General features: G+C 38.1%; 8 protein-coding genes across 14 annotated transcripts; 4 read left to right on the plus strand and 4 right to left on the minus strand.

The window, feature by feature from the left end:
• The first annotated feature begins 28054 nt into the window (after positions 1–28054).
• Positions 28055–51451, plus strand: dtx2 (deltex 2, E3 ubiquitin ligase). 2 transcript variants are annotated; one of them, XM_035950199.2, is made up of 9 exons: positions 28055–28666; positions 29364–29952; positions 32553–32611; positions 38666–38938; positions 41092–41159; positions 42201–42368; positions 44631–44792; positions 45090–45179; positions 49958–51451. In XM_035950199.2, exons 1-9 carry the CDS (start codon positions 28357–28359, stop codon positions 50207–50209), a joined length of 1971 nt encoding a protein of 656 aa, XP_035806092.2. In that variant the 5' UTR covers positions 28055–28356; the 3' UTR covers positions 50210–51451. The 2 variants fall into 2 exon arrangements, with proteins under 2 accessions (XP_035806092.2, XP_023130444.2); XM_023274676.3 differs by lacking the exon at positions 38666–38938 and having other exon boundaries at positions 28056–28666.
• Positions 51452–58265: 6814 nt separating this feature from the next.
• Positions 58266–106362, minus strand: gtf2ird1 (GTF2I repeat domain containing 1). Of its 2 annotated transcripts, none has more exons than XM_023274637.3 (27): positions 106058–106362; positions 97634–97763; positions 97209–97350; positions 95806–95982; positions 94758–94941; positions 91941–92257; positions 91383–91478; positions 88428–88511; positions 86369–86552; positions 83520–83545; positions 81361–81487; positions 78842–78885; positions 78523–78603; positions 76665–76811; positions 70892–70945; positions 70409–70489; positions 66916–67099; positions 66711–66772; positions 66016–66087; positions 65565–65832; positions 64459–64487; positions 64294–64341; positions 64133–64210; positions 61169–61361; positions 60736–60773; positions 60550–60656; positions 58266–59302 (listed from the first exon to the last, which is right to left on the minus strand). In XM_023274637.3, the coding sequence occupies exons 2-27, from the start codon at positions 97757–97759 to the stop codon at positions 59234–59236; spliced, it is 3018 nt and encodes a 1005-aa protein (XP_023130405.1). In that variant the 5' UTR covers positions 97760–97763; positions 106058–106362; the 3' UTR covers positions 58266–59233. The 2 variants fall into 2 exon arrangements, with proteins under 2 accessions (XP_023130405.1, XP_023130404.1); XM_023274636.3 differs by having other exon boundaries at positions 60550–60659; positions 106058–106361.
• A 1069-nt stretch (positions 106363–107431) lies between these two features.
• Positions 107432–175941, minus strand: clip2 (CAP-GLY domain containing linker protein 2). Of its 3 annotated transcripts, none has more exons than XM_035951331.2 (18): positions 175443–175941; positions 168778–169000; positions 151688–152190; positions 143027–143151; positions 141067–141280; positions 137461–137658; positions 136883–136986; positions 136637–136697; positions 130072–130122; positions 126670–127053; positions 124432–125007; positions 124292–124349; positions 123313–123396; positions 121276–121432; positions 116576–116735; positions 112542–112730; positions 110746–110805; positions 107432–110651 (listed from the first exon to the last, which is right to left on the minus strand). In XM_035951331.2, the coding sequence occupies exons 2-18, from the start codon at positions 168890–168892 to the stop codon at positions 110640–110642; spliced, it is 3051 nt and encodes a 1016-aa protein (XP_035807224.2). In that variant the 5' UTR covers positions 168893–169000; positions 175443–175941; the 3' UTR covers positions 107432–110639. The 3 variants fall into 3 exon arrangements, with proteins under 3 accessions (XP_035807224.2, XP_023132771.2, XP_023132773.2); XM_023277003.3 differs by lacking the exon at positions 130072–130122 and adding an exon at positions 133195–133299; XM_023277005.3 differs by lacking the exon at positions 130072–130122 and having other exon boundaries at positions 175443–175940.
• Positions 175942–183179: 7238 nt separating this feature from the next.
• Positions 183180–189569, plus strand: cldn2 (claudin 2). Its single transcript, XM_023277006.3, has 3 exons — positions 183180–183334; positions 185258–185837; positions 187872–189569. Exon 3 carries the CDS (start codon positions 187880–187882, stop codon positions 188699–188701), a length of 822 nt encoding a protein of 273 aa, XP_023132774.2. The 5' UTR covers positions 183180–183334; positions 185258–185837; positions 187872–187879; the 3' UTR covers positions 188702–189569.
• Positions 189570–197026: 7457 nt separating this feature from the next.
• orai2 (ORAI calcium release-activated calcium modulator 2) lies at positions 197027–210667 on the plus strand. Its single transcript, XM_023296840.3, has 3 exons — positions 197027–197336; positions 205127–205362; positions 207336–210667. Exons 2-3 carry the CDS (start codon positions 205132–205134, stop codon positions 207876–207878), a joined length of 774 nt encoding a protein of 257 aa, XP_023152608.1. The 5' UTR covers positions 197027–197336; positions 205127–205131; the 3' UTR covers positions 207879–210667.
• Positions 210668–214792: 4125 nt separating this feature from the next.
• Positions 214793–238368, minus strand: bckdk (branched chain ketoacid dehydrogenase kinase). 2 transcript variants are annotated; one of them, XR_002748013.3, is made up of 12 exons: positions 237976–238368; positions 233102–233170; positions 232905–233015; positions 229426–229473; positions 226669–226788; positions 225221–225319; positions 224676–224749; positions 222735–222863; positions 221060–221149; positions 219613–219768; positions 218033–218292; positions 214793–214975 (listed from the first exon to the last, which is right to left on the minus strand). XR_002748013.3 is itself a non-coding variant. In XM_023296547.3 (11 exons), exons 1-11 carry the CDS (start codon positions 238222–238224, stop codon positions 218148–218150), a joined length of 1290 nt encoding a protein of 429 aa, XP_023152315.2. In that variant the 5' UTR covers positions 238225–238368; the 3' UTR covers positions 214793–218147. The 2 variants fall into 2 exon arrangements, 1 of the variants encoding a protein (XP_023152315.2); XM_023296547.3 differs by having other exon boundaries at positions 214793–218292.
• A 3215-nt stretch (positions 238369–241583) lies between these two features.
• On the minus strand, positions 241584–261626 carry lrwd1 (leucine-rich repeats and WD repeat domain containing 1). 2 transcript variants are annotated; one of them, XM_055016935.1, is made up of 16 exons: positions 261579–261626; positions 260029–260115; positions 259482–259716; positions 256017–256136; positions 255750–255896; positions 255585–255668; positions 253146–253511; positions 251841–251955; positions 251609–251712; positions 249832–250042; positions 248432–248504; positions 247088–247231; positions 246871–246974; positions 244893–245054; positions 244387–244496; positions 241584–243473 (listed from the first exon to the last, which is right to left on the minus strand). In XM_055016935.1, exons 2-16 carry the CDS (start codon positions 260106–260108, stop codon positions 243321–243323), a joined length of 2208 nt encoding a protein of 735 aa, XP_054872910.1. In that variant the 5' UTR covers positions 260109–260115; positions 261579–261626; the 3' UTR covers positions 241584–243320. The 2 variants fall into 2 exon arrangements, with proteins under 2 accessions (XP_054872910.1, XP_054872909.1); XM_055016934.1 differs by having other exon boundaries at positions 251841–251958.
• A 1612-nt stretch (positions 261627–263238) lies between these two features.
• Positions 263239–270847, plus strand: alkbh4 (alkB homolog 4, lysine demthylase). The gene is made up of 3 exons (XM_023296551.3): positions 263239–263375; positions 263861–264049; positions 266235–270847. The coding sequence occupies exons 1-3, from the start codon at positions 263247–263249 to the stop codon at positions 266724–266726; spliced, it is 810 nt and encodes a 269-aa protein (XP_023152319.3). The 5' UTR covers positions 263239–263246; the 3' UTR covers positions 266727–270847.
• The last annotated feature ends 3056 nt before the right edge of the window (positions 270848–273903 follow it).

The raw sequence follows: 273903 nt of genomic DNA on the forward strand, positions 1-273903 counted from the left end.
GAAGTGACAACGAGGAGCGGCTAATGCAACTTTTGGTTGTTGTTGATGGTGAACCAAGCGAGCGGGTGATGTTTTGCCCGTTTTGTGGGGAACATATGAACCGATTGACGCGGTTTTGTTTTTCGTGTGGTCGGTCTTTAGAGTGTTTAAATGGCGCAGATCAGACCGACAGAGTGCATTAGCCGCTCCTCGTCGTCACTTCCGGTTCAATCCCGGAGTTGGGACATTCCCTTTCCAGTTACATTTGGATTTGTAAAAGTGTTTTCGGACTTGTAAAAGTGTTTTCGGACTTGTAAAAGTGTTTTCGAACTTGTAAAAGTGTTTTGTCGCTTGTAAATTTGTCTTGGAGGTTGTAAAAGTGTTTTGCATTATGTAAAAGTGTTTTTAGATTTGTAAAAGTGTTTTTGGACTTGTAAAAGTGTTTTGTCGCTTGTAAATTTGTCTTGGAGGTTGTAAAAGTGTTTTGCATTATGTAAATTTGGTTTGCACCTCTCGGCCACCGTAGGAATATGAGTTAAAAAATGAACTACAGAAAATTTATAAGAAAGCCTTTTCATTTAAAAGTCTTGAAAATGGATTTAAAAGAAGCCGAAGTTTCTCAGGTAAGTTCTTCCACAATCGAGGAGCCCAAACAGTAAAGCCTTTAGTTTTTAATCATGAAGTGAATCTAAAGTTGCAGTAATCTGTAACTTCATATCAACATTGAATCAATGGACAGTATATATAATGTGAAATAGATCATGATGAACATACACTACTGTTCAAAAGCTGGGGTCACTAAGAAATGTCCTTATTTTTTAAAGAAAAGCAGTTTTTTTTCAATGAAGATAACATTAAATGAATCAGAAATCCAGTCTAGACATTGTTAATGTGGTAAATGACTAGCTGGAAATGTCTGATTTTTAATGGAATATCTCCATAGAGGTACAGAGGAACATTTCCAGCAACCATCACTCCTGTGTTCTAATGCTACATTGTGTTAGCTTATGGTGTTGAAAGGCTCATTGATGATTAGAAAACCCTTGTGCAGTTATGTTAGCACACGGATAAAAGTGTGAGTTTTCATGGAAATCATGGAGATCTGTGGAGTTTGATGTCTTGGTCGTGTTCTTTGAGCTGTTTCAAAGCAGTTTTGGCAACATGGTGAAACATATTATCTTCAAGAAAGTCAGAGCTCAACACTCTCCAACAGAAGAGTTGAAGATAATCAGTCTCATTCACTTGGGTTTCATATCGTGGCTGATTACAGGGTATCAACATTTGGTTTGATACAAAAACCTGCTTTGAAATATTTCTGATAATTTACTATCAACATCTGAAGCTGCAGATGCTTCGACACTAGTTTTCAACCACGGATGCTGATTGTCACGGCACAAACACTACCATTACTGCAAATAAAAACATACATATCATTCCCAAATTCCACATCAGTGCCAATCAGACGAGCACAAATCATATTCATTACTCTCGTACCACTGGGTGTTTTGTCAGACGAGATACAGATGATTGAGTCACATTCTTGCAGCACAAATGGGTTGTGAATATGAATTTAGCTCCAATCTCTGCACAGCGTATTAAATTGTCGACATTTTCAGCTCATTCAAACTGCTTCACATATTAGATCCTCTTTACTTCAGCAAAGTAAATGTTCACTTTGGATTTGTTAAATTTCACACATTTTACTGTTATTGTAACTCAATGCTGCAGGTTTTTGTTACCCAACTATCCATGTTTAGATCATTAAACTGTATGAATATCAGTGTTGTTCATCTGGTGCAGCTGTATCCTCATGGGGCATCTTTATCCAATAAATATCTGCCCCGGGGCATCAAGATGAGCACTTTTTAACCCTCCTGTTAGCACTGACCTCATTCTACTACCTGAGTTAACCTCTGCATCTGCTTCCATCACATGAACTTTCCAAGCCTGTCATTTTGCAGAATTTTCTTTCCCTGAAGTGGATTTAATCCTTTTGGATTTCAGCATTTATACTAAATTTTGAGTATTTGTTGTCTGCATTTCTAGTATTTGTTTATTTTTAAACTTAATGCCGTCCAATTCACAATCACTCGCTTTTTTAATATGCCTTTAACCCAATCTGGAGTTAAGACTATAAAGACGGGCTTATCTATAATGGCGATTATACAGCAGGACCTTCCGGACGCCGTATCAGATTGGAGACTCCACTGTGCTTTAAATGCTATCAACAGTGAACTGAGGTTATGGGTGTTGCAGGGATCTGAGTCCTGGTTTGCCTCAGCTGCTCTCTCTAGTAGTTTTGGGTAAAGATTGTGATTTACATCAACTTGTTTATTCCTGAACAGCGTCGTTGCCATTATTAGTGGATGTTTTTTACAGAAACAGAGCAGAAAGCAAATAATTGAAGCAGCCTTCTTGTCTGTCCGAGACTATGAAGACGTCGTCTGCAGAAACGTTTCTATTTCCACTATGAAGGCTTTGAATTCAATTCATCATTCAGCCTGACAACTATTCCACTCATCACAGCTCATTGTATGAAAAAGTTGGCTGGCCACCTTCAGTAGTTGCTGTTTGCTGCCACCACCATGCTTCACATCATGATGCTGCCACCACCATGCTTCACATCATGATGCTGCCACCACCATGCTGCATGTCCTGATGCTGCCACCATCATGCTTCATGTCTTAATGCTGCCACCACCATGCTTCACATCATGATGCTGCCACCACCATGCTTCACAACATAATGCTGCTACCACCATGCTTCACAACATGATGCCGCCACCACCATGCTTCATGTCATACTGCCACCACCACCATGCTTCATGTCTTGATGCCACCACCACCATGCTTCATGTCATACTGCCACCACCACCATGCTTCATGTCTTGATGCTGCCACCACCATGCTTCACAACATGATGCTGCTACCACCACCATGCTTCATGTCTTGATGCTGCCACCACCATGCTTCACATCATGATGCTGCCACCACCATGCTTCATGTCTTGATGCTGCCACCACCACCATGCTTCATGTCTTGATGCTGCCACCACCATGCTTCACATCATGATGCTGCCACCACCACCATGCTTCATGTCTTGATGCTGCCACCATCATGCTTCACATCATGATGCTGCCACCACCATGCTTCATGTCTTGATGCTGCCACCACCACCATGCTTCATGTCTTGATGCTGCCACCACCATGCTTCACATCATGATGCTGCCACCACCATGCTTCATGTCTTGATGCTGCTACCACCGTGCTTCACATCATGATGCTGCCACCACCATGCTTCACATCATGATGCTGCCACCACCACCATGCTTCATGTCTTGATGCTGCCACCACCATGCTTCACATCATGATGCTGCCACCACCATGCTTCACATCATGATACTGCCACCACCATGCTTCACATCATGATGCTGCCACCACCATGCTTCACATCATGATGCTGCCACCACCATGCTTCATGTCTTGATGCTGCCACCACCACCATGCTTCATGTCTTGATGCTGCCACCACCATGCTTCACATCATGATGCTGCCACCACCATGCTTCACATCATGATGCTGCCACCACCGTGCTTCACATCATGATGCTGCCACCACCATGCTTCACAACATGATGCTGCTACCACCATGCTTCTTGTCATGATGCCGCCGCCACCATGCTTCATGCCATGATGGTGCCACCGCCGTGCTTCACAGTGGGGATGGTTGTGTTTGTGATGATGTTCAGTGTTTGACCACCTGTACCAGTGAGACAAGTCAGACATTGGTTTGTGTTTATTTGTAAAAGCATTGCATTGCAAAATGCCAAAACTCAATTTCCTTGTCAGTTTCCTACAATCACTGTTGAACTTGCTCAAGCATTGCTCAAGTCTTGGATAATGTCTCTCACTGTGGTTCTCTGGAGTCCCAGAGCCTCAGCAATGGCTTTGGAACCCTCCAGACCGATGAATGTCAATGAATTTGTTTCTCATCTGTTCTTGAATCTCTTTAGAACGTGGCATCATGTGCTGTTTTTTGAGACCCTTTATCTACTTCACAATGAAGACAGGTTCTGTTTAATGATGTTTAGATTCAACACAGCCTGGCAGGAATCATATGTGAGTGTGGATGGTGAAACTGAACCCAAATGAAAAATGAATTTGGTCATTTGGTAGGTTGGTAGCTAAGGGGGCAATTAGTTTTTAACAAAGGATAAGATGGGCTGGACGGGACTTTTCCTTCAAAAAATATAATCATTTCTAAAAATTTTGTGGTTTTTTTGTGTTCTCTTGGTTTATCTTTGTCTTACATCAAAATTAGGTTGATGGTCTGAAACATTTACGTTTTGACAAATATGCAGAAATTGAAGATTTCTATAGGGGGGTAAATACTTTTCCACTGCACCGTATTTTGCAGCGATCATCAGCGATCAGTTCTGCACAGGTCTGTCTCATCTCAAGCACATCTTCTGCTCTCTTCATGTCCTCATTCACTCTAATGAAGACACATTACAGTTGAAACTTTTTGCTCAATAAAAGGCTGTGAATTAAGCAGTGAGCTCGAGTCTCCTTTTGTGCTCTGATAACCAGAGGTGCATTTGTTAAAAGGTCAAGTGCAGGAAGAGTATTTTCCTTAACCTTGACTTTGAAATGATTCAGATTTGTAGCTGAGACGAGACGTCAGACCAACTTCTCCTCAGAAGGAACAGAAGCTCTGTTCTGGGAGCTGCATGTGTTTTCATTGATATTTCTGCTCGTGTATATTCGTGCCTTTGGGTGTTGAATATATCAATCCCATTTTTAATTCCACATTTCCCACTCGTAAGATCCCTCTCCACACGCCGTCTGTGTGTAATGAGGCAGACCAGGAGCTTCATCTTAGAATAACAACATGTATTTACAGCTAACCTTTGTTGTACAATAAATTGTATTTATGAAGGGAAAAAAAGGTGTCAGGCAAGATTGCATTCAGTCTGCAAATTGCCACATTTACATGCAAACAACAATGTCATTATTTCTGACTCTCAAAGACAGTCTGAAGCTGCTTAAGCTGCAAAAAATGACAAGTCCTCAGTATTAATCCTGTTTACACGCCTGAAAGACTCATTTGGACTATTCACAGATAGAAACGTTCCTCTAAAATCACTGCACTCAGACGGCATGTTTGTACGAAATACTGTTTTACATATTTTCTTTTTACGTCTACTCACATACGTTATCAGTGTTGTGTATTTTTCCATCAAACCTAGAGATTCAGCAACTCTTTAACCACCATTTTAGTGCTACATTTCCCCAAATCTGCAACTTTCTGTTCCAAAAGATGTCTTGAATTTTGGTGATTTTAATGTTTTTTAAAGGTGGTTAACAAGTCTTCACTGGTTATACGACCTCAAATGATGTCGGCAATGTGGTCCAGATGTTACATTTTTTTTTGGTATAATAAAGTTATTTATTACCTCCACACTTGTGTGAGAAGGTTATTACAGAAGCTATTTATCTAATCCTTGATGAGAGAGCTGCTGGTGTTAAATCACAGCTGCTCTGCATCCCTGTAATTCCCTGTTCCACTGTATCAGAGGGTCGCTTCCTCGATGCATCGAGCTTCAAGGTTGTAAGGTGGAGTTGGAGCCAATCGTGTGCAGGAAAAACACATCTAAATCTGCATTAAACACTACAGGAGGTTTAACTAGAGGAGCTGAACATGAGCTGCAGGCATGCCAACGGCACTGCAGCATCTGAAATCTATTCATTTCAAGCCAAGATTAAATTTGTTGAACTCTGACCCCTGTTTGCTATTTCTTATAATGAGGCATCTTGCTTAGTGGAGGAAAAGCTGGTACTGCTTGTGTCTGAATTCCTCGAATTATATTTCTGGGAAGGAAAGCCTTTATTTGGAAACTGGTTTTGATTCAAGCTAGTACACAGGTGTGTTGTCGGTAGGTACAGTTGCATAAACTGGTCATGAAACGTGTTCTGATCTTCATCTAAGTCACAACAACAGACAAACACGGTCTGCTTAAACTCATACCGCACGAAAAATTAGATGTTTTCACATTTTTATTGAACACAACATGTAAACATTCACAGTGCAGGATGGAAAAAGTATGTGAACCGCTAGGCTAATGAATTCTCCAAGAGCTAACTGGAGCCAGGAGTCACTTAGATGAAGATCAGAACACATTTTATGACCAATTTATGCAGAAATCCAAGTAATCCCAAAGGGGTCACATACTTTTTCTTGCAACTGTATATTTGCAGTGTTGGAAGGTAAGAAAGGTTGCCAGCAATACGTGTTACTTTTCTATTCGATAGCTTTGTTCTAACTTACTTATTTTTTATTTTCAGTCATGTCTCACACTTATATGTCAGCTTTTCTGTCTCATGGTGTGTCATTTTGTTTTCTGAGTAACATCGGAACAAAAAGTTTTGAAAGTTTTATTTTGTCTTATGTTTCTTTTTAGTTCCCAGAACGTTCTACTCAAAAGAAAAAGAGAGAAAGTTCTCTCAAACTGCTGCTGGACTGTTTTACTGAGGAATGTTCTGTAATGCGTTACAACAACAACGTCTCCAAAACATCCTCACAATATCAAAAACAAAATGTCTTACCTTTGCTAAAATGTCACATTACAGGAACATTTCATAAAGACTCATTCTGGCTACTGAGGCCGTCTGATGAACGTTGGTTTCACAATGTTCTTCTTTTGTTGTCCTGTAAGGTAATCTGACAACATCCCCCAAACATCCTCTGAATATTAAAACATTTAGCTAACTTTTCACGTTATAGGAACATTATTTGAGGTGATAAATATTCTTTAAAACCTTTGAACAGTAGATTCATTCATTCATTCAATCTTTATTTAAAACCAAGTACACTGAGGTCTGCAGTGAACCTCGATAACAATGAAATATTAAAAAGCAAAATTTGTAGAATGAATCATCAATTAGTGCCTTAAAGTTTTTAAAACAAATGAATCAACTAAAAAAAGAGCAGCTGGATGTTATACTGGAAAAAAATTAAAATTTGAACCCAAAATAATAAAAATGAGTCAAGTTTTAGGTTGTTTTCTAAGTTATTCCAGGTTGGCAATGGTTTCTTTTAAACGTTATTAGAACTTGTAAGTAATGTTAGCCAGTGTTGTGGGAACATTTCATGTCTGTTGTGCAGTTCTCCGATTCACAAGCGTCCCTGAAGTGGTCTTGAAATTGCAGCTTTCTCTTCTACAGAAATATTCAACTCATCAAAAGTGTCTATGAATCCTCCTAAAGGTCATCGCAAGAACGTTTAAAATACTACTTTTCCAATATGCTTAAAAGACATTAAAACATGGATGGATAGCAGCTTCCTAAACGCTAATAAAAACAAGCCAGAGGCTATTTTGTTGGGTCGAGCAGAGCTTTTGGGTGATGTTAGCAGCCCTCTTGCTGCTTTGGCCTTATATAATGGTTCTTTTGTTAAAACCTTGTTGTGCTCTATGGCAGCTCTTTCAGAATTGACGGACAGATCGGCTCAAAATCAGCTTGTTTTCAGTCGAGACTTTTATCCAAGGTGAAGCCAATATCACCCTGTTGGAGAATCTGAAAAGCTTTTTCATGCTTTTATCGTCGTAGACTATTGTAAATCTTTGTATGTGGCTGTAGAACCGTCTGCAGCTGTTTAAAATGCAGCTTCACACAAAGAAGAAAATCACATAACTCCAGTACTGATGTCCCCGTCTTGCTCGCTCATTTTCACATTTTTTTTAATCTGCCAAGGAACGGCAGAGTTATGTGACGATTGGTGTTGGTTTGTCCGTCTGTCCGTCTGTCCATCTGTCTGTCTGTCTGTCTCTCTGTCAGCAACATTACTCAAAAATGGACGAATGGATTTAGATGAAATTTTCAGGGAAGGTCAGAAATGACACAAGGACCAAGTGATTAGATTTTGGCAGTGATGCAGCTTATTAAAGATTTCTGTGTCACTGTGAGATAGATTATGACAATAAGTGAACACTACATGATCACATGATTGTGATCCTACTACAAATCCACCACTGTGGACTTATCAGGACTTATCCTTCGGAAATGACACAAGGAAGGATTGATTAAATTGTGGGGGTGTTTCTGAGTCCTATCAATTCCTGCTGCCCGCTACATATTCAGGCCACATGATTCGGTGCCTGTACATAATATTCAGGAAAGGTCATTTTGTTTGTGGATACATCTATATTAAATGGACACATTCTATGTTGCTGTGATTTCTGCGACAAAAAGATTTCAGCTGTTGGAAATGACACAACGACTGAGCAGCTTTGGCAGAGTACTGCATTCTCAGAGTGTTTTTCTTGTTGCTTGTTTGTAAGATTTTAAGCTCGCCGGTGATATCTAACTTAGTAGCTGCTCCATCATAGGTGTCTTGGTGGCCTCACTTACGCTACTGTTCAAAAGACAATTTCATGTTTTCCATGAAAACTCCCACTTTTATTCATGTGCTAACATAACTGCACAAGGGTTTTCTAATCATCAATGAGCCTTTCAACACCATTAGCTAACACAATGTAGCATTAGAACACAGGAGTGATGGTTGCTGGAAATGTTCCTCTGTACCTCTATGGAGATATTCCATTAAAAATCAGCTGTTTCCAGCTAGAATAGTCATTTACCACATTAACAATGTCTACACTGGATTATGATTCATTTAATGTCATCTTCATTGAAAAAAAACAACTTTTCTTTCAAAAATAAGAACATTTCTAAGTGACTCCAAACTTTTGAACGGTAGTGTAAACCATCATACAACAGTTAGAGCACTGAGTTTGACCAACCAGACAGATTTTTCCGGATCTCGGCTCAAAATTAGAGATGATGGAGCTTCGATAGTAGCTGGTCTGTACTTCTGGAACAATTTAAGAACCACTCTGACTTCAGAAAACTTTTAATTAAGACCAATTTTGTTTCGTTGGCATTTAATTCAAGTAGAGTTCGACACCTTGACTCCATCTTTTACTGTTGTATTTTTATTCCTCTTATTATTTTCTTGATTGAATTTAGTTTTTTAGCCTTTTAGAGTTGTAGAATTCACACAGTATAGTGCTTTGATTCATCTCTTGTTGCATTTAAATGTGCTCCATGAACAAATTTGACTTTGAAACTGCTTCTGATTAATATGTCGGTTTCCAGGTCCACTCTAGGTATAATAAACTTCCACTACAGATACTATAGAAGGAGAAAAAAAAAAAACCCTTACATTTAAGGCTCATTATTTAATCTCCCACAGAATCCAGCTGTTGGTTGTGAGCACAACTGCAGCTGCTCTGTCTGGATGTGATGCAGAAGCTGTGGCTGAATGTCTGCTTTCTGCTCGGGCTTCTGCTGCTGCTGCTGTTCAGTCTGTGCAGCTGTGCATTTATCCAGATGTTACTGCTTCCACCTGTTGAGCTTCAATGACAAATGTGCTTATTTGTTTATTCTGCAGCGTCTGGCCTCCAGGGAAGATGCATTTGTGGGGGAAACTAAAAGACATATCTAGCTGGTAAACTGTACACTGTAACCAAAAAAAACTGAATACACACACACACACACACACACACACACACACACACACACACACACACACACACACACACACACACACATATATATATATAATACAAACTGATGTTGTTTGTTAAATTGCATATGAAAACTAGCAAAATCAAGTGTTATTTTATGTTAACTTAAAAAATGTAAAAATTGTACATAAAGTCTGCAACAAATATTAGCATTTTTAATAAATATACAATATATAATGTGTGATTTGTCCTTTTAGAAAATTTAATTTCTAAGTTGCACTATTTTTGACTGTATTTTAATCAGCAAAACATTATTATACAGATGTTTGCCATTATTTCAAAGAATTATGCATGTTAAGAATGGAAAATTATGATTTTTAAACTGTTATTTTTATACACTTTCCCCTGTTTTGTAACATTCTGATTAGTGTCTGGTAAAATTTTAAAAAATATGTATTTCACAGCACTTACACAGTATTGCATAGTCATGTAGTAATAGTGATAATTTATTCTTTTACAATATTTTAAAAAGAGTAAATTACAAAGAAAATGTTAACTGTAATTTATCCATCCATCCATTATCTATACACCACTTAATCCTCACTAGGGTCATGGGGGGCTGGAGTCTATCCCAGCTGACTCAGGTGAAGGCAGGGGACACCCTAGACAGGTCACCAGTCTGTCACAGGGCTACATACAGAGACAAACAATCACTCTCACATTCACACCTACGGGCAAGTTAGAATGATCAATTAACCTCAGCATATTTTTGGACTGTGGGAGGAAGCCGGAGTACCCGGAGAGAACCCACGCATGCACAGGGAGAACATGCAAACTCCATGCAGAAAGATCCCGGGAAAGCCGGGACGCGAACCAGGGATCTTCTCGCTGCAAGGCGAAAGTGCTAACCACTACGCCACTGCGCAGCCCACTGTAATTTATTTGGAAGAGAAAAATGTTACTTTACAGATATTTGCTATTTATAAAAATATAATTAATATATGAATATTAAAGAATGAAAAATGCTGAATAAATGTCAAACTGCTTTACAATATTTTCTCTGTTTTGTTAAATTCCAAATATTTCATAAAGTCAAGGGATAAAAAAGTTTTGATTTACATGTTGAGGGTAAAAAACACAAAAAAACAGGCCAAAACTGTGCACGACTTTTACATCAAAACACTGTATTTTATAAACAGTCATGCGTGACTCAATTACATTACATTTAACTGAATTTAAATCAGTGTGTAAAACAGTGGTGTAGTGGTTAGCACTTTCACCTTGCAGCAAGAAGATCCCTGGTTCGCGTCCCGGCTTTCCTGGGATCTTTCTGCATGGAGTTTGCATGTTCTCCCTGTGCATGCGTGGGTTCTCTCCGGGTACTCCGGCTTCCTCCCACAGTCCAAAAATATGCTGAGGTTAATTGATTATTCTAAATTGCCCGTAGGTGTGAATGTGAGAGTGATTGTTTGTCTCTGTATGTAGCCCTGTGACAGACTGGTGACCTGTCTAGGGTGTCCCCTGCCTTCACCTGAGTCAGCTGGGATAGACTCCAGCCCCCCCCATGACCCTAGTGAGGATTAAGTGGTGTATAGATGATGGATGGATGGATGGATGAATTTAAATCAGCTAAAAATATATTAATGGTCAATGTCAAGTAAAATTTCTGAAAAAAAAATTATTACACAGTATTTATATTATATAGCAGAAATATTACATAATAATGAAGGGATTTACATGATGATTGTTAAAAAAAATCTGTAAATAATGTCTACATCAAAGTCTGTATTTTTACAAATAATAATTTATTGTTTTACAATATTTTATGGTAATTACACATTTTTTTCACCTGTATTTTATTTGAAAGAAAGAAATGTTACTTTACAGACATTTACTATTATTTATAAGACAGAATATAGATATTAAGGACTGAAAAATGATGAATACATTTTAAATTGTTGTTTCACAATATTTTCTCTGACCAGTAAACTCAAAGAAAAAATGTTTTAATTTGCATGTTGATGGTAAAAAAACATAAAAAATGCCCAGAACTGTGCACAACCTTCACATCATAACACTGTATTTTACAAATAGTCATGTGCGACTCAAAAATGAGCATTTTACTATATTTAAACAAACAACAAACAATACAAACAAAAAATATAATCATTTTTGCAGATATTTGTCATTATCTTCACCATATTTACTGTTTTTAAACATTAAAGTATTCCACCATTTTTAAAAAAAATATTGTTCAGCGCCTGTGCTGCCAGATTTTCACAGTTTTGTTTTTTTTTTTACATTTTTTTTTTTCAAATTTTTATTTGGAAATATTGAGAATATAAACAGATCCATTGAAATTACCTGTAGGTTACAGAGCCAGTCTGCAGCTTATTCACAAATGTCTATATAAACATAAAATTGTAAAAATGAACAAAAACATTGAACATTGGATGCAATATGACACAGCAGAAAATGACCAAGAGCTTTCTTCTCATGACAAAAGTACATGTATTTAAATTAAATGAAATAAAACATTTCCCAAGCCAGGATATTACCATTACATTGTCCTGTTCATTTAGGGTTGCTATGTGCTGCCTTTGGTTAGCTGAATCATATGGTATCCATTTTGACCATAGCTTTCATAATTTAGTTATCTGTAACCGGAGTGAAAAAGTCGATCTTTCCATCTGATATATTTCGTTGACAATATCTGTCCATTGTCCTATAGTGGATGGTTCAGGGAGGAGCCAGCGTCTGGTGATTGCCTTTTTACAAGTAGTTACAAGAATTCTATACAAATATGTATTATTTAGGTGTATTTCAGTCATTCCCATAATGAACGTATTACATTCAAAAGGTAATGTATCATTCAATATAGATTCCATAAGTTTGTGTATATTCTTCCAGAATTGTATTAGTTTTGGACAGTCCCAGAATATGTGCCAGTGATTGGCGTTTTGACTTCCACACTGCCTCCAGCATTTAGGCTCCTCCCCCATACAATGCATCTTTTGCTTCGGAGTAATAAATAATCTAATCAAGCATTTCCAGTTGAACTCTCTCCATGAGTGTGAATTTGTGCATTTCCATGCAGATGCACAGTAACTCCGTCAGTCTTCATCGGTTATTATAATGGCGCCTTCTTTTTCCCATTTAATTTTGACATACTGTGTTGAGTGTGGCTTTTTACTGATAAACTCTTTATATAACCTAGATATTACACCTTTTTTGGATTCTGCACAGTATGAATTTAGTATTTCATCGAGCATAGGTTTCTGCACAGCTAGAGGGAAAGTTACCTTCTGATTAATGTAATGACGCAACTGCAAATATCTATAGAAATCGTATTTTTCCAGATTGTGACTGTTTTTGAGAGTTTGAAAATCCTTTATTACTCCTTTGTCCATTAATGAGTAATATGTTGTTAGACCCTTAGGTATCCAATTTCAGAATCTGGTGTCAGTTTGGTGAGGCTTAAAATCCAGGTCATATGCACACCATCTCACAATCTGTCGTCTAATTTGTATTCATCTTTAGCATTTGACCAGGATATTAATGATGACTTTAGCCATGGATTTTCAAGCTCTTTAAGAATTTTTCCTAAATCTTTATTTCCCAATATCACCGGTATTGGGGGGTTCGATATAATATTCAATTCAATATCCTTCCACCGTCTTACCATCTGCACTAGAGGCTCTATGTAAAGAGAGAACAAAAGAGGCGAGAGCCCACAACCTTGTCCAGTTCCACGTTCCAATTCAATTGTGTTTGATAAGTTACCGTTTATTTTTATTCGAGCAGTTGGTTTTGTGTATAACGTTACAATAGTTTCAATAAAATTATCCTGAAAACCATATTTCTCTAAGACTTTATATAAAAAGCTCCAGCTCACGGAGTCAAAGGCCTTCTTGGCATCAAGACTGACCAAAGCTGCTTCGACTTGGTGTTTTTTAATGTGGTTCATTATGTGAAGAGTGCGTCTTATATTATCGTGCGTTTGTCTCCGTGAGATGAAGCCTGTTTGATCAGTGAGTTTTGACTTTTTTTATGCTGGCTTTCTTTTCAGTACAGAATGTCATTCACACTTGCTTGAAGGTTCCTGAAAAACTGAGATTGCAGGCGTTTCACAAGACATCATTCAAGTATGTAATCTCCAAAAGGTACTTGTTTCGTGAGGAAAAAACTAAACGTATTCATGCATTGGAGGCAGAATTAGAATCAGTGAGTCAGGGAGAAACTGCAGAGCCGTAACTAAACCTCTTTCCATATTTCATGTGCAGCCTGTGCTGACATGTCAACTCGGACACGATGTGACATGTCACAGACAGACCGAACTGTAAACAAGATGTTAGCCATATTGTTGTGTCACGCTGGTCGCTGGCTGAGCACAACTTCTGTTGCTTTTCCAAAAATACACTCTGCATTTCAGAATCAAACTTAACAATCCTTTTAAGCTGTCAGCCTTCCTGTGGCCGCGCCCGGTTGATGAGACTTTACATCGAATCGCTTTCTTCAAAGCCAGCTGTTCTCAGAAATTTGTTTTGGTCTCACTAAAAGGTGTGCTGTTTCCAAATTACCCTCAGAAGTTTCTAAATTGTTCCGCAAGCCGGCACTGGAATTCTGCTCGAGTTCCTCCTGTTAAACGCAACCTCACCGAGACCTCAAGGTGCACTTGATGGAAGCAATTCATAAAACCAAGAGTAAAAATAAATGAATAAAAAATAAATAACGGGAGCCCTGTTTTGCATTGCTTCGCATCATGATGCTGCCACCACCATGCTTCACATCATGATACTGCCACCACCATGCTTCACATCATGATGCTGCCACCACCATGCTTCACATCATGATGCTGCCACCACCATGCTTCACATCATGATGCTGCCACCACCATGCTTCACATCATGATGCTGCCACCACCATGCTTCACAGTGGGGATGGTGTGTTTGTGATGATGTGCAGTATTTGGCATCCATCAAACATAGTGTTTAGTTTGATGGCAAAAAAGAATCAAAGCCAACTGTTCTCTCTCAGAAATTTGTTTCGGTGTCTCATTAAAAGGTATGCGCTCTCCAACTTACCCTCAGCAGTCTCTAAATCGTTCCGCAAACTGGCACTGGAATTCTGCTCAAGTTCTTCCTGTTGAACGCAACCTCACCGAGACCTCAAGGTGCCCTTGTTGAAAGTGATTCATAAAACCAAGAGTAAAAAAAAAAAATAAAGCCGTGTTTTGCATTGCAGCTCCCCTGAATGGTGAAATTATTATTGTCAACTCTCACTGCGACACACAATACATAACATACAGGAAGTCCACCCTCATGTTTACACAGCTTCCAGGCATATAATTTTCCTCCACTGTTGGACACATTTACCCCCTTTAGTGGCAATGTAATTACAACTTATGTCAACAAATAAAATGCTTTCTAAAGCTTTTGTTGGAGCCTAATATATTTGCATACACTATTTACATACAGATGCATTTTTTGGCCTCTATTACAAAGAGTGGAGAGGTGACAACTGTTAGGAGAGAGAGGTAGAGATACAAGAAGGATGGAAATGGGATGTCTCAGCTCCTAATCGTTAAGTATATACAGCACCTATAAAAAGTATTCACACCCCCAAGTCTGTGTGGATAGGGCTGCAATTTTACCCCATTCTTCAATGCAAAACTCTGTCTTATTACACGGGGATTGTTTGTCAAGTTCAGCCACAACTTTCTCATTTGGATTGAGGTCGGGGCTCTGATTCAGTCACTCCAAAACATTCACTTTGTTGTCTTTAAACCATTTCTGTGTAGTTTTGCTTTTTGCTTCATGTCACTGTCCTGTTTGTGAACAAATCTTTTACCAAGTCACAATTCTCTTGCAAACTGCATCAGCTTGTCATCAAGTTGCATTTATTTTACCCTCAACCTTTACGAGCCTTCCAGAGACTGCTGCAAAAAATCACACCCACACCATGCCGCCGCCACCACCATGCTTCACGTCATGATGCCGCCACCACCATGCTTCACGTCATGATGCCGCCACCACTGTGCTTCATGTCATGATACTACCACCACCATGGTTCACATCATGATGCTGTTTCTTGCCTTGATGCCGCCACCACTGTGCTTCATTCCATGATGCCACCACCACCATGCTTCATGCCTTGTTGCCACCACCATGCTTCATGCCATGATGCCGCCACCACCATGCTTCATGCCTTGATGTTGCCACCACCATGCTTCACACCATGATGCCACCACCACCATGCTTCACGACATGGTGCTGCTTCACGTCATGATACTACCACCACCATGGTTCACACTGTGGATGTTGTGTTTGTGATGACGTTTAGTGTTTGTGTCTACCAAACATAGTGTCTAGATTGATGGCAAAAAAAGCTTAATTTTGATCTGTTCAGACCAAAGAGCCTTCTTCCTCTTGACGTCTGAGTCTCCAACATGTCTTCAGGTGAACCCTAGTAAAGATTTAATTTGATCATTTTTCAACAGGGGTTTCTCTTTCATAAAGTGTTGACTGGTTAAGAACCTGGGAAGCGGTTTTTGTCTGCACAGTCTTTCCTATTTCAGTCATTGGAACTTGTAACTCTTTCAGAAAAGCCATAGGTGCCTTGGTGGCCTCCCTCAGTAGTCTCTTTTTTGCAGAGTTATTCAGTTTTTCAGAACGGCCTGCTCTCTACAGATTTACACATGTGGCAACTTAACAACGGATACACTTGGATATTTTCTTGACTTTTTCTCTGACTTGTGCTTTTCATAAACAATTTAACTAGTCAAGTAAATTTCCATAATTAATAATACTGCTGAGTCTTACAATTGAATTTAGTCAGATTATTTGTATTTTGTAAATATTTGTCAGAACGGTAAATGCACATGTTTAAGCTTTTTTATGTACATTTTCAGCTTTGCAACTTGAAAGCCCTTGTTATATAAAAAAACGACTTGACTAGTCCTCACATACAGAAGTGTGTTTCATAGAAAAACAGACTTCACATGGGGCAAACAGCCATCGAACCAGGATGTTTAGTCGTCTTATCAAGAAAGATAAAGTCCACATGCCATTCTGCTGCAGTCATGATGCTGCTGTCAGAGCAGAGCAGCTCCAGTACGTGAAGCAGAACTATCATATTTAGCTACACTCTGGAGAAAAATATGTGTTAGGAGCAAACTGGACAAACAGTAAAATGGTAAAGACATGGAATTTGTTGCATGGCTGGTTTGAGAAGTTTACATTCTGATATGTTTTGACACAATATATTTCCTGTGAATCTGCGTTGCCATGAGGATCCATTAAGACTGATGTGAAGCTGTGTTGATTACAGCTGCTGTTCTGCATGAAGCAAACATTTCAGTCTCTTTACAACCCATTCCATAATGTCAAAAATTCACTGTCGTCAAGCTAAAGCCTAATGCTAAAGGAGTTTTGGTGCATGATTCCTTTGAGCTGGTGAGCTTTTGGTCTACACAGGCAAATAGGGGAAAAAAGAAAAAAATAAGCTAATTGTATAGAATTTTTGTCTTGTTTTACTTTTTTTAGTCAAATGTTGTGTCAAATGTCAAATGTAAAACCTGAAACTGTGAATAACCATATGACTGAAAATGGCATTTTCTTACATGGCATGGTGTTAAAATGTAATAATTCCACATTCATTCCCATTTTATTTAGCTGATATAACTGTTAAATTTAAGTTTAACACCGTAAATATATTTCTGAAATTAAATAAACTTAGTGACAATTAACAGAAAAAGTATACGCTATGTACTTTACATTGATTTCTTTGCTAAATTATACATTTGTTGTGTAATTGGATGTTTCCACAACATAATATTAATTATATTATTAATGAACTTCAAACTGCTGCTGATTGCTTGATGTTCCACACAAATTTTGTTGCATTTACACAATGAGATATAAAAGCCTCTATCTCGATGTTTTATTTATTATTTTGCGTATTTTCCATGTTTTTACACATGAAAAAAATCCTTCATGAGCGATTAAAAAACACAAAAACACACATAACACGTAAAATTAAGCGTAAAAAAAATCATTAAAATGTGTGAAATTACCATATTTTTATGAGATGGTAGTTTTCAGTTAATTTCTAATAGATTTTGGGGTGTCCTAGCTGCTGTAATAATATGTATATTATATTTTTGATATTTTTTTCATAATGTAGAGTAGATAATGAACTGGCACCAACAGGTTTCCTAATCTGGGGAATGGTTACTGCAGCCTCCTATAAAATATGATACTTCTTCAATTTAACATTGCACTATTTTTACAAGGTTCAAATCTTTGCTGCAGGAACAGACACATGCTGTTGTTTGGTTCCTACTGTACTTTACCCACATTGCAACTCAGTTGCTGACAGATTTCAGGAGCCACATGAGTCTTTATACTACTTTTTTTTCCCCACACGTGTAGCAACAGTCCCCAAAACCTGTAAACAGACTTTGAAGTGTAAAGTTGTTGGAGTTCCCTTTTGAAGAGTGAAGGAAGGCCGGTCTGTCAAACAAGATCAGAAGACGGTTCCCACGGAGACGCTCAGTGATGACGAGACGAGATGGATCTGATGGTGGATGACAGCTTCTGTTGGTGTGTTGGTGCATCAGGAGACTCTCAGGATTTTACAGGGCGTAGGATCTGTTTGTGTTGCATGAAGAAGACTACAAGGCAGGAAGTGTCAGACATACGGCCTGTGGGCCAAAACTGACCCTGAAGGGGTCCAATCTGGCCGTATGACTTTGCAAAGTTTAAAAAAGATGCCAAGTTTCAGGAACAAATTAAACAGTGAATAAACCTACTTAATGTGAAATGCTTTTGCACCCTGAATGATAAAAATCTGTGAAAATGAATCCTTACTGTGGAATTACTTAAAGACATTGAACACTGCAATATGATGCCAGTCAGGTTTGGTGGAACCCTATTGTTCATGTACTGCCACAACTTTCATGTATTTTTTATGTATATATTTTTTATATTTACAAGGCAGGGGGACAACTCAACCTTCTTCCTTAAAAATGAGTCATTTCAGGAGGTCAGGATTCCTACACAGATGTGAAAATCATGATGCGGCCACCACCATGCTTCACATCATGATGCTGCCACCACCATGCTTCAATACATGATGCTGCCACCACCATGCTTCACATCATGATGCTGCCACCACCGTGCTTCACATCATGATGCTGCCACCACCGTGCTTTACATCATGATGCTGCCATCACCATGCTTCACATCATGATGCTGCCACCACCATGCTTCACATCATGATGCTGCCACCACCATGCTTCATATCATGATGCTGCCACCACCGTGCTTCACATCATGATGCTGCCACCACCGTGCTTCACATCATGATGCTGCCACCACCGTGCTTCACATCATGATGCTGCCATCACCGTGCTTCACATCATGATGCTGCCACCACCGTGCTTCACATCATGATGCTGCCACCACCGTGCTTCACATCATGATGCTGCCACCACCGTGCTTCACATCATGATGCTGCCACCACCGTGCTTCACATCATGATGCTGCCACCACCGTGCTTCACATCATGATGCTGCCACCACCGTGCTTCACATCATGATGCTGCCACCACCGTGCTTCACATCATGATGCTGCCACCACCGTGCTTCACATCATGATGCTGCCACCACCGTGCTTCACATCATGATGCTGCCACCACCGTGCTTCACATCATGATGCTGCCACCACCGTGCTTCACATCATGATGCTGCCACCACCATGCTTCACATCATGATGCTGCCACCACCATGCTTCACATCATGATGCTGCCACCACCATGCTTTACATCATGATGCTGCCACCACCATGCTTCACATCATGATGCTGCCACCACCGTGCTTTACATCATGTTGCTGCCACCACCATGCTTCATATCATGATGCTGCCACCACCATGCTTCACATCATGATGCTGCCACCACCATGCTTCACATCATGATGCTGCCACCACCGTGCTTTACATCATGATGCTGCCACCACCATGCTTCACATCATGATGCTGCCACCACCGTGCTTCACATCATGATGCTGCCACCACCGTGCTTCACATCATGATGCTGCCACCACCATGCTTTACATCATGATGCTGCCACCACCATGCTTCACATCATGATGCTGCCACCACCATGCTTCAATACATGATGCTGCCACCACCATGCTTCACATCATGATGCCGCCACGACCATGCTTCACGTCATGATGCTGCCACCACCATGCTTCACGTCATGATGCTGCCACCACCATGCTTCACGTCATGATGCTGCCACCACCATGCTTTACATCATGATGCTGCCACCACCATGCTTCACATCATGATGCTGCCACCACCATGCTTTACATCATGATGCTGCCACCACCGTGCTTCACATCATGATGCTGCCACCACCATGCTTCAATACATGATGCTGCCACCACCATGCTTCACATCATGATGCCGCCACCACCATGCTTCACATCATGATGCTGCCACCACCATGCTTCACGTCATGATGCTGCCACCACCATGCTTCACGTCATGATGCTGCCACCACCATGCTTCACGTCATGATGCTGCCACCACCATGCTTCACGTCATGATGCCGCCACCACCATGCTTCACGTCATGATGCTGCCACCACCATGCTTCACGTCATGATGCTGCCACCACCATGCTTCACGTCATGATGCTGCCACCACCATGCTTCACGTCATGTTGCCGCCACCAAGCTTCACATTATGATGAACTAAAATGAGTCTGACACCCCTGCTTTAAGCGATGTACTGTCATATTCCAATTTACTATTTTGATTAAAATTCTGGGGTTTGCATTTCACTCTTTCAAGCATTTCAGTCAACCTGTTTGTTGATGGAGAACATCAGTGCAGCAACATATTTCACTGAGCACAGATGTGTGAGGCTGTGACTGGGCCTCAGTAAAAAGAGCAAGAGTGAGGACTTTTCACTGATAATGATCGCCTCAATGTGGGCAGGGTGCCACTGGATAATGGAGATTGTTCTGGTCCTGTGGAGCTAGTCATGGCCTTTTCTGCCGCACCGAGACCTGCTTCCCCGAGAGGAAATATTTCAATATTTCATCCTCAGCTCGGCCTTATAAGTCTGGCACATGAAAAGTTTAATTTGAATGCAGCAGGGCTCATTCGTGTAATTGACACTATTCAGAGTGTACCGGCACTGACCACAAAATCTCTATAAAGAGGCAAGAGGCAGGTTTTTGAATTGCAGTGTGGAAAATTAGAGGTTATTTCAGTGTGCTGTGACAACAATTCTCATTTTCTCCAGGAAATGTTGGCTAGAGATGATTTTTTTTTCCACCAGTGAGACCCAGTGATTTAAAAGATACACCGCCCAGGCTAGTTTCATATATCACCATTATGGGGCCAATTGTATGAAATTTTCAACATGAGATAAACTTTTCTTGTGTTAATTATGACACTTTTTATAGTAGTGTCATTTTACAGATATTTGGTGATAGTTGAAAGAAAGATTCTGTATATTAAAGAAAAATGGTACATAGTTTTTAAAAATGTTTTGTCAAATTATACATAATATCTAGTAAAAATCACTGAAAAAACTTATTAATTTACATGTTGACTGTAAAAAAATAAAAACAAAAAGCATTTTTTTTGCAAATAGTAATTCATTCTTTCATTGCTCATGACCACAATTTATACTGTTTCACTGCATTGAAATAACAAAATATGTCATTGTCTTCCTGATATTAGTTGTTTTTTTATACTACATTTATAGTTTTCAGACAATACAGAAATGTGTCTTTTTTAATTGACTGTTTTTGGGCAGCAGGGGTCTTATTTTCTTCACAAAATGTTGGCTCAAGAGACCCAGTGATCTAAAAGATACAATATCCAAGCTGCTGTCATAAATCACTATTCTGGGGCCAATTGCATGGAATTTCCGGCCTGAGATTCAGTTTTCTTGAGTTAATCTTACACTTTTTAATAAAGTTGCAAAAAAAAAGTTCTTTTACAGATATTTGCTGTTATTTGAACGAAACATTCTGTATATTAAAGAAAGAAAAAATTTTAATTGTTTTTTAAAGTGATGTTTTGTCAAATTACAGATAAGATCTAGTTTGATCACAGAAAATTGTGATGTTAATGTTAAATGAATAAATGTCTGCATCAAAAATCTGTATTTTTATGAATAGTCTTTAATTTTTTTCCTGAAAAATTACAGTTGTTTTATAATATTGAAATCAGTAAAATTTATTTATGAGATATATACAGATATGTGGTGGTTAATTCATGTGTTAGTTCATTATCTGCTGTACATTACAAAAGAAACTTCAACAATAATGCTGTAGCAGCCAGGATGCCCAAAAAAAGTTAGGAACTAACTGAAAATTCCCATAAAAAATGTCATAAAATATGGTAATTTTCTGTATTTTAGTGTATTTTAATGACTTAATTTTACAAATCACGTGTATCTTTGTGGTTTTCAATGGTTCATGAACAATATTTTCATGTGTAAAAACATGGAAATATGTATAATATGTAATATTAAATTATATATGTACAAACATACATAAATAATTATGATTATTATTAAAAGAAGAATGAATGTCTTCTACTGTATAGTAATACACACTCTTAAATATTTTTGTTGTGGAAACATCTAATAATACAAAAAATGTCCAATTTAGCAAACCAATCAATGCAAAAGTACAGAGCCAAAGCTTTTTTCTATTAAATGTCACTATTTTTAGGAAAATATTTACAATTTTGTGGCATTATGTTAGACAGATATATAACAGTAAAAGAAGAAGAAGGATCCAGATGATACTGTGATGTTAGTGACCATCTTTAAATCAGCTAGAAATGGCATTATGTAGCTTTTCATGCTGTTTTTATACTGTTTTCAACATATGTTTTCTTGCATTTATTTTTACTGTTTATTTACAGAATTTTCTTTACAGTCAAGCTAGGAAAGTGTGTTTTTACCTGCATGAAGGATGGTGTTGCATCAGCCTCTTTAACATGGGAGACAGTTGGCTGATGACATTTTGAGTGGTGGCATCATGTCTGCAGAGCTGAGGCCTCTGAAGAGCTCTCATAGGATCACAGTGTGCCAGAGAACATGCCAGGCATTCCTCCACTGCTTCCATCCCCCATCAGCTCTGCACAAGGCAGCAGACCTCCAGGCCAACACATGTTACTCACACACTCAAAAACTTCCCATCACACACAAGGGGAAAAATCCGTGTTGCCAGATTTTTTTTTTCATTTTTTTGTGATTTCCAAACTTGACAATGCAGCAGCTGCCAGGTGTGCACGATTATTAAAATGGACAGAGCTCCAAGCGCACAACATTCCTCACATTCTGGCTGCCACCGAGGGTTCACCGCTGAGCTGCATCAAACCACATCTGCCTGATGGCGGTGGCGAGCTTTCAGCAAAGAGATGACACGAGTGAGACTGGACCAATTAGCAACTTCTGAACAATAGGCGGGACCGATTGGTACGGTGTAAATGTAGTATTTTGCTCTCTGCAGCCCGCTTATTGATCATTTGTGCCAAGGACTATGGCGGCTTTATTGTTCAAGGTGCAAACAGCATGACACCTCCATTGTTGCAGACACCTGCATCCTCTGACCTTCTTAAATCACCTGCTCAGGTTATTCTACAAGCGTGATTCAAACGTTCCGCTGAGGACAGTTTGTCACCATGCAGTAAATTATAGCTCCGTATTGTCAACTACAGTCTCTCAGCTTCAATGGCAGGAATTAAAGGATTCAAATGAAGCAGCACAGTTACAAATGACAACAATTGATGTACAATATGTGGAGAAATGGGCTTTATTCTTGTTTATGTGTCTACTAGGGTTTATCACTTACAATTAATGGATTTACAAATTGCAAATAAAGCTTTTAATGTACCACAGATCAGTTAAAAACCAGTGTTTGGATTCCCAGATTGTGGAAAATCCTCCATTATTGTGAAACCACTTAAAGACTTAAAGGTCTGCAGGAGCATCTCGACTGAGATCCATTTATAAAATCCTTGTGAACATTGACACAAGTTTTTTAGACATCTGTACATGCAGTTGACCAGCTAACTTGTCCTTATGGTGTTGTGGATGGGTGAGTTAAAAACCTAAATCCAGACACCAATTAAAGTATTAAAGAAACAAAAAGCGTATTTTTACCAAACAGCTGAAAAAACTAATCACATTTCAGATAATAAAAAGCATGGGGAGCTCGCAGAAATGAACCAAAAGCATGGCCCAAATGGAAGCAAGAAATAAAACACAAAAGGCTGAAAAAAACTAAATGTACAAACCAGAGGCATGTGAACAGGAAGTCTGACATGAGGGTCATAAAGTGACAAAGACAGGTGGACAGACGAGACTATTGAAACACTCACAGCTGAGTGGATGGGCAAGATTCAGGTGAAACTAATCAGGCCAATCTAAAGGGAGGGAAAAGAGGAACAAAGAACAGAAGTTAAGTCACATGCAACACACAAGGAAAGGCCATTTCAAATTAAAACAGGAAGTAACTGAAAACAGACACTAACAGAGATACAGGAAACACAGAAATGACTCACAAAAGCAGCGCAAACCCAGAAACCAAACCCAAGACCATGACATGTGGTCCAGCAGAAACTGAGAACTTAACACCATATATGTGGTCATATTCATAACCACAAATCTGACAACTTATTAAAAGGTGCAAAATCCTAACTACTTACTAATGTCTGTGTGGACTATCAGCCAATCCTAGGAGCTTTAGCAGAAGGCAATTGGACGTCCATTAAATTCAACTGAATTTTATTTATATAGCTTCAATTCACAACATATGTCAACTCTTCACATAGGAAGGCGAAGACCTTCCGGATTTCTCTAAAGAGGAGAGAACTCAGTGATCTAAAGTTGCCTTTGGATTCCCAATGAGTGAACAGTCAGTGACGATGGGGAGGAACCAAAAAAAAACTTTAATGGGGAGCGGAAAAAACAAACTATTGCCATCTAAAATATAATAGAATAGAAAGCCTTTACTGTCATGATACAAAGTAATATTGTATATATATATATATATATATATATATATATATATATATATATATATATATATATATATATATATATAGTGAGTGGTAGCTCAGTATTGCACAGTGGTTATTATTGTACCCATATGAGGGGGATGGTGTGTTTCTGAGGCATTTAGGGCCAAATACAATAACCTCAGTTTTACCTAAATTTAAATGAAGAAAATTACAAATCATCCAGGCCTACATGTCCTTCAGACATGCTGGAGTTTGACTAACTGATTGGTTTCATTTGGCTTCATTGATAAATATAACTGGGTGTCATCTACATAAGAATGGAAATTTGTGCCTTGTTTCCTAGTAATATTGTCTAATGAGAGCATGTTCAAAGTAAATAAAATTGGTCCCAACACAGAACCCTGTGGGACTCCATAACTAACTCCATTGTGAGTGGGGGAATCATTATCATCAACATGAACAAATTGGAATCTGTCTATTATTATTTAGTTTATTTCTTTCTTTAAGACGTTTTCACCTTCATCAAAGAAGTTTCTTTAGCTCTAACTTAGTGATGGCAAGTCCCAGGTATTTATGGTCATGACTCAAGACTCTTCGGTGTGAAGGTGTGAATGGTTTAGAAACTGCAAGGTCAGGAGTACCTTGAGATGTTAATGGTACTGAAACTTTCTAGTGAGGAACCTCAGTGCTGCATCATAAGTACCTGGTAAATGGTGCCGTAGACCACCTCTTCTGTTTAGAAATGGCTGTTCATTATTTACATAGCTAGCTTCCTTAATGTTTGTCTTACACTGTTCTTTGTCCAGAATGTGAACACTGCTCTTCCCAAAGTAGTATCTTTTATTTTTCATGCATTATTACTCAAATTTTGAGTCGTCATTTATATAGTATAGAATGGGAACTGAAGTCTGGAGAGTTTGACTGTTGATATTTAGCTAGTTAGCATATAGCAGAGTTAGCATGTGCCACATTTACCATCCCTCTTGCTTCCACTGCAGCCCACTCCATACATTGTTCTTTCTACACTTACAATATTTAAAGTTTTGCAGGCATTTCAGCATTTAGCCAAAGTCATATAATTGTGTTAATATTTTGTCATGTAGTTGTGAATGTACATAAGCAGTTTGCGGCCATATTTCTAGTCCAGTTGGAGGAACAACTGGAGAAAGTGAAGGATTTTCCACAGCCTAAGTGTTGTTCTAGTTAGTGGCCCAAACTGTAAAGCATCAGGAAATGATTATTTCACCACTAATTATGTCAATTATTACAGGTTTATAAGTTGTATATGCCATTTCCAACTCTAACTTTTGCTTTCTCACTTGATTTTCTAGCCATAAAGTTGATTTGTGTTGCCATTATTTCCTCAGTTTTAAGAAGTGTGTGATCTGCAGCTATCAGAGAAACCCCCTTTAAACCAAATAGCAGTGCAGTCAGTGGATTATTGAAGCGACACGGTTCCTTTAATATTTTTAAATGACATTTAAGTTCCATTTAACTCCACTGTGTTTGATTGAAGGCCGCCATCCTGCAAAACTTTGTATCATGGTTATATTGTAAAAGCACAAATGAATGATATTACTTTCATATTGCAACATCAGATGCTCTTTTTCCAGACATGTATTATTACATTTGCCATTTCCAGAGTGCTGGGCATGGATTTAGTTATCGATTATGTGTCAGTTCATGGGTTAAACGGAACGCTCAATTCCCATTTGGCCACCAATTTGGACAATGTTCACAGTGGTGTCAGCGCTGTCCCCTTCTATAATCACATATGTGGATTTAATGAAGACACTTGTGACAAACGAGTTGCAGGATTGTGGTTCAGAAAGCATTTTATTGTCATCTTTATTGTTTGATATCTCGATTTTGCATCACTTGTGCTGGCCAGGATGTAGTTTAGTTGAGCCTGAGTTATGGATTCAGTTCACAGACTTTGGTTTTGATGAGTTTAGTTGGTGACAAATGGTTGAATTATAAACCAGGAATCTACACAGACTGAAATGTTTCCATCTTCTTAGGCTGATTCTTGTTTTAGGAGTTAAAGAAATGGGGAAAAGGATGGTGGAAAAGAAGAAGAACCTTCGTTTGCACCTTCTAAGACATGGATTTGGATATGAGGACATTTATATAGTCAAAGCTTTTGCAAAATATTACAAAAAGTGATCTTTTGTTTTAAATATTTGTAGTTTAAGCACAGAAGATGTATTTTTTATGGTCGATGACACAAGAAACTAAATAAGTCATCACCTTGCACCATCACAGTGGGATGATTCTCACTGGCTTTCTAGCAGAAGACTGATTTTTATTTTTATTTTTATTTTTATTTTTATATATATATATATATATATATATATATAAATAAAGGATGAATTAACATGTTGACTGTTTAAAAAGAGGCAAACATGGTAAATAATGACAACATCAAAAAACTGTATTCTTACTAATATTAAAGTTATATTAATTAATTTGTTTACAGTGGTTGACCCTAAATTAACTTTTTTTACTCTATATAAATTTGAATTGTTATTGTTTACAGATATTTGCTGTTATTTGAAAGAAAAATTATGTATCGCAACCATAAAAAATTGGTAAATATTTCTTACGCTGTTATTTTACTGATTTTTTCCCCATTTTGTTAAAGTACAGATAATATCTAGTAAAATCACAGGAAAAATAGAATTCATTCACATGTTGATTGTAAAATATATTTTTTAAAAAGGGCAAAACTGTAAACAATAACATCAAAAATCTGTTTTCTTATAAATAGTAATTCATTTCATTGCAGTTTTATCTAAATCAGTAAAAGTGGATTGAACAGGTCCTTTGAATTACTTGTTCGAGTGAACATTGTGTGTTTTTAATGAGTCCCAAGAAGCTCATTGGAAATGAACCAGATCAGAGATGACCTCCTCAGAATCAGTTGATTTTTTTATATGTGAAATAACTTTAGTATGTTTAAAGTTTTACCTGTATCCAATTAAATGTTTTACAATGTGCAAGCAGATCTGAATGGACCATATGTAAGATAAGATAATCCTTTATTGCTCCCCACACCAGGGGAAATTCACAAGAGATTACACAGTTTAGAGGGAATTAAATTATAGGAGAAGGTTTTGTTTTTCAGTGTAGCCAACACTGAAACATGACAGCGTGGTCGTAACTAGGCTGCAAAACTGATGGAAAATGCAAAAATGGAGAGGCAGAAGCTGTGAATCACGCTCTGATGGAAAACTACCACCACAGAAAGAAGCTGGATGTGAGCAGAACTGTCAGAAAACTAGAGTCATAAATCAGTCATTGAAATCAACCCTGAAGCAAAGGAATCTGTAATGTAGCTGGACTCTGCATATGGACCCAACTGTGTCGGTGTAGTTCTCCTGACGGCCTGTGGAGGGCAGAAGCTCCCCTATGCTGCGTGTATTCTGCTAAAAATCCCACCAGAGGAAGAAGAAGCCTTAACGGTTGGTTCCTACAGTCGCGGTGTTTCCGACGGTCCGTGAAGGCATCAGCAGAGGAGGAAGGATCCTTGGCAACGCTGTCACAAAGCTAGCGTTGTTCCTGCTCACCCTCTGAATGCATCAGCTTTGTCAACATGCTGCATAGTGTCCATCTGGGCCGTTTAACGTCTCATCCTCACCTCGCTGCTTCCTCAAAGGCGTGTTAACGGACGTGTGATGGCATTTTTCAGCGAGCCCAGCTAGCCTAGCTGGCAGACTTTGTCTCCGTCGTCGCCACAGTCCAGCTAACCAGAACGAGTTGTTGTTAGCTCCAAGGTAGCTCTCGGCGAACATGGCGATTGTGTCTGGCTCCTGTGCCAGGGTGAACGGCTCCAGGAACGGGCCCTCCGTGGCGGCTACACCGTCGGGCTCGGTCGGACAGTCTCAGCCCATGATCGCGGTGTGGGAATGGCAGGACGACCTGGGCTACTGGAGGCCTTACAGCGGCCAAGTGAGCGCCTACATCGAGCGGTGTCTGTCACCGCGGGGCCAGAGAGGAGGGGCACCCGGCTCAACGAGCATCTGCCTCGGACAATCAGACCCCAGCCTGTCGCCCTACCTCATTGACATACCGAGCTTGAAGCAATTCCGGCAGGACACAGGTGAACATATTCAGCACGTCGTGAGTTTAAATCCCAAGTGCTGCCTTAATTCGTGTATTTTTTAAAATGTTGTGCCTCAAATCCAGTGAATATCTGAGGCCCTAACGTTAGCTGTTAGCTGTTAGCATGCAGGGGCGCAGCTGTTTTGATGAGTGTTTCCTGAGATGTAAGCTGAGATTAGCTTCATAAAGTTATTGGACTTTGGCATCATCTCTAATTGAGTCGTATTGTTCAACTGATTTACATAACCTTGATTTAACTCCTCACATAGTTTGAGATTAGCATATTGTTAGGCTTAGAGCTCAGCTGATTGATGCGAAGTAGTTTGAATGAAGGACAACACTTCATCCACATCATGTAAAGATGCTTTCAAACAGCAGCAGCATTAGATAAATAACTAAACCTGGCAGCCTTTAAAGATCACTTTGCACAAAGACGTGAATTACGATGTTTACACTGCATCTTATTTGCTTTTTAGTAGATATTTTAACCTGTCATTTTTCACCAAAACACTACGTTAGATTATCCATGTGTGAAAATCTGCTTAGCATTGAAAAGAATCCAGATTCAGACATCTACATACTGTTACCAGTGAGAACTGTTATGGCCCTACTTTGGGGTTTGGCTGCAGGAAATGTGTATTGTTTATGTCTGAGATTTGAATACTGTATCTTTGATTGGTTTTGTTTGGTTTCAGGAAAGACACGGTCAGTACGTCGGTCCCTGTTTGCCCAGTCCTCAGGGCTCGGCAGTGGAGTTTACTGGGAATGGGTCAACGACGAAGGAGGATGGACTCCATACGAGACTCGAACCTCCATCCTTTTGGAGCACAGCTATCAGGCCCGCCAAGGCACGGCAGACTTGGGCCCCCACGGATACAATTACATCGTGGATCTCACGTCTCTGGCCCAGGTGAACAAATCGACGGGCTTCAGGCGCCAGGTGCGACGGCAGTGCAATCTTCCGTACCCGCTAGCCTCCGCTGGCCCCCCGGCTATCCCCTCAGGCCCCGCCTGCTCCTGCCAGCAGTGTTTGAGCCACAGCAGCACAGGGCCCATGCCCAGCCGTTCACGACATTCCTTTTCGTCGGGGAGTCTGAACCGGCCGAGCCTCCAGGGGACGGGGAGGGCGGCGGCGGCTCACCCTACTTCTGTGTACTCGCCGTACCCGAGGAGACCCCTCTCCGTCGGGGGGATGTCCTGGGGCAGCCCCTGGCCTCCGCCTGCCTCTGGTAGTCAGCTCTCTGCACCACTTCTGACCAGCTCTGCCAGTGCCAACGGGTTAAGGTTGGTATCTGACACCTGTGTTGTTGTTTTGGCTTCTGCTTGACACACACAGATAGGAATAAACCAGCAGCAGTGAGGTGTTTCCCTGACTCAGCTCTTTCCTTCCTCTTTGTCTTTCCTGTCTGTCTCCACGCTGACCCATCCAGTAAAACGGGAATGGCAAAAGTGAATGTGTAGCTCCAGTACTTGGGCGGCATGTTTGCTTTGGCTCGGTTCCCGTGACTCTTGTCTGTGTCATCTCTGTCCTCCCTTCTTTTTTTTGTTCCTAATGGCCACAGAAAACTGCTTTCAAAGACAAATCGCTTACTTAAGTGGTATAATGAATGAGCAGTTCACTTGCAGTTTCTCTGGGCTCTAATTTTCTTCCACACTGAGTTTTATGTAGTCTTTTCTCAGCCACAGGAAATTAATATTAGTACAGTGAAACCCTGGATGTTCTCTGCCTATTGGTCTGTGTGATGAACTCTCACTTAATGATTGTTCTTTGAGGTGTTGCTTTAATAAAGAGGTATAATGTTGTCTTACAGACTAATAGGCCTCTGGCTATTTAGAATTTGCATCTTTATTCACTAGAACTAAGTGGCATTTCAGTGGATTAGATTTAAAAGTTACTTCAGAAAGCTATTACTTGCTATTGCAAATAGATGCTTGCTCTTGTGTTTTGTCTTTTCTTGCACTAGTCATGTCTTTGTAAGTACATTACACAGCTTTATTACAGTCTTTCTAGTGCTTTAAGGCGTGTGACCCACAGCTTCCCTTTCGCTGATGTTATTGGGGGCCTCACACTATCAGCGACACGTTTCCTTCTGTTGTGTTAGCTTTTAGTGTATGAGGTTAAAACATCCACACAGTGACTTCTGTGTTTTTCAGAGCATGTTTTTTAAAGGTATTGCTTCATGTTTGTTTGTGTTCTGAAGCCAGTTACTGCAATAATAAACTGAAACAGACTCGGAGCATCGCAACACCGAGTTGATTAGCTGAGTTACAGAAATCTACACTCGCTGTTTATTTGCTGGCTCCAGCCTCTAAACTGTAAGAATCTGCAGCTACTCAGTTGTGCATCATTTTAAATTAAATAAACATGAGTTTTAGACTCGGGCGAAACAAGTGCTTTGAGCTTCGGGGGAGCTTGCGAAGGCCATTTTCACCATTTCTGCCATTTTATATACTTAACTGTTACCAGAGAAGGTAAATGATCTGCAGCAATTAAAGTTGTGGGAGGCAGGAATCTGGAAAACTGAAAATACAGGAGTTAACCACAGGTGCAACGATAAGCCTTTGGTTATGTTTAGCAGAAGGCTAAACTATTAGCAACATGCAACAGAGACACTTTTCACCAGCTTGTGTGCTAAATCTACATACATAACCTAACCAACCACTGCAAGGCATAAAGATATTAGAGGTAAAAAGCAGCTTACCTGTTCAGGAAAATAGAAATGACTGGATCCAGCACCAGTTCTATTACTGGTGGTGAAATGGGAGAAAATACAAGCACTAACCATTTTATTGCATTACTTTTTCAGTACTAACTATCAGTGACAGTTTATTGGACAATAAGTGTCACCTGGATGAGTCAGATGTGCCTGAAAACGAAATAATCCAGGTTGTGTGAGAAGGTAAATATTGCAAGTGATGAACTTTAGTTGCTACCTGTGCTCTGATTTGTTAAAGAAGTAATATGACATTAAATAGGCTAATTTCTTTGTGTGCCAAAAGTTAAAGAGGAGGATTGAAACTGATTTCATGCCAGTATGATACCATAGCTAGCTTAGCATAAAGCCTAGAAACTAGCGGACATTTCTGGCCTGGCTTTGTCCTACACAATCTTATCATTTGCATCCAAAGCTCACTAATTTAAAAGCAAATTTTTAATAAGCATCTTTTCTTTTAGTTCATGTTGCTGATTTTGGCTCAAGTTTTCAATGCGTTTGAGTCCATCTTCCTGTTTTTGGGTTGCTGTGGAATGTAGGTAGCTGTTACGCATTCTGGGATAGGAAATTTTCCAGCAGGATTTTCAATCAATATGTCAGGACATGATGCACCTGAATGTGCATTTCTAGAAAGACACCCTCTCTCTGAAAGGCCCTGTGATTGGCCAGAATCTCCCATCACAGGCTACATTTTTAGCCACAAACCAAGCCAAGAAGAAGGTGCAGGAGTCTAATTTCCTCTTGTACCACTTGAATCACAGTATACTGACAGGTTAATATGGAATTTTTGCTCAGTAATGACCAAAAAATGACCTCTTACTATTATTTTAATATTGCAGCCTGGATCTGGTTCATACTTCAAGAATGGCAGCTCCTCATCTGTTGTCCTTGAAGGCTGGTTTGCACCCTAAACAGATTGGTTGGGGACATCTGCATCAATATATCGACCCTCTAGTCACACTCCTTGGTTGCACCGTGCACATGAAGTCAATGCTGGGTTACTCTCACCCAGTTTTAAACCCACAGGCAGCTTTTAGTTTTCTTGTCTTGATCTGGTGTCACATCTGATGTCATGTTATTTCAGAAGTCTTTGTTTTGTCCTTCCTGCGTGCTTCGTTGTTGTTGTTTTTCCTGACTGGACGTCTCTTGTCTGTGTTTTCTGCCCTCCAGTGTTCCTTCCATCTCTGTGCAGCTGAACGGATCCACCAGCGTGAGCTCCGCCCTGGCAGGTAAACGGCTCGCTAAGCATCCATCCTCAGTGTAACCTCCGCTCCGCCCGGCGCTTTCGATTCGGTAGCGGCCTTTATTCGGCTGGTGGCGTTTCAGATGCACTCTTCTGTGCGTTTGTCTTGTGAGTGTCAGTCTGTTTAGGAAAAACATGTCAGAAAGAGGCGAACACACCCCAAATGTTAAGCAAACGTTGGCTTTCCTTTCACCGCGTGGTGGGAGGAAAAAAGAAAAAAAAAACCTGATATCATCCCGTTTGTCACAGCAGCATACAAGAAAACAACCTCCACACAGGCTTGCTTTTACTGTGAGCCTACACTGGTTTTCACCGTTCAGAACGAAGCATTCGTCTCCGTGGATGCAAAAGCATTGATTAGCTTCAGCTCTCAGTCTTGATCCTGTAAGACAGCGGTTGTCCCACAGTTCCACCCGGCACTGATGTTTGATTGATGTGTCAGAGCTGAACAACACAAGAGGTGGGAGTGCTGTTACTCACCCAACAGAACGTCTCTGGAAGTGGAATGCACTCATTCAGGAAGCATTTCTGATCTGTAATTTGAAAGCTGATTTTAAAAAACAAAACAAGGCAGCGGGTTCTTTTCATCTCTTGCGATCATGGCTTTGGGTAGCTGAATGTGTTGCATGTGAGTTAATTATCTGCTAAATGTTTGACTGGCATTTACAAACATCTCAGGATTGGATTATATGAGGCTCATTTTCATAATTGCTGTTTTAATTTCCTTTAATTTAACATCCAGAATCCTAACAAGTATAGAATTTGGCACTTTTCTTGTGGCACAGTTGCCTGCCTGAAATATGATTCCTTCTTATAGCTTTGCTCTAAGCTCACACACGCATATTTTAAACATCTCAGAGGTTCCTGCTCTGTTGTTCCTCCTCAAAGAAATTTAAATTCTTCCCAGTAAAGACAGAACCTTGTGCTGAATCTCGGATAGCAAGTATTCGTAATGCATTGCATACTGCATACTCATTCTGCTCAGCTCACTAGTGTCAACATAACGCAAGATCATTTTTGTCATTTCATCATGTTTAAATGTAAATCAGATCTGACAGAACCCTTATTGGGGATGCTTTATAGCAGCAGTACGTGGTATTAAGACGCAGCTATGTGCTAATAGTTTCTTCCCCCAGGCGAAGGAGTTGAAGTATCTGAATGAAACGAATGCTAGGTCAGTGCAGCCTCGGCAGTAATTCGGGGCGTTGTACCGCACCGTCGTGGTGATGAAATCGAGGCAAAGCTCTTGATTTAACAGATCTACGTTCCAACTCTCACCTGTTGTCGTGAGCTCTGGATAGCGACCCACAGAATCAGATAGAAGCTGGGCTCAGCCTTAGACGTCCCGATGGAGCTCAGAGTCCTCCTTTGGAGCAGGAGGAGGCCAGCTGACATTACTGGGTCATCTGATTAGGATCCCTTCCTTTAGAGGTTTTCTGGGCTACTGGGAGGAGACCCTGAGGTAAAACCCAGAGTGCTCTGGAGGGATTACATATCTCATCTTGCCTGGGAACGCCTTGGGATCCCTCAGGAGGAGCTGGAAGACTGCTGGCGAAACGGACGTCTAGAATTCTCCACATAGGCTGCTGCCACCGTGACCCGAGAGAACACGAACGACGCCTTAATCACGGTTTTATCCGATACATCTACAAGAGTATAAAAATGTAATTGGATATCGAGGGATTTTAATTATCTAGCGGTGTGATATTAGCTCAAGATGATGGGAAAAGATTTGTGCTGCCAAATCAAGATAATAATCATCTGAGGTCGCCACGAGACCCTCATTACAGGCACAGATAAACTTACTTCTTCTGGATCACAGCTGTGTAATTATTAAGCATTTTATGTACAAAAGTTACATTTTAATGACAGCAGTGTATTTATCATGCTTAGATTTTTCCTGCTCTGGTGAAATCTGAGTGCACTGTAACGCCAACAGGTTCTAATTGTCATAGAATGGCAAAACTGAAAGCCACTGCTTCTTTTTTCTTTTTTTTTTGTTCCCCCTCCTTCTGCTGCACACCTCTAAAATTCTAAGTCAGGTTCTGGGCTGTGATAAGCTGACTGAATCAATACAATCAACTCTGAAGGAAGCCAGTGGACCAGAACCTCATTAGAGAAAAGCGCCGAACCGAGACCCGAGTGAATCGTTTAAAATGGAAGGTCACTCGTGCGGGTGTCTTCTCCGAATGTACAGTTTTAATGCTCATTAGTCAGTAATGAACATTAATGGTAATCAGTGCGATGCTTTAGACACTTGATTGTTTTGTCAGGCACGTAGAACAAATGCTGCTGGAGGTTGGATTTCCATGTTAGAAACCACAAATCTTCTGTCGGTCTGAGACGACTCAAACCAAGTAACAGAGGTGTAGCTTTTTACGTGAACGAATTTTCAGGCAGCTATTGTGAGAACATTGTCTGGTTTCAGCTCAACTTTTCACTAAAATATAATCATCTTGAGGCCCCGTTTACACAACGGTTTTACAATGAAATGCAAAGGTTTTGTTGCGTTTCGGCCTCTTGTTTACACAGAAACGCCGTTTTAGACCACCTAAAACGCAAACTTTTGAGTGGAATTTTTCTCAACAGTTGCCGTGTGAACAAGTAGATGGAGTTTTCAGAGGGAACGCTGACGTCATGCTCTGCTTTGTGTATTACACTTAATTCTAGTTGCCGTGTGCGAACTGGACAACAACAGGAAGAACGGCGGACTACTGTGTTGGGCTTGTGTTGCTCAGTCTACTGAATTTATTGAGTCTTCAACGATTTTGGGAGAAACGTAGTGTAAACGGGGCCTAAGTGTGCAGAAGTTGTGTTTACCAGATGCTCTGAAAACAAGGTGTAGCTTTTACTATTAGCTGACTTTAACCATCATAAGAACACCAGACAAAGTACGGCTGAGTAAGACTCCTGACTGCACTGAATCAGGCAACAGTGTCTTTTATTTCTTGTTAGTTCAAAGAAAATCATTATTACTCACTCGAGGTAATAACTCTCACTGCAAACTTTTAGTTTACGTTGCCAAGCTGTTCACAGAGATCGCTGCTGTCTGCCGTGTAAATCATTCCCCACAGTTTGCTGCCCGGCTGGTGAGACTTTAAGCTTCTGGGCAACCGTTGGCGCTCCGTGAATCTTTTCCAGACTCCAAGACAACTTGTAGTTTGCACTTAGCTTATGAGATTTACTCCAACGCTGCAAGAATAGTCCCACTTGAAAAATCGGCTTTAATCATGGATCAGAAATAAGAGACAGAAGGACTCTGATTCACAGACACAAATAAAGCAGGGAACTTTGTTAACCTCTCTCTGGTTGTTTCTGTTGCTACTGTCAAATTTTTAATCATTGTGGGCTAATTTTTTTATTGTAATATAAAATCCTGCACCTCTGTGGAAACAGAACAGCCAGGACTAGAAGGAGAGAGGACTCAAAAATGTAGAATGTGAAGTATGACACAGTTAGAAGGCCATATATCATATTACAAAGGAAAAAACTAAGTTGAATGCTTTGAATATATAAAAAAGCATGTTTTTCAAGTAACATCAGGTGTAGGGTTGTCACGATTTCAATTTTTTGAGCCACGATTATTGTGGAAGGAAATATTGCGATTTTACGATTATTCACGATTATCGACATTATGAAAGAAAAAAACCCAGTGTTTGTATTTAAATAAACTCTTTAATAATATTTAAACTTTTAAACATTTACTGTTCTTATAAAATAAATGTATGTATTATGGAATGTTGCAATTTAATGTATGGTTGATAACGTAGTGTTTACTTTGTAAATCAAACAAAACAAAAAGACATAAAAAGAATACATTTAAAGATTCTAAAAACACTTCATTTTAAGCTTTAAATATCCTCCACAATTTTAGACAATATAACTACAGAAAAAAGGATAAATGGGAGTCTTATTTATTTTTACTAAAACGTTTATAGAAACAATTCACCACTAATTTTACAACAATTAATCCAAACACCCGGATCATTTCCCAGGGAAAACTCTAGAGTCTGACAGGAGGTCCAGGCAGACAGACAGCCTCCCTGTCCTGGAGGTTACTGTCTCCTCCACTACCACTGTCAGCGGGCAGCGGGGCTTCCCGGACCACACTCCCTGCTGAGGGGACCGGGCCGACAGCATCTTCGGAGGAGGGCACGGGCTTCCGGAGCCAAAACAACCGGCGGGTCGGGAGCTCCGGTTCCCTCCTGCGCTCCCGTTCCCCACTCGCCGCGGCCCGCCGCCTTCCCCTCGCCTGCGGACGCAGGAAAGCAGCCCTGCTGCGACGGGCGGGGAACGGGAGCGCAGGAGGTAACCGGAGCTCCCGACCCGCCGGTTGTTTTGGCTCCGGGAGGAAACTCGGGGCGCGGGGGGTCCTCGGGGCGGCCCGGCCGCCGGACCGCTGACTTCGGAACCGGCAGTTACCGCGCGTGAGGCGGACAGTCCCATCTTGGCAACCTCATTGCGCACAGCGGCCACAATATTAGGGACACTTCGAGTAAAGAATCTGTCATAACTGATCATATAATTCTCTCTGTCTTTGTGTGTGTGTGTGTGTGTGTGTGTGTGTGTGTGTGTGTGTGTGTGTGTGTGTGTGTGTGTGTGTGTGTGTGCACGCGCAGTGATGCCGATTAGAGAGGAGCGCGCGCACAGGTCAAGGAGCCACTCTCCACTCTCCTCTCAGCGCAGCTCACGCTTCTTGCATTGCACCTCTCGCGAGGCTTTTCTACGGATAATCGTGGTTGTGAAAAATGTGACGAATATCTATTTATAATCGTGGTTATTGTAAAACCGGTTAACCTTGACAACCCTAATCAGGTGTTATTAATGCTTGGAAATAATTGTGACTTTACACACTACAAATATTCACTTGGATTTTTAACTTGTTTCCATGCTTATCTGTATCTGCTCTATGTAAGCACAGCCTACAGTTCAACCCAGTTCACTTAAAAACCCTGAGTTTTAGTCTCGTGTCTGTTGGTTGCAGCTCAGTCATTTATGACTTCATGGTCCCGCCAAAAAGCATAGAATTTTTCGTGTTTCATAGAATCAATTTGGTAATTTTTGGTAATTTTGGTAATTTTTAAGAAATAATGAGACATGTAGGTAAAATATCAGGATTTTAAGCTCAGGTGTAGTTGATATTTCCAAAGCAATACTAAATGACAGATGATTAGTTCAAAAGTTGTCGGAAAGCTTTAAGTTTTTACACTTTCTGTCTCCATAAATGGTGTAATTTTGGCTTTTTTTTTTATTGTTTAAAGCCAACATACCTTTCAAACCTGCTGGCGGATGTTACTTTTCATATTGTAGATACTCACTACTTACATTTTTAACTAATTTCCCTATTTATCTTTTGCCTGCTCTGGGTAATCACAGTCCAACCCAGTCCATTAAAAAAAACCCTGAATTTTAGTCTTGTGTCTGTTGATCACAGCTCAGTCATTTATGACTTCAAGTGTAGAATTTTCTGTGTTTCACAGAATCAAACTGATAACGTTGTGGTGATTAACCAGACATGTAGGTAAAATAACAGAATTTTAAGCTTAGGTATAGTTAGTATAATTTTTCCCCAAAGAACAGCAAGTTGGTCGCAGCTCAGTCATTTGTTTCTTCATGGTCTCGCCAAGAAGTGTTTGAAATGGTTTACTTTTTAGTGATTTTTAAAAGAAAATGTAGGTAAAATATCAGAACGTCAAGCTCAGGTTTAGTTACTTTTCCAAAGGAATAAGCAAATGACAGACGATTAGGTCAAGGGTTGTTGGAACACTTGATACATGGTGTAATTTTGGTGGTTTTGTACACAGACAGATAGTCCACCTCCAGGTTTGGGGTCCAGAGAAGCGTTCTGGTTGTAATCTCAACGTCCTCTTCTGTGTCTGACTCTAGTGTTTTGTGTCTGAGGGTCGCAGCAGGAGCTTCAGCTGCTGCTACATTTCTCATACCTTTGATTTGTTCCTTTCTACTCCTGCATATCTCCACTTGCTCTCACCTGCCTCAAACCAACCCCACCCTACCTCCCCTAACCCCACCCCACCTCCAGGCATGGCCTCCATTTTGATGTCAGCAGTGGGACTCGGCGTGCACTTCACCTCCGCCCCCCTCCCTCAGCAGCAGCAGCAGCCACAACAACAACAACAACAACAACAACAGCAGCAGCAGCAACAACAACAGCATCAGCCTGCTCCTTTCTCGCTTCCTCCTCCTCTCCTCCCCCCAGCCAGCAGACCCAGCAAGCCCCACAGCAGCAGCAGCAGCAGCAGCAGCAGCAGCAGCAGCAGTTCAGTTAGGAGAGCAAAGAGGCAGCACAGGAGAGGTAGCTACCACCAGCCCTCAATCCACCTCTCCATCACCGTCTTCTGGGGCACTTTCCATCACCACAGGCTTCAGGACCATTATTCATCCCGCATCAGCTCACTTTCATTCGTTTTCATTCGTGTTTCATCGGAGCATGTCCACACTAATCCACTTTTGCAATGTGTGCAAACCAGTAAATGTACTCGTACTTCACTTTTTAAAAAAAAAAAAATCACACATTCTTAGTGGGGGTTTTTTCAGCTCTAAAAGATGCAAGAAGAATGTGCTCAAAAAATTAGTTATCATTTAACCAAACTTTTTTTCAAGTCCAACCACATTTCTGTACAGACGGGGCGCAAAGTAAAGGAAAAACCTGCATAAGAGAGTGGAGAAGCAGGAAATGCAGATGCAAGGTGATAATGGGAGTGGCCTTTAGTCACTAGATTCCTACAATTTAATTTAGCTGTTATCCAAACCGACGTACATCTGAGAGTAGATACAACACCAGCAGGGACCTAGAATAATACATTTGATTTGATTCAGACATGTACACTACCGTTCAAAAGTTTGGGCTCACTTAGAAATGGTTTTGTTTATGAAATAAAAGCATTTTTTTTCAATGAAGATAACATTGAAGTAATCAGAAATCCAGTCTAGACATTGTTAATGTGGTAAATGACTATTCTAGCTGGAAACAGCTGATTTTTAATAGAATATCTCCATAGGGGTACAGAGGAACATTTCCAGCAACCATCACTCCTGTGTTCTAATGCTACATTGTGTTAGCTAATAGTGTTGAAAGGCTCATTGATGATTAGAAAACCCTTGTGCAGTTATGTTAGCACATGAATAAAAGTGGGAGATTTCATGGAAAGCATGAAATTGTCTGGGTGACCCCAAACTTTTGAACAGTAGTGTACATCTGAGAGTAGATACAAAACGAGCAAAGATCTAGTGAGGAGAACCTGGATAAGTGCCACAAAACGAGAGAGATTCCTCCAAAAGGAGACAGAAAGAAATGAGGGAATGTCTTCCCAAGAGGCGCTAAATTTAGGGTGAAACCAGGCCTGACTGAGACGCCGTATGATGGGTTTTAATTTCTTTTTTTACCGAAGCCATCATTGATCTGTAGCAACACCAGGAGCCACAGCTGCAAAAATTAGTCTCAAAAGTGCCCAAAAGTTGATGGGTTCAGTTTCAAAGCCAGACATTTGAGGGACACCATTTAACAGCTTTCTTTTATTTTACAGAGCAAACAATCAATCTTGAAAGTAAAGCAGACTAACTAATAATGAAAACCACCATTAGCTGTAGTATAATATCAGTCCGGTTGGGTGTGTATTAAATGGACTTTGCTCGTGGATTCATTAATACACTCAAATAAACAAAAAAGAAAAGCTGTGTGTTTTGGCACGGCTCGGCTAATTCGAATTGTCTTCCGCGCTTTGTTGCTCATCCGTGTAATGAATTTCATTTCGTTGCTGCTCTTTTTGTTTCTGCCTGATTTTTTTTTCTTTCTCCTCCTCATCTCTGCATTGTCACGGCAACACAGATTATGTTTCTTCCACTCTCGTCGTCTGCCACTTTCCCAACGCACTTGAAATCAACAAGGGAAAGCATCATATCAGATGTGAAAAGCACAGCAAGTGTTTTCTGGATCAGTGATTGCATGTTTTGTGTGTTTTTTTTTTGGTCTCATTTCTCAGCTGGGAAGAATTAGCCAACCTTGTAATTTATCAGAATGTAGAATTAAATGGAGCTGTCTTGTGCAATAACCCCAGAATGACAATAGAAGCCGAGTGTGCAGTTAGCTTGCAGTTTTGTTTCCTAAACAGACCTGACACTCGACACGTGTGCGTACATGAATGATGGCAAAATGCAGTCGGCGTCTGTGTCCATCCCTCATGTTGTCTGGTTCATTCTGTCATCTCACATTCACTCTGTGTTTCATGTATTTGTGCATACTTATTTGAATATTTAGCAGAGGTACAAAGAGTGGCTTCCATTCAACGTCTGACTGAAATGCTACAGTTAGGTTGTGAAATACTAATTGTTTTGAAGAAAATCATCTCACACCATGTCACCTTAAACTCTCTTTATGTGTAGCTTCTTCTGTTGTTTTTCAGCTCATTCATTACTGTGTGTTTTCTCCTTTATCTTTCCCTCCTTCAGCCTCGGCTCAGAGACCAGAGGAGGTGATTCAGCGCTACATGGAGGTGGTGGCCGGCGTGCCAGATGAGGTACATATAATGTTTATTTCCAGTTAATTCGTGGTTTTTTAGATTGTCAAGCGCTTAAGTTTTCTGCACAACAAATTAGTCCTGCAGATTATTTTAGTAATCGGGTATTGTATCGATTATTCTGGCGATTCATGGAGTAATCGGATTCCACATTAGGCATGAGCGTTACAGCATCAAAAGAGGAAGTGAGCGCGCTGTGCAACAGAAATAACTGTCCTGGTGGAACATGGGCAGACATCTGCAGTGTATAGTACATATACAGTGTAGTACAGGGGCACTGTACATGTATAGTATAGTATAGTATAGTGGTATTATACATATATATAGTACAGTACAGAGGTATAGTATAGTATATGTGTATTGTACATGTATAGTACAAATGTATTTTACATATATAATATAGTACACTTGTATTTTACATATATAATATAGTACAGGTGTAAGTTACATATATAGTATAGTACAGGTGTGCTTTACATATATAATTTAGTACAGGGGTATAGTACATATATCATATAGTACAGGGGTATTTAACTAAAGCTAAAGCCATGGGAACTCCAAATGTATTTAGTTGGTGATGCAGAAATCACACAAGTCGCAGAAAACAAGTCAAATGATCATTAAACGCTCCTGTTTGTGTGACAAATTTGAAACAGAAAGTCTGAGTTAACAAAGAAAGTTGAAAACCACCTTCATACCTGTTAACTCTGAGTAAGGTTTTAGTTTTTGTCGACTCACACAAAGAAAGTCTGACGATGTCAAACTGCCTTCATAGTTCAGTCCTGTGTCCGGTTAAAATTGAATATATACAGGTCTGGGTCCATATAGGATGAAATCTGGGTCCAGACTAGTTAGTGACTTGGGGTCTAGTATGTAGTGGATTAAATGATGCTGCCATTAAGAGAATTTGGCCTCAAGGAGTTTTAGTTATCAAATTACTCGAATAACTCGAGGAATCATCTCAGCCCTACAACACATAAACAAATGAGTATCTTTTGTGCGATTCTGCACTAAACACGACGTTCCTCATGTCCCCCTCAGGACTGTATTATCTGCATGGATCAGCTGTCCAATCCATCCGGCTACGAGACTCCGTCCACGGAGGAAGGAGGCCAGAGCATCCTGCCAGACACTGTGGGAAAATTCATCAAATGTGGACACACCCTGCATATGCTCTGCATGCTGGCCATGTACAACAACGGAACGAAGGTACACAGCCATGGACTAACCGTTATTGTCAAAGTCACATTGTGGTGTAAAGCCGTCGTACGTACAGACGGATCTGAACAGGCTGTCTGTAAATTACACCGACAGAAGATTAATCATGTTCAGAGTGATGGAGTCGTTGGACATTTTAGGAAACATACGCGTTATTTATCCTGAAACAGTATGTCACTAGACAGCTGGTAGACACAAAGACTGCAGCTAACTGTTATTTTCATTCTCTAGTTATTTTGTATAATCTTTAAAAAAAAAACAAAAAAAACATGCAGTTTCCTAGAGCTCAAGTTTATATCATTAAATGTTTTTCTGACCAACCGTTCACTTCACTATATTATAAGATAGAGTGAATCAGCGAAATTCCACATTTCTGTTACTAGAAAACATCAGATATTTAGCATTTTTCCTCAAAAAGCGACCTTAACTATTATATCATTGAAAATAGTTGCTGATTAATTTTTTTCCCGATTAACTGACTCATTGATGCACCTCTGAACTTGTCAGTTTTTCCTTTCTGACTCATAATTTTACACAGAATTTAATTTTATTTGTCACTTTGAGGTGTTGGCACATTCCCTGTGCTTCTGATATTTATGCTAAGCTAAGCTAGCAAGTTGCTTTATTGTTATTTTCATTATGGATTAATCTCTAGTTATTTTGTTGTTAGGTTCATAATATATATCTATATAAAAAATGTTTCCTAGAGCTCAGGTTTATGTCATTAAATGTTTTTATGACCAACAGTTCACTGTACTATAATATAAGACTGAGTGAATCAGCAAAAGTTCACATTTCTGCGACTAAAAAGCATCAAATATTGAGCATTTTTGCGCAAAAAGTGACCTGAACTACTAACTGGACAGACAAACTTAATCATAACTAGCCTGATTTTTTTCCTTTATGGCACATAATATTACATATGATTTAATTTTATTTGTCACTTTGAGGTGTTGATACGTTCCCTGTGCTACTAATATTCATGCTAGGCTAAGAAGTTGCTTTATTGTTATTTTCATTATGGATTAACCTCTAATTATTTTTTAATTGTTTGGTCTACAGAATAAAACACAAAAAACTGTTTCCTGGAGCTCAGGTTTATGTTACTAAATGTTTTTCTAACCAACAGATCAATTTACTGTAATATAAGATCAGGTGAATCAGCAAAATCTCACATTTCTGTAACTTAAAATCAACGAATATTTAGCGTTTTTGCTCAAAAAGTGACCTTAATTGTTATATGAGTAAAAATGGTGATGATTTTTTTTCCTTTTCTGACATCTTGTTGTATATACTAAGCTAGTGAGTTGCTGGATGTAGCTTTATAATTAATTATAACATGAAAGTGGAACTGATGTTCTTACTTAACTCTCAGCAAAGTAAACACATGGTTTCCCCAAATGTTGGACTGTACCTCTAAGAGAGAGTCAAAGATGCATTGTGAATTAAATGTTGCTACAATCTAAGCTGGTAGATGAAAAGGATGTAACCAAAGCTGCAGCTATACAGTTATTTTCATTATGGATTAATCTCTAGTTATTTTTCTCATTGGACCCATACAATATCAGAAAAATAAACTATTTCTTAGAGCTCAGGTTTATGCCATTAAATGTTTTTATGACCAACATTTCACTTTATTATGAGATAGAGTAAATAAGCAAAATGTCACATTTCTGAAACTAAACTCATCAAATATTGAGCATTTTTGCTCAAAAAGTAACCTGAACTATTATATCAGTAAAAATAGTTGCTGATAAAATTAGTTTTTTTTTTTGTTTTTTTTTAAACTTGTCTTATTTTTTTCTTCTCTGACTCATAATTTTTCATGAGTTCACTTTATTGGTCACTTTAAGGTGTTCCTGTGCTTCTAATATTTATGCTAAGCTAACAAATGGCTGGATGTAGCTTTATAATCATCACACTGACATGAAAGTGGAACTGATGTTCTCATTTAACTCTCAGAAAAGTGAACTCGTGGTTTCCCCAAATGTTGGACTGTGCCTTCAAGAAAGATTGATGCCACTGACAATTAATTATTGCTACAATCTAAGCTTTCGAGTTAAAACCAAATGCCAGATAACTACTTCAAGCCAGACATACAAACATCCCTAAAAAGTGCTCAGACAAGTCGGTGTTTTGGTGACAGAAGCAACGACAAAACGAAAGTGGATCGATGAACATTTGATCAGCGCTGACCCGGTTTGTATCGATCGGTTGGGTTTACGAGGGTCTCTGCTCGTGTTTCCCCCTCAGGACGGCAGCCTGCAGTGCCCCTCATGTAAGACAATCTACGGAGAGAAGACCGGGACCCAGCCCAAAGGCAAGATGGAAATTTACAGCATCACCCAGTCGCTGCCGGGACACCCAGACTGTGGCACCATCCAGATCATCTACAGCATCCCACCAGGCATGCAGGTACGTCTACGCTATCATTAAAAACAAACGCTGTTAGGAACATTGATTAAATTACCACCTAACCGGGCCGTGGTCACTTCCTTTATTACATTCTTCTGGTGTCTGTGACCGAAGATGAACTGCATCCAGCTGATCTCAAGTTACAAGAACCAAAATGTGATTTGTATCGAGCTGTTAGTCTACCGTTAACCATCTACAAAAGCTGTTATTAGATTATGTTCTTTGCTCCAACCGATGTCTAAGTATTAAACTTTATCGCCTCCCATTAATCAGTCAGTTTGTGTGCTGCTCCACCAGGGTCCAGAGCATCCCAACCCCGGCCAGCCCTACACCTGCAGAGGCTTCCCTCGATTCTGTTTCCTACCAGACAACGACAAGGGCAGGAAGGTAAAAACAGGAAAAACAGCTACATGTTAGCTGTCTCATGAAACCCACACTACAGATACTTAGAGATGCACTCTTAAGCAGAACAGAAGTATCACACAAACAAAGATGCAACTCAAAGTGATTTACAGATAACAGAAATATTAAAAAAATGCAATAAAACTGTACAAAACAACCCCACTCCTACAGTTGAGTTATCAATAATGGAATCTAAAACACAGTGATTGAGAAACTGAGGAAACGCCAGATGGGATAATATAAGTTAGAAAAATAATTAAAATAAATGAAATAAAATGTCTCTTATTAAAATAGAGATATAAGGTAAATGCTTTTTTGAGAGTGAGCAAGTTAAAATTTCAAGTGGTAACATGATGATCATTAAGTCGTATTGGTGTCACTCTAACCAGCACAGACATTGACTGCGTTAACCATAGCGGAGGAAAGTAGTACTTCTATACCTTCAGCGTAATGCAGTATTCACACTTAAAATGCGGTCTTCTTGTGAAATGCCGAGCGCACCTACATGTGCTGTTCTTTCTGCTTGTAGACAAGAAAACATGTAGAAAAGAAGTCACTCGCTTTCATCTTGATCCAATCTGACATTAGAACGCTCCATTTTAATGTTTTTCAAGGTAATTTTGAAAATACAACAGCTACCAAGGAGCAGCTACTGCAGCTTGCAATGTGAGGCGTTTAGGGAACATTGGTAAATTGTAGTGTCTGTCGATATGATAAGATGCTCAGGAAGTGATGTGTTTTGTCTGTGACAAGGTGAGAGGTTCGACCAAATGAGAAAGTTGGTCACAGCGATGCTACAGTTACAAAGTTAGTCTGCAGCCCTGTACATACACTATTGTTCAAAAGTTTAGGGTCACTTAGAAATGTCCTTATTTTTGAAAGAGAAGCAGTTTTTTTCAATGAAGATGACATTAAATGAATCAAATGCAGTCTAGACATTGTTAATGTGATAAATGACTGTTCAGGCATGTGGGGTCTGTAAAGCATCTTGAGACAATTTCAATTGTAATTGGTGCTATATAAATAAAATAGAATTGAATTCTAGCTGGAAACGGCTGATTTTTAATGGAATATCTCCATAGAGGTACAGAGGAACATTTCCAGCAACCATCACTCCTGTGTTCTAATGCTACATTGTTTTAGCTAATTGTGTTGAAAGGCTAATTGATGACTAGAAAACCCTTGTGCAGTTATGTTAGCACATGAATAAAAGTGTGAGTTTTCATGGAAAATATGAAGTTGTTTGGGTGACCCCAAACTTTTGAACAGTAGTGTATATAAATATAAAAAAACACAACAAAAAGAACAAAAGACATCAGCAAACAAGGAACCACTCCCTTCAACCAACAGTCACTTCACATTATTCAATAATTGCATTTTTCTCCACAAATTTGATAAAGGATCGGCAAACTTCTTCATATTTTGTTATTTTTTTCTACTTGGCAGATTTGCAATTTGTTTTATCCAGCTTCTTCATCCAGTATTGAAGAAGCTTAGGTTCATCAGTGTTCATTCGTTTTTATTATAATTCTGTTTTTTAGAATAGATACCAATTAGAAACAGTTTAGGATCCAGTGACATTCTTTTTAAAATCATTTTTCACATGTTGCTCTGACTTCCTTCCAAAATGTTTTTATCTTTCTGCACTGCCAAACACAGAAAAACTGTGAAAACTGTTACATTTGTGCATTTACTGCATGTGTCTGGTGTGTTTTTATCAAACTGTTAGATATTTTACTTTCTATTCTTCTATTTCTAATTTTATTTGATCCTATTTTCACCACTACGTGGCTGCTACTGCTGTTGTAGAGTTGTTCTGTCCAGCTGCTGTGCAGCCTTTAAATTGCCACCAGATATAAATAAATTGTACATATTGGATTGAATTCCCAGTTGTGTACCAGGAATTCATCCCTCAGAGTTCTACTGTAACATCCTGAGGCGTTTGATGGAGAACAGTTGATGCAATCAACCTAAACTAGGTCAGGTGCCAACATTTACCTGCTAACAACACGTTGAAAACACACAACATAATCGCCACTCCCCAGTTGGACTGTTAATCTGATTTCTGTTCCTTTTTTATCTTCCTCAAAATGAAATTCAAGTTGCCGTCATTACTACTTTGAAGGGGATGTTTTTTGCTTTTTATGGGAACATAGTCGCAGATTTTTGATTGCATTCTCTACCTGTGTCCACTTGTATTGTACCAAACTGTTCACCTACAACTCATTCAGGAATAAATACTCAGAATTTAATCACCATGTGGCGTTTAAACCCTCCCACAGGTGAACACGATCAATTAACGCAGACACATCAGGTACAAACAGGACAACACTGCTCCGTCAGGGTTGTAATGTGTGATTGTAATGAATATTTTGTGTTCATTATGAAGTTGTGTTGTTGCCACGGTGAATCGGCGGCTCATCCCCAGCTCGCCGCTAACACTTCAGCGTCTATAAATAATCTCCGATGTAATTCGCTAATGGAAAATTGGATTGAGTTATTTGTCGTAGTTTTATCTGTGCTGTCCCTCGGACTCGCTTCCATCATCGGGAGTCCCTGGTGGGATGCCGCCTGTGCTGCACGGATTTCAGATAATGAAAATATCCCCAAATTGGACACACAGCCTGTCCTGCAATGCAGCAAACAGCAGGAGCTTCACACCAGTTAAAATCAAGTAATGTTTGGGGAACACTGTACACTTTCATCAGCGAGACAACATGTGTGTCGTGATGAAAGGCGGTTACATAATCCCATTTTTAGCCTCCTGTTTCCAGTGGCAGATGACGGGACAGTGCATATAAAGCTTATGTGGGATATGTGCCGCCGTTTATTCATCAGGCTCGCTGGATAAACCAACGCACAGCAGTGAGAAACCGTTATTTTCACCTTATTTTATCAATGCATTGCTCGATTCGTAGGAGCTTCAGTGGAAATCAATTGGACTCCTCTGGTAGGTTCTTGAAGACGTTTTTACCTCGTGAAACGTCTTCAAGACCCTACCAGAGAACTGGACTCCTCTGGTAGGTTCTTGAAGACGTTTTTACCTTGTGAAACGTCTTCAAGAACCTACCACAAGAGTCTAGTTGGTTTCCACTGAAGCTCTTATGACTACCATGACCTGGATGACTGAGAATCTACTCAGACAAACTCCAAGAACCTACCAAAGAGCTTCTAAGAGCTTCAGTAGAAATCACCTGGACTCCTCTGGTAGGTTCTTGAAGACGTTTTTACCTCGTGAAACATCTTCAAGAACCTACCAGACAGCTTCTAAGAGCTTCAGTGAAAATCAACAGGACTCTTGTGGTAGGTTCTTGAAGACGTTTCACAAAGGTATAATTCTTTTTTCCCCTTTCCGGACTTACAATATCTAGGGAGATGGATCTTTTTTTTTTTTTTTTTTTTAAACTAAGTTTAGTGGGAAGTTTCTGTACGTTAGCGATTATTCTTGCTTTATTTCCTTATTTGTTGCATGTTAGAAATAATATTCTAATTTAATGATATGTCATGCCAGGAATGCAGCAAATCATTATTCCTTTATCTAATAATCTGCTGATTATCTTCTCAGCAAGTTATTTTTTGGTCTATAAAATGTCAGAAAATTGTGAAAAATACACATTACAAGTCTCCAAAACCCTTAATTGCTTGTTTTTCCTAACCAGCTCTATAAAACAATGAGTTATATCCAGTTATTTGTCCTATAAGCGAAAGAGTATTAGCAATGTAAGTTGTAGGACTGAAGCCAACTAAAGAAAATCTTGGTCGACTGAAATCTGACTTTCTCTGCAACCAATTGATGGAGACCAATTAACCTAGTGTTTTTAGATGATTTTAAGCTGTGAAATACACTTGATTTGACCAGAGTACAGCCACACTGATGGCTTCTTTCATCTGGTGTCAGTTACTTTGGAGCTAGTAAACGTTAGACCTGGCAGGCTCCATTGGGTTGGGTGAGTTTGGAGTTGAAAAAAAATGCAAAAACACCAAAAATAATGGATTATCCTCGAAGATGATTGATGTAGTTCTTCTCAGTTTATAAAAGTAAAACTGATTGTCCAGCCTGTCACAGATTGGTGCGATGGGAACATATCGACCAACTCGTCAAGGGAGTTGGTCGTAGACTACAGGCTTAGTGAGAAACGAGAGAGTTGCACATCCTTGAAGAGATCTGGATGGACTCTTGCAGATTCAGGCAGATGATTAAACTGACCTCATGTGGATCAACACATCTTCATGGACGATACAGCACTGACTTTATGGTACGTGACCACAGGACCGCTCTACCTCGCATGAAAACGCATCGCATCTGAAGATCGTAGTGGGTCAGTAGGTGGTCACATGACAGACCTTCAGACCTTCAGTCTGTCCAACATGGCCACTCAGTCGCAAACTTTCTCTTTTATTCCGAAATCAGTTCAGCGATAAGTATTTCTGAAAGCATTTGAGGTGAGAAATAAGCTGCTGAAACTGTCCTCATTTTAGTTCAACGACGGCTAGTTTAGATGTTTTCTGAAAGTTTTGCGAGACGGACCTCCGCTCCCCGCAATGAATTTGTATGAAGTAAAAGTCAAGTCTACTTTATGCTGACACGCCGCAGCACAGTGAGTTTCACATAATGAATGTGATGCAAGAAATGGACAGATCCTGTGGACACGTACCATTAGCTTTCAATGATAAATCTGTGGTCAAAATGATGATTAGATTTACATTTCAGCCTACACTCGATGCACACAGCTCACATGTGCTCCTTGTCTCCTGTTTTGTAGGTCCTGGAGCTGCTGAAGGTGGCGTGGATGCGCCGTCTTATCTTCACCGTGGGAACGTCCAGCACCACCGGAGAGCCCGACACGGTGGTGTGGAACGGCATCCACCACAAAACCGAGATGATGTCCAACCTGTCGGGCCACGGCTACCCCGACCCCAACTATTTGGACAATGTTCTGTCTGAGCTGGCCTCTCAGGGCGTGACAGAGGACTGCCTCAAACCTCCAGGAAGTAGCAGCGGCGGCGGCAGCTAGGTCGCAGCTCCGAGGTTCACACACTTCCACTCACCGCTAACCACCGAGTTAACCCTTCCAAACCCTCCTCCACCAGGTGGACCTCCTGCAACCTCCGTCTGTTAATAACGTCAGCGTCTACCCAAACCTCATGGAGTGAGCGAAGGGGAAAAGCGAGCTAAATAAAGGTCTGGAATCCTCTCTGGAACGAGGCTGCCTGCTGAGAATTGTTCTTGCTCCAGCACATTTCTGCTCATCACATATTCCAGGAGATTGAACTCGGGGGGAACAAAAAAAAACGGGGCTCCACTTAACTCTGAGACTCTCTCATCAAACCTCTATAAACTGGAGATTGTTTTTGTGTTTTTTTACCCCCATTGAGCCTCATCTGTATCCTCTTGTTCAGCTTCCACGACGATGGGAGCTAACGCCAGGGATAAAAATCTCATGAAGCACTTTAGCTCTGACAGTGCATTTAGCCGAGAAGATGTGTGATTTCCTGGTAAAAGGGCAGTTAACTTGTTTTCAAATTGGGAACTCGTGCAGTCCAAGTGTTTCTGCTGAAAACTGTTGTGTTTAGCACAATGACACACTGAAACTTCAAGTAGCAAAGTCAGTATATATTAGCCTATTTGATGAGAAGAGGCAATACTTTACTGTTGTAAATATAAAAAAATATGAATGAAACAAAAGTACGTTTTAAAAAAACAAGTTGTGTCCACAAATGCCATAAATAAAGTTGTGATTTTAATTGTTTTTAACAACATTTAGCACCACTTCTAATTTGACCATGGTATGTTTAATTCCCGAACACAATTTGAGAAGCAGACATTTGATGCACTTACATGGTGATTTGTCATGTTTTGCAGTATTTTCTGCAGCCATCGTTTTTGTCACTTAATATGTTAGTGTTAACATGTATGTGGGAAGGCACAAGGTTACAGCGTATATAGCCACAGTTCTTTTTGTCTCGAACAGATGGGAAAGCACCGACGAGATGAGGGTGGGGGAAGAAATAAAGAGGTAGTTCCGGTTAAGAAAAATTTACAGTGTGACAATCAAGATCATGGAAGTCGTCTTGATTAAACAAGACACGTGGCGGCGCGGTGAGCGTATTAATGTTCCCGCGGGCTGCAACCTCCTGTATTCACATGCATTATTCTGCTCACAGTACTGCAGTACAAGTTGCTCAACTGAGTCTTGACATGTATACAACATTGAGGAAAAAAAATAAATCTGCAATAAAGAAATAATGCAAAACAAGTCCTGGGTCTATGTCTGAATGTTGAAGATGCTCATCTACCCAGAGGATAATCTTACTGCTCCAACTTTGTTCTTCTGTAGCTTGGGAGACAAAGTTGTGATTTTTATTTTAGATTTGTCTGATGTGATTCTCATATTTTTCTCCTGAAATTCACAAGATAGACTGTAGGTGAAAAAGGAGGGGACAATTAGCAATAAGAGTCATACTTGAGATTTAAAGGAGATAATTTCCAAATTCAGCTAATGGCTCCTTTTTTCTCTCAACTGAGCTACATTTAAGGTGTTTATGTACAATACCATTGAAAAGTTTAGGGTCACCCAGACAATTTCATGATTTCCATGAAAACTCACACTTTTATCCATGTGCTAACATAACTGCACAAGGGTTTTCTAATCATCAATGAGCCTTTCAACACCATTAGCTAACACAATGTAGCATTAGAACACAGAAGTGATGGTTGCTGGAAATGTTCCTCTGTACCTCTATGGAGATATTCCATTAAAAATCAGCTGTTTCCAGCTAGAATAGTCATTTACCACATTAACAATGTCTACACTGGATTTCTGATTAATGTTATCTTCACTGAAAAAAAAATGCTTTTCTTTCAAAAATAAGGACATTTCTAGAGTGACCCCAAACTTTTGAACAGTAGTGTACCTGCTAACCTGTTAATCTGACAGTCCGTCATTACTTTAAGACATGAAGGTCAGGTGATCTGGAAAATTTCAAGAACTTTAAATGTATTCCCAAGTGCAGTCGCAAAAACCATCTCACACTACGATGAAACTGTACTGTATATATATTTATATAAAATAGGTTTGACAAAATATTCGGAAGACCTCTCAGTATAATTCAATGCAGTGGTTGAATCATACTTGTATGAAATAAAGCTTATTAACAGCTCACATGTAGCTCAGTTGATACAAAAATGGAGCCATTAGTTGAGGTTGGGAATTATCTTCTTTAAAACTCATATTCTACTAAAAAATGTATGTACTACATCTATGGTTACATTGACTAACTGCAAATCAAGTGTATTTATATAGCTTGTTTTAAAACAACTAATGCTATATATGTTGTAAGCATAGACTCTAGGAAAAGATGGATGAATTCTCTGCGATGTTACCCACAGATTTACTGAAAGGCGGTTTAATCATGCATAGCTTGAAGCCTTGAAATGATTTAAATAAGAGGAATATCAAAATGTATCCATAGTACAGCTGTCACGAAGGTGGAAACTAGCTGTAGAGATCAAAACCGTTTTTGTACAAGGCTGTAGACGTGTTTATTTCTGCTGTAAAGTTTTAACATTTTGACATGGAGGTCTATGAGGATTGACTCACTTTTGGAGATAGCCTCAAGCGGCTATTTTTTTTTCTCAGTTGAGCTACATGTGAGCTGTATATACATACACACACACACACACACATATATATATATATATATATATATATATATATATATATGTATGTATGTATATATAGTCAAAAATATTAGGAAGACCTCTCAGTATAATTCAATACAATGGCTGTATTATTTTAGCTCACATGTAGCTCAGTTGAGTAGAAAATGGAGCTATTAGTCAACGCTGGGAATTATCTCCTTTAAATCTCAAGTTTGACTCCTGTTGCCAATTGTTCTCTTCCTTTCTCCCCAATATCTCCTGGTGAATTTTAGGAGAAAAACATGAGAAACATGTCAGACAAAATCAAAGCTAAAATAAGAATCACAATGTTGTGTCCCAAGATATAGAAGAGCTAACTTTGAGAAGTAAGATTTTCTCCTCTGGGTACCGCTGAGAATCTTTCAGTGATGTTTTTGATCCAAGGTTCGGGGTTGGGAAAAGAATATGAAATAATCACTTATGATTCTTTAATGTGCAGGTGAATATTGTAGTGTTTGCACTTCGGGGTCCTCGTAGATGGCTTCATATTGCCGACTATTTGAGCTAATCAGAGCTAATGGTTTCCTGTAGCGTTATAGATTAACCATCATGCACCTAATGGTGTCCGGAGAAGGCACAGAGGAAATTAAGATGGAAAATCTGCAGTAGCGCAGTAGATAAAACAAGAAAAGGCAAAGTTTTCGCCCCAAAGTTTAATGTCGCAAAAGATATCACTAAGCATTTACCACTAGCCCCTCTGGACGGATTATAGTGACTGTTTGCTACTCAAAAAGCCACTGAGGTGCTGCTATCATAGGAATTCTAGAGTTTCAGAGTTACAGTGTGCTTCATAAGGAGGCAAAATGAAACAAATAAGTCTTACAAAAATACATAAAAAAGCTCAAATTGGTGTTTAAAAAGAGGATAAAATATATTGAAGTCTGTGTAAAGAGGCTAAAACATACTGGGAGCCCATTTAAAGAGGCTAAAATCTACTGGAAGCCAGTTTAGAGAGGCTAAAACATACTAGAAACCAGTTTGACAAGGCAAAACATACTGGATGCCAATATAAAGAGGCTAAAATATACTGGGAGTCAGTTTAAAGAGGCTGAAACATAGTGGGAACCAATATAAAGAGATTAAAACATACTAGGAACCAGTGTGACAACGCTAAAACATATTGGGAGCCAACGTAAAGAAGATGAAACATACTGGGAGCCATTATAAAGAGGAAGAAACAACTGTAAACCAGTATAAAGAGGATGGCAGAACATGAATATGGGTAACCAGCTAACAATAGTACATGAAATTTGTTATGGTCTGTGATGGCTGTGGGGGGGTTAAAGCACCTTTGTACACCCTTTTGTGGCTGGATGGCGTGGATTGACAACACCTGGTCGACAACTGAGCTCCAGATTCCCACCTGGCACTAATGAGGAGTGATTAACCTGGAGCTCCAGACCTCCTCCCAGCCCTGGTCCTTCCTACCTTCGGATTGGTCCACCACCACGACTGCTCCTCCCACAATCACTGCACATGTCCATATAACTGCAACCTAGCTCTTAGTCTGGGCGGCTGGTGATTGTGACCAGTCCACCTTGGTGCCTCTGTGAGTAATATCTTGTTTGTATTTCTGTGTCTTTTGGTCTGTAGATACTTGTGGTGGGTTCTACAGACACTTCGAGCTTCTGCTGGCGGCTGCTAATTTGGTGTGGAGCCTCCAGACTCGGTGGAGACTGAGGCTCCAGTTGGCAGTCCGCCAACTTAGTGAAGAAGCTGTTCGTTTTTGTTACTCGTGGTGGGTGTTGTTCCTGTATTTAAGTTTAGCTAAGGAGTTTAGTTGTCTTGTTTGTGTTTAGCTTAGTTACAAATTCTGTTAGCCTTCGCTCTGTTATATTCTGTTCTTTGATTTGGCAACATCCACCAGTCTTGTGTTCTTTGTTATCTCTTATGTTCCATTTGCTACTAAGCAATAAATTAATTTCCCTGAATGAATAACATCTGGTTATTTTTGTTGCATCCAGCCAACCCTAGAGGTTGGATCGTAACAAACTGTAAAATTGTCAGGGCAGGACTCCAATCAAACATGTAAACTTTGAGGCAGCTTGGAGCATGTAGAGGGTAGTTAGACAGCACTTCCTGTTTCATAGCAAAGCATCAAATTTCATCATTAAGGCCTGTTGTATATACTGGTCAAATTAGAGTTGCCTTGGACTTTCCCCCTATGAGGATTTAACCCCTGAAAATGAGCAAAAATAACAAAAAAAAATCTCACAGTTGCTGCAAAATGGTGGACTTCCTGTTAGTTTTAAGGCATGAGTGCCATTGACTTATCCCTACTAAATTTGGTTGATGAAGTGTTCTGCCCGCAGTAGATGTTACAACTGTTGCAGGGGGCGCTATGGAGTCATTTTGCCACACGTACGTGTTCCAATAAATATAACATTTTTCACCAGTTCTGATCCGTGTGCAATTTTCATGAGTGTTTGAGCATGTTTACGCCTCAAAAATGTGATTCTTTACGGCAAAAAATAATTCCTTGCACTGTAATGGGGTTCTACACACTGTCAGTGCTCGGGTCCTAAATTTAAAGGAAGATGGCTTCTATAATGTGGGAGACAAAGCAGCAACTGGTCCCTGGTTGCCACTTTGGAACTTCGTGATGAGGATCTGAATGCCGACTGGAGCAACTCTTTGGTAATTTGGGGTGATAATTAAGGATGATGAGTCTAGGAAGCAGCATCAGTCTTGGCGGGAGCAGTCTGCGTCATTGCTCATAATCTCCCTCCACTGTTTGTAATAAAAACACCTCCAATCCAGCCCCCTAAGACTTATAAAGCTGGGGAAAAAAAGCATCTTTAGCTTTGGTTGTTATTTATTAAAAGTGCAGCACAAAAACTCAGCCATTTTGCTTCGTAAGGACTGCGTGGGTGCAGTTTGATGAGATTTGATTGGCTGAGGCCTGGCAGTGTACGTAAGCATCTCAGCAAATTAGCAAAAAATATAAGTACAGGTCAAGTTGAGTTTCCACCTGCCGCAGAGTGACTTTGGTTTTGCTAATAGGCTTAAATGCCGGCCAGGCTCTCAGCGTGAAATCGGCCCTGAGTTGGCGGCACCATGACGGGAAACCAAGCTGCCGCCTCCAATGCAACAGCTGTCAAGACGTTTTAGCTCAGGTGTTGCTCAATTCTGATTGGTCCACTAATCCCCCTCCTGCACGTTCTAGTGAGAAAAGCTCAAAAAACACACAAATATCGTGACCTCTTATATATAAACCGAACCATCTCTGTGGCAGAACTGTGTTTCTGCAAGATCCTATCAGTCATAGCAAGAAGACAATTCAGAAAATGTGCTTTCAAGGCCTTAAAGATGAAGGCAGTGGTCACTGTTTGTGTATGCCCTGTGTGTTGTGAAAGTTATCGAGGTGCGTGGCTTGAACCCATCACTTCCTGCTGAATAAATGCCTCTTCAAGCACTCAAACGTTTATTTGTAGTGGAAATGTTAAGAGGAGAACTCGACTGCTTGGCATGGAAAATTCACTTTAACTCGGTCTTAATGGACTCTTAAGTGCACAGCAGCGCTTTCGGTTCAAGTTACCTGAGCAGGAAGTAAAGCGTTACGGATAACAAGGGTGAAAAACACACGTCCGTCAGTAAAACGCCGCATGATTTCTGTGGAACTCTGATATTAAAAAGACTGAACACCTGTATGTGGAAAACCATGCAGTACAGTTACCATTTACTCTGTTAGAAAGTGCAATCAGTACTAGGTCTATATAGGTTTATATAACTTGTTTTATAAGAGCTAATGCTGCATGTTTTTTTAGAAAAAAGAAACTGGTCCTCAGTGACGTTATTCATAGATTTCCTGAACAGTGGTTTAACCATACACAGCTTTAAGCCTGAATTTAATTGAAACCGTTATATCAAAATTCAGCCTTTGTGTAGTTGTCATGAAGGGAAAAAAATAGCTGTAGAGACGATGTAAACATGTAAATTTAAGTTTATTTCTGCTGTAAAGTTGCACATTTTAACTCTATGGGGATTGACTCACTTTTGCATGAAGCTTCAAGTGGCCATGTGAGGAACTGCACTTCACACAGAAAACAATAAAAACGTCCAAGTCAAACTGTCATACAAACTAAAACTAATACAATATGACGAACAATGTAAGACTGAACAATACGGTGTTGCTGTAGTAAAACATTCCGTTCATGTAGTATTGGAGGTATTGTACCACAGGAACATTTGCTAATACCACAACGGCATCATTAGTATTGTCTGCTAACAGTATTAGCCAGGCATTTAGGCTGCTTTCACGTGAAAATTGATTTCATATTGTTTATACTGTTACCGAGTTGCATTGAGGACTATATAATATTATTTTTTTTAAAAAAAACAGTATTAACATCATATGTGCAATGTTTTTTAGCGTTAGCTTAAGCCTCATTTTAAACTTCACTTGGCAACAGCTGCCATCTTGTTTGACAAACACTCCTCGTCCAAAAAAGCTTGTATGGTTGAAACTTCAGTTGAAATTAAAACATATTTTGAAAATATAATAAATAAATAAATGGATAGATTTGTGTGCAACTAATAAACCTCTAGCACATATGGGCTTGACATTGCTGTTCAGTTGACCATGCTGAGTTTTTGGTTACTGAAGGGCAACCACACTTAGCTAGCAAGCTAGCAGCTAACATGTCAATGCTAGCATACCTTTCTATGAAGTAACGCCAACAGTGAGGTCAGAAAAGTATCCAAAGGCACCTCGGCCATAAATAGTCCATTCTCAAACATATTTGTTCAAAATAATGGCATAAAATGCGGCATACAAACTCCCCCTTCTCAATTTTCAAACAACTGAGGGAGCTAACTGACAACAGCGAGGGAAAAGCTAACATTAGCTTAATTAGCTAACTAACTACAGCTGATTTTGACTATAAAACATTAAAGATAAGAAGCATTGAATTTTTTGAACACCGTGTGAAACTACTGTACATATAAAAATAAAAGAATTTTGAGTGGTACTTGCTACTGTAAGCACACTATAGTACAATAAGCACGGTTGGGCTAATGCTAATGGTTACCAAGAAATATCCATGAGAACTAGAGTGTGTGCTGTGACAGCTGCTAAAATAAATTTAAATAAGAATATTAGCATTTTTTCCCCACTTAAAACAATCTAAATATAGCAATTATTATTCGTCCTGCATTATTAGTGCAGGATTTCCTATTTGTTGTATTTAGTGAAAAATCATCAGTAATCTTAAGTTTCTCTTTGGTAGATGTTTTTTTTTTTTTTGCTTCATATTTATCCAAAACCCAAGAAAAAAATTGTAGAAACGCAGGAACTCACTGACTTACTTGCTCTATTAAACATTAACAAACTTGATCAGAAATTCATAAGAAAACAAACTCCCACAAAATCAAAGTGCAAGGCAACACATTTTATTTCAAAGGCCTAATTGGCGTTAAGGTACAGCATATTAAATATCATTAGTCCAGAGACAGTCATCGCAGAATAACATACCATTCTTTTCTTTACATGATACATTCAGGCTGACTCTTAAATGACGTATTTTACATTTCGTTAATGTAGTGCTAACATAAAAAGGCTGTTTACTGAGGGTCTTGTTTTTACTGCAGGTAGATACTGCTGCTGTGTGAGCAGAGATTTTTCCCTGTTGGGCAAACTTCGAGTCCATTTTGTCTCCTTGAATTTTCCGACGTCTTGTCGTCGCCCGACTCCCAATTAAGACACTTCATTGCTGCTGTTAAATTGAATATCAGCGGTTACCTGTAGTTAAGGAGTGACTAGTAGCATCTGTGTTAGTGTTGATAGTTCCTCAAAGAGCTGTATAACAGAATAATATATTTTACATCCCTGCACATAATGTTATATTTCAATAAATATAATAAATAAAAAGTACAAATATCTGAATAATATGGAACCAGGTCATTATCAAAGACATTTTTTTGTCAGTATTACATTGCAACCCAATGCTGGATCCAAGAAATGACTCAGTGGATGGACAATTTGTAAATGCAAGGGCAAATAACATGACTTTAGTAGTGTTTTCAGCTTTGTAGAAAAGAAAAACAACATTACTGCCATGATTAGAAGGAAAACAAAAACCGAAAGCCGTCCCATCTGCACCATGTGGAGGCAGGAGGCAGGAAACAAGCCAAGCTTTTAGCCCTGCAACGTTTCGATCCACATACATTCTGTTGTTCGTCAACGTTCAGGAGTCAAACCCGCAGCTCTCCATGTTCAGACCGGAGAGATCGTTTAGTCGTAGCACTCTGATGAAGCGTTAGTGTCGCGTGTTGGGGGAAGTCGTGAATATTGTCAAACTCCTCCTTTAATCCCTTTGCTGCAGTCCTGACTTGTCCTTCAGTAATTGACTTTCCCGGGAACCTGCACATTCACTCCGCTGTAGTCCACCATGTACATGGGCCACTGCTGCAGGCAGATTAGAACACAGGGAAAAGAGTCAGTCGTAATGGTGGACAGAACGCTTTCATTACTGCAGAGATGCTGCTGACCTTGCCCCAAAACCAGTTTTAATGTTAGCAGTTACAGTTAAACACACAGCCGTGCACTGCAGTTCAATCACGTGCACGTCTCTACAGTTAAACTTGCAAAAATATAACGTTATGTTAATTCTACCTGGGATCGGAGCTTCTTTTTTCCATGTCCTAAATTATACAGATCCATTTCCAAACAATGTTAGTAGTTTTTAGACAGTAGACCCTCTGATTTTATGATAAATGGTGACAACCTTTGCAGCAATAATGGGTCAAAGATTAATTTTAGTTAATTGGAAAGAAGTGATGGAGCTTCCTGTATCTCCATCTGTCTACACCAAACTATGGTTTCATTAAACACACGTATGTTCAAAAGTCTAATTAAAACACTCTGACATTCTGAGCCATCAGGTCAGATTTGAAAGGAAGTTTACAGGATGGAGTTACAGCGTAGAGTAGTTAGAGGGCGCTGTTCTTCCTGAACAAAAACTGACAACTCCAAGAAAATCAGCAATGTGGATCAATCATTACCTGGAAAATGGTTTTCATAGAAAGAATTAAAACACTAATGTACTGTAAACATGTCTGTTAATCTGTTTAAATGAAAAAAGAACCGATTACTGACTTCAATGTGTTATTTTTTGCACTATGCTGCCTGAGTTTTGCCACTTTTCAAGCCTCTAGAGGATTTTTTAGGCAATTCTCATTCACATTCTTGCAAATAATCTGTCTTTGTTATAAGTGAAAGAATATTGCAGGTCAGCGTGTGTCTGTATATATTCGATATTTAAACACTAATTTAAAGCCGAAATGAGGAAATTCCAACCCATAACAATAATTCTAATTATCCAGGGAATAAGAAAAAGTCCTGTGCAGCAGTGAAACATCTGTTTACACTGAGGGTGGTGATTCACACACCATGATGAGTTCCATGTCAGGAAGCAAATCAAACTACTTAAATGGCTGAATTCATGTTAGCTTTCACTTTGATTTTTTTGAGAATGTTCTTAAGAAACATTTTTAACATTTCTTTTTTCCAACAAAAAATGTTTAAAGATTTCCCAAAAATGTTGAAAATGTGGACACCAGAAGTTTCACAGTGAAAATATTTTTTTTTTCCACATTTTCAAACTTTAAAACGGGTCAATTTTGACCCGCAGGACGACTGGAGGGTTAACGCACCATCACTGGAATCTGATTGGTCGATATCCCCAGGTCAGAGGAGGCGGGTACTCGGTTGCTCTCCTGAACTCTCTTGCGCTTTCGTCGATTAGTGGAGGCGTCTGTTCCTGCTATGAACACAAACCACACGCTGTTACTCTGCAGCAGAAAACTCCACTAAACTCCATCAATTTTCACATCACCCACCTGTATTACAAGCCTGGCTGCAGATTTCTGCAAAAGGCCTGCAGGAGAGAGAAAAAACTGGGTCGTTTCAGGTTGTTTTCACAGATGCAATCAATATTATTATTCTTTTATACTTTAACAAAACAAAAGGGGGTAATTTGCATGAGCCTGCTGTTCGGGCTGCACTTGAAAAGGTAAATTTAAGCTTTTTGCCTCCATTCTTTCATCATAGCTTAACTGCTTCAATGTCACAATATTGTTGGCTGTTTCTTATTATTTACATTCGCCGGGGAAGATTTATTCTTTGACATCTCAGAGGCTGGATTTAAATCCAAAGCATAAATAAACCATAATGAGCTTAACTACCAAGAAGCGAAACCCTGCATTTGCTCTGAAACATGCGGTGTGGTGACAGCTACCGCGCTGCTGAATATTCAGCTGTCTCGACACTCACTGGAGCTGACTCTTGATGTTGAATGTTATTTTATCCGCGGCTTGAAGGATTTTCTCCAGGCCCACGATGTCGTAGGTGTTGGGGTTGCGGAAGGGGATGTCGTCTGGAAGGCCACTGACTTCTACAGACTCCGGACTGCCACGGATCAGCTTGTACGGGACCACGACGGAGCGGTCCACGCCCAGAGCCTCGCCTGAACACGACGACAACAGCATCAGCAACGCACGCGCACGCACACACACACACACACACACGCACACGCACACACACACACACGGTTTTCTAGTCAGCTCTCCTGTGAAAAAAATTAAACACTCATTGTCCTCTAAATAAAGTGAAAACTCGTGGCTTTGACTTGTTATAGGCATGAAGTGTGTGCAGTGAGGACGTTTTTTCTTCTGTTTTTGCATCTCACTGTAAGAAAAGAGCAAGCAGAGGAGAAACACAGTGAATGTATGATGGTAATTATTCCAAGGTGCTGCTGTACAGGTTCTTAGCCCACAGCAAGTAGCTGTTAATCACACTGCAGCATGCAGGAAGATAGTGATGCTGTAGAGTGGAAAAACACACATTTGTTGTAAAATCCCTTTCAAGTCACTGATTAAAACCCCTTAAAACGCATGTCTGTGTATCAAATGTACATATGTAGAAGGTTTGGCTGCAGACGTTTTTTTGTTTTTGTATTTATCAGTCTGATGGTGAGCTTGTTGCACCGAAATTTCCGTCATAATGTGCACCAGCTAGTGTATGTTCTGGTTGACAATAAAGTGGCTATTCTATTCTATTCTATTCTATTCTATTCTATTCTATTCTATTCTATTCTATTCTATAACATGTTTATTTTATCAATCAATGCAGCTGATTATTTCTAACTGACAGCTGCACAATAAAACTATCAAACTTCACACTTCATGTACACAACTGTTCAAAAGTTTGGGGTCATCCAGACAATTTCATGTTTTCCATGAAATCTGACACTTTTCTCCATGTGCTAACATAACTGCACAAGGGTTTTCTAATCATCAATGAGCCTTTCAACACCATTAGCTAACACAATGTAGCATTAGAACACAGGAGTGATGGTTGCTGGAAATGTTCCTCTGTATCCCTATGGAGATATTCCATTAAAAATCAGCTGTTTCCAGCTACAATAGTCATTTACCACATTAACAATGTCTAGACTGGATTTATCATTCATTTAATGTTATCTTCATTGAAAAAAAAAAGATTTTCGTTCAAACATTTCAAAGTGAACCCAAATTTTTGAACAGTAGTGTATAAATATATATGTGTGTGTGTGTGTGTGTGTGTGTGTGTGTGTGTGTGTGTGTGTGTGTGTGTGTGTGTGTGTGTGTGTGGGTAAATGGTTAAGGTTTGTCAAAATTGATGAGATAAGATGATGCCCATAGATGCCAAATGTCTGTATAGAAGGACTGTATATTATTATATATTATTATATTTATATTATTATCTGAACTCTGAACAGACGTTATAGAGCTCTGAAAACAAAAACAGACTCGGAAATAGTTTCTTTGCAAATGCCATTTCTGCTCTACACTCAGGACACATTAAATAATTCTCGTGTTTAATGGGTTTATTGGATGGTTTTATGGATGTTTTTATAGTGATGGTCTTACATTTTTTTTGATATTTTATTTTGCTTTTTTAATGTTATTTATTTTATTTATTATGCACTTTAAGGAAGCACTTTCAATTTTGTTGTTTTAATACAATGACAATAAAGACATTCTGATTCTTCGTAACATTAGTTGATCCTCTGCAACATGTTTTATTGTGTCTGACTGAAGCCCTAAATCTGCAGTGTCTCTGTCTCATTATTTAATTCAAGATTGCAGTTTATCATTAAACAAGTGAGATAAATTTGGTAAAAATAAAAACCTCTGCATGAAGAAGATCTTTTTCCAGTCTCCTTGCTCTTACATGCGAGGTGCATTTAACTGAACTTGTTATATTAAACAGGATTCAAGAAAAATGTCATCCTCGACACACTGTTGAGACGAGTTCTGTCGGCAAAAACATTAGAAGTACGAGGATGTTAGTAGGAAACTTGGATTTATTTTCATGGCAGCTTTGCAGCTCTTTGTTCAATTCATAGAATCAAAATTAAATAAATGAAAAATGGCTTTGAAGCTCTGATTAACCTTTTCTCCCTGTTACTTAACCCATTTTTAACTATCTCTCGGTTTAATTTCTAATTGTTCATGTCAGAAATACAGAAAAAAATGACTCAGCATGCAGATTTTCTATTTCTGTGTTTGTGCTCGTGACCGGACTGTACCATTAGCGCCTGAAGAGGGGAAAACCACAGCATTATACATGTAGCACCTGTGGCCATGCAGTAATTCACTGACTACACTCTATGTCAGGCTTTAATAAAATGCTGTAGTCAAGAATAAAACTGTCTTGACTTTCATTCGTTTATTTATTTATCTAACAGTTGATTCATTTATTAGCCCACAGGATAAATTTGACTATTTGTCTAATCACACACACACACACCGTCTGGGTGGTGGGTCGGTTGAGAGGCCACAGAAATAAATAAATAAAGAAGGAAACATTACAGAAGAACTGCAAAACCTTAGAATAACCATCATCAGAGTGGAAAAGCACAAGCAATGGTTTAAAAAATGAAAACTGTTGAGAGACAGTCAATTATTTTCCCATCAACAACTGAAATGTTGAAGTTACCAAACCAAAATGTTCCTCTTTGATAACTGGGAATCCATGATAAAGTTAGTTTACATCATTTTAGATTTCAGTTACCTCCAAATTGGTTCAGATTGAGGCTTTAAAATGCTCATAGAAACAAGTTTTTTCTCCCTTGGGTCGCTAATATCTGCCACAAATCTAGCCGAGTTCTTCTTTTATGAGGCACATCCTCCTTGTTCTTTAAAAGCTGCACCAAAGTCGGTGTCAGAAAGTCAAGCTGACGAGTCTGTTTACCGTATTTCTTGTTGAACAGTTCCTTGACTTGCTCTCGAAGGACTACCTTCTCCCCCATGCGGTTAATGTCGTCGTCATCTGTCAGGAGATAAGAAGCCGCTCATGACATCGTTCAAATTAAACCTCCTGATCAAACAGCGGCAGTAAAAGTTTCTCCTCACCACTTATGGAGGCGTACGCCTTTTTTAGTAAAGTGACTCGTCGAGGTGCTGAGAAAATGAACGAAAAACACGTTAATGTCGATATTACATGTTGTTACTTCTGGTTCTCTGAGCTGGAGGATGATTCATCAGGTTATATGAAGAGAATTTAAACTGTGCTCATACCTGGTTTTGGAATAAGTCCTTGAAAAGGTCTGAAAACAACAAAATGATACAAGCAGGTTAAATCACTTTAAAGGATTAAATAACAAACATTTTAAAACAGTCAAGGCATTAAAATATGACAATTACTGTGTGAAATAATACAAGAAGTAATTTCCAACAAGAAAAACATTTTTCTGTGTGGAAAGTGGCTGCTGTCTAGTGTCCACTGGGCAACGGCTCATTAGAATCTGATTTTATAACGACTAAGAAGAGAGTTTTTAGTGGTGGTTTGCCTCATTTCACTCAAACAAAACTAAAGAAAAAGCAGCTACCAGGCATTTAAGATGGATGGATGGATGGATGCATGGATGGATGGATGGATGGATGCTTGAACAGATGGATGGATGGATGGCTGGATGGATGGATGGATGGCTGGCTGGATGGATGGATGGCTGGATGGATGGATGGCTGGATGGATGGCTGGCTGGCTGGATGGATGGAAGGATGGCTGGATGGATGGATGGATGCATGGACGGATGGATGCATGGATGGATGGACGAATGGATGGATGCATGGATGGAGGGCTCCATGGATGGATGGATGTATGGATGGATGGATGGATGGATGGGCAGATGGATGCGTGGATGGATTAGATGCATGGATGGATGCATGTATGGATGGATGGATGGATGGATGGATGGATGGATGGATGATGGATGGGTGGGTGGGTGGGTGGATGGATGGATGGATGGATGGGTGGGTGGGTGGGTGGATGGATGGATGGATGGATGCATGGATGGGTGGGTGGGTGGGTGGATGGATGGATGGATGCATGGATGGATGGATGCATGGATGGATGGATGGATGGATGGATGGATGGGCAGATGGATGCGTGGATGGATTAGATGCATGGATGGATGCATGTATGGATGGATGGATGTATGGATGGATGGATGGATGGATGGATGGGTGGGTGGGTGGGTGGATGGATGGATGGATGGATGGGTGGGTGGGTGGGTGGGTGGGTGGGTGGATGGATGGATGGATGCATGGATGGATGGATACTTTATTCACCCCAGGAAACAGGAAGTGGCTGTTAAAACGATCATGTGACCGCAGTTTCCCACCTGGTGATGGTGAAGCTGATTTTGTCGGCGACCGCCAGGATCCTCTCCAGGTTCTGGGAGCCGAAGGTGCAGGGCTTCCTGAAGGGGATGCCGGGGGGAAGGCCCTCGATGATGACCGAGTCCGGGTTGTTCTTGATCCTCTTGTAAGGCACTTGGACGGGGTACTTGATGCCCAATGCCTCCCCATACTTCCTGTTGAACAGATCCTGGACCTGCTCTCGCAGCGTGTTGGCCAGGTCGATCCTGGACAGCTTGGACTCCAAACACTCTGGAGAGAGCAGAGAGAAACGACACTTTGAAAGCCGCTTGTTCTTTGGACTTCCTTTCACCGTTTAGTGTTTGAAGCGAGGGTGATAAATGTCAACGCACAAAGCTGATTTATGTTGAAACAGATGACAGGCGCCAGATCTGAGCTTCAAAGTGGTCAGTGAAGGTGAAACTGGGAACGTACCTGAGAATCCAGGTCTCTTGGAAATAGCTGCAGTGTCCTCTGTTAGCGGCGTAGCGTCCTTGGGGTCCAGCTCTGTGGAAAAACATTTAAAGGTTACACTTGTGTCTTTTTCGTCTCTCTAAAGATTTATTGAATCCAACAGACGTTAAGAGTCGCTTCTTGTTCCAGCAGCTGAGCTTTTTCACAATAAAAAAGTAGACATAGCCGCAGGAAAATCCCTGCAAGGACTTTCTTTTCTCTTCAGAAGAGCCGTGTTAAAAATAGTGCGTGAACTGGATCTGACCTCATAGTTTCATCTATGCAGAGGATGGTACAAATAGCATCTTTAAAGCTGCATTATGAGCTTCCAGATGGTGGAATTTTCTGCACAGTCTGCAGATACGACTTTGTTTTCAAAGCCCTTAAGTATTACACTATGTGCAATGCCTGCATCTTTACATCCTTCTGTGTTTCTAGAAGAAACAGATCGATTTAAAAAGGGCAACTGACTGAAAACATTATGAAATAATTACATATTGATTACCCTAACACGTGCAAATCAGCTTTATATTTAAAAATAAACGTGGTGCACTCTTTACTGAACAAAACTATTATATAGATAGAACTAAATAACCACAAAATAGCTATAGTACGTCTTCCCATCTTCAATTTGATGATATGTTTCACCTTACATCTCCAAAAAGAAGCAGACACACCTGACTCACAGACGGGGATGGAAGGCATTTCTTGTTTTACTTGCTCAGTTAAGAGCTCAGGCCTGCAGACAAACAAAACAACAGATTAATCCAATATTTACGAATCTGTGAATAAATCCCTACATTAAAATTCAGCTAATAAAATGAGCCATATGCACCTGACATGACCTTTATCACACTAAAACACAAACATCATGCGCCTCACCTTTTGATAATGAACTGGATCTGACTGCTAACAGCCAGGATCTTGCGTAGCTTGGCGGCTCCGAAGCAGTTTGGCCTTCGGAGGGAGATTCCCTCCGGCAGCCCGGTGACGCACAGATCCTCTGGATACATCTGGAACTTGGAGTACGGCACCTTGGCTGGTTCCGGGAGGCCCAGAGCCTCAGCTGAGTAAAAGGAGAAGGCAAAAGAAGCACAGAAAGGATGATTCCACTTCAGAATCTGGTCCTTATTTATTAGGTTTGGCCTTAATCAAATCACTACATAGGAGTTAGACCGGGAACAGCCAAAAAAAACTTCCAGGGGTGTCAAACATATGACCCGTGGGCCAAAACTGGCCCATCAGAGGGTCCAATCCAGTCTAATGACTTTGCAAAGTGTAAAAAAGATGAAACTAAACAGTGAGTAAACCTACATCCTGAAGAATAAAGTTCTGTGAAAACGAATCCTTACTGTGGAAATATTTAAAGACATTGAGCTTTGATACAATCTGATGTCAGTCAGGTTTGGTGGAACCTTATTGTTCATGCACTGAAACAACTTTTATGTATTTTTATGCACAAATTTTATACATAAAAAGGCAGGGGGACAACTTAACCTTCTTAATAATATGAGCTCGGGATTATTACATAGATGTGGAAATGAATTTAAATTTAAAATAATTTCTAGAGCTTGACAAGTTGTTCTGATTATAAAGTAAAATTCTACATTGTTCAGTGACTGAATGTTTTGTTGTAGATACACTGTGATCTGTAAGTTGTAATGTGTAAATGATAAACTGAAGCATTTCACTTATTTTTCTAAAGAAATTTCAGGTTGTTCACAATGTTTTGTAAAAAGATAGTTCATTAAATGTGAACATTTTCAGAATGGACTTTTTTGTAACAAAACAAATATAAAGTTATTATGCTGTGATTTTACTGATCACTTGAGATCAAATTGGACTGAATGAACTAAAACGATTTTTTACAGAAGTCAGCAGTTACTTTGGCTGTTATTATGCCAATTTAAAAGCAAACTCAAGACCTAAGTTTTTAGTCAGTTTTTTGATTTATTTGATAGATTTTATTCATTACTCTTCTTAGAACTAATTCTATCTATTTACACATTTCAGTCTATTTAATGTACAGTTTATTACTTCATTTTTATATCTCATTTAGTTTATATATATTATTTAATTTTATTTATTTTCTATCTCTTTCTATCCTTATTTCAAGATTTTTTTATTTCATTTATTCTATTATAGTTATTTATCTAGCTTATTTTACTTTATTTAATCTCATTCGGTTTTTCCTCCTCTCACATGTTATACAGGATAATGTTTCCTCGTTTCTTCAGTCACTGTTTTAGAGTTCTTTATTGATAACTTGACTGTGGTCAGCAGTTACTTTGGTTATTACAATGTCAATTTGATAGATTTTATTCATTCATCGTCTTAGAACGAATTTTATTTATTGACCTATATAAATATTTTAGTCTATTTAACGTACAGTTTATTACATAATTTGTAGCATTTTTTAATCTGTTTATATATTATTTTGTTTTATTTATTTATTTTCTATTTCCTTCTATCTGCATTCTGATAACAGTGTTTTTGGTTTTTATTTTGAAGGATAATGTTTCCTCAGTTCTTCAATCACTGTGTTTTAGAGTCTTTTATTGATAACTGGACTGTGGGGGTGGAAATGTTTGCACTGTTTTATTGCTTTTTTTTAATCTTTGTAAAGCACTCTGTGTTGCATGTTTGTATGAAGAGTGCTGTATAAATAAAGTGTGACTGAATGATCTGATTGAACTTTGCCAATATAATGAATAATATTAATATACTGTCTATACTTTTGCTCAGGCACCACTTTTCACTGGTAGTTTTCTGAACCAGTTTTCACTCCCAGGCCGTCAATACTGTCATTTTGTCAAAGCTGGAAGCTTCTGATATTCACACCAGGTATTCTGTAGCAGTAGAGACGCCTGCATCAGCATTTCATGTGTGAATATTTATTAATAGGACTTTTTTGCAATTGAAAAGAACCTCATTAAGAGGTTGAAGAGGTGTAGCAGGAGTGAGAACTTTGACGTTTGTGTTCAGTTTTAGTTTTATAAGATAAAACGTTATTAATACTAAAGCAAATTCTTCCGCCTGATATTGCTCAGAGAAAAACTACAAAAACATGAGAAATTGCCATTGATTGGTATTTATGTAAATATTAGATTATTTATATCATCTTTACTCACTGTTGGGCACCAAAACTGCTTGTTGTAGGTTGGAAAAAGATCCAGGTTTGGGATAAAATACACTTTTTCTCAACATTAACCACACATTACAAGGAAAACGTCTTGTGAGACACCAGCAGAGAAACATTTCACTACGGACTCCTGGTGTCCATTTCTGAGGTTCAGGGATTTTTATAGGTTTACTGCACGTTGAAAAGCGACTCTTAAGATACTCTGTGTGTTCAGAAGGGCTGCCAAGGGGCCCTGATAGTCGAACTTATTGATCCTCACAGCAGGAAGTAAAGTAAGGCCTGTATCCCGTCTCAAAGCCTCATAAAGCTCAGTGGTAATCCTCTGAATGCAACAGCAAATTATTTCATTAGTTCTACCTGTACAGTAACATCTCTGCTTGAGATTCATGTCCTATAATTTGGCCGAACAGATTCATTCTGTTAAATTATTAAACAACTTACACCAGGGGTGTCAAACATGCGGCCCGCAGGCCAGAAGTGGCCCGACAGAGGGTCCAATCCGGCCCGCAGGACGACTTTGTAAAGAGCAAAAACTACAGAGGAGATATTAAATGCAGATTGTAAGTTTGTAAAACTATAAATTTAAAATAATTTCTAGGCCATGACAAGTTGTTTTGATTATAAAGTAAAATATGATATGGCTCACTGTTGTGTTGCCGTTTTGTGTCTCATTGTTGTAATATTTTGTTGTATTTTTTTTTGTCAGACTTTTGTCATTTTGATCCTAAAGTAATAAACTATATTGTTCAGTTCCAGACACCTGTGACTAAATGTTTTCTGTGTTTGTAGATCCACTGTAAACTGTAAAATGTAGTGTGTAAATGAACTGAGGCCTAATATTGTTGAAATTGAACTTATTTTCTTCAGGAATTTCAGGTTGTTTGTGATGTTTTGTAAAGAGACAGTTCCGTAAATGCGAACAGTTTCAGAACACACCTTTTTGCACAACTGCAGCTGTGGTTATTTATAGGTTATTGTGCTGTAATTTTACTGGTCTGACCCACCTGAGATCAAACGGGGCTGAATGCAGCCCCTGAACTAAGATGAGTTCGACACCCCTGACTTAACCAGTACAATATTAGTATGTCTGTAAAAGCTTGCATTTTATATCACACTACAGCGGTTTTGGGTGCGTACTCGTGGAGGAGATTAAAGTCTTACTGCAGAAATGAATGCGTAACTTGCTGGCCTCCTGTGAACCAGGATAAAGCTGCGGCTCTACAGGTAGCTTACCGTACTTAATGCTGAAGAGGCTCTCCACTTGTCTCCGCAGCTGAAGAATCATTTCACCGATGTCCTCCACCAGACTCCCCGCTGAACGAGCCGAGCAAATGAAAAATGAAAGAGAGTTACTGCATGAGGTCGGCGGGGTCAGACTGCCAAACATTACAGCTTCTCCGCTCGCCGACTTTATTTTGACAGATTCCAGCCGCCCTGTGCTGACCCGGTAATGACAAACTGACTGTGTCATTACGGGGTCAGAGCAGGGCGGGGTGTATTAATCACCAGCGAACATAACAAATAGATGTCGGAGAGCAGAGTGCAAAAATGGAGCTAAACAGGAAAGTTTAAACATTTGTGAAAGCGGGTAAGCCGGGTCAGAGTCGGCAGCTGTTGTGTTTTATTCTGACAGGGTTATACGCCGTCACACGGAGATGGAAGAGGCCAAAAGCACTGCATGTAGCGCAGCATACAGTATGAGTCAGTCCACCCTACCTTCAGAGGATCTTCTGATGCTCTGGGAGGCCGCACTGGACGACAGAGCTTCAGCTGCAAGGAAAAAAAACATGAGAGAGGCGAACAGCAAGACCTGCTTTGAAACATTTCTGCACCAGTGAAGATATTATTCAGGTGTGCAGTAACCAATAACATAAACACTGCCAATACTGTAATAAAGTTTTTGAGCCAATAAAGTAATAACATTTTGCCAATCATGTAATAAGTTATTACGTTATTGGCCTAGCATTAAAAAAATCCTTTGAAAATAACTGCAGCCAATAATGTAATAATACATAAATAGGACTGCATTTCTTTTCTTATATACACTGCCTGTTCAAAAAAAAGTCACCACCTGGATTTAACTAAGCAAATAGGTAAGAACCTTCCATTGGATAATTACTGCTGTGATGAATATGTTTCAGCTGCAACAACTTATTTAACTCTAGCTGATGCAGTGAGGAGCTTCTCATTTCTGAAACAACTATGTTGGAAGACAAATCCTGTGGTCATGGAAAGGATGTTAATCTCTCAGAAGAGTCAGATTATTGGCCTGCATCAAGCAAAGAAAACAACTAAGAAGTTTTCTGAAACTACTAAAATCAGGTTAAGAACCGTCCAACACATTATTAAAACCTGGAGGATAGCGGAGAACCATCATCTACAAGGAACAAACTCTTAGATGATTGTAGGAAATCAACAGTAGAACTCACAGCTATGTTTAATAATGAAAGTAAGAACATTTCTACACACAATATGAAGAGAACTCAAAGGATTGGAACTAAACAGCTGTAGCTCTAAGAAAACCACTAATCAGTGAAGCTAATCAGAAAAAAAGGCTTCAGCTTGCTATGGAGCATAAAGATTGGACTCTGGATCAATGGAAGAAGGTCATGTGGTCTGATGAGTCCAGATTTACCCTGTTCCAGAGTGATGGGGGCATCAGGGTAAGAAGAGAGGCAGATGAAGTGATGACCTCATCATGGCTAGTGTCTACCAGCCTGTGGGGTTTAGGGTTATGATCTGGGGTTGGTCAGGTTCAGCAGCATTATGTTCCCAAAGAATGAGGTCAGCTGACTACCTGAAGATACTGAATGACCAGGTCTTTCCATCAGTGGAGTTTTTCTTCCCTGATGTCATGGACATGTTCCATGATGATGATGTCAGGATTCATGGGTTCACATTGAGAATGAGTGGATCAGGGAGCATGAGATGGATTGTCCTCCACAGAATCCAGACCTCAGCCCCACTGAGAATCTTTGGGATGTTCTGGAGAAGATTTTGTCCGACTCTCCCATCATCAATATAAGATCTTGGTAGAAAATTAATGCAACTCTGGACAGAAATAAATGCTGTGACATTGCAGAAGCTTATAGAAATGATGCCACAGTGAATGAGTGTCGTTCTTAGAGATAAAGGTGGTCCAATGAAATACTAGAGTGTGACTTATTTTTTGGACAGGCAGTGCAGAAGAGAAACTCTTATAGAGAGCCTAGAACTAGACAGAAGATGACTGTTCCATTGTATCATGAAGCTCTGCAAGGTTGCTGGACCAACAGTGTCTAAGTTATAACACATACAACAGTCATTTGGCGAGGACAACTGATGGGTGAAAGCCTGGATTCCTCTCAGTAAAGTACAAAGTTAAGGACATTTACTAGAAGAAGCAATGTCAATTTTATGTTGATGTTTTCCTCTTAGTTCAATATGTACAAAATACTCTAGTTTTTTGGAGTTGAGTGCCATTATAGTGCCAGTCCAGTTATTTAAAGACAGTTTTAGGTGAGGACTGAATCGTTTTTCCTTGAGAAATGTTTGAAAAATTTTTTAATTAAATGTTTTCCAAGAAAAAATGTGGTAAATTCATTTGACAGTGACATAGAATTATGAATTTACGTATCTAAGCAAATAAACAATATTCTAAATAACAATTTTATACAAAAATATTTCTCAAATTGGCTACTACAACCATAATTAAGGAGAGTGAGAGCTACATGGGACGTATCCTTGATGAATGAATATGACGACTATGTCGTCCACTAGATCTATTTTTGATGCGCAAACTGCACAAAAATTGAAAAAAAATCTTTTATTTCAAAGGCATTTTTAATGCTAGGCCATTCAACTAACAACCAATAACGAAATAACTTATTACATTATTGGCTTTACTACATTTAAAATGGCCAAATTTATCACATTATTGGCAGGAATTACATTACTGTTGCTAAAAGGTGAAAAGGGACGAAAACAAAGCTTAAGTTGTAAAAAAAGTGATGCTTTACTGTTGACGAGTTGCTTCATTGCACAATGTTCAATGTAAGACAAGAGACGACAGTGTGGTAGCTCAGGTTTGGGGCATTAGTGTTGCAGTAATTATTACATTTGTGAAGCTTAGAGCGTCCGTTACCCTGAGTGTACAGAGGGGACGGACAAAATAACTGGTGCACCATGAGACGGCACTAATCCAAAGTTATTGTCTGTTGTCTTTCGGTGGAGACGGTGTGATCACACTGAATTACTGCTTAACCAAAGGTGGTTTAAATTAATGGCTCCAGGCAAACTGCTGTTGAATTGTAACAGTAGAGAAGTGGTTCTTCTGATGTAATGAATAAAAGCTAAGTGCAATTCCATTTGCATGTGTGTACATGTGGTGTATTGTGACTTTAAGCCACGCTGCCCGAGTCTTTTGCAACATAACACAAGAACAGAACATCATAAACCCGACAAACTTATCGTCTGCTTCTTGTTCAGTATGGCAGTAAACTGTGCAACCCTCTCATTACTTTGCTTGGAGACATTAAAGGTACAGTTTGAATCCATTTTATTACATGTTGCATCTTTGCAGAAGACAATGTTTAACATTTAACAGACATTAAAATCTGTCCGGCTGAGTTGAAATAAACATGAACTGTTGAGAAAATAGTCTCTCTTCTGGGCGCTGCTTAAACTGCAACACTGCTGAAAAAGTTTACTGTACATTTAGCCACTGGTTTAAACTTAGAATCGAACTCGGAAGCCTCCTTATAGGTGATTCTGGGACAGATACACTTGATTTTCTTGTGTGTTTGAGTTGAATCATCTACAAACTTTTATCTTAGAAAGTTGGGCAGCCCAAACACACACACAATTCCATTAAGAAATGTCCTAAAACAGGGGTGTCAAACATGCGGTCCACAGGCCAAAACCGGCCCGCCAGAGGGTCTAATCCGGCCCACAGGACGACTTTGTAAAGAGCAAAAATTACACAGAAGACATTAACTGAAAATTGTAAATCTGTGAAACTATAAATTTAAAATAATTTCTAGACAAGTTGTTTTGATCATAAAATATTACATTACTCATTGTTCTTTTGTCATTTTATGTCTCATTTTTGTAATATTTTGTCCTGTTTTTGTTGTTTTTTGACTGACTCCTGTCGTTTGTCTCATGTTTTTGTCGTTTTGTTTCTCGTTTTTGTCGTTTAGTGTTTCCTTTTTGTCTCACTTGTGTTTTTTGTCCTATTTTTCTCATTTTGTTTCGCTTTATTTGTTGTTTTGTGTATCGTTTGTGTCATTTTGTGTTTTTATCTCACTTGTGTTGTCTACTTTTATGTTGTTTTGTTTCGCGCTTTTGTCATTTTTTGTCTCGTTTGTCCATTTTTTTGTTGCTTTGTAGATTTTTTTTGTCTAATATTTTGTCTCTTTTTTGTTTTGTTTTGGTGTTGCTGTCGTTTTGTGTCTCATTTTTGTAATATTTTGTCCTGCTTTTGTAGTTTTTTGTCTTTTTTTGTCTGACTTTTGGCATTTTGATCATAAAGTAAAGTACTATATCATTCATTTCCAGATACCTGTAGCTAAATGTTTTGTTCCTTTGTAGATCCTCTGTGATCTGGAAGTTGTAATGTGTAAATGATAAACTGAGGCATAATGCTGTTGAAATTGCATTTATTTTTCTTCAGAAATTTCAGATTGTTCATTTTCAGAACATACTTTTTTGCACTAAAACAAAGAAAAAATTTTGACTTGTGGTTATCTATAGATTATTATGTTGTGATTTTACTGGTCTGGTCCACTTCAGACCAAATTGGGCTGAATGTGGCCCCTGAACTAAGATGAGTTTAACACCCCTGTCCTAAAATGTATACAGATGGGTTATTGTATTTTACTTGCAGAAATAATGCAAAAAACGTCAGCTTTCAAATGCTTTCCTACAGATCACTCAACTGTAAATCATACGAAATGTGACACTTGCTGCACTTACCTTCATTTCCTTTCCTTTAGTGGTCATTTGTGAAAGAAAAGAAAACTTAAACAAAGCACAATCAAATCAACAAAATAAAAACAAAACGCCTCCTGAAAGCAACGTTTTGCATTGAATAGACTCTTCAATCTCTGTAGCACCTTCAAAATGTAAAAAAATGGCCTCATTTATATGTTAATTTCATTTATAAAATAAAACAACCTGATTGATTGTGCAGAGCAGCATTAAGATGCAGGTACACACATTTGTTGGTCTTAAAGGGTCATTTCAATAAAATTAGAGATTAAAGGTGTCTGTTATGAACCCAATATAATGTTTGTGAGTGGATTCTTTAAAGTCCTGCACTGCTGGCAGTTTTCATTGAAGCTATTTTCTGAAAAACTCCCTTTGAAAACTAGCAACAGTGCAGAAGATTTTCCAGAGTAACAGGGACTTTGCTAAAAGGACAGGCTACTATTGATTTATTTAATGTAATATTTTAGAGCTTTCAGCAGCACCACTGAAGCACTTCGCCTCCATTATATTGGGCTGGACAGACATCTCAAAGACATATTTGCATGTATTTGGTTACAATTTAAGAGAACCCACACAACCGTTCAAAAGTTTGGGGTCACCCAGACAATTCCATGTTTTCCATGAAAACTCCCACTTTTATCCATGTGCTAACATAACTGCACAAGGGTTTTCTAATCATCAATTAGCCTTTCAACACCATTAGCTAACACAATGTAGCATTAGAACACAGGAGTGATGGTTGCTGGAAATGTTCCTCTGTACCTCTATGGAGATATTCCATTAAAAATCAGCTGTTTCCAGCTACAATAGTCATTTACCACATTAACAATGTCTACACTGGATTTCTGATTACTTTAATGTTATCTTCATTGAAAACAATGATTTTATTTCAAAAATAAGGACATTTCTAAGTGACCCCAAACTTTTGAACGGTAGTGTAGCAGCTGATGAATGAGGCCGGTGCAGTTTGGAAAGAGAGAGTCGTCTACTCAAATGTTCTTGGTGACCTTATTCTATTTATCTAAGGTTTAATGGAGAGAAAGAGTAGAGGGGGAGGATTTGGGAGCTCTGAGGAGTAGTTTATTCTCTAATACAATAACTAACTAGCTGTTGTGGGCAGCAGGACTAGAGGACAACTCAAAATCTGCAAATGTGCACAATGCATCAATCGCTGAAACCTAAAAAAGGCAAAAGGTTGTGGCTTAAGACTCAAAGTGTCAGAACATGTGATGCATGGTGCCTTTCACAGATGAGACTGGAGGGAAAGAGTCGACAGGAGGTGAGATCTAGGGAGACGATCTTTTCAGGTTGGGGGTTGGTGGCTACTTGAGGGAGTGAAGGAGTTGGAGGTAAAGTATCTGAGAAAAAAGTGGTTTCATACGTGCCGCTGCTTATTTAGCTCCCTAAAAAACAGCCGGTGGAGTGTGAGGTGGCGGCCGCGTGACGCAGAGGTGGAGTCAGCAATCCGGGAGCTGCAGTGTGAGGAAACGGAGGTGTGGGCTGGCGGAGGTGAGGTTACCTGTGTGGTTTTCCATCGGGTGGTGGGTGGCCGAGGGGGCCGGGGGAGCAGAGGGGGCGGAGGGTGAGGCTATGGCTGGACATGGTGCAGCAGCGGTGGTGGGCTCAGCCACAGGCTCAGAGGGCTCCTCACCGCTCAGACCAGCATCTAGAGGAGGCGGAATTTATTTGTCCTTGACTGATATTTCACAGTAGAAAGTGCAGAAGTGTGGGGTAACACGTATAATACTGCAGTACATCCAATAAAGATACTACAAAATTAAAGCTAGAAGGATAGTACAGACACTATAGGACTTGGAAGCAAGATCAAATTTGTACAAAAAATTATCATATTTTCATACCTCGGAAGCATGATTATTATATAAAGCGTCACCTGTCAGAATAGATTTTTTCTATAATTATCAGGTATTTGTATCTTGTTTCTTTCTGTGGTAGTTCTAGAGGTCTGGACTCAGCGGAGATTTACTGGGATTTTTGTCACAAACTCTCAAAAACCAAAGAGCTAAAGTGAATAACGCAAACTGTGATTAGTTTTTCACTTCTGCACTGAAGTTGCGACTCTTGTAAATCGTCACATCTCTAAAGCTAAGCCCTTCTTTTCTCTTGTTAACATTTATTCAGCAATCAGGTTGGAGAATTTCAATCAATACAATCATAATCAGTTAGTCTCCACACTTGAAGTCACTAGAACTCTGAACTCCAATCAGTTTCTGGGCATTTCTGTCACATTTTTACTCACTGTGGACAAATTTTTCACTATAAAATAAAGTCCTGCACCTCTATGGAAACAGAACAACCATGACTGGAAGTAGACAGAAGTCAAAAATGTCTTCTGAACAGTATGACACAGTTATGAATTTTGAATCTGTCAAATTTGAGCATCTTAAATTTATGCTGTGGAGCTAAATTCAGGCATAAAAAACACTCATACATAATTTTAACGTCATAAAATTCAAAGCTAGGAATTCTCCAGCTTTTGAAATTAAAAATCTGATGAGTCTGATTTGCTTCCATAAGCTAGCTGTTACTGCTGACCAAGAGGACAAACTGATTGATTGAAAACAGTAAAAATAATTAGCCTGATCCTGATAATATGAGGTAGAGTGAGACATTCAATCAAGGCTAATAATGTTATGAAAATATGAAAAATAGAAGAAAGGATACAGCTTTGCTCTATACATTCTTTTGGAAAACTGTTTGATGATGTTAATTTAAGCGTTTCATGTGATTCACTGTTTTCTTCTGCTTCTACCAGCTAAAAAGGTTTTGCTAACGGAGGTGTTGTGGGACACATGCAAAATAATTATTATTTAAAATATTATGTTGATTTAAAAAAAAAATCCCACAATTACAAGAGACTTCAATGAAAAAAAATACCAAAAAAGAATAAATTTAATTTTAACTGTTTTATTTGAGATTCAGTTGGTCATCAGGGGGGTGGGACAAGAGAAAAATGGCATTTTATGTTGAACTCCAGACTTATTTAGGATTTTAAAAAATATTTTCAAACATTCTTTTCTCCTAGTTTTTGAGATTTGGTGGATAAATACCTTTATACAACAACTTGCATGTTTTAGTATTTTGCATGTGGATTATTTGAAATTTGATGGGTGGGACGTAAAATGTCCTCCAATCCTGGAATGACCCACAAGGGGAAGTTGTAATTATAATCTCCACATTAGCTCGACCAACTAAAAGCTCTGCCTGCTCCTCTAAAAGTGTTTTGGTTTCTGGTCTGAATCACAAACCTGCAATACTTCAGGGCCAATCTGTGAAAACCTGCGTCTGCACAAAGCGTTTGTATTTTTGGAAGTGAACAATTTTCACAGCTAAAGGCTACCGAGCGTGTGCCGACTTACCTGGCACTGTAACTTGAATGATTTCCCCGTCTGGAGGCTCCGTTTTAATCCTCCTCAAAGGAATGCAATCTCCTGAAGGACCTGCGGGGATTGAACAGTTCATTCTGCGTGAGTTCCCATCAGTGTGTGGCACTGTGTTTTACGGCGGCGTTAAAACAGATTTAAGCAGGCGATAGAATGTGTTGGAAGCGATCGAACTGCAAAACACGGCGGGAAAGAGACTTTCAAGGACCGTTAGAACTCATATTTAAGACTCGGGGTTCAAATCATTTGTAAGTTCAGGCGGCAAAACATGATGAAGAGTTTAGAAAGAACATACCTGCTTCACAGTCAGCCAGAGGACTCACACAAGCACTTGTTGATCTGTGCAGTAAAATAAAACGTGTTGGTGATTTGCAAATGGAAAAACTGATTCACTAGAAAGCTTTTTTTTCCCAGCATGACTTAAGCTTAGAGGTTTCACTTTTGCATTAATGTTTGTTATGATTTCACTCTGACAAATCCACTAAAATGATGCAGAAAGAAACAGTACCTGCAGATTACAAGGGTGGAAAAAGGTTTTCGGACACCCTTAAAGTTTTACACAATCTCAAATACTATCATGAAATATTTGTGGAAAAAAATAAGATAAGACAAGACAAGACAAGACAAGACAAGACAAGACAAGACAAGACAAGACAAGACAAGACAAGACAAGACAAGACAAGACAAGACAAGACAAGACAAGACAAGACAAGACAAGACAAGACAAGACAAGACAAGACAAGATAAGATAAGATAAGATAAGAAAAGAAAGATCTATTTTAATCATCCCGGAGGAAATTATTTTGCCAGAGTACAATAGTACAATACAATAAACAAAGGCTAGTTGAATATACACAATTACACAGAGGTTAGTAGTAAAATAGAAATAACAAAGAATACAAAGTACAAAATGCACTAATAAACAAAAGACTAGCTCTAAATCCGCCATGCGTACATGATTAAACTGAAGCTGATAAACTGTGAAAAGAACACAGAGCGCCTTTCTGTTACATTCTGATCGAGTCTGTCTCCATGTTGGGGGATTATTTATTAGAATAATTAATTAATGAAGTGACTGCTGCAGGTATTTAATAAACTCAGGGGAAAAACTCCTACAAACAACTGAAAGCAACAAACTAAACCTGAACTAATCTGTTACTGGCTATGTTTTGATTCAGGCTGGGACTTTAATGCATTAATTCCAATTAATTAATTACAGAAAAAAATAACGCATTTAATCGCACCGTTCTCAATTCACTAATTTCTGGAACACCGGTAACACTGATGAACACTCCAGCCCAGTAGGTGGCGGTAATGAACCTAAAGTTTGTTTGCCAGCCATGAAGAAGATACACACTGAGTGATGTCAGCACACAAGAAAGTTTGGTGAACAGTGATGGAAGACGAGACCACACTGAGCTTGTTGGGCGGAACGTTTTCTTGTAAAAAACTTCCTGATGGCAGCTTGGATAAAAGCCTGGTTGTTTGCAAGAGTTTTCTGATCACTGCAGCACTTCAATCTGACGGTATCACCTCAATGTAAAACACGTTGCTGTTAGCACCAGAGCTAACGTTAGCTACGACAGTCCTAGTACCAGCGAACAGTGTAGCCGTCCCATAATTGAGCACTTTTCAAGGCACTGAAAGTCCTAGAGTTTCCAAAAAGCCTTAAAATGTTAAATATAATCGCTACAATTGCACTTTGAGTTTGCAGTAATCTGTGAATGTAGCAGACAGATGAAAAATGCAGATAAATAGAAATGAAACAAACATTTTTGTTGCTTAAGTTCACGTATATGTCTGTTAATCAATTCAATCGTCAACCAAGATTTATTTGAATTGAAAAACTTTGCTTATTGTTTCAAATATTGCTAATTGATAAAAATTTGATTAATCGCAATTAATCAATTACGAAGCTTCTAATTAATTAGATTCATTAAATTGCGTCGCACCACTAGCTTTGATCAAAGTAAACTTTTATTGTCATGGATATTTCAGCTTTTAATAGCTGTATATTTGTCGGACAAAGTGAAGGAGAAAGGTCTATTGTGATTTTGGCAACTTTTGCTCTCTGTGATGTTTTTGGAACGATATTGGTGCTAAAATAAACGTCTTCTTTAAATCACTACACAACTCAAAGTGTGTGTGTTAAAGCAACTCTGTGCAGTTTAGATGATAACATGTTGAAATGAATACAAAAATGTTACTAAAATCTCGATCTAGTAGGATTACTGTTGTGACTTTTGCAGAAAAGTGACCTTTAAGACACATTCAGATGCCATCAGATTAACTGAAAAGAGCATTTCTGAATGGGGCTTTAAGTCTGCAGACATCTTTTGAGATTGTATGATAGGCAATTAAATGGTTTCTAAGCCAAATATTGGTTATTTTCAGACACTTAAAATTAATTTGTTCAATAATGCTGATTATACTGAGATTTTGCTTAAATCTGGAAAAAACAAGTAAACTAAGGTGAGTTTCAGGTGAACTGAATGTGAACTCAAAGTTCCTGTATTGTTCTCTTTAACCAGCATTCACAAACTGCTGTTCTATCAAACTATAAACAACCAAAACCCAAAATATTGTATGAATTAAGGGCTGTAGCTAAAATTAAGCTCATCACAGCTGGTCTCAACAGAGAAACGTACATTATAAATTCTGTTCCACACAACTGTCAGCGTATTAAAACAATTTAATTACAATGAGTTATGCCAGATACTAAAGCAGCACCGTCTGGCTGTTGTGTCATAAACTCCACGTTGTAAACAAAGTGTGCGGGGGGGCGCTAAGATTGTGCGTGGGCTGCGCTCCGACCTGCTGCTGTGAGGATTGCTGACCAGCTCGGTGGTGGTGGGCGGGATGCTCAGACTGTCGGGGAAGCTGTCTTCAGGCGTGGAGCCCAGGTCATGCTTGCCCTCCTCCCTTGCAATCTTGCCGGCAGCTTCAACAAACAAGACACAGGCGATAAACAAACAGCGTGTTAGCGGAGAACATCTGTGGGGCGTAAATATATAAATAAAGACCTGACGGAGCGCTTTTCTGTTAGCCAGTTACTGTAATTAATTGTCAAGATCCTGACAAATGTCGTACGGCTAAACGCCTGACTGAAGAGCCAACATGGAAAGCCACCAAAATAATTACATTTTTACCCAAAGTTCTCTCTTGAAAATCAGTAGATCATTCCTCGTGTTAATGAAAATGCGGTCTGTGTTTGGGCGAGGAGCCAAATTATCTGTAATTTTCCCTCCACTTTTACTGGAATGTCAATGGTTGTGAGGCCCAATCAGCTGACTAAACAGTGATTACTACCTCACAGGTCCAGGGAGGTAAAACTAAAGCAACAATAATTACTACTAGGTGAGGGGAATAAGCTAAAAAAACACACTTGTGAGCATGTTTGGTATCAGGTTTTACTTCACAGACACAAAATGAGTTGAGCATCTGTTACTATAGCGAAGAAAACCTATAAACAGTGGTCCCCAAGCACCGGGCTGCCAACTGGTACCGTGGGTCATTTGGTACCGGGTCGCATTTTACATTTTATTTCTGGAAGAGTCAGCAGGGTGTTTTATTTTGAAAAATGACTAGATCGTCTTCTAGTTGCTTCTGTCTGCGCTTGTTTCCCGCATTTGTTAAATGAAGTCGACAATCTGCCAAAATTTAAAAAAAACAAGAAAAGCACTCAGAGAGTGCAGTACTCTGCCAAGGCTGCTCAGTCGTTGCATCATATCCGACAGATGAAATCATTAATAAAAAATGACCTTGTAATGAGCACAGGCGTGTGTTATGCATGTGTATGTTATGTACAGATACCGAATCACGTGACCTAAATATGTAGCGGAATTGATGGGACTCAGAAACACCCCCACAATTTAATCAATTGTTCCTTGTATCATGCCCAATGGATAAGTCCTGATAAGTCCGCAGTGGATTTGTAGTAGGATCACAATCATGTGATCGTCAGCAGGCAGTTGACAAAGTGTTCACTTGTTGTCATGGTTACAGTGACGGCGTGTCGCTATATCGCAATGATACAGAAATCTTTAACAAATCCGTGGATCCAGACTATAAGCTGCATAACTGCCAAAATCTACTCACTTGGTCCTTGTGTCATTTCTGACCTTCTCTGAAAGTTTCATCCAAATCCGTTACTCCATTTTTGAGTAATGTTGCACATAGACAGACCAACAAACTAACGCTGATCATCACATAACTCCGCCGCCTTTCTTGGCGGAGTAATAAATGTCCCCGGAAAATTTATTTTAAAAGAGGGAGAGACTTGATGCTGACAGAGGAAAAAGCAAGTAAATATTTAGCAAAAACAAGCAATTTTTTTTGTTTAGGACCCTTAAAAAAAAGATCATTATTACTCAGCCAAGTCCATCTGTTCGTCTGTCTGTCTGTTACTCAAAAATGGATTAGTGGATTTGGATGAAATTTTCAGGGAAGGTCAGAAATGACACAAGGACCAACCAATTAGATTTTGACAGTGATGCAGCTTATAGTCTGGATCCAGAGATTTGTGAAAGATTTCTGTATCACTGCGAGATAGCGGCACGGCCTCACTCTAACTATGGACTTATCCGTCAGAAATAATACAAGGAACAACTGTTTAAACTGTGGGGGTGTTTCCGAGTCCCATCAATCAGAGTCAGTATCCGTACATAATGCACACATGCATAACACACGCCTGTGCTCAGCACAACGCAATTTTTTATTAAAGAAATGATAGAACGACTGAGCAGCCTTGGCAGAGTACTGCTTTTCTAGTTGTTATGTGCGTGATGACAGGTCCAGAGATAACTATCTTGCTTGAATTCGGTCTGTGGTGCAAAAAAGGTTGGAGACCGCTGCCTATAAACATTGACAGATTAAAATCCCCTCTGCCACAGAAACTTTCCCATTTCCCACATTTTCAAGTGCAACTAGGGACACCGGTGTGAGAACAAAAACAAAGTGAACGGTGGTCTTACCAGTGAAAATCCTTTCATCAAACATTCTGGAATACAAAAACAAAGACAGGCTGTTAGTCACCAAACACCATTTCAGCTCTCAGGGCAAAGAACCTGATGGAAACATGTGGAGGAACGCTTCATTAACGGCTATTTAAGCACATCAACTGCCTCTTTAAACAATCAGTCAAAAAATAATCAAGTAATGGAGTTATGCCTTTTGTTATCATTGAATCCCTGCGACTAAAAATAAGTGTGGTTGTGATTTTCGCCTGGACTGCTTCCCCTCCTGCTGGCAGATGCTCCCGCTCTGTCTGTCTGCCACCGAAACACTCCAGCCCTGCTGCGATTATAATTAATCTTTGGACGCAATTGTTTCTTTAGGTCTGTGTTTACTGACACTTGTTTGTTAAAATCATGAAACAGGCGGGATAGTTGGGCGTTTATAATTTCCATCTATAATTAATTCACCACCTCACTCACACAGTCAGATGACCTAATTTTATACTAGGTCATCACAGAACAGTCTGCAGGCTTTACACAGTGCTCATGACACCACAAAACAAACTATTTGAAAAAAATGGGGCAAAATTTGATCTGAAGGTGTTGCCAGTGAAAAGGCAAATTAAAAAGAGGTGTATCACTTGTCCGCTGACCGTTTTAGGACATATCTGATTTTGTACAATGCATATTATTTTATTGTAACTTTACAGTTTGTATTTATGAACCCCTCTCCCGCTTTCTGTCAACCTAAAAATTGCTTTTTTGCTTTTGAATGACAGAAAGCAAAGGGAGGATTACTTTGGAATATCACTTCTTTTTAATATGTTTCTTTACAAAAGTTCATGTTTTTGTTTTGCTATCAATAGTAAGATTAACATACAACTTAAATTGAAGGAAAACATCTTTAGTATGTTATGTGTCTAAGCACTCAGTCAACACATTTTTACTATTTTTCCTAATTTGCTTCCAAGATTTGAGTATATATTAGTCCCTTAGTATGACATTACATTGTAGAATACTCTAATATGCTCACATATAAACATTAAAGAATATGGCTGGTAATTTTCTACATTACTCCATGTTTTTCAACTAGCAATGACAATAAAGTTGAATCTAATCTAATGGTGGAGAAACAGTGATTCTACATACTATAGATATTTTGCAACTTGTGTTTTCAGTTTCTTTCCACACTAGTCTCCTATCTGCTCTGTGTAAACACTGCCTGCAGTTCAGCAGAAAAGTCCCAGAATTTTTGCCATGTGACTGTTGGTGGCAACTAAATCATTCACGGCTTCCCAGTTGTGTGAAGGTGCACAGAATTCTATTTTATTTTCTTTAAAGAGCCTGTTTACAGTCAGTGGTTCATTTTTGGCAAATATTTAAATAAGACACATAGAGAGAAATGGATATTGATGAAATATTATTATTTTAAGCTGAGTTTTCTTTAGCAAGGGATATCAGAAAGCTGGAAATCGAACAATTCTCTCAGTTTTTACAGTTTTTGGCTGTGAAAATGATAATATCTTTAAAAGATAACATCCCTTTCAAACCCAACACATTATTGGGTTTAAATAATTAATATATATATCTTGAAAAGAAAGTAATCAAGTTGGCGCTAAGAACTACAGACAAAGTGTTGATTGTCAGAAAAACACATTGCGGGATGGAATTTGTTTGTTCTGCATTATTATTAGGAAAGTTATCTTGTTAGCATGCTAGCATTTTATTGTTCTGAGGGTTTATTTTTTGGATATCATCCCATGTACTCAAGAGTTAGACAAGTGGAAGTTCTGATGAATAAAAAACAGATGATTCTAAATATATCTACAGGGATGAGAATGACAAATGGAAAAAAACTCGGAAAATTCTCATCCCTGTATCTACCAAATGAAATCCATAATTAATGATGACCATATTTCCCTCTGGACCACATTGTTGTGGCGCCTTTGCTAAAGCTAAACCTCTCGTTTGCTCAATGAGGTTTTCATAATTAACACAAACCAGACACGCTCAAGTACATGCTGATATATTTGCCTATAATTTTGAAATGAAACCGCTCACACCATGGAAATAGAACTGGGCCGTTATTACATCTGATAATATCTGGTATTAATTAATACCACAGTGGCGGCATTAAATTAAAACTAAATTTAGGTTTCAGTTAAAAAGGAGCCAACCATCAGAATTAAGGATCGATTTGTTTATAAATGATCGCAGTCCGTCAACAATGAACATGCCAAAGAAGCACATCGGAGGCCTGCATCTGGAACATCCCTCAAAGACAATGGCAACGTGATGTAATTCTTAATTAATCACATTTTCAATCTTTCCTAATTGTATTAACAGTAATGAGCTGCCTGCAGGATTCGTTAAAAGATGTGTTATCCCAAACAAGGCATGGTGGCTCATTTAAATTAGTTTAAACAAATGGATGGAGGAGCAGCCATTAGCGCAATATGCTGGCAAAGAAAAGTCATTTGGGACATGAATGGAAATGGTTTACCAGTCAGCGGGACACCGTGTGCTGAAAGAAACAGACGTTTCACAGACAGATGGTTTGGGCTGGCTTGGTTGGTAGCTGCTTATTAAAAACCTTTTCCAAATGAAAGTTTCAGAAGCAACGCCATACTGTAGTTTGGCGATAATTAAGTATCAAGTGGGTAAACTATGATCTGCACTCAGTGACTGAATTAGACTTTCATGAAAGTATGCATTAGTGTGTCTCCTTGAAAATCTAATCTTGCGTTACTTAAAACAGTCTGGCGACACGAACACATCCGAAAAGTTTACTGCACAAAAATGCAACTTTTCCCCACTGCTTCGTTCTTTCTTTCTCTTGCCAGCTGCAGTCTTAAAGCATCAGTTACCGTTTGACTATGAAGCGGATTCCGTGGCGTTCGTCCAGGATGCGCTTGAGCTTCGGAACGCCGTACGTGCACGGCCTCTTGAAGGGGATCTGGTCGGGGATGCCAATGATCTCCACAGCCCCGGGATCGCAGGCGATTTTACGATAGGGGACAGGCACCATGTGATCCAGACCCAGAGCCTCAGCTGGGGGCAGAAAAAGGTGAAAGAAAAATAAGTTGTACACTGACACTTAAAGCAGATAATCAAAGAACACCGTTTAGATTTTCAGTAAAGATCTATGTCAGGAGTGTCAAACTTATCTTAGTTCAGGGGCCACATTTAGCCCGATTTGATCTCAAGTGGGCTGGACCAGTAAAATCACAACATAATAATCTATAAATAACCACAACTCCAAATGTTCCCTTTGTTTTAGTGCAAAAAAGTACATTCTGAAAATGTCCACATTTAAGGAATCATCTTTTTACAAATTATTCTGAACAACCTGAAATTTCTTCAGAAAAATAAATTCAATTTCAACAATATTATGCCTCAGTTTATCATTTACACATTACAACTTCCAGATCACAGAGGATCTACAAAGGAACACAACATTTAGTCACAGGTATCTGGAACTGAACAATCTAGTATTTTACTTTATAATCAAAACAACAAAAGTCAGACAAAAAACGACAAAAAAACAACAAAAACAGGACAAAATATTACAAAAACGAGACACAAAACGACAAAATAAACAAAATGACAGAAAAACGACACAAAATAACGAGACAAAAAAACAAAAAAGAGACAAAAAATTTGACAAAAACGTTACAAAGCAACAAAAAAATGGACGAGACAAAAACGAGACAAAAAAATTACACAAATGAGACAAAAAAAACCACAAAATGATACACAAAACATTGAATGAAGCAAAACACAAAATAAGAAAAACAAGACAAAAAACACAAGTGAGACAAAATGGAAACACAAAACAACAAAAACGAGAAACAAAAGGACAAAAACATGAGACAACTGACAAAAGTCATTCAAAAAAACAACAAAAACAGGTCAAAATATTACAAAAATGAGACAAAAAATGACAAAAGTGAGAAACGGCAAAAAACGAGACAAACGACAAAAACGACAAAAAATTATGCAGACACAAGACAAAAAATTACATAAAATGAGAAAAAAATAGACAAACGACACATGCAAAATAAAAAAGAGACAAAACAAGTCAGACAAAGAAAAGGCAAAAAACAACAAAAACAAGACAACATATTACAAAAATGAGACACAAAATAACAGAAGAACAATGAGCAATCTCGTATTTAAATTTATGATCAAAACAACTTGTCATGGTCTAGAAATTATTTTAAATTTACAGTTTTACAAATTTACAACCTGCAGTTAATGTCTTCTCAGTCATTTTCACTCTTTACAAAGTCATCCTGCAGGCCTAATCGGACTCTCTGGCGGGCCGGTTTTGGCCCACGGGCCACATATTTGACACCCCTGCTCTATGTGATGATGTTTCTTTTATTCCAAATGGATACATCTGATACAACATTAATTTACATGAGGAAAAGCTGCCTCCAGTGGGACGCACAGCCCCGTGGATGATTTACAGAAGTTAAGATAATTCTGGCTAAATGACAAATAAACTTTAAAGGAATGATAATTGGTGCTCTGGGCTGGGATTTAAAAAAAAAAACAACAGATCCCATGAGTCATAATGTGGAAGCTGTACGAGCGCACCGCAGGTGGTTTGCTTGTAAGCATTCTTTGACTGCCTTCAAATAAGCAGGAAAACAATGGAAATATTTGAATAAGTGGGCTCATAATCAGCTGGATATTTCCTCTACCCGAGCTGCTCTTTTGACGTTTTTTTTGTAGGAGTTGGCTGTGGTTAAAAATGCATTTCTGTGTATCGCTGAGGAAAAAGACGATCAAACCACAGCACTGACCTCAATCTATCAACATCCATAGATACGCACAGAATCATCCCTGTGCACAAGGAGGCACCTTTTTTAATTGCACCCTGCATGTGATAATGCTGCAAAAATCAAGGGTCTCCCTCACCGTATCTGCTGTTGAACAAGATCTGAACGCATTCCCTCAGCGTGTTGATGTCTTCAGTTTCCCGAATGAATGAGTCCCATTTTTCTGCAAGAGAAGAAAGTCAACAGCACCTGTCAATGCTTTGAAACATCTTTTATTAAAGTTTACAGGAGCTTTAGCGTTCAAATACGTTTTATTTCATCGCCGCGCTCAAGGTCTGAAATTAATCTTCTTCATCTACTCAATGTCAACTCGGTAAATCAGTGAAATCGTCTTAAAGGATTACTCTTGACATCTTAGTAGCTTAGCACCTAACGGTTAAGGGTTAGCGCAGTTCAGCCTTGGTTCAGTAAACAATGCCTGGCTAATGTACATGTGAGCCTGCAAATCCAAGCAAGAGCACGAGATTAGAGGCAAAACAAAACATACAAAATCCTCCTCTAGGACAACAGATTTTAATTTCCGTTGTTTGACTGAAGCTCGAACTTTTGAAAATATATTATGGTCTGGCCGAGACTGGAGCTTCAGGCTGATGATGATGGATGTTTATCAATTCATTCGTTTTGTTTATTTTTCTACATATTCCCTTAAAATTGGTTATTACTCCACCAAGGAGGTGGAGCCTCGGTGGAGTTTTGTGATGATCGGCGTGCATTTGTCTGTTTGTTTGTTTGTCTGTTCGCAACATTTCCGACAGATGAAATCTTTAATAAAAAATGATGTTGCACTGCGCACAGGTGTGTGTTATTCATGTGTACGTTATGTACGGATACCGAATCACGTGACCGAAATATGTAGCGAGCGGCGGTAATTGATGGGAGTCGGAGACACCCCCACAATTTAATCAACTCTTCCTTGTATCATTTCCAACAAATAAGTCCCGATAAGTCCACAGCGGTGGAATCATGTGATCGTCAGCAGGCAGCTGATGTAGTGTTCACTTGTTGTCATGGTTACAGTGACGCCGTGCCGCTATCTCACAATAATACAGAAATCTTTAACAAATCTGTGGATCCAGACTATAAGCTGCATCACTGCCAAAATCTAATCATTTGGTCCTTGTGTCATTTCTGACCTTTCCTGAAAATTTCATCAAAATACGTTGTTCCATTTTTGAGTAATGTTGCACACAGACAGACAAACCAACGCTGATCGTCACATAACTCCACAGCGTTTCTTGGCGGAGTAAAAAACGTCTCTGGAGAATTTCTTTTGAAAGAGGGAGAGATTTGATGCTTACACAGAAGAAAAAGTAAGTAAATATTGAGAAATAACAAGTAATTTTGTTTGTTTAGGACTCTTTTGAACAAAAAAAAAGATCATTATTATTCTGCCAAGGAATGCGGCAGAGTTATGTTACAATCGGCGTATGTTGTTCCGTATGTTTGTCCGTCCGTCTGTCTGTTAGCAACATTACTCAAAAACGGACTCACGGATTTGGATGAAATTTTCAGGGAAGGTCAGAAATGACACAAGGACCAGGTGACTAGATTTTGGCAGTGATGCGGCTTACAGTCTGGATCCACAGATTTGTTAAAGATTTCTGTATCAGTACAAGATAGCGGCACGGCCTCACTCTAACTACGACAACAAGTGAACGTTGACATTACATGATTGTGATCCCACTACAAATCCACCGCTGTGGACTTATCGGGACTTATCCATCGGAAATGATACAAGGAACGGTTGATTAGATGGTGGGGGTGTGTCCGAGTCCCATCAACTCCCGCTGCCTGCTACATATTTAGGTCACGCGATTCGGTATCTGTACATAATGTACACATGCATAACACACGCCTGTGCAGGTCATTGTGTTTGTGGGTACATCTATATTAAATGGCCACATTCTATGTTGCAGTGATTTCTGCCATGAATTTTTTCAAGATTTCAGCCGTTGGAAATGATTCAACTGAGCAGTCTTGGCGGAGTACTGCACTCTCTGAGAGCTTTTCTTGTTACAAATTGTAAACAGGATACTCACAAATCCACCAGTTGAGGTGCAAGTTTGAAAAAAAACTTGGCATTGATTACTGGTGGATAAACCATGTTGGCTTCTTCACCTCAAACATATCTTCTGCAGTTTCCTGTTAGCTAACACTGCAGTACTGGATACAATCTACACTTATCCATGTTCTCGCATGTAGTGAGTTAAAAAGATTGGTATCACTCTCTCACATCTGGAAATATGAGGCTACAGCCAGCAGATTCAATAGATTGTTGAACATGAACAGCTAGTCCAAAGCTAACAAAACCCTCCTAGAGCTCACTAATTAACATGTCTGTTTAATCTGTACAAAAACTAAAGTGTGAAAACATCAGGTAACAACTTTACAAGTGTTATCCAGGAAATGACTGCACCCAGCTGAGAGTAAACCCGCAACTTGTGGTTTTTACACTCTTTTCGTATGGTTTCCAATCCAGACATAGCGCACTAATTATTGAGCTTCAGTGGTGCAGGCGGCTGGGTTTTGTTACCACTGGACAGAGTCGGACCAGCTGTTTTCCTCTGCGTTCTGTCTTCATGCTAAGCTAAGCTAACCGGGTGCTGGTCAGAGTTTCGCATAAACAGCAGAGACAGAGCAGAGCAGAATGAAGCCGGTGTGGCAAGACAGCGTTGTTCAAGTGTGACTACCAACTACTGTTATGCTGCAGCTGTAAAAAAAAATAATAAAAAAATCCTCAGTGAAGGTGTGAAGCAGGCAGTGAAGCACGGTGACAGCCTTTTATGTAAATCTGAGAAGAAATCTGAGGAAAAAATCTTTGATGTTGGCTTGAAACGTGGCGGGAGATCACAAAAAACTCAATCTATATGGCACACAACTACAAATGTACCGTAGAATTTTGCGTGTCACAATGGATGTCAGGGGTTTCCTGCTCAGTCTGTCTGACTTTAATTATCTTTACCGATGTCTTCATGCCGTGCATTTAAAATACACCCAGCTGCACATGTCTAATTAGTAATATAATCAAGCGTACCTGATTTTTCATGCACGATGGAGAAGAGTAATCTCTTGGAGATGTGGATGCCAGGAGGGCTCTGACCCTGCTCACCAGGTAGTCGTGTTGTCTCATCTAAAAAGGCAAAGCAAACATATCCCTCGCTCATTGTCTTAACTGGCATAATGAATTAACAGCACATTTACTAGGAAACAATCAAACCTCTTGGGTCTTGTTTGCAGTGCTTTTCTACATTTCAAACATAAGTAAGTGAGTCAAATGATTCATTTTACAGATACAACAAGTAAATGTGCTGCTTCAATGAAATAATGAATTGTTACAGTAAAGTGACTTCAAAGCACGCTGGTAAATTCAACACTTTGAGGCCCACCGGAGGCGTCGGTTGAGGCACTCAGTCTGAAACACTTTCTTTTATTGAGAGTTTTTACTTTTCATTATTATGAGTGTTGTGTCAATCTTGAATTTTTTACCCCTATTCACAGAAACAATCTTTTCAAATTCACACATTTCCACCAGTAGGTGGAAAAAAGAGAGGGACTGATTCAATGAGCCCATATTCCACTGTTCAAGACTCACCGCTGCTAGAACAGTCCTTGACGGTGCTGCTCTTGTCTGTTCCCGCTGTCCAGTTGGACAGTCTGTCCTTGCCCAGGTTGAGGAGGGACATGGGTTTGAAGTCCAGCTTGCCGTCTGGGTGGGGTTTGGAGGACATGGGCATGCCATACAGGAAGTTGGACAGCACAGAGTTGCTGGAAGTGGCGGGACTCGACGACGTGACTACCTGGGCAGTCGTCTTCCCCGGGACGTGGCTGGTCTGCGTCACGACGGTGGTGGAAGAGTTGTGATTGACATCGGTGCTCAGCTTGGCTTCTCGAGACAAATCTTCTGCTTGGCTGTGCAAAGACAAAAAAAAATAAAAAAATCAGAAACAAAACCTACATTGTTTGCCAAATGGCTCTTGGGTTATATTAGTTCAGTGGCTCTTTTCAGGAAAAATTTATCTGCTTGGATACAAAACCCCCTTTGATGACCTCTCAGAAAAAGTTACGGGTTATTAATAACGGCATTAAGGCAGTTTCTGTGCTTTTCCAAAAAAACAGGCTATAAACAGACCAAAGACAAATTGATTGCAGCACAGTTCCGCACGTATTTTCAGGCTGGTTATTCAACTTCATTATGCACTAGTAACGACAGGAAATCAGTTAATATCAGGACGCATGTGAGAAACTCTTTTACTTCTAATTAAAGAACACTGAAATTACACTGACAACTAAATGGTTGAACTTTTTACAGTTGGGATCTAATTAGGATTTATCGAGACCTTGTGTAAGTACAATAAAAACAAACTGTAATACCCATTCTTGTGACACGATCTGGTGATTCTGACCAGCTTTCCAACGCTCCTACAAACTGCTGGTTTACTTGACATCCAAAGATTTGAAGTATTTCGGCCATTTGAGATCTTTTTTGGGGTGTTTTGGTATCAGACAAGTATACAAATTCACGTATCTTCATCGATCTCAAACTGAATTTCTTATTATCATATTTTATTGATAACAAGAAAAGCACTCAGAGAGCTCAGTACTCCGCCAAGGCTGCTCAGTCGTCGTATCATTTCCGACGGCTGAAACCCTGAAAAAGTTTGTGGTGGTAATCACGGTAACATAGAATGTGGCCATTTAACGTAGATGCACCCACAAACACAATGACCTTGCGCTGAGCACAGGCGTGTGTTATGCATGTGTACGTTATGTACAGATACTGAATCGCGTGACCTAAATATGTAGCGGGCGGCGGGAACTGATGGCACTGAGAAACACCCCCACAATTTAATCAATTGTTCCTTGTATCATTTCTGACGAATAAGTCCCGATAAGCGGTGGATTTGCGGTACGATCGTAATCATGTGATCGTCAGCAGGCAGCTGATGTAGTGTTCACTTGTTGTCATCATTAAGCTTGTTTTATGCTTGACGCGTCCGCGAGATCTGTGCGGCTCGGTGCAGATGAATTACGTCATTTTAGCAGCCGTGAGGGGGTGGAAAATTTCCGTGTCGTGCACCTCCAAATTTTTCTAATAACACGGACAGAGACGTAGAAAACTGGCGGAAGAACAGGAGCTCCTAGCAGCAGAAGTTCAGAAATACAGACATTTATATGATGCATCACATAGAGATCACCGTGGTACCTGAGTTATGAACAATTCATGGCGTGAAATTAAAACCAACTGCTGAAATGCAACTATTCGGCTAAGACATGTTGTAAGTGGTCTAAACAAAGGCAAACTTCTTCTACTCTAGCTTAGTACTAGAGTAGACTAGGTAGACGTGTGTTGGAGATACACTGCCCCCTGCAGTTTGGGAGCAGACGTCGCATGGAGTATAAAGCCACACACGTTCTCTCAAGCAGATTTCCACGCGTCTCATTTCCACACAGCATGTTTGTGCGGAAAGTATAACCCAGCCTTTACAGTGAGGCCGTGTCGCTATCTCACAATGATACAGAAATCTTTAACAAATCTGTGGATCCAGACTATAAGCCACATCACTGCCAAAATCTAATCACTTGGTCCTTGTGTCATTTCTGACCTTCCCTGAAAATTTCATCCAAATCTGTTAGTCCGTTTTTGAGTAATGTTGCTAACAGACAGACAGACAGACAGACGGACGGACAAATGTACGCCGATTGTCACATAACTCCACCGTTCCTTGGCGGAGTAACAAAGCCTCTTGCATTGTATATTGCAGGTTTTGTGTTGTGATTTTGGGGCTTTAACTGACTATTCAGAGTCCATATTACACATAGAAAATGCAGTCATTGAGACAGGTACAGAGGAACAGGGGAACATGGCACAGATCACTGCTTTTATGCCACATATGTGCGTAAAACACCACAAACGGCTTTGAAATTTGCCTAAGAGGCATCAAATTTGGCCCCTTCGGAGTTATTCAGTCTGACTGATGCTAGCCCGACTGATTATTTTCTATCAATACAGAATATCTTAAGACTTTTTTTTTTTTTTTTTTTTTTTTTTTAACAACTGCTGTTGGCAAAACACGTGACAGCTCCTCGTCCAGCCGCTGTTAAATATAACCAGTTATTTTTCGAGGCAAACATGTCCCGGGGAGAGTAATATGTAAGCACAGAGAGTGTTTTTCTCAAGCTGAAATAAAAGCCTGTCTATCCAGAACCAATACACGACAGCTTGTCTGCTACCAATAACTAACTGCAGAGGACATCAAGGCAACAGTGTGCTTCCAGCCACACATAAATAAGCATCTCTGCAAAGCATTAGAGGCTAAACTCCAACGCCAGTCTTTTGTTTCCATATTTGAGGAATTAGATGTGAAGATAAGGAAAAATCGAAAACAGACATTAGACTTCACCGTCTCACCTTTTTACTGTGAACTGGATGCGGTGGCTCTGCTCCAGGATCTTCATCAGTGTCTTGGTGTCGTACTCGGAGGGCTTCTTCAGGGCGACTCCTTCAGGCAAACCGTGGGCCACAACACAGCCGGGGTCCTTCTGGATCCACTCATAAGGCACAGGGACCAGGCTGCTCTTTCCTACAGCTTCACCTGCACGTCACATGATGCAGTGTGAGAACTTCGCTACACGGCATTACCGGAAAAAACCCTAAAGTGGCTGCCTAAGAGCGAAAATTACACTGTGTCTGCAATTATCTTGAAGAACGGGATAATAGGTGCTTCAGTGGAGAGCTGGCTGAGTTTGCTGTGTTTTTTTTTTTTTTTTTTTTTTTCTTAAATTCTTTATTTTTCAGTTTATCAGATTTTTAGTGATGGGTACAATTCACATGTGCCAGCATGTGCACAATAATGTCATTGTTCTTTTTTCAGAAGACAATTTCCTATCCAAGAAAATAAAATACAATAAAATAAAATAAACAGAAATGTGAACATCTTTATGAACATTAGGGAGTGACCATTACATTGTCTTTAAATTTTTAGACTCAAAATTAAATTGGGCTTTTTAATTTTTATATACGCAACCCATTTTTCCCAACATGCTACAAACCAGTCTTGTTTTTGATTTACAAATGCTGTCATCTCTTCCGTTTTAAAAATATCTAGTGTTACATCCCACCATGCTGACATGGTGGGAATATCCTGCAATAGCCATTTCTTAGTTATTGATTTTTTACTTGCAACCAACAAAACACTCAATAGATATTTATCTTTTTTTTCTCCAGTCCTGTGGTAAACATCCAAAATAAACAGTTTTTATTCCAAATGGAATTACACATTTAAAAATGTCTTGCAGTGCTCCAGAACATCCTTCCAATGCTGTCTAATAAGTGGGCAGTCCCATTGGATGTGAAAATGGTTTGCACGTTGGTCTCCACACTTTCTCTAACAGAGAGGGGGAGTTCCCTCATAGTGTGTTTTTTGACATGGAGTGATAAAAGTCTGCTGATTTCTTACTGTAAAGCACAGTGAAGACTTCTTCCACCATCTTCCTCAGAACAAAGATGTTGGACTGTGCGTCTGACGGAGCTCTTGGTTTGCCGTGCTCACCGTCCTTAGTCGGTTTGCCGAGATCGCCTTCCTGGTCTTTGGTATGGGCGTTTGCTGTGGTCAGGTTTTGCAGGCATGGCACCCCTGAAGCCAAATGACAAGATTCACATTACAACAACTTTCCAGTAAACCTCCTTCACTTTTTTTTTTTTTTTACCCCAACAGCGTCAGTTCCTTGTATTTGAAGGTGTAAAAAACAACAACGAAACACAACAGATGATGGAGAGGCTTGTTCCTCAAAGTAATGAATATGCCACCTAAAATGAATGAGTTGTTTTTCTAAAAAGTGTGTTAGAGATAAATGTAAACAAATGGCAATTAAGAAGGCGACATTAAGCCACTCCATTCAAGTGTGCCTCGTTTGTTGTTGCTGAAGGACATGTAACTGAAACCATACACAAAAGGTTTATTTCTTTTCTGTTTCTTTACTGGCAAAGCAAAATTATGGTTGGAAAAATTAATTCCACCTTGTAGAGAAAGAATAACTAAATGAAACTGCATAAAGTGATGCCACAGCGCTCTGAACTGGTGCTACTAGTGAGTCTGAGAACAGTATTTGCTGTTTTGTGTTACCGATCAAGGTCAACGGATGGAGTTTAATGTCCCAACACTGATGTCTGACATACGGCTCAGCTTACAACCTTGCATGCTAGTTTGTTTTATTGGAAATGAGTGCAGAATGAAAGGGCTCCCAATTTGGGTAAGAGTAGTGTTTCATGTACTTCACCTCCTGTCAGAGCTTACTGCAGAAATACGGCACATCACCATCATAATGTGAACGTGTTAGAACTGAGAAACGGGGTCAGAATTGCTTTAAAATTGTTGCTATGCTTCATTAGTTTGTTTAATTCTGTTCAGGAATGACTGATTTTTACCCTCAAACTGCAACATTAACTTGCATTGTCTTCTTTTAAATAAATCTCAGGCGTGCTTGCTGTTCAAAAAGTACCAGTAGTGGTGAGAAGTACTGACTGCAGTTTTGCAAACACAATGCATCAAAGGGTTTTTCTACATGCGATGTGACAAGAAAGTTTGTAGATATATCATTTTATATGATTAAAGGCAAAATGTGATGACTGCACCTGCTTTGTTGATTTGATTATTTCATGTTAAAGTAATTCTCTGCTGAGCAAAACTGCAAGCTGCCGCAGTAACTGAAGCTTTTCCATGAATCTGCATTTGTGCAATCACAAAACAAAAGTGACTCAGGTGCATTTTCTGTAACTGCCTCACAGCTGTAGCTGTAATGAGAGTGATCAATGCTCTATCAGGGATGAATAATAGAAAGCAAAATACAGAGCAGAGCTCACGGCAAAACTTGTAGAAATCTGTCTGGATTTCCCTCCTGGAGTTGAGGAACACTCTGCCCTTTTCTGTGCCGACAGCGATCACGCTGTCCTCATGAACGGTGACGCACGCCACCTCGGCATTGAGTTTAGACATCGCCATGCACTGCAAAGAAACAAGGACACAGGAATCATTTAGCCATAAATCATTACCAGAAACTTTGAGGACGACAGCTGCAAATCAGAAGTTCATTAGCAAAGCCTGTATTACAGGAAAAAACTACATTCTTACTCTCTGGGCATGAAACAAGATATTTAATTCCACCCAGAGTTTAACGCATATCCACGCAACAAGACAGACTTACAACACTAATCTATTTTTCTAATTTTCTCTGATTGCTCGCAGCAGTTAATCATTTTGGCACAACAGATTAAGATGGTGAACGTACCACTGAGTCGAGGGCAGACACCAGGCTGGTGAGGATCTCCTGTCTGGCTGACAGCAGCGGGACCTGCGGCTCACCGCGGGAGTTCGTCCTGATGCCATCACATGCCAGCTTCCTCATCTGAGCCATGCCTCTGCGGGAATCAGATGAACACAGTTCAGGCAGGCAGTCACAGCGAGACATAGACCAGCCCGGTATGTGTTTGGGGATGCACTCATGTGCACATGCAGCAGCGACCTGCATTCAAAGCAGGTTCAGCATGTGGTTTGACTTTAAGCAAATATAAGCTTGCATTCAGAGCTTTATCGGGCTGCTACTGGAGGCTGGGGGTGGAATTAGGTAAGAAAGGAAAGAGGTTTTTTCCTCCTCTTGGATGCTTTTATCAGGTTAGAGTCTACAATCACACATAAAAACAACATGATGCTATCATGCTGACAGTGTCGGAGTTGAAAAGTCACGTACGGTGAAAATCCACTTTCACTGTGTTTTGTACGTCTTAAAAATTTGGAAGTGTAAAACAAATGCTGTGAGAATATGACAACACTGCCTTTCCTTAAAATAGATGGCCTCCCAGCTTTACAAACTGGTCAGAAATCTGTTCATTTTTAAAACAGGAACTGAAGAGCCAATAGTTGTCTAGTAAAAAAAACAAAAAAAAAAAAACTGCATAATCCTGCCCCCTCACTGCCTGCTGCTTCCAAGGTGAACCAGCCAGAATGAGCAGCTGCCTCACAGTCCAGCAGGTATATTTACTTTCTAGAGCTGCTTCTGCTAACTCTAAACTCTATCAGCCGCAAAGCAAAACACACTAAATGGTCTGCTGTTGGCTGCAAGAGTGAACACGAGTCTGCATGCACCTCCAGCATCTGAGGAAATGAAGATCAAGTGGATTACTTGATGGCAATGTCGCTGCAACAACAGGAAAATCCTCATTGTTATAGCATGTTGTGTGGCTATATTTTGCGGCTAATGTTGTTAATTTTAGCATTAGCCTTTAGGTCAGCGCTCTGTTGAAATTGTAACGCTGACAGACATTCTTAGATGTGGCCTTTAAGAGTGATTTAAAACCAAAGAACAAATGAGGTTACTGTGCACCTAATCTCTGCCAGCATCAGCCCTTTGTATCTGGTTGTGTCTCTCCAGCTCTTTGCAGTCACATATACTCAATACATCCATCCATTACCTATTACTATAGATATCATCATCAAGTTTAGTAGTAGTAGTGTAACAGTAGTCTTAATAGTAGTGGTAGTAGTTTTGGACTGCCTATACCTACACTACCAGTCAAAAGTTTGGACACATCTTCTCATTCAATGCTTTTTATTTATTTGTATTATTCTCTAAATTGTAGATTAATACTGAAGATTAACACTTTTTTGTTCATAACTTAATTCAGTGTGTGTTCTTTTATAGTTTTGATGTCTTCAATATTAATCTACAATGTATAAAATAGTGAAATAAAAATTATTGAAAGAGAAAATGTGTCCAAACGTATGACTGGTGGTGTAGTCCCCGTCCAATAACATTTTCCTTGATAATACACACCTCAAGTGCATTAAAGTTACTAAAATCAACACAATGTCTCTGCAAGACATCAAGGAAAAAATGCCTTTCTGCATCCAAGCTGTTGTTCAACACTATGTAGGTGGTCCTTGTTGTAAAGCTCCAGTAAGACACCAAGAAAGGGTGGAGTGTGCCGACCCTCCACCAACTCCAAAAGACAGTGAAAACCTGTATTCTCCAAATCCATCCATTATCTATACACCGCTTAATCCTCATTAGGGTCGCAAAGACAGGGGACACCCTGGACAGGTCACCAGTCTGTCACAGGGCTACATACAAAGACAAACAATCACACTCATATTCACACCTACGGACAATTTAGAATCACCAATAAACCTCAGCATGTTCTTGGACTGTGGGAGGAAGCTGGAGAACCCGCCATGCACAGGGAGAACATGCAAACTCCATGCAGAAAGATCCCAGGAAGGCAGGGATGCGAACTTCTAGCTGCAAGGCAAAAGTGCTCACCACCGAGCCACTGTGCAGCCCCAATTTCAATGCAGCCAAATTCAATAAAGCTCCTATACAGCCCATTCAAAACAGGGATAAAGCCAAATGCTGTAGTCATTATGACATGTACAACCTTTGCAGTACTTTGAGCTGAAAAACTGATTCTGAAGATGTGACACTTTGATTAATTTGCTGTAAATAGGCGCCTTTAATGTATTAGCATGGCGACATTAGCATGAAACACAGAGCAGAGTCTAACCAGAGACTATTACAGCTGAAGTTCAGAGGCAGAACCAGCCGTCAAACACTCCTCTTCCTGTCATATGCCACATAAATGCCTTCCTGCCCTACACGGCCATTTGTTTTCATTTTCCGTGCCTCGCCCGCCCTCCATCTATTCTCTCTCCCTCTCTCTCTCTCGTCTATCACCTCTCCTAGGATGCCTGCCGAGCTGGAAGGCCACGGTAAAGCCATCCCCAATCCTTCCCCACGCACTGCAGCCGCCAGATGTAACTCACACGTTTTATTGTTTTCTAGAAAGGTATCAACCAAATGATGACATCTACAACAACACTATCACATCCTGTTTGTAAGTGTGTGGATAAATGTGGGGAGTATGTCATCTTTATGTAGCCTGTGTGTTTGTGAGTGTGACAGCGAATCTCCTTGTAAAAGTACTTTCAAGATATCTATATACAAAATTTGATGATGATCCATTAAGTAACAATATGGATCGTCTCCATCCCTGGAGAAACGCCACGAGCATATCTAAAAGCCAAATCCATCAAAAATCAGGAGTCTACGGTTTTGCCTTTGTCAACTGAGGATAACAGGTCACTCAGGTGACGTCATACGAGCCTCTGTCCACTTTATTTTCTCCCTGACAGATGGCACAGGAAAAGAGATATCGCCTTTAGACGACCAAGACGAGGCCTCGGGTTTCTACCGCGACTGCAGAACACACCTCAGCAGAAACATCCCGTCGGTGGCAAACTCCAAAAGACAGGAAATAAAAGTGAAGAGGCGAAACAGATAGGAAGTGTTGAAGGAAAGACAAAAAAACTGCTCGGTTAAAGCCAGGCACTATGTTCTCATGGCAACTGAAACCCGTCTCCTTGGAAACTAATCTCGGGGCATTTGAACAATGCAGCTCTGGCCTTTAATCTCTCCAGACACTGGGAACCATTATACTAGCCTCTGGCAAACCCAAACCACTGACTCAATAGAGAGAGGACAGAGAGGTAGGGAGAGAAAGCGGAGGGTGGGTGTGGTGGGGTTCAACTGCACCAGTCTGAACATGCCAAGTCTATTGGCCATCTAAATCTGCCTCCCCTGAGGCCACAGCAAACATTAGCCCCCTCCTAAATTATTATGGCCTCGAAATAGATGGCCTCTTTCCCTCACATATTTAAAAGGCAAAAGGAAGTAGCGAGGAGGAGAACGGTGGGGATAAGCGGGAGGCTCAGGATAATGCCGTGTCAATTGCTCTACGAGAGGAAGCTCAGGCATAATGTCACAGTGCTCTTACGGTTCCAGGGTTAGAATATTGAACAGTTCGATCTGAAACTACGCTCGTAAATAAAGCAAAAGCATGAATGACGCAAACTTTGTGAACTGGCCAGGACTATTCGCTGTGATCTCATCCAGACAGTCACTTTAACAAAAGCTCACTTATTCTCCGAGCTCGCAAAAAAGAGAAAAAAATCAATCCTCGGCAGTAGAAGCTACAGGTTTTTTTGTTGCTGTCTGACAAAAAGGATTCTGTATCCTATAAAAAGGACAAATCCAGTTATCGGTGAGGTATTTTTAGAAACAATTTTGCTAAAAATCTGATTAGCAGAGCCGAGGACACACAAACAGCCTCCATCTCTTTACATTTTTATCACTTGTTATGGTGAACGCATCTTGGAGGGTTTCTTCTCCTGCATTCTAAAATCCTGGGCAAACTGCCCAAGTGTCATTTGGAGTCAACCTTTAAGTGAATTTAATAAATCCAGTTTAAGGGGACCCAAAACGAGCTGTAATGTGATGACGCTGTTTACTGACAGGAGTGGTAGAAATAAATATTTATGATCACATAAAAGAGAAAAAAATAATAAAAATGAGGTACCTATCGCAGCTTGTTGTCAGCATTTTATGGCGTCCTTTTTCATAAAGGGCAAAACATGATCACACGGAGCCGAAAAGGGCAAATATAACACCGCCAATTATTAAGGCCTTAAGTATTTACACTTTACAGATCAATACCCTACATTAGTCGCACATCTCTAGTCAGGCATACACATGATGAGCAGGTAATGTTGCTGAGAAGGTCAATGTATATATAATACATTTCATGATGACAAAGGCGGTTTAAATAGTGTTAAGAATGCATCACAGCCGCACAGCGAGATTTTACCCTTGAACAAGGTGCTCTTGTAGATGCTCATATGGTCCAGTACGGCTACAGGAGCACACCTGGTCCACCACATTGCCTCGTCTCCTTGTAAATTCATCAACACGTCTTTGGGATTGCCCTCATAGTTCAAGAGGTCACTGCTATTAACTCTGCACCGGAAAAAAAGCTTGCGATGAATAAATAAAGGCCTGCAGTTTAACTCCAATTATGCCTGAAGAAACGTACATACGTGCAGGTGTTAATTGTACATCCTAACAATAGGATAACACAGAGAATTGAGGTGGAATTTCTCTGGGACTTTAAACACCCAGTTCACACACACTCACTCACTCACTCACTCACTCACAGGTGTTTCCAATTATTCTGGCTCATTACACCTGAGCTCAGGTTGAAGGCTGAAGCTAAAATCAGGTGAGATCGCAAACTTTAAGACCCAGAATAGATGGCTGAGCTGCAGTCGGGCGTGTTGTGTGACACCAGCATTTACCAGATATGCAGTTCTACTGATTATGTGGCTCGATGCACATTCCTGTCCAGGGTTTGACTTTCTCTATCCATCGACCTACAGGTGGTGGTAACATGCCACCAAACATAACGAGGACACAAGTGCATTCAGTATGCTTTAAGGAACCAAACGCTGAGAGTAAATGTACATTACTGTTCAAAAGTGTGGGGTCACACAGACAACTTCATGTTTTCCATGAAAATTCATACTTTTATTCAAGCGCTAACATAACTGCACAAGGGTTTTTTAATCATCAATGAGCCTTTCAGCACCATTAGCTAACACAATGTAGCATTAGAACACAGGAGTGATGGTTGCTGGAAATGTTCCTCTGTACCCCTAAATAGACTCAAAATGTGTCAACAATGGCATAAATCATAATCATAAATGACTCCAACTTTTCTAAACGTCCTAAAATTTGCCTAAATTGTGTCTGAAATTAAGTGAAATCCGTCCAAAATGACTCAAGTTTATCCAAAATTGATTCAAAATGACAGAAAAAAGTCTAAAATTACTCAAACGTGTCTAACATAGACAAATTGTGTCCATGAAGACGATAATGTTCTCAAAATGACGCAAAATTAGTCTAAAGTGACAAATCAAAATCCAAAATATTTTTCTAAATGTGCCAAATGACTAAAGCTTATCCAAAATTCCTAAAATGTGTCAAAATTAGGGGAAATCTGCCCCAAATGACCAAAACTTGCATGCAGAAAAATTTGTTGAGAATGACCCAAAATTAGTCCAAAACATGCAAATAGAAGAAAGAAGGTGCAGAAACAACATGTCCTTGCGTGCACTGTTCTGCTTCTAGCTGCACACATCAATGCAAATACACAAAACTAGACTCAAAATGTGTCAACAATCACATAAATCCTGTCAACAATTACACAAAAAAATTCCAAAATGACTAGTACTTTTCTCAAATTTGTCTAAATTGTGTCCAAAATGAGATGAAATCCGTCCAAAATTACTTACAGTACCGTTCAAAAGTTTGGGGTCTCACATGCAATTTCATGTTTTCCATGAAGACTCACACTTTTATCCATGTGCTAACATAACTGCACAAGGGTTTTCTAACCATCAATATGAGCCTTTCAACACCATTAGCTAACACAATGTAGCATTAGAACACAGGAGTGATGGTTGCTGGAAATGTTCCTCTGTACCCCTATGGAGATATTCCATTAAAAATCAGCTGTTTCCAGCTACAATAGTCATTTACCACATTAACAATGTCTACACTGGATTTCTGATTCATTTAATGTTATCTTCATTGAAAAAAAACTGCACTTTTTTCAAAAATAAGGACATTTCTAAGTGCATTTCCTAACATTTCCACCAAATTTTTGAACAGTAGTGTACGTCTCCAGGGTAATTTGGATTTCATCTTTTCACAGCTTTAAAGTGCCAATGCTCTACACAGATTTTCAATTTGGATTCTACCAAAACAAGCAGCGCAAATCGACTTTTTATTTGTGTTGTTTATGACGCCGTTACGTGTTATTGTGTTTATGTGACACACAGTGACATTCATTCAGGCTGGCATAAGCGGCCAAATTAAACTAGAGTTGAAACCACACCCAGCTGGATTTAACTGCTGAGGGTCTGTAGCGCACTTTAGGGTAAATGTATAATTTCTTCTGCCCCTATGAAGTGCAGCAAAACTAACAGGAGGCCCAGACAGATGTAAATCAGTCTGTGTTTGAGCACACAGTCCTCAGAAGGGGTCGAATTAGGAAAGATAAGTGAGAACACCAGCTGGGAAAGTATGAAACAAATGTTTTGTTTAGAACCGGCTGCTCAATTTTGCACTTTTGTGGTCGGGCAAATAGTTGGATTGCTAAAATAACTGAGCAGCTAAATCACACTGGAATTTCCTCCTACTTTGACAGTCTTCACTCTACAGCTGGTATTTTAGTATTTGAGTAATGCTCAATATTTCACTTCTAATAGACAGAAATACAAAAAGCAGGACTGCACTTTTATTTTTTAGACTTGCACATGGATTACAGTAAGTCAGGGTGTGGTTTGACAGCTATTATCTAAGATATAATTACAACAAACAACATCATAATCTCTTTGTTTACACCCTGTGTCTGTCTGAGGCCGCAGACTTTCGTCATTGCTGCTGTTACCACTTTTAACTGCTGCAAAGCCAAGCAGCGGTAAACAAAGAGGCAGAAAATTCAGGATTACACGATTTTATATTCTTTTAACTGAAGTAAAGCTGCACGCCGGTCTGCAAATTGGCCGTTTGGAACCTGGGTGTGACGTTAACACATTAGGAAGAGCAGCAAATATTCAGAATAACAGGATGCGAGTGCATTATGGTAGTGTCTTTTGTTCAGTTTTACGGAAGCGCTCTGCAATTGATGCACTTGGCGTAATAATTTAAGGTCCAACTAGTCAAACTGCTTCTTTTAACTGCATTTAAATAAGAGATTATAGTGCACATGCCGTAGCAGTCTGCTGTGATGGGAGCTGAAAAAAAAAGCTGGCAGCAGAATTAAGTTCACATCACAGGAGAGTGGAAATGAATTGTTTTGGAAAGCTGGACCCTGGATAAAAAAAGACAACAACCTTGAAACCACAGGATAAGAGACATGGGGTGCAATAAATAAAAATCAAGGTCTGATCTTTCAAAAAGAAAAAGAGCATGTGTGCAATCTGGCTTCTTCTCTCTTGCCTTTTTGAATTCAAGTCTCCAGACAGTTCCAGCTGACAAAGTTTTCCTCCAGTCAGCTGTTTTCTGTGTGTATTTTTTCCCCAAACTTCAACGCGTCTTGTTAGAAACTACAACCAGACAGCTGAGATTAAAACGAGGGAGGAAGATCCCAGTGTGATGATGATGATGTCTGGCTCCAGAGTCACACATGTTAAACACTGCTGTTGCTATTTGGGGCTTTTTCATTCCCATTATTGTGACGCTTTAACAGTTTGACAAAAACAGACCCTGTGACTTTGTAGATGTCAATAGGATTCAAGTTTACTGCACCCGCACTACGGGTTAACAAAGCTGGATTTGACTGTTTTATTCTTGAAGTTTGAAACCTGCTTTTTGCTATTTTAGCTAGCTGGCTTTGTTGTACTAGCCGGGTAACCTTCTAGTGCAGTAAATGGGGTAATTTAACAAGCAGACAGACGCTGTATTTCACTCATAAATAAAGGCTAGCAGTCCACTGGCAAGGTTAAAGGGAGGTGTCCGTGTAGACCGAGTTAACTGCTAACTAACTGTCACCCCTTTTAAGCGACTTAACACATATCTAACTAATAAACCGCTGCTAATTAGCTAACGACAGCGTAGTAACGTTTAGCTAGCCGACTAGCTAGCTTGTTAGCGGTAGCCGTTTTTTGCTAGCTCGGCGCTAGCACTTTGCTTTCATCTCCTCCCCCGGTTTTCCCGAAATTAGGTTCATAATCCGTAATTTCTCGCACAAAAAGCGACACCCGGGACGAAGACACGCCACGAAAGTCTCGGCAGATGCGAAAAGGGACGGCGAAATCTCACCTTAATTAGCGATTAAATAGCCTTGTTGCTGCTGTCAATCCCGGAATAGGTTTATTCCCCCGTTTTAATCCATCAGAAACGCTCACAATTCCTCATCCACAATGTAGCCGCGCCGTCCGCTAAAACATCGTAATCCGGAGCATAGCACCGACGACTTCCAATGCACGTCTTATTGTCTGTTAATTGTGTATTTTTTGCTTAGTTTATTTCTGTTTTTCCCCCCCTCTTAACAGAGCAGGGTGTCCCTTTCCCCTTTCTTTGTTCTGTAATCCAGTAAAATTGAAACTCATTCGCCTCCTGCTAATCCCAGCCCAACTCAACAACAGCATCTATTGGCTGCGATTTACATACAGGATTAACGGAGGAACCTCTGGAAAAACCCCCCTGGGTGCAACAGAGGTAGAAAAAAATAATTTATATATGTTTATTTTGTTTTATTCATCACTGTGACTGTTTAAATCACTGCCAAAAAAAAAGAAAAAAAAAACATTCATAGGCTGCATGGAGGTGTTTTCATGAGATGAATAATTATTTTTAGGATTTAGAATCTGTCCGGAGTGGATATACAGCAGCTCCATGGATCTTGTGGCCATGGAAGTTATGCCATAGCTGCAGTGATTACTTAAAATAGCTCATGTCTATTTAATATAGGGTAAAGTTCACATCCTAGAGGAGAGGAACAAGCATTATCTTCTAGTAAATGCACCCCAGATGCCATTTAGAATAATTTAAATCATAAATCACGACTATAATCCGCTTTACTCTGCTTAGTTTCAGCTACTTTTTTTTTTTTTTTTTTTACACCCAATCGGTATAAAACTCTGCTCCTGTGCTTCTTCTCTCTCTTTTTTTAATGCTTGCAAATAAGAAGTCACTTATTCAAATGTCAACGGCATAACCAATCTGCCCTCCAGCAAAAAAACTGGGACATGTTGGATAAGACCTGACATTTGCCAAGGCCAGCCAATAAAAGTGATATATCTTGAGGTTAGGAATCCAAAGATTGTAAATAAACATGCAGAGTCTGGGATGTGTCGTCGTCTTTTTTCCACATAAAAGAATTATTGCCTCCTCTTCTGGTTGACGGGAACTTATTTTAATAACAGATATTTGCCTCAGATGTGAGTACGATCAACAAAACCCAGTTTATTTTGGCTCGGTGAATGTGTGTGTGGTTAAGAAATGGGTTATGGGTTGTTTGGGCTGAATTTCCCCAAACCGGCAGCCTGTTAGCGGGCATGAAATCCAACGCCTCTGCTGTGGAAATACACCGATCCACCGCGCTTTGCCTCAAAAAATAACAAAAAAACAACAAACATTCAGAAGTGACATGAGTGTGAAAGAGTGTGAAATAAAACACCAGCAGCCCTTGCCCACATTGTTAATATTTAATGAATCAATCTCCAAAACCGCTGCAGCAATGATCCAGAGGGTACGAACCCCCGCAGTTGAAAAGGCAGAGTACAATATCCGATGGAAAAATTTAGCTTTTTATCCGAGCTGACCTCCTACTACTCACCTCCGTCTCGCAAACAGCATCCCCCTGGTTGAGTTGACGAATGGATAAAACAATATTTGGAAGACTTAAGAGTACAAATACAACAGATGCCGTCAATCTGGGCGAAGGATGAGTCCATTGTTTGGGTTTTTGCTCTTGCGACAGCCCTTCAGTAGACCTGACAAAGCAAAATCGTTTGTTCGGACACTAAAACAGGCTTCTACATCGTGCCACATGTAGTTAATTTATATTAATGTGTGGATGGATGGCGTCCGTATTGATGCACAGTAAATAAAACAAAAAGTGTGGGGGTCAGAAAGTCCTTAAGAGAATGAAAAAGTCTGGAATAATTCACTATATTCATTCTATAAACATCATATCAGTCTTTTGGAGGTCCACTGATGTGCAATGGCTGAAAACTTATTTAGGAGACGAGACCTTCCACCACTTTACTAACACCTGAGGAGAGGATTGGTAGTGAAATCATCATCAGTCCTGTCACAGATAATTCTCCCCCAATGAGAAGGCATTAAAGTGTAGATGTAAGGCTGGATGGTGGATTCATGGTAGTTCAGTCGATATATAAGACTGCTAATGCTTTGCACCACTGATGTGTGGTTTTATGTTGAGGAGTAGCCATTATAGCAGCATGAAAATGCACTCAACGGATTGTTTTTACACCGTTACCGCCATTACAGCTCCATTTTTTTGTCTTATATCATCATAAACTGTATATAAGCTTCTTCTCTCAACCCAACGTTCTTCCACCTTTGACATTTGAAAGAAAAACCCTAAAAACGTCAGTGTTTTCAATGGGTTCCGCTCTCTCTTAGTGGTCTTAATTATCAGTTTAATATTAATATTTGCCAAAAATGATGTTTGGACCATACAGGAATAAGAATATTACAAAAAAGTACTTTTTTTTTTTTAAATGTCTTGCAACCAAAATGCATTCAATCTGACAGTGTCAAGGTTTTGTTATGAATTTATGTGGTAATTACGTTTTATTATGAAATCACTGTTAATTTGGCATCCTGTCGTGTTTTCTCCACTTTTGTGATCACCTGCACTAGTTTTTACACCGTTACCACCATTAGAGCTCCATTTTTCATTCTTATATCACTATAGATGGTATATAAGCTTCTTCTCTCAACCCAATGTTCTTCCACCTTTGGCATTTTAAAGAAAAACCCTAAAGCGTCAATGTTTCAATGGGTTTCGCTCACTCTTAGTGGTCTTAATAGTCAGTTTTTCATGTTTATTACATCTAGAAATTGACCTTCAGTTGGTATCCTGTTCTTGGTTCTTGATATTATTTTAATATATTTCATAAATTGATATTTACTTTATTCTATATCCGTCCTTTGAATGAATAAACTTGATTTAAGACTTATGACTTTTCGTCAAGATACTTTCAGAGAAACTTGGAATTGGCAGTAACTATACAGTTTGACCTTTGTATTGTTTACATGCCAAAAAGGCTGCTTATTATTGGTCAAAAATGGTGTTTGGATCATACAGGAATATGAATATTACAAAAAAGTAGATTTTTTAAAAAATGTTTTGCAACCAAAATGCATTCAATCTCACCAGTGTCATGGTTTTTGGTTTTATGATGAATTTATGTGGTAATTGCCTGTTTCATTATGAAGTCACTGTTCGTTTTGCCTCCTGTCTTTGTGTTTTCTCAGTTTTTGTGATCATTCGCACCAGTTTTGTTAGTTTCAGCTATGCATTGTTACCCAGTTGATTCTTCTTGCGTATTCTGTCTAACATATATAACATATAAAGCAGACGGATGAAGTCGATGACATTGAACGTCTCATAGCAATGCAAAGTTCTGCTGGGAAGTTCTGGTTCCTGGTACCAACCTGAACCCTGTTGTAGACCACGGTAGGCTCAAAACAACCTGCCACAGCATAAAAACCACTCAGGAGCTGCTCGAGGAACATGACCAAGAGCCTTGATCTGACCCTTATACTCCCAAAATCAGAACTTTAAGGATATCTGGGTCGTTTTGGCTGCACGAGGAGGATCTGCACTGTTAGGTAGGTGGAGTTAATGCTGTGTATACTCTAACCTTTTGTTTTGTCAAGATTTCCAGCCATTTCTTGTATTTCTTATGTTTTCCTGGTTCTAGTTTATGTTGTCATGTATGACCTTTTTGTCTGTTCCTGTTTGTTTTCTTTGAGTATTTTTTTTGCATTTTTGCGTTCTGTGTGTGGTTTTTGTTTGCCTGTTTGGACTTTTCTGTGTGTAATCTGTACCAGCTTTGTAAGTAAAGCTGGTTTTTGTTCTGGATCTTCGGTTCTTTGGCCTAAACCTTTTGCAGACAACTGAGAACCACTTTTAAACCCTACGATGTCTGGATTATATTTTCAAAAACAAGGAAGTTGGAAGTTGTTGGGCGGAGAGAATATTTCCAATCATATTTATGCACTGTAATACAGAACAACGGAATGATTTTGCTACCAATCCTCCTCAGATATCACATAAGAAGGTGACAAATTAGCCACATTCCCTTTAAAAGCAGTCGTCCTTACGTGTTGCTCTGAGGCCAAGACAGCTCACCTACAGTATAGAGGATTATTACAAAGCAGAGGAGCAAAGTGAAAGTAATAAATAAAACAGACAAAGCGACTGAGGTCCAGTTCTTCACGTTGTTGTCCGTCAGCTGTTTTTGCTTTCAGAATTCAGAATTGTCAAAAGAGTTCCCGGCAACTCGTAGATTCAAACTTTTCTAACTACCGTAAAGCATCAAAAGTCGCCACATTGTGAGTTCTCAGCAGTTGTTGTACCGATAATGTCTCTTCATGTCCGTGTCTTACTTCCTGTCTATACTTTATAGGACTTTAAGCAGTCTTTGTGATTGGCTAATAGGTGCTTTCTGCAACAACACATAAATTCACTTGAGATAGAGATTCGCTGTTTTGGCATGAACTGTAAACTGAAAGATTCTTCAGGCGTCCATCGCAGGATCGGGACAGACGTCGGACAAGCTTCTGTCTTTTTTAGATTTACTTCTGCGAGTCCCAGTTCAGTCTGGGTCGTGTCAGCGTCCCAGTTGTATCTCTTCTGCTCATATCAGTGTTGTTCCTGAATAAAGGAGAAAATGAAACACTTTAACTGAAATGCATTCGTAATATTACTATATCAATAATGTCTAAGAATACAACAAGAGAATACCAACATCTCGAGTGCTGCCAGACTCCTGGTGGTGAATCCCATTAGCTGAGTTTGCGCCATGGACCTGAAAAACACGGTCAGAAATCATAAGTGTCATATTGTTCTTGGTATTTAGCTGCATTTCATTGTAAAGACATTAAAGGGTAAATTCAACATTTTTGTGAATTTGCTGCTTCACTTTCTTGCAGACAATGAGATACGTAGACTGATACAAATCTTGTGTCATTGCAGATAATATTAAAGGCATATTATCTTTTTTCACCACCAAAAATATACCATTTATCATAAAAAGAAACTAGAAAAACAAGAAAAAATGTCAGATTTTCAACTTACCAATACAGTCTGTGAACTACTCATCTATAAACATATCATTTAATCATAAAAACTATCCAGATCAGAGCTTAAACTTAGGTACTGTTTCATCAAAATCACTTTATTCAACATGTCTCATTTGCAAAAATGCCAAAAATAAACTGTTTGCTCTGACCAGATTCTGTGAAAAACAAAAAAATTCTGCATTTCTTAGCACAACTGTGACACCATTAGAGACTCAGCTGCAACCAACAGTCACGTGACAAAATTCAGGGACTTTTAAGTTGAAGTGGACTGAACTGCAGGCAGTGTTTATACTGAGCAAAGAGGAGACAAGTATACAAACAAATAAAAACTGTAAGTAGGAAAATATCACCTTTTTTTCAGTGTTAGTAACAACCATGGCCACTTGGAAAAACTGATACATTCTAATTCAAGATTTTCTCAATTTTTGTAAAGTAAATAATAAGAGAAATTCAACTTTTGTCGTAAATTTTTGATGATTTATGGCATAATAACCGTGTCATACTGCATTTTGGACATTTGTGAGTTGGTTGTTCTGTTTCCATCGAGGTGCAGGACTTTATATTGCAGTGAAAATGAGCTGACAGTGAGTAAAAATGTGACAGGAGCACAATAACGACCAGAAACCACTTGGGATAGAGAGAGTTAAACTACAGCCGGCAGCTGGTTAGCTTAGCGTAGCACAAAAGACTGAAAAGAAGAGGAAACACTGACAAATTTCAAAGTCCTGGTAGGATTTTGTTAAACTTTTGGTCTGAGTCAGATGATTTGTTTTCTGTCTGCTTCCAGTCTTTGCGTTAAGCTTTGTCAGCTGCTGGTCAAAGCTTCATATTTACTATGGTATCAATTTAAATCTTGCCAAGAAAATTTAAAATTCTCAAAATATCTAACTGCTCCTTACACAGTCCACAATAAAATCAATTTTCTCTGTGCAAAAAAACATTTAAAACTGACATTACAACCAATTATCTTGGTTTTTCCACGTATTCAAGCATCCCTTCTGATACAGATACTTCATGCCAAGCTGCCCAACAATGAAATTTGCATTTTTAAAACCTTTATTTATGCTGAATAAAGTGTTTTTAAGGCCCTGCTCACATTCACACTTGGAAGCTGCCCAGTAAAACCACAGTCTGACCTGCTGACCACTGAGCAGCTTCACTAGATCTACTGAGGTTAAAGGCTTTGATTAGACTTTATCCTCAGATTGAACCACTGACCTTCCTGTCATAAGCTTAACCCTCTGACCTTTTTATACACTAAATAGTTTTTTAACCGTCTTCTTTTAAAACCTCATGAGTTTATGACCCTTGTGAAGCACTTTGCAACATGAATATAAAGCGCTCTATGAATAAAGATTCATTATTCTAACCCTTGGTGCCCCCAAATGATCAGTTATTTTCATCCTTTTCCAAAGTTTGATCCATGAAAGAACAGGTTTGTTGTTTTTTTTTTCCAGTTTACCGGGCTTTTTTCCGGATGTCTGCGCATGGCCTGGACCAGCTTGTCGACTTGCTGGTTGTGCTCCAAGGCGTTCCTCAGGGCTTCCTCGGTGCTGAGCAGCCGCTGGCGGAGGCGGTTCACCTCCGAGTCCAGAGCCGACGGGTCGAGCATCGAGTGCCGCCGGAGGTCTGGAGAGCAACGTCCAGGACCCTGAAACACAAACAAGACAGGAAACTCTTAACTGGAGGCTGCTGGTAAATCATTCATACGTGATTAACATCTGGAGATGAATCAAACATACTGAGCCTCCCGTCAGGATCTTTCAGTTTGCAGAGATTAGAGAGTAAATTTACGATTAAATGTCACATTTTTGGTCACTGTGGGCTCATTTTTCACTGCAGTATAAAGTCCTACACCTCTATGGAAACAACACAACCATGACTAGAAGTAAAAATATCTAAAACATATCTTCTGTGCAGTATGACACATTTAAGATGCCATAAATTATCAAAAATTGTAAACGAAAGTTGAATTTCTTGGATTATTTAGTTTACAAAATTTAAAAAAAAAAAAAAAAAGAAATCAACTTATACATTATTTTCAATTGCCTACATATCTATACTGAAAGAACGGTGTCTCTACATACTGTAGATATTTCACTAATTACATGCATTTCCTGACTTAATCCAATCAGCCTGGTGTAAACACTGCCTGCAGTTCAACCCAGGTCAGTCCAAAAATTTCAGAATTTTTCTCACGGTCAACTTCGAGTCAATGATGGCTTTTTGGTTGCACCGAGAAGCACAGATTTTTTTATTTTTTACAGAATCTGATTAGAGCAAACTGCTTATTTCTGGCAAATTTTTGAATGAAGTGATTTTGATGAAGTTTCGCAATTTGGTTAAGTTTCCCCATAGAAAGTTAAATCACAGATGAGTAGTTCAAGGACTGACAGACAGTTAAAAAAAAACCTTGGTTGCTTCTGTTTTATCAGTTTCTTGCTCTCAGAAATGATGTAATTTAGGTGATTTTTTTTAAAGAACAACATGCCTTTCAAGCCCTTTTCCAGCTTTAAAGGTTTATGTATTCATCTGATATATTATTTCAAATGAAAACATAGACATCATACAACATCTTAGGTTTCAAAGTCAAACTTGACCCATTCATTATTTTACACATCAAAATCAATGTATTCTTCATCATTAGTACCACTTTGGCTCTGGAGGAGCTTCATCAGTCTGTATTAGAGATATTTTGGCTGCTGCTACACTGAGTTTGACAGTTTTCTATCTGATCCTTCTTTATTAAAGCAGCAGCATAGAAATAGAAAAGTGTTTCTTTAACATTGCAGGCGGCAGGTTACGGCAAAGGCCATTTCAGAGAGATGCTGTTCCAGGCATTTTCCTTTCAGGGAAGATGTTAAATCATCTTTTCAGCGAAGGTTAACAATAACGATCTAAAAGACATGTATGTTCCTTTTAGTTCCTGTGGTGCTGAGTCAGAAACTGAGAACTGATGACCTCAGCTGAGGTTTTTCAAAGCAAAACGTTGTCTGAGTCCAGTCAAACTCACATACTTCCATGTTTTCAAACTAATATAAACACCGATCAGGCCGAACTTTATGACCGTCTGTCTAATACTGTGCTGGTGATGGACTCCACTAGACCCTGAAGGTGTTCTGTGGAATCTGGAACCAAGATGTTAGCAGCAGATCCTTTAAGTCCTGGATGTTGTGAGGTGGAACCTCCATGGAGCAGACTTGTTTGTCCAGCACATCCTACAGATGCTGGATTGAGATCTGGGGAATTTGGAGGCCAAGTCAACACCTCAAACTGGTTGCTGTGCTCCTCAAACCATTCCTGAACCATCAGGGAATACCGTCTCCATGAGAGGGTGTCCATGGTCTGCAACAATGCTTAGATAGGTGTTACATATCAAAGTAACGTCCACATGGATGGAAGGACCCAAGGTTTCCCAGCAGAATGTTGCCCAAAGCATCACACTGCCCCCACTGGCTGGTCTTCTTCCCATAATGCATCCTGGTTCCATGAGAATTTTGGATAAACTTGTGTTATGCAGTTATGTTAGCACATGAATAAAAGAGTGAGTTTTCATGGAAAACAAAAAAATTGTCCGGGTGACCAAAAACTTTTGCCCAGTAGTGTAAGTCATTTTGGACAGATTTCACCTAATTTCAGACACTATTCAGAAAAATGTTATGAATTTTAGAAAAGTCTTAGCTATTTTGGACCATTTTTGGGTAATTGTTGACAGGATTTATGTCATTGTGGACACATTTTGAGTCTAGTTTTGTGTATTTGTAATGATGTGTGCAGCTAGAAACAACAGTGCACACAAGGACATGTTATTTTTGCACCTTTTTTCTTGTATTTGCATGTTTTGGATTAATTTTGGGTCATTCTGGACAATTTTTATGCATTTTGGACAAGTTTTAGTTATTTGGGACAGATTTCACAGAATTTTGACACATTTTAGGAATTTTGGATAAATTTTAGTCATTTGGGACATTTAAAAAAATATTTTTGACAAGATTTATATCATTTTAGGCAACTTTTGAGTAATTCTGAGAAAGTTATAGCCCTAAAGGACACAATTTGACTTTATTTTGGACACGTTTGAGTCATTTTAGACTTTCTTCTGTCATTTCGGATCAATTTTGGATAAATTAAAATCCTTTTGTACCGATTTCACCAAATTTCTGGAACAATTTATACAAACTGTTGAACAACGTTCTAGTCATTTTGGACTATTTTTGGGTAATTGTTGACAGGATTTATGTGATTGTTGACACATTTTGAGTCTAGTTTTGTGTATTTGTAATGATGTGTGCAGCTAGAAGCAGAACAGTGCACACAAGGACATGATATTTTTGCACCTTCTTTCTTCTATTTGCACATTTTGGACTAATTTTGGTTCATTCTGGACAATTTTTTTAATACATTTTGGACAAATTTTAGTCATTTGGGACAGATTTCACTTAATTTTGACACATTTTAGGAATTTTGGATACATTTTAGTCATTTAAGACATTTAGAAAAATATTGTGGATGAGATTTATTTCATTCTAGGCAAATTTTGATCCATTTTGAGAACGTTGAAGGTCTTGAAGACACAATTTGACTTTATTTTGGACACGTTTGAGTCATTTTAGACTTTTTTGTCATTTTGTTTCAATATTGGATAAACTTAGGTCATATTGGATGGATTTCACCTAATTTTAGACACAATTTAGACAAATTTTAGGACTTTTAGATTAGTTTTAGTAATTTTGGACTAGTTTTGGCTATTTTTTGATGAGATTTTGATAATTTTAGGCATTTTTTTAGTAGTTTTGTTTGCTTGCAACGATGTGCACATCTGGGAGAAGAACAGTGTAAACAAGGAAGAATACCAGCATGATTCACCAGACCAGACTATCTTCTTCCATTGCTCTGTGGTCCAGTTCTGATGTCCACTGTTGGTCTTTTGGTGGCTCACAGGGCTCAGCATGGGCACTCTGACTGGTCCCATACGCAACAAACTGACACTTTTCTATCAGAACCAGCATTAATTTCTTCAGCAGTCTGTTGGATCGGACTACATGGACCAGCTTTCCTCACCATGTTCATCATTGAGTCTTGACCATCCATGAACCTGTCACTGGTTCTCCACTGTTCCTTCCTTGGACCACTTTGATAGATCCTGACCACTGCAGACCAGGAACAGCCCACAAGAGCTGCAGTTCTGGAGATGCTCTGATCCGGTCGTCTTGTCGAACTCCCTGAAATCCTTACGTTTGCTCATTTTTCCTGCTTCTAACATCAACCTTGAGGACAAAATGTTCGCTTGCTGCCTAATAAATCCAACCCACTAACAGGAGCCATGATGAAGAGATAATCAGTGTTATTCATTCACCTGTCAGTTATCAGAATGTTAGACCTGATCGGTGTAGATGAAGCACATGATAGATTTCTGTATTGACGAGAAATAGGAGTAAAAGTCTAAAAAAACTGACTTTCTGACAACCTAGAAGCGGTGCTATGTTGTCGTCTCACCAGTAAAAGTAGTTTTTCTCGCAGCGTCTTGATGTCGTCCTGAAGCTTCTGCTCCTTCACCTTCCACTCGGCCTTGTGGACTTCTCGGTTCAGGTCTTTCTCCATGTCCCGAGAATGACGATGCGACTCCAGGAGCAGCACCCTCAGTTCGTTCAGACTCCTGCAGCAAATGAAGACAAAAGGGCAGAGAAGCAAGCAAATAGTTGTGAGTATTTCTAATTTCCATGGGGCGTTTTGGTTTCTTTCAATCTGGCCTGCAGGGTTTTCAGAAAGTGGACAGCTCTAAAGTGCAACAAGCAGAGAGGAGCGCTGCAGTTTGGCTGTTAAATCAAAGGTCTCAGAGGTCATTATTATTTAAAAGCTTATCAACCCAGTATTCAAATATGTTATCCAGACCGGCCAGTGGGGATTGTGGAGGCGGATATTCTCGCTGTATGTCAGACTGGTTGGCAGATGGACGCCCCATTTTAATAATATATATCTGGACGTTTGCCAGTAGATTTATATTATTAAAGCACCGGGCAAAGGTGTTGCCGCCTTTAAACATCAACGCTGATTTGAAGTGCAGGCTGGTGATCCTGCATTGCACTCATAGCAGCATTATTTTCATATAAGAATGAAACAATGGGAGCTACTTTTCAGGCTAATCAATATTTTTACATGAACCCTCTGAACCCCAAAAACACGCCAGAGGGTTTGAAAGGCATTATTTGTTTATAAAACTGACAAAAATACACAGATTATCTGAGAAAGACACTGTAAAAACAGAGCGAGTTGCACATTTTGAATGTCTAGCCATTGGGTCAAGAAAAAAAAACAAATCGAATCTCAAAATTGTTGCATTTAACCAACCTTTATTCTGCATGTCTCACTCGAAGAATTGGCCAAAAAACTTTTCTCGATCCAAAACTCTGCGTTTCTTTGATATATTTACTGTACATGTAAATATTGCATGATATTTTTTAAAAATCAACAAAATTACACCATTTATCAGAGAAAGAAACTGCTATTTCATAAAAATTACTCTTTTGTACCTGTTTTATTTAGAAAAATGCCAAAAATTCATCGTTTTCAAGACCTAGACTCTGTAAAAACCTAAAAATTCTGTGCTCCTCCACAATATTTACTGTACATGTCTGTGGCTTAAATAGTAAGGGCATTTTTTATTTTAGATCGACAAAATTACATAATTTATCACAGAATTAAACAGTAAAAACAGGAAATATGATCAGATTTTGAACTTTCCAACACAGTCCATGAACTGCTCATCTATAAATATATAGTTTTATCAGAAAAATTATCCGTATCTAAGCTTAAAATTATGTTATTTCATCCAAATTACTTTTTTCTATCTATCTTATTTAGAAAGATGCCAAAAACAAATTGTTTTCTTAAACCAGATTCTGAAAAAGACAAATAATGCTCCTCTGAAACATTTACTCTGCATGTTTGTGGAGTAAATATTAAAGGCTGTTTATTATTTTAAATCGACAATATTACACCACTTATCAAAGAAAGAAACTGTAAAAACAGGAGATATTGTCAGATATTTAACTTTCCAACACAGTCTACGAACTACTCATCTATAAATATTTAGTTTAATCAGAAAAAATGATCCGTATATAAGCTTAAAATTGTGTTGTTTCATCAAAATCTGTTTATTTTATATGCCTCATTTTCAAAAATGCCAAAAACAAAACGCTTTCAAGACCTAGATTCTGTAAAAAAAGTAAAAATTCTGCGCTCCTCTGCAATATTTACTGTTCATGTCTGTGAAGTAAACATTAAAGAAGTTTTACAAAACTACACTATTTATTATAGAACGAACAGTAAAACAGGAAATGTTTTCAGATTTTTAATTTCCAACACAGTCTGTGAACTACTAATGCTGTTGTTTTTTGAATTCTCTCTCCTTGTATTCATGGTTGTGCTGTTTCCATAAAGCTGCAGGACTTTATATCGCAGTAAAAAAATGAAGTTTATGTGGTGATAGATACAGTAATATATTAATATTATGTTCACAGCTTGTTTCTGTTGTCTCCAAGTGGCCAAAATGCTTTAATGCAGTTTTAAAAAGCACAAAAAGGTTCTTTAATTTTTCATGATCAAAACATTGTCAACCACTCATTTATAATGTATTCTCCCTTTACTGTTTCATGCAACATCCACGCCGTTGTTTGCGTATTTTATCACTGTTTTATCGGTTAGATCCAGAAAAAAAATCTGAATTTCTTCTACTCTGTGGCTTTCTAGTGACAGTTTTTCTTGAGTTATTTCATCATCCTAAGATAAAAATGTGCAAAAATGCTCAAAAGATCTATTTTCTGAGGCAAACTGAGAGTTTCTTTTCCCAAAAGCATATTGTAGCTGACATTAGGGAACATAACGGCACCCAATAAGTCTGTTTTTTTAGTGCTGTGTGGCGTTTTTTAATACCATAACCATCAATAATGTAAGGACTTCATAATGTGAGATAGCTGTAATGTGATACTATTAGACCAATGTGTGGAGCTGAGTGAGTCTGGACCCATCGATGCACCTCTGCAACAGCTTTCTTGTTGCACATATTTGGTTAAATAATGTACATTATCTGAGTTTAAGCCACAAAACCAGACTGGAAGGTTGTTGAAGAGTGAAGTAAATGCTGATGTTGAGGGTGAGAGTCGGACCTCTGGCTGGGTTTTCTTGTTTCTCCCACAAGAAGTCAAGATTTGCTGGCAGAAAGTCAAATATGTTCCTAAAGTTTCTGATAGAGATCTGAGTACAAACACTCATCCATCAAGTTGGAGCTGCACTAATCACTGTGTTTGTATTAATAACGGGTCAAATGGCTGCGTGAAACGTAAACAGAGTCGCTCTGAGTGACAAACACATCTAATTCTGCAGTTCTCTTCAGAGTCAGGCTGTAGATTCGGGGTTTTAGTGTCTTTTTGGTTACAAAATACAATAAATGCTGCTTTAATTTATGGCAAAATGTGTCCACAGTGTTAGAAATATTAGAGATGTTAACCCTCAAAACCCACTAAGGTGTTTGAAAGGCATACTGTCTGTAGAAAATCAAAGAAATTAGTCCAATTATCAGAGCCTGAACCTGTAAAACAAAAACAATCATCGCATTTTAGGCACTTAGGATGAAGTGATTTTGATTAAATATCTAGTTTTTAAGCCTAATCAAATGGCTCGTCATAGAAAAACAGCCAAAAGACTGTCAAAACAATAATAATAATAATAATAATAATAATAATAATAATAATAATAATAATAATAATGACAATAATAATAATAATAATAATAATAATAATAATAATAATAATAATAATAATAATAATAATAATAATAATAATAATAATAATAATAATAATAACAATAATAATAATTATTATTATTATTAGCAGTAGTAGTATTTTGTCAAAATAGTGATAAAACATAAAAATAGTGATAGTAATGTACCATAATCTTAACAGTAATAATATTACAAATACATATGACATAACAACAGTAAGTACTATTATTATTATTATTATTATTATTATTACATAGTATATAATATAGTAATAATTGTTATTATATTATTATTAATTACAACTATAATAATAGTTATTAGTAATATTATATTCAGTTGTAATATTATTTAAATATAATGCAATTATTATTATTACTGTTATTACTATTATCTTAAGTCTTTTGGCTGCTTATCCATGACGAGCCATTTGGTTAGGTGTAAAAAATAGATATTTAATCAAAATCATTTCATTCTACATGCCTCATTTTAAAAAACTGTCAAATATAGACCATTTGCTCGAACCACATTATGTAAAAAAACTAAAAATTCTGCATTTCTTGGTGTAACCGTGAAGCCATTAGTGACTCAGCTGTGACCAACAGTCATGTCAGAAAAATTCAGGGAATTTTTCAGATGAACTGCAGGCAGTGTTTACACAAAGCATCTTTAAAAAAAATTTTTTTTTAAATATATGTAACTTTGCTTTCTTTTTTCTGATTTATGGAATTGCATTTTTTTATGCTGCACATAAGTTCTCTCTCCTTCGAGTCATGGTTGCTCTGTTTCCATAGAGGACTTTATAATGCAGTGAAAAATGAGAACACAGTGAGTGAAAATGTGAGAAAAACAGCCATGAATTTCTTTAGGTTAAAAGGATTAATGTTCCACAATTATGTACTAAACTTGAAGGCATTTTCTAACAAGACCATTTTTAAAATAGGAGTTTCTTGACTTTATCTACAAGTGTGTTAATTTATATTTTAATTTATCGCATAATTACATTTTAGTGTAATATTGCAGGAACTTACTGCCAGAGCCACAGTTTGCATTACTCTTAAATTACATTTGATTGTGTTTTTACTGTGTACAGAACATATTTCCTCTGTGGGACAGTAAAGTTTTAAATGAAAGAGAACTAAGTCATGACTTGGAACATGCTGAATCCTCATTTCCACAGTTTCTGGACGGTAAAATCCCACTGAGCCTTGCTCAGACATGAAGGTGATAAATTCTAAGAGAAAAGCACCGAGTTCACTCTTCGCCTACAATACATACGATAAAATCAATAGCGTGTCTCTGGACCATTATCAGGCTGCTAATGAGACGCTTCACGTCTCCACCTACACGGATGTCATTTTTCACTCGGACCATCCACAAAGTGCTGAGGCCGGATGGGAAAGCGATAGAGCCGGATTACCTCTCTTTCTTCAGCAGCTCCTGGCTGATGCTGACCAGCTGCCCAGATGCATCATGGGACTTCTTGGTCATGGACTCCAGCTCGGCCTCCACTCGCATCTTCTCCCTGGCCAGAGATTCCACTTTCTTCTCCCCTGAGCGAACTTTGCCTTCCAGAGCTGGAGGAAAAAATGAAAAAAAATGAAAAAGGAATTGAGAACAATAGCAGTTTCTGGGTGTTTTTTTCACATTTTTATTCACTGTGGGCTCATTTGTTGACTAAAATATGAAGTCCTGCACCACTATGGAAACAGAACAAACATATCTAGAAGTATACAGAATCTAAAAAGATCTTTTGTGCAGCATGAGGCCGGTATAATGCCATAAATCATAAAAATAAAAAACGAAATTTGGGTTTACTTGATTATTTGATTTACAAAAACTGAAAAAATGAAACCGAAATCTACATTGTTTTTCTATTTTAAATGCCCACAGGCATTTATAAAAAAAAATGGTGATACATTTACATTTGATAGATATTCTACTATTTACATTTTCAGTTTGCTTTCATGATCGTCCCCCAAACACTGCCTGCAGTTCAACCTAGTTTAGCCACATGAATTCTGAATTTTTCCCATGTGACAGTTAGTTTCAGGTAAATCACTAATGGCGTCATGGCTGCAATGAGGAGAGCAGAATTTTTAGTTTTTTATAGAATGTGGTTAGAGCAAACGGTGGATTTTTGCAGATTTTTTTACATAAATAAATAATTTTAAAGAAATATCCTGATTGTAAAGTTAGAATTGATGAAGTTATTAACATTATTAGTTCAAAGGTTTAAAGCCTTACAAGTCTAGCTCTTTTTACACTTTCTAGCTCTGATAAATAGTGTAATTTTGGCTTTTTTTAAAAACTGATAACTTGTCTTGGGGTTCAGCGGGTAATAAAACATGTTAACTATTAAAATTCCTCATATTTAGCATCAATAACTAGTGTATAAACAGTTGTAGCAATTTGTTGTAAGAATATGAAATATGAAGGATTTTTGATTATATTCATGTAGTTTATTATTTTGTTTGTTAATTAAATGTGAAGGAAAAACACAATGAAATCAGATTTCTTTTGCTATGGACACATCTAGCGATTAATACCAACTACAAAATAACAATAACTCATGTCTTAATTACTGAAATCCTTTAATCTGAACTTATTTATACTTGTGAAACTGATATTGCAGGATCTTAAACAACTAAACTAATGAATTTCATGCTAAATCTGTGATCTCTGGCTCCTTTTTCATAACTAAAACAGCCTGTAAGAGCATAATAAGTCCTTTTTTTGCCCCTTATAAGAGCATTGCTAAGAGAAAAAATAATGACAGCAGCCTTTTTAAGACTTTTAAATCCCCATTTCTACTCTCTGCTCTCCGTGGATTAATTATTTGTAGCAGTGTTTGGTCAAAAGCAAATGAAACTCCCACAAAAAGACCAAAAAGGCAGAAGAACTGTCAGATTTTCTGTTTATGCACCGAAAACAGTCCCATAAAATAAAAGCCATGCAACTGCTCTTCACTTTGAGTATTGTTCTTTTCTCCTTTTTAAATTATTTACACTCCATTCTTCAAAGTGTGTCAGTTTGATTAGCCGAACTACACCAAACATGTTATTTTTTTTCCTTTTGATGCGATGGAACTTTTCAAAGAACAGGCAGATTTTCTCGGCGGTGATCAAAGAACGTTTCGGCAAAGACGAACGCCATGAACTCAGCATGACTGGTGGAAAATTAGTCACATAAAGAGAGGTACAATGATAGAATGATGTTAATGAAGGTCATTATTTAAATATGAAACAGAGCGACTTTAAATATCATGGAATACGTCACTTCTGTCCAATTTTAAACCCAAACCGGCAGCAAATGCTTCCAATACCAGGCCTGTTCTTTTATTATTATCAGGAATTATTGTTTTTTTAAAAATACAATATTTAGAAACCTCTTGTCATTAAAATAAAAAACTTAGAAAAGGTCACTGATAGCTTTTGGACACACGAGTGACATTTACCTCCGATCTGCGATTTGAGGGCTTCAACCTGGGACGTGAGCGTAGAAACCTCTTTTTCCCTTTTCAACAGCTTCTCCATTGTTTCTGTGGGGAAAAAAAAAACACAACAAAGGTCATCAGAGATCTTGTTTGGAGAAAGTTATGTGTCATCGTCTTTTCAGAATATCTTAAAATCTTATTAAAGACATAATCTTTATGGTCAAAGGAGCAAAGATTTGAACCATAAACCTGATGTTAAAAGCTAAATTCTGTCTCTTTTTGCAGCCTGTCAGTTAGAAAAACTTCTCTAAAACTTGTTAGCTACTAGCAAGTTTTCGATGCTAAGCTAAGCTAACTGGTTGCTGACTATAGGCTTACACCAATCAACCGCAATGCTAAGTCTTAAATCTGTTATTGCTGTTATTTATCTGCTAGATAAGCAGCTAGCAGCAGAAGGTATCTGGTTAGCTTAGCTTAGCTTAGCATAAAGACTGGATTGAAGGGGAAAGAGCTAGCTACCTTGGCACATTCCAACAGGGTAAAACACAACAAAATATGCATGCAAACTTCTTTACATTAATATTTAACAGAGTATATATTTAACTGTATATTTAATAGAGATATAATATCACCAGAGAGCAAGTAAGTTGCATTTCCTGCTCTAAGGGAAGCCAAAAAATTATAAGAACTAAAATAAATCAGCAGTGAGAGCAGACATTTAAAGAGTTATACTGCAGCCTTACATTTAAAGGATAAATTGATTTTCTCATCTAACTCTCCACCATAAAGTGAGTAAGCATATTTCCCAAAATGTTAAACAATTCATCAACAAAATTGATTTAAATGGCAAAAAAATGCATGTAGTTAATGGATTTTATGATTTATACACTAATAAACCAATCAGTGCTTAAATTTGGGAGCAGAATATGTAATTATACAATAAAAAACAGAGCAACTGATTTGCTTTTATGAAAATGTTAAAATAAATGTGCAGCCTTACCTTCAATATTCTGTTTCAGCTTCATCTTCTCATCTGAGAGTTCATTATCTTCTATCACCTGAAATAAAGGACAAACAGCTGAGTCGGTTAAACAGCGTGTAGATTAAACTCCTGCAGGTTCTGGGTTTGCAGCTTCTCACGTTTGCATCGTGGGACGTGTAGCGGTCGGCCTGGATGGCCTGCAGCTGGTTGGCCGTCACCCTCAGCTTCTCCTCCAGCTTCTGGATCTCCTCCTGGCTCTCGGCCTGAGCTTTCTGCAGCGCCTCGTAGTCGCTCATCTTCTTCTCCGACAGCTCCAGCCTCCCCCTCAGCTCCTCCGTGCTCTTGTCCTGCTCCTCCCGAAGCTTCTCCACCTCCGCCAGCCTCTGCTCGGCCTTCTGCAGCTTGTCGGCCGCCTCGTCCAGCGCCTGCTTCCCGCTCCGGGCCTCGGCCTCGGCCCTCCACGCGTGGCTCCCCTCGGCCAGCTGCTCTTTGGCCTCCTGCAGACGAGCGCCGAGGTCCTCGCGCTCCTTGGTCAGGACGGCGGCTTCGATCTTGTGTTTGGCTTTGAGGTTCTCCACCTCCAGCTGGTGCTCCATCTTCAGGCCCTCCAGAGCGGCCCTCAGCTCCTGGGCGTCCGGCTCTTGGCCCTCTGGAGCAGCGCTGTCGCCGCTCAGCGACGCCTTCAGCTCCTCCAGGGATCGCTGGTGGTCGCTCACTAAAGTGTCAAACTTAGCCTGAGGAGGACAGTGAGAAGAATTACTCAGTTAGTCCGTTCCCATGAAATTATTCCATCTTTGGTTTGCTTCAAACTTTCTTATCATAAACTTTGGATATTTAAAATGTTGTCTGTGAAATTTTTGCTCCATATATCAAATACGTTCCATGATTTTTATTTATTTTTAGTTATTTTAAACTTCCCACTGACTCACTTTCAACACATTTTTCATCCTTTGAAATTTGAGGCTGTTTGAACATCAATATCTCAGGAACTATGAAAGATACAAATCTGAAATTTACAGTTATTTCTCAACACAATCATGTTTATATTATGCTAATGTCGTCCTCATAGCTTAATGTAGTGATGATGCACAAAGAAATTACACAAAACTACACGACAAGTTTCCTCAACCAAGGTTTATGCTTACAGCGTGGGCTCTAAAAATGAAAAAGACAATATACTGTATTGCATTGTATAATATTATACTATATTATGATGCAATATTATATTATATTATATTATATTATATTATATTATATTATATTATATTATATTATATTATATTATATTATATTATATTATATTATATTATATTAGAACCATTGTGAAAGTTCATAGCTCTGTTTTACTTGGATTAAAGTATCTAGAAGAGTTTTTGTGGTACAACTTGTGAAAACTTCTCAATCATTTAAAGTTCAAATAAAATAGTTTTCTTTTGATTTTTGTGATCCAGTATTTCATACTAAAAACATTACTCATGCATTGTTTTGTATTATTGTGACATGCAGCCACGTGTGATTCAGAATTAGTATTTTGCACTTTAAAAACCCGGTGCAATATTTATTTTTCTACATTTCTACATTTTCATGTTGATTTTATTGCTTAAATTGTGTTTTCTTTGTATTGTAATTAATTTCTTTGCCATTGTAAAGCACTTTGAATTGCCTTGTGCATGAATTGTGCTATATAAATAAACTTGCCTTGTCTACATACACTAGAATATTTTAACTCACCCATAATCACAGAATATTTGATCTACTTTTCCAATATTGCAGATTCTGAATCAGTGACATGATGAGAAAGAACAGTGAAAATTTCAGGGTTTTGTCTTTAAAAGTTCATTAAATATTGTTGTTCAAACAGCCTCAAATTTAAATGTAAGACAAAACAGCTGAAGTGAATATATAATACAAAATAATATAATACAATATAATATGATATAATAACACGCACATTTGCATATCTCTGTTTGCTCTTAAAAAATAAAATACATTTAAAAAATACTCACTCTTGTATATTCTGTTGATTTTTTTCCATATTATATTTTAGATATTTTTTCTATCTTATTTCACTTAATTTTATTTCATTTTTTAATCTTCACTTTATACCCCAATATTCTGTGTTGTGTTATTATCCCCTTTATTGAATATTCATGCTGCCATAACAACTTCATTTCCCTCCAACTTACCAAGTTTAATATGTCAAGTTAAAATTTCACAAATATCTTTCGAAATGTCTTGATTTTATGCTGCAAAAATTTCAGGTAAATCCAGATCTGTTTGAGCAGAAACTGCTCTAAAACTGTGCTGATCTGAGATGGACTGTTCTCTGTGATGTTGTTGGTTTTCCAGTCTGCTATGAGTGAAGCTTCTGTCAGTAGAAAACAGCTCCAGAATACCTTCCAGGTGTCCATGATCTCCACGTTCTCCTTGTTGGCCTGCTGGACTTTCTGCTTCGCCTCGCTGATCTCCAGGTTCTGCTTCTCCACGACGGCCTTCAGGGAGTGGATCTCCTGCTGGGCTGCTGCTAGCTCGGCCTCGTACTTCTCCTTCAGCTCGCTGCTCTCCTTGACGTGTTCCCGACCCGCCGACAGCAGCTGCTCCCGGAGGAGGAGGGTCTCCGGCTGGGCGTCGCTCCCCGGAGTCGCCTCGCCGTCGGCGGCCTTCTGCGAGCCGCCGTCGGCCCCTCTGAGCTGAACCTGGAGCTCCTCGATCTCGGCCCTCCGGAGGCCGAGCTCCTCCTCCAGCTGCACGATGCGACTCTGCTCCTCCACCGTGGTTTGCTGAGGAAGGAAACGACATCCGTCACCGCATCTGAAGGGTTTTCTGACAGAAAGACGTCAGCCTTTCAGAGGAATGACTTTATTACTGCGACAGGCGGAAAACCCTGCAGCAGAACGACTTCATTCCAAAGACAAGGTGACACTAAGAGCAGAAACCAGGAAGAAGGAAGGCAAACACTAGAGACAGTCGAGTGCATTCCAGTGAATATAAAGTATAAATAAATACAGAAACTATGTGGACAGCAACAGATTGTTTGGTTCCCTGCTATATGTCTGACTTTAAAGATGATACAATGATTTTCAGAGTGCTTCTCTCATTATTCTTAACACATAAATGTCTTGTATTTTTGGTTGTGTGCATTGTAACCCTCTGAACCCTCATGTAATGTGTAAAGATTCATCAAAATGAGACAATTAATCAGAAAAAGAAACTGTAAAAACTAAAAAATTTGATGTATGCTCAACTTTTCAACAGTGTTAATCCCATTTCAGTTACAAAGTTCATGATTTTTTTTGTCTTTTTTTGCAGGATTTGAGCATTTTCCCCTAAAGAATAAACATTTAATCTCCTGTAATCGAGTTTTAAGTCCAGATTTTTCATTTTAGTGTATGACTTTGCAGCTTTGTAGAACTACACTCAAGTAATACTGTAGCTGACTCCAGAAGTCTGAGATAAACTGAGAATAAATGGGATAAAACACATTTTGTGAAATACAACAGTCTCTGGCAGCTGAAACTTTTCACCCCTGCAACATAAATGGAACTGAAGCAACATCCAGATTTATTAAAATCTGTAAAATAGTAAATATCAAACCAGTGAAGATATTTTTTGAAAAGTTTGCTTTAATATATATTTTTTTGGCTACGTGGGAGCAGCAGAAGAGTTGTTTAATAATGAATGTTAGCCCAATATTGAACTCTGTTTTGATTCTGTTTGGTCTCCAACCAACTCCTAGAGGAGATATTTGGCTCTTTAGCTGCTGAAATCTCCACATATTCACCAGACAGTTACTAGTTTTGCCAGCTTCTGTTGAAAATAAAGTTAATTAGGACCACTGAATGTGTATAAAATATGGATGTAGCCTCCAGAAGTCACTAAAAAGTCTCTGTTCATTCTAACAGCCAGCAGGGGGCGACTCCTCGGGTTGTAAAAAGAAGTAAATAGAAAAATAAGCAAAATCCTGATTTGATTTGTTACCTCAGTAAACATTTTTCTAATGAGTTTATGGTCTCATCTGATAGTTTCACGTCTCTTTCAATACAAAATGATGTTTATTTTGTAAATTATGGTCTTATTTGAAGTTAATTAGAAAATAAACCAGGGCATGTTTTAGCTTCTTCGAGTTCTAGTCAGATCCATTCCTCACTCGTCACATTTGCTTTCAAAAGACTGACAGCACAAACCAAAACTACAAACCAGCTGGTGACATCATGGTGGCTACATCCATCTTTTATATACAGTCTCTTAGATTTGCAGGCTACAAAACCAAAAGAAGACGAAAATGGAGCTGCAAAGTCAGGTGATATTTCTATCTGGTTTTGTCTGCTATGAAAATATTAAAACAGCTGCTAAATTACTTTTTGTTCCCAGGTGATGCTGATGGATTCCACCATGCTGTTTTCTCGCAGACCATAACTGCAGTTGCTCATTATTTTTGAGGAGTGCCACCAGTGGTTTGCATTTCACAGAGGATCGAACCCCAAACAAACCACGATGCTTCATATTTAATTTGAACGGCTGCACTTCACCTCGTAAACCTGAAAAATCCGCCGGCTGGTTTGAAAGGTGTATTGTCTTTTTTTAAAAAGGCAAAATTAGAGCATTTATTGTGGTAAAAACTGCAAAAACAGAAAGGATCATTGGATTTTAACTCTCTGACAGTCCTTGAACTATTTATGTGCTGACTGGTTAGAAAAATTAACCAAATATGAGCTTAAAGTCGTGATATTGTCCATTTGCTTTATTGTACTTAAAAAGGTTAAAAAGTTGCCAAAAAGAAACCGTTTGCAGCAATCAGAGTCCGTAAAAAACAAATAATTCTGTGCTTCTCTGTGCAACCAAAAAATGATTATTGATTAGATGTGGCAAAAATTCAACGACTTTTATATTGAACTGCAGGCTGTGTATACACAGAGCAGATAGGATATTTAATTTAAAATAGAAGTAGTGAAATGTTTATAGTATATAGAGGACCTATTTTTGTTCCAAGTATTGGTAACACCTCTGGAAACCCGGAAAAATGTTATACATGTTGATTCCAGGTTTTGCAATTTGTATCAAACAATTAATCAAAGAAATTTAATGTTTGTGTTTTTGTTTTTTTAAGACTTATAGCATTATAGCTGTGTCCTATTGCACTAAAGACATTTTTGAGTTCCCTCTACTTCTAGTCATACCAGTTCTGTTTCCATAAGGTGCAGGAGTTTATACTGCAGTAAAAAATGAGCCCACTGTGAGTAAAAATGTGACATAAGCTGCTCAGGGTTCAGAGTGTTAAACGCTAAAGTCATTGCATCATTTTCCATCCAGAATAAAGAAACTAAGGAGCCAAAGGATCAATGTGTCGCTGTCCAAATATTTGTGCAGCTCACTGTTTGTGCAAAGAAGTGGAAGATGAGAGGAGAGCGCAGCCATTCTCTGACCATCTAGAAGCAGCCAAACAAATATAAGGAAGCCGACGACAAACCTCCACACAGTGACGGTGTACAAACACACAAACACACCATGACCCAATCAGAGGAAAAACGAGATTAAGAAGGAAGACCTGCTGCACAGATGTTAATTTCAACCATCTGGGAAAACTCTCCAGCAGACCTCAGAGCTACTGGTTGATTCGTATCAGAGACGCTGCCTGAGTAGAATTCACATCACAACACACAGGAGTAGAGCAGCGAAAGGAGTCGAGGCGAGGTTAATGTCCTTGACAGCATCTGAAGTCAATTTGAAGTCAGAAATTGAGATAGCTCAGCGGCGGATCAAAGCCAAAAACAAGATCAAATCATTCTTTTTCTTTTCACCTTGGTTCTCTTACCCAACCTCAAGGATGCTGCCTTGTGAATGCATCTTCCCTGTTGGCAGAGGGAGACCTTACTGCATCGAGGAAGCCAGTGTTTCAAAGTGTTTTGTTATCTTTGATGCCTGAAAATTGAAGGCACAATCTCGCACGGTTCGATCTGTGATACGGCGGTCTATTATTACTGAGGAGGCTTTTCTGTGGAGCGCAGAAAAGGACGTCCTCCGCCGCGCTGCACTGAAAACCACCACGATTTGTCCTGAAACATTTATCTAAGAATCGCTGATGAATCCCATCAACAATTCAGCAACTTCTCATGCGTTAACTGATGGCGTAACTGCCGAAAAGTGAGCGTGGAGCTCGGGGAGATTCATCCTCTGGAGCTAAAGTGCAACGGTGTTATTTCAGATGACAGGTCCTGGCATCTTAAAGTGCAGCAGGAAACAGATCCGGAAGGCGGGCTTTAAATAGGAAGGGAAATCACCGTTTAGGAGAAAACTGATGCAACAGAAGACAAATAAAAGCTGAAGCAGATGAGTCTGAGGGAATGGAGGAGGAAGGAGCAGATAAAGTCAAGTGTTAAAGCGATTTTTTGATTTCTGTTTCTACCTGAATGCAAAGAAAAACTAAGATTTTGATCTAAATAATCGCAAGTTGGGGAATTGAGGTGAGACGCACCAAGTTGGAGGATTTTTTCAGCTGTGTTTGATTGTCTGGAAGTAAAACTACACCAAAACTAACTTCAAATTTCATAACACTTGGTAAAGAAAGTCGCCAGTAAATTCTGGAATTGAACTACTTTCTCTAACACTTTGACATTTGACAGTGCATTGGCTTTGGCGTACAAGATATATCGAGATCTGTGAACAGATACAGCACAGGATATCTGGAGATTTTAGAAGTTCCTATTGTGTTTGCGAGTGTACAGATTAAAACACAGTCTGACAGTCCCTATTTTCAAATTGGAGGATTTTTTCAGCTGTGTTTGTTCATCTGTAGGCAAAATTATGGAAAACCCAGCAGGCCAAATTTAATGTAACTTTCAAAAGAGTTGGCCAAAGAAAGAAGCCAGTAAATTCTGGGTTCGGACTACTTTCTCTAAAACTTTGACAAAGTCCATTGGCATTGGCATAAAGAATAAGCTTGGTGAGACGCCCCATTTTAATTATTGTCAACAAATCCATTAAAAAGACCCCTAAAATAATAATAATACCAATAATATTTCCTAATTGCATACATACACAGTTCTGTTGCCTTAAACACTCATAAACTAAATGCATTAAATGAGCTAAAACGATTAGTCCTCAACAAATCCACTGTTTACTCCCATTAGAGTTGCTATAAATTATAGCTATAATAATGTTCATGAGCTGTTTTTAAAGATTCATGCATTCAATAGAATCCAAAGAGCCGGAGGCTGAGTGCTTTATGCAGGGAAGTTTTTTAAAAATTAGTTGGTTTTGGTCTTTTTGCAGGATTTGTTGACAGAAAACCACCAGTCTTATGCTTTAAACTGCAGGATTTAATCATTTCTAGTCTGAATACTAGTTAAGTAGCTACAGACAAAGTTCTTAGACCAAAATGTAGTTTTTCAAATACAAATATATTCACATGACGTACCCAGAGAACAGAAGCACAATGATTTTTGATGCAAGCTTTCTATGTGAAATTCATTGCAATGTGTCATTATATTTTCTTGTTATTGCGAAAGAAATGGTCACGCAGGTTAACCCTCTGAACCTCAAAACCTGTTTTTTGTTTTTAAATGCTAAAATACAATAAAACCCACAATTAATCTGAGTCAGAAACTATAAAAACAAAGAATCATCAGATTTTCAACTTTCCGACCGTCCTTGAACTACTCATCTGTAGCACTGATTCCAATGAGAAACATGACCTAATCTAAATTCTGGATTTTCATCCAAATCACTTATATACATGTTTTAATTAAAGGTTTGCCAAAAACAAACCTGCAAAAGTCTTGGAAAAACTAAAGAAAAATATGTTCACGTGACAAAAATTCAAGGACTTTTTGCCTGAACTGCAAGCTGTGTATACACAGAGCAGAAAGGAGACATAAAATCATTACTTTATGATAATAATAAACTGTTTGCTCTAACCAGAACCTTAAAAAACAACAACAAATAAACAAAAACAAACTAAATAATGTGGTTACGTGACAAATTCTGTGACTGTTCGGCTGAACTGCAGGCTGTGTTTCCACAGAGCCAAAAGAAGACATTAAATAATTGTTTCATGATAATAATAAACTGTTTGCTCTAACTAGAATCTTAAAAAACAACAACAAATAAACAAAAAAATAGCAAAAAAAAAAAAAAGTGATCCCGTGACAAAAATTCAGGGACTGAAAGAAGACAGGTATGGACATTAAATAATTATTGGAACTATGTCACACAGAGCAGAAGAAATTTATTCAAAATCAGATTATTCTACTTGTCTCACTCAAAAATTCGCCAAAAATAAACCAGATGCAAAACACAGATTCTGTCAAAAAGTTAAAATTCTGCATTCCTTGGTGCAAACATGAAGCCATTAGTAACTCAACTGTGATTAAGAATCATCTGGGAAGATTTCAGGGACTTTTGAGAAAGAAATGATGAAAGAAATTCTTTTTTTTTCTTTTTTCTTTTGATTTATGGCATTTGAACTTTGTTAAACTGCACAAAAGACATTTCAGAGTTCTCTTTGCTTCTAGTCATGGTTGTTCTGTTTCCATAGAGGTGCAGGATTTTATACTGCAGTGAAAAATGAGCCCACAGCGAGTAAAAACGTGACCGAAATGGTTTGAAGCTCAGAGGGTTTGATGCCACTATGTATGTTATTCTGCATATTTGTTGAAGCTCAGTTGTATATTTCACACCCGTTTGTGTCCCAACAAAACACACCCAAATTGAACCTCGTTGGTTTGAAATAATTCTTTTTTTGCATGTCTCTAGCTTTGATGTAAATCCGGACACCACACACAGGCGTGACGTCGAACCGTGCAGCTCAGGAGTTAAGCCATCATCAGCAAAGCAGCAAACAGGTGCAGAACCACACAGGACAGTGGCCACAGGCAGAGGGTTGCTTGTATTTTTAGTGTTGTTGTTTTGTTTTTTTTTTTTACCCTCCGCTTCTCTAATTCTTTCTGGAGCTCCTCTGCTCTCGACTTTTCGAGGAGCAGACTCTGCTCAAGCTGACGAATGTGGGCATGTTCCAATTTCGTCTGAGTCTACGGAAAGAGACAAAGAGAAAGACAAGAGGAGAAGGGGGGAGAGGAAGAAAAGGGAAAGGCTGAAAGTGAAAGAGAGCCATAAAGATCAAAGAGGAGTGATAGGGATCAAAACCACTGACAACAGATGATCAAAGGGCAGCTCAGTAGACGGCAGCGCTGTGGGAGAACTGAGCCGATCACATGACGGGGAGATTTAAGGAGAACATCTGAGGTTACACTGCATTTTCACACAAAGTGCATTTCGCAGTTGAGGAGAACTTTGTGGTCACTGCTACACGACTGATCAGCACAGAAGTTTTGGACCAATTATTGCTTTCCACATCCGTGTGCAAAGACGGATATCTAACCTGAAAGCACCTCATATCAAACACAGTCAGAAGGTGGATGTTTAGTGGATGTTTCTGGCTGGTTCTGATGACTTTACACTGATTATCGATCAGAATATAGCATTGGATTAATGTGATCATTTCTAAGATATGTCGAGAATGGATGTGTTTAGGATATGTGGAGATTTTAGAAGTTCCTACTGTGTTTGTCCAGGTACCGATTAAAGTCTGACAGCATGTCTGACAGCATGAACTATGAAGATGTGGATGTTTAGTGGATGTTTCTGATGACACTTTACACCGGTTATAGATCACACTACTATATAGTGTGAATGTGATTATTTTCAAGATATATCGAAATCTGCAAACGGACGTAGCACTGGATATCTGGAGATTTTAGAAGTTCCTACTGTGTTTGCAAGTGTACAAATTAAAGCAAAGTCTGACAGTCCCTACTTTCAGATCGGAGAATTTTTTCATCTGTGTTTGTTCGTCTGTAGGCAAAATTTTGAAAAACCTAGCAGGCCAAATGTAATGTAACCTGGTAAAGAGGTGGCCAAAGAAAAAAGGCAATAAATTCTGGATTTGGACTATTTTCTTTAAAAGTTTGAAGGAATACATTTACCTTGATGTACATCAAATTTAAAGAATAAGGTTGGCGATATTCCAGATCTTTAAATTTTTTTGAGGTGACAGTTTCATACATTTTATCAATCATGCATAGAAGGTAGCTGTTCCAAAATCAGGATGTTGAGGATGTGATGCCAACACTAACTCACAGTTTCTCACAGGTGAAAATAGTAGTTGGTGAAGCTGATGACTTTTTTTTCTTACTGTCAAACAAATCCCATTAATAAATGAAGACAAACACTGTAGAAACTAGAACTCCACCAATATATTGGCTGGCAGATATTGTTTGATATTGGTCAGTAAGAGATATATCATTATCTGTGTATATGTTGTCCAATATGAAAACTTTTTCTTTGTTTCTAATAGAACACCAAGCAGAAAAAAGATGCTGCAGCTCAGACTTCATTGTTTACTCTCAGTAGTACATGTAGCAGAGCAGACTGTGGTGCGGAGTCGAGCGGTGTCTCAATGGTTAACTGCTAACTAGTTTGGGAAATATATTGCAGCAAAGTTTAAAAACATTTTCCCTTATCATTATTAGTTTAAGATATATACATGCATATAAATTAAGAACATTAGCCAATATATAATACAAATTGTGTTGTCTGAGTGTAAAAAGTCTGATATATCTGATTTAACTGGTCCATAGAGTTCTGTTATTGTCCAAAATGTAATAAAAGCCCATTTTTGTATCTCATTGTTGCACTGGATGATACTGATTAATTAAAATTGGCCTTTAAGTCTATTTTAACTGTCTTGCTGCTGTAAATACTCCCTACAGCACAGAATAACCATGTATTAATCCGAAAATAATCCCAACTAATGCATAATTTCCTCCTGTTTAAGTAGCGTTTACATGAAATTACAGTGCAGCTGTTTCAGGTAATTATTGAGCCTTTCTGTCTGCGTTTTTAAGGATTTAGATCTTCAGTAGAAACAAATGGACTTGGACCTGAGCGCTGCAGAGAGAATAAAGTCAGACAGTATTAAGAGACAAACTAACACACTGTTGGTTTTGGACTTTTCGTTGGATTTGTTGACAGCAAGAAAATAGAGATTAATGACTGACTTCTCCTTAAAGTGGCATGAACTGTGACAAAGTGGCCCTCAGAGTTTACCTTTCCTATCAGAGTAGACAACATTTTAATTGCACTTTGAGCATGTCTTAGTCTATTAGCAGCGACGGCCTACTTTCCATTTGTCTGTGCAAACATGGCTTCCATGCTCTGCTGGATCTTTATGCTGGATTATAGGTTGTAGTGTTTACCTTTATTGTTTTATTGGTGCATTCAAATAAAGGCTGTCTTGAGGGACGAATAGGGGCAAGGACAGATTGTGTACCTTATCTAATGGACTGCAGACTTTAGGTACACAGCTCCAATAAAGTCAGAAATTCCTTTGTGGGGTTCAAATCCTTGAGACTTTATATGCTAAAAAGTGAAGTATTTAATAACCCTCTGAACCCTAAAACAAGCCACTGGGTTTAAAAGGCATGTTATCTTTCAAAAAATTGGCAGAATTATACCATGTATCAGTGTCAGAAACTGTAAAAACATGGAGAAATCTGTCGATTTTAAATGCTTTGATAGTCCTTGAACTACACTGAGACTTAATCAATGATGTTTAATCAAAATCACCTTGTCTTCTTTAAAAATTGCTCAAAATAAACCATTTAAGCTAACCAGATTCCGTAAAAAATTTAAAATTCTGCATTTCTAAGCACATCCATGAAGCTATTAGTGACTCAGCTGTGACCAAAAATCACATGACAAAAATTAAGGGACTTTTCAGCTGAATTTGGCTGAACTGCAGGCTGCGTTTACAAAAAAAGCAAGTAGTAAAATAGTAGTAATAGTAATAGTAGTACAAGATATGCATTTTTTTTTTTTTTAAATGTTGGAAATATAAATTGCTGGTTTTTATCTAAACAAATAATCAAAGAAATTCAAGTTTGGTCTGTCGTTTTTTATGACTTATGGCATAACTTTGTCATACTGCAAAGAAGACATTTTGGAGTTTTGTCTGCTTCTAGACATGGTTGTGATGTTTCAGTAGAGGTGTAAAACTTAATAGTCGCTTCAAGTTTTTTTTTATTTTAGCAACAAAGGAACATAAAATGCCCCAAAATTGCTTGTTGGTTCAGAGGGTTAAATACGATATTTATGTGTGAATACGAGTGTGTCGTCTGCAAAACGTTTCACATTAAGTTTTGTGCACCCAAACCATCTTTCCAAAGACATTTTTACATCTTATTCTTTGTTTGTTTTGATCTCCAGGATGTGCATTACGCTGTCTGGGTTACACAGTACGAAAAACTATCTACTGAAACATTAGTATGATGACATACTGATGCACATATTGATAATGCTGATAAATACCTCCAGGTCTCCTTTGGTGATGGATTCTTCTTCTACTCTGAACTGGAGGTCCTCCACTTTCCTGTAAACACATCATGTAAAACGTCGACAGAAGGTTGTGAAGAATAATGAAGGCCGATTCAAGAAAAATCCTGTTTTCAAATGAGGATAATGTGAAAACAACCAAAATGCTCAAGCAGGAACATAAAGGGAACATCTGGATTTAGGTTCCAGCACCGTTACATAAGAGAGCAGATAAAACTTTACCTTTTCTCTTCTTCAAGCTGATTGGCCAGTTCCAGTTTATCTTTCTGTGTGCTCGCCAACATTGCTTTGACTTGCTGGAGGGTGTTTTCATTCTCTGTTACATACTGCGGGCAGAAAAAGGAGATTCATTTGTGTAAACCAACCAGCCCCAACAATAAAACCACCAGACTTCTGAAAGTTTCCTGTTAAATCAGAAACCGAGATGTTAGCAGCAGATCCTTTACGTTCTGGAGGTTGTGGTTTGCATGTTCTCCCTGTGCATATGTAGGTTTTCTCTGGGTTCTCCAGCTTCCTCCCACAGTCCAAAAACATGCTGAGGTTAATTGATCATTTTAAATTGTCCGTAGGTGTGAAAGAGTGTGATTGTTTGTCTCTATATGTAGCCCTGTAATAGACTGGTGACCTGTCCAGGGTGTCCATTGCCTTCATCCAAAGTCAGCTGGGATAGACTCCAGCCCCCTGCAACCCTTATGAAGATAAAGCAGTGTATAGATAATGGATGGATGGATGCATTGTGTCGAATCATTAAAAAGACTGTTAGTTATTTCGTCACAGATCTTTACACCACCTCCTCGTACCTGCACATGCTGGGCCTTGAGGACGCTCAGCTCCTTCTCCACCTCGCAGATGTGGCTGTTGGCTTTGGCCACCTCGGCTCTCTCCAGGTCCCTCTCGGCCAGCAGCTGCTCGATGTGCTGCTGCTTCTCCTTCAGGGCCTCCTGCAGCGCCGTGGTGCCCGAGATCTTCCGAGCGTAACGCGATGACGTCTCCGTCAGCTTGGAAGGCGGAAACAGGGATCAGACTGAATTCATGACAAGTTAACCTCTACGTCACAATGTGGCTGCCTTCAGATGGAGCTGGATAGAAACTGTATTTTATCTAAAGATCATGAAAGGAGAGCAGCTTTCCTGTGATCTTAACTTGACTCAACTTTGTTTTATTAAGATTTAGTTCTGATGTGATCACAGATTATTTCCTTATTAAAACCAAAGCATGTTGCAGCACAATTCTGAAATATCCGTAATATACAAAGAAAACCTAGCAAGTGTGGTCTCATTAACTTTTTATGCTGTTTTCTATCATTTCAGGCTGCATAAAGTTCACGTTTTCAAACCACATACATCGCTCAGCCTTTTAAACTTTCACTCTTTTCATCCTCTCTGGGAATATTTGATCGCTCAGGAAACATCTGCAACAGCAGCATCTAAAATATTAAAGAGAAAAGATGTAATGTTGCCTTTGACCACTAGAGTTTGCTCTTTGAAAGGATTCCTGACAGACCTGTAACGAGTTCACTTCAGTTCAGAGAATAAACTTCTACGCTTAAAAAAAGCCTTAAAAGTTGTGTTTTTTGTGGATTTTTTTGCTTTATACATGATGAGAGTGAAGAAAAGATGAAAAGTCAGACTTTACTCAACATAATGTCAGAAATAGGGCAAGCAGAAGTCACTATATATGAAGTCTTGCTTTTGTGCAGGCAGAAGTTTTAAATATTGCAGCAGGAGAGTCGTTTCTATGTAGACTGATGCTATTAATACTCTCGCAGCCTTTAATGCAGCATATAACTGAGGCTTTCACTGTTTAACTCACTGTCTTGAGTAAATCTGAATTTCTCCATCAAGATTCTACTTTCTCAGCACTTAACAGAATGAATTGTGGCCTGGCGAGCATCTTCAGTAATCAGGAGGTTTTGCGCAGTGTGATGACGATTCAGAAGCTGCTGCCAACAATTAAGGTAAGTAAATGGGAGTGTTCTCCGTCCAGGATCTGGCTCGCAACCAGCAGCTCAGAATCAATGCGAGATACCCTCCGATGTCTTGTTAGTTTCAGTTTGCTGCCAACCACCTAAGAGGATATCTTTCTTAAAGACACAGTCTGTAGAAACAAGCTGCTGGAGTTTTTCTCCACAGCAAACTGGAAAGTCAGTGAATCGGAGTCTCGAACTGCAGCAAACGACGAGCTGCTCAGCAGATCAGGGAGCATTTCACGACGAGGAACCGATTCATGTTTGGATTTGTAGGCAGAAAACTTCATTCAAACTGAATTATAACAGATTTTTATCCTCTGCAATAGATTTAATAAGCATTTTCAAACTTTTTAGGGCCTGAGCACCCTACTGGAATGAAGGAATTATCGTTATACTTTGTTCTCCTGTCAAATGAATTGCATTTTTGAGGGGCTAAAGATGCTCAAAAACTCCTAATAATTGGCAAACACATCTGAAGTGGCGAAAATGTGATATTGTATGGGACTTTCACATGTGTATAGCAAAATGAATCCATAATGACCCCTACGACATTTCGAAAAATTAGCACCTGCCCTCAAAAAACCTCCTGCAGCCATACCCAAAACCCAACAGGAGTCCGCCATTTTGAGTTGATTGTAAGATTTGGAGCTATTTTGGGTAATTTTCTGGGGTTAACTTGTGATCGGGGGTTACTCCAACAGACCTCTAATTTGGCCGGTATATACAACAAGCCGTAATGATGAAAAGTTATCAAAATCTTCCCCATAAGTCAAAGGGCATGGCCATGGTGCCCCCTGAACTTTGATGCTTTGCCATGAAACAGGAAGTGCTGTCTAACTACCCTCTACATGCTCCAACCTGCCTCAAACTTTACATGTTTAATCAGAGTCCTGCCCTGATCACATCCATATGTCAATATCATTCACAGTCATAGCGTCACCTGATGGCAACAGGAAAGGACATGTTTTACACTTTGATGTACTATTGTTAGGCGGTTGCCCATATTCACCTCAGATGTGGTGACATAGACCATAAGACGTTGATGATGATTCAGGGAGAAAATGGTGACTTGTCATCAAACAGCGAGGGTCCGTTCAACGCTGCTTGCAGCTCTAATTTCTTTCGGTTTCCTACTTGATAAAACACCTATTCTGATGTTTACTTACTCACTTTTTTTAAGGGAATCATTTTGGGAAATATGCTCATTTTCTCTATTTGCAAGCAGTTAGATGAGAAGATCCGTCCAACTCTCATGTCTCCCAGACAGCAGCTGGATAGCGTAGCTTAGCATACATCATAATGATGACAATAAAGTTCTTTCTAAAGCACATTTCAAAAACTGAAAGTGCTGAAATAAACATCAAATTAATCCAAAACATGCCAATGGCTGTTGTGTCAAAGCGCTCTCTAGTAAAAACATCATATTTATCTATGAAGACTGATAAAAGCTAATCATAAAAGGTCCACAGTGAAGCTAGGTTCAGACAGAGATAACAGGTATCAACTTTCTTAGTTAAATTTAGGCTTTCTGCTTTGCATAAAAAGAGGCATTTGTTACATCATTTGACTCAATTCTCCTACAAAATATGGACCAATTAGGCATCGCCTACTTTAGTCAACAGAAACAGGTTGTTATGATAAAAAGCTACAAGGACTGTAAAGATTTATTACTTTAAAAAATACTGCAACTTCCAATATAGCAAGACATGTATAAATGAATACGTTTATTTTATCACTGCGACTCCCAACGCAGATGTTTTTTTCTAATCTGACTGCTGAACTCTGACACGTTAACTTTAATACATATTTAAGTGCACATTTAGGTCTGACACTGTCCTATGGAGACAGATTTGTGGAAATCAGTCCAGTTTTTGGTGAAATTTAAAGTGAAATTAATGCTACTGATTGAATATTCTCTGTGATAGATAGGAAAGTTCTCTAATGTGTGTTCTATTAGCTGTGGAAAGCAGATCAGGACCAAATATAAGTTTATGCGATTTCTGCATCGCCAGCTGAATGCATGCCGGGTTCCCATGGCAACACGATGCATACAGTGTGCGATAGAGTGGTTTTAGTAACGTAAAAGCTCAGCATGTTTGCAGATAAAACATGTTGCCTCAGAGGGAATTGCCAGGACAATAATTTGTTGAAGAGAGACGCTTGTTACGGCTGATTTAACTCTGAAGTTAGCTGTGCAGCATCTGTTACCATGGCGACCCAGCAGGCTAAAAGTGAGCCTCCTCTCTGCTCTGTCTAAACGCAACAAATTCTCCCCGTTAGTATCTCTACAGCTAATTTATTAACATCTTACAGACATGAGAGCGGTAACAAGGTTCTCATTCGGGTCCCTGCACAACGTTAAACGAGCATATTTCCCAAAAAGCATCAAGTAATTCCTTTTAAGAGTGTTTCAACGCATCGTCTGCAGTCGTCTTACCAGCCCAGCTCGGCTCGGTCGTCCACCCACAGAGGAGGCCACCGAGCTGACTGAACTGATGGAGGAGCTGCTGGGGCTGTGGGCTAGCGAGGACACCCCCATGGCCACCCGCTTGCTCTTCTTGGCCTTGGCCGGGCTGGTGGACGGGAAGCCGATGCGGATCACCTTGTGGATCGGAGCGAACAGGCCGAACTTGGGGAGACACTGAAAGTATCTGCAGAGAAAAGAAGCAGAAGTTGGAGTAACATTTCTAAGCGTGGACTGGAGGCATTTTGGTGGAAAATAATCATCTATTTTTTTGCCATGTGTGAACATTTCAATAAACAAAAGCGTCAAAAACCTGAATATTAACATTCCAAAGCACCAATAACCTGGATATTTATTGACTAAGGTGTCAAAAACTTGGATATTAAAATTCCAAAGTACCAATAACCTAAATATTTATTGACTAAGGTGTCAAGTCCAGAATACTAACATTCCAAAGTACCAATAACTTGGATATTTATTGACCCAGGTGTCAAAAACCTGAATACTATGGTTCCAAAGTACCAATAACCTAAAAATGTATTGACCAAACAGTCAAAAACATGGATATTAACGTTCCAAAGTACCAATAACCTGGATATTTATTGACCAGGGTGTCAAAAATCTGGATATTAGTATTTCAAGGTGTCAAAAATGTAGATATTTACTGACTAAACAGTCAATAACCTGGAAATTAACATACAAAAGTGGAAATAATTTCAACCAGGTGCCAATTGGCCTGAAAGTTCTTTGTTCACCCCTAATTAAACAGTTTATCCTTGAAATCGGCTATAAAACTGTTGCAAGACGTGCAAAGAAGGCACCACTGCACCTGCAACATAATAAAGCAAAGAAAAAGCAGCTTCTAATGCAGATTATGTTGGTGTGAAATGTACATGCAGGAACAAATATTAATACTGAGTCATAACAGGTGAAATTTATCCACAATATTAGTACATTTTTAATAGTAAAACTAAGATGGTTTGCCAGAAAATTAAGTAGCAAACAAGCTAATAAACTTTTCAGCTGTTTTCTAAGAAATAAACAGAAAACATTTGCATCTTAAAAGCATGAATTTGCTGCTTTTCTTTGTCAGTTAGAAAGGAAATTTATCCACATATTAGTGAGTTTTTAATAGTAAAACTAAGATGATTTGTCAGAAAATTAATGTGCAAACAAGCTAATAAGCTAATATGCAAACATTTGCATCTAAAAAGCATGAATTTGCTGCTTTTCTTTGTCATTTATGAAAGGAACAATTCATAAACGAAACAATTGAGCAACTAACTGAAAACATAATCTGCTCAACAGTCAGAAAAGAAGAGAATCAAACATTGCACATATATTAATCCGTCTACTAATTCTTCTTGGGATATTTTCACTACAGAATCATCAGACTATTATTTCTGGAGGTTTTGTGCTTTTATTTCATGTTTTTTGAGTTATTATTCGATCACATGGTGTTTTATTTGTATTTTCTCCTCTTATTTCTATATCTGCCAACATCTGGCTGCTTCACATCCATGCAGAAAGTCCTGGAATAAACTATAAATGGATGTCGTTTAACTAAATCATGTCAGTGCACTGTGCTTTTTGCAGCTCTTTTATTGTTTTTTCCATTTTTGTCTCTTTGGCTCTAAAATTCAAGCATCACTCCAGAATGTCTGCAACCATATTTCACCCATTTTGAGCAGCTTTTTTCCCTAAAACACAAAAGAACCGCGCGCTGGAATGAAACGAATGTCTGTGGAATCTGAATTCAAATAAAAAAATATGATAAAAACGACAAACACAAAGGGTTAAACTGAGACCAACTAATGGTGCCGAGCAGCTGGATCTGCTGCTGGTTCCTCCATTTCCTTTCAGGGGAAAAAAGCGAAGGAATTTGGGGGTTTTGAGGCCAACAAAGTGTGTATATGTGTGTGTTTTTGTGTACCTTGTACCAGCGACGGCACCATCGTTCTTCCCCAGAGGCTCGTCCAGCTCCACCCCACACCACTCCCCCTTAGCGAAGTCCGTCTCCCCCATGTAACGGATGACTCCCATCTTAGAGCCTCCGACCTGAAAACAACAAAAACAAGACGGTCTGTTAAAGTTAAAAGCACCACATGGAGTTGTAGAGGAAGAATAAGCACCACGGAACATCGTTTATTAGTCGTTGTTAGTTCATGTTTCAATATCAAAGTAGATGCAATACCATCATGGTTGCATTTATGTCAAAATCTTACACAACATTTCCCATAATTCCTTCTTTTCAGGTGGTTCTGTTTCATAGTTGAAGTTGAAATGGATTCAAGAAGAAGTTCTGATCACTTTTTCCAGACTTTAATGTGTTTTAGTTTACATTTTATGTTTTTCTTCAATTTTCACAGAACAAATAATCAAAGAAATTAAATTTTCGTTTTGTCTTTTATGTTTGATTTATTCTTCAAAATGGGACAGTTCTTATTAACGTACATTTCCACGTAAATACAAGAGACTGTAGCCGTATGGTTAATTTCCATCTCGTGGTTTGTTTTGGGTCTTTGTGGCTTTATTTGACAGGCCAGTGAAGACACAGAATGGGGGGAAGACATGCAGTAAAGGGCCATGAGTGGGAATCGAACCCAGGCTGCTGCTTCAGGGACTATAGCTGCTGTTCATGAGTCGCCCACTCAAAGATGTACAACTGCCATACTGTACAAAAGACATCTCTAGTTCTAGTCACGGTTGTTCTGTTTCCATAGAGGTGCAGGAATTTATATTACAGTGAAAAGTTAGTCTACAGTGAGTAAAATTGTGACCAAATATGCTCAGAAACTGGTTGAAGTTCAGAAGGTTAAAACGACTTTATGTGGTCCACGTCAAAAAAAAAAAAAAAAAAAAAAAAAAAAGCTGAAACAAAAACATAAATCTAATATTTTGACTCAAAAAAATGAATACTGGCCTCAAACTCCAAACCTTGTCAGGCTCCATGAAAAGATAATTCCTTTTTAAGAGACACGTCTTCATGATTCTTGTATTTTTTGTTTTGGACCATGATTCCTGAAGTTGAGCCGGTAAATGTGTGTGATTGTGTGGACTGGAATCATTTTAATAAGCAGCTCTCAGAAGACATTAGGACACGTCACAGTAGAAAATGGATCAGTGTAAATACTAAAATTAACGATGCTTAAATTAGATTTAGCTGGACTCACCGCAGCACTTGAAACCATAAAGGATTATTCTCTTTTATTGCAACCTGCTGCATGTAATATATAACTGAATTTTGTCATTTTAAATATTTAAAGATCTCCAACTGGGAAACCTTGCAGGTGTTTCTCCCATTACAACAAATCAAAATGTCTTCAGTCTATAAATAAGCTCAAATGGTGTTTATAGTGTTCAGTTTTTTTCACTAAATCCCTCAAATCTGGTCTTCAATGAACTTACTCTGAACAGACTCAGTAATTCTGCCTGCTCAGCTGCGATACTCTGATCTGAAAACTTAATATGCTTCTTAACATATCAGCCGACGTACGCCAGAGCTGGTAAATCTGTGATATATGAGCGGCAGCATGCTGGTTCAGTCAGCGCTTTGTGGTATGATCTACATTCTGCAGGATGTGCAGGACTGTCACTGTTTTGGCACAGATCACTCTGGACATCCTCCAAGTTTAAAGTGTGATTAGAAATACAGGAGACATGTAGGGACACCCAGAGGGGCTTTAAAATGCTCTTTTTTTTTACAATCATTTAAAGTGAAAACAGGAAAATCTTCGTGTTTAACCTTCCTGTTGTCCTCATTTATGGGCAACAAAAAATATTGTTTCCTTGTATAAAAAAAATCCAAAAATTCAGCAAAAATATTCCCCAAATTTCTGAAAATTTGCAAAACCTTCAGGAAGAAAATTCCAATAATTCCTTAAAAGTTTCCCTTAGAAGTTTTATTTTTTTTTAAATCCAACAAATTTGGCAAGAAAATCCTTGTAAATATTTTCAAAAAATGAATAAAAATCTTCCCAAAAAATCCTAAAAATATCTAGTGATTACATATATTTCAGTAAAACTTCTGATATTTTCTTTAAGAACATTCACAAAAAAAAAATCAACCAAAATCCAGCAAAATTCGCTGGATTTTGGTAGATTTTTATGTGAATGTTCTTAGGAAACACTTTTTTTCCACCAAAAAATGTTCAAAGATTTCCCAAAAATGTTGAAAATGTGGACATCAGAAGTTTCGCTGTGAAAATATATTTTTTTCTAAATTTTCAAACTTTAAAACGGGTCAGTTTGACCCGCAGGACGACACGAGGGTTAAAACACATAAACTTGAGAATTTCTGCTTTTTACACATCTTAAACTAGTTATTTATTCATTTTCAGTCTATCTTTTGAGCTTATTTCTTCAACCTACACCAAATTTCGACTCATCTCAGGAAATCATCTGCTGCTATATTTAGTGTCGTCACTTCGCACAGCTCTGCAAAATTGCTTTTCCTGTCAGGAAGATGCTCTAAAATCCACACGACACTGACCGGAACAGCTGTCGAATGTCTTTCACACATGTTGGCCACGTGTAGGACCCAGAAAATCACTCCGACGCTCCTTAAAGAGGAAATCCTGTCACTCTAAAATAGGATTTCACTGATTCAGACTTTGTTTATTGACACATCTACCTCTATTGGATTACATTTAGAGTTTCTCTAACTATATAACTGTGTTCTCATTCACAGGCTTTAGTGGAATTAATGTGCAGAACGAACAGATGTGAAAGGGCACCAGATGTTTTCGCACATCTGCAGCATTTAAAACCGACCGTTTAATTTGATATTTAAGGACATTTCTCAGAAATGTGTTTGGAGGGCATCCAAGCTGCAGATAAATATATATATATATATATATATATATATATATATATATATATATATATATATATATATATATATATATATATATATATATATATATATATGACACACTACTGGGTTCAGAATTAAACTCATTTAAAAAAAGCAGTGGTGAGTCACTCTTCACATTTATACTGTCAAATTAATATTCAGCAACTGAACTGGCTTCTGAGGCCAACAAGGAAGTCGTGCCAAGAAACACAGTGTTGTCACAAGACGTTAAGCTGAGGTGGTTCGCTGCCAGACTCAGTGACTCAGTGTCAAAGTACCAGACAGCCAGTCAGCATCAGCTGCATCCTGGATCCTGTTAAACTCATCCAAAAGCACCGTTTAACAGACTGGTACCACATAAAATCATCCCAGCTCATCTCAAAATGACTCAGAACTGTCAAACGTGACACAAAATCTGTCCAAAATAACTTGCAAACTTCTCTAAAATGACCTAAAATTATCAAAAATTATGCAAGATTGTCCAAAAAGAGCCTAACTTTGCTTTTTGTGGTCCAAAGTAATTCAAAAATTAGCAGGACTCGAAACAATCCAACCATTAAGGATGAAATTCCTGTGAACAACTGTGTTAATGTTGAAGAAAAGAAACAAACTTGTCCAAAATGACTACAAACATCCAAAATTACTCAAAATTTGTCCAAATGAACTCAAAATTTGTCCAAAATGATGAGAAAATTATCAAAATTAACCCAAAATTTGTCCAAAATAACCTAAAACTTCTCTAAAATGACCTAAATTGTCAAAATGTATATGAAATGTGTCCAAAATAGCTCAACATTTGTTAAAAAAAGTCTCAAAATTGTCAAAAATTATCCAAAATTTGTCCAAAATAACTTAAAACTTCTCTAAAATGACCTAAAATTGTCAAAAATGATACAGCATTTGTCGAAAATTAATCAAAATTGATCCAAATTTGACCAAAACCAAAACAAGACGCTGAGCTGAGATGGTTCGCTGTCAGTTTGATGCAGATATTCATGGCTTCCAGATAGTTTATCATATTAAATATGGAGATCCTTTGACTTGGGATGAAGTTTCTGTGCATAATCATGTTAATGTTCAAAAAAGAAACAAACTTGTCCAAAATGACTAGAAGTTGTCAAACGTGACACAAAATTTGCATAAAATAACTTCAAAACTTCTCTGAAAAGACCTAAAATTGTTAAAATTTTCCAAAATAATTCACAATTTGAACAAAATTTGATAAATTTTGGGGGTTTTTTTGGTCCAAAGTAACTTAAAATTACCAGGACCCTTAGGGAGGAATTCCTAGTGCACAATCACATTTACAATGAAGAAAAGAAACAAACTTGTCCAAAATGCTAACAAACATCCAAAATGACTCAAAACTGTCAAACAATTTCCCAAAATTTGCCTAAAATAACTTTAAAAACTCTCTAAAACTATCTAAAAATGTCAAAAATGATACAAAATGTGTCCAAAATGACAAAAAAATGGCCACAACAAGAAGAAAGTTCTCCCAAATGATGCAAAATGTTCAACAATGACCCCAAATCTGAAGAAGACGGTTAAAAACTTAAAAACTTCTCTAAATTGTCAAAAATGGCTCACAATTGACGAAAATCAGTCCAAAATTGATCAAAACCAATATAATTATCCAAAATCACACACAAATAAAATTATAATTCTTAGTTTTGGTTGGTGACAGAGTAGCCCTGTATAAACCATTAGAACATCTAAACCTGGCAGCAGGTTTTGAAGATGCATCACGTTAGAAGTTGCTGTTCTGTCACAAACTGAACCAAATCTGAGCGTACAATCCTGGCAATTCATCAAAATCACTGTATTCCACAAAAATTCTGCACAATCTTTGAAGTCAGCAGTCAACAACAGTCACGGGACAAACATTCTGGGACTTTTCGGCTGAACTGCAGGCAGTGTTTACACTGAACGGATAGGAGACAAGTGTGGAAAGGAATTATTATATCTAAGTAGTGAAACATCGACAGGATGTAGAGCCACCATTTATTTCCAGACCTGATAATAACATACTTTTAAAAATGTTGTAGATGTTGATTTTCCAGATAATAATCACATCAGACTGTAGGTCACACAACCACTGTGATGAACAGTTTGTTCACTTCCTGTCTGCTTTTTTCTGTAGTCGTGTTACTCAAGATTCAGGATTCAATGTCCGACTTGTTTTGAAAGCTGTTATGAGCAAACACTGCAGCATGCACTTAAAACGTGGTCACATTTTAAAGAAATTAAATCTGGGAACCATCTCTTTAATTGCAACCATTTTGTGCTTCTACAACCGTTTCTTGCTTGTGTGAAGGAATTTCTGCGACTATTTGAGCGGCTTTCAAAACATCCAAATAAACACCAGCCGCATCGCATGCAAACCCACTGAGAGAAAACACTCATTTAACCTCTGCTGAGCTCTGCAGCTGTAGAAAAGGCCTCTGGTTAAACAGTAAAGCTGGCGGAGAGGCACTTTCCTGCTTCCTGCGAGGGTTCGGGTGTCAAAGATGTCGAGGCGAGTGGAGACAGTAATCCTGTATTTAGCCTCTGAGGCTGTTTGGGAAACAGATTTTTTTAAAAACATTCAGAGGAGCATCCTCTGGAGGCAAAGTGAAGAACACGCATCAGCAAAGCCTGACCTCGGTTCAAGATTGCCCCTCGGCAAGAGAGCCCAAGGTTCGACGAAAACGTGCGCATGAACGAACTATGACATAATTCAACACTTAGTGGAGATAAACAGTCTTCTCCTGGTGTCCACGGAGCGTAATCTGAGTTTCACAGAATTTTTTATGTTGCGTTTCCAGCAGCAACATCCGAGCCGTCGCAGCGAGATAGATTACACAGGAGAGGCTTAGGAAATAGATGGATTCACTGATCAATGTGTCAGCAGTTGGGCTTCTCCTCTCTTAAGTGCTGAAAGTAATCCGGAGTGATTTACAGTATTGACCAGCAGGATCTGATGTAACGATCCCCAGCGCCTGGCAGCAAATGGAAAGCAACGTGACCCGGGGCCGATATTTCCATGAACCGAACACTACGTCAATGAGGAAACTAACAAAAAGCAGATCAAAATGATTCTCTGCAATGATAGGCCATAGAATAAAGGTTTGATAAAGGCTTAATGAAGGTTGAATTCTAGAAAAAATGAGGAAAAACACAACAATCCTCAAATATATATCACATTACAACTGATTTCATGATTCTCAATTTAAAAATTCACCAAAAATAGAGCATTTAAACTAACCGGATTCTGAAAAAAAGAAAAAATTCTGCATTCCTCAACACAAAATCTGAAGCTATTAGTGACTCAACTGCAACCAACAGTCACATGACAAAAATTCTGGGATTTTTAGGCTGAACTGCAGGCAGTGTAACTATCCCTGGTGTCCATCAGTAAGTGGAAAGCAATGTGACTGGACTGATATTTCCATGAACTGGACACTACGTCAATGAGGAAACAAGCAAAAAGCAGATAAAAATTATTCTCTGCAACGACAGGCCACAGAATAAAGGTTCAATAGAAGCTGAATGAAGGTTGAATTCAAGAAAAAACAAGGAAAAACACAATGAACCTCCAATATATCACATTACAGCTGCAGGAATTAATGGCAAATTGTAATTAACCATCAACTGGGACTAATTATTCAATTACATTCAGGTACTATAGATTATTTTAATGTCAAATAATAACAGAAAATACAGTTAAGTATCATGAATTTTAATTGCCAGCTTTGCTTCAACTGTGAAATTATTTATATTCGCATTTGTCACAGAGCTGGATGAGAAGGTTGGTATTATTCTCTGCAGTTAGTCTCTCTTGAAAATGATGGATGGATGAAAAGTTTGGATCACTTATGATGCCCAAAGTTTCCACTGTGTGGTAAATTCCCAAAAGGAACATCTGTGATGAAGATGGAAAACGTTCCTTCTTCCTGGAATAGCTGGCATGTAAACAGTCTGGTTTCTAGAAAAAAAGAAATATCCTGCTAAACACCTGTTTCATGGCCTATTTCTACAGTCTTTTGGGATCCACTTGCATTTCCAGAGATATTTTCGATTTTTACCCAACTTATTCCATCTGAAATTACATTTTAACTGCAGGTAAACTGTCTACCAAACCACTATGCAGGAACTAAATAATAAGAGACAAGTTAAGCATCTTGATTCCAAATTAATGGCAGGTTTGAAAGGCATGTTGTCTTTAAAAATCAGCAGAATTACACCATTTATCAGAGCCAGAAACTACAAAAACAGAACCAGAAACTACAAAAACTGAGCCAGAAACTACAAAAACAGAACCAGAAACTACAAAAACAGGGCCAGAAACTACAAAAACAGGGCCAGAAACTACAACAACAGGGCCAGAAACTACAAAAACTGAGCCAGATACTACAAAAACTGACCCAGAACTACAAAAACAGAACCAGAAACTACAAAAACAGAACCAGAAACTACAAAACTGAGCCAGAAACTACGGTTCTTTAACGACTCATCTGTGACTTTTTTATATATTTTAGTAAAATTTCTAATGATTTGCCAGAAATAAATGTGTCTCTTTAAACAAATTCTGTAAAAAATCTAAAAATTCTGTGTTCCTCATTGCAAATATGAAGCCACTAGCTAAAACTAGCATGTCAAATTTTTTTTAAAAATGCCAAATATAAACTGCTTGCAGTAATCAGATTCCGCAAAAAACATAAAATCGTGTGTTCTTCAGTCTAAACAGGGAGTGATTAGTGAGTCAGATGCGACCAACAGTGATGTGACAAAAATTCAGGGACTTTTCAGATGAACTGCAGGCAGTGTTTCCACAGCAAAGAGGGGACAAGCACAGAAACAAATTAAATGTAAATCCAAGTTGTCCCTAAAATCTGGACACATAGGAAATCTCTCTAAAACTTCTCATCTTCTCATCGAAGATGCTTCTTCAGTTCAGAGCAGTTCAGAACTGAAGAAGTCTCTTGGATGAAGGTGAAACGTCTTCAAGAACCTACAAGAGAAGTCCAGTTGATTTCTACTGAAGCTCCTACGATCACCACGACCTGGATGACTGAGAATCTTCACAGACAAGTTTTTTTTTTAAACTTTGGGTCGCTGCCCTATACACTACCATTCAAAAGTTTGTGGTCACCCAGGCAAGTTTATGTTTTCCATGAAAACTCCCACTTTTATCCATGTGCTAACATAACTGCACAAGAGTTTTCTAATCATCAATTAACCTTTCAACACCATTAGCTAACACAATGTAGCATTAGAACACAGGAGTGATGGTTGCTGGAAATGTTCCTCTGTACCCCTATGGAGATATTCCATTAAAAATGAGCCGTTTCCAGCTACAATCATCATTTATCACATTAACAATGTATAGACTGTATTTCTGATTAATTTAATGTTATCTTCATTGAAAAAAATTGCTTTTCTTTAAAAAATAAGGACATTTCTAAGTGACCTAAAACTTTTGAATGGTAGTGTAGGTTATTGTAACATCAAACACCAAACCCTTGAGTATCCTGCTCATGGTATCCTGACATCCACCATCAGTATGTGAATGTGTGTGTGAATGGGTGAATGTGATGTATAATGTAAAGCGCTATATAAATACAGACCATTTACCATTTACCATCTGCTCAAGTATCCTGACATCTGTAACTCTGTACTTGTTTTGTTTGTGATAAAATACAACTCGTTGGACTTTTAGATGAAGTCTCGACACATTTTCAGCACAAACTTACTCACCAGAACTCGATCTCCAACTCGAAGGTCCTTATCTCCACTTTTTTTAACCGAGCCGCTGTCAGACATGTTGGACCCCGACTCGTTCCCAGTTTTCACGGCGCTGTTGAGCAGCCCCTCTCGGAGCGGCACCACCACCCGCTGACCACCGGGGGCGCCGCCACCGCCGCCCTGCTGAGTCTGATTCTGGGCCGAGTCGGTGGAGTGGCTGTCGCTCCCCTCTCCGACCGGCTGTCGGGTGAGCTTGGAGGGTCGCGTGAAGATGCCCTGCAGGGGCTGGCACTCGAAGTAGCGCACGCCGCCCACTGAACCGTCGTTTTTGCCAAGTAGGTCATTCAGGATCACGCCGGCCCACTGTCCCGGGGCGAACTGGGTCTCCCCGAGGTAGGCGATGACTCCGGGTTTGACACCGTTGACCCAGACCTGTTCGCCCACGGTGTAGTCCCCCAACACATCATCGCCCTCTTCGGAGATTTTAGTTGGTGTGGTGGGCTTGAGTGGAATGCCTGGAAAGAAATAAAAGCATGTTAATCAGACGTGACCGGGAATTTGTTATGCGATTATGTTGCGACCATCGTCAAGCGCCGAGGTCCAACAACACCAAGACCGAGAGACTCCTCGGCCGACGAGTCTCACGATCTTGGTGTTTTTGGACCTCGGTGCTTGACGCTTCATGAGAAAGTTATTTCTTCACAGAATAGAAATAGAAGAGGGCAACAGTAGAAAGAAATGGTCTTGAAAGGAGTAAAACTGTTTAATTACATCTATGAGATAAACCCCCCTTCATCGGTATGTCAAGTTGTAAACACTGCGTACATTGTGAGGACATCCTCATTCACAGTCGGCCAGAATTGCCTTCACCCTATTCATCCGGTTCCACTGTGTCATGCAGGCGGATAGAAAAAAAAGAAGAAAAAAAAAGTGCTTGTGTTGCATCAACACCCGACACAACAGTGCAGTTTGTTGCAAGATTAGGCGATACTCTAATTTCTTGGTAAAAGTGGGTCAGGGGGATGGTATCTGTGATGTGCCAGTGATTAACCCCGCCATGCAGCACTGTGATATCGCCTGTTTGACACTTACATGAGCTGGATCTCTCTTTTCTTTTTCTTTTTTTTTTTCCACGGCAGCCTGTAAAGCGAGCAGGGCACCATTAGCAGGCGGTCTGCTGCACAGCACCGCCAGTAAAAGAGTGTTTATCTGCGAGCGGTCGGTGCCACAACCGTCTCCCCGACACCCTGATGGAGGCCCGAGGCTCCGAAGGGCCCCGACAGTTCCTGCTTTATATACTTTATGCCCCAATTGCTTCCATATGTTGTCATGCGAGACACAAACGAGCACAACTTCAAACAGAAGATTCGACTTGACGATACAGTTTGGACGTTTTTAGGAATGTGCTGCGTCTGGAGGAACTGTGACAATTTTGTTCCAAGCGATTAAAGATGATAATGCATTGCAGGCGTTGAGCAGAGGAACCTTTTCAAAGGTGCATCTCGTTTGGTTCGTCTGAGAGTGACCCATATTGTTGTGTTTTCTGCAGCTGGGACCACAGCTGGATTGTGAGCTCCATCCAAAGCAGCAGAGATGGTTTAGAAAAGCACCTGAGAACATTTACTGTTAAAACGGTTGAGATTCAGTTCGTTGTCACGACTAACGAGCTAAAGGAGAATTCTGTAGTGACGTCTGGGTTCAAGATTGAACAGGAACTTTGATTTGCATATACAGATTAGGTCTGCAAAGTACCAGAATTATGCTTGTTGTTTTCATCAACATTAACATCCTTGAGCACCATGATGTCATCCCCAAGGTCGGACTGTCGACAGGGACTGAAACATCCTCAGGTGTTTTAGGGAAAATATTCATTGCCAACAATGGCGTATCAGTCACAACATGTTGATTATACTCTACTTTTTCTACCATAACACAACCGACGCTCTCCACCCACCCGAGGCACCAGGTTTGACTTCCTGTGACTGTTTTGTCTTCTTCAAAATGAAATTAAAGTTGAAGATTCACCATTTTGACACAGTTTAAGAGATTCATAGATGAGATTCATATATGCTGCTTGACATGTTTACCCAATGAGAATTCCAGTGTAGGTTTCGAGTGTTGCAGGAGCACTACGAGCTGTGTATCACTGCACCGTCTTGTAATTTTTTGATCAACCCTTGTATATATTTTGCTCATTTTCCATACCGTATCTTTAGCAACTTCATCATAAGACACCATATCTGAGTTCTACTGCAACATTCTGCGGTGTTTGAGGGAAAACTTTCGGCACAAACAACCTGAAGTTGTGGCGCAACGGCGTATCAGTCACAACATGATGATTACACACTAGTTTTTTGTCCACAACAACACAACCGTTGCTCTCTGCCTGCCTAGCAACTTCACCCAGCAAAATAAAAGGATATTAGATGAAAAAACAGCCTAAGATACCACTTCCTCCATCAAAATGAAGGAACTGACTCTTACACTCTTCGACTAAATCGAGGAGACTTGGCTTCCTGTGACTGCTTTGTCTTTTTCAAAATGTACTACAACTTGAAGATTCACCATTTTGACACAGTTTAAGAGATTCAACGCTCATTGTTGATGCTGCTTGACATGTTTATAAAACAAGACGTCCACTGTAGGTTGCATGAGCACTGGGAGCTGTGTATCACTGCACCATATTGTAATTTTGTGATCAACTCTTGCATATATTTTGCTAATTTTCCATATAGTATGTTTGGCAGCTTCTTCAAAAGACACCATATCATATATTACCATAAAGATCTTTCACAATATTCAATGCAGTTTCGAAACAGAGACAATAATGTCTTGATACAAGTGAAGCTGAGCATGTAATTAATGCCCTGTCAAGCTAAACAGAAATAAAACACTTTGATTTCCTAATTTCCCATTTTTCCGTTCAATATTTTATTTAAAAACAACTTAGTATTTTTTTTAAATCGAGAAAAATATATTGATCCAACTTGCACAACTTCCACAGTATTCCATGCATTTAACACTACTTTTGTTGAGTTACTGTACTTGCAAGAGACTTTTTTTACATAACAAGAATGGTTATAATCTGTTTAAGCATCTTGTTTCAATGCGAAACACTTTATAAACTAACTCAAACCTCATTATCTTGAGTTTCAAAAGCGCATATATTGGTCTATCTGCCTCTGTGGAGCTTTAACAGAAGATGAAAAGCACCACCTTTAACCCTCCTGTTAGGTTCTTTTTTCAGGAACAGCAGTAATGTTCCAGGGTCAGTTTAATTATCCAAAAATATCATCATCTCAGTAAACACTGCTTATATCTCATTTTTAACCCCATGAGTAATCATTTCAATCAATATTCAGTGCAATGGGGTCGCAGATGATGGTTCAATGGGGATAATTCAGTTGTTTTTTCATAAAAAATATGTTAAAACTTTTTTTAAATAAACACTGGAAAGATCTACATATGAAATACAACATTTTCACATGACATTAATTTTTTACAAATTTTATTTTACATCCTGATTTTTTTTTCTTTACACGGAGGTGATAAATTAACTTGAAACGCCTCTTCTGTTCAAGGTGAATATGTGAAATGATTTTCATTTTATATGTTGATTTCACTTATTGAGCCAAGCAGAAGAAGTGTCATTGCAAAAAAATACTTTAGACTATTTTGTATTTTTTTTTTTTTACTAAAAAATGGGTGAACTTGACAAGGAGGGTTCAAACACGTCACTCAGCAGCCTGACTAGTATTTTTTTAAACAGTAAAACAGGTTGACGTCAGGCACCAACAACATGTGATCCTGGCTGATGAGAAGCCAGCGTGGCATTTAAAACCTGAGCTAACCCATGATTTGGGTTGCCGGGGCAACGGGGGAACGAGGGTAAAAGGATCCTGGGCAGAAGGAAGACTGGAAACACAGCCCTTACTTTCACTATTGTGCTTGGCCACCTCCCACCACCATCTGAATCCCACTATTCATCAGCTCGGCACAATGAAACCTCCACAGCTTCCTCCCGGCCCTCCTCCTCCTCCCAATTATCCCCCCATCTCAACCCGGCTTTCTCTGGCCTCTTTAGCTCTGCTTATTTACGATCATTTTCCACAATGACTATCACCTTCAGGCTCCAACTTGCCCTTTTTTTTGTTTGTGTTTTAGTCTTAAATGGGCCGAGGCTCATGCCGTGGCTGCAGCTGTGTGAGCGCTGACAGATGGAGGGGGGCTGACCCCGAGCGTTTTTCACTTTTGATCAATTTGAGGCTTTCAAGTGTGTCAACGCAGCATCATTTTAGACATTAGCGAGCGAGCGAGAGCATCATAACCTACATTTGGTTGCACACTTGGTTTGTTAAGCCGGCTGCTACAGGCTGCAGGCTGCAGGTATTCCAGGCCTCGTTCAGATTCCCGTACAGATAAAATCCATATTTTATGTGTGGTTTGTGGTTGTTGGGAGTGTAAAGGAAAGCTCCACCTCAACTAGATAGAGCCCAAGTTTTACAAGCCATTGAGAATTTCACTGAGTCTAGCTGGAACTTTTGGTAAGCCGACCATCTTATTCCAGTTGAGTCATTGAAAATGAGCAGCTCTTCATAGTCTGCCATATTTATTTACTTTTCAGAGCTGCTTCTGTTCACTCTAAAATGTTTCCGAGTTCACTGCTGCTGCTGGCTGCAAGAGTGAACACAAGAGTCTTCATGCACTCCCAGTATCTGAAGAACTAAAGACCCAATGGATTACTTTTATTTATTTATTCATTTTTAACTTTAACCCTTTAAGACCTGCCATTGTCCGCCAGGATACATTCTTACATTTTCGCATACTGTAGTGCAATTTTATGGAGTATTTTTGTTTGCTATACATCAATATAACCCTTATATCCCAAAATTTAATAATATATATTGATTTATGTCTTAACTACTACAATAAATTGCTTAAAAGTGCAATAAACTTTTAAAAAAATGAAAACTGTCTGTTTTTTTCACATATATTTCAAACTACAGACATTGCATAGCTGTATCCCTCAAATTTGTAAATGTAAAAAGTTGCACAATATCCCGTGGTCTCGTTTATAAAGACTTTTGTTATGTGCGCTTTATTGAGTATTTTTACAGTCCCATCACTGCAACGAAAAAGTGTTCTGAGACATGGTGAATGTGTGAAATGTTACCGTAACTTCACAGATTTTATATGCAAAAACAATGATTGCTCTATCTTATCTGGTTTCAAATCTCCCGCCAAACAAAAATGAATATGTAATTATAGCGCCGGCGCTATGTTTTTGTTCTATAGAGTTAATTTTTCCAATTTTTTCACAGTAGTAAAATGACTGCTTTAAGTAAGAGTGGTAAAATCATGTATTCTGCATCATTATTATCTATATGTCAAAACAAAACACAGTTTTTAGATATGCACTACATCATTTTTTAGTTGTCACTCTTTCATTTATCTGAATGTTTTTCTTATTTTTTAATTTTGTGTGTTTGCACTGGTGGGTTTTTTTGTTTTACTATGTATGCCAATGCTTAGGAAAATGAGAGGATAGATGCTAGAGACTATAAAATGAGAATATTGTTTTCATAAGATCAAAAACAAAGCAGGTTATCGTCTCTTGTTGTGAGCTACGTGTTTGACCTTTAGGAGTCTAAAACTTTTCAGTCCTACGTTCCATGCCCTGGATATTTGTGATTATTGGTTGGAATTTCCCTACAACCTTTTTACGCACTATCAAGATTTTTAGGAGATATCCGTCCCTTTTGAGGAAGTTTAAGACTGGATTACTTTTATATTTGATGGCAATATCACCACAACAACAGGAAAACCCCTGGCGTTAGCACCTTGGGTGGATGATGTGGCTAATGTTACCGTTAGCTTTGATCGTATGCCCACAGTTTGGAGTTCTATGGAAAATGTTAACCTGAGAAATATTCTGAGATGGTGGAAACCAAAAAAAAATCCATTTGAGACCAATAAATGAGGACTGGGCATTTAATGCCGTCTGTTGTGCTTCAGTGCAGCTTAAACTCAGACAGTGTTTACATCTGTTGGCTTCTCTCCTGCTCCCTGTGCTCACATATATTGCATTTTAATACTGATAAATTCCCAGTAAAGCTGTTCTTATTTACATACTTTTCTGTTTGTGTTGTTAGACAAAACAAAAAGTATGAAACAGTGAAACACAGACCATTAAGATGTCATGTTAACCAGCAGCTATTTCCAATCTGCAGCTCTGCACCATTAAAGTACTGATTTCGTAACCACAATGCTGTCCGACAAACTCACCAAACACGAGATAAAAACAGGAGCTGTGCAACTTTTCCAATATTTCCGTGTAAAATGAAACTTCAAAGACAAAGATAGCAGTGATAGAAAGTCCTCATCTGACACATTCATTCAAATTTGTGTCAGCTGCCGTGATTTCAACTGTTTTGATTTGTACTGTCATTCACTGACACAGAGAGAGTGTTCTTCCTGAAGGGGCCGTTGACATTTAAAACTACAGACACTGGAGCAGCCTCTTTAGAACAGGAGTTATCCAGTTATGGTGAAATTAACCACCTTTGTTGTATTTTAAGCTGGAAATTTCAACGACACATTCTGGAGACGTGAGATTTTCATTAATTTGCTGGAAAACGGCCACAATATAGAACCTTTAATCCACCATTTACTAGACGACGTTAAAAGAATCGTAATTTAGACATGACATTCAATTGTTCAATTTTAAAATTTAAGAGATCACTGTATATCTATAAAACCACAATTTTGAGGTACACATTTGCCATCTATACCTACAATGCACAGATGGTTCTTCATATCTTGGTATAAAATTACAAATACCAAGATAAAAGATTTAAAACTCCATCACTTGTTTCAGACATGAAGTACATACAATGTTTTGGTTTTAAATCCAGTCTAGAGTCTTTATTGTATCCCATCTACTCACTGCCATCTATCACTTACAGCCAAAAATGGAAAGTGAACATAAAACTAGCATTAAGAACAGAAAACCTTTAAGCATCGTAGAGTCCAACAAATGGAAAAAACAGCTACAAAGTCTGCAACTACAGCTGAGATATTTCTGCAGCAAAACCAGCTTCCAAGGTCACAGGAGACGCTGCATCGGACGAGGTGGCACAGCTTCGTTATTTCCACATCAAAAGCAGGGAGGGGGGAAGGCGTCCTTCATTCACTCCCCAACTACAGCTTCCTCAAGAGGCCGAAACAGTTCTTTAAATTTAGTAAAGTAAACTCTGCCAACTTCTGACACAGTGGACCCTTCTCACAGTCTTCCCAGCTAAAACCAACAAACAGATCTGGAATATGAGGCCGGGTCGCTGTTAAGACTATCTGGAACAGGAAACTAATCCCTCCATGTGCTCACTGAGGCCTCACTTATATCTTATTAGCGTTTTATAGCCAACTTGACGTAGTAGGAAGGACATAATTATTGAGTCATTCTGTGTAAACTCAGAGAAGGTAGTTGCTAGACCACTTCAGAATCTCTTGAAACTTTGCAGGAATGATCTTATACATCTGAAGCTGACATCTACCCATTTTTAAGATGAAAATCAAACATTTTCATAGTATTTTACCCAATGGAAATTTGTAATAAATCTCTCGAGTTGGAAATTGAATGAGATGCTATGTTGAGATGTCCATATCTTTTGAAGAATATGTCCTAAAGTCTTCACATTTTCAGGAGATGCTCACACATTTCTGGTGTATGATAGAATGCAGCAAATTCTGGTAGAAAAAACCCTCAATTTACTATATCTTATTAGCATTTTATAGCCAAGTTGAGGTGGTAAGGACCACATAATCATGGGTCATTCCATGTCAACTCAGCGAAGGTGGTTGCTTGACCATCTCAGAATCTCTTGAAACTTTGTAGGAGTGATCTACAGCATCTGAAGCTGACTTCTGTTCATCTTTTTTGCCAAAAATTCAGCTTTTTCATAATTTTTCATTGGGTGGAAATCTTCAATAAATCATTCACGAGTTGGAAATTGAATGAGATGGCACTTTTAAATGTCCATGTCTCTTGAAGTATATGTTCTAGAGTCTTCAGATTATCAGCAGAGCTTCAGAAGTTTCTGGTGAATGGAGAGAATGCAGCAAATTCTGGCAAACAAGACTCAGTTCCATGCTATATCTTATTAGCATTTTACAGCCAAGTTGATGTAGTAGGAAGGACATAATCATGGGTCATTCCATGTCAACTCAGCAAAGATGGTTGTTTGACCATCTCAGAATCTCTTAAAACTTTGTAAGACTGATCTTTGGCACCGGAAGCTGAAATCTGCCCATTTTTCAGCAGAAATTCCAACGCTGTCATCATTTTCCACCCAAAGAAGTTTTCAATAAATTATTCACAAGTTGGAAATTGGACGAGATGCGACTTTCAGATGTCCATGTCTCTTGTAGTATATGTCCTAGAGTCTTCAGACTTTCAGGAGATCTTCAGATGTTTCTTGAGAATGGAGAGAATGCAGCAAATTCTGGCAAACAAGTTTAAATTTTTCACTTAAAACCTCTATGTCATGTTGAAATTCATACATATATGTTGGAACTTCAGCTGAATAACTGGCAGATGTCAGTTTCAGATGCCAAAGATCATTCCTTGCCATTGTTTTTTGAGATTCTGAGATGGTCAACCAACCGCCTTCACTGAGTTGACATGGAATGACCCTTATAGGTACAAGGCCTTTTCCTGTTAAAACAGACAGACTGACAGGTTAACCTGTAAATTAACCAACAGTGGCAACAAAACTGGTCATATTTGTGACCCATAAACCTATATTGTAGTGAAAATGATCTCACAGTGAGTAAAATAGTGACAGGAGCAGGAAACACCCAGAAAACGTGCGGTTCCTTCATACACAGTGTCTATGCTAAGCTATAGTGCTAATCTTATATATTTACTGTACAGACATGATTGTGGAAGGAACCTTCTAATCTAACTAGTAGCAATACCTTATTAAAAAGAAATCTAATATTCAGCTTTGAGTTTAAAATACCAGTGGCAGGTCTCAGTATTTGAGCCATCTACTGTCTAGTTCCAACCAGTTCAGTATATTTACAGAAGACTTGTTTTTCTGAACCTTGAAGTTATCTAAACCTTGGTTACTCAAAGCTACATCACAGACTTCTTGCATTTCAGTTACTATAATGTCTGTTAAGGCATCTGTGAAGTTTGGTTTATCCTGAAAAGGTTTATTTATGGACGTGAAAATAAAAGTTTGAGTCACTCTGACTGCCCGTCACGTATCTATAAATACATCCTGACACATTATAATTACATCTGTCAAAACAAAAACTCAAGCTGTAATGACAATCTGACAAGTAAAAACCACAGCAATCACATCGTCATTAGGCATAAATGAAATGTGGAAAACTGCAGAGTGAATCTCATCACTAACAAAAGACAAAACGCCATAATTAGGACGAGTCAAAACAGGTTTGTAGATGACAGAAATGTAATTAGAGATGTTCATTAGAATTATATTAGCTGTCAAAACTACTTACGATCAGTTACATCTCCCGTACCGACACGGTTTTAATGGTTATTCATTTTTTTATAATTGAAAAAACCTGGAGTCAACATATATAACTTCTTTCCAACTGCCGGCAATATTGGAGACAAAAATGTTGACTACATATTATAGATTTTAAATTTGTTTCCATATTTGTCTCCTATATGCTCTGTGTGAACACCGCCTGCAGTTCAACCTAAAAGTCGCTAATTTTTTTGTCAGGTGACTGTTGGTCACAACTACTTCACTAATGCCTTCACGACTGTGATAGGAAGCACAAAATTTTTTGTTTTTTACCGTTTCTGGTTAGAGCATACGGTTTGATTTATACATATTTCTTTCTTTCAGCAAATATATGTAAAGTAATGATTTTTTAGCTGATATAAATATAGTAAAACTGTGTGATTTTTACAGTCGCACATTAAAAGAAAATAATTATTATTGGTAAAAATGCAGATTTTGTATGTGGAACATACATACAAACGTCACGTATCTATAAATACATCCTGACACTTTATAATTACACCTTTCAAAATAAAAACTCAAGCTGTAATGACAATGTGACGAGTAAAAACCACAGCAATCACATCGTCATTAGACGTAAATGAAACATGGAAAACTGGAAAATGAAGAGGTTCATCATTTTTCCAAGTGCCCACATCTGTTACCAATACTGGAATAAAAATGTTGACTCTACATACTATAGATATTTTTAATATTTACATTTTCAATTTTTTCCAAACTTGTTTCTTTGTTGCTCTGTGTGAACACTGCCTGCAGTGCGACCTGAAAAGTCGCTGAATTTTTGTCAGGCGACTGTCACTTACAACTGGGTCATTAATGGCTTCACTGCTGGGACGAGGAGCACAAAATTTTTAGTTTTTTACCGAATCCGGTTAGAGTGTACAGTTTGTTTTATACATTTTTTTTCTTTCAGCAAATATCTATAAAACAATGATTCTAACACTAACACGATGATGCAGCTTTTCCACAAAAAGCTGGAAAATAAAGCAGCATTTATCGTGACTGTGTGTTTTCTTTAGTGTCCAAACAGGATGTGAGCAAATGAATGAGTTCACGTTTGTTGGAAACAAACAGTTTAAAACCACAGGCAGGCGATGGTCACACATGGGGCAGCGATGACCTCCTGCAGCAGCTGACTGGCTCCAGGCTGATGCTACATTAAAGGATTAGCTTTCTGAGCTGCTAATGGACGCTTTCAGGACGATTTCAGACACAATATGAGCTCTTCTGCCTCCACACACAGAGAAATTAACAACCTCCAGGCCAAACTTAGACGGATAAATGAAAGAGACTTTTGTTTATTCTCACTCAAAATGCCTATAAGTGGCTTTAACGAACCAAGAGAAGAATGTTGTGGCATCAACAGCTCTTTATGCCTTATGTCTTGATGCAGCTTTTAATATTTAGAAAGCTTTTTCTCATTTATGTTGGTACAGAACTTATTCACACATGAATGATGAGTAAAGAAGCAGTTCTGTAGCTTAATTTTCACTGTCATCAGTGGATTTTTATGCTTAGTTTTCTGCATTATTCCTCTTGCACTGTGCAGTTTCTAGGTAGTTTATTTATTGTCACACTTTTTCTCACTGTGGGCTCATTTTTCACGGCAATATAAGTCCTGCACCTCGATGGAAACAGAAAGACCGGGACTAGAGATAGAGAGAACCCAGAAATGTCTTTTTTGTGCAGTATGGTGCCGTTATAATACCACAAATCATTAAAAAAATGCAGAATTTTTTCAATTATTCATGTATTTCACATTGAAAAAACCTGGAATCAACATGTAAAACATTTTTCCACACGTCTTACCAATACTGGAATAAAAATGGTGTCACTACATATTGTAGATTTTACATTTGTTTCCACACTTGTGTCCTGTATGCTCTGTGTAAACACTGCCTGCAGTTCAACCGAAAGGTCCCTGAATTTTTGTCACGAGACTATTGGTCACAAATGGGTCACTAATGGCTTCACTGTTGTGACAAAGAGCACAAAATTTTATGTGTTTTACAGAATCTATTTAAAGTGTATGGTTTGTTTTATACATTTTTTTGTTATTTGTTTTAGCATGTAAATTCACATTTTCTCTATGAATTCATTGTCTGTAATTGAATCCCTGAAATAACAGTTGAATGTTATTTGCCTTCCTGTTTAAATTCTTAATGTATTTTTCTTTTCTCAAATAGCAAATATCTGTAAAAATTAAGGTTTGTTCGCTGATATAAGTACAGTAAAACTGTGTGATTTTACAGCCACACATTAAAAAAGAACAAATTATTATTACTAATAAAAATGGCACACTGCCTGTAGTTCAACAAAAAAGTCACTGAATTTTTGTCACATGCTTGTTGATCACAACTGGGTCACTACTGGCTTCTTTGTTGCGACTAAGGGCACAAAATTTTCTATTTTTCACAGAATTTGGTTTAAGCTAATGGATGGATTTTGGTGAATTTTTAAACCACAATTTTAAGCCTAGATTTGGCTACGTTTCCCAATAAAGCAACACATCACAGATGAGTAGTTCAAGGATCGTGTAAAGAAATCGAAAATCTGACAATTCCTTCAATTCCTTACATTTTCTGGCTGTAATAAATGTTGTAATGTTGGTGATTCTGCCAACATTAATCACAGTTTGCTGAGTTAATCTCTAACACTGTAAGATTGGTTAAAATGCGTCTTAAAGCTGCTCTTAAAGTCGCTCTCGTGCAGTTCCACCACCAGCATGAACTGTGACACACACTGATAAAAGGCCTCCCATACACGCCGATGCTAATGAGAAACCAGCGAAGAAGGCCGGCCATTCTTCCTTTCTGCTCCTTCAGCTCGACTCGAAGCTGTAATTTAGCAGCAGCAGAACTCAGAGACGTCATGTGAGCTGAAACTGTGGAGGATAAACACAGCGGTCGCGTTTAAGAGCGAACAGCTGTGATTACTTTGTGCAGACAGAGGTTGTAATTTAGTGTCACCGACTGTAACGGTTAGCAGACGATTTTTCAGTAGCTGCACGGTCAAATGTGTGGTTAACAAACACACTGGATGCATGTTTTATATGTTTATTTCAGATTTTTGTAAAAAAAAAAAAAATGAGTCTGGTAATATTTGTACTATTTTACATGTCTGTAAAGGAGATGGAAAACTAAAATATATATAATTTTTTAAAATTCATATCACCCAAACAGGAAAAAAAAAATTACATTAAATACATTTTATACATCATCTCTGGCATGTGAAAGTGAAAATCTACCGTCAAGGGTGCAAAAAAAAAAAATAATTAAAAAGTAAAAACAAAAGTTGGAACACTGTAATGTTAAAAAAACTAATAAAAGTGAAAATAATTGGATTTTTATTTGATTTAAATACTCAAACAAAACTCTACAATTTTAGATTCATATATTGTAAAAGAATAAATTTCTTTTGTACAGTTTTGACTTGTCTGTTGTTGTTTTTTTCATATTAAACCTGTAAAATTAAAACTTTTTTCTGTGATTTCATTCTCTCTAATGTAAGCCAACAGGGAAAATTCAAATTCAAAATTTAATGTCATTTGTCTTCTTTTTTAGTTTTTAATATATATTTTTTCTTTCAATTAATAGCAAATATCTGTAAAATAATGATTTTTTTAGCTGATATATAACTAAAATTATGCAATTTTAGAGTTCACACATTGAGAAACAACAAATTATTATTAGTAAAATGTAGATTTTGCATGTAGAACATTATTTACAGTATAAATTTGTAATTTTTTTCTTCAGTTTTACTAGTTATTATATGTAATTTAACAAAACAATGAAAAAACTGTATAATAACATTAACATTATTCCTAAAATTACAGTCAAAAACATCACTGTTTACAGTATAAATGAGCATCACTATATGCACATTATGTCTGTTTATTTCACATTTCTGTTAAAAGCAAGAGTCTAATAATATTTTTACTATTTTAGTAAAAAAAACCAAACATCTTTGGAATACTGTATTGATCAAATATTCAAATAATTAGATTTTTATTTAATTTAAATACTCAAACAAAACTCTGTAATTGTACAGTACAAGAATACATTTCTTTTTTACAGTTTTGGCTTATTTTTGTTGTTTTACATTTTATTTACAGTTCTGGGTCATTTTTTATGGTTAACATCTAAATTAGTTGTTTATTTTCTCTAATTTTATTAGTTATCATTTGTAATTTATAAAAATCTGCAAAACAGCAGCACATTATTACTAAAATTACAGTCAAAGCTGTTAGAAACGAATCATTTTTACATTTTAGGTGATCATTTACTGCAGCAGGAAGGTTCATGTATGACAGAACCAAAGTACACGACGACATGTGGCTCATTCTAATGAAAGAACAGCTCACTAATCGTCCACTGATGTGTTTTTAACAACAGCTGAGCTCTGCGGCTCAGAATAATGAATAAATCAGACCTTAGACACACAAACAACACTTGCAAAGGTAATATTTATTCCATCTTTACTATATTTTAGCTCCCTTGTCTTCCCTGCAAGCAGATATTAACACTTTAACTGTTGTGTTTTGCTGCTTCGGGTCATAAATTACATTTATTCTTATTCTTTTGTTTGTTTGTTCTTAACTAAGAGAGACATCTGAATATCTGATTAATCCGCTGTTAAAAAAAATACATGTTTTTATTAGTTTAAAGCTGCTTTAACAATATTTGTAGCTGCTTGGAGTCTGCAAAGAAAGCTGGAAACACAGATTTAGGACACGTTTGGAAGACAAAGAACCGCATTATCAGTCTTTTAAGGTCATGTTTTTGGCTCCTGGAATGAACTATTTAATCTTTCAGCTCCGTATTTAGTCTCCACCGCATCCTGAAAGGAATATCTGCCGATGTAGCAGCTAAATACTCCGTTATGTTCACCAGTTAGTTCAGTTTACAGGTTAATAAGGTGGATTATCAGAGCACTGAAACAATAAAATGGCTGAGAGGAACTGCAGTGATAACTCTCTGTGGAAGTCCTTTCATATTTCAGTTCATTCTTTTTTCTCTGAAGGTCTTTTTTTTTTAAAGTGGCAAAATAACAGCGTTTATCTGAGCCACAAACTGTAAAAACACACATTCCTGCATCTTGAAAGCTTAAAGCTGCGATCACATTATTCTACATGTCGCACTCGCGAATCTGCTAAAAATAAACCAGAAACAAAAACCAAATTCTGTAAAAAAAACTAAAATTCTGCATTCCTTGGCACAACCATAAAACCATTAGTGACTCAACTGTGATCAGGAATCATCTGGGAAAAAATCAGGGACTTTTGAGCAACAAACGATCAAAGGAAATCAATTTTTTTGTTCTTTTGTATGATTTATGGCATTATAACTTTGTTAAACTGCACAAAAGCCATTTCTGAGTTCTCTCTACTTCTAGTCATGGCTGTTCTGTTTAAACAGACGTGTTAGACTTTAGATTGGAGTGAAAAAATGAACCCACAGTGAGTTAAAATGTGACAGGAGCAAAGCGTTAATACAAAGAATACTAGTAAGCCGTTAAAAATTAACCAAAAATAATAATAATTTCGCAAGAGAAACAACTATTAAATGTACTAATTGGTAACATTATTCCTAAAATTACAGTTAAAAACATTATAATTTTACAGCATAAATGAGCATTTACTGTGTTTAACAAATACACTGTATGCACGTTACATCTGTTTATTTCAGATTTGTGTTAAAAGAAAGAGTCTGGAAATATTTCTTTACTACTTTACAAAAGCCCAGCGGCTCCTACAGGAGATGTAAATATTTAAAAAGGGGTCAAAACTATCACTCAAACAGGAAAAAAAATTAATGGATTCTTGTTTTTTTTTTTTTTTAAATATATTTCTTGTATCTTACACTAAAATTAAATCAAGCACATTAAAAGTCAAAATCTACCATCAAGGGTGCAAAAACAAAACAAAAAAAAATTTAAATACTGTAAACTTCAAAAACTATAATAACTGTGAAAATTGTTATATTTTTATCTGATTTAAATACTCAAGCAAAACTCTGTACTTGTGCAGTCACACATTGTAAAAGAAGACATTCCTTTTTTTACAGTTTTGACCAATTTTTTCTTTTTCTTTTTTAGATTTAAGCTGTCAATTAATATTTTTTCAGTGATTTCATTGCCTCTAATGTAAGTAAACTGGGAAAAGCCATGAAATAACAGTTGAATCATTGTCATCTGCCTTTTTAAAAAAAAATTCTTGACATTTATATTGTTTTCATTCAAGTAACAGCAAATATCTGTAAATTAACGATTTTTTTAGCTGATATAAATACAGTAAAACTGCGATTTTACAATTTGCACATTAAGAATAAACAAATTATTACTAGGAAAAATGCAGATTTTGTATGTGGAACATTACTTACAGTTCTGAGTCATTTTTTTTAGGATTAAGATGTAAATTAGTTGTTTTTTCTGTGATTTATTATCTATTATTTGTAATTTATAAGAATCTGCAAAACAACAGCACATTATTCCTAAAATTACAGTCAAAACTGCTAAAAAATTTTCATTTTTTAGGTGTAAGTGTGCATTTTTTCTCTACAATTTTACTAGTTTTTATTTGTAAATATGTTTTTCTTTTCAATATATTTCTTGTGTCATACACTGTGAAATTAAATCAAGTAAATCAAAAGTCAAAAACTCTGTTACTGTACAGTCATATGCTGTAAAAGAATACATTTCTTTTTTACAGTTTTGGCCCTTTTTAAAAAAAAAATCCTATATGAATACAGTAAAACTGGGCAATTTTGCAGTTTACACACTGAGAAAGAATCAATTATCATTTTAGTAGAAATGCATATTATATGCATTGCATTATGTTTTTTAGGATAAAAATGTAAATTAGTTGTTTTTTTTCTGTGACTTTAACAGCATAATAGCACATTATTCCTAAAATTACAGTCAAAACTATTGGTGTAAGTGTGTATTTTTTCAATGATTTTACTAGTTAAACAAAAACAAAACAAAACATGTTTAAAAAAATGGAATACTGTCATGTTCAAAAACTGTAAAAACGGTGAAAATAAGTGAGTAAAAATGTGACAGGAGCAAAAGGCTCAAAGCGTTAATACAAAAAATACTAATACGACGTTAAAAATGAACTGAAAAAATCTTTTTGCAAGAGAAACAAATATGAAATCAACAGATAAGAGTGAAAATTAGACCTAAAACTGTCCCGGCTGAGTGAAGCCTAATGAAAGACTCTCTGGCTCAAACTTCATCATTCATTATGTTCTGTAGAAACAAACATCACTCGTGGCATCTGTCCAAACTGCTGAAAACTGGCAGGAATGAATGTGAATTGGACTGCTGGGTAAACTCACTGGAAGATGAGGCTAAATCTGAACACTAACTGGTGGAATTCCCTTTAAAGAACACCGTGGATGCATGTAATCTAACGCAGCTGTGCTCTACTGAGTCATTCACAAACAAACAAGCGGTCTGAGACACTTCCGGCGACTAAATATCTGCGAGAAAGAAACCTCCCTCTGTTTTCCAGGGGGTCAGGAGACGGAAATGACTTACTGTCTTTAGGGGCGATGGGGCTGGACGTTCCACCCGCTGAGGTCCTTCCCACCGGGCTGGAATGTTTGGGCCCACGGCCAGGGATCTTCAGTCCGCTGGACTTCAGCATGTTCATTCTACAGGAGCAGGGAGATGCCGGGACCGGAGAGCTCCTCCCTGGTGATGAAGGCTTCGGGTTCAGGCACTAGATGAGGGAGTGGAGGCCGTCGCTTTCCATGTTCAGCTGCAGGAGGAGAAAGGAGGGATGAGGCTGGAAACAGGATATAAACCAACTGAAAGAGTTATAATCTGAGGGTGCCATCGAACCTCCAACTCAGACTCTCGAGGGAGAACAAGAGCACTTCATTCTGTTTGTACAGCTTTGTTCTTACTGTCAGAAAGGGGATAAATCAACTGTTGCTGGGGTTTTTAAAGCCCCATATTGTGACCCTTTTCCTGCAAATTTATCAAAGTCTCACAAGTATTTCAGCTCAGAATACTATAAAGATGATTCATTTCACCATGGCTGTATAACTCCTGGTTTGAGTTGTTTTAGTTTTAGTGTCTGTAGCTTTAAATGAAGCTGAGCTGCTGCTGTCCCCGCCCCCTTCAGGAAGAAGACTCTCTCTGGTTGACGTTAGGAAAGCATGTGAGACCAGGACTTTGTATCGCTTGTAAGTTTGTTTCTGAACAACGATTTTGTGACCCACAGAAATGTGTGGTCACATTTTTGTAATGTATATTGGTTATAATGTGTTGAATTGTATGTAAAAATCTGTGAATGGGAGTATTTTTTTATTTGAATTTTTGCATGGAGCTTGTCTAGGTGTAGTTCCTACATTACGCCACAAGGGGGCTCAACCTTTTACAGAGACGGCTTAGTGTGTTTCGCAGCCTGGTCTTCAGACTGGCAGAAACCAGGGAAGAAGAACAGCATCCATTGTCCGTCTCATTCTTTCCTCCTGGTTTTCACAGGTTAGTTATCATCAGAAAGTGCACATGATGTTAGAAACAATTTACATGATCTGTTATGCCTTAAACATTTTCGTAAGGATGGTATGTTTGATGCCAATATGTGTATTTTTTGTATTGCAATGTCCGTTTCGCCAGATGCTAACAAGTATTAGTCTAGAAGGCTACGTTCAGCTAGGAGTAGCATGTAATAGCTGCGGTATTGTTGTTTTCCCGCTCTTGTTTTTGCTGTTGTTAACTTTGAGGGGCTCCTTTGATATTCTCTTAAAATATGTATAGTTCTGTGTTCTTTTGTTCTGTACGTGCTTTTGTGTGTTAAAGGGGTTTGTGTCAACTTAACCAGGCTTGCCAGTGCTTTTATGGGACTCCCATTATCTGTTAGTGGCACATTTTGTGGGTTTTATTTGTGCTATTGCATAATACATGTTGCATTGAGTACAATGTGGAAGGAAACATCTGGAAGTTTGGAGGAAAAAAGTGTTAAAGATGCAAATTATATTTCTATGTAATAGAAATAAACAGACTGGCAGAAGCAAGGGAAGAAGAACAGCATCCATTGTCCGTCTCATTCTGTTCTCCTGGTTTTCACAGGACAAATTTAAAATGAAAACAGGCTTCATCTGCGGGGCCTGTTACAATTTCACAAGGAAATATCAACGAACAATTCAAGCGATATTAGTGTTTTAAAAGTCCCATATTGTGCCCCTTTTCAGCAAATTAATGAAACATGACCCCCCCCCCAAAAAAAAAAACATTTTTCAGCTTAAAATACAACAAGAATGGTTCATTCTATCATGACTGTATAACCAATAGTTTTAGTCCTGTTCTGAACAGGTTCTGTAAGTATCTGTAGCTTTAAATGAAGCTGAGCTGCTGCTGTTCCCGCCCCCTTCAGGAAGAAGACTCTCTCTGGTCGACAGCACAGAGCAAAACTGTTGAATTCAAGGAAGCCAACAAAGTCTGAAGGAGTGTTTAAGACCAGGACTTTGAATCACTTCTAAATTTGTCTCTGAACAATGATTTTACAAGGAAATGTCAACTATTCAACTGATTTTAGTGTTTTAAGGTCCCATATTGTGGGACTTTTTTGCAAATTGTTGAAAGTCTCACATGTTCCTAGAATTTTCAACTCAAAATACCACAAAGATGATTAATTTCACCATGACTATAACTGGGTTTAGCTCTGTTTAAAAGTGGCTGTTTTACTGTTTAAATGAAGTTGAGCTGCTGCTGTCCCCATCCCCTTCAGGAAGAAGACTCTCTCTGGTCAGAGCAAAACAGTTGACTTTAGTAATTTGTTTTCTTTTAGTAATGAAACATGTCCCAAGAATGTGTTTTTCAATTTTCAGCTCAAAATACAATAAAGATGGTTCATTTCTCCAAGAAATCCTCTTCTAAATAGTTTTATTTTAGTATCTGTAGCATTAAATGAGGTTGAGCTGCTGCTCCCCCTTCAGGAAGAAGACTCTCTCTGGTCAAAGCAAAACAGCTGACTTTAGTAAAACGTGAGACCAGGACTTTGTATCGCTTCTAACTTTCTCGCCAAGCAATAATTTTACTAGAAATATCACCAAATTTACAGCACAGATGGGTTTTTTTTTTTTTTTTTTTTTTTTTTTTTAATTAATGTGTTGGTGAGTTTGTTAGAAGACGTTGAGGTTATAAAACCAGTAGTTTAACAGTGCAGGGCCACAGCTGGAAATGTAGCATGTAGCTTTAATTAGCTGCATTTCAATCACTATTTCACTCTTGTTCAACAGCAACAGAAAAATATGTAAATGAGAGCAGCTTTATGAGGAATTTGGGTGTATTTAAATACAGGATACGTGAGCCCAGAGAGCAGGAGAGAAGCTAACAGATGTAAACACCCACCCAGTTCTTGTTTATCAGTTTCAAATCTGTCCTAAAGTTTGCATCATCTCTGAACGTCCCTCAGCTTTACAGTTTCCTGAGATCTGATCTGTATGCTAATGTTAGTGCTGATCTGTACGCTAATGCTAACGTTAGCCACAAAAGCCACACAACATGCTAACGCTAAGGATTTTCCTGTTGTTGTGGTGACATTGCCATCAGTAATAAAAGTAATCCACTAGATATTCAGTTCCATAAATGCTGGGAGTGCATGAAGACTCTTGTGTTCACTCTTGCAGCCAACAGCAGATCATTTATTTGGTGTTTTTTGCATTTCTTTGCACCTTAAATGTAATTTTTAGAAGTTGAATTAAATCAGTAGCTGATTGTACAGAGTGCAGCATAATAATACAGGAGCGTTTATCCAGAGGTTGTCAGACATTTGTGCAACTTCCATCTTATGACTTTGCTTCATTTTATATTCTGTGTTTACTTTAGACTTGTGCAAGAACTCATACAGCATTTTACCAAAGTTTTGTCTCAGAGCTGCATCGAATCCTCTGAGGAGAAAGTAGATAAATCTGAGCTGTTGCAAGACATTTCTGTGTTTTTCTTCTAGTGAAACACTGGATATTCCTGATTCCACAGACTGAAGATCAAACAATCCGAGAAGGAAAGGTCACATTTTGGTTTAGAAACCTGAACACTAAAGCCCACACAGGGTCAGAAGAAGAAAAAACACCAGGAACCATGAGCTTAGACGAAATCTTGGTCGTCTCATGTGATTTTTATGCAACATTCAAACGACTGGTCATCCTAACAGGGTTTGTTAGAATTTAAGAATCTGATGAACTCTACCACTGTACACAAGTGCATAATCACTTTTTAACAAACAAATAAATAAATAAATAAATGTAATTTTACAGAATTTTCCTTTTAGTTTTACAGATTTATTCAGTAGTTTTTCAAATATACAAGAATATTAATATAATTTTTTAAAATCGTGCCGTCTAATGTCTAAATAGGAATAACCAAATTTTCGTCATTTAAAAGGTTTTTTTAAAAACATGAATAGGAATTTGACATAATTTCACAAATGCTTGCTTTTTATTTGTCACTATTACATTTCAGTTAAACACTGTTAATATATTTCTAAAGTTGGACATTATTAGTTACAATTAACAGAAATAAGTATTAATATTTAAATTTTACATAGATTTATTTGTTAAATGAAAGATATCTTGTAGAAAATCTATATTTAATATCTATAAGCATTGTTTATCTGTCAAGATACAGTTTGTATTCTAAAATATATTATCATCTCTCTCTACATATTACATATTATAGTTCATTTCATTGTTTTACACATGAAAATATCTTTCTTTAAACATTAAAATGCCGAAAAATACTTGCGATCACGTAAAATTAAGGCAAGAATCTTATTTTAATTTAGGAAAACTGAGGGAAAATACAGTATTTTTATGTTAGTTATTTTCCATTATTTTATGGTATTTTTATGCACTTTTTTACCGTTATTTTAGAGTGCATTTTAAAAAATATGGGCTTAACAACAAAAATATGCAGAGGTTTGCATGATTTCTTTGAGTTATAACTACTTCTAACTAAATTAATTTCAACCAACCAATTAAACTGAGTTAAAGTAATTAGTTTTTCCTCTACAGTCAAAAGATATTTCTAACTACCAGCATCAACCATCTGAAATTATGCAGGTGTGTTTAGTCAGTAGGGGAGGAGACTTTAAATTCTGAAACAAAGATTAGGAAATATTAAGGTCTCTTCATTCAGTTGCCTCAACTAACGCAGAAATTCGAGTTAAAAACACAACAAAATATTGAGTTGATCTAATTACCAACATTATTTAGTCGACGTAACCCATCAAAACGATGTCTGGAGCCTAAAATGTTCACCTAAATCAGCAAATTAGGATGCTGCAGTGCCGCTGTAAAAAGGAAAGGAAATGGTTTCAAGAACTTTTTCTGTTAATTTTACAGATTGTTTTCTGTATTTTTGAAATACACAAAAAATGTAAAACAACATCAAAAAATGTAGTAACAGAAGAAAATTTTAATGTTTGACATAGAAAGATTGTTTAAATATACATTTATCAGAATTTCGCAAACATTTCTTTCTCATTTAATAGGTTAAATTTCAGTTTAATACTGTATTTATATACATATATATATATTAAATTAGATACAATTAATGACAATCAACCCTCCACAAATTACATATTGTTGGTAATTTAATTATTTTACACGTGAAAATATATTTCTTTAAATATTAGAAAGCCAAAAATGAAGGATAGAACCTTTATATTAATTATGAAAATTTTGAATTAGTGTTATGAAATGGTTATTTTCCATTATTTTAGGGCACTTTTTCAAAGTTTTTATTTTTTTCTTCCATATTTTTACAAAAAAACACTGAGTTCATCCAATTACCAAAATAATTTCATCAAGCAACCCGTTAAAACAATGTTTGCAACCTAAAATGTTCCGTAAATTAGAATTTTTACATTCATACATTTCATATCACTGTACAAATAAGCAAAAATAATTTCAAGAATTTTTTCTATTAATTTTACAAATTGTTTCCATATTTTTTAAACACAAAAAAAACGCAAAATAACATTAAAAAGTAGCAACAATGAATAACCATAGAATTTCTTACACTATTCTAAAGAAAACTGTAGTTTTTGGAAAGAAAGACTGTTTAAATACAAATTTATCACAACTTCACAAACATTTCTTTCTCATTTAATAGGTTAGATTTCAGTTTAATACTGTACTGTATTATTATTATTATTATTTATATTATTTATATTATTTAATAGACTTAATCCATCAAAACAATGTTTGGAACCTAAAATGCTCATTTAAATCAGTAAATTAGCATTTTTCTATTGCATTCAGATTCCTTAAATTACGTTTCTGCTGCCGTACTACTACCACTACCACTACTAGCACTACTACTACTACTACTACTGCTGCTGCTGCCTTAGTGCCACTGAGCAAACATGGAGCCTGAATTAAACATGGCTGCACAGAGAAACTCCCACAGATCAGAGCTGACATCATGTCTGTCTGTTTCTGACAGCAGCTGGATAAGTTCAAGCATCCAGCTGCATCATCCAAAGAGTGTTTTCATCTTCACACGTGTCACTTTTAATTAATGTAACACTAACACCAAAGCTTTAGTGCTTTATTTAGACCTTTCCTGGTCAACTTATCAATGTGAGCAAAGCAATAATATGAGTGAAAGCCAATGTAGGCCGGTGCCCAAGTGGAGCATGGCCTACAAATCATGGCCCAGAGCCCGTTAAGAAGATATAATGCTGTTAGAGGCACAATAAACAGCACATCTGGCTGAGGGTTTCAAGCTGGACGCTGGGAATTAGAAGAGGATTAAAGCTCAGCTCGTTTTACGTCTTATTTACACTCATCCAGGTGATGAAAAAAGGGAGATTTTTTTTATTTTAGAGCAACCAGTCACACCATCACACCCCCAAAGCTGTCTGGAATGATGGCAAATTAAGCAGAAATAACAATAAGGCCATGAAGTGAGTGTCTGCTGGATTTTCTGCATCAAGGCCTGGATTCGCTTTTATTCCAATCCGCACCTGATTCCGGTGAAAACACGCCGGGAGGATGAGATAATGCGCACCTCAACAACACGCACAGACACACAAAAAAACATGTAACACAACGCCAGTTTGATCCATTGTTGTAGCGACTGCGGCAGCGTGGTCTAGACTGTCCTTCACTTCCACCCTCTGCGGGCTCCGGCTGGGGAGAAAATGGCACAAAGAGGAGAAATGCGCAAAAACGCACGAAAACACTCACCTTTGCTGTGGGGGGAAATTCAGCTTCCGTGGAGGCGTCGGGCAACTTTCAGCGTCCTGCCGGGGGTGAATCGGGGGGGATTTAGCTGCTGCCACTCCCTGGGATGCAAATATGGATGCTGAGCAGAAAGTGGAGGGGAGAGTCAGCGTGGATCAGCGGATGATGGCAACAGCAGGCAGCAGCGCGCTGGTGATGGTTTTAGCTCCTAGCCTGCCGGTTCCTCTCCCAGCAGGAGGATGGTGAGGGCTGAAGCGGCCGCAAGAGCGCGGATAATCGGCATACACGGCCGCTTTAGGAGCCCAACTCTGGCTCGCAGCTCCGGAGCGTCTCCGAGTCGAAACTCAGCATCAGGAAAAAGCAAGTTTCTCAAACTGGTTAAGCGCAAATTTCCAGATATTTCCGATTCCTTAGGCCCTCTCCTCTTCTCTTCTCTTGTCGGTGTTCCCACAGTAAGTGTGGATTTGTTGCCTCCCTCTGACTCAGCCCACCGGCTACACTGAACAAAGGGGCTGGGAAGCAGAGCCTCCTGGGGGAAAGACGGGGCAGACCGCTCATCGCGGTGACGAACTACGTTTGCGATAAGGCCAATTTAAGCTCAACCGCGTGTGTCCGTGGACATAAGTGACTCACAAAGCATTACTTGGTTCTATTTCCAGTGACTTGGCCTACTCTAATATTCGGCGTGGATAGATTCCCCAAAACAACACTCTTCGCATTGATATTCCACATTTAAGAAGCTTCTCCTTGTGTTCTTTCGCCGCTTCTGACAGGGCGCGTACACCGAGGAGAATCACGCGTAGAAGTTAATTTTGACACAATGAAAGAATTGTTTCAACTATTATACATATGCCGAATTGCAAAGAAGCATCTCATGCTTTAAAATCAGGTCCGAATTCCTACAAAGCCGAGGATATTTTGAAGAAAAGTGAGAAAACTTTAAATAGAGCAAATTCTAAATGGACCTTGGTGTATTTGAGGCCGACCACCGGCCAGCTGTAGGTGCAGACAGAACACAGGCAGGTTGGAGATGTCTGAGACATTTTGTAGGTATGTAGGAATAACAAGGCCAGCTGTGTGCAACACGTGAACCCTGTGACACGCGTGGGCACTTCATTCTCATCATTTTCTAATGGAGTAGGCGGGGCCAGACCGGTTCTGGTGTTCCGGCTGGATTTAAAGCGCTCTGATTGGTCAGCGAACGCAGAAGTGGCGTTTAAAGCCGCTGTGATTGGTCAGCTCGTCTGCAGGTGGGCGGGTCCAGTTTGACAGCTGTGCCGCCAAACAAGAGACCTCTGCTGCTGCTCTGAACACACTGATCCAGTCCAGTAATGTCAGACATGATTATTCTGTCAGATTCCAACATGATTGATGTCATTTTACACTAACTCACAATTATTCAGAGGGTTCCTATCTTACAATTTGTTCTGCAAATGTTTCAGGAACTATTTCGAAGACAATTTCACTGAAAGGTCTCAGAAAAACAGTTTAATATTTCATTTATTGACTTCTAGTGACGACATGTGACTTTACTGATAACACCAAATAGATAAACTTAGACTTTTTTTCAGAAATCTGTACGTTTATCTTCAAAAAGAGTCATATTTATATGTTTAAGTCTGCCTCCAGTGAAAATAAAATGTTTATTTTACCTTGTTAACACGCCCATATGGTGTTTTTATATCACATTATGCTCCAAATAAACCATGAACGCCACAGTTTAGCATTTTCATCTTGAATCTTGAATCTGTTTACAGTCTCAAAAACACAGATTAAGAGTTCCAAGGTTTCATACTTAGAAAATCTAGGGAACCAATCGTTCCAGAATGAGGCCTTCTGTGTCATTATTATTCTTCAGAATCAGTTCAGTTCATGCCGAATTTAGTAAATATGTTGCTCCACTATTTCAGATTTTTTGTTATTTCTTATTTGGAACCCAAAACTAACTTCTGTCAAGAAATTCTGGCTAAATTTTGCATATATTTTCAGACCAGGGTGGTATTATGACCCCTGTAAGTGTGTAGATATATGGATTTATTAACATTTTCTACTAAAGATACAGACTTGTTGACATTTCCCCAACTTTTGAGGCCTCTAACACCAGTAGAACTTGATGTGTGGAAAGTAGAATTCGTATAACCACAAAAACTGGTGTATAAATGGATCTATATGGTGCCATTGTGTGTGCAAAGTTGCTTCCATGTTTTCTTCATGTTGAAACTCAACAACATATGAGGCTAATTTTGACCAGAATGTCCTCATACATACACTTAAAATGAGAGACAGAACAGCGAAACTAATGATAATTCAACAAACATCACAGTAAATTTCATGTTTATTCAAACGTGTACAATAACAAGACAAGTAAAACAGGATATCAACGCTGAAATACCAAAACATCGTCACTCCTCAGTGGATTTATGTCTCATTTATCTGCAGAAAAGACATTTCAGTATCTCTGTTGTTGGTTAATGTCGAGTTTGTGTCGTCTTCTCTTAGTCGTAGTAGCTGGAGCTGAGATAGTAACAGAACATGGACTATTGGCACCAATGGATGCCATCAAACGATCAACAGATCAACAAAGCTTCATAACATCACATCGTGCTCATCTTCATTTCACTTGCCGTCGTCTGATTGGGGACGAAAATACAAAAACACATCAGAAAAGTTCTCAAATTCTTAAAATTCAGCCAAAATATGTGACAGAACTTAGTTCTGGGTGATAAATAACCAATCAGCAAACAAAATCTTAAATGACAGAGCAATAATTATATCAGAAAGGACACTGATGGACCCATTTTAAACATGCTGGTGTATCTGAGTAGTTTTATCGTGTCTGAGTGTCTATTTGAAAGAAATCTATCCCTTTGATACACATATTTTTGTTTTTAGGGGTTTAATTTAACAACCAAAGATGAACTTTATCTCACAACCCAAAGCATAATTGATGCTACCCTGCTTCAACCCTTCAAACTCCTTTTTTTTTTTTTTTTTTTTTTTAATTTCCACCTGAAAAAACATCAAAATTTAGAACAGCTTCAATACTTTAAGGCCAAAACAAACATCGTTGTCCTCTGTGGATCGGAGATATCTGGGAGAATTTCAAGTCTCTGTGTCTCCATCTTCAGGCCAAAGTGAGATCTGAAAGACTCCTCAGAGAGTAAATGACATCCTTAGTCGGTAATCACTGATGTTATTGAAGCTGTTTTTAAAACTCTCAGCAGGAACTTGAGCAAATTTGATGCAACAGAAATGAAACACAACAAATGCTGCATCTGTTTCAATCACACTAACACCAGGCGGCCTCTTCACTGAATGTGCAACAGTTTTAATAACATATTTCCTGGTGGCATGAAAGGAAACACAAGGAAAACTGTTGAAACACTCAGAATGAACCCATGATAACATGACATGTTGTTTTCAGTCAATCTTACAGCTGCACTCATTGATATTATCATCTTAACAGTGTGTAAAATGACTCTGTAATGTTAAAGATGTTGCTCAAGATGAACCCACAGAGAATCTTCATAAACCTCCAAAGAACAATTTCAACATCTTTCACCTCATTTGGTTTTATTTCCTGAAGCATGGTTGATTTTAGTGAAAAAGCTCTGAAAACTTCACTGTGGGTTTGTTTTTCTTGGTTCGATCAGGACATAATATAGAAGAGAGATCCACACAGGAACAAGTAAATAATGGAAACTCAGGAATCAGGAAAACAGATGATGAATGTGTATGAACATAAAACTACATGCAACTTAAACTCAACACGACCAAACCAGATGATGTTTTGCTTAAAATAAGATTCAAGAAATAATTAGTAAACCAATCTGACACCATGTTTTTTAATATAGAACAACTGGTGTTCCTTATTTACTTATTTACTAGCTGTACAGTAGGAGTCCCTCAAAGATCTATTTCAGGACCATTTTTATTTAGTATATATGATTATATATGATTTTCCTCAAGTGTGTCCAGTTGTATGGTGATGATGCTGTGATTTATACAATGCGATAAACACGGTGTCAGCTGCAAAATGTTTTTTAGATCGTACATGAATATAAATTACAGTATCATCAGCGTACATCTGGACACATTTGAGGAAAGTCATTATATATACTAAATAAAAATGGTCTTTAGGTGTCCCTCGAGGATCTATCTTAGGACCAGTTTTATTTAGCATATACATGAAGGGTTTGAAAGTAGAGTGGTCTAACCCACTTTCTAAGTTTTTGAGAAAATTGAGTTCAAAATTTTGTTTTCAAGAATGGTCTAACATTCGAAGCAGCACTGGAACACAATATTTGAGTTGTGGGTTGGACCATGAAAGTCTGAATATTTGCAATAAAACATATATTTCATACTCTTCCTAGCAGGTGCAAAAGAGTGGAGGTCTGTCTCTGAATTTTTCTGAACTGTTAAAAAGATATTTGATCACGAATGAATCAAACAATGGTTTCACAGAGTTATTTGTGTTGGTTTATGATCCATTCTTCTTCCCTGAAACTGAGCTTCTCTGATTGACATCGACAAGAGAGAAAAGATAAGAACTCCTCTGCACATCGAGGTCAAGCTGCCTCCTGTGTGGAGCTGTGTGGAACATAAAACTTTGCACAAATGTTACAAAATGCAATGCACAAAATGCAGGTGAGGAGGGTGTAGTTTCTCCTATTCACCACTAGATGTCAGTAAATGTAAGTGAAGGAGTCAAATATGCTAATTAAAATCAAACGAAGTAAAGAGGTTAAAGAAAGACTTAATTTTTCAGTGAATTATAATGTGAGAAATTAAAAATACTGAGTAAAGAAATTAAACCACTTATATATTTAGAAAGAACTTTTTTACTATACTTATTTAATGTACTTTTACAGTACTAATGCTCCAGTGTCCACACTAAATCTGCAAAACTTAGAAGGCATTTTAAAAGTTTATAAAATGACTCAAATATACTTCAGTTTATATGTTTTTAATGATGGAAATGATGGAAGGTGGCACCAAAATCAATATCATGTTGCTCATTGTGATTTTTTTTTCTTGTCTATAACTTTTATTTTGGTGAGTTGAAAAGTCAAACAACATCAAAAAGTGAAGTTAAAAAAGGAAAATAAATGTTTTATTGGCAAAATCCCAAATTTTAAGCTAAAGGTTTCATCTAACATCCTCTATTTTCCTATATTTTGGAGGAAAATGTCTAAACAAGTGAAAAGTTTGTGATAAAAATGTCAGAAAAACTGGATGTGATAGAAAAGCACAGCGGTAGTCAGTAAAAATTACTCAAAATATATTAGAAATTCAATGTAAGCTAATCAAAATTTCACAATTTAGTGATGTTGTGTGCATGTGTAAACCAGTTTAGGTTAATGTTAAGATCAAGATTAGAATTAGGCACGTGGAAACCAGAAGCAGGAATCTATTACTTAAAAATCAATATAGATGTTCACATGTTGCTGTTTTGTTGCATATATCTGTGTCTCAAGCCATTAGAAGATTGAATTTCTATACACAGAGGTCGTCTAATCAAAAAGTTTATATATATGAGATAGAAAGTTTGACCTTAAAACTGCTAATTTGCAAGTTTGGGAGGCAGTTTGTGTACGATGCAGCCAAAAGTATGTGGACACTGAGGCAAAAATATGCAAATTTTTGTTTGTATTTATGGTTTAGGCCTTTTGTTTCAGTGAGAAAAACCCTAAAAGATGCATTTACATTTCTTCAGGTCTGTTTTAAACCAACAGTCAGGAAAAGAAAAAAGAGCTCCTGCATGTTGAAATAATTTCTTTTCATAAGATCTGTTCTCAGTGTACTGTCGTGGAACGAATGAGAAAAAGCAGGAAGGAAGGACAGGAAGGAGGACAAATATGGAAACACATTAGAGAAACTGGGAGGAAAACAAAACTTACTTGATCAATAAAACAACGCATCATGTTCTAGAATATTGGGATATCTTTCTAGTGTTAAGTCTGTAGCTAAAAATCTAAAATATGTCCATTTATTTTTCAGTAGAAATGCTAAATGTTTTTTAAAAACTGCGTTCATACCAGCCTTTTCATTTCTTGTGAAATCAATTAATAGAATACTGATCATATGAAGATATTTAATCAAATTCACTTTATTCAACGAGTCTCTTTAAAAGCTTTACTTTTGTTCTAACCAGATTCTGTAAAAACAACAACAAAGAACTCTGCACTTACTGGCAGAACCGTGAAGGTATTAGTGACTCAGCTGTGACCAGCAGTCATGTAACAAAACTTCAGGGACTTTTCAGCTGAACTGAGGTGAACTAGTTCACACAAAGCAGTTATGAGAAACAACAAGTATAGAAGAAAATTATGATAAGTAGTAACATATAAATAGCATGTTGAGTCACCAGGTTTTCCTGTCATCAGTGACATCTGTGGGCACGAAAAGAAACTTTTTCTTTAAGTCAAATAAATAATAATGAAATTCAAATTTCATTTTTTCTTTTTCATGGTTTTGGTCATTTTGAGTGTGACATACTGCACAGAAGACATTTTTGAGTTCTCTCTACTTCCAATCTTGGTTGTTCTGTTTCCATAGAGGTGCACGACTTTATATTACACTGAGTAAAAATGTGACAAAATCATAATATTTAATAAAGATGCCTTTATTCAACATGCATCATTTCAAAATAAATTCTCCATCCATTCATTAAATCATCTATCTATCTATCTATCTATCTATCTATCTATCTATCTATCTATCTATCTATCTATCTATCTATCTATCCATCCATCCGTCCGTCCGTCCGTCCGTCCCCCATCCATCCATCCATCCATCCATCCATCTGTCCATCCATCCATCCATCCTTCCGTGTGTCTATCCATCCATCCATCCATCCATCCGTCTGTCAATCCATCCATCCTTCTGCCCGTCCATCCATCCATCCATTCATCCATCCATCCATCCATCCATCCATCCATCCATCCATCCATCCATCCATCCTTCTGCCCGTCCATCCATCCATCCATCCATCCATCCATCCATCCATCTATTAATCATCCATCCATCCATCCATCCATCCATCCATCCATCCATTCTTCCATTCATCCATCCATGGTTGTTTGTTTGTTATTGTTTTTTATTTATGGCATTCTACCTGTGTCATACTACACAAAAGACATTTGTGTTGGGTGCAGCGGCCAAAACAAAAAATCCTGTATGTGAATTGTAAGGTTAATTAACACTATAGACATAATTGTGGTTTTATTCTTCTTAACTTCACCATGGAGGCCCAAGCTTGACCCCATTCAACACCTCTGGGATAAACTGGCCCAACATGGGAATAATGCAGCCATTTCCCAACATCTCCTAGAAACATGGAGGCTGTTAAAGCATCAGATTAACACTCCTGGTTATGGAATGTCATATTTAGCATTTACATAAGTCTGCAATGTTGAGATGTCCACCTATATTTGGTCATATAGTCCATGTGTAGCCAGTTTTTAGAGCGATTCACAAACGAATGCCACGGAAAGTTTGATGTTTTCTGTTTCTTTTCATTCATTCACTGTAACTGACCACAACAGCATAACAAAGGGGTCACGTTCTTCCTCATTAATATGCAGCGTGTCCACATAAAGCCCCTCTGTGGGTCGTAAATAATGCCTCAGTGTTTTCTGAGTGTGTGGACGTTGCCCTCTCAGTCTGCTTCGTAGGGAAGTGACTGGATTACGCGATAATCCCATTATGATGCTGCTGCCATGTGAGGGCCGACTGGAAGGATTAGAAAGCGAAGGCTCGAGTTTGAGGACTGAAGCGGCAGCAAACGGGCCGATAAGTGACACTGATAGAGGCTCTGATGGCGGTGAACAGTTTAGACGACCAACGAGGGAGGAAACGTCTCCTCGACCATCAGCTGCAGACACACTGACATGGTATGCTTTGTTTGTTTTTATAACTTTATTATGCAGCAGCAGTTTCCAGATTGACAGCCCTGCAAACATTTGATAAATGACCACATACTGGAGGCAGCCAAGTCTGGTGTCAGTTTAACAGAGCAGTAAATTCACAATATATTAGACAGGCTGAAAAAAAAAAGAAGTTTTGTATGGAGTCTGGAAGGTGCCATGACAATAATTCAAGATATTTACAGTTTAAAACCGCTAAAAGCTCACAAAATACAATTCTGTTTGAAATATAGACCAGTAAACTCTACAACTATGTCATTAAATGAGTTAAACAAATAAATAAATAAAATGAAACTGGCTTGTTGATAGACAACAATGACCAGTATATATCTTTTTTATTACATTTTATTTGTTTAATAATACAGTTTTTTAGCGATAATTTCAGTCGTTGTTTGCTAAAATGCTACCATGGAGTGAATTTTGAAGGAAACAATGTTAAATTCAGTCTCTAACCCTAGAAAAGATTAGATTTTGCCTTGAACTTAAAATTTTAAATAAAACAACAATTAATTAATGAGGAAAGTCATGTCTAAAGTGACAGAATGAATGAATGAATGAATGAGAGGGAGTTGTTTACACCAAAATGTTATAAAATTATATAAAAGCAAATTATTCAAAATATTTTATCATTCCCGTTTCCTCATGTCTTTTCTTCAGGGTGTTTCACTTCACACAATTTTCGTTCGCTTGCTGTTCGCTTCGTTTGCTCATATTTTACGCAAATGTCTTTAAATTTGACCATTTTTATGGAACAATTATGTCATTAAATGTGTTAAATAAATAAATAAAATGAGTAAAAGAAAAAAACAATAACAGAAGGCGAGTTTTAATATTATTGTATTTAAAGTGGATTGTTGGTGGACAAAAAAGACCAATATATATCTTTTATACTGCATTTTATTTGAAGAATAATGCACATTTTCAGTGATAATTTAAGTCATTTGTATGCTAAAATGCTATCACGGGAGTGAATTTTGAAAGAAATGATGTTAAATTCAGTGTCTAATCCCAGAAAAGCATCGATTATTATTGTTAAAATGCAAGTGGGAAGAAAACTTAGCATCTGAAATAAAACAACTACAAGTGAATAAAGTAACTGATCTGGATTAATGAAGAAAATCATGGCGAAAGCAAGAGAATGAATGAATAGGAGGGAGTTTTTTGCACCAAACTGTGATGAAATTATATTATATAAAAGCAAATCATTTAAAACATTTTATCTTTCCCCTTTCCTTGTGACTTTTTTCAATTTTAGTTGTCATTTTTGCTCATATTTCATGCAAATATCTTTAAATTTGACCGTTTTTATGCAGCAATTGTCATTAAATGAGTTAACTGAATAAATAAAACAAGAAAGAAATAAAATAATAAGAAACCCTTGGATTTCAATAGGGTCTTCGCACTGCCGGTGCTCGGACCCTAAAAAGAATAAAGGAAGGCTACTTTTATTATTATTTTATTTAAACTGGCTTGTTGGTGGACAAAAAGGCCCACATATATCTTTTTTATTGTATTTTATTTTTAGAATAATGCGAATTTTCAGGAAATTCATGACTAAAGTGGCATAATGAATAAATAAGAGGGTGTTGGTTGCATCAAAATGTTATAAAACTATATTATATAATATAAAATGACTGTAAACCATTTTATTATTTGTCTTTACTCGCGTCTTTTCTTCAGGGTGACGCAAATTCATTTCACTGCTCATTTTAATTAAAAATGAAAGAAAAACATGCTCACAAGCAGTTTTTCAGGAGGGACTTCTGCAGAGTAAGAGCGTTTCACAAAACATGAAAGGATACCTGATTTGAGCTCTCAGAAAAGTGATGATTGAATATTTTCCCTCACTCAGCTGTGCAGAAAACTAATATCCAGAATAATCTCTGGCAGGGGTCTGCTGAACTTCTGGTTTTTGGGCCGAGCTGCTGCCGACGTCGTACCAAAGGTCTGTTTTGGAGAAAGGACAGACGAGAGAATGATTAACGAGGAGGATGTGTGTCACTGTCAGAGATGTCAGAGTGTGCAGGATAACAGGTGAAGGTCTGGACGATCCGTTCAAACAGAAACAGCAGAAGACTAAGAGCACAAACAGCAGCTTTATTTTTCTAACTGGATCAAACACATCACTGGACTCCACTCGGACTGTATTTCTTCTCCATTTGTTCTGACAGTATGTTTTGGCTCCAGCCTGCAGAACAATAATTTAAAAAGTAGCTGCGACTATGTCAAGGTCTGAGGGAGCAGCGAGAGTCTGAAACAGAAACGTTTTCTACTTTTGGAGGAGGCAGGAGCAGCAGGTTGAGCAGAAATACCAGAGGTGGATACAGTCCGTACGGGCTGTGCTGTATCTTCATCCTCCTCCTCCTCCTCCTCTGCTCCAGCTGCAACTTCAGCTCCTGCAGCAAAACATTAGAATCAAACCGTCGACTGGTCCGGCTCCTGGCACTTCTGTAACCTGCAGCACTCTCAGGTAAAGCACAGAGGTGGGATGTGGGTTTTGCATGTTGCTGTACATCCAGACAGAAAGATGTTTTGAGTTAGAAGGATTTTTAATGATGTCTGGCAATCAGAGCTTTAGTTTTTAATGAGACAACTAACAGTTAAATATCTGACTGCAGCTACAAACTTCAAAACATTGCTAAATTTGAGAAATAAGCTGCTAAATAATGTTACAGCAAACCAAAAATGAGACAAGCTAATTTGATGCATACAGCACCTATAAATGCAGTCCAAATACGATCTATTATGTATATTTTTTAATTAAATGTTCATTTTTAATTTGCACACACTGTCTGCTGAATAATATGTGATTTTGCATTGAAATGTGTAGTTTGGCACAGTTTAGGTTATTTCTGGTGTGTATACAAGGCTAGCAGTGGCTTAAATAACAAAATAATGAGTTGTTTTTCTGTTCTGTTTACTTTAATAAATCATAAAGTCCAATGTATATGACTGTAATGTGCAAACACAATAAGTTTAGCTGAATAAAATAGGAAATAAATGGAGTATTTTAAAAAGAAAAAGAATAATTTCATCTACTTCTCAGAGCTAGCTAGATAATTACAGCTGTTAGCTTGCAAATTAGCAGTCTGTAAACACATCTAATTGGAAACTAGCCTTGTTTTACATAATACATAAACATTATATTATTAGCTGTATCATTCACTTTAATTTAGCATGGTTGTTTGTTAAATTAGCTACTGTTTTTTCATTTGTGGTGCATGACAGTTAACAAGCTAACAAAGCTGTTGCTAAGTTTCCCAGAGCTGAAACTACAACTTTTGACAGTTTTGAAAGCATTTTTTTCACTGTAATAATTAATACAACAGAAATCAGAAAAGCAGTTCATAATAATATACGAAATATTACACTATTAAGTGTTTTATTCAGTTGAAGTCAGCATAGTTGTTGGTTAAAGAAGCTGCTGTTTTATTAATTTGCTGTGCTTGACAGTTAGCAAGTGAACAAAGCTGTTGCTATGGCTAGCTGAGCTAAAACTACAACTTTTGACTGGTTTTAAAGTATTGAAACTTAATTTAAGCAAGAAACACATATCCACCAGAATATCTGGTAAACATACTAAAATATACTCACCAGTATAATGCTATTATCATTAGTTATTTCTCATTATCTAGAGTAGTTTGTATTTATTTAGCATTATTTGCAAACAGTCACTTCAAGGCAAAGTTGATGGGTCCAGTCAAAGTTGCAACTGAAATAGTTTATTTAAACTTTCTAGCATATTTCAATGGATAACAACTTGTCTGACTTTATTTTATTTAGAACAAATGAGCACTATTCACATTATAAAGTCGGCTATAATGGTTAAAAATATTGGCAGCCACAATTAAAAGTATGTTTGATTTCCTCAAACTACTGACTCTGACAGCATGTGTCTGTTTTTTCACGGTTGTAATTAATACAACAAAAATCATAAAACTAGTAATGTTATGTAAAATATATCAAATATTGCATTATTAAGTGTATTTTTCAGTGAAAGTCAGAATGTTTATTTGTTGAAGTAGCTGCAGTTTTGTTAATTTGCTGCGCTTGACGGTTAGCAAGCTAACAAAGCTGTTGCTAATGTTAGCTAAAATAAAGCTACAACTCTTGTCAGTTTTTTAAGTATTAAATACAGCCACTTCAAGGCAAACTGATGGAACCAGTCAAAACTGTAGCTGAAGTCTTTTATTAAATTGTTCCAGCATTTTTTAATTGCTAAGAACGTATAGCAATTGATTTTATTTTTGAGTGATCTTCCAATGCTACATACTTGACATTGAAGCAGAAGTATTTTTAAGACACTGAAAACTTGCAAAGTTGTCTAAACTGATTAAAAATATGACAAATTTGATTGCCTAGAGCCACTGACAGCATGCTTATTTGTTTGTCTTCACAGTTGTAATTAATACTTGGATGCCATGAATGCTAATGCTAAACCACTATAGATATCTACAGTCTTTCATCTGTCCTCTGTGTTTGTTGTGGGTCTCCTCCATCACAGTTGTGGTCATGGCATCGGCAGCTCTGGAGCTGATGGGCTTCTTCCTGGGCCTGCTGGGGATGTTGGGAACACTGGTCGCCACCGTGCTGCCCTACTGGCAGATTTCTGCTCACATCGGCTCCAACATCGTCACGGCTGTGGCCAACATGAGGGGCCTGTGGATGGAGTGCGTCTACCAGAGCACCGGGGCCTTCCAGTGTGAGACCTACAACTCCATGCTGGCGCTGCCCGCCGACCTGCAGGCCTCCCGAGCCCTCATGGTCATCTCCCTGGTGCTGTCTATCCTCGCCATCGCCCTGTCCGCCCTGGGGATGCAGTGCACTCTCTGCCTGGAGGGCTCGGGCACCGTTAAGAGTCGCGTTGCGGGGGCCGGTGGGGGCTTGTTCGTCGCCGCCGGCTTCCTGGCTCTCATACCTGTGGCGTGGACCACTCACGAGGTGGTCCAGACCTTCTACCGGCCGAACGTTCCCGCCAGCATGAAGTTCGAGCTGGGGGAGTGTTTGTACGTCGGTCTGGCCTCCGCACTGGTCACCATGCTGGGAGGAGGGATGCTGTGTGTTTCCTGCTGCGATGAGCAGGACGGAGGCCGCGGGAGGCGTCATGGCGGCGGATATCCGTATCCGGTAGGAGGCGGCATCTCCGGCACAGGAGTACGAACCACATCACAGACCTACCGCAACCCCACCATGCAGGTCGGGGGCACCAGCACCGGCGGCAGGGGGCAAACGCTGATCCGCAGTACCAGCGGAAGCTCTGGGACGAGTACGCACGGAGTCCAGGCCACTAAGAAACCGACGGCAGCAGGATATGACATCACAGGATATGTGTGAGGTCACTGTCACTCCATCACACCTTTAAACATGGCTCCCTCACCACTTAAATCCAATTTAAAGTGTTCTCACGGTGTAGTTAACACATACACTTGTTGTCAGTGTGTGCTGGTCATTGTTAAAAGCTTTTTACGGTGAAATTGTGGCACTGAAGCATCAGAAATGATAACGACCACAACACAATTACACAATGAAAAACTATTATCTATCTGTGCATGTTCTGAAAGTTTTATATTTTTCAAAAGTATAGGATGTCACACGTTCCCCTGATAGCGACTCATGCAGAAAAGTCACAACTGCTAAAAAACAGACTGAAACACTTTTATTGTCTTGTTTGCTATTTTCAGTCCCCAAAAAAGACACCAAAAATATGAGACTGTACATTAAAACTGTATGAAATCATAATGTAAATGTAATACAGGTTGTAAATCCATTCGTTTATATTCTAGGATTGATTGGATGCATCAGCAAATTTGAGAAATGCTTGACTAGATAAGAAATGTTCTGATGCCGATCAAGTGAGAGAAAGTGAACGTTTGCTCTTTGCTGCGTTGTTAAAAAATAAAATGAAAGCTAAAGTGGACCCTGACACATCTAACCTAAATCTTCTACAATACCTCTCACTGTACTGTATCATACCGATGTTTTATTGAAGCCTGTTGAATGATTTAGTGTGACCAAAAATCAAAACGTTTTCCTGATGGTAATTCAGACTCATTTCCAAAGTCTTACTGTGCCTTAATGAGTGTGTTTGCAGTTGTACATCATCATCTATATGCAGTTCCGTGTGGCAACCTGATTCACACAAAGCACCAAAACTGGATGGAGTTTATTTTTTATTTGGAAATAAATGCAAACTTTTTCTACATGCTATTTGTTCAACTGTGCTTTTTTTCCCATAGTGTGAACACCGTACACATTTCTAACCTGCATGTGAAATGAATAGAATTGATGGTGAATCTGTTGCGTTATGCTTTTCGAGTAAACGATAACATTAAATTGGCTTTTCTTTATTTAGGAAGGTTACTTATTGAATGAAATGAAAGAATCGTAGCATCAGCCACAATAGGAGCGGATCTAATTCTCTAAATGCTGAACAAATATGCTTCTGTCAGTGTCTGTAACTTTAAATGCTGCCGAGCTGCTGCTAGCCACGCCCCCTTCAGGAAGAAGACTCTCTCTGCAGACTTGAATGACTGTTTGACACCAGGACTTCATATCGCTTCTAAAACCAAGCAATCACTTGACATGGAAATGTTGCTGAATTCACGGTGTTGCTGTAAAATTAGTAGTTTAATGTAGCAGAGCTGCAACTTGGAAATAGTTCGGAAGTGGCTGCCGGTAAGCATGTAGTCCTAAATGACTGCATTTCAGTCACTATTTCATACTTTGTCCAATGTCTGACAACAAATATAGAAATATATGTAACTGGTAATAGCTTTATTAAGAATTCTTCTGTGTTAAAATGCAATTTATGTGAGCACAGGGAGCAGGAGAGAAGCTAACAGATGTAAATAGTGACATGAAAACACTTAAACAACACAGTCTGTGTTATTTTTATTTCAAAACAGACTTAAAGTTTCCACTTTCTCTGCTTTACAATTAAAAATAGACCTCTGACCTGCAGGTAAACAATCAAAGCTAACAGTTGCATTAGCCACATTAGCTGCAAAACATGCTAAGACTAAGGATTTTCCTGCTGTTGTGGGGACATTCCGTTTTGGGGTGCCTTGAGGAATGGAAGAAGTATGGCAGAAGGCCATATGTTAACAATTATAGTTGATTACAACTAGAAAACAAAATAAAAGTTGTGTTTTTACCTTTAATGTTAAGAATTTGCCTTTTTAAAAGATATTTATGTGCTTCCATCTATGTTTTATGAACTAACAGATGGAAGCCGACAAATCAGATTTAATGTTCCCACTTTCTCGTCGTTACGGTTTAAACAAAGCTCCGACTTGCACGTAAATGATCAACGCTAACAGTAGCATTAGCCACATTAGCAGCACGACATGCTAACACTAAGGATTTTCCTGCTGTTGTGGTGACATTGCCATTATAAATAAAAATAATCCGTCGAACGTTGAGTTCTTCAGATGCTGGGAGTGCATGGAGACTCTTGTGTTCACTTTTGCAGCCAACAGCACAACGTTTCATGTGTTTTGCCTGTAGCTGAGATGTTTTAGAGGTAGCAGAATTAGCTCTAGAAAGTACATAAAGCCGCATTCAGAGAGGATGGAATGTAAAGTTGGGAGGTTGTCTAGTTTTGGGGTGCCTTGAGGAATGGAAGAAGTACAGCAGAAGGTCATATCTTAAGTTTTAGTTTACAACAGCTAGAAAACAAAATAAAAGATGTATTTTAACCTTTAACGTTAAGAATTTGCCTTTTTATAAGACATTCAGGTGGGTTCTATATGTTTTTATGAAATAACTGCTCAGAATGTCCTAAAAACTCGAGTGCAAACACAGAATAACTGGCACACAAATGGCCTTTTAACGAGCAGTTTGTTGGTATTTGAAGGCCGTTTGTGTTGCAGGTGAGTTTCGGGTGCTGTTTTCAGGATGAGAAAAAGATCACAGCCCTGACCCAAAGGCAAACAGAAGATCAACACAAACAGACCAAAACAAACACAGCTCTCACTTTATACCAATCAATACGCAGTTCAAGCTAACGGTTGGATGGTGAGACCGAAACGCTTACTGGGTCAGTTTACAGTCACTGGAGTGCTTCTGAAAGGATGTACTCAAAACATAAAAGTATGTTCAGTAATGACTGGATCTTTATCTTCTTTCACCTAGTACTTAGTGGTACGGGTTCACCTTGAATTAAATTAGGATCAGCAAGAAATCAGTACCATTCCTTTGATGAAACATCTGAGCTGTTGGCGTTGCGTTTCTGTCTGAGTATTTAGATATTTAGAGCTTTTCTATCAATGCAGAAGCCCATCTGGAGGGAAACAGGTAATGCTGGATGTCTGAGGATTTTTTGGAGGAAATTCTCACCTGAAACTCCTGGTTGAGCCTATTCATCTGAACCACTTTAACCGTTAACATTTGACCGAGAGAACGACACAAATAAGTGGGTTATGGACACAGAAACACTGTGAGAAAAACAAACACACTCTAACAAAGTACAGTAAAAACCCCTGATCGTCTTCATAGATTCAGTCTGAACAACCTGCAGAGCCACGTCGACACTTCTAGTGCGTTTAGATGAAATATCTCAAGAAAAGTCATCCTAATACTATGTATAACAAACATTTACGAAGAGAAAAGGCTCAAAAACCAAAGAAACATAATGGATCTACTATCAGTCAAAAGTTTGGGCTCACTCAGGCTATTTCATGTTCTCCATGAAAACTCTCACTTTTATCCATGTGCTAACATAACTGCACAAGGGTTTTCTAATCATCAGTTAGCCTTTCAACACCATTAGCTAACACAATGTAGCATTAGAACACAGGAGTGATGGTTGCTGGAAATGTTCCTCTGTACCCCTATGGAGATATTCCATTAAAAATCAGCTGTTTCCAGCTAGAATAGTCATTTACCACATTAACAATGTCTAGACTGGATTTATCATTCATTTAATGTTATCTTCATTGAAAAAAAGCTGCTTTTCTTTCAAAAATAAGGACATTTCTGTGACCCCAAATGTTTGAACGGTAGTGTGAGTTGGATTAAGATACAAAAAATTCATGAACTGCTGCATCCTGATTGTTCATTTAAGTGATTTTGAGAATTACTGAGACAGTCGGTTTAAATATTTGAGCTGCTGTGAATCACTCTTTGGGTTTTTCCATCTAAATCATCAGGGAATTTAAAAGACAAAACAAAACCTTAGTCATATTTAAGAACCACTTCAAATCTCCAGAAGGCTGATCTACTTGGATTAGACTGTTTTGGAATATTTTGGTTTTTGTCATACCTGCTCAACCAGTTTCATATTTAAAGGTATTCTGTGTATTTTGTTGTACATTATTGTAACAGACAGCTACTTGTGGTTCAGAGTATCTTGGTTAACTAGTTAACGTGTGTTTAAATATGGGACTTTTCTTTTTTTTCTTTTTCCAAATAAGCATAGACTATTTGATCTACTTGTAACGTGTTGCAGATACATTAGAATCAATGGCTTGATGACAAACAGCTGGAAATGTCAGATTTTTCTCTCCAATGGTTCCTGAGATACTGTTGTTCAAACACAGCCTCAGATTTCAATATGCAAAAAAAGCACTGGAAGTGTTTCAACTAGCTTTTTTGTTTTGTTTTGTTATGCTTTGTTACTAATATATAATTCTACGACAACATTGTGTGAATGCTTTAGTTTCCTCAAGCACCAGACTAATTTGGTTAACTTCAACTTTGCATAATATCTGTCAAACAGAAAGCTTCTATTTTCCTCCTCAGGGCTGTGATACACAACTGACAACAATACAAGAATAAAATAAGATAACAGGTGATATTAGGTATGATGTGTCTAATATCCTCATCATTAAACTTTATTTGGTGCAAGCATGTCCTCTTTGTCTCAGTCTTCTTCCAAAAGCAGACTAACCTGAATGACTGAACAGCGCTACCTAGTGTCTACAATAAGAATAACACTAAATTTAAACACTAAAAAGCATTTAGATGAACTAAACCAGGGCTGTCAAACATGCGGCCACCAGTATGTCAAGAGCAAAAATTACAGAGAAGACATTAACTGCAAATTGTAAATTTGTAAAACTATAAATTTAAAATAATTTCCAGACCATAACAAGTTGTTTGTATCATAAAGTAAAATACTAGATTGATCATTGTTCTTTTGTCATTTTGCGTCTCATGTTTATAATATTTTGTCTTGTTTTTGTTGTTTTATGTCTTTTTTTGTCTGACCTTTACTGTTTGTCTCATGTTTTTTCCATTTTGTTTCTCATTTGTGTTGTTTTGTATTTCCTTTTTGTCTCATTTGTGCAGTTTGTCCATTTTGTTGTCGTCTTGTTTGTCTCTTAGCATTCTTTGTCTCGTTTGTGTCATTTGTCCATTTGTTTTTGGCTTTATAACTTCTTTGTCTAATTTTTTTGTCTCTTTTTTGTTTTGTTTCATGCCGTTTGTCTCATTTTTTGTCAGTTTGTTTCTCATTTTTGTCGTTTTGTGTCTTATTTTTGCAATATTTTGTCTAGTTGTAGTTTTTTTGTCATTTTTGTCTGGCTTTTGTTGTTTGTCTCATCTTTTTGTCTTTTTGTTTCTTATTTTTGGCGTTTTGTGTTACCTTTTTGGCTCGCTTTGTGTTTTTCGTTTTATTTTTGTCATCTTGTGTTTTGCTTTATTCATTGTGTTGTGTATTGTTTTTTTCATTTTGTAACTTCTTTGTCTAATTTTTTGTCTCTGTTTTGTGTTGTGTCATTTGTCTCGTTTTTTGTCGTTTTGTTTCTCGTTTTTGTCATATTTTGTCTTGTTTATGTTGTTTTTTGTCTTTTTTGTTGTTGACTTTTGTCAATTTGGTCATAAAGTAAAACACTACATCATTCAGTTCCAGATACCTGAGACTAAATGTTTTGTTCCTTTGTAGAAACTCTGATCTGTAAGTTTTAATGTGTAAATGATAAACTGAGGAGTAATTTTGTTGAAATTTAACTTATTTTACTTAAGAAATTTCAAGTTGTTCATAACATTTTGTAAAAAAGATGGTTCATAAAATGTGAACATTTTCAAACATATTTTTTTGCAGTAAAACAAACAGAAACACTTGGAGTTGTGGAAATTTATAGGTCATTATGGTGTGATTTTACTGGTCCGGCCCACTTGAGATCAAATTGGGCTGAATGTGGTTCTGAACTAAGATGAGTTTAACACCCCTGAACAAACTCATGCACTGCAGCAGAAAAACATACTGATTGATTTTAGTCGAAATCTTCACATTGTGTCTTTTCTTTAGCACTTTATTCAACCAAACAAACAAATCTAAGTAAACCTCAGTCCTATATTTTGACACTGAAAATTGGAATCAGACCTAAATACCGTGAATGTTTTGTTTTGATACTGAATTATTATTACTTGGTAAAATGAGGAAACAAACAAACTCTTGAAAAAAATGACATATTTAGCAAAAATGTTGTGATCTTCCAATGAGACTCTTTTAAATTACAGATACAAATATCATGTCTTTCAATAAAAATAAAGATAAACAATAGGAGACAAGCAAATTACTACGTCCATGAAAGAAAGTAAATGAAAATGTTTCAGTATGTAAAACAAAACACGTTTGGGCTTATCTGATAAACAAACAGCAGCTACCAAAGAGTGGACTCATATTATATCAGATTTAGCCCAGTGTCCTTCAGTTTCTGTTTATCCTCTTTAGTTTTGTCTGTATTAATTACTGTCAATGTGAGAGTAAAACGCTTAATAATAAAAAGAAAATAGTCGACTGCACCTCCGGAAACTTCAACAGACAGCGATTTGGTGCAAAACACACATTTATTATTATCAAACTGCCGATTATGTCCACTTCATTACCAGGAAATAATAAATAATACACAGTCACATCCATTTCAGCCTGGTAATCACAGCTCTGAGGGATCTGAGTTATGCTTTGCTAAACTAGTGTTTTGTATGGATGTAATTTGAATAAATAATAATATGCAAAATACATCATAAGCATAAAGCATCTCGATGGCTGCTGAACATTATTGTCCTTGTTCTGATTAGACCTAAGCAATAAAACAACAGCGATGTGCAGAAGTCATTTATGATATTTTTAACCGTATGTGGCTGCAGGTTACAATAACACAAAGAAAAACTTACAAAACTATGTATCACTCGTCATATCTGCTCAATCAGTCATTAAAGTTCAACTAAACAAACTTTGTTTTACATGTCTAACCAGGTATTTCATTTTAAAAAGTAGTTTTTATACATTTATTTTTGTATTATTGTGAGATGCAGCTACATGTGGGTCATAAATATTAATCATTTACTTCTGTGTTATTTAAAAAAAAAAAAAGAGCTCAAAGATGGAACTTTTAATGACAGCTTCCATTTTCTTCTTCATACTTCAACTCACCCATAATGAGAGACTATTTGATCTACTTGTCCAATATTGAATCAATAACATTATGAGAAATAAAAGTGAAAATTTCAGGTTTTTGTCTTTAATAGTTCCTGAGATGTCGTTCAAACGTAACTTCAAATTCTAATATGCAAAAACAAAACTGATACTCTTTTTCTCTGTTTTTAATCATATCTTAGTATATATCTTGGAAAATGCTCTTGATATCAAGGTAACATTTCAAAAATGCTATATTTAATATCCATAGTTTAACATAAAAAAGTTTCAAGCAAATCAGAGATGGTTAAGCAGAAGGCCAATAATGATTTGAGATATAAAAACCCATTTCTTTATTTCACTTCTTGAGTTAACGCTCCATAATATGCAATAACTACATATCTGTACGATAATAAAACTACATTACTGCTTATTACACTGTCCATTTTAAATTCTCTAAACAATGCACATTTTACATTTTATGATTATACTTTTTCTACTTATGTTTATATTTTTAGGACATACTTTTCTACTGTAACAATTTCCAGTCAGGGATAAAATGCAAAAAGTATTTCTGATTCTGATACTGACATAGTTTTCAACCAGCCTTTGTTCTACAACAATACAACAGAATTCCTGAAATTCAATTTTCTTGTTTTTTCCTGTGCCACTCCCGTAAGATTTTTATGATTTCTTTGAACAATGCACATTATATATTTTATGATTAGGCCTTTTCTACTTATGTTTATATTTGTAGGACCCTTTCTTTTTTTTTACTGTAACAATTTCCAGTCAGAAATTTAAAAAGAAACATTTCCCAAGGTTCAAGGTTCAAAGTTTATGGTCATATGCACGGTAAACAAACATGTTTCCCAGTGCTATGGAATTCTTTCTTCGCTAACCACAACAAATGTCAAACAATATAAATGTAAGTACAAAACAGATTTTTAAAAAAGAGATTAAATAAATAAATAAACAAACAAATAAATAAATAAATAAACCAACCAACCAACAAATAAATAAATAAATAAAGGCAATGGACTGGACAAAATAACAAGTAGTGCAACATCAGCTGTATGTGCAATGTCAGCAAATAAGTGCTGATTCTGATATTGACATATTTTTGAGCCTTTTTTTAGCCTTTTATCTATAACAGTTTAATAGAAGTCCTGAAATTCAGATTTTTGTTTTTTCTGTGCCCCTGTAAGATTTTTCGTGTTAATTTTTTGAGCTCTTATTTAGCGTGCTTTTATTTTGAAGGCCGCCCTCCCAGCTTGCAGCTTCCTATTGCGGAAGTAGTTTTTCCTCTCGCTCCGCTCGCAGCTCAGCTCCACCCGAACCGATAAAAACGGCGGCAGTTGAAGCGACTGAGTCACTCGGTAACGGAGGGGGAGAAGCCGTGCTGCAGGGTCTGGAGGAATGGAGGAGAGGAGCGACGTTTCCGGCTCTTCCTCTGGAGCTCAACCGGGACGTTAGTGGAACCTGGAGCCGAGGAGCCACAGCTGCTCCACCGAAAACAGTCGCAGCGGTTCATTTTAATCCGTTTATCTTCCTGAAACGTGGACTGTCAGGAGTCTGTCATTAAAAAAAGGACACTTCTGCAGACAGGTAAGATTTAAAAACGTTAAATTGACCGCTAACGGAAGGATAATCGGTGGTAAATGGTGTTAGCTAAGTTAGCTAGCTGGTGGAGTCCTGCTCTTTAACTCTCCGACCGGGACGAGTTGGATTTCAGTGTAATTTAATAGTTTTTTAGAAACGCTGGCTTTCGTATTTCTGTGCCTAACGTTGACAGAAATAGTCCGCCGGCTCTCTGCTAGCTAAAGTCGGTAAATGGATCCTGCTAACTTGCCAGTTTTCTAAATATACACGGAAGGTGCTGAACTGTGGGCGCTGTAAAACCAATCAGGACTCAACCTGCTGCGTTTATACTTTCCTTTTAGCACCGCTTTAACTGTGCTTTTTCACTTTACACACTGTCAAGTCCCATATTTAGGGTTCTCAGTCATGCAGGTCATAAAAATCCCAATAACTTCATAACTCAGCTGCTTATCTTCACTTTCTTAATTGAATAATAATCTTGGATGAAACCAAAACCGGAAGTCCAGTTGCTTTTATAGATAGGATTATTTACATCAGGGGTCACTAACAGCCCATCAGAAGCGATACAATCCACCTGTAATGCTTTTCGTGATGCTTCATATGAATTTTAGAAAAGCGAGACAAAAAGAAGACACAAAACAACTAATAAAGTGAAACAGGAAGACAAAAATAAGACAAAAAACACAAGCGAGACAAAAAGGAAACACAAAAGGACAAAAAACATGAGCCAAACAACAAAAGTCAGACAAAAAACAACAAAAACAAGACAGAATATTACAAAAACGAGACACAAAATGACAAGGATGAGACACAAAACGACAAAAGAACAATGAGCAATATAGTATTTTTCTTTATGATCAAAACGACAAAAAGCAACAAGAACAGGACAAAATATTACAAAAATGAGACACAAAACAACAAATGCAAGAAACAAAGTGACAAAGAATGAGACGAACAACACAAAACAAGAAAAGAGGAAAAAAATAGACAATAAAGTTACAAAGCGCCAAAAAAATGGACAAAAATGAGACAAAATGACAAAAAAACAACAAAAATGATACACAAAACAAAAAAAAGCAAAACACATGATGGCAAAAATAAGACAAGAAACACAAGCGAGACAAGAAGGAAACACAAAATGACAAAAACATGAGACAAACAACAAAAATGTGAGACAAATGACAAAAGTCCAGTTGCTTTTGTAGGTAGGATTATTTACATCAGGGGTCAGTAACAGCACATCAGAAGCGATACAATCCACCTGTGATGCTTGTAGTGATGCTTCATATGAATTGTAGAAAACATGTAGTTTATGTGTAGTTAATAAGTGTAAGATTATTAGTTTAACTGACATTTATTTCCACAATCCTGACCTCCTGAACTGACACTAAATTGTCCCCCTGCCTTGTAAATGTATACAATTTATACATTAAAAAAAACACGTAAAAGTTGTGGCAGTGCATGAATAATAGGGTTCTACCAAACCAAACTCTGTCCTACTGAAGCTACTGACTCACATTATGTTATTGCACAATGTTCAGTGTCTTTAAATATTAAATATTTTCCTAGTAAATATTTATTCACCTCTAGTTTTTACACTTTGCAAAGTTGTCTCCCTGATTTCCATAATGTCTGAAGCTCTCCTGCAATCATGCAACGGTTAATAACTTTTATCTGTGTGGCTTAGTGCAAACTGGGTTACACAGATTCCACATTTAAACACTGGAATTATTCCTTTAAAGCGTCTTTGGATTAATTGTTATTAAGAAAAGTCTGCCATTACACACAAAATGACCCTTGTTTATATGTAATTGTGAAAATTTAACGCCTTCATCTTTAATAGTTCCTGAGATGTTGACATTCAAGCCTCGAATTTAAATATGCTGAAACAAAAAGTGCTGAAGCTATTTTTTAAATTATTATTATTATTATTATTATTATTATTAATATTATTATATATTTATTTTTAACTTAATTGCTCTTCTGTATTTCTTCTCTAGTTTCACTTGTATCTGGCTGCTGTAACATCTAAACATCTTATCTTTATGTGTGAAAAAAATGTGCTTAAAGTAGGTCGATGTCCACTTTTATAAAGTATTTATCTTGGAAAGTACTTGTTATATCAAGGTGAAATTTCAAAGATGCAAATTTCAATATCTGTAGTTTATTGTGAAAAAGTTTCAAGCAAATCAGGGATGGTTAAACAGAAGTGTAGTGATGATTTGAGATATAATAACCCCTTTCTTTATTTCACTTTTTAAGTTACCACTTAATAGTGTACAATAATTATTATTATTATTATTATTATTATTATTACATTATTACATTTTATGCTTATACCTTTTCTACTTATGTTTATATTTTGAAGACATATTTTTCTACTCATGCTTATCTAGATGTATAATTTGCACAGTTTATATTTCTAAGACTATGAATGGGAGCAACTGTGAGCAATTTCCAGTCAAGCAAATCAGAGATGGCGATTCTAGATTGTGCAGAATTGATCTACTGATGCTCCATTTGCATAATCTTTCCGTTGAAACAGAGATCCTGTATGGAACCAAAGCCAAAAGTCCAGTTCTTTTCACAGAAGCTCTTCGGATTATTTACATCATTTCTGAAGCTCTCCTGCAATCATGCAACAGTTAACAACTGTTTCCTGTGTGTCTCAGGAAAACCAGCGGTTTGTTTTTGCCCGAGCCAAAAGATGAGCAGGGAGTGAGTGAAATGTCAGACCTTTCCATACATAGACACTGTGCTGTAGCAGGAAATGCACCATGTGATCAAAAGATATATGGGTTAGAATTATTACCAGATAGGTTTTCAGTGCATCAAAGTAAATATTGACATGCAAGAAAATAGAAGATAAACAAGGATATAATATTTTAAAAAGCAAGTGCAGCAAATTAAAACTATTGCAAAAGTTTATACCACAATATTTCGGCAATCCAGCTGTACAGATTGTGCAGAAATGTGCACATTTTTGCCTGAGACTATGCAAAAACTCACAATCTGTTGTGTAACTAAAGTCCAATGTGTAAAACAATACTAATAGCAGTCCTGTTTAAAAGCTGTGTGTTAATGTAAAGTCTTCAGTCGATGTCTAACGCAGAGGAAAGGAGGAAATGTCACAGCTGCTGCTGCCAAATGTTAGATATGTCTGACGGAGAAATGTGGCCTTATCAGTGAAGATATTTAATTCTAAAATATACATATAACAAATAATGTAAAAAGGTCCAATTCTAGGAGGAAACTGTGAATTCTTTTCTCTAATACTGACTAAACACCAATCTGTACCCGATAATACACAGTGGAAAATATGTGAAATATGTAATCATGTTGTTATTTCCTGTCCGGAAATTTACTGTAAGAGTTTGACACCCCTCTAAATTATAAACAAATCCCAGTTATATCCCACTTATGAAGCAGCAGTAGACACAAGCTGTAGGTCCTGGGTGGCCTCTGGTTTCTTTCCCTTAATATTTAAAAATCTGCTCATTTCCAGTCCTCACATCTAATGAAGTGAAGAGGAAATGAACGTAGAGCGTCAAAGGGAAGGGATAATATGTTACCAGGCGCATACAGCTAATGGATGTCTTACAGCAGCGGTGTCAAACATGCAGAAGACTTTGTAAAGAGGAAAAATTACAGACAAGACATTCCCCTTAAATTGTACATTTGTAAAACTGTAATTTGTGAACTATAAATGTACAACTGTGAGCAAGTTCCAGTCAGGGTTTCAAACAAATCAGTGATGGAAATTCTGGATTTTGCAGAATCGATCTGCTGATGCTCAATTTGCATGATCTTTCCTTTGACTTTATTAAACACCAGCTGCATCCCACAGCAGCAGAGCACAAAATGACACCTGTGTAATGTAATTAGGTCAAAAATAAACCTGCATCTGTCACCCTAAAGTCATACCGAAGATTTACACCCTTGTTCCTGTTCAGCGCTAACGCCACTAATACCTTCATTGTAATTGTGATCTGCAAATCACGAGTCGCTGCACTCCAAATAGTCAGAAAACATGGTAAATGGATAATGAAGTGACTAAAACACATATTGAAACACAATTTATTTAAAAAACTGACAGCAGGAAACAGTGTTTGGACATATCCACTGCTGTGTCAGGATGTTTCTCCCATGCAGCAGCAAAGTGAGCTCCTCATAAAACACCATGTGGTTCCACAAATCAAACTCTGTGAGACCTTTAGCGTCTCCTCAGGTCTCCCGTAGAGAAGAACCTCCACACTCGGCTAACTTTAATGAATCTAAGAACAGACAGCGGAGAACCACCAGGTGCTTCATGTTGTTGAATATTCTGGTTGAGAACATCACCATGAGCACGACTGTATTCTGTAGCAGGAGCAGCAACAAAAATCCCAATGATTGATTAGACTGTTAACTGTTGTTGTCGCAGTGAACTTCTGATGTCCACATTTTCAACATTTTTGGGAAATCTTGGAACATTTTTTGGTGGGAAAAAAAGAAATGTTTAAAAATATTTCTTAAGAACATTCACAAAAAAATCTACCAAAATCCAGCAAAATTCGCTGGATTTTGGTTGATTTTTTTGTGAATGTTCTTAACGAAAATATTAGAAGTTTTACTGATATATATGGAATCACTTTAGATATTTTTACTCATTTTTTGAAAATATTTACAAGAATTTTCTTGCCAAATTTTTTTTTTTTTTTTTTTTAAAGAATTTTTTTTAAATAAAACTTTTAAAGGAAACTTTTAAGGAATGATTGTAATTTTCGTCCTAAAGGTTTTGCAAATTTTCAGAAATTTGGTGACTTTTTTTGCAGAATTTTTGGATTTTTTTCAGACAAGATAATATTTTTTGGTTCCCGTAAATGAGGACAACAGGAGGGTTAAATTAATAAACATGTACTTTGACCATTGATTAATTAGTTTGAGGAATTTCATCTGATTCCAGCTTTCTTTTGTGGATAAAACAAGAGACACTTGAGGATCTTGGGCTTTAGGAAACAATAATCCACAATTTCATACATTTTTAAGACCAAACAACAAAATGATTAATTGAGAAAATAAAGGACAGATTCATTAACAGAGGAAATAGTTGTTACCTGCAGTCCTAGTTGCAGCACACCAGTCTCTTTCTTCCACATCAAACTGGGAAATCCGTCTCTATGGATTAGGCTTTTATATAAAAATAGCTAAATGGAGCTAAATTGATCACTGACATGTTTTATTAAAGTCAAATGCACCAGAAAGACCAATTTATTAAATATATATGGTATAATGTATATTAAAACTGGCAGATAATGCAGTGCTGAAGTCTAACAGGTGCATAACGCATCAAAATATCACCTGTTTTCTTTACGTTGCTTAATTACTCCGCCAAGGAACATGGTGGAGTTATGTGATGATCAGCATTGGTTTGTCTATCTGTCCATCTGTCTGTCAGCAACGTTACTAAAAAATGGACAAATGGATTTGGGTGAAACTTTCAGGGAAGGTCAGAAATGACACAAGGACCAAGTGATTAGATTTTGGCAGTGATGTGGTTTATAGTCTGGATCCACGGATTTGTTAAAGATTTCTGTATTATTGCTAGATAGCGGCACGGCGTCACTGTAACCATGACAACAAGTGAACACTACATCAGCTGCCTGCTGATGATCACATAATTGCAATCCTGCTATAAATCCACTGCTGCCGACTTATCAGGACTTATCTGTTGGAAATGATACAAGGAACAACTGATTAAATTGTGGGGGTGTTTCTGAGTCCCATCAATTCCTGCTGCCCGCTACAGATTTAGGTCACGTGATTAGGTATCCGTACATAACGTACACATGAATAATGCACGCCTGTGCTCAGTGCAACGTCATTGTGTTTGTGGGTTCATCTATATTAAATGGCCACATTCTATGCTGCCGTGATTTCTGATCATCAATAACTAATAAACAAATGTTGCATTTCTACAAAAATGCTGCATTTCTGACAGTGCCATATGAGGGAATGAACAGCCTTGGAGGAGCACTGCTCTCTCTGAGTGCTTTTCTAGTTTTATAAGTTCTTAGATGCATTTCTGACGTCTGTCTGTTGCTTTGTTTTATTCCGTTTTCTCCATTTCTTGCTGTTCCCGTCTCACAAGTCTCTCCTCGGCTGAATTCTTTGTCAACAGCGTCTGGGACAAAAACAGTCCTTTGGCAGACAAACTTTATGTCCCCTGACAAAAAGTTCAGTCTGGGCTGTGGGAATATTCGGACGGAGTTTAGCGAGAATAGAACCGTGGAGCTTCAGTGAGTGATGGGCAGGAGGAAAAACAACACGGATCACATTCTCATAAAAAGATTCCTTTGTAGCGTTTGAATAATGTTTATAGGTTTATTATCTTAATATCTCAGATAATAAACTGAGGGATCGTATTCCATCATTGTGTTTGCCTGTTGAGTCATGTATAAAGGCCCATATAGGGGCAGGAGCTGGCAAACAATATATATTTGACATAAAAATACACATTAAATCACATAAATGTCACAGAATTATTCAAACACAACTGACTTAAGATCCATAGCACCTGGGGGCATCAGATTTTAAACTTCCTTCACTGTGATCATTGCGACCACACAGGAAGCTGTTCTTCGCTTACAAAACATAATTATTTATTCGAGGAATTTTATAATTTAATCAAAAATATTTTATATCAGTCTTCAGTAGCCTCTGCACCAACTTAAACTTGTCTCATTCAGTGTTTCATGGTGTATAAAGCTTTTTAAAATAACTTCAGCACCAAGGAATTGTCATTAATTGACTAATTAAATGCATTTACACTGATGCTGTAGCTTCATGTTAATTAGATGGCATACAGTTCAGATCAAATGTGCGTAGATTAATCGATTAGTTGTCAACTATTAAATTAATCTGCAACTAATCTGATATTAGATGGATCAGTTGGAGTCATTTTTTTAGGGGAAAAAAACTCTATAATCTCTGATTCTTGCTTCTCAAATGTGAATATTTTGTGTGGGTTTTTTTTTTCCTGTTTTATGGTGTTAAACTAAATAGCTTTTGGGTTGTGGACATGATCTTGGGGTTTGGGAAACTCTGATCTGCACTTTTCACCATTTTGTGACATTTTATAGGCCAATGAACTTATTGATTAAAGGAGAAAACAATCAACAGTGAAGATTATTGTTCAGATTTGTCTCATTTTAAGTGTTGCTCGGCCTAACCTTGTAAAGATACACAAGTTTTAAAACTGATTCATCTTCATTTTTATATAATAAGGCAAATGAAGTTATCTGATAGTGGAAAAAATGAGTTAATTACAGGGTCCTCGGTTTATGATGTCCTGGTCCTACGGCGTTTCGTCGTTACATTGGAACTGGTTGAACAGAACTAGCTGGCGAGCAGAGCAGACAAATGCATCGCTGCGCGGCACTTTAAGATGGCTTCGTTTATATTCTGCGGTTGTACACCACTGATTTCTCCGGTTGGATTGTGCTACATTCGTTAACTTTTTGCCCTTCATTACGGTTCCCTAAGTTAGAGTCTTCTGATGGCCATGCTTCGAAGAAAAGGAAAACCATCTCCATGGAACTGAAATTAGATATAATGTTCTGTTATTTTCTTGTAAAATGACTCATACATGCATGGAAGTCATTGGTATTCATGACTTTTCCAAAGAACTGATTGATATCGTGATGCACCTAATGCAGTGCAACTCTGTCGTAAGTCGAGGACCTCCTGTCTTGTATGGGTATCTTGTGTATTTGTAGTGAGGTGGAGCCTACATCTGTTCTCTTCTTACCCTCCAGGAGCCATGAGCAGCGAGCTGAACGTCCCGATGGGTTCCCCAGCCCCGGGGGTCTCAGAGCGGGCTCCAGACGGCGGCGGGATGGACTACAGGGACTGGGTGCGACGCAGCTACCTGGAGCTGGTGAGCTCCAACCACCACTCGGTTCAGGCCCTGTCCTGGAGGAAGCTCTATCTGAGCCGGGCCAAGCTGAAGGCCTCCAGCAGGACGTCTGCGCTGCTGTCTGGCTTCGCTATGGTTGGTTAGCTGTTCATGTTTTTAACCATAACAAAGCTTTGTTTTTTTCCAGGAAGCTGATGATGCTTGTGAGTACTACAGATCAGTGTGACCCAGATAATTCAGGCAGGAAATGGTTTCAAACTTCCTGTTCTCAAGAGGGCATTTGTGGCTGCTGCACATCAATCTTCATGGTCCCAGTTTGTCCTCTGGGTTACATTTTCTGACAACATAAATCAACATTATCAGGGACTGGGGACAACTTCATAACCAAAAAAACACATGCTTCACTAAAACATGTTGGACTCTTAAAACTGTTGTATTCTTTCTATCATTTATCCAGCAGGAGTGTTTTTAGCTCGGCTCTGCGTCGTGATCATTTGTTTATTGTTTTTTGTTTGCTCCTGCATGAGCCTCAGCCACTGTTGCTATGGAGAATAAGCCAGTCAGAGATGTGGATCAAATTCAGGGGACTTTGCAGCTGGGAACAAAACACATCCATCATTGCCCAGTTCATCTATCACAGCACCAAAATCTGAAATTAAACTTAGTCAATGCTCAGAACCCCCGAGCAGTTTTTGCTGCATTATTACTCATCATGGGTTCATTTTTCACTGTAATGTAAAGTCCTCTAAGGAAACAGAACAGCCACGAAGCAGGAGGAACGAAGCAAACATGTCTTATGTACATTGGTGCAAAGTTTAAATACCATAAATCATATAAAAAGATGAAAGAGTGTTGAATTTTTTTGAGTATTGATTTTATTTTTTCCTAAAATCATCTTGCAACACATGTTCAGATCAATTCAAATCTAGAAAGTAATCTATTATATAGACATTTTACTGCTTACACAGCCTGCAGTTCAGCTCAAATTCACCTGAGAAATTCTTGAATTTTTCTAACATGATTATTAGTCGTAGTTGAGTCACTATTAATTTTATGACTGCTTTGAGGAGGTCAGCATTTTTTGTTTTTTACAAAATGTAGTTCCTGCAAACTGTCTATTTTTGACACATTTTTTAACCACAGTAGAATAAAACAATTATGATGGAATATCATAGTTTGTGGATTGAACTATACGTTACACATGATTAGTTCAAGGACAGTTGGAAACTTATCTTTCCAGCAGTGTATTTCACAAGCTGCATGGTTACCAACTTAACTTAAAGTCACCGCTTGACTCCGAACCACTTCCTGCTCAGCTGTGTGCCCACAACCCTCTACCTTTTGTTGTTAATCATTGAACACTTGCAGTTGCATCTTTTGTACTGATCATTAATCAGGAGAGCTTCATGCCTGCAGGGAACTTTCAGAACTTTGACTCTCCTAAATAACTTCTCTGAACCCAGTTAAGATGACCTCAGGACGTGATGAGACCATCTGGGTTTGTTTACATGCATGTTATCTTTGTTTGAGCCTCGTCTTGTTGACTTAACCCTCATGTTGTCTTCATGTACAGGCACCAAAAAATATTGTTTCCTTGTCTGAAAAATCCAGAAAATCAGCAAATCTGAAAATTTGCGAAACCTTCAGGAAGAAAATTCCAATAATTCCTTAAAAGTTTCCCTTAAAAGTTTTATTTAAAAAAAAAAAAAAAAAAAAATCCCCAAATTTGGCAAGAAAATTCTCGTAAATCTTTTCAAAAAATGAGTAAAAATCTTCCAAAAAAAGCCTACAAATATCTAAAGTGATTCCATATATATATATATATCAGTAAAACTTCTAATATTTTCTTTGAGCATTCACATAAAATTCAACCAAAATCCAGTGAAATTTGCTGGATTTTGGTTGATTTTTATGTGAATGTTCATAAGAAACATATTTAACACTTCTTTTTTTCCCACCAAAAACGTTCAAAGATTTCCCAAAAATGTTGAAAATGTGGACATCAGAAGTTTCACTGTGAAAATATTTTTTTTCCACATTTTCAAACTGGGTCAATTTTGACCCGCAGGACGACAGGAGGATTAACGACCTTGATCTCCCCGTCCCAGGTGGCCATGGTGGAGGTGCAGCTGGAGGTGCAGTACAGTTACCCCCGGGCTCTCCTCATCGCCTTCAGCGTCTGCACCACCGTGCTGGTGGCCGTCCACCTCTTCGCCCTGCTGATCAGCACCTGCATCCTGCCCAACGTGGAGGCCGTCAGCAACATCCACAACCTCAACTCGGTCAGCGAGTCGCCCCACGAGCGCATGCACTACTACATCGAGCTGGCCTGGGGCTTCTCCACGGCGCTGGGCATCCTGCTGTTCCTGGCCGAGGTGGTGCTGCTCTGCTGGATCAAGTTCCTGCCGGTGGACTCCAGCGGCCTCAAGAAGCCTCAGCCGACGGCCACGGCGCAGGACAGCGGCTGGCAGGCGGCGCTGGCCTCCACCATCATCATGGTCCCGGTGGGGGTGATCTTTGTGGTGTTCACCATCCACTTCTATCGCTCTCTGGTGCGCCACAAGACGGAGCGCCACCACCAGGAGATCGAGGAACTTCACAAGATCAAGGTGCAGCTGGACGGCCATGAGAGAGGCCTCCAGACGGTGTGAAACCCCGACGGCAGCTTTAAAGACTTCTCTCCCTGTCACATATTTATCTCCCGCTCTGACGTCTGTTCTGGTCGTTTTAATGCCTTGAACTCGTAAGCAGTGAACTTAACGCTGTGCAGCGCAGACGCTTCATACGTGTCAGACTGCCGGTTTACTCTGAAGGTGAAGTTACGGTGTGGGATTCGTGTGGTGACGTTGTGTTTGAGGTCTGTAGTCTGTGTTGGTCAACGGAAAAAGGTTTACACAAAAAGGGCTATTATGTTCCATGTGCCATTTCTGCTCTGTTTACGTTTTACGGTTGGGTTCAGTGCCAACAGGGTTCTAGATCTGTTGCCAAAACTCCCGTATTCACCTTAAAACTCTCTTTTTGAGTCTCTTATAGCTGCTCAGTTCTTACCAGCAAACGCCAATATAGAAGATGTTTGAGTGTCGTTTTCAGGTTCTACTTGGAGCTCATTAATATTAATGCCTTAAGTGGTAGTTTAGGTCCAATGCTGATGCCAATTTTAGGATTATTTCCTATTAACTAAAGAAACTCTTGGTTGACTTCCTGCTGTTCAACCAGTCGACTTGTAGAGGAAAAAAAAATGTCTAGATGAACTGAAACGTCCACAGTGCTGTGAGAGTCTTATTATCCTGAATTCATTCTACATGACTGTAAAAGACGTTGTATTTGTAGCATATTGCAGGTTGCTCCTGCTCATATTTATATAAAACTACATCCCCTGATGATCCCAGTACAAGAGCTGGTGAGGAATATTAAGCAGAGCAGTTAGCCGATGTTAAACTGCTGTTTTAAAAAGTTGTCATCCAACTTTTTGCTCATCTGTTGTGCCACCACACTGCCCACTTTTTGCTGTGATGTCAGTTAGTTTAGGGGTGAAACTGAATAAGCATCAGTGAATGTTAAATACGTTAGCAGACGTTTGCAGCTGGTTTAGTTCTTCTTCCACCAGAAGTAATGGATTTATCCTGGAAGGCTGTTTGAAGTGACGCTGCTGATGAGACTTTGGTCAGATGAGAGTATAACAACCAACCAATCGACATGGAAACAACAACTTTCTGCCTCGTATCTGCACAGATCAGCCACAACATTAGAACCACTAGTAAAGTTCAGTCAACTAGATTCTGGAATAGACTGAGATGCAGAGATGGAAGATGATTTAACCTACAGTTTCTGATTTAGTAAAACTGTTATTTGTGAAAATGCAAAAAAACACAAATATTTGAGATTTCACTGTCTTTTTTTTCACATCTGGACCACTTTAGACCCGGTCCTGATCAAAAACCAGAGCTTAAGTTGGTCAAATCTGGAATAGATTGTTACGCTAAAGCCAAAGGCTCTTTAAAATGTCTTTTGTGATGTAGAAAACCAATATTTTTTGTGTTGAAATGTAAAAGAAATTGTTTTTCGTGTGTTTCTTTGCATCTGGACCACTTAAGACCAGGTCCAGATTAAAACCCTTCTGTTTCAATGGGTTAAATCTGGAGTAGATCACATTTTTGTACCAGACCAGTTTATCTGGTACAACCCTGATCCATAGAGGCCCCATCCAGGAACCCAGTGGACCCAACGGATCCCAGTTCCAGACGTAACAGGACACCATAAAGGTGTATTTCATAAACTACCACCACCGTCTGCTCAGCTGTGGCTCTGCTACATGTGCTGCAGACAGTAAACAGTAGATCAGAATAAACTATTAAACACCGTTTCTAAATTGCCCCAATCATCCGTTTGTGCTTCATGTCCTGTAAAAAATCAGTTGATTTCAATGGATCGGGCTCCAACAGTTGGATTATTCTGCTTTTTGTTAGCTGGTTTTCTGTCATCAGCCAAAGATTGTTCGTTAAAACGGAACCAATTTAACAACATTTGATCCGGAGTGTTCTGTGTGTGACGTCAGAAACTTGTGCCATAAAAATAGCCAGTTTATTAGTTGAAAACCAGTATTTAGAGGAAGTTTCTGAGGAAATATCAGATGTCTAAAAGAAAGTTTTACACCTAAATCTGCCATTTTTCGTAGCTACACTTTGTTTCTAGCCTTCTCAGCCGGCAGATACTCGTGTTTACTGATTTAGTCACTCGCAAATGTCTATAAGAGATTCAAAAAGATGATTAATTGAGATTAAATGTTACTGAACCCCATCTCTCCTGCATTATGAGGAGTTCAGGCCTCTCTGTTTACACTCAACGTCTTATTTTGCCTCCATCTGCTCTACAGCTGGTGGATGTTTCACTGTGTTGCGACTATTTGAGGACGTTTGTTGTGTTTGGAGCGGCGTGGTGAGCGATAAGTCTTAAAAAACTAGCGTGGAAGTTGGTTTCACTGTATTTTTACATCCAAAATCTCACTACGAAGCCTCAAAGATTCCCGTCATGGACTTCCTTTAAAAGCTTTGAGTGGTTGGAGACGTGTTTGATGTTCTCTGCTGCTGGATTCTGAATGTGTTTCTGTCCCATTAGAGTTCTGCCTTACAGGATTACTGCCTTTTATCACCTTCTGTTTCCCGCTAAAGGTCACAACACGAGCACATGTTTCTTCAGTAACTTAAAGGAGGACAGAAAACGACCTGTGATCACATTCCAAATAAGACGACCGACCAAAGTGCTGCTCGGTTATTTGGGTTCAGGACTAAAGTGCACTTGTAGTTTTAGTTGGAATCAGGAGGATGTTGTTGCTTTACGTTCAGTGTTTGTGGATTTGTGCTTCTTGAATTAATACCGCTGAGGATAAAAGTCACACTCTGCCACAGACTTCCAAAATAAAAGTTCTCTTTGTCTTTTTGCACGTCGAGTGTCGTGATGGTTTTGTGTCGACTGTTTTTTATCTCTGTTTGCCAATAAATTACAGAAAATATCTGTACAATAAACATTACAAAATAGTTTACCATTTTTTAGATCCTCAGCATACTAATACTTTTGTTTTTCAAATAACACCAAATATCTGTAAATAACAGTATTTTTGCTAATGTAAAGACAGTCAAAACGGTCATTTTTATGGTAAAACGTAAAGTAACAAATGACTATTTATGAAAAGAAGATTTAATTTAGTTTTAAGCTTTTTTTTCCAACATGTAAATTAATTCTTCATTTCTGTGATTTTACTGGTTATTTATTCATTAACAGAACAGGAAATATATGTCAAATAATTCTGAAAAAAGTATTTGCCATTTTTTAAATCCTTATTTACATAATTTTTTTTTAAATTATGGTAAATATATCTAAAAAGGTTTATTAAAAAGTTTTATTTTTATGGTAAAATGTTGTGAAAATTACTATTATGAAAAGGCAGATTTTTTAAGTGGATTTAATTTACAGTTTTTTCTTTTGATGTGGATCTTTTTGTACAGTTTGCCTTTTTTAAATATGTAAATTAATTCTTTATTTCTGTGATTTTACTAGTTTTTTTTATTTTAGACATTAACAAAACAGCAAAACTTTTAAAAACATTAAAAAATTATTTACATTTTTAAATCCTTAAGTTTTGTAAAATATATATTTTTTTCACTGTAAAAGATCAAAATACTATTTAGGAGTATACAGTTTTTTTTTATGTAGATTTCATTTAATTTTGCTAATTTTTAAATTTGTATTTATTTAAAATTTTTTATTAAAATAAACCAAAAATATTATTCTTTATAATTTCAAATTAATTATTTTCTGAGATCTTACTAATTATTCTTATATGTTAACAAAACATGGAAAAAGCATAACATTATTATTAGAAATTATTTTATTTTCCATTTGACTATTTGTTGATGTATTCAAATCACAAGTAATATTTGTAAATAATGTTTTTTTAATGTAAATACGTAAAAATAGGACAATTTTTACGGTAAAATGTAAAAGAAAAAATTAGTATTTATGAGAATACAGATTTTTTTCCATTGGATTTATTTTACATTTGTATAGCTGTCTTTAAAAATGTGTAAATTAATGCTTTATTTCTGGAATTTTACTAGTTTTTATTTATTCATTAAAAAAGCAGGAAATATCTGTAAAATAGCCATTAAAAACTGGTCTACCATTTTTAAAATCCTTCATGTACAGAATTAGTTTGATCAAATAACGGCAAATATCTGTTAATGAATTTTTTAAAAATTTTTTTGGAGAATGCATCGTAAATTTACTGCAAATCTATAAATATATAGATTTTTGATGTGGACGTTTTGTACAGTTTTAGTCTGTTTCTTTCAATATTTAAATTATTTATATGGTTTTACTAGTTATTATTTATATGTTAATAAAACAGAGAATAGCTGTAAAACAACCATTTCATTTATTTTTATCCTTCTTTTATCCTTCATGTGGGGTGGGGGGGGTGGGGGGGGGGGGGCTTACAAGGCTACATATAGAGACAATCACTCTCACATTCACACCTACAGGCAATTTAGAATGATCAATTAACCTCAGCATATTTTTGGACTGTGGGAGGAAGCCAGAGTACCCGGAGAAAACCCACGCATGCACAGGGAGAACATGCAAACTCCATGCAGAAAGATCCCGGGAAAGCCGGGACACGAACCAGGGATCTTCTAGCTGCAAGGTGAAAGTGCTAACCACTACGCCACTGTGCAGCCCATTAATGTACATGTTGACTGTAAAAATAATAGTAATGTCCTATTTTTACAAATAGTGTTTTGTGTTTTGACAGTGTTCACATGTAAAATTATTTTATTACATTTAAATCAGGGCTGCACAGTGATGTAGTGGGTAGCACTTTCGCCTTGCAGCGAGAAGACCCCTGGTTCCCGTCCCGGCTTTCCCGGGATCTTTCTGCATGGAGTTTGCATGTTCTCCCTGTGCATGCGTGGGTTTTCTCCGGGTACTCTGGCTTCCTCCCACAGTCCAAAAATATGCTGAGGTTAATTGATCATTCTAAATTGCCCGTAGGTGTGAATGTGAGAGTGATTGTTTGTCTCTGTATGTAGCCCTGTGACAGACTGGTGACCTGTCTAGGGTGTCCCCTGCCTTCACCTGAGTCAGCTGGGATAGACTCCAGCCCCCCATGACCCTAGTGAGGATTAAGCGGTGTATAGATAATGGATGGATGGATGGATGTACATTAATACTTTTTTCTAATCTTTTCAAATCTATAATTTAACAAAACGGGGAATTCTGTGAAGCAACAGTTAGAAAAATATTATTATTTAATATATTGAGATTTTCTTTCAAAAACCAGCAAATATCTGTGAAATAGTATTTTTTGTTGACTTTAATGCAATAAAAATAGTGCAATTTTACATTCAAATAACTGTATATGTATAACTGTAATTTACCAAAACATGGAAAATCTGTAAAATGACTGTAAAGTGAAAAATCGCAGTTAAAATAATTCATTTTTAAGCTGCACTTTGTTTTTGAATACCAGACTGTCAGGATTTAGTTCTTGAAGTTTTTGTTTTTTAGAGAAAAGTTCATGGCTGCAACTATCAGCACACGTCAGGACAAATTATACTAATAATCTGGTTTAAATGTCTAAAAAATAAATATGATGACTGAGAAGGACGTCAGTTTCTCCTGAAATGCAAATTGAACTTTCACACACTTTCACATTCAGTTAAAACAGAAATAATCTGTTTAGAGTCTATCGAGTAGAAAGCAGCATTTATCAAACATTAATCCATTAAACCACCGCCTTCATTCACCTTCAGCAGGAATCTTTGACAGAATAAAGTGCCATAAAAGAAACACAACTCCGTCTAACTTGCAGAGAAACAACAGAGAAGCTATTAAAGCTCGCACACCTCTGTGAAAAATAAGAAAATGAATCCCTTTAGTCTAACTTTAATGTTAGAAAACTGAAAATAATCTAAATATAGCTGAGAGGTGACTGTTCTCAGTGTTAATTATTGTTATCAATAGATGAATTATTTCAATCAGAAAGTGAAAACAGTGAATAATACCATCACAGTTTCTTCAGTTGTTTGTTTTGTATTTAGTTCATAAAAATCTTCAACTTTATTTTGTCGTCTGCGTGTTGGAGGTAATGATTAAAAATTAGTCTAAAATGACATAAATCTTGTCAAAAATATTTTACTAAATGTCCCAGATGACTAAAACCGATTCAAAATTCCTAAAATGTGTCCAAAATGCATAAACTATTGTCCAAAATTACTCAAAATTCACGTGGATGTCCAGGTGCAGGCTCACCTGGGAATACATGGCACCAGGATGCATTATGGGAAGAAGACCAGCCAGTGGAGGCAGTGTGATGCTTTGGTCAACGTTCTGCTGGGAAACCTTGGGTCCTTCCATCCATGTGGACGTTACTTTGATATGTACCACCTATCTAAGCATTGTTGCAGACCATGGACACCCTCTCATGGAGACGGTATTCCCTGATGGTTCAGGAATGGTTTGAGGAGCACAACAACCAGTTTGAGGTGTTGACTTGGCCTCCAAGTTCCCCAGATCTCAATCCAGCATCTGTAGGATGTGCTGGACAAACAAGTCCGACACAAAATTGCAACACTTTTGCCTTTTTAAAAAAATGTTCTGGCACTTTTGGTTTCCTGTATCGCTGATGCAGGTCAGTCTAGTTAATGATTTGTTTTTGGCTGATTTGCTTCATGCAGCTTCACCCCAAACTCAAAAATATTTTCAGATATTTCAGCTGGTGCTCAACAATCCTGTCCAGTGGGGTTATTTGCTGGCTAAGTTCAAGCATTTTCCATTATAAAATCCTATAAATGATGCTTAGAGGAGCTGTTGTTGGTACAACTAATGAAATGAACATCTTGTTTATGGAAAATATGTGGATTTCATATGTAAATATGTGTGTAGTTCGTTCTTTAGCATGCCTTGTTGTGCACAGATCTCTGAAAAAGTCAAGTTTTTACACCATCTACACATAAAACATTCAGACCTGTTGGGTGATAACAAATAGAAATGAAAGATCACTCTCAAAAAGTTCCAACCAAATGAGATTTTAATATCTACAGAGTCCTGAACACAACAGAAAAATACGTGGGAGAAACTAGTTTCAGTTGAGGAGACAAAACACTCCACATTTAGTCAGTAACAACATTCTGCTTTACGCTGGAGGTCCTTGGTTTGTTTTGAATTCTTATTATCATCACTTTTTCTTGATGAGCTGCAAAAAAGAAAAAATAGAAAAACTAGAAACCTAGAAAGGGGAAATATTTTCTTCTTTAAAAAAAAAAAACAAACGCTTCACTTGATATTTTCACATACATTATTTTCCATTCTGCCTTCATTTGTTTCGACCAGCAGGGGGCGCACGGTGCACAGTTTATGCTCGATAAACTGGAAGCGTACAAACCACCTTCAACATTTTGGAATAAAAAAAAAGAAGGCTGGAATTTTAAACCGTGCTACGTGGTGTTTAGTCTAGACAAAGTTACGTACGTTCTAAAACTTCCAAGACCTTCGAAGCTACGAAAAACACGCTAATTCAAACAACGGAACATAAATATGGACCAAACTAAATCAGATTATGTTGTTAGGTTCTCACAACAACAAAATAACATGAGCTGAAATCTCATCTGTATGTAAACCAAGTGGACAAAATGAAACATGTGACTTCAATCTGTGAGATTTTAGGATCTTATGTGATTCATTTACATAAAACAATCCAATCATCCCAATAGGTAGTCTATAAAAACATCATGTTCAACTCCAGAAACAAAAAATGAAACTGTTTTCCACTCGTGATAGTTTGAAGTTTTTGTTATTAACAGCTCAGACTCCTAATGCCCCTTCAGATTAAAAAAAGAAGAAGAATATATAACACAAAAACATGCTGCCGGATAAAACGGTTCAACGGTTGATCTGTTGCTTGACAGCTGGGGAATGTTGAGGAGTGCTAACGGTGAAGACGCTAATTTATGAACCTCCTGACTCGTCTTTAAGGTTTTTTCTTCTTCTATAATGTATTAATATTTGATTTTTTTCGCCAGAAACTCAGAGCGACGGAGGTTTGGGAGCCATTTTCTTGCACATACATTTAGATCACAGCTTGATTATGTCAGTTTTTTGGTATAAAAACGCCAAAATAATCTATTTTCACGTGTACAAACAAGTTTTATCCTCATGTTTAGAACACATATGGTGAGCCCTTTTACTATTTAATACTGAAGCTACACTGGATTTGTGTTGCAGATGTAGTAATTCATTTCCTTCTAGTAAAAAAAGAACATTTCAGGCATCAACAATGGTCATTTTAGCATCATTTTTACCATTATATGTGGGGTTTCTCATCTCTGTTGTCTATGAATTACATTTATTTGCATCTAAAATACAACTAATTCTAATTTATTAACTCTTTAATTCTCAATGTTTACATTGTTCCTTATAAATTATCTTAAATTAAGTTTGTAGACATCTCGAAGTGGATTTCTGCCCAGTCGAGATGTAATTAAACATATCTTGATTTAGAGTTTTGACTCAGATGTCCATAGTTAGATCAGAAGCTATGGCAAATCGGAGGTAGTTTGCTTTTCAGACGTATTACAACATAACAACCGGGCTGGAAACCCAAAAAAAAGAACAGGAAATCCGCTTTCCGAGCATGTTGTCACGGAGAAGAATGTGGACGAAATGCCGCAAATTTCGACAACGAACCTCTAATAAACGAAGCTCTTGTTCTCCACAAAGTCGTCACTCATGATCTCGTCATATTTTACGACATTTTCAAGCAACTTCATCCACCACAACCTTCGTCCTAGCTTCTGCTAACACCTACAACAACTCAGAATAGTCTTAATGACATTTTAGATATCTGAAGCTTTTATTTTGAAAAGTCAAAACTAATTTACACAGTTTTAGATGTCTGCAGCTATTGACTAACTTTTGAAAACTGAATTATTTTCTCTCCAACTGTTTTTACTGTGCATAATGACGTTTTTGATATCTGGAATTAAAACCAGTCAAGGTGTGAATTACGACTCGTCAAAATGATGCTGTTCATAGCTGTAATTTTAATTCCAGACAGTTAAAACCAGCTAAGAAATGTTAAAACCGGATAAATACCATAAATGCATCGAGGTGAGATGACACAGGCCAGCATTAGGACTTTTGCTTTCACAGATTTACTCTAAATTTACAGGAAAAGGGCATGAAATAAAAAATAAACCAAAGCACAAGATGTAAAGCTGTTTGCCGTTTCAAGATAACAACGTAATCAAGCTGTGATCTGCACAAAACTGACCTAAAACCTCGGTCGATCTGAGTTTACAGCTCAGAAACCCTGTTGTTGACTCATCCTGAAATGTGTTCTCATAAAAAAAAAACTAAAACTTGAAATACAACTGACACATTTTCTTTAAAAAAAAAAAAAGAAGTGAAATAAAACAGAAAAGACAACGTCAGACAATACTTCTCTGGTATGTTGTTATGGTTACGGTAAAGTGATAAAAACTGCTGTGATCGGCGCCTGAAAATCTATTTATTGTGCAAAAAGACATTGAAATAACGAGGCTGGCTGACGTGTTGTGCACCCGTGAGAAGCAGTAAAGGCAACGAAATAAAGAGAAGAACAAGAAGAGTAGAAAAAGAAAAGAAAAGCCGGCATGCAGTAGAAGGACTAGTGTCACACAGTAAGGCAGCTGAATATCTCGGTTGGCCTCCCCGCCCAAAAGCTCCACGAAAAAACACTGAGCGGAGATGTTCTCAAAGAAAAATCCGTTAATGAGCATTTGGTGTTTTGGCAGTTTCCTTCAAAGGAGGTTTCGTAGGAATAACGGTTTGTCTCTAAGCTAAAACTGTCCTCAAACAGCCGATCAGAGGAGGAAATTTAAACCCGATCGTCAGGGACAGGGCTGCTGGAGTGTCTCGGAAGTTTCGGTTGAAACATTAATCTTTAAAACGTCTACATTGAGGCTATGCAAGCGGTAACTTCAAGGTGAACTTCTTTAAAACTGAAGCTCCTCTTCCTCCTCCTTCCTCTCATCATCATCATCATCATCATCATCAATGTCCACCATCATGCACAGTTTGTCCCGATAACCCAAACATTCGAAAAGTTCATACGGCCTCTAAAAACTTCAAGACGACATGCCACAGGGTACAAAACACGAAGGGAAACAACTGAAATCGTCAACTGGAGAGCTAACATAGCTTATAATCAGTCTAAGGCAAAACAAAAACAAAAGAACGAGTAGTGGGTTGGTGGGTTTGGGAGCTTTCTTACTCGGCACTGTGAAGGCCGACGTTGTACTCGTCGGCCTCCGTGGTGGGAAACCCTCGGCACTCCCGGGAAGCCTGAATCCTACGTCGGGATCTACGGGGGTAATCGTCAAGCAGTTTTACACTCTGAAGCTCTCTCCTTTGCCGTCGATGTGGCGCAGACGAAGGTAGACGTCGGTGCCGATGCCCTGCATGGACTGAATGGACAGAGAGCCGCCCAGGTACTCGGCGTAGGCCCGAGACGTGGGCAGGCCGAAACCAAACCTGCAGGACAAGACAGTACATTGTCGGTAAAACGTGAATCTAAGTTAGAACTGCACAAATAGTGTTCAAAGCAAGCACCAACTTTGTCCCTGAGAACATACTACAACTGTTCAGAAGTCAAATTGCACATTATGAAATAAACGGGCTGTGGCACACCCACACATGTCGGGACGTGGCGCGTCTTAAGGCTCATGTCACCATATTTGAGGCTAAAACGGTCAACCCACTAACAATAGTAAATCGAAGTGTAAAACGTCATTTCCTGTTGCCAGCAGGTGGTGCGATGACTGTGAATGAGTATTATGGATGTGATCAGGGTAGGACTCTGATCAAACATGTACAGTTTGAGGCAGATTGGAGCATGTAGATGGGAGTTAGACAGCACTTCCTGTTTCATGGCGAAGGATCAAAGTTCCATGGCCCTTTGACTTTTCATCATTAAAGCCTGTTATATATACTGGCCAAATCTGAGGTCTGTTGGATTTCAAATTACCTCCTGATCACAAGTTAACCCCAGAAAATTACCAAAATCTCAACAATTAATTCAAAATGGTGGACTTCCTGTTGGGTTTAGGGTATGGCTCCAAGAGGCTTTTTTGTGCACCCTGATGTTTTCCATATGCCTACCAAATATCGTAGATGTCAGTGAAACGTGCTGCGGGGGCTAACTGTTACAAATACTATAGGGGGCGCTATGGCACATGCAGCCTCTAGACACATACAGTTTATTTCCTTTATCCCATTGTGATGTGAGTGCCAATTTTGGTGAGTTTTTGAGTATTCCTAACCTGTCAAAAAAGTACTTCCTGTTTCATGGTGAAGATGTGCTACCATGGCAATGGCATTTATTTATTTTTTAAAATAATGAGTGAAATTAAGAAATATATAAATGTGGTTAAAGCAAATGGCTTTTTTTATCCAAATTTTGAATGAGATTTGTAGAAGAAATGGATTTTGATGAAATACTTAATTTTCTTAAAATATTTTTTGAATAATTTTCCAATCAACATCATCATCAAGTCACAGATGATCAGTTCAAGGACCATCGGAAATTTCAACAATTCATCCTGTTTTCTCAGTTTCTGGTTCTGACAAATGGCTTTTTCTTTTAAATAATGAATATCACGATTTTAAGCCCAAATCTGGTTGAATTCTTTAATTGAACGGCAAATGAGTAGTTGAAGGACCATCCGAAAGTTGAAGGTCTGATGATTTTTTCTATTTTTCTGCCTCTAAAGGTTAACCTTCTGACACAAACATGAGCAAATCTGAAAATGTGGGAAATACTGAGCAGGATATTCTGTCCTTTGTAATTGTTACCCGTGCATCGGGTTTGACTGGTTCCCACTGTTGGTGATGCTGTCGAAGAGGTTGCTCATGCGGGGGTCCTGGGCGCTCTCCTCAGCCGTGCTGAAGTGGTAGTCCATCACCTTGTCTATTATGTTGTGTGGGATGCCGCCGCCACGGTCAGAAATCCTAAATAAACGAAGAAAAAACAAGTTGGAGGCTCTGGAACTAAAGTAATCCTGCTTTCTTTAAGTTGGCCACCTCACAGACTTAATAAACTTTTAATTGTCCGACATGTAGGGACATTTTTCATGGGCGGTTCAAGGAACGGAGTCAGATTTGAACAAACCCATGAACTGCAGCCAGAAGTTGCTTGAAGTTAGTAGATTAGTACAAAAGACTTAAACTAAAGCTCCAACACACTGGAAGAAGCCAGCTAGGTTGGTTTGTGGAGTTACTCTGGACAAATCTATGAGTCGTAGCCAGAAGCAGACCAGGAAACACTGAACTAATACTTTTATAGTGCAAATGCTCAACAACTTTTAACTTTACCAGTTAATTGAATTATCATTAAAAGTCAATGTTTGCTGCTTTCTAGACTATAGATAGATGGATAAATACTTATTGATCCCGAGGGAAATTCAAGGAACCGGGCTGCACAGTGGTGTAGTGGTTAGCACTTTCGCCTTGCAGCGAGAAGACCCCTGGTTCCCGTCCCGGCTTTCCCGGGATCTTTCTGCATGGAGTTTGCATGTTCTCCCTGTGCATGCGTGGGTTTTCTCCGGGTACTCCGGCTTCCTCCCACAGTCCAAAAATATGCTGAGGTTAATTGATTATTCTAAATTGCCCGTAGGTGTGAATGTGAGAGTGATTGTTTGTCTTTGTATGTAGCCCTGTGACAGACTGGCGACCTGTCTAGGGTGTCCCCTGCCTTCACCTGAGTCAGCTGGGATAGACTCCAGCCCCCCATGACCCTAGTGAGGATTAAGCGGTATATAGATAATGGATGGATGGATGGATGGAAATTCAAGGAGTTTTGAACAGGTAAACTAAGCACCTGGCTAACGAATTATAAATTAAATAGACAAAAAAACGGTAGAGGCTACAGCTCCTCTCTGCTTACAGACATTTGAAAATCCCAGTTTAGCGTTACTATGAGCCTCAGGTAGCTAGCTAAACCAGCAGACTTCTTTTTTCTATATAGCAGTTTGACAGCAGGGAGGTGCACTTGTTTTATTCATCTTTACATGCAGCCAGAAAACACACCTTTAGCTTCATTTCATTTCACAGTAAGAGGCTCCATCTGGTGGTACAACCAGGTACTACAGCAAAACTACAGTACATTTTCTGATATGCAAATAGTACTGGGTTTACAATAAATCAGTAACATGCCTTAATGCTAACCACACTTGTAATCTTCCCAGGAATTAAGGCCTTGAAATCCAAATAACATGAATGAAACACAACGTTTGTCTCTCACCTGATGACAAAATCAATGTCATTATTGGCAATGGTGACGACCACGTCGGGCACGTTGTATGGGGTGTCCAGGTGGCTTTCCATGGTGGCCCTGAAGAGACAAACATCGAGAATACATGTGAAATACTCAGTAAAATGTGAAAAAAAAAGTAAAATTGTGTTCTCATCTATAGTAGGTTTAGAAATAAACATTTCATCTGTGGCCTATAAGGTTTTGTTGACATATTTCATTCTATCCAGGTTGTTTTGGGTGATGCAGCAGAAAGTTTGATGCTTTTTGGTGCTAAATACTCAGAAATTATTGCTTTTCTCAGTTGACGAATGCTCAACTCAACCAACTAAATAAATCACACTAATGGGTAGTTAAGTGATCTGAAATCTCTGAGAGGTTTAATTGTAAAAAAAAAATAAATGGCACCTGTGAGTACACTGACCTCAAAACTAATTAAAACATAAATCAATGAAATAACTCTTTTCTAAATCACCTCTTGCTTCCGAACTTGAGTTAGCGAGACAAGAATCTCGCTAGCTCAGAGCAGCTCTAGCCAAAAACTTTTCTTTTTTTGCTTTCAGAATTTGGTTAGAACAAAGGGTTTCTTTTGAAATTGATTGTGATGAAAAATGGCAATTTTAAAAATATTTTCTGAATAATTTTCAAGTCAACCCACAAGTCACATGTGATCAGTTCAAGGACCATTGGAAACTTCAATGATTCATCCTGTGCTCCCAGTTTCTGGTTCTGACAAATGGCATTTTTAAAAAATGATGTAAAAATGAAATGATAAAATATCAGAATCTAGTTAGAGCAAATGAATTATTTTTTTAGCAAAATTTTATATGAAACTTGTAGAACAAATAGATTTTGGTGAATTATCTAAAAAAAAAATAGATTTTTTGAATAATTTTCCAGTCAACCCACAAGTCATACATGATCAGTTCAAGGACCACTGGAAACTTCAATAACTGTTTTCCCAGTTTCTGGTTCTGACAGATGGCATTAAAAAAAAACAACGAAGTCATGAAATTAAGAAATATCTAAATCTGTTTAGAGCAAATTGTTCATTTTGAAATCGATTTTGATGAAATATATAATTTTTTAAAATATATTTTAAATGAAGCCGTGCATGATTAGTTCAAGGACTACTGGAAATTTCAGTGACATCATTTCATCCTATTCTCTCAGTTTGTGATTCTGACAGATGGCATTTTAAAAAAATGAAAAAATGAAATTAAGCTATATCTAAATCTGACTAGTGCAAATGGTTTACTTTCATCAAAATCAGTTACATCTTTATTGCTCATTTCTGGATAGAAAGAGTCAACTGATTGATAGTAAGACCAAACTCATTATTAAGAAGTTTTATGGAAGGTCTAATTTTGCTTTACTGTCACCGTTTAAAACTTTTAAAGCAGCTAAATTAGATCAAGTTTCACAAACAATTCATGAGAAACTGATAGGAGAGTACAGGAATAATGCCAAGCTCTACTATGAGCCAACATTAGTCATCATGGCAGCTGTACGGACAAAACGAGTGATTCTAAAATGATTATACAAAGCACAATGAAGCTGTCAGCCTGAGTGATAGCTGAGCAAACAACTGGAGATGGATGCTACGCTGCAGTTTCCGCCTCCAGACGGTGAGGAGGCAGCAGCTTGGTGTTGGTGATAAATTCACCTCATGGCGTTCTTCAGGAGCTCCGGCAGGATGTAATCCAGAGGCAGCAGGATGAAGGGGAAGCGAGCTGCGACGTGCCCGTTGATCCTCACCCTGGGAGAATTACCGTACTGGTGCTCACACAGACGTCTGCATGGACAAGAGGGATATTCGTTACTATGCAGACGACTCAACACTATACAACACACACGCACTGTCATGTTTGAATTCAAACTTCGTTATTTCTTGACTTTCTAGGCACTTTGTCATGTCAGTGCAGCTATTTAACGTCATGTTTAACCTTTTAGCTGTGTGCTACTAAGCTCTGTGTGATGGGAACGTTGTCAGTTTAATCTGTATTGGGCTTGTTTTTACCTCTCTTTATTCACTCCCAGTATATTCTGAATCGATTGTAAGATATTATAGCTGGAGACGAGAATAGAGCATGACTGATTTATCTGCCTATCGCATATATATTCCTATCTGCATATATATTGTCTGATATAAAAGCCTATTTTAAATGAACACTGCAGAAAAAGAATAAAAGATAAGTATAAACTGTTCAGGACTCCCAGTTTGAAACGCCCACCCAAGATCCAAACATCCAGAATTAAGTATAAAATCTAGACTAAAAACAAAACAGAAAATTCTATTATGCTATGTATGTATGTATGTATGTATGTATGTATGTATGTATGTATGTATGTATGTATGTGTATGTATATATATATATATATATATATATACACACACACACACACACACACACACACACACACATATAAAATGCTCAGGTCTCGCAGTTTCAAACGCCGATCCGATGAAGTATAAAATCCAAACAAAATCACAAAGGTTCTTTTACTTTCTGATGAATTTTTAACATTCGACATGTCGTTCCATTGGTAATTTCAGCCAAATCTCAGCTGAATCACTTTATAAAACCTGTCTCCTGTCAAAGTTCATGAGAAATTAACAGCTGGCACTGAACAGATTGTGTAAAAAAACAAGAAACAAAGTGTTTCTTGACACATCTGTGAAGCCGTTAGTGATTTATCAGTGACTAATAGTAGCTTGAGAAAAATTTATGAAGAAGTATATTTTACTTTTATTTATTATTTATGACACTGTAGCTGTGTGATACTGCAAAAAAAAAAAAATCTCTCTCCTTCTAGTCATGGTTGCTCTGTTTCCATTCAGGTGCAGTAGTTTATGTTGTAGTAAAATCCTTTTCTTACTTCTTAAAACCTAACTGATCCAAAAACAGTCTCTCAACTCGAATCTTGAATTATTTAAAATTTTCTGTATTGCTTTCCTTATTTCCTCCTTCTCATACGTAGCTTCTTTTGCTAAATGTTGTTTAACTTTTAAGCTAGTTTTAATTGCTTTTTAATCATTATTTGACTACCATTTCTAATTTTTCTGTCGTATAAGGCACTTTTTAACTTTGCTTTCAAGGACTGCTATATAAATAAAATTTATCATTGCTATTATAATAATAATAATAATGTATCATATTAATTTATTTAAATTATACGATTATAAAGCAAAGCAACAGGATAATGCTGTTGGATGAAAAGTTAAGAGTTCATCACACATTTAGTCGTGTTGATATTAATATTAAATACTGTAATATTGTTGATTTTGTCGTGTTCGAAAACCATCCACTGCCCTGAACAAAAACGCATCATTTCCTCGCTGACTCACTGATTATTAGTTTGCACACAGTAGCAGCTTCGTGTCGACCTCAGTCAAAGTAACTGACCCCGAAGAGGTCATTCGATAAGATTAGAGAAGGCAAACAGCAACGATAGCTCGTATCTTGCTCACAGCTCCCAACATGTCTGTTCCTGAAGGTTTATCTAGGTTTATTTAGCTGAACTCTGACTCGCCTCGATCATCGGAGAGCTCATACAGGAGCAGAAAGTCACGGAAAGGTGACAAATAAAGCTAACAAACACTCACCTGGCAAAGTCCACCCACTTCTCTATGATCTTTTTGGGAGAGAGGCGTCTGCAAATGATCCCGACGAAATCACCCTGAAACAAGGACAGAAACACAGATTTTTTTTTTACTCAAATCAAAGAAAAACATCACATTTAAATTCATTTCAAATAGCTACACTGTTATACATTCAAATACCTTAAATTACCAACTACAAAACAAAAAACTGACAATTTATCGGATGCTTTCTTCTGTAGAAAATTTGCTGTTGTTTTAGGGAAATTACTGAGCCTGAAATGATTTAATTACATCCTGTTTCTATAGACGTTTTCTTCTCATTTGCTTGGTGCTGAGAGCCACAAACAAGGTGGAGAAGTCAGAAACAGAAGGATGGTTTTGGTCAAACAACAACATTACAGTGACCCAATGTTAACCCCATGTTTGGCTAGAAAACGTGACGACCAACCCTCCACTAATAGATCACCATATGTCCTCCTGCACCGGACAAACATCACAGTTCAAAGGTGACAAAAAGCCATCAGAACCATAGAAACGGTGGAGCGTACGTTTTCTTCGTGGAGGGCGAGGTGGTGCGTGGCCAGCATCCGGATTCCCAGACGAGAGCACAGTGTCGTATCCAAGAAGTTGCGGATGATCGTTTCATCCTGGAACAGCGAGAACAACTGGTTAATGCTTCACGGACACTTAAAAACTCAAGACAGTAAAACTGTTTTCATAGCAAAGCAGCCATTAGGAGCACAGAATGAAGCCTGACATTCTTTAAAGTCCTATTCCGGCAGAAAACATGTTTTTTTTAACCTAGTTTTTTTTTACATGCTAGAGAACATTTGAAGAACAAAAAAGCAGCCAACGCCATAGCTGAACATCGAAGCTGTTGTACTCGATGATAAAAACACAGATCCAGACTGGCAGACGTTACTCAGAACACATCCAAGTAATAAATCCTGTATTCCAGTAGGGTGAGGTTTTCTGTATCATTATTCTTTGCCAGAGTTGAGTTCAGGTTCTTACATGTAATGTTGAATTTCTCCAATATTGTAACTTGTCATTGTGTAGGTAGGGCGTTTACACAATCTGAGTGAGTCTGAGAATGGAAAACAAACCTCTAAATATGTAATTATAATACAGACTGATGAGTTTTGAAGGGTTAATTTAAAACATTTAGAAAGCCTTTAAGGCAAATATGAAACAAAAGCAATAACGCAGACACAACTTTGGTTGCTAGCCTAGGATTGCCAACTGCTAGCACAGGAATGCTAGCTGCTAGCCTAGTAATTGTGGATTCCAGTTTCCAGCCCTGGAATGGTAGCTTTTGAATTCTAGCTGCTAGCCCAGGAACGGTAGTTGCTAGTCTAGGAATGACAGTTGTTAGCCCTTTAATGCTACTTGCTGGCCCCGGAGTGCTAGTAGCTAGCTTTGGAATGCTTGTGACTAGACTAGGAATGTCAGTTGTTAGTCGATGAAGGCTAGTTGTTAGCCTAGTTGTTAGCCTATGACATTTGCTAGCCTAGGAATTTCCGTTTCTAGGCTGGGAATGCTAGTTTGTAGCCCAGGAACTTTGGTCGCTGGCCTAGGAATGCCAATTGCTGGCACAGGAAGGCTAGTTGCTGGCCTGGAAATGCTAGTGACCAGCCTAGAAATGGCAATTATGAACCTGGGAATGGTAGCTGTTAGCCTAAGGATGCCAGTGACTAACTTTGGAATGCTACCTGATAGCCTGGCAGTGCTAGTTGTCAACCTAAGGAGGTCATTTGCTAGCCTAGGACTTGTAGTTGCAAGGCTAGGAATGTCAGTTGGCAGCACAGGAATGTACTTGGGAAAGTTAGTGACCAGCAATTATGCTAAAGGAAAATATAAAACAAAACCAATAACCGGCCTAAAACATTCAGAGAAGACCACGACCATCAGTGGAGAATTCATTCCCAACATAATCCCAACCCAACCTGCAGCTACATTCTGTCTCTCTGACCATTCATTTACAGAGCATCTCTACCTGGATGTGTCGGCGGCATTCCCTGAAGCCCTGAGCCAGCCTGGTCACCACGTCTTTGTGGTCGTCCAGCAGCTGCTGCACCAGTTTACAGAAACGAGCCTCCATTTCCTGATCCTTGATCTGTTAGGAGGCAAGAGCACACTTCACATTAAAAACCTGCAAACCTTGACTGAGTGCATTCTCTTACTCTTTATGTAACTGTGTAGTAAATTAAAAATCTAAAATGTAAAGTAAGTGATTGCATAAGTGTTCACCCCTATCAAGTTGATATTTAGTAGATACAGTTTGAACTACAAACAGCACTGAGCTTGTATGGATAGATCTAAATCAGCCTGAACATCTGGATGTTGTATTTTTATCCCGATATTCTGTCAGTTTGCACAAGGACTGTAGGTGAACAGCCCTTTTCAAGTCCATCCATGAATTCTTAGACTGAGGTCTGGGTTCTGACCTGCCACCACCATGCTTGAGATCATGATGCTGCTACCACCATGCTTTACATAATGATGTTGCTACCACCATGCTTCACGTCGTGATGCTGCTACCACCATGCTTCACATCATGATGCTGCCACCACCATGCTTCACATCATGATGCTGCCACCACCATGCTTCACATCATGATGCTGCTACCACCATGCTTCACGTCGTGATGCTACCATCACCATGCTTCACGTCGTGATGCTGCAACCGCCATGCTTCACATTATGATGCTACCATCGCCATGCTTCACGTCATGATGCTGCAACCACCATGCTTCACATCATGATGCTACCATCGCCATGCTTCACGTCGTGATGCTGCTACCACCATGCTTCACGTCGTGATGCTGCTACCACCATGCTTCACGTCATGATGCTGCAACCACCATGCTTCACATCATGATGCTGCCACCACCATGCTTCACGTCATGATGCTGCCACCACCATGCTTCACATCATGATGCTGCTACCACCATGCTTCACATCATGATGCTGCCACCACCATGCTTCACATCATGATGCTGCTACCACCATGCTTCACATCATGATGCTGCCACCACCATGCTTCACGTCATGATGCTGCCACCACCATGCTTCACGTCATGATGCTGCCACCGCCATGCTTCACGTCGTGATGCTGCCACCGCCATGCTTCATGTCGTGATGCTGCTACCACCATGCTTCACGTCGTGATGCTACCATCGCCATGCTTCATGTCATGATGCTGCCACCGCCATGCTTCACATCATGATGCTGCCACCAACACCATGCTTCACGTCATGATGCTGCTACCACAGGGGATAGTGTGTTTGTGACAATAGGAAGTTTACTCTGTTTTCTGACTTTTTGTTGTTTTAATTTGATCTAAATGTAACTTTAACTGCTCCGCCATGTTTATCCGTTGCACTGATAGATTCAGTTCTTTAAACAGAAATGCTATTTTCTTTTATTGATCTTTCCTATTGCTTCTATTTTGCATTTTTTCCTGTCACTGTTAAGTTGTTAATAAAGCGTTTTAATTCTACAATTTCCACAAAGATAATTCACTTTTAAAGCTTTCCTGCAGCTCAAAGGGCATAATCTCTCCCTTTTCCTAGAGTTTTTGACTTCTAATGTTAAACATTTGCAGGGAGTGTTTACATTGTTGGATGGTGGCTTCAGAATGATCAAAACAGCAAAGCAGAAGCAACTGGATCAGACCGGTGGGGGGGGGGGAAATAAAATATCAATCACACTTGACTTGCACGGCACCATTCATGCAGATTAGTGCAGCTAAAAGGATTTTACAGGTGGCTGACAAGCCGATAATGAGACACTTTGAATGTCAACAGTAAAACAATCGGAGACTAATGCACACAGGAAAGAGTGGTGATGATTACACGAGATTTTCAGACATTATAATTTACTGTTAACTTTTATAGAGCAGCTAAATCCACCTGAGAGTCTCTGATGTTTTGGCCCGCGATAATTAAAAAGCAATTTGCCAACCCACATGACTGTTCAGAGTTAATAAGGGTCCTCTCTCCTGCTGGTACTTTGCTCAAATCAGACTGTGAAAGGACCTTTTAGTTTAAACCAACCGAACCGGCTGAGTCATCTCTTCTGAAATCCGTTTATACAAGCCGAAGCAGTGATGCAGCGCTCTAAAATATACACAGGCTCATACTTTTATACGCACTGTCAGAGGTTTGTTTTACTTAATCTGATGAGTCTGTTTCAGGCAGCATCTCAGATCTAAGTGGCAGCACAAACGGGCGCCTGCATTTATACAGAGCAGAACGGAAAACATGTTCGGTAGGTCTGTCTGCACCAGCAGAAGAACAATCTGTCCCCTTTGTCAAGAACTAAAAACGGAAAAAGACATTAAATAAAGCGCAGGGGGGGAAAAGGCTGTTCACGGTCGCTGTCAAACAGGGAACGACTGGAAAGAACTGACCCACATTCCACACCAAGATGAACCCTCGATGAACCTTGAAACTGAGGTTAAACTAGCTGTCAGCAACTTTATGATTGATGACTGAGCAGCACATTGTTCCCCTTGGATCCAAAAATTTACACACTCTGCCACATTATCGATATTTGTCTTATTATTCTTCTTTATGCATCTTTTCCGAATTGAATTCTAGATGTCACAATGTGTCATCTCACTTAAACTGACACTTAAGCAGACCTAATTTTTAAATTATTAGAGCCTTTATTTTAATAACACACATAGTTTAACCAATCCTGAGGCTGAAACATGACACTGCACTTTTAACGCTGTGTGTGATACTCACCTGTGGAAAGTCACTGAGCATGTGGTAGGCTCTGATGTACAGTTCATGCTGTAAGAAAAGAGAGACTACAGTTAGACTGATTCATCAAACCAGACCTGAACTGGCCCCTGATCGGGCCTTATGGCTCCACAGACCCCGACAGACATGTGGCTCACGTTACAGAACATTTCATAAAGCCTCTATAGGATTACCGTGAGTTACACAACCACTTACCTAGAAAATCTGCTTTGTTTTCCCGTTAATTTCACATTTAAATGACTGGACCATGTCAAAATGTTGCTCATATCCTGGTTGTGTAACAATGAAAAACCAGAATCTGCTCCAAAAATGATTTCGTTTTTGATCAAAGAGCAAATTCTGCAACTAAATCCATCCTGACCTACATTATGGCACACAAAAGGAGCCTCGCTTTATGCAATCGGCACAGAGGAGCTCCAAAAGGAAGGAATTTGGGTGAAAGTTCATCAGCTGCGAGACATGCAGAGACCGCAAATCAGTCGGTTACAAAGAGCCTGCAGGGGAAAGTAGGCCAAGACAGAACGCCAGAAACACGACAGGCTGCAGCAGAATCTGATACCACATTAGAAACTAGTTTTCACTTCAGAGTGACGGTTTGTGAACCTTGTGTCGCCGTAATCTCTGTACAAGTGGGCTTGAAGGAATTTTGTTTGTCCTAAACGGCATTTCAAGAACTCGACTGCAATGTGGCTGCAAGAATAACGTCCCGTTGCTAAATCACAGACTTGGCTGAGGAGATTTTTCAATGGAATGACCTTCTGAAGAAACAATCATTATGACGACTGATGAAAGTAGGGACACGGGCAGAAAAAGTTAATTTAGTCCACAAGAATTCAGGCCGGACTGATCCATTAGTGTGCCCACATCAGCCTGTCACAGATATACCAGTGTCAGCATACAGTGACTATACAAAATAGTCACCCGTCTGGGAAGTTTAACTCTTTCAATAACATTCAATGCTCAGTATAATTGGGCTTTTGTGACCAGAATTTACAATAAAAACTGTCTAAACTAAAAACAGATTTCTACGAGATAATGTCAGTCAAAGAGATAAAATGTAAGATAAGTCAGTATTTAGTAGCTGCACCTTTTGGCTACATACCAGCAATGAGTCACCATGGACAGGTCTCAATCAGCCTGTACATCTAGACACTGTAATTTACCCCATTCTGCTTTATAAAACTGCTTAAGCTCTGAAGCTTTTCAAGTCCAGCCACTAATTCTCAGTTGGATTGCGGTCTGGGCTTTGATTCAGACACTCCATAACATTCACCCTGTCGTCTTTAAACCACTTTTGTGTAACACCGTACGGCCGTAAGCTTCGTTTCATCGTCTTGCTCGAAAACAAATCTTCTCCCAAGTCTCAGTTTTCTTCATCAGGATTTCTCTACACTTTGCTGCATTTATTTTACCCTCTAACTTTACAAGACTTCCAGGAACTGCTGCTGAGAAACACCCACATCATGATGCTGCCACCACCATGCTTCACATCATGATGCTGCCACCACCATGCTTCATATCATGATGCTGCCACCACCACCATGCTTCATATCATGATGCTGCCACCACCATGCTTCACATCATGATGCTGCCACCACCATGCTTCATATCATGATGCTGCCACCACCATGCTTCATATCATGATGCTGCCACCACCACCATGCTTCATATCATGATGCTGCCACCACCATGCTTCACATCATGATGCTGCCACCACCATGCTTCATATCATGATGCTGCCACCACCATGCTTTGCAGTAATGAAAGGTTTGTCAAACAAAGCATCTAGTCTCAAACTAAAGATCCTTCTCCCAGTTGACTTCAAAGTCTCCTCTATATGTCTTCTGGGGAACTGTATTTGAGATTTAATACAAGTTTTTTTCTGTTGCTTTCTTTGCCATTCTTATATATTTGGACATTTGCTAGTAAGTTCTTCAGAGGAGTCATAGATGTCTTGGTGGCCTCCGTCACTAGGCTGTTGCTCAGTTTTCTTCCAAGGGGGCCCTCTACAAGCTGTCTAATAATGTGTAAACTATCTTCTATAGAACATAATACAGAAAAATACACTTGTTTGTTCGGCAAAGCCACTCCATTGTTTACAACAGTGTCAGCACTGTCTGCAGCACATGTAGCAGAGCACATGGTGGTGCAGAGTCAAGTTCTAACTAGTTAATTGATAATGGCTTAAAAAAACACAACATCAGCCTGGCCCTGGACCCCATATAACTTGAATAAAAGCAGAAGGTTGACAGATTAAAGGAAAAACCAACATAAAGTGAGCTAGTAAGGTGTTGGGTATTGATGCTATTGAGGTTTTCCACTAAAGGTTTATGATTTCAGATGTTTGCTGCTCTTAAGAGTTTGCTTAACAGTGAAATGTCACATCAAGCCAAACCAAATACAGAACACTGAAAGCTGCCAGTTCAAACACACAAGTGCTGACAAATCAGGCTGCAACGAATGTGTCTGCAGCTACAGTGATGTTCTGTATTTCTAATAACTGGTATAAACTATTAGCAGGTTGCTAATACACTGTCACGTTGTAGCTTAACACAACAAGTAAAAGTAGATAAATACCCCTCTCCATTCAAGGGAAGCTCTTAAAGACAAGCTGCGAGTAGAGTCTGCAATTTGGATCAACTCAGTATCTTGTCTAAAGGCACATGAGACACCAACCTGCTCTACTTCCTAAATCAAATTATCCTCCAACATGGGAACAGCAGAAATGACCAATAACTGTATGGAAGCACCTTAATCCTCTGAAACCTCTGAAAGGTATGGGGTCTTAAAAAATAACTACACCGCCAAAATAAAGCCATTCATCACAGCCAGAAACTGGAAAAACAGGAAGAATTGTGAGTCTTCCCAACAGTCCTTGAACTATACATCTTTGACATGCCACTACACTGGAAAACTGAACCAAATCTAAGCTTAGAATGTAGATTTTCCTTAAAATCACTCTATTCTACATGTTTCATTGAAAGATTTGCAAAAAATAAACAGTTTGTAGTAACAACATTCTGTAAAAAACAAAAACTTCTGTGCTTGTCTGTGCAGTTTTAAAGCTATCAGTTGTTTAGCTGTGAACAGCAGTAAGACAACAACAAAAAAAAAAAATCTGAATTTTTCTGGTGAACTGGACAGGACTGCAGGCTGTGTTTACACAGAACAGATGGGAGACGAGTACAAAAACACTTGGAAAACGTTGCGCAAGTTGCTGCACAAAAAAACATGTCTGAGTTCTTCTACTTCCCGCTATAATCGATCACTTTCTATAGAGGTGCAGGACTTTATATTGAGCCCTCAGCTTGGGGGTCGAGTTTCTGTCCTTTCATTCAGTCACAACTCCCCTGTGCCGTGGCCTAGTTGTCACCTTCTTATTATAGACTCTGACGCAAGGCTGGCTTCACGTATAGCCCCATACGCTGAGGCCACACGGCGTCCTGAGAATGCGCTCTTACCACTTGCAGGATGGTTGGGTTGCAGCCGATGATGAAGGGCAAACTACGGAAGCCCTTGATGCGATGGGCGATCCGCACAGGTAGCTCCTTGTGAAGATACTTGGCACTGCTCTGAGATCACACACAGGAAACAGCGGTGAGTCAAAACGAGCAGCTTCTTATCGAACTTACACTCAGCAGTTCTCTGAGATACTTACCAAGATGTGGTGTCCGTCCGGAGACTTCCCAGAATACAGCAGGGTTGCTAAGGTCAGTCGCACTGAGGCCTGAGGGGACAAAAGAACACACTCAACTACTGCAAAACACTTTAAAACTATTAAACTATGAAATATATCTTCATTTATTTCATACTAGTGCTTACATCGCACCTGATTTTAACTCCTCACAGCATAGAAATACTTTCATTTCTATTAAACCCCCCATTAAACTATTATTTAACCCAATACAATGAAGAAAAAATGGTTAATTTGACAAAAGAAGCCAACATTTTTAAAAGTTGCATATTAAATACAAGCATCTATTACAGGAATGCTTTGGTTAAAAATAAATACATATAAAACATCTTCAAGGATCTACAGTGCAAATATAAACTTATGTCAACACATAAATCACAAAAAACTGCCCCACACAGACAACAAAGTTATCACTGAGGTCATTTAGAATCAGTATTATCATTAAATAACGTGTTTTCAACAATAATTCACGTAAATATTCATAAATTTGTGTTCTTAGTATGCTGTTTTTATCATTTATATTGTATATATAGTGTGTACACCTCACCTCTTTTATTTATAGTTGTGTTTTCTTGCTTTTCTCACATCACTATGTCAAAATATCCCCTTGTGAGACTAATAAAGGATATTCTAGTCTAGTCTATTCTATAAAATTCCCCATTTAGTAAACAGTGTCACACTCAAAACTCTATATTAACCAAATTCAAAAGGATTTGCATGAATATATGACACCAAAAAAGAAATGCCAGCCTGTGTATTATAGCCAGGTAGTATTAACAACAGTAAAGAACTTTAAAAATCCAGCAAAAATGACTCTAATATCCATTTAAAGGCCACCAGACGTTGTACAGACACATATTTTTGCACGCAGGAGTCGGCTTGGCTCAGCAGAAGAAGGTTATTATTGCTCATTTATTAAACCTGGAATGCTTGTTTAAACTGCAGCTAATGAATAACTGTGGAGTGACTGGATTAAATTAAACATTTACTTTAACCGTTACACCTACACGATGACTACATGAAAACACGCAAAAAGACTCCAGCAAAGGTCACATTAGAAACACCAGCATGAAAAACCCTCCACAAAACTGCACAACCTGCTAAAATAACTGTTAAATATGTCTTTAAATTAAAAGTCCAGTCAGTGACGATTATCAGTTCCCATACTGAACCCTTTTCCAATCCTCAGTGTTGTTCTTGTTAATTATTCCTGATTGTGCTTCTCTGTCCTGCTCACAGCTTTATCTGACTGGTTCCATGCAAATAACAGCTCATCAAGACCAGAATTTCAACAATTAATCAAACATTTGATTAGTTGTCAACTGATGAGTTAATCACCAACTATTTTGAGCAGTTTGAGCAATTTTTTAAGATAAAAATAATTCAAAAGTCACAGTTTCCTGCTTCTGAAATATGATAATTTTCTGGTTTCTTCCCCTCAAAGAGAATAAATTTCATTTCTTTAGGTTGTGTACAAAACAAGGCACGACAGGATCCCGTCTTTGTCTTTGCGAAACACCAACGAGCACAAGACCAAACAAGTAACTGATTAAAATTATTAACAGACTGATCAACATTGAAAATAACTTGCAGGCTAGCTGGAGGACAAAGTGTAAAACATGATTAAACTAAGGTCCTTTAAGAAGGTTTTGTGTCTAAATCTTGACACCAAGAATTTCATTTTCACTGCTCATGTACAGTGAAAAGTATTTGCCCCCCTACAGAAATCTTCTATTTTTGCAAATTTCTCTCACTTAAATGTTCCAGATCATCAAACTAATATTTATATTTATTGAATATTAGACAGAGATAACCCACAAAACAAAGAATGCAGTTTTTGTAAGTATTTCCCCCCCTAAACCTAATAACTGGTCTGGCAGAAACAACTGCAGTTTAATGTTTGTTCCAGCTTGTGATCAGTCTTTTCATCACCATGGAGGAATTCTGCTCCACTCGTCTCTATAGAATAGTTCTAATTCTGTCACATTAGATGGTTTTAGATCATGAACTGAACTTTTCAGGTCTTGTCACAGCATCTCAAACTTTGACTCCTCCCCTCCACTTTAGTTCTTTTTGAGCCACCCATAGGTGGACTTGTTTGTGTCTTTGGGTCTTTGTCTTACTGCATAAACCATCAGTGTTGAGCTTTAGGTCATGAACTGATGGTGGATCTTCTCCAGGAGGATTTTCTGATAGAGATCAGAATTCAAGTCGTCCAGGTCCTCCAACCATCACACTACCACCACGTTTCACCGCTAAATTATTATTTATCTGCTAGAATATGGAGTTGTATGGAATTAAAAGCTACCTTCCAAGTTTCTGAGCCCCTTTAAAGGTCTTGTCACAGCATTTCATCTGGATTCAAGTCCAGACTTTGACTTTGACCACTCCAGAATCTTCACTTTGTTCTTTTTGAGCCACTCAGAGGTGGACAGGTTCTATTTTGTGATGTTTAGGTTCAACAAGCCTGGCAGGAATCATATGTGAGTGTGGATGCTGAAACTGAACCTAACTGATGAATGAATTTGGTCATTTGGAAGACTAGTAGCAAAGGGGGCAATTACTTTTTCACATAGGGTAAGATGGGCTGGACAGCATTTTTCCTTCAATAAATGAAATCATCATCTAAAAACTGCATTTTGTGTTTTTTGGGTTATCTTTGTCGTACAGTAAAATTAGTTTGATGAAACATTACAGTAGAAGATATCTGTAGGGGGGCAATTACTTTTCATACAGGGCAAGATGGACTGGACAGCAAAATAAAATCAACCAAAAACTGCATTGTTCTTCTTTGTCTTACATTAAAATAAGTCTAATGATCTGAAACATTTACGTTTTGACAGATATGCACAACTAGATGATTTCTGTAGGGGGGCAAATACTTTTTCACTGTATATTGGTTCCAGATATTGGTTATCAGTGTCCTTGATCTCTAATAATCGGTATCAGCTCCGATCAAACCACACTGGTTGACCTCTGATCAATAAAAGTAGGGATTTTTTTTAGGTGTTACATGCGTCTGAAGACGTCATTTGGACGTCTCATCAACACACAATCTGTATCTGGAAAAATAAAAATGCGTCACGTAAACATGTGCAACTCGAATGGACCGGTCAGACCGCATTTAAAGTCGGTTTGCTTCACTGTGGGATCAGATGTGACGTTAGCGGCTGGTGTAAATGAGCCAGATCAGGCACACCAAAGTCAAACAGCCATTAAAAATGTGTGTTTACCCTGACAGGACACCGAGAAAAGGTTTGCACGAGTACAGGGAAGCAGAAGTACATTTGCATACACAAAGCGGAGAATGTACCTCTGACCTAATTCTCCACAGTTGATGGAAATGCCCACATTAATCTGTCCGGTTTGTGCCTTTAATCACCCCGCGGACCCTTTTCTACCCCTCTGGAGCTGGGAAACACTGCACCAGATTAATGTGTGACCACGAATCACAAGATGACTAATTAAGCCGAGTACAAGCTGCACATTGGTGTTCTTGTAGATCAGTAGCTGCAGTTACACTTCACCCATCTGCATCAAAACTACTGCGCTGGCACTTCTGAGATTTTCTACCAATTCCACTGTAAATGACAACGATTGGATTTGTCATGCATGTAGCAACAGGGTGTTGTTTTATTTCTACATTTTATACACAGCTGCAGATTCCTTCCTCATTTCACTGTGAAGAAATCATTTGCTTTGTTCCAGTGAAATAGATGTGGCAAGCATATGATTAAAAAAATCTGCAACAATAGAGTTACTGTCAGAGATGATCTGCCAAAAAAAATGACACAAAGAAAGTCACAAGGTTTGGAAAGAGCGTCTTAGAGGGAAAGGGCGATTCATGTGTGACCAGTTTTTAGTGAATTTGTAAATCTGTGTGCACATTTTAACCGCACATTTGATTTTACCTCATTTTTTTTAAACATTCCTTTGAAAATTGTCTATGTATGATATGATGTTACATGAGTAAACTCGCTTGCTAATCAGTATAAGTTGCTTTAACATTGCATTAGCATTAATATGAATAACTATCTATGCAATACAGAAATCAACACATGTCTTGGGCTTCGTGTTTCTCTAGAAAATCTATTTCCAACAAGCAAAACATTTGCATAACTAGCCCTGCTGACTCCACAGTAACTGGGTCAGCTGCACCTCCATCGATGAAACTTAAAACTCTGCTGTTGTTGCTCAATCTTCACAGCTACAGCAACAACAACAACTTTTATGCTCAATATCAGTTCCAGAAAACAGCTGCTGTTGTCGAGTTTGTGTGAAAATCTGAGGAGCTGGCAAAACATAATGTCCTGCTGCGTTCAAGTCCTCAGCAGCAGCAGCAGCAGCAGTAGTAGTAGTAGTGATAGCAGTAATAGGAGGAGGAGTGGTTGTAGTAGTGAAATGAGAAGATAACGGGTTTGGTAGGATGAGAGTATTAAAGATATTCATTGTAATTGTACGCAGAGTTGTTAAGAATATAATGTATTAAATTAAAATGAATAAAAGTGGCTTCCTGCGTTGTTTTTTTTTTTTTTTTAAAGCTTCCATTTTGTTAACAGAGAGATGAGATTTAATTAGAAACATCTTAGTTATCTTAGCTTTGCGGGAAAATAATGAGATTTATCCTTTAAGGCAGCTACATAAATTAATTTATCAAATAATAGCTCTGGACCCGTATAAATGTTCGTTTAAGTACAACGGAGTGGTATTATCTGTCCACTCTGCGTCCCTGAACGCAGCACAGCCCGGGCTAACGGTTAGCTTTCAGGCTACAGGCTACAGCTAGCTTCCTCCGCTACCGACCTTCCGGCGCCGGAAACCCCGCAGCAGAGGCTCACCTTCTCCGCGGAAACATCGATGGCGGACTGGTTGTAAAAGGACGTGACAGTCTTGGACCGCTCCCGGGCCAGCTCCGAGATGCCCTGCATCGAGGACGTGGAGCGAAATCTGCGGTTCTCAGCGGCGGCTGACAGCGGCGGCAGTGTTTTGGTGGCCGGGGCCAGCAGGAGGCTGCCGAGCCTCGGCCTGGCCCTGCCGTTGACACCGCTCAGCATCTCCGCCGCGATACCCGCCAGTCCCGGACGCATTCTGGAGACGAGCTGCGATGAGCGAACAGCGGCTGCCCGGTTCCCGAGCTAACAGCAGGTCTTGCGGTTGCTACGAGGCCATAAGAATCGCGACGTCCTGGTACACAAAGGCACGTCTCTGGATACAGAAAGCGGTGCAGCAGGGCTCCGTACGTATTGGCCAGCGGGGGCAGAACCTGAGCCAATCAGTCATCCAGAGGCGGAGCCGCCGCTCGGTACTGGCCCGGTGTGGTGCCCAGACGTGATCCACCGCAAATCAATCAATAAAATTGGATTAAAAAAATAAAAACTATTTTAAATAAATATTACATAAAAACTGAAATAAAAATATAACCATTCTATTTTTATTTCAGTTTTTTAACTAATATTTTTTTAATCTAATTTTATTGATTGATTGATGTTGTACCAGGCAGAGGATCACTTCAAGTCTAAAAAAAGTTATAATAGAAGTAATAATAAATAAGTAAAATAAATACACGGATGAATAAATAAAGTGTAAAAGAGAAAAACTGAACAATGAAATAAAGTTTTAAAAAAAACTAGAAAATAATAAAATACTTATATAGAACACTGTCCATGCTGGCATTTTAGCCAGGCGGCCGCTCCAGCTCGGATTAGTGGTACTACATGGCTCGTTCTCTACCTCCTGATTACTGCTGTTTCACTGATATTTACTTATTTTCCAGTGTTTCTGTATTTTTTTTCATCTTCGTGAAACCTCACAATCAGATTTTTCAGCTCCTCTGGCAATTATTTTCCACATGGAGCCATGATCCGGACATGACGATAGACGCTGATAGAGTTCAGAGCTCGTTTTAGAACCATGTTCGTGCAGTTCTGGCGCTTTTCCACCAGCACCTACTTGGCTGGACTCTACTCGGTTTGTGAGGTTTTCCATTAGGACGTAGTACCTGGTACCAGATACTACTGTAGTTCCTACTGGGCCGGGGTTCCCAGTGAGCTGAGTGGAGCCGATAATGTGACGTCTACAGAGTGCAGGCTACTGATTGGACAGGACGTGACGACACACGAGAGCGACTCCTTCACGAAAACTGGTGAGGGTTTTGTGACTTTAAGAAACTTTTACATTACCGTATTTTCCGGATTATAAGTCGCACTTTTTTCATAGTTTGGCTGGTCCTGCAACTTATACTCGGGTGCGACTTGTATTTATTAAAATATATAATTTCACATGTTCTTAAATGTTATTTCACACTGACCGACATGACCAAGGAGTAAACATTACTTCACGGCAACCAGGAGGATGCGTCATGCAACTTTCCTGCAAGTCATTGGATGGATCGACAAAGCATGGACTTCAGTCACAACCAAAACCATCCTGCTGGGATTCAGAAAGGCCGGATTAACTTGAACTGGAACTGAAGCTGAGTCTGACGACAGTCACGCAGAAGAGGAAGCAGCGCTTCATCTTCCTCTGGAGTTGGTGTTCAGAAGTGACACCGAGGATGAAGAATTCAATGGATTTAGTGATTTGGGGTGAGATCGAGAGTTTGGTAAACTTGCTTAACGGTATCTTGCTTTTTGGACTTGCGACTTTGTAATTTTTATTCCTCCCATTCATCCTCCCTGTTATGTTCTTTATGCTATAGTGTATCTGAATAACTGTTAATATGTTACGTTAACATACCAGACACCTATTTAGTTTGTTTATGCTTCGTGTAGCTGAATAACCATTAATGTGTTACATTAACATACCGTACACCTATTCAGTCTGTTGTTCTTTGTTCTATTGTTATTATTATAACTTGCCTTTCAAGATGAAATGTTTGTTCTTGGTCTCAGATTTTGTAAAATAAATTTCCAAAAATAATGCGACATATATGTTTTGTTCTTCTTCAGGATGCATCTTTTAACTGGTGCTACTTATACTCCGGAGCGACTTGCAGTCAAAAAAATACGGTACTTATCCTTTTGGTGGCAAGCTCACTTTAAACAAATATATTTTGAAAGTAACGTCGTTGTCTTCTGTATGCAGACAAAGAGCTAGCTAGTTAGCCATCAACGCTAACTCTGTGGCCGGGCCGCCGTGTTATGACGACTCCACTGACGATGAGGTGGTAGCCCAGCCTTTGGGTGGTACTTAGTTGTAATGGAAAACAACCTAAACCGAGTCGAGCCAAGTAGGTGCTAATGGAAAAGCGCTATTAGACTGATAGTAAACGGCAGGTGGACTTTTGTTAGTTTCACTTTTGTTGCATCGAGTTCCTACTTCGGGGTCTGAATTTTCAAGATAGTCTTAATAAAGTATTGGTTTTTGATTGTTCTTAAGAGAAAATACAACTTTGCGAATACAATTTTAAACATTTCGGCACACCGTAGGGTCTTAACTTTAATATTTAGCACTTCTGGCTCCACATCTTGACTAAGACATCAGGATGAGGCGTTATGTATAAAACAGAGCTGAAACAATGCAATGTCTGTTTGCTCTAGCTTGCCATTGTAGGGATTTTTAGTTTTTTCTCTGCTGTATGGCATTAAAAAATAATTTGATGATTCTGACAAAACAAGAATTTTGATTTCCTTAATCGAGAAAGTAACTGGCAGATTAATCTGAAAATACAGAAATTATTAGTTGCAAATGTCACATAAAAGCAGGGAAAAGAATTGAAATTGCCTTTGCAGGATCACAATTTTCTATTGTTATATATAAAACCAGATGTTCACCTTTATTTGAAACACTTCTGGACTCAGGAATTAGGCGAAATGCCTCAAGGATAAAGTCTGATAACGGTTTAAACATTTGCTGTTAATTCTAGTCACTAAAACTAAACGTCCTGGTAATTAGTCTCAGCCCTTTAATTATTTATAGCAGCACCTGAGGTATCCTCACTCTCAAGTCTCCAGATGGTTGTTTTACAGAAGCGAGACACAGTTTGACACACTGACATGGAATTAATAAATTATGGAAGTAAAATCTGCACAAGTAACAGCAGAAATGACAGGAAATCCATCCATCTATCAATAGTGATAATTAAAAAAGCACAATAATAACCAGCAGAAAAAAGCCAATAAATCACCGTCCAAAGGAATATGATTGAAAACTGTAAATTATATTTATCAGTGTCCTGTATTTTTGATAAATACAACCATTTTTTAATGCTCTGGTACATTTAACCATTTGTGATGTTGGATAAAGTGAGTAGTAGAGCAGCTTTTAGAGAAATTAATTCTAGATGCGACTCAAATGTGATTGATTTCTCTGGAAAAACAAGACAGACCAGTGATGAAGACACTGTGTGGTCTGAAACTGGACTTGTAGTAAAATGTAAAAAAGCCTGTTTTTTTTTACTACAATACCAGATACAGATGAACTAAAATAAACACATTGGAGCTAGAAGCAAGTTGAAAATATCCTTTTATTGAGATGAAGATAGCAAACGTAGAGCTTCCCAGCACATAAAAGTAAATGATGATGTTTCTGTTCACATCAACATAATTTTACAGCAGAGAGACACACATTGTGCTGCTCTTTCTTCCGGCCAAAGCTGCAAATTTAAACCGAACCTGATATTTAAACAGCAGAAGGTTCACTCAAAAACTCGTCTGAAAATAAAAGGAAAAAAAAAACTATAATACTGCACAAACTGCAGAAAAATAAACACACACAGGAATGCCGGCTTCAGTTTAACTGATTAAACATCCCACAGGCGTTCAGCAGCTTTAACATTTTCTGTGGAGCTTTTTTTTAAGCCAAACAACAAACATTTACTCTTCTTTTTGTTCTGTTTTTGCAGTGCAGGTGAGTTTCTCTGAGCTGCACGTTGCTTCCTTCCTTGTCATTACAAGTGACCTCTTTCCCATTACACACATTCATGTGATCCACTGTTAAAATAAAAATACTGATTTCTAATACGAAAATTAAGCATCTGGATGTTTCTTGTGCCCATCTAACGGGGTTCTCGTGACTATTTTGAGTGGCTGGTGCTGAAATAAGTGGATTTAAAACCATCATCGCTGCTGTTAAGAGTCAGAAGAATTTAATTCTGAGGCGTACAACTGAAATCATACTGGAGCCACGAAGGACTCAGAAAAAACAAAACGCCAACTACATGTGATGATGTAGATGTAAATACAGTAAATGTGTTTTGTTTCAAACAACAAATCAGCAGATAGAAGTTGTGAATTCCCCCAGTGAGGGATCAGTAAAGTTATATTATCTTATAAATACATCACATGGAAACGATGAACAGTTCTCTTCCCGTAGATGTGCTGATATTACTAACTTCAAGCATCACCAAAAACTCTGCAAATTAAGAGTTTTATGCCAAACTCCACATATTACACTTTGATGTAAAAATTAAAAAAAAAAGAATATTATTCTATTGTTTCAGCTGCTAACGCCACCATTTTAAAGCTGTTTTGCCCACACAGCTTATGAAGAAAATGAGAAGGAAAAAGATCTTCAACAAATCAGAGCTGCTAAGGTTAGTGACGGGTCTAATGGGGCTTCTGGCGTAGCACCTTGGGCTGGTAGCCGGGCTGGGATAGTGTACCACCTGGGGTCGCTGGAGCCAGTATTTGGGCACCTGGTGTTGCTGGAGGACCTCGGGAACCTTGGGTTGCTGTGGTACCTTTGGGATCTTGGCTTGCTGTGGTACCTTTGGGATCTTGGCTTGCTGTGGTACCTTTGGGATCTTGGGGGACCTTGGGGAACTGCAGCATATACAGTTGCTGGGGGAACTTAGGCACCTGAGGTTACTGGGGGATCTTGGGCCACTGGAGGAACTGCGGCTCCTGGGTGGCCCTTTGGATTGCAGGTAAGTTGCACCTGCAGCTTTTTTTGCTGTGTAGGCAGGTGTGCTGGCTGACAAGTTGAAAAAACGATCTAAAAAAATCCCATCTTCAATGCTTTTATATCTCACCTTAAAAATATACCAAAATGTGGTACATTGAGCTCTTTGATGCTACAATAACCATAAAGCCTCTTGGAGAGTTCATGTTTCATCTTGTTCAAACAGACTTCCATGTATTTTGGAAATTAAAAGGTTCCAGACTGATTAGCCAATAATGTCCCGCAATGCCCGGCTAATTTACGTCCCAAAAAACAGTAGCGATCCGTCAGACTCGTCCAGTTATCAGGACGACTCGTCTCTTTTCCACACGATCACCATGTTCTTGTCGCTGAGGGCTGCCAGGTAGTGGAGCTCAGGGTCCATCGCCACATTGTTGATGGAGGGACCCTCCAGCTGGCTGAGGCCGTCCCTCATCGGGGTGGGCCACTCCAACACCTGATGGAACAACCAACACATTAGCTGCTGGCTAATTAACTGTGAAAGTGTGTTTCTTTCACTGTTATATCACTTATATTGCCCATTATTGATTATTGTGTTGTACTGTTTCAGGTTAATCTGTGGCTGGCTTCTAACTTAACCGCTAGCCGTTAGCATAGCCTTAACCACTCTGAGAGAAGCTAACTTCCTGGTTTACATTTCTTGTGCAGCGTTTGCAGTTTGTGTCTCTGATAGAAAGATGTGTCTATCCGTTAAAGCAGATTTCTCAAGTTAATCTGACTTCACAACATGTTTAGGCGCTCCAGCTACCTTAGCTGCTAGCCATTAGCATAGCGGTAGCCACTGTGAGAGAAGCTAACTTCCTGGTTTGTGTTTCTTGTTCAGTTTTTGCAGTCTAATACCATAATAACTTAACCTCCTCGGGACCAGGCTGGCTCCACAGCATCAGTTACCATGGAGATCTAGCAGCTTAAAAGACCTTGGTGATACTAAAACTCTGACTTTGCCTGCTAATCCACTAATTTCCCTTCACAGTTCAGCCCTCAGACAGGCTGTAAACAATTTTACTTTTATGAGTCTAGTTCATCTAAACCACCTTAGTTGTCGATAAAAGCTCACTAATCATTGCTTTCTGCATGAGAAAACTGTCCACACAGAACTAACAGAGTCTGAAACTGTAGCAGATGTTTAGAATTATAGTTTGGAGAGTGATTTTAGTGTTCACTCTTTGTCAGGTCTGGAGGTTTGTTTACTGCCTGTCTGACAAACTGTGTGTGTTTCCCCCTCATGACTACTTTAGTGTAATGACACGATGTCCAGGAGAGTAAAGTTACCACAACCAGAAGAAAAACATGCAAACCTACAATACTAACAGCTTTCTGCCATTATACTTGATGATTATGGAAGCTACCTCTGTGGGCTGTATGGCTTTTCCTGTCTGGAAGTTGTTTATCTGGAGGTTGGTGATGTGGTACGTCCACAGCCGGCCTTTGTTGTCGCCACACACCACGTACGCTCGGCCTAAAGAGACGGGAACGAAAACACAGATTATAACAACTATCGGAGTTCTAGATGCTCTGCTAGAACAACTACGTCTGGTAAACACCCAGAAATTCAGCAAGAGGGTTTGTAGAGAAACGTGAAGATGGTTCACAGATGCTTTTCATTAAATGTGATGAAATTTGATGAGGTTCTCTGGGAAGAAATGGCCAAACTGCTCAAATTCAAGATCCAGAACTATTGAATCAAGGGTCTGACAACACATATGAACGTGAGATTTCAGTTATTTATGTTAATAAATTTTCAAAAACTTACTTTTACTGAGTGATTATGGGTAGATTCATGTGCAGAAACGTCTATTTTAAAGATTTAAAGTTGAACAGCGTCTATGTGGACGACATGTCGACGTGGACTTACCTGGACAGGTGTTGAGGGCCAGGTAGGGAATCTCGGTGTCGGCCCACTGCAGCTCGGCCAGAACCACAGCACACACCGTCCTGGTCTTCTTGTCCGGCCGTTGAGCCTTGGTCCGGCTCCAGCTCCACAAGTAGATGGATCCATGCATGTAGTTCTTGGAGGCTACGATACCGACACAGAAAATAAACGAAAAATTAAAACGTACAGAAAGAAGGGAGAGCTGGGGATTTAAATTGGATTTTAAACCATCTTGCAATTGATTTAATGTCAACTTCAGACTGAAATGAAGAAAACACAGCTGGTAGAGTTGTCCTTGATATGGGTTTTCCAGGGCCGATACTGATGCAATGATTGGTGATCAAGAAAGGCAGATAACCAATATTTGGAACTGATATACATTAAATGTAATGATTTAACAGCATACAGTAGCAGAGAAGCTGCCATTCATAACTAAGCTTCTTCATTATATATCATCATATGTGAGATAGAAATAGGAGGGAATAAATTAGACTCTCATTTTATGTGATAGACTGAGATTAATCAGTTCTTCTCTATTTTCTTAACATTTCACTGTTCTATTAATTCTATTGCCCTCTAAGGTTCATATCTTAAATTCATCATTGCTTTCCAGACTCAGTTTGAGGTTAACCTGTTACAGTCCTCTCATTTAGCTGCTAGCCGTTAGCGTAGCCTTAGCCACTCTGAGAGAAGCTAATTTCCTGGCTTGTGTTTTTGTTCAGTTTTTGCTGCTTGAGAGACATTTCTGAGATCACAGGGTCCTGAGACCTGAAGTCGCGCATTTAATTTATCAATTATCGGTCAATAAAAAAACAGATATCGATAATCACAAAAATGCCAAAACGTCAGCCATTATAATCAGCCTATCCCTACTAAAAATTTACCATAAAAAGTGTGTTCCTTTCACGGTCCTGTCATTTTTATTGCCCACTAAGGTCCAGATTTTGAAGCATTATTATTAATTACTGTTTTCCAGACTCTGTCAGGTTAATCTGTAGCTGCCTTCTAACTTAGCTGCTAGCTGTTAGCATAGCCTTGACCACTGTGAGAGAAGCTAACTTCCTGGTTTGTGTTCCTTGTGTAGTTTTTGCAGTTTGTGTCTCTGCTAGAAAGATGTGTCTGTCAGTAAGAGCAGATTTTTAAAGTTGATCTGACGTCAGAACATGTTAAGATGCTCTAAGTAACTTAGTCGTGAGCTGTTAGCATCGCCTTAGCCACCAAGAGAAGCTAATTTCCTGGTTTGTGTTTCTTGTTCAGTTTTTATAAAAAAAAAAAAAAAAAAAACTGAAAACTGGAAAAGGCCAGACATCAGCCATGATAGTCGGTTTCTCCCTACTAAAAATTAACTGTAAAAAGTCTGTTTCTTTCACTGCTTTGTTAGTTTTATTGCTCACTAAAGTCCAAATTTTAAATGACTCATAATTATCATTTTCCAGATTCTGGTTCAGGTTAATCTGTAGCTGCTAACTTAGCCATTAGCATAGAATTGGCCACTGTGAGAGAAACTAACTTCATGGTTTGTGGCAACAGCTTGCTGTTTTTATTCTGCTTGAGAGGCATTTCTGAGACCACAGAGTCCTGAGACCTTAAGTAGACATTTAATTTATCAATAATTAGTCAATAAAAATACTGATAATAGAAAAAATGCTAAACATCGGTCACCATAATATTAGTGTATCCCTTGTCCTTGTGCTATCACATGATCACAAGCACCAACATGAAGATTTATGTTGTTTTCTTCTTTTCAAATCAGGTTTAGTTTCCAAATATCACTTTAAATATACTAATAATGCAAGAATGTATGAGTCACAGTCGGTCAGGACTTCACTGACAGGGACCAGAATGAAACTAAATCCTCATGTGACGTCCTGAAGACAGCTAAAAGCGGCACTAACAACACTAAACTCCTCTTTTACAGGCCCTGAAAACAAGACTTCAAGCTAAACTGAGCCTCACTCACCCACTATGTCGTCGTTTAGAAAGCTCAGGCCGTCGATGGTGTGGTAGTCGTGGTCTTTGTCTTCCTTCTTGTATATCGGGAAGGTTATCTCCATCTCCTCTGACCTGCCGGGTGTAAAATAATACAGGATATTACTCCTGGATGGTCCACAGGTGTGATTTCATTCTAACCGTCATCAGTTTAAGGTCCAACAGAGACCCACGGTGGACTCGTCTACCTCTTTGTGTTGCTGTTGGTTCCCAGTTGTGTGTTGTAGCAGTGCAGGCCGTCCTCGCAGGCGGTCAGCAGATGTGTGCTGGGAGAAGTCGGAGGCAGACAGATGTGCAGAGGGTTGGCGCTGACCTCCAACATCAGCAGCTGCCTGGAAGAAAACAAACAGAAATAGTCCGAACCTCCGAGCTACACTTTACATCAGATTTATGAAAGGAAATGTGCAGCTTTGCTTAATTTTTATTGAATTCATCGCAGAAATGTTGCAAATGCACTGAATATTTACTAGCAGTATAACAAATAAGCATTAACATAGTGAGGCAGTTTGCTATGGTGTGTTTTTGCAGGTTCAGAGCCCTTATATTAAATCTTGTGAGGTAATTTGAAGTGAAAAACCACTTTGTGTCAGTCAGGGTCTGTTATTTTAAACGCACTGTATAAATAATGGTGATTTGACACAAAAGAAACACAAAAAATGTCATTTTTTTTCCACTTTAAAGGACACAGTGTGGTTCAACTCCACCAGACTTGTGCTTAATACCAAAGTTTATGAAGTTAAAAGATCATCTGACTAGAAAAAGGAAAACTACCAACTCATTTTAATGAAGATGCCTTAAAAATTCAACACACTGGCTGCATCAAAATGGAATTTCAGAACGAACAGTGTCCAGTTTCTGTTGTTTTGGCCTCGATAATGTATTGTAAAGACTGATTTGTTGGAGCTAGACAGATTTGCATCAGCTTTATGAATGCAAATGTGCAGTTTATCTTAATTTTGTATTTAATAATGGTGCTAATGCATCAAATATATACAATTAGTATTATAAATAACCGTTAAAACAGTCAAATAATTTAGTATGGTGTTTATTCCTGTAGGTTTGCAGCCCTAATATTTGAAGTTTTAAGCTAAATTTGCAAATGTGAACGAGAAAGCATTTGTTATTTTAAATTTGCTGCATAGACAATGGCGATTTGACAAGGAAGATATACAAAAATATGTATTTTTTTCCACTTTAAAGTACAATAGCGTGATCAAAAATGGCCGATTCAATTTAATTTTATTTATATAGCGCCAATGCACAAAATGTCACCTCATAGCACTCCAACCCAACAATCCAAAGTTTCTCTAGACGTGTAGTTCAAACCAGAAAAATCACAAAGTGGAAGTTAAAAGAGCAGCTGACTAGAAAATGAAAACTACCGACTCATTTTAACGATGATGCATTAAAAACTCAACACACTGACTGCATCAAAAATGAACCTTCAGAAGGAATGGTCTCTAGCTTCTGCTGTTTTGAGGAAAAAATGTATGTAGAGAACAAAAGTGACGTATCTGGGCAGAAATACTCACACGACTTTGAAGTTGTACTGACTGTCCACTCCGCCGATATCCCATAATACTATCTTGTTGTCATAGGATCCCGCTGGAGGACAGAAAGTTAAACAATGAGACCACATGATGAGAAAACCTGAGCACAGAAATCCTTCTCAGGGTTACAATAAATCAGCTGCAGTTAATTGAAATTCTGCTGCACCAGAGTTCACATGACGCCTGTTTAAATGTTATAAAGAAGCTTTTATGTTGATTTTATTAAATCATAAAACACTACCTGGTCTTTAAATCACTCAGATTTTCTATTTAATCTGCTCCACAAATCAGAATAAAAACATTTGGTGATGCTGCTTTTGACATTTACACTCCAAAAAGGATATTTTAAAATGAATAAAAATTAAAAAAATGAATTATTTAGACTGGCTTTTATGTTGTGGTTTAACATTTTATGTTTTGACATTTGCTATTTATCTTCTTTCATATATATTATACTGACAATCACTTTATTAATTTATAACAAAATGGTGTTTTTATTGCTTTTTTATTTATTCTATTATCGTTTTAGAACGGTAACTACCAGCCTCTAATTTAATTTTATTCACTTTGATTGTTTTGCATTATTCTTTAAATCTATTTAATCCTCAGATTCTGTTTCGTCTGTTGCTTGTAAAGCACTTTAAACGTTGATTGCACTCTACACTGCTAGTAAAACGACTGTATGTTGTCCCCCTCAATAAAAATGTTTTAAAATTGACTACAAATGGGATGAGGTCCGTGTCAAAGCTGGAAAAATAGCATTATAGTCCGATAATGCAAGAAATATGATGAATTTGAAGGTGAAACTGGACACGATGGCAGCCAAACAGATGGAAATATGAAAACTGAACAACTACAGTGGATTACATCAAAGTTGATCTGTAAGTTGTGTTGGATCAGAGTAGTGGTCTGGGTGAAGACTTTACAGCTCATTTGTTTTCTCTTAGTTACAGCTTGCTTCTGTTTTCTATTAAAATAAGGCAACAACCACAGGGGGAAACTTTAGGGATCTGACAAAAAAAGATTGTATTCAACATCACAAAAGTAACTTTGTGCAAAAAAATTCAATGTAAAAACGCATCTAAAAGGAGCAAAATATATAAATATAACATTATTTAAAGGCTTTTACTTATAAATACATGTCTGATTGCTAAATCATGTTACATAACTCTGATTAAGCCCATTAGCAGCAGGTGAATCTTCACGTATTTCCTATTTGAGACAGAAGTGTTGCATAAACACTGTCAACAACGAACACTGTTGAAGGAGATTATTGTGTTTCTTGTCATGTTTTCTAGTAACCCAGAACCTCTCAGTTATTTTCCATTGTTATATGTTGAAATGATGAGCAAAAACATGCAAACGTGACTGAATGAACTCACTGAAGAGGAAGTTTCCCTGCTGGTGGTTGAAGCGGAGGACCGACAGCGACTTCCTGCTGGCTCTGAACTCCCCGTAGGCCACGTTGTTTCTGGGATGGATCAGTTTGACCAGACCTCTCTTCCCGCCAGCCGCCAGGATGCTGCAGTGCTGAGCCGAAGCTTTTCCTCCTCTGGACATCAACACCGTGGACCAGGACAGAGAGAAGAACTCCTGTGGAGGCGAACAACATCAGATGTCTTATCTATGTACAGTGAACAAAGTATTTGCCCCCCTACAGAACCCTTCTATTTTTGCATAAAAAAGTTCCAGATAATCAGACTAACATTTATATTTATTGAATATTAGACAGAGATAACCAACAAAATGCAGTTGTTAAATGATAATTTGTTGAAAACCAATATCACCCCTGTGAAAAAGTAATTGCCCCCCTAAACCTAATAACAGGTTTGGAAGCAACAACTGCAGCTAAATGTTTGTTCCAGCTTGTGATCAGTCTTTTTCATCACCATGGAGGAATTCTGGTCCAGTCTTCTCTGTAGAATAGTTCTAATTCCATCGCATTAGATGGTTTTAGATCATGAATTGATCTTCTAAGGTCTTGTTACAACATCTCAGATGTTTACTCCTCCACTCCAGAACCTTCATTTAGTTCTTTTTGAGCCACTCAGAGGTGGACTTGTTTGTGTCTTTGGATCTTTGTCTTGCTGCATAAACCATCAGTGTTGAGCTTTAGGTCATGAACTGATGGTGGATCTTCTCCAGGAGGATTTTCTGATAGAGAACAGAATTCAAATCGTCCAGATCTTCCAACCATCACGCTACCACCACCATGTTTCACTGCTGGTATCATGGTCTTCTAGTGGAATGCAGTATTAGCTTTACACCAGATGGAACAGACCCATGTCTTCCAGAAAGTTCTACCTTTGACTCATCAGTCCACAGGATGTTATCCCAAAAGTCTTGGAGCATGTAGATGGACCTTAACTGAAGCCAGTGAGGTCTGCAGATCTTTAGATGTTCCTCTGGGTTCTTTTGTGACCTCCTGGATTAGATGTTGATGCTCTTGGAGAAATGTTGGTTGTTGGTCCACTCCTGAAGGTTCTCCAGTGTTCCATGTTCCTCCATTGTGGATAATGTCTCTCACTGTGGTTCTCTGGAGTCCCAGAGCCTCAGCAATGGCTTTGGAACCCTCCAGACTGATGAATGTCAGTGACTTTGTTTCTCATCTGTTCTTGAATCTCTTTAGAACGTGGCATCATGTGTTGCTTTTTGAGACCCTTTATCTACTTCACAATGAAGACAGGTTTTGTTTAGTGAAGTTTAGATTCAACAAGTCTGACAGGAATAAAATGTGAGTGTCGATGGTGAAACTGAACCCAGCTGGTAGATTGGTAGCTAAGGGGGCAATTACTTTTTCACATAGGGCAAGATGGTGCGGACAGGACTTTAATTTCAATACATAAAATTATCATCTAGAAAGTGCATTTTGTGTTTTCTTGGGTTATGTTTGTCTGATACTAAAATTAGTTTGATGACCAGAAACATTTACGTTTTGACAAATATGCAAAAACAGAAGATTCCTGTGGAGGGGGCAAATACTTTGTCATAGGACTGTATAATGAACATTTTTCCAACATTAGAACACCACCACAGTGTGTAAACGCCAGCACATAAAATCCTAACTGGATGCGTTAAATATGCTACTTTCTTGTAATTATGAGCTGAAGACCTTTAAAGCTAAATGACTGTAGACTCGTCAGAATAAACGGAGCAGACCTCTCCAGAGACTTTGTACTTCTTCATCACCATCCCTGTTTCACAGTCGATCACGCAGACAGAATCTCCTCCACAGGTGGCAACCAGACGACTTCCTCCACCACCTGAGAACGCAGGAAAAAGAGACTTTAAACCCATTTTCAACACAATTATAGGAATGTTTTTAGCATATACGCACAAATAAAGCCTTATATTCAGTCATTCATGTGTTGCTTTTCTAGTTCGACGGTACCGGAGGAATCGGGCAGCGGCTGGAAAGCACAGGCCCACAGCTGGGTGGAGAAATCCTCGGGTTTGTCCTGTTTGCTGTGACACTGGAGCACATGGAGCGGCTTCAGCTGCACCGGCTGCTGGAAACGTGGACGAAAAGGAAGACGAGAGCGATCAGAAAAGACGACGTTAATGACACGATGTCCTGACAGTTCACAGCTGCACCAGCATAAAGACAACTCCGTAAACTCTGCACTAATATTAGCATGCTAACACACTAGGGCTGCAGCTAAAGATCACTTTCATTGTCAGTTATAATATCCATCATTTTCCTGATTTACTGATAAATTGTTTGGTGTATGAAATGTCAGAAAATCCCATGATGAGGCCCTGAAATTTCTCCTTTGGTCAACAACCCAAATATATTCAGTTTACTCCCACAGAAGTGTAAAATAACCCCAGAAAACATAAAAATTTTAAGAAGATGGATTCAGAAAGTGACTGTGCTTTTAATTTGCGACCAGAAGAGGAGATTAACAGATAAAAATCCTTCCCTGCTAAACATTTGAGGCTACAAGACCAAGAAATCTTCGACTTTCTCACCACAAATGATCATTTTAGCTACCTTCTTTTCAACCCTGTAATGTTTTCGTAATCATGTTTATTAAAACTAGGACTGAACACTCAAATAAAATATTCCTAATATTGCAAAATCCACCTGCAAATCATATTCTCCAGACATTAAGGAACATGTTTGGAACAGAATACAGCAAAAATCCCTACAATTTCAAGAAAAATTCAGTGGAGAAGAAATGAAAAAAAGACCATTTCCACTAAAAATCCTGACTCGTATCACGATTTCTATTAAAATCATCTAAATTTGATTTTTATTTGCATATTGTTCGGTCCTCATTAGAATCCCCAAAGTCTTTTAATTCATCTTGAGGGCTGTTTAGTAGATTTTAAAGCAATCCAAACCAGAAAAGTGAATCTCAGCTGGGAATAATAAATGTCTGAGTCAAATTTCAAGTCTGAACTACTGATGTGGCTTCAAAAGACTGAAAACACGTTTTACCAGGTAGCTTTTAGATCTTTGAATAAAGTGACTGTTATCAGTTTATCCAAATATGGACCAGTGACACTCAGAGCAACTTTTATGACAATCTGGGCAATAGTTGTGGCGATATCTTTGATTTTTCAGGGACAAAATGGAGCAATTTGCAAACAAAACACTAATAATGTGCCTCCCTTGGAAAACGTTTCAAGCCTGCAGCTTGTAGCTGAGTCATGAACAGCACCACATGTGTTATTGCTGTGTTTACGTTACCTGTGTGTTCTTCAGGCTCTTTATTGCATGAATCATGTCGTCATCTCTCTGCAGCTGTGAGGTTTTCTGCTGTTTCTTGCCGCCTTCCTGCCTCTGTTTAGTCTGAGCTCCGTCCTCTTTGCAGCTCCTCTCTGCTCTCGGTCGCCCTCTGCTGGGGGTGGAGGGAGGCTGGCTCGTCTTTCTGGGGCTCATCCTGACGGTGGCGGCGGTCTCCGTTAGAGTTTTGATGCGGAGGCTGGATTTACGAGGGCTTTCCTGAAGAGGAGACGCAGGGAGATCCGAGCGCAGCTTTTTACGAGGCGTCAGACGGATGCTGGTGTTGCTTTCTGACTCGGTTTGTTTCCTCTTCACAGGAGTTGAGATGCCCTGAAAGAAGCAAATATGTATGAAGATAAAGTTTAAAACACCTACAGCAGGGTGTCAAACATGTGGCCCACGGGCCCAAACCGGCCCTCCAGAGGGTCCAATCCAGGACATGGGACGATTTTGTAAAGAGTAAAAATCACAGCAAATTGTAAATTTGTAAAACTGTAAATTTAAAATAACTTCTAGACAAGTTGTTTAGATCATAAAGTACTAGATTGTTCATTGTTCTTTTGTCATTTTGTATCTCATTTTTGTAATATTTTGTCTTGTTTATTGTCTGACTTTGTTGTTTATCTCATGTTTTGGTTGCTTTGTTTGTCACTTTTGTCGTTTTGTGCTTCCTTTTTGTCTCGCTTGTGGTTTTGGTCCTAATTTTGTCATTATTTGCCTCATTTGTGTCATTTATATATTTTTTGTTTCGTTTTTCGTTTGTGTCTTTTTTTGTTGCTTTCTAATGTGTTTTTTCGTGTCGTCTCATTTTTGTCGTATTGTGTCTCATTTTTGTAACATTTTGTCTTGTTTTTGTTGTTTGTCTTTTTTTATCTGACCTTTGTCGTTTGTTTCATGTTTTTGTTGTTTTGTGTTTCCTTTTTGTCTTGTTTGTGTTTCCGGTCCTATTTTTGTCATTTTGTATTTCGCTTTATTCATTGTTTGTGTATAATTTTGTTTTTTTTCTCTCTCTATTGTGTTGTTAGTCTGTTTTTTTGTTTTGTTTCTGGCTTTAGTCATTTTTTTGTCTGTGTCATTTATATAATTTTTTGTTTCATTTTTCTTTCGTTTTTTTGTCGCTTTCTAACTTTCTTGTCTAATTTTTTGTCAAATTTTTGGTTTTGTTTCGTGTCGTCTCAGTTTTTCTCATTTTGTTTCTCGTTTTTGTTTTTTTTTGTCTGACTTGTTTGTCTCATGTTTCTGTTGTTTTGTTTTTTGTCTCGCTTGTGTAGTTTGTCTACTTTTTTGTCATTTTGTTTCTCGTTGTAATTTATTGTCTTGTTGGTGTCGCTTGTGTCATTTTTTGTCTAGTTTTTGTCATTTGTTTTTTGTCTAATTTTTTAACAGTAATGGTTTATGCAGCAAGACAAAGACCCATAGCGAACAAACAAGTCCACCTCTGAGTGGCTCAAAAAGAACTAAATGAAGGTTCTGGAGTCAAAGTCTGAGATGTTGTAACAAGACCTTAGAAGATCAGTTCATGATCTAAAACCATCTAATGTGACCGAATTAAAACTATTCTACAGAGAAGAGTGGACCAGAATTCCTCCATGGTGATGTAAAAGACTGATCACAAGCTGGAACAAACATTTAACTGCAGTTGTTGCTGCCAGACCAGTTATTAGGTTTAGGGGGGCAATTACTTTTTCACAGGGGTGGTATTGGTTTTCAACAATACTTTAACAAAATCATCATTCATTGTTGGTTATCTCTGCACAATAATCAATAAATAGATATATTAGTTTGATGATGTGGAACATGAGAAATATGCAAAAATAGAAGATTTCTGTGGGGGGGGGGCAAATACTTTTTCGCAGAGGTTATACAGGTTTTCAATAAATTTTTAATAAATCATCATTTAAAAACTTCCTTTTGTTGGTTATCTCTGTCTAACACTCAATAAATATAAATACTAGTTTGATGATCTGGAACTTTTACATGCAAAAATAGAAGATTTTTGTTGGGGGGCAATTATTTTTTCACAGGGGTGCTATCAGTTTTCAATAAACCATCATTTAAAAACTATATTTTGTGGGTTATCTCTGTCAAATAGTCAATAAATATAAATATTTGTTTGATGATTTGGAACTTTTACATGCAAAAATAGAAGATTTTTGTAGGGGGCAATTACTTTTTCGAAGCGATGATGTAGGTTTTCAAGGAATCTTAATTTAAAAACGACATTTTGTGGGTTATCTCTGTCCAATAAATCCAATAATCCAATAAATATAAATACTACTTTGATGATCTTGAACATTTAAGTGTGAGAAATATGCAAAAATAGAAGGTTTCTTCATCACGGCGCTGTATATCTTCGAGTCACGACGTTTAGGAAGCCATATTGAGCAGCTTTTAAACACTTACTTCGTTCTCTTTAGCATCAGCAGATTCCTCTTTGCTGTCCGGGTCGGTCAGAGAGCGCAGATACTCCTTCGCCATAATCTCCACCTGTACAGAGACAAAGAAACTTAGCTAAAATCTGACAGGAAGTAGGACTAAAAACTGATCCCAACGTTCCAACCGTCTGACCTTCCACTTTGTGAAGTCGCTGACTGAGCTGGGCCCGAATTTAACTTGCTGCCGGGCGGTGCTGACGAAGCTGGTCTCCAAGGCGACGAGTTTCTCTGCCGTGATTGGATCAGGGAGACTGAAGCTTTTCTCCCAAACCGCGATAATCTGAAACCAATCAGCGAACAGTCAGAAGCATTTCCAGAACACCCTTTGTTAACTGACTGAAATGTTTGAAAACTGTTTTAATATCATTAAATAGAGCAGAAGGAGTGGTCGGATTCGAACCCTCGTCCTCAGGTTGTCGCTGTAGACGTAGCGCAGGTGGTTGGCCGTCGTACTGACGTCTTTACCGTTGTAGATCCTCAGGTTGGGCAGCAGCACCATCAGCTTGTAGTTGTCGCTCACCTGATAACAAAAGGCAGGTTTACAACCTGGTGAGGAGGCATTTAACGCTGAAAGAACGACTGAAAACACAAACTAAAGGTTCAGGTGGGAACTGGGAGTAATTTACATCGATGATTAATCTGCAGATTATTTTCTTGATTAATCAGTTTGGTGCTTAAGCTAGAAAATCTCAGAAAATGTGGTATAATATTCAGTTTGCTGTCAGAGAGGAGAAACAAACCCGGAAAACATTCAGATTTAAGAAGCTACCATCAAAAAATGTCAACTTTTTTGCTTTAAAAATTACTTAAACCAAACAATCAATGATCACGTTAGTGATGGATTTAGCAGTAGGCATCTAATCAGATATTTGTACAGTTTTGTGACTTTTCATCCAATCAAACTGTCCTGGACTGGGTCTTTTTGGACAAATTGATCTAAACACACTGGAGATCGTACGAAAAAAGGAAACCTGAGCTTCAAATCTTTCTCCATTTGTGCATTAAAATTAAAAAGCAAATACTCAGCATGTAAAATTCATGAGTTTTGTCTCAAAAACTGAAGGACCATTAGAGTAGAATTGGAGGTGAACCAGTTATTTAATAATTTGTCAACTATTTGCATCATCTAGAAGTCAGTCAAAAGTATTTTTTTGACATAAAAAGTCTAAATCCTCTGATTCCAGCTTCTTAAATGTGAATATTTTCTGGGTTCTCTCCTCCTTTGTGCCAGTAATCTGAATACATCTGAGTTTAAGAACAAAACGAGACATTTGAGGACATCCTAGCAGGCTTTAGAAAACACTGATCAACACTTTTCATCAGAAAAATAACCGATTAATGGACAGAAGTACTTTGAGCTCCCCTGTTTGTTTATTTAGCAAAATAAACTTCCTTTAGGGCATCAGCTTCATACATATGTTTAATAAATGAAAGAATCTTCATTAACACATGTTCACAGTCAGTGTTTACACAGAATAATAGCTTTAGTATGCTAATATTATACTAGCCTTAGTCATAATTGTAGTATTTTTACTTCACTGACTTTTCAGAAATGTTGTCTTATCTTTTACTTCCATACATTAGATCACAGAAAGGTGAATTTGTTGATGAAATTCATATTTTTCTGCATTAATAAGCAGGGGTTTTCTTTGTAAACTGGAAACACAGGCTGCTCTTCGTTAACTAAATGTAGAATTTTGTCTCAAAATCTGAACTGACAGAGTATAATTATAGAAATCAGGATTTTGGACCTGAGGATCCAGTATTTAGACTTAAACTAGACACTACAAGTTAAATGAATTTTAACCATCCTTTCCTTAACCTGTAGTCTTTAAATGTATCTTACAATAGCACCAAACTAAACTGCTGGGGTTCTCTTTACAGCCTTTTAGAAGACTCTGATAATTATCTAGTTTTCAGCAAAACCAGTGGGAAAGCAGGGATGTTTTTATGAAAAACACATTAGATAAGAAGCTTCTCCTAGAAACCAGCATGAGTTCATTAGAAAAGCGTTTATCGTGTTGGCGGGTTTGTCTGAACGTTTTAGTGCATTTTTATTCCTTTTATATGTAAAACCACTCCGTGTTTTGTTTCATTTGTATGAAAAGTGGTTTATAAATGAAGTCTGATTGAAACTGAGTGGATCGTTAATCATCGTCTATCAGAGACACAACAGACGAGTCAGAGTGGCCACTTCACATGATCTACATGTCTTTAAACCAGGAGGAAGCCCAACGAGACACACTGAGAACATGCAAACTAAGGACACACTAAAGGCCTGAAACAGCCGAGGGAAGCAACAACTGCTGTGTCGTTCCACAACTGGAGACATTTTACGTCTCATTCATCAAATTCCAAATAATCCAAAATACTAAAACATGCAGTTGTTGTGTAAATGTTCTTGTCCTGAGACCAAATCTAAAAAACTAGGAGGAAAGAATGTTTGAAAATATTTTAAAACACTAAATAAGTCTGGAGTTCCCCTAAAATGCAGTTTTTCTCGTCTCACCCCTCCAATGATCAAACTGAATCTCAAACAAAACAGTTAAAATGAAATTTAAATCTCCTGTTTATGGTTTTATGTTTTTCATTGATGTCTCTTGTAATTGTGGGAACATTTTTTAATCAACATAATATTTTAAATAACAATTATTAAGCATGAAACGTGTCCCACAACATGTTAGCATAACCTGTTGACGACATTTTTGTCTTTTGTGTCTCATTTTTGTCATTTTGTGTCTCACTGTTGTCTTTTGTGTCTCGTTTTTGTCATTTTGTGTCTCGTTTCTGTCATTTTGTGTCTCATTTCTGCCCTTTTGTGTCTTGTTTTGTCATTTTGTGTCTCGTTTTTGTCATTTTGTGTCTCGTTTTTCATTTTTTTTGTCTTTTTTTGTCGTTTTGTGTCTCATTTTTGTCTTTTGTCTTGTTTTTGTCATTTTCTGTCTCATTTCTTTCATTTTGTGTCTTATTTTTGTCGTTTTGTCTTGTTTTTATCATTTTCTGTCTTGTTTTTAGCGTTTTCTGTCTTGTTTTTGTCATTTTCTGTCTCATTTTTGTCGTTTTCTGTCTCATTTTTGTCATTTTCTGTCTTGTTTTTAGTGTTTTCTGTCTTGTTTTTGTCATTTTCTGTCTTATTTTTAGCGTTTTCTGTCTCGTTTTTGTCGTTTTCTGTCTCGTTTTTGTCATTTTCTGGCTTGTTTTTAGCATTTTTGTCGTTTTCTGCCTTGTTTTTAGCGTTTTCTGTCTTGTTTTTGTTGTTTTCTGTCTCATTTTTGTCGTTTTCTGGCTTGTTTTACATCATCAAACAGTTTTCCTAAAGAATGTGTAGAGCAAAGCTATGTCCTCGCTTCTATTTTTTATATTTTCATAACATTGTCAGCCTTGATTGAATGTCTCACTCTACCTCATATTATCAGGATCAGACTAATTCTTTGGACTGTTTTCCATCAGTCAGTTTGTCCTCTTGGTCAGCAGTAACAGCAGCTAAATATCTAGCTTCTACTGCTGAGAAAAAGATCACATTAGCATGGATTAGCAACACTTTTACTGTGATTAGAGTAGGGTTAGCAAACAACACATAAAACATGGAATTAAAATGCTACCATTGATGTGTAAGCTGAACCAATCAAGCCTTTGATAGTTTATTACCTATTATTGATGAATATGGAGCAGAAAACTGTAAAAGAGAAGGTTTATTTTTCTAAAATATTGACACCTAAATGTCCTCCAGTTCTGGAATGACCGTGCTGCATTTAGGAATCAATGCGGTCCTTTAAGGTAGAATTTGTTCATATATTTGGTATTTGTGCTGCAGCTGCACAGAAAACCCCTCAACCTGGACTCTAAGCAGTAAACCAATCCTCACGGTGATGTAAAGGTTGTCGTCCATCTTGAGCTCCTCCAGGCCGACCAGAGACTCCAGCGTGGTGACGTCCTCCATCTGGTTGTCGCTCAGGTCCAGGAATCGAAGCGCAGGAAGCTCCAGGCTCTTGTGAAAGTCCTGCAGTCGGTTCCCGGACAGATCCCACCGCTCCAGAGACCGGAGACGGGAGAGCAGCTTGACGGGCAAATCCTGAAGCTGTAGCCCCATTTTAGACAGACTGGACAACAGAAAGACTCGAGTTAGTGTTTCTACATCGCATGAAACCAAATCAGATCAAAGATGACGGTTTTTAGTGATTACTTTAGGACTCCTGCAACAAATCGGAGCAAAACTGACAACACAACTGGAATAAACACTGAGATTAATATCACAAAAATGCAATTCAGAGCATTTTCATGGTTCTTTTTGTTTTCATTACAGAACAACAGTTCAGAACTATATTTTGATGTCACCAGCATCTATGACTACACAGCCCAGGTTCAACTCCACCTGCAGAGCATTTTCAGGAAAATAAAAACACGTTGCTCACTTCAGCGTCTCGATTTGCTCCAGTTTTCCTGTTTTTGGGGAGCCTTTCTCCAGTAAAACCTTCTCTGTTATTTTCTCCATTGTTTATCTGCAGGGAAAAAGCACAATTCAGAAATTAACAAACCAAAGAGGAAAGAAAATTTCTTTGTTCTCGCTGATCGGCACCAACACTGATGTCAGGTTGCACCAGTTCATGTTAATGCAACATTTTGATCAACACAGTTACACACAATCAGCAAAAGCTCTTTAGGATTAAAAGACTTTTATTAGAAAGTTCCTTTTTTTGTTTGCATTTCATGCAGACTGAGCAACACTCAGCAAAGATGGTTGGTTTGTAAACATGGATTTAGAAGATGCAATCGCAAAATATTTATTAAGAAACTTCAGATTTGAAACTGTTTCTTTAAAACTGTTGAGCCTAAATGACAGAAAATATTGAGAAAGGTGAGAAATAGTAAATATAAACAAACAGAATAAAACTCCTTTGAGTGACATTAGATTTTAAGGAATGAAGTCATTGATCAGTTTGCTTTAAAATGTCTGATTAAACTATTTAATGTTTACAATTTATTTAAAAAGTCTTCTTTTCAGATCAGATTTAATTTATATTCTTTGTTATTAGAGCTGCAATGATTAATCGACTACTTGTCATTTATTAAAATAATCACAGACTATTTGCCTGGTTATATACTTTATGAGCAAAACAATCACATATCTACTCCTAGTTAGCTAGATTTTTGCACATTTCCAGGATAAACTAACCTGAAAGCATTATACTACACTCACATTTAGAGCTACAGCTATTTACAAACTAGTTGCATCATCTATCAGTCAGTTTATGCATTTTTTTCAAAGATAAAAAGTCTAAATCTTCTGATTCCAGCTTTGTAAATGTGAATATTTTCTGGTTTCTTTCCTCCTCTGTGCCAGTAATCTGAATATATCTGAGTTTAAGAACAAAACTAGACATCTGAGGACATTCTAGCAGGCTTCAGAAAACACTGATCAACATTTTTCATCAGAAAACTCGTAGATTAATCAGCTCTATTTGTACTCACATAAATAGTTTGAGCTCCTGTTTGTTTGTTTATTCAGCAAACTAAACCTTCTGTAGGTCATCAGCTTCATAAATATGCTTAATAAATGAAAGAATCTTCTTTAACACATGTCCACAGTGAGTGTTTACACAGAATAATAGTATTAGTACACTACTACAATACTAGTTTTAGTCATAATTATAGTTCTTTTTATTTCACTGACTTCTCAGAAACGTTGTCCTATCTTTTAATTACATATATTAGATAACAAAGTTGAAATTGTTGATGAAATTCATCTTTTCTGAAGGAATAAGCAGAAGTTTTCCTTGTAAACATCATGTTAGCTAACCACGTTGGAAACAGACTGCGGTGTCGTTAAATCTCTCCGCTAAATAAACATTTTAACAAATAAATCACTTATTTTTCAGCTCTAGTGCTCTTCTGAATAGTTTATATTTCAGAATATATCATCAAAATTATTAATTAGTTCATATTTGAGGATAAAACTACTTACAAAGCGACTCCAGTGAAAACACCGTCCTGCAGAAACTGAGCTTTCCCGGGGAAACTTACGTACTTCCGGTGGGCGGGGCTTATATCGACCTCCGTGAGTTTTTAAAACCCTCAGTAGAGCCTGTCAGGAAAAATGTAGTTTTGTTTAACTTACTCCAAAACGCTATATATGACTTCGATTTTAACAGTAAAAAAAAGTTTGCAAATGTATATTTTATTCTTAAAAAACGCAAAAAGTGTCAAATAAAATACTTGAAGAGAAAATTAACCAGATCTAGTCGTCAGAGAGGAATTATATGGAAGTAGGGAATAAGATATTTGATCATTTTATTGATTTTTTTGTAGTGGGTTTCTATGTACAAAAATAAATATAAAAAATCCAAAATGTCGTTATAATTTATTGAATGAAGAAAATGCAAAATGTTGCACCCTAGTGTGTAAGAATAAAACATTATAGTGATGATAACGACAACATCAGCAGCAGTAATAGTGAGGTCTCAGATTCAAGATTCAAGAACTTTATTTTCATACACACAGTAGAAACACAGTAATGAGTGTGTGATTTTTATTTTGCGAGTTTCCCTTCACACAACTGAAATAACAAATATAAAATAAAAAGAAATAATAAAAAAAATAAAATACGATAAAAATAGGTAAAAATAAATTCCATTTGCAAATGTTGGCATCTTGTGCAATACTGTAATATGAAAACAGTCAAGGGATAGTTGCAAAATGTTGCTTTTTATAGATATTGCTTGTGGCAGATTCAATTCAATTTTATTTATATAGAAGCAATTACAGGTCCAATTGTCTCAAGACGCTTTACAGAACCCATATGCCTGAACCCCCAGAGTAGCCCAAAGATGACAGTGGCAAGAAAAACATCCTTTTAACAGGAAGAAACCCGGAGCAGATCAGTAGGGTATCATGAAGAATGCAGAATCACAACAGCTTTGTGAAAGTGGCTGAATTATTTTCTGAAAATTGAAAATATTGACGATGATGAATATTTGTTGTCAAAAAAAAAAACAATGAAAATTTTAGTCACCTTTTTAGTTGTGTATTTATACAGAGATATTGTTGGACAAGATAACAGGTAGACAGATAGACAGATAGATAGATAGATAGATAGATAGATAGATAGATAGATAGATAGATAGATAGATAGATAGATAGATAGACAGACAGACAGACAGACAGACAGACAGACAGACAGACAGACAGACAGACAGACAGACAGATAGATAGATAGATAGATAGATAATTAAAAATTGAAGTGTTCAGCAATTTACATACAACAACATAAATTACATTAACATTAAAGATTAGTAACATTAACATTAAAGGCTAGTATTTACTCTGAAAAACTTGCTGTACAATACTATAAAAACACTTCTAATCTCTAAAAATACTAAATGTGATTAAATTCAAAATACAATATTTACACATTTCAAGGCACAGTAAATTAAAGTGATATAAATAGATTATTTCCTGCAGCCTTTTAAAGACAAAATACTTTTTGTGCATTGTTTGCTGGTTAATGATTAAAAATCATATAATACTTCATAATTTTTTGATTTCAGAACTTATTCTTAGAAGCTGACAGACTCTTCAAGCTCCGGTAGGTGGCGGTAGTTGTTTTATTTCCAGCACATGAAGAAGATGCAGGATGATGATGATGATGATGGCAGCTGACAGCAGTGACGGTGCGGCTTCTTGTGCTTGTAAAGGCATCCGGCGGTGTCTCATATGTGAAAACTTTAAGGCGAAAGTCCAGCTGGAGGCGACAGAATCAAAGGTGCTGATATTTATCTCCAAAACTATATTTTTATTTGTTTTTAGCCACAGAACTAGAGCGAAGCTAATGCTAATGTGCTATTCACAGCTAGCTACGGAAGCCCTCGCAGGACATTTAATACTTTGTCAAAAACGCTATTACAGTTTTGTTCACAAAAACCTGTTTTAATGTAGTACTTTTGAGTGGAAGTAGCTAATGACATGTACCACTGTTTTAGCAGCAGAAAAAGGACGAAGCTAGTGCTAATGCTGCCGTTCACAGCTAGCTACGGAAGCCCTCATCGGACTTTTCCTACTTTGCCAAAACGCTATTACACATTTACTCACTAAAACCTGGTTTAATGCCGTATTTTAGACTGGAAGTGGTTAATGACATTTACATTACATGGTATTAATTTGTGGTTCATCTTCAAAAATGTCCGTTTAATTTACATTTTGAGTATATTTAATTATCGTTTGTTTTATGTTGTTTTTTCCACTCTAAAGATTGTGCATCATTTCGTCTACAATCCTGAATCGAGGCTTGCTGTTTCTGAAGATGGTTCTCCCGACTCCTTCTCCTTCCCCGGTGTCTTTCTGTGGGAGGATTTCATATCAGAGAAGGAGGAGAAGGAGCTGATAAACACGATGGACCAGGATCAGTGGAATCAGTCCCAGTCTGGTCGAAGGAAACAGGTTCTGACCAACACCTCATCAAATAAAAAGCAACATTTAATGTTTAGACTCAAGAAAATCTGCATCATTTATATAGAACATTTAAAACAACAGCAGAGAAATATGTTGAAATTACAATATTACATAAAATACTAATTTATCTGACCGAATTAAATATTTAGATTGAGATGTGAGAATACTGTCTACAATTTTGGAACTAATTATTAGAGCACCTGTTGTTTTCTTTAAAAAGACTACACAACATTGATCATTTAGTTGAAATTTCAACAGTGACTAAATATTTACAGCATTTTCCAAAATCCATTAAAAGGATTTATAGTAATTCAATGCCTCCAATAAGTTCTGTTTAAAAATATGATGTATTGAGACTGTGAAAATAGAAAAATTCACATTACACAGCTAAAACGTTTTTAAATCGCTATTATTTTGTGTATAAGCTGCAGATGTAAAGTCAGCAATTACTCCTAAATACTGAATTATTACTCAACAATGCTTGAAAGAGAAGAATTGTGAGATAATGAGAAGAAACAGCAAAATGTTTTTTTTTTATATTTTATTTTTCTGATTTCAATTGCTCAACTGAAATCAGCAAAACATCAGTTCATTAGCTGTCCAGTTAGCTGTCCAGTTAGCTGTCCAAGAAGAAAAAACAGTGTGAATGAATGGCATTGACAGTGTTGAATAATTTCATAAATAATTATGCAAATATTTTAGCATAAAAACTAAGGGCAAATATATACAATATATAAATTAATATGTAAAAGCAAATATTTATAAAATAAATAAAATATCTGAAAAAAATCAACCTGTGAACTGGTGGTAGTGCAATATAGTGACAGCTTATTGAAGTGACAACACAATACTTATATTTAAAACTATAATCCTCAGCCGCTTATGAATCTTTCAGTAACGTTGTGAGCAGTTAAACCTCCAGCTGTTAATGGAACCACAGTGAATCTTAGGATATGGTAGATAAGTACTTTATTGATCCTGAGGGAAATTCAACAAGCCAGCAGCTTATTAAACATACAGAATGCACAGAAGCAAGAATTAAAAGCTAAGCAGGGGATATTGAGATATACGTTATGTATATAAGAACACTGCAATTTTACAGACATTTTTTCTGTCAACATTTATATTTCTTCTAGAAAGAGAAAATGACTATATCTGTGCACTGTGTGCTGCACTATTTCTTTTCTTGCACTATGTTTTGTATTTGCTGCTGTAACACCCACAATTTCCCCACTGCAGGATCAATATAGGTTTTATCTATCTATCTATCTATCTATCTATCTATCTATCTATCTATCTATCTATCTATCTATCTATCTATCTATCTATCTATCTATCTATCTATCTATCTATCTATCTATCTATCTGCAAAGGATCCACCCGAAGCGTCTTTTACAGTCATGGAAAAGAAAGACACATTGGTGGACCTCATACTGCAGTTCCTTACTGGCAGGTGTCTCTTCATGTACGGTCAAACCTCTGCAGATGATCCAGACTGTAGCAGCACGTCTGGTTTTCAACCAGCCAGAAACAGCTCATGTCATCCCGCTGTTCACATCACTTCACTGGTTTCCAGTTGCTGCTCGCATAACTCTGACACTTGCACCCAAAACCAGAATGAAAACAGCTCCCTCCTACCTGAACTCTGTCATTCAGGTCTACACTCTCTCCTGCCAACAAAAGGTGCCTGATGCAACAACAACAACAACAACAACAACAGGACTGGTTCATAGCTAGACTCTTCTCCTCTGTGGTTCCCCGGTGGAGTTACCAAAGTCTGTTCGAGTCCCTCTCAGACATCAAGAAAGGACTAAAAATAGCTCTTCACTGAACACTTTTGCTCTTGACAGAATGTTAAAAAACAAAAAATCCTATTACATCTGCACTGCCTGTAGACACCACGGTCATATTATCAAACCTGAACTTGTTTTATGACTCTTATCCAGGTTGTTTTCTCCTGACTAGATCCTTGCTTGTGCTCTATCTACTCTCAGATGTACGTTGCTTTGAATGAAAGCTAAATGAAACTGTAGAAATTGTAGAATTTGAAGGAGTCGTCACGTCTTAATGAAATCGGCCTTCGAAGGATGCAGCCTCTGAATCAGGACACAGATATTATTTTTTATTATTGCACTGATGAAATAATCAAAAGTCTCTTCTGACATTGTTGCAGGACTTTGGGCCTAAAGTAAACTTCAAGAAAAGGAAAGTACGCGTCAGCACCTTCAGTGGACTTCCTGCTTCGAGCCAGAAGCTGGTCCTCCGGATGCAACGGGAGCCGACCCTCGCAGGCTTCCAGCCGGTGGAGCAGTGCAACCTGGACTATCATCCTGAGCGGGGCTCGGCCATCGACCCCCACCTGGACGACTCGTGGCTGTGGGGGGAACGACTGGTCACCGTCAACATGATGTCCAACACCACGCTCACCATGTCTCTGGAGGACGTCCACGTAGCGGTACGCCTTCCTCGCAGGAGTTTGGTGGTGATACACGGAGAAGCGCGTCACCGATGGAAACACGCCATCCACAGGGAGGACGTTCACCAGCGCAGAGTGTGCAGCACCTACAGGGAGCTTTCTGCAGAGTTCCTACCTGGAGGGCAGCAGGCGGAGCTCGGAGCTCAGCTGCTGGATATTGCTTTGAGCTTCAGAGGAACTCCAATATAATCACACAAGAGCCGGGAGTCTAGATCACCTGGACACGTCTTGAACTGTGAAGATGTGTCTGTTGGAGGACTGAAGGCTTCTATGCAGGGACTGTACCGCCTCCTCAGGATGTGTGTGCAACGATAGTCAGAAATCTGTACCTTAAGTAGCACTGTGAGGTTCTGTATTGTCCTAAATTACATCAAACTGAAATTATGCATTGAATAATAGACGGGGGCACTGTGAAGCAAGAGTAACGGCTTCATGAGGCATTTAAAGTTTTCAGTGTTACAAATGTGCCCTCAACTTGCTAGATCACCATGGTAACTGATGCTGTAGAACTAGATCTCCATGGTAACTGATGTTGTGGAACTAGATCACCATGGTAACTGATGCTGTGGCACTAGATCACCATGGTAACTGATGCTGTGGCACTAGAGCACCATGGTAACTGATGCTGTGGAACTAGATCTCCATGGTAACTGATGTTGTGGAACTAGATCACCATGGTAACTGATGCTGTGGCACTAGAGCACCATGGTAACTGATGCTATGGCACTAGAGCACCATGGTAACTGATGCTATGCCACTAGAGCACCATGGTAACTGATGCTATGGCACTAGAGCACCATGGTAATGGATGTTGTGGAACTAGATCACCATGGTAACTGATGCCGTGGAGCTATATCTCCATAGTAACTGATGCTGTGGAGCTAGATCTCCATGGTAACTGATGCTGTGGTGCTAGAGCACCATGGTAACAGATGCTGGGGAGCTATATCTCCATGGTAACTGATGCTGTGGAGCTAGATCTCCATGGTAACTGATGCTGTGGAGCTAGATCTCCCTGGTAACTGATGCTGCAACGCTAACCAGAGCTCTGAACTACGAAGCCAGTTCAGCATATCCAGGCTTTCTTTGTGTGACTCCGCTCGACACAAACTAAAACCTCAGTCAGAGTTACCAGGTAGCATTAAGGTTTTTGTCAACTTTCTCCGTCAACCCAGACTTTCTGCTTCACATAAAAACAGGAGTTTAACTCGTGTGACTCTTCTGCTCAAAATGAACGATGGTGTTCAGCTGCTTCAGTCAACAGGTTGTTTTAGTGGAGAACAATGAGGAAAATAAAAATTTATGACGGTAAAAAGCTGCTACTGCAAATGATACAAGACAGGAATGATGGTAGAAAACTGTTAAATGTGTGTTAATATATTTATTTTAGCAATCAATGCATCTGATTATTTCTAACGGACAGCTGCACAATAAAACTTTAAACTTCATATATTCAAACATGATGTTGTGTTGAAGTGCATGTAGGTCTGACACTGTCTCATAATGAAGGAAATCACTTTAATTTGTGGCCAAATCAAAGTGAAACTAATGTTAAAATTGAATATTCTCTGTAATAAATGCCAATAGAATAATCTGTTTTCTAATCTGTGTTTCTAATCATATGAATAAAAACATACTCATGCGATTTCTGCATCACCAACTAAATAAATGTTGGATTTCCATGGCAACACGATGCATTAAGTGTGAGATGCTGTAACTTAACGGCTTCCTTCAGTGGTTTTAGTTACGTACAGATCAACATGTTTGCAGATAAAACATTTTCCTTCAGCTGAGAATCTGTATCGCTCGAAAATTTTTGTGAGGAAACGATTTAGTTAAAGGAAGACGCTTCTTACAGCCGATTTAAATCTAAACTCTGAACAGAATCTGCTCCACAGCATCAGTTACCATGGCGATCTGGCAGGTTGAACCTTTGTGATACTGAAAACTACACGCTAACCTGCTAATCTCACTTCGTAGTTCAGAACTCTGCTCCAGATGTGGTTCTGGTTAGAGTTTGGTGTTGAAATCGTCTGTAGGAATCGTCTCTCTTTCATCGATTCTTTTCCTGACCTTGTTCTCTCTGATAGGCTCAGATTCTCAGCAGAAGTTCTATCTGCAAACCTGTTGAGCTGTACGTTAGTGATACAACTGAATGAAGCTGTGCAGTTACAGCAGGCAAACTTCACTTCAGTGGGTGATGCTGAAAACGTGTAAATATTATTTACTGCAGACAGATTAGAAAACTGATTAGTATTTATCACAGAGAATTTTCAATCAGTAACAATTTCACTTTGATTTAAGGCAAAAACTGAAATAATTTTCACATGTTCTGTATTATGGGACAGTATCAGACCTGCTAGTAAATGCAGTTCTTCAGTGTTTATGTTTAAATGTATGAAGCTTCAAGTATAAGAACTCTAATCTGGAATTGTCACATTATTGTTCAACATTAATATATTCACCCACAGGATCAACTACAGTGGCGGAAAACAGTTTTTGGACACCCCATGTATTTGTGAAATATCATTCTTTGGTCTTCAAGTGTAATTTCTTTTAGGACAGTCAAAGCCAAAATATTAAACAAATCCTTAAAAAAAGACATTGAAAACTTAGAATTGATTGGTTCCATAAAAATACAGAAGAAATTTTGAGTATTGGGTCGTTTTGGTTCCAGTGATCCACCACTGAAAATCAAGTTTTGATTAAAAGACACAATTTTTGTTGCTGTGCTTCGTGTCTATATAAAGCTAACACATCTGAAAGTTCTTCAGAGACAAAAAATGGCTAAAACAAGAACAAAACAACAAAAGTTTAGAAGAATTAAAAGCAGTAATTCAAGAAGAATGGGACAAGATCACCCCTCAACATTGTGAAAGGCTGGTGGGGAACATCCAGCCAGGATTAGAGCTCTACTGCTGCTAATGGCAGGACTAATAAATATTAATTTGATGATGTGATGGTTTATTTATTTTTTGTTAAGCTTTGAACACATTCTCTGTTATTTGTTGGCTTTGATACCGACAATGTTGAGAACTGACATCTTGAAACTGTCAAGAATTTAATTTTGTTAATATTTCTTGTAAACAACAAAAAAAATATCATTTGTGTGTATTTGTTTGTGTCTGTCTAATGCAGCCACATCTTTTGAAACACAAAAAAAGATTTTTCCACAAATACTTCATAATAATATTTGAGATTGTGTCAAATTTTCAAGGGTGTCCAAAACCATTTTTCCTCCCAGCATTCCTCTCTTGCATCATTTGCAGCAACATGTGTAACGGCCAAAGATGTTTTATCTTAATAAACTTTTAATATTCATCATAGATTTATATTATAACAACATGCTTCTCTTGACTGAAGCAGCCGGCATGACATTGGTCCAGTTTATACAGAAGAAAAGGTTAAAAAAAAAATGCATTTAATAAACAATTTTTAAGTGAACACGCAAACCTGCGCTGTAGTTCCCTCCTCACTCATGTTAGCATTTAGCATTAGCATATTAACATCTGTGCTCTTTGGGTTTTATTCATTCTTTGGACCTGTGATAAAGAGATGAAGTTAATTTAGCCAAAAGATATCCTCTTATCTGGTGTTATAATAATAATAGTGATGGTCCTAAGGTCGCCAGCTTATTAACACAGGAGAATAAATCTGTCTATGATTGGGGTTTAACCTCTCTGACGACTGGTGAATGTGATGGCAAATACTTTTTAAAAATTCTAATTAAACCGTTGAGTGAACCTGATACCAGCTATGTGATTAGAATAATTCAAAACTGTACCTTAAACTGCACTGTGTTTCTGTCTAAAGAGTTTATTATTATATTATTACTTGTGCAAAATCCTCAACAAAACTGTGAATGGAAACATAAATGTCTATCAAGTATAATTGTATAAATTTTGTGATTAAAGTTTTCTGTATTTTTAAAATTTTCTGCCTGGTGTTTCTTATAAATGCTTGTATTATTATTGATACCAACAAAGACATGAATGTGACGCCCCAAAAAGATGCTATTTATTATATTTTTACAACAATATGGTGGTTATCAGCCTTTTAAACTAATTAATGAAGCCTAAAAAGCACAAAAAGACACTAAAGTGAGTCAACAATGAATGTTTTAACTGCTTTTGTTTGTTTACTGAACACCAGTTTGTCCAGTTCCTCAATTTTTTTAGTTTTTCTCTCGTACACGTCCTGAAAAACAAGCAGAATCAGGCCTGCAGGCTCCAAACCAGCTGCTCCTAAAGCAGTTTAAAAAAAAAAAAATGTAAATCTCAACTGTTTGTAATAAAGCAGAAAAAACAACACGTCTCGGTGCTGCTATTTTTTTGCTGAGCTCTATTTTCGTTCGCTGCTGCTTCTTTGCCTAAATTTCACTTCCCGTTTGCAGACAAACCAGACGGACTTGTCAGCTCAGAGTCTGCAAAGTAAAATATTTGATCAGGGATTAACGGACTGACTTCAGTGTTTCTTTACTGAATCTGCGACTCTGAAACACTACTTATATAAAGCATCATTCAAGAGACTGCTGAATAAATACTAAATGAGAAAAAAACAATTTCCTTTTTCCTTTTTCTAATATGACATCTATAGTAAATTATATAAAAAAAACTACTATAAAGTAAACTGCAGCTTACGTGTGACTGCACAGTTTTAATCTAATCTAAATTTTAGACAAATTACGTTCATGTGTTTATTTTACTGCACTTTGTCTATTTGAATCCGTAGATTTTAATTCTAAAAGACATTTTTAAAGGCTGTTTACTCTAACTGCTCTTATGTTCACCAAATTTTCCATTTTCTCCCGTCTGTCACATATTTTGAAGGTTTCTATCATACATAATATTATAGTATCATAAAAACATGGTAAACATTTTGACAAGTCGTTTATTTTCTAAAATATATGGGGTGATAAAAAAAACCTCTGTAAAAACTTCTGGTTCTAATGTCAACAAAATGAAGAATTTTAAAGCCATTTTTTCAGTGTTCAAATTTCTGCTCTGGAAATTACAGGATAATATTTTTTGAAAAATTGTACCTTATTTGCATATTAAAGTATATAATAATAATAATAATAATAATAATAATAATAATAATAATAATAATAATAATAATAATAATAATAATAATAATAATAATAATAATTTTTTATCATATAATAATAATTAGAATAACAACAATTATATCCTTAGCCTTGATAATCATCATCATAATAATAATAATAATAATTATTATTATTATTATTATTATTAGTAGTAGTATTTATTATTATCTTATAATAATTATTATATTATTATTTATTTTTATTTACTTATATTATTATTTTGATTATTATTGTTGTTATTACTATTATTATTATTATTAGTAGTAGTAGTAGTGTTATTAGTATTAGTATTATTATTATATACTTTAATATGCAAATAAGGTACTATTTTCCAAAAATATCCTAATTTACCGTAATTTCAAACACAGAAATATGAACGCTGCCACAAAAAATAAACATTTTTTAAAATCTAAACATAAAATAATAATATAATTATAAATGATTATAATAATTGTTGTTGTTGTTTTTATAAATAATAGTAATAAATATTATTGGTAAATCACAAGGCAACAATAATCATAATCATAGTAATGATTATGATTACTGTTGTCATTATCAGTTTGAATAATAATAATAATAATAATAATAATAATAATAATAATAATAATAATAACGATAAATAATAATAATAATAATAATAATAATAATAATAATAATAATAATAATAATAATAATAATAATAATAATAATAATAATAATAATAATAATAATAATAATAATAATAATAATAATAATAAATATTAATTGGATTTTCTGAAAATGTGCATAAACATACATAAATAAAGCACTGTCTTACTGTAAGTAATTAAGTGGGGAAATTTTATGATGACCTCTCTAAGTATATTTTTTCCTGTTTACCTGCACACTGTAAAACATGAAGGTATTTAGTCTAATTTATTTATTTTTTCCAATTTATTTAATGTGAATCCAGGAGTTTTGCCAGTTTCTAGTTAACTGAACATAAAATGTCAATTTTTTATTTTCATTCGACATTTTAAATTCCAGGCTGCACGGTGGTGTAGTGGTTAGCACTTTCGCCTTGCAGCTAGAAGACCCCTGGTTCGCGTCCCGGCTTTCCCGGGATCTTTCTGCATGGAGTTTGCATGTTCTCCCTGTGCATGCGTGGGTTTTCTCCGGGTACTCCGGCTTCCTCCCACAGTCCAAAAATATGCTGAGGTTAATTGATTATTCTAAATTGCCCGTAGGTGTGAATGTGAGAGTGCTTGTTTGTCTCTGTATGTAGCCCTGTGACAGACTGGTGACCTGTCTAGGGTGTCCCCTGCCTTCACCTGAGTCAGCTGGGATAGACTCCAGCCCCCCATGACCCTAGTGAGGATTAAGCGGTGTATAGATAATGGATGGATGGATGGATGGATTTTAAATTCCTATAATGGGAGGTGTTTTGACTTTAAATGATGAGTTGAGAGTTCACCCAACTCAATAAATTCATTTGGTAAATCTACAACATTAACTTTACTGTAGAGTGTTAGTCTGTATATTTAAATTAGTTTGGTTAATCTCTATAACTAACTAAACTGAAGGGTCTTAGCCTTTGTATTTAAAATACTGATGTTTTTCTCCATGCTTATTTATACTGTGGGGTTTAAGGCTCAATATTTAAATCAGTTTAGTTAATCTCTGTGATTAACAATCCTGTAGGGTCCTAGGCTTAACATGTAAATTAGTCAGCTTAATCTCCATAATTAACAGTATTGTAGGATATAGGCTTAATATTTAAATTAGTCAGCTTATCTTCATAATCCATAATAGCGTTTGATTTTAGCCTTAAATTAAGTCCCCATACTTAATATTAATGTAGAATCTCAGCCTTAATATCTAAATTAGTTCAGAGAAAGATGAGAAAAGATAATATAGATCTTTATTACTCCCAAAGGAAATTCTTTTGCAGACGCAGCTCAGAAAACTGAATTAACATATAGAACATAACAGTAAAATAAATGCAACAGAAGAGCAATAAAATTTAAGTACAATACATTACTGAAATACATAAATAAAATTGAAAAGTAATACTGGTCTCCATAATTAACAATACCACAGGGTCTTATCTTAATTTTAAAACTGTATTTTAGCAATTTTTTTCTCGGGTTTTAATCCTTAATTTTTAAATGACTCTAGTAAAATTACACCATCAGTTACATTTAAGGGTTTCAACCTCAATATTTAAACTCTTTACTTTGTAAGGATGGCTTAAAATATGCTGCATAAATAAAAGTGATAAAAATGAATACAAAACTCTGA

This window comes from Amphiprion ocellaris, chromosome 14 (assembly GCF_022539595.1).
Source record: "Amphiprion ocellaris isolate individual 3 ecotype Okinawa chromosome 14, ASM2253959v1, whole genome shotgun sequence".
Lineage (NCBI taxonomy): Eukaryota > Metazoa > Chordata > Actinopteri > Pomacentridae > Amphiprion > Amphiprion ocellaris.

What these genes read in the sequence shown, in the direction of transcription:
- dtx2 (XM_035950199.2), top strand. Translation starts at nt 28,357, where the DNA reads ATGGCGATTGTGTCTGGCTCCTGTGCCAGGGTGAACGGCTCCAGGAAC. An exon ending in TGGCCGGCGTGCCAGATGAG is followed by an intron (nt 41,160 to 42,200) that starts GTACATATAATG and finishes TGTCCCCCTCAG; the next exon opens with GACTGTATTATCTGCATGGA. An exon ending in ACAACGACAAGGGCAGGAAG is followed by an intron (nt 45,180 to 49,957) that starts GTAAAAACAGGA and finishes CCTGTTTTGTAG; the next exon opens with GTCCTGGAGCTGCTGAAGGT.
- gtf2ird1 (XM_023274636.3), bottom strand. Translation starts at nt 97,759, where the DNA reads ATGGCTCAGATGAGGAAGCTGGCATGTGATGGCATCAGGACGAACTCC. An exon ending in TGTCTGCCCTCGACTCAGTG is followed by an intron (nt 97,351 to 97,633) that starts GTACGTTCACCA and finishes GTTTCTTTGCAG; the next exon opens with TGCATGGCGATGTCTAAACT. An exon ending in ATCCAGTTCATTATCAAAAG is followed by an intron (nt 66,773 to 66,915) that starts GTGAGGCGCATG and finishes GTTTGTCTGCAG; the next exon opens with GCCTGAGCTCTTAACTGAGC.
- clip2 (XM_023277003.3), bottom strand. Translation starts at nt 168,892, where the DNA reads ATGAACATGCTGAAGTCCAGCGGACTGAAGATCCCTGGCCGTGGGCCC. An exon ending in CCCCATCGCCCCTAAAGACA is followed by an intron (nt 152,191 to 168,777) that starts GTAAGTCATTTC and finishes ATTTCTTTCCAG; the next exon opens with GCATTCCACTCAAGCCCACC. An exon ending in AAGAATTAGAGAAGCGGAGG is followed by an intron (nt 127,054 to 133,194) that starts GTAAAAAAAAAA and finishes TTCCTTCCTCAG; the next exon opens with CAAACCACGGTGGAGGAGCA.
- cldn2 (XM_023277006.3), top strand. Translation starts at nt 187,880, where the DNA reads ATGGCATCGGCAGCTCTGGAGCTGATGGGCTTCTTCCTGGGCCTGCTG.
- orai2 (XM_023296840.3), top strand. Translation starts at nt 205,132, where the DNA reads ATGAGCAGCGAGCTGAACGTCCCGATGGGTTCCCCAGCCCCGGGGGTC. An exon ending in TGCTGTCTGGCTTCGCTATG is followed by an intron (nt 205,363 to 207,335) that starts GTTGGTTAGCTG and finishes TCCCCGTCCCAG; the next exon opens with GTGGCCATGGTGGAGGTGCA.
- bckdk (XM_023296547.3), bottom strand. Translation starts at nt 238,224, where the DNA reads ATGCGTCCGGGACTGGCGGGTATCGCGGCGGAGATGCTGAGCGGTGTC. An exon ending in TCGCCCTCCACGAAGAAAAC is followed by an intron (nt 224,750 to 225,220) that starts GTACGCTCCACC and finishes TCCTTGTTTCAG; the next exon opens with GGTGATTTCGTCGGGATCAT. An exon ending in GACATTGATTTTGTCATCAG is followed by an intron (nt 219,769 to 221,059) that starts GTGAGAGACAAA and finishes TCGTTTATTTAG; the next exon opens with GATTTCTGACCGTGGCGGCG.
- lrwd1 (XM_055016934.1), bottom strand. Translation starts at nt 260,108, where the DNA reads ATGGAGAAAATAACAGAGAAGGTTTTACTGGAGAAAGGCTCCCCAAAA. An exon ending in GCCGCTGCCCGATTCCTCCG is followed by an intron (nt 251,713 to 251,840) that starts GTACCGTCGAAC and finishes CTGCGTTCTCAG; the next exon opens with GTGGTGGAGGAAGTCGTCTG. An exon ending in GGCCCTCAACACCTGTCCAG is followed by an intron (nt 244,497 to 244,892) that starts GTAAGTCCACGT and finishes CCGTCTCTTTAG; the next exon opens with GCCGAGCGTACGTGGTGTGT.
- alkbh4 (XM_023296551.3), top strand. Translation starts at nt 263,247, where the DNA reads ATGATGATGATGATGATGGCAGCTGACAGCAGTGACGGTGCGGCTTCT. An exon ending in TGGAGGCGACAGAATCAAAG is followed by an intron (nt 263,376 to 263,860) that starts GTGCTGATATTT and finishes TCCACTCTAAAG; the next exon opens with ATTGTGCATCATTTCGTCTA. An exon ending in AGTCTGGTCGAAGGAAACAG is followed by an intron (nt 264,050 to 266,234) that starts GTTCTGACCAAC and finishes ACATTGTTGCAG; the next exon opens with GACTTTGGGCCTAAAGTAAA.